Here is a 225592-nt window from a genome sequence, read left to right as displayed (position 1 = left end):
AGCTGTTTAAAGGCAGGGCTTGTCTGTGTTGTTCATCTCTGGGTCTCCCACAGTACCTAACTAGGCTTTCTGCTTCACAGTCATTCAAGTAAATGCCAGAGGAAGGAAATAACATGATTGAATGATGACGCCTTATGGGATTGTTAGATTCTGCTCTGATGTGCTGGGCTACCAAAAACAGCATTCACACTGGAATGCCCAAAGTCTGAGCCCTTTCTAGCCTAGATTAGCGAGTGGTCCAGCCTTTTAGTAGGTTCTGTTCCAGGGGCTCTGAAGAGCCCCAGAGAATCATAAATTTTGTCCATGTTGATCCCAGGCATACTCTTCACCTGAGACACCCACCCCGCTGCAGACGACTGCTCTAGGCTTCTCGGCTCCCTTTTTGCCCTTGCTCCAGAAGCTTCTCGGGGCTGCTGCCGGTCTTCTTGCACAGCCCTCCGGGTCTCAGCATGGTCACCTGCCTTTCTTTCAATTCCCCAGTGCCGGCTAAGACAAGTGATGGTTTTTAAAGGAAGGCATGGGGATAACAGATGGGAATTACAATGCAGACAAAGGCAAAGATCAAACACAGTGTGGGCTGTCCTGTTCATGTATTCTGTCACCTTTCTAGCTTCATTGGGACCCATTAGAGGCCATTTTCCTCATTTGCTCTACCCTCCTTCCCTCAGGTTGAGGCCTCTGCTCCCGCAGGAAGCACTAGGGATCTTGCTCTCATCTCTTCCCTCAGCCCAGCCTTCCTGCGCCCCTCCCCGGCTCTAAGCTTCCCCCAGAAAGAGAATGATCCCCAGCCTCGAGCTGCCTCTCTAGGAAGATGTTCTTTCAGAGAATAAGGCAGCACAATAAATCCTCACTCTTCCCAATTTCTCCATGCCAGAGTAGGAAGTGGACTTCCATTTTCAAACAACCAAAAGCCCTTCCAAATGTTTTCCCCAAATAAAAGAGCCTTCCTCCCCCTCAGATGAATTTTTCCTCCATCCAGTCCATAACAATGACAACAACAAAAGGACTTACTCTTTGCTTAAAAGGTTTGTGATTCTTTTTAGTCATCAATATTTCAGAGCAGGTGGTGCCAGGACACAGAGCATGTAGCAAATACACCAACGTTACCATGTCCCGAGCCTTATCATGGGCTCTACCTCTCGGCTCCATTAAGGCTGCTTGGGATTAGGGGCCCCAAATCCTGTGCAAGGAGAAGCTGCTTTTCATTTCTCCAAGGGTTCGAGATGCTGGAGGCAGAGGGTGAGAGGTTGAGCAGAGATGGGACCGGAGACCGTGCAGAACATAAAGACACTGTTCAGGTTTTGCCCTGTCTCTGGTGCACCCAACCCGCACCGGGAAAACTGACGTCTCTCAGAGAGGAAGGAGGCTGTGAGGGCTGGGGGAGGGGAGCTTGTGGAACCGTGTCCCCCAGGTCCGTGGGGCAGTGCAGCTCCTAGTTTGGAGTTTCCTGATGGGGAGAACCTGACGTGGCTCAACCGTTTTTCCTTCAGAGGAGTCCTGCCCCACACCAAGCCAGGCAGTCTGCCTGTTGTCCACCCTCGCTCCCCTCGTCATCAAGCTGACCTAAGGTCCTCTATTTGTATTTCTTCCTCCTCTCCTTTGCCTCACCCCCTGTCTATTATCTCCCTCCACCTTCCCGGACTCCTGCCATATTCTCTCTTTCCTACAAGATGGCTGTCCCTCCGGAAACATGCCACAGTGTTCCTGTCCTTTGGGAAAACCATGCGGTAGAGTAGAAGCAATGCTGCTTAGAGAATCAGGGGCCGGTCTTGGAGTCCCACCCCTGCAGCTTTCTGGTTAGGGGTCTCTTATTTCTCTGGCCTGTAATGTCCTCGTACTTAAAATTGGACTAATAATATCTACCTACTTTTCAGGTAGTTTGTACCTCATTGTTTGGCACATTAATATTCATCATTTGCTCTGATCCCAGTATTCAACTCTTACTTGGATTAAAAATTTTTTATTCAGGTGAAATTCATGTAACATAAGGTTAATCATTTTGTTTAAAGAATTTTTTTCCTAATTTTTAAAAGTAATTTCTACACCCATTGTGGGGTTCGAACTCACAACTCTGAAACCAAGAGTTACATGTTCTACTGATTGGGCCAGCCAGCCGCCTCAAAATGAATCTTTTTTTTTTTTTTTTTTAAGATTTTTAAAATTTCTAAGCAATCTCTACACTCAGTGTGGGGCTTGAATTCACAAACTGGAGATACGCTCCACTGACCGAGCCAGCCAGGCACTCCCAAAATTAATCATTTAAAAGTGAACAGTTCAGTGGCATTTAATACATTCACACCACCTCTATTTAGTTCCAAAACATTTTCATCACCCTAAGATAAAACCCAATACCGGTTAGTCAGTTTTTTCATTCCCTCCAGCCTAGCCCCTGACTGTCCCCACTCTGTATTTGTCTCTATGAATTTCCTGGATATGCCACATAAGTGGAGTTATTCACTATTTGTCTTTTCGTGTCTGGCTTCTCTCACTTAGCAAAACGTTTCTGAGGTTCAGCCTCCCTGGACACCCTTGTCCATCATTCCTTGCTACGATTAAGTAACATTCCATGGTCTGGGCCCAGCGCGATTTGCCTGTCCATGCATCTGCTGGTGGACCTTCGGGCTGTTGCCACCTTCTGACTGTCGTGATTGTGCTGCTGTGAACGTTTGTGTACAAGTGTTTGTTTTTGTTTTTAAGATTCTATTTATTTAGTTGATTCTATTATTTATTTAGTTGTTTCTATTTATTTGTTATTATTATTATTTATTATTATTCTATTTATTTATTTAGAGAGAGAGCACAAGCAGGGGAAGCAGCAGAGGGAGAGGGACCGGCAGACTCCCCACCAAGCAGGGAGCCCGATGTGGGCCTCCATCCCAGGACTCCAAAATCATGACCTGAGCCAAAGGCAGGTCATGATTAATCAGCTGAGCCACCCAGGTGTGCCCCGTACAAGTTTTTGTGAAGACGTGTTTTCTTTCTTTCAGGTACGGACATGGAACTGGGTCTGCTGGATCACGTGTTAATTCTATTTAGCATTTTCAGGAACTCAGGGGTGTTTTGAGGGAAGAAAAAAAGGACTGTTAATAAAACCAGGGCTGGGGCACCTGGGTGGCTCAGTGGGTTAAGCCTCTGGTTTCAGCTCGGGTCGTGATCTCAGTGTCCTGGGATGGAGCCCCACATCGGGCTTTCTGCTCGGCGGGAAGCTTGCTTCCCCATCTCTCTGCTTGCCTCTCTGCCTACTTGTGATCTCTCTGTCAAATAAATAAATAAAATCTTTTTAAAAAAATTAAAAAAAAAAACAAACCCAGGGTGATGGACTAATGCTACATCTGGTTGTGCTGGTAGTAACACAAGCATATGCCTTTGTCTACACTCATAGAACTGAACACCAAAAAAAAAAAAAAAAAAAAAAAAAAAAAAAAAAAAGCACTCCATTTCCTTGTAAACTTAAAAGTTAGATGACAAGAAAATGTTCATAGAGTTTTTAGAAAAACCATTGTTTCATTCTTATAGGAAAAGATTGGTAATAATAAATACATTCATCCATAAACGACAAGTTAGATGAATTATGGTCCAGTCATTCAATGGAATGAATATCCCGAGTCCTTAACAAGAACAAGCTAACCTTTCCCCCCACTTCCCCCCAAACAAAGAGGGGCCAGGTTCAGCCTGGAGAGGAGGGGAGTCCTTGGAATCCTAGTTGGATCCCGAAGCACATGAGGGTTGTAGAGCTTGAGATGTGAGTAATGGAAACATTCTATGACCCAGTAACTTCACGAGCAGAATTCCCTTTGTAGTATGTGGGAACGGTTTGCATTACATACCTAGTGGCTCACAACACTCAAGGACAGATTTTAGGCCACAAAACAGGGAACCTGAGGGTAACTTCTGCCGTTTGGAGCTGGCTGCAGCTCTCCAGAGTTCAGGCTAGATGGCATCCTCTCTCTGTGGATGGAGGACACTATCCCCGCTATGTGGAAAGTGCGCTCTAACCCGCTAGCTCCAGCCGAGCTCATTTTTACAGCACAGTAACCCGTGACTTTGCTTTTACAGGAGGGGACCAAGCTGCTTCAGATCAGTTGGGCTAAATTAGGTCTCATATTCTATTCTATGTAATTGTCAAAAAAGCAATCTGTGCAAAACATTACATTAAAAAAAAAAAAACCTGAGGATTTGATAGATTCCATTTACCATGTAACTGACTAGCTGTGACTTCAAGGAGGGAGCAAATATGCTCTCTTTTACGGGGTCAATTAAATATTCACATGTCTGCAATGGCTTCTCTTAGGACGGTTAAAGCTTCATACTAATGTCTCAGAGATAATTAGGCCCAGAGTCTCTGGAGCAAGAGAATGTTGATGTTACTGCAGCATTAAGGTCGGCACTGCTGGAGCTCCTTCCTCCTGTGAGTCATCTGCTTTAAAGGCCCCTACCGCTGCATTCAATTCATCTTACCTCTTCCTTCTCTCTATCTCTCTCTTTTTAAGGTTTTATTTATTTATTAGAGAGCACACATGCACAAACAGGTGGTGCATCAGGCAGAGGGAGAAGCCTGGTTGACACGGGACTTGGTCCGAGGACCCTGGAATCATAACCCGAACCAAAGGCAGAGGCTTAATGACTGAGCCACCCAGGCACCCCCTTCCCGCCCCATTCTTCTCATTTAGAAGCAATTGCACCTTTGCTGTCATGATTGTAACCACAGTTCACTGTGGGCATCTGTGCTCAAACAAATGAACCTGGCTTTGGTCCCGTCTTTGCCTGATAGATGCTAGTCATAAAAAGACCAGAAGTGGATATATATATTTCTTTAATGATGGTTTAGATTCTTTTCTTCTCTGTATTAACAGAAAATCATTGGCATCTAGTAAATTACTAGAAAAGAGGCTGTTCTTCCTCCTCACACTCTGAGTTAATTTTTATGCTTTTGCTGTGTAAGTTCCTTACCAATTTAAACATCCTTCCTCCATCTAAATCTGAGTGCTCAGCACTGAACAAAACCAAACAAATGTCCAGGTTTCTGTGCGCCATTTTTAGAGGGAATATCTTGGGTTTCACTCGGTCTGAAAAGTCTGAATTAAAATTGGTCTGCTTAGTTTTTAAAAAAACTTGTGTGATTCGTTTAACTACTGGGTTGATTGCAGAAGACAGCTGGATTTGAGGATGTAGGTACAGTCAGATAGCTTGGAAGATCCCCGGATGTTCTGTGATGCCAACCTCTGATACAAGGCGGGGTGGGTCTCCTCCCTTTCCCTCTGAATCTCTGATCTTGCAGGGATTTGGGGATTTTGATAATTAACTAGAACGGAATAACTAGCATCCCAGAGGTCTTGGTGGGACTGAGGCATGCCATATTTGCTCCAAGTCAACCAATATTGCCATATGCTCACTATGGATAAGGCACGATCTAGGTTCTGTGGAGAAGGGAATCCAAAGATGACATAGACACGTTTCAGGCCTTCAAGTAGGGAAGGCAGACACTTACCTAAATAACTAGTGTCACCATTTACTTATCATTTGACCTTGGGCAACAGAACTAAATCTCTAAGGTCCAGTTTCTTCTATGTACAACGGAGGCAACAACTTTGTAGCTGTTCAGGGCACAAATTGGTCTGTGGTGGAGATATTCCTAACTGAACATGGTGCGAAGAAGGGGGCCTTTCCTTCCCACTAAAGACCATGTTAAACAGACCTAGTGCCAGGAGCACAGAGACCACATGTGGCTGGCACCATCAGCAGACCGGCAGTATTGGCAAGAAACTTTTCTGAACATGCATCAGAACCCAGTAGGTAGGTGTTCAGAAGTCTCGCGGTCGTAGTCATCTGACAACACCAGGGTGAAGCCTCCCAGAAGATTTATGAAGATCACCTGGTTCATCGTGAAAACAAGAGCTGCTAAGGCCCCACGTGTTGCTTGGGGATAACTTGTATCCTAACTGTGATATTTCTACTACTACCCCCATTTCACAAATATTATTGGTTAGGATGAATAAACTTTTTTTTTAAGTGGCTTGCTTTTAAAGAAAAATATCAATAGAAGAACGATTGGTGGTCTACAGCATGGCAAATTTTTTAATGTCATATTTGGTGGTGACCTCTGGAACTATCAGTGAGGAGCCTTCTCAGGAGGGAATGTAACTGGGAACTTCATACTTCCAATCCCACCTACAGCTCTCATTTCTCCTCTCTTGGAACCTTCCAGGTGCCTGAAATCACTCCTCCTCTTTGATTCCAAAGCCCTGGTGTATGTGTCCCAAATGGTCCTTATTGCATTTCCTCTGGGTAGTTTGTCTTCTAGTTTGCTTTCCTTGCCCGTGGGGAGTTCTCCACTCGCCCTTGTATTCCCTGCAGTGCTTGGCCCGTGAAGGTAACCGCCGAAGAAGGAAGGAATAAACAGGAGAATGAGAGCGCTGTCTCCAGCTGTTTCCTGCTGATTAGAAAACTGTGTGGCCAGGAAAGGCTTGAAATCTCCAGATCCAGTGCTTATTCAGAAGGCCAGTTTGATTATTCGGGCAAAAGCAATCTATATTTTAGGGAACGCCTGGGTGGCTCAGTGGGTTAAGCCTCTGCCTTCAGCTCAAGTCATGATCTCAGGGTCCTGGGATCAAGCCCTGCATCAGGCTCTCTGCTTAGCAGGGAGCCTGCCCCCCACCCCACCTGCCTACCTCTCTGCCTACTTGTAATCTCTGTCTGTCAAATAAATAAATAAAATCTTATTTTAGTATATGTGCTGCCAAAGCGAGCACATAAATAAAATCTTAAAAAAAAAAAAAAAAAAAGAACTCTGACCGATCAGCTTTATCCGTGCAATGCAGGTGCCAACAGAAGAGTAAGACTCCCTGGTTCTTTTTTTTTTTTTGCATTTTTGGTTCAGCGGATTCCGAGTGGATCTGGAAGTCAGTGTTTGACATATTCCCATCCCTCTCAAACTCACCCCCTTTTTCATTTGGATTTGCATTCTTGCTTTCAGCCAGCAAGATGCTCTAACTTACCTATTGATATTTAATAGCCTGCTCTTTCTTGAATCAAACCCATTTCTCTAGAGGACTGCTGTTGTTAATGCAGTTAATTGAAAGGAATGAAGCTTTAGTGGTAGAATTATAGGAAGCTATAATGGTACAGTGGAAAACCCCCTTAAGTCTTAATCACTTAGCCAACTGCCTGCTTTGCTTTCTTACAGTACAATTTAAGTTCACTCTGGCAGCCTAACAGGACAATTGCAGCCAAGTTCTGCTGGCTAGCCTGAGCTAGCCAGAAATTAAGTGCATAGACTCTGAGTCAGACTACTAGGTTCAAATCCCACGTCTTCTACTTCTTCATTGTGTGACCTTAGGCAATTTCTAAAACCTCTTCTAACCTGGTGACTATCTATGAAACAGGGCTCTGTTCTCTACCTCATCTGGATGTTGTGTTCCATGAAGTAGTCCATGTAAAGCACTCAGCACAGGGCCTGGCCCACAGTTGGATCCAGTAAATCTAGCCCTTATCATTCTATTCTCCCATTGGAATGTCCTAGTTTCCTCACAGAGGCACAGATACTGGAAATACAACCATTTATTTTGTAGGCAGGTTGTATCACCATGTAGCTGAGAAAGTAGATAGGTTTTCACTTGCTCAATGACCATGCAGAACGCACTTACTCTCCTTGAGTCTGTTTCAGATCTGTAAAATCAGGTGGACAGGCCAGATTTTCCAGAGTTGCAGACTCAAAATTTGTAGAGGTCAATTAGGTAAACTTAGGCAATCACTGGGGACTTGGGCTGGGAGAGAGATCATAGAGTGGTGGGGAGTTATGGCTAACTGTAGACCTTTACTACTCAAAAGTGTGGTCCACTGACCCGCAGGATTGACAGAACCTTGGTGTTTGTTAGAAACATCAGAATCTCAGGACCCACCTAGTGGAACAGAATCTGCATTTTAACAAGATCCCCAGGTAATCTATATGTACATAAAGTTTAGGAAGGCTGCCACGAGGCACAAACCACCTAAAAGGCATTCAGCTTTAGTTTTGTTTTGCTTTTATGTTAGCCACAAAAACTTTGGGCTACAGCAGGCCTTAGGTTCCCGGTTAAGTAGCAAGTGACCATTGTAGTTGGCGAGCTCTGATACGCTGCCAGCTCTAGGATTCTCTCTGAGAAATACCCTATCGTTATAAGTTAGGGCTCTGGGTGCATATATAGTCAAGACGAAGCCTGGGTTGCTCAGGACAGTAATTCCTGGAGTGGAAGATTCCTAAAAAGTCATCTGCAGGCAAACTGTGATTGTCCCGGCTCTGCAGACGGGTTAAGTCAGGCCCAGGGAGACCCACTGACCCAAATCCACACACCAGGAAGCGGTGGCGGCGGCGGTGGTGAGTATATAGCATCAGGAACAAGACAATTCTGTGCTGTTAAAATCTGCGCCCATTCTGGTTTCCAAGGCTTCGAAAGTATTGGTTTCTGCACATTCTCCCATGTGTAGTAATTGTTCTCCGTTTCTCCCAGCACCCCCTGGCACTTCCTGGCAGCCCTGGGGACAGAAGGTTTCCTCCTTTTTAGCAGAGAGGGCCCAGAGCCGCTTCTGAGCGGATATCCGGCCCGCAGGATGCAGAGGAGGCAAAGGCCTCATTGTTCCTTGGGGCCAGCCGCCCCTCCCCCACCTCCCGTAGGCCTCGCAGACCTCGGGGGTCCGAGGGCCCATTTCCCAGGAGTGGGACCTTCAAAGAAAGCAAGAAAGAGAGGCGGAAGAGTTCTGAAATCTCATGTTCTGAGCATAGCGCGGAGAGGCGCTCAGAGCCCCAAGATAAATAAACCCGTCATTTGAAAGCGTCTTTCCAACAAGGGCTCCGCGTGGTTACTCATTACCGCTCTCCACGGCCGACCCGGGCGATTCCGGTACCTTCTTCTAACCCGTAATATTTGACTGTAATGAGGGTCGTGAATTCACGGGCCCCGCTTGCCGGAAGGCACTTTATTAGCTGAACGAGCCGCTTCCCACGCCCAGATCCCCCGAGTGCCGGCCAGGCGCGCGGGGGCGGTCCCGAGCCCAGGGGGGCGCGGTCCGCGTGGACCCGCCGCCGCGCAGCCGCACCCGCGGCCACCAGGGGGCGCTCGGACCGCGCGGCCACCAGCGCGGGGAGGCCGCCGACTCGCAGACCCCTTCGCGCCCTCGGAGGAAACAAAGTACACCTTTGTCAGCGTCCCGGCGCGTGTGCGTGTGAGACGGCGCACACGGGCCGGCCTCAGCGTGCGCAGCCCCCCCGGGCTGACCTTCCTCCCACTCCAGCACGCCCCGAGGGGCTGCCAGGGCCCGCACCGGCTCCTGCCGGAACACGGCGCTTCGCCCGCCGCCGCCGTGGCCTGTGCACTTCGCTTTCCCCGCTCTCGGCAAGGCGGGAAACGGGCCAGAGGGAGCCTGGCCCCAGGACTGGGGGCTACGGCTCGGCCGGGCCGCCTTTGATTCGCCCGCTGCCCCTCGCAGCCCGGGCCTCCCCGGGCTACCCCTAGCCTCCCCGGGCCACGTGCGCTTTCAGACCGGGTGCAAGTCCCCGGGCAGGTTTCCGAGTCAGGAAGCCCGCGCGCCACTCCGGCTCGGGCGGCGCGCCCTCAGGACTACAAGTCCCAGCAGGCCCCGAGCCACGATCGCCGAGGCAGGAGGCGCGGCCCGCCTGGCGCCTGCGCAGTGCGACCACCCGAGCCTGCTAGTACCACACCCCCGGGAGGGACGGAGGGGAGGCAGAAGCATCCGAAGCATTAAAGCATCGGAGGGAGACGGAGGGGTGGAGAATGGAGTGACAGAGAAACGCGGAGGGTGGGGGGTGGGGGGGAGACTGTTGAGGGAGGGGGGAGGGGGGACACAGAGGGAGGAAGAAGCGGCGGCGGCGGCTCCTCTTTGCAGAGGGGGAAAACTCCGAGGGATAAGAGCAGGAATAATGCGGTAGGCAAGGCGGGCTGCTCGCTCCCGGCTCCCGGCTCCGGCAGCAGCGGCGGCAGCCCGAGCAGCGGCAGCAGCAGCGGCAGCACCCCCAGCAGCTGACAGCCCCGCCGGCAGGCTCCCTCGCTGACCGCCGACTGTCAATGGAGCTGGAAAACATCGTGGCCAACACGGTCTTGCTGAAAGCCAGGGAAGGTAAGAGGCAGGGCTGGTGCGTGCCTGGCGTATTCGCCGCGGGCCAGGGTGCGGGCGTCGGGCGGCGTGTAGGCTGGGGCTGTGCGTGTGCAGGATGCCCGCAGTGAGTTGGTCGCGAGCAGGACACCTCGGAGGGCTGCTCTGCAAACGCTTCAGGGGTCCTGCCCTTGGGCTCCGAGAATATGGACTCGGGTAGAGAAGCAGAAAGGTCGAGGTTGCAGGGATTAAGATGCTAAAATCTCCCTTAGTTTCCGGCTCTAACCTTACAGACCCTGCCATCTCGGCAGCTGTTGAAAGGTCAGTTGGAAAAGCATTCATTCAGGAAGAGATGGGCAAACATGCAAACAAAATAGCTTTTCGAGTCGGCCCGGGATGGTTCTGTGAGTGTGAATCGGTGTGTGTGTTGGGGCGGGTGTGGGGGGGTGGAATTAGCAGAAGCCAAGTCTTTGCTTGCGCAGGCTGAGTTGATATAGGCTATTGCTGGAAACCATCCACTGGGAATGTTTCTTAGGGAAATCCCGTCGTGTGGAAGGAAGCCTTTTAAAGGCAAAGTGAGATGTTAAGGAATTAGCCCGTTCATAGAATTACGGGAGATATGGCTGTACAAATCACCTAGAAAATAATTCAGAATTTCAGAGTTGCCCCCCCCCCCCTTTGGTGATGGGAGGAAGAGATAACTGAACTGTCTGATCTCGGTTCAGTTAAGAAAAGAAAGGTAAGTGTGCTGGGTGCTTAGATGCGTTTTGGGTGCTCATTATTAGATTTCCTGCGTTTAGCTGGCAGGAAATATCGTCAAAGCGAAGTGGGTAAGAGCCTAAGTCAAAGCTGTAAACACACATTTTAACTCTTCCATGAGACGGAAAAGAAGAGAGTGAGAGAAAGAAAAGAAAAGTGGCCCAGAAACTTAGATGCTTCCTAAAATGATTGCGTGTAAACATACATATTTAGGAACACCTGGAATTTATGTAACATCTCTTTTGCCAAGATTTGAGCTCTGGCGTGCAGCCGTTTTACAAAAAGGGGAAGTGGTTTTTCCCTTTCATGGGAGGAGGCTTTCTTTGACACCCAAGGTAGAAGGCAGCCTAAGTAAGGTCTTGACTTCAGAGGGCTACTCAGGGAGCAGTCCACGAAAATGCCTTACCTACTTAATATTTTCATTCACCCACTTTGATGAATGAAGGAAGAATTTCTGGCCAGCAATAAAACGATTCATGTTTACCCAGGCAGTTCCATCCCCTTGTGGCTATGTACACGCTGTGCCGGTGGGTGATGCGCGACCCAGTAACTCAAACCAGCGTTCACGTCGTGATTTTGTCGTCACTTGTCGCTCTAAAGCCTCCTGGAAGGTTTGCTTTGAAAACCCCAGCAGAGTTTAAAATATGCTGGTCCGTCCCCCCTCCCTTGCTCAGCTTTAATGTGAACAGATTTGTAGGAGTGGCTGTTACTTGAGGACTTCAGGTTTCTAAGGCCTGAGCTTCTTTCTTTCTACCGAACCTGCCGTTTTAGCGAACTGGATCAAGGTGGGGACGAGTGGACTCTCCCCTGGACAGGGCTGTGCGTCCGGGAGGGAAAAAAGCGGAGAAAACAGCCCCCGCTCTCGCCGCCGCTGCAACCGCCACCTAGTGGTGGGACATGGTTGTACATCTTAGGGCTTGGGGGCTGGGAAAGTTTTCCACCCTCCCTCCATTCTGAAATTATTTCTTGGGAAATCACTGGATATGATAGTGCTGGAGGCTTTGCAAGTTTCACTGGTTACTCCTTTAAGGAGGAATCCTGTTCCTTAGATCTATGCTCTATACGTTCGTTCTCCTGGGTTTTTTCTTCCCTCAGCCTTTGGTTGCTTCTTTTATTATTTTTTAAAAAATTTTATTTATTTATTTGACAGAGAGAGAGAGAGAGATCACAAGTAGGCAGAGAGGCAGGCAGAGAGAGATGAGGAAAAAGGCTCCCTGCTGAGCAGAGTTTGATCCCAGGACCCTGAGATCATGACCTGAGCCTAAGGCAGAGGCTTAACCCATTGAGCCACCCAGGTGCCCCTGGTTGCTTCTTTTAAAATGTTTTGCTTGGAGTTGGCAAAGTGTTGTCAATTTTCTCTCCCAAAATTAGTCTTTCTAGTTTTTCCTCTCTTTCTTTCTTTCTTTTTTTTTTTTTTTTTTTCATTGCCTGATATTTTTGTTTGGCAGGCTAACAGATTGTTTTTTTCAGAACTTTAGGGAAGAGAACTGCAGGCTGGAAGCATCTATGGAATGACTGAATTACAGTGATCAAAAGTGCTGGAGAATGTGCCTTTCACTTCCTTTGCCTTTGAAAGTCTTTTCAGTTTCTGTTGGAGAGTTTGGGAATCATCTCATGGTGAGAAAATAGCTTCATCCCTTTGAAATGGAGAGGTCCTTGTCTGTAAGGAAAGGGAGAGACATGAATGAAAAAAATTAATCACTGACATTGACACTTCATTTTCTGAATTTGCGTTTCTCTTCATCTTCCTTTCTTACATTTAAAGAGAATCTCCGATTTTATGTGCTTCCACTTTCTTCTTTTGGGTCTTTATTAAATCTTTGAGCACCTATATTCTAGTTAGTATGGAAGATTTTAGAAATAAAATCAATTTATTTTTCTCTTTTCAGTTATCATATTCTTGAAGTCATTCTTTTAAATTAAGGAACCCCCCCAATCCCATTATCCAGATATTTGGAAATGAAAATTTCAGTCAGTTTAGTGAAACATCTAATGTAAAATTTATAGTATACTTAATAATCTGAGTTGTTTAGAATGTTTAAAAGTTCTTCTTACATGAAGTCTCTTATGAAAGGTCACAGATGAGAAATATAATGGGCATATGTGAAATTTAATTTACTTCACTTAACAAAATATACTGTAAACAATTTAAAATGTGGCTTTCAAGTAAAAGTCACATTTGTCCTGAACAATAGAGAAACAGGCCTTGAAGAAAGACAGATGCACTTTACAAATGCTGTAAAGGAAATTGTAATTGTCCATGTTGGTGGGTAATTCTGGATCCTATCTCTCATTATTGTTATGCATTCTTAAAGGCAAATGGCTTCTTAGTTCACCGTAAATTCAGATTCTTACCATAATATGTATAAAGGGAAAACATGAATATATCAATAACATAGGAAATCTTTAAGTGGTTTAGAGTAAAATGAGTCATTGTAAGTAATTATAAAACATAGCAAACAAATCACACCTTTGTGAAAGTTTTTTTTTTTTTTTTTAAAGATTTTATTTATTTATTTGATAGACAGAGATCACAAGTAGGCAGAGAGGCAGGCAGAGAGAGAGGAGGAAGCAGGCTTCCCACAGAGCACAGAGACCCATGCGGGGCTCCATCCAAGGACTCTGGGATCATGACCTGAGCCGAAGGCAGAGGCTTTAACCCACCGAGCCACCCAGATGCCCCTATGAAAGTTGTTTTGAAATAAGAAAAGATAGATCTGATCATCTAAGTTCAGAATATTAAACCTCCCAAATGTACCTTGTGGGCTGTTTGTTTGTCCTGGTCTTATGAGAAAAGTCTCATGACTTGGTCACTCTTAGAAATTTTAGATTACTTTTCTAAAAAGTGATTAAGAAAAAAAAAAAGAATATGAGACTGAATTCATGCCAATTTATGGAAATGAGCTTAGTGATTAAGCATTTAATGAAAAGAGACCCAGACTATCTATCTATCTATTTACATTTTAGAATCTCAGAAAAGTGGCAAGCAACCTGGTGTCGAAATAAGAGGGAGAAAGAGTGTTTGCAGAGTGTCTTTTGTGTGTTTCTTTCTGGTTTTATTATTGCACCAAAGGTTTTTATGTTTTTCTCATATTCTAGATGTCTTGCCTCACTCTTGAGTGAACGGTGGTGAAGAAGCAGTTTTGCAAGGGCTCACCTTTCTTCACAGGCCAGCCATAGCCATATCTGATCAATAACCATGACAGAGGGAGTACTGATCACATTTTCCTGAGCATGATCCTAGCAGGCACTGAGCCCAGGAAGCCAGAAGTCAGAAATGTAATGACTTTGCCATTGGTCCAAATTTCCGAGAAGCAGAATGTATAGGAACTTTTCTCTCAGAGAACTCTGTGGCTTGTTGGCCTGGATCTTCCTGATGATCAAGATTAGGGACCTGGTGAAGCTCTTGCCAGCAGAGGTTAGGGATGGTGGGAGGGGGGTGGGAACCTACATCCAGCTGGTGAAAGGCAGCCTCTGCCAGGACCGACTCCGTATTCCATCACACGGCTGGAAGCCCGTGCTTCCTTCCCTCTCCCTCGTACCCCTGGTTCAGGATGATGAAACCGACATGTCAGTGTATTTCATTATGAGAACACTGGAATGTCTCTGAAACTTACCGACTCCTTCCTCACTGTCACCGACAGGCAGGCATACTTGGTCCTCCCTAGGGCTTCTCCCTTCAATCTTACTGAGCTGAGAGCTGCAGGGTTCACCCCTGGTAGGAAACTGCCTGCCCTGTTAAGTACAATGCTCTTAAATGAAACCTGCCTTTTATTTTTTGCAAGTGTCTTTTCAGTACTGATGACTTTGAGGTAGAGGAAACAAAAGCGGTGTTTTCAGAATGGCTCGCTCTCTTTCAGAAAGATTTCAAGTGATGATTTTAATGAATCCAGCGGCTTGTTTTGAAAATCATCAGATCAATGCCCACAAGACTCTTCTCTTTCAGTAGCTTAGCTGCTGCTTGTCAGATTCTAAACTCCAAAGTGCCCAAACTCTTCCAGTGCCCAAACTAATCCTTGTTGAAATGATGTCTTCGGAAGCTGTAGCTCTTGTCGTGGCTTGGTAAATGATAGCCTTTGGGTCTGGGCTGAAGACTTCAGTAATGTCTAAGAGGATTCAGGGAAGAGCCCAATATACGTCCAAATCTACCTTTACCAAGGGCTATTCAGCCCATACCTGGGAACTTCCAGTGTTCTTGGGAAACCATCCAGGACTGTGGGCAGTATTTGTTTTTATTTTATTTTATTTTTAAAAAATTTTAGAAGATTTTATTTATTTATTTGACAGAGAGAGAGATCACAAGTAGGCAGAACAGCAGGCAGAGAGAGAGGGGGAAGCAGGCTCCCTGCTGAGCAGGGAGATGCATGCGGGGCTCGATCCCAGAACACTGAGATCATGACCTGAGCTGAAGGCAGAGGCTCAACCCTTTGAGCCACCCAGGCACCCCTGTCTTTTAAATTTTTTAAGTAGGCTCCATGCCCAGCGTGCAGCCTGAAATGGGGCTTGAACTCAGGACCTGAGATCAAGACCTGAGCTGAGATCAAGAGTCCGATGCTTAGCTGATTATTGCCACCCAGGCACCCCTGTGGGCAGTATTTAAAGTTCATATTTGTTGCCGAGATATTTGTGGCTCAAGGTAAAGCATTATAATATTTAGACTTTTTTTGAAATAAAAACCATCTATGGTTATAAAAGTATATTAACCACAGTCGACCATGCAACTGAGCAGAAACTTGAGAGCACCATAGACCGTGACCACAGACAGGTGACCCCACAGAAAAGGAAATCAGGAGGCGCGCCTGGGGTGCTTAGTCCGTTAAGCTTCCGACCTTTGGTTTCTGCTCAGGTCATGATCTCAGGGTCATAGGGTGGAGCCCCTCATCAGGCTCCATCCTCAGTGGGGAGTCTTCTGGAAAGTCTCTCTCTCTGCCTCTCCCTGACTCCTGCTCTCTCTCTCAAATCAATAAATCTTAAGAGGAAGAAAGAAGGAAAGAAAGACAGAAAGAAACCAACCAAGAAGAGTTTCTCCGGTCCTGCTCCCCCCACCCCCACACCTCACACCAAAATAGAATAGTGAAGAAAAAGGGTTTTAAAATGTGATTTTAAAATGATTAAAATGGATTGTACAGGCTTAGATAGTAGGAGTGATTGCTACTTTAAAACATTCTGGGGGTGGTGGCTCAGTCGTTAAGTGTCTGCCTTTGGCTCAGGTCATCATTCCAGGGTCCTAGGATTGAGCCCCCCCCCCCCCACCACCAATCAGGCTCCCTGCTCAGCGGGAAGCCTGCTTCTCCCTCTCCCACTCCCCCTGCTTGTGTTCCCTCTCTCACCGTCTCTCTTTCTCTGTCAAATAGATAAACTCAAATCTTAAAAAAAAAAAAAAAAAAAAAACCCACATTCTGTATTACTTCAGTGAAAATTTTTATTTAAAAATATCCTAAAGATTGCAAAAATTTTAATCAGTAAATCAAACTTCTTAAAACCGGTCTTTTTGGAGTGAAGACCATGTTGTTCCATTGGTACCATCCAAACACTGGAGGATCCACTCCACTTTGTACCCATCATGCTGTGTTTTAAGAAGAAGGCAGTTGTGGCATCTGGGTGGCTCAGTCAGTTAAACATCTGCCTTCGGCTCAGGTCATGATTCCATGGTGCTGGGATCAAGCCTGGAGCTGGGTTCCCTGCTCAGTAGGGGAATCTACTTCTCCCTCTCCCTCTTCTAGCTCGGGCTCTCTCTCTCTCTCTCTCAATAAATAAATAGAAGCTTTACAAAAATAAAAAAATAAAATAAGATAAAATAAAAAGAAGGCAGTTACCTCTAAAATTAGATCATAACCTCCCCCTCCTCAGTTCCTCGTTTAGAGAAAACCGTTCTCAAATTGTCTTTGGGGATTCTTACAAGGGTGGAACCATTCATTCATTCACTCATTCACTCATTCATTCAACATCTGGCTGTTGAAGGGCCCTGTGGGGGGGTGTCAGCCTCACAGAAGTGCCGCTGCAGGTGGCTTTGGGCCTGTCAACAGCATCATCATCTCAGGCTTTTAAATTGGTAAATCAGATTTGAGTTGAACTAGATTCCCCCCCACCCAAAGCTAAAGTCCACAGTGCTGTGACCTGCTTCGCTAGGTCACCATATTGACTTAGCTGTTCCAAGAACTTGGAAAATAGCCTGAGGGACCAAAAATAGGATTTAAGGATAATCCAAAGGTCACACTTGAGGGATAGGCCCGAAATGTGGAAGACAACCGCTAATTTTCCAAGACATTGTGTTTGATTATGGTCAGCTCCTACAGATGGAAAACACTGAAAACAAGGGCAAGAGGACCATTTAGTGGGGAAATGAGAAGATCTAAGAGGAGAACTGGTGTGCCGGGGGAGCCTTCCAGGTGGAACTTTGGAGGTCTTTCTAGGGCCGTGGCCTGGGTGCGGTTGCTGGGCCACAGTTCTGGAGTGAAGGTGCTGGAGGGCGCCTTCCTTTCTAGCTTTCTGTTGGGATTGATTTGAGGAATGCAGCCTGTCACCTGGAATGACCTGGAAGGGTTAAAGCTCTCTAGTCCTTTAAATCGGTGTGCTGTCCAACGTGGTAGCTACTAGCTACATGTGCTTCTTTATATTTTAATGAATTAAAATGAAAAAATTCAGTTCCTTAGGCAGGCTGACCACATTTCAAGTGCGCAGGAGCCTCATGCAGCCAGCGGCTCCCTTGTTGGACTGCACAGATACGGGACATTCCTAGCACAGCTGAAAGTTCATTTGGACATAGCTGCTTCAGAGTTCTACACATTCAATTGAAGAAGAGGGTGATAACCCCCTAAACTTCTGACATGAAAATAGCGGGGAGGTAAGGGCGGGGAAGAGGGAGAAATGGGGCGGGTCTGGAGAAGAGAGAGGGAAAGAGACAGAGGCAGGGTGGGAGCTGGGGGATGAGGGATTAGGACTGAGTCACTTTGGAGACAAATTTAGTTCAGGGACACTCACAGATACTGGTGGTGGTGAGCCAGCCATATTTTTTCTTTTTTTTCATATCTTGTTGGGAAATTTGCCTAGGTTGAGCAACCGACTTTCCTGATTCAAATTAAGTGTGTATTATAGATACCGACAGAGCCCTGTGTTCCTTCTTGAAACTCCTGATGTGAGGATATTTTGAAACAGTCATTTTATTGAGAAAAAAACATTGTATGTATGGTAGATCCACGGAAGGAAGGAAAAAAACAAAACAAGAAAAACCCAAAAAACAACCCAGCTCTTTCTATGGACTTCAGAAAGTTGTTTTAAAGGAGGGTGAAAATAGGTAAAACAATTTTATGGCTTTCCATGTCTTCTGAACAATACAGACTGAAATAAAATCATAAAGAGAGATGTCAAAAACACAGCATCTTTGTGTCCACTTTAAAATGCTTTCTCCTTAAAAACTGTTTCCTGTGATATTTAAAAGATTTTGAAGATAACCCCGTTAGAGCACACTTAGAAAGCGGCGTAAGCATTTGAAACACTCAAATAGTTAGTTGCCCTTCTTCGGTGTCTGAAGCAAGGAACCCTATTTGAAGTTGTGCCAAAGAATCAACTGGTAACATCCTCCTGACAGAAGTCAGTAATAAATTAGGCTAATTTCACAGGGCCTGCTTGGTCCCTAGGAATTTGTAATCTGTGGAGTATCAGTCTTTTTTTAAAAGGCAGCAATGAAATGAAACTCAAAGGACAACTTCCAGGGAATGTGCAGAAAGCCAAAGAAACTCAGATAAACAGATAAGATGATTCCCATGTTGTGAAGTGGCAGAGCCCGGGGAGGGGGCACACCGACTGCCCCCAGTCTTCTCCGTTGGTCTACTGTCTGGTCTCCACTTGCTAGAATGGAGATTCCTCTGGTTCACAGTGAGACGGAGATGAAAGGAAGTCACTTGAACTGTGGACTTTCGCAGAGCGACCCTCCAGAATCCTTTAATGTTCCAAAATAAATCTTTCCCCTCCCGTGTAACGTAAGCCAAAAAAACAAACCTGTCGCTCAGGGCGGTATGGTTTCTAAACGTGAATGCCCATGAGGTTGCAATTACAGAAGAGAAAGAGGGTCTCTGTCCCATTTCCTAGGAAAGGGGTGTAATTGGAATATAATTGTCCTCATGGATCCTGATTTCAGGTCAATGCCAATTTGAGAGCCATTGGTTGTGGTAATTCTTACTAGGTTGTGAGTGACTACTGATAGGTGAATCCTCCCATAGGTGTTTGCATTTTAAAGTAGAACTGTTGGGGCACCTGGGTGGCTCAGTCCGTTAAGTATCTGCCTTTGGCTCAGGTCTTGATTCCTGGGTCTTGGGATCGAGCCCCATGTCGGGACTCGGCTTCTCCCTTTCCCTCTGCTCCTCTCCAGCACTCGTGCTCATGCTTTCTCAAATAAATAGATAAATAAAATCTTAAAAAAAAACAAAACCCAAACAAACAAGTAGAACTGTTTACCAACTCAAATGAATCTGTGATTGGTGTGTGTGTGTGTGTGTGTGTGTGTGTGTCGCGCATGCATGCACGCATGCAAGGCAGCTCTGGTCCTTTCTGTAGCCCCGTTACTGGTGTTCTTCCACCTGCATGGTCTCCCCCATCCCTCGCACATACCGACACATCAAAAGAGACAGTCAGCCTCTTGGCATCTCCTCCTGGCAGGGCTCCGAGAGAATCTTGAGAAGCCGCAGAATTGTCCCCAAGGGACAGGGCATTAAACCAGATGGGTGGTGGTGGGGATATGTCGTTGGCAGCATGTTCCTCCGTTTCCTTGCCAGAACCCATAGATGGGCTCCGGGCAGGCTAGTTCCTGCTGGCATCAGCATAGCACGTGCAGATCACATCTGCCCCCTGTCCGCCCTTCCTTAGATACCTGCTCCCCCTGGGAAACCCTTGTCACGAGGCGTCTCTGCCTGATGGTACCTTAGGTGTGTGCCCAGATGGTTGCAGTTTTCTTCACTGAATTCAAAAGAATCGGACTAGGGTGCTAGAGGAGGGGGGGACCCACCAGAGTGATTCCTCTGCCCGATTGCAGGGGGTCCCCCTCTCCGTTTCAGAGAGAGTGTGTGAAGCAGCATTTTCCACCCAGAGAGGCTTCTCAGTGTTAACCCCTTCCCATTTTTCAGTGGTAAGTTTATAGGTGTTTGCACTTAGAGGCCGTATTAACGTGTGTGTGTGTGTGTATGTATGTCTACGGGATGCATTAACTTAGCAGCTTTCCTTTTCGAGGATCTTTGCCAACCAAGAGTCTCTTCTTAGGGGTCCCTGTCAGAACCGAGGTGCTGGAGGGGAGGCAGCATGGTGTCACTGCCTGGTAGTGAGGGGACAGGAACTCAAGCCTTTGATCTGCTGCTGCAGAGAAGGTGAGCCTCCAGACTTCACCACTTCAAGAAGAGAAGAGGGGTGAAGGACAGGGTTGCCCAAGTACAGGCCAGAGAGAACCCAGCCAGTGTAATTGGTCAGCCTATCTGATAAAAGGTCTTGTGAAACCTCATTTGAAAATGGAATTCCGTCTTGGCAAAGGTTTTACACCACTTGTAAAATGAAAACAAGCTGGAGAGGTCAACAAATGGCCCAGGAAAACAGCTTTGGGAGGGCTGGTGCAGAAACGTGCTCTGCTTCATCTTAATGTTGTCTGTTAATGCATTCAGGAAGAGCTTGTGGGGATGTTCAGATAACATCTGTGGGAAGGAACTCCAACCAAGCTCTAGGAAAACTAGGCGGTGGGGTGGGGACAGAGAATGGGGCTCCAGACTTGACTGGCAAAGGATGTCTCAAGATCCAACTTTTCTCAGGCCTGGTGCTGCCGTGCGTCCCTACCCCCACGTCTCTAAGTCACAGATTAGGGAGGGTGTCTGTCAGAGGCGTATGTGCCCCGTGTGTTCAAGAAATGCCGGGCTGATGTTTTACCTAAGTTACATGGAGGAGAGGAGGAGAACAGAGAAAGTTAGTAAGATCCTCAAGAAATGGCCTTGATGTCACAGTAGATGGTAAATTAGGAAATGATTCAATGATTCAATTAAATGAGTTAAGAAAGATTAACTAAGGGTCTAGGGCAAATTGGAAAATGTTTCCCACATGTTTGTCTTAACTGTGAAAGATGTCTGGCAAACTCCCCCACCCCCATCCCCAATTTGGAAGTGGTTTGTTTTACTTGTTTTGGAAGAAATAAATATTTGCATTAGACCAAAACACTCGGGGCAAACAGTTCTCCTGAATTCTGAGGCTCTGTGTGGGTTGGAGGAGATGTCTCATGCCGGTAACGTCATACCTTTTTTGGCTAACTCGAAGGCACCTTAGGACACAATCTTCACATGTTTTTCACATCACGACTAGAACAGGGTTGAGCAAATGGAAAGAAAATAGGAAGCCAACGATCCTTCCAGACCTAGGAAAGTCTGTCGGCCTGCCATGCGAGGGATGCGATCGTTATAGAAAAATTGCCTTTCTGCTTATGGCCAAAGAGGCTGGATCCAATTAAGACAAGGAAAATGTATGTTAAGTTGGAGGAAAAAAAAATGTCTAAACAGTCAATTCTGTAATCCTCTCTGGAGAGGAAGAAGCCAGCGTGACGGGGCTTTATGGATGAAGCCAAACCCTGAGATATATAATAATTAGCAACCACTGGTTATTTTGCCACACACTCATTCTGCAGACCACTAACCATTGCTTGGGATGGAATGCACCGAGCCTAGATATTTGCCCCAGATGTCTTCCCATCAGTAGTATCCAATTAGAGGGATTTTTAAAATTAAAGCTTAATTCTCTATAACATATAACAGAATATAAATTAAAGAAGGACAAACCTGATTTCCTCAGTGGTTGCACGGGTTAGGAAGGTGTGGCTTAGTTTCTGGGTACGCTTCGAGTCTACGTCTCGGCTTACATTTTGGTAACTGCTGGGTGGCTGATGGTTTTATATCATCGTGTCTGGTCTTCTCACTCGTCTCTTTGGCAGCTTGAAGACCTCTCGGGAGTGAGTGTGAGGGGGTCAAGGATTTCAGAGTCAGGTTCTTCTTGGGCAGGTGTTTAGAAGTGAATGTGTGTCTGCTCATAATTCCATTTGCCCAGGGTGCGGGCCCTTGTGCTCTGAATACCCACTCTCAGTAGGAGAGCTCAGGGACTCCCCAGAAGCAAAATTCTGATGGGAACAGCCTTGGATTGGCTTCTGCATCTTGCCAGAGTCATAAATCCAGCATTTAGTGTATACTTACAGTGTACGTGGCAGGTTCTGATAAGAGAAATGGTGAACAATGGAGTCCCTCCCATTTTTTCTAAAAGAATCACTTAAAAATGATAAAGTCCTTTGTGTCCATGGTTTTCATTGATCTTTGTAATCCTGTGAGTGTGTTTTGCTCTCCCCCATTCTTTTATTTATTTATTTATTTATTTATTTATTTGACAGACAGAGATCACAAGCAGGCAGAGAGGCAGGCAGAGAGAGGAGGAAGCAGGCTCCCTGCTGAGCAGAGAGCCCGATGCGGGGCTTGATCCCAGGACCCTGAGATCATGACCTGAGCCGAAGGCAGAGGCTTAACCCACTGAACCACCCAGGCGCCCCCTCCCCCATTCTTGTAGGTGAAGAATTGGAGGCTCAGAGTGGTGAGTGACTTACCATAGGGTCCTCTGCTAGCTCCAGAGCCCGGACCCCGCACCCACCCCTCTCCACGCTCCGCCCCAGCTGTCGCCCTCTGCAGCTTTACCAGCTCTTGGGAACATCCGTACTGACACACATGAGACGTTTGAAAAAGAATCCAGTGCGCGGCTGTGACTCACAGCTAAATAGGGGTCATTTTCTCTCATTTTTAAGACTAAAAAAATTTCCTCCAGTCTACCTGTTTGCTAGAGAAGCGTTCAAAGAGCAGTGCAAATCAGCAAGAAGAAAGTAAAAAATCTCTGTCCTTCCAGGTGTCTCGGCTGCCAGTCCTGTCTCTCAGGGGTAGTCACCATCCCCATCTGGGGGTCATTCTTCCCGATCTCTGTGTCTGTGCACGTGTGAGCACACTCGTCCGTTTACACAAGTGGCAGACTGTATACATGCTGTTTTGCAGCTGTTTTCAGGCAACAACATGTTGTAGGGCTTCCCCACATCTGTGTGTCTAGTTTCCCTTGAGATGGATGGGTGCTGCGAAAAAATTGTGAATCACTTTGGAAACCAAGTATCGTTTCAGTGAAATGCTGGGGGTCTTCTGGCATAACCCTGAGGGTTATCCGGTTCCAAAGGGGTCTGTGGTTGCCATTTGTCTTGGCCTGGTTTGATCGTGTATTTAACCAAGCCCCTACAGTGGGCCATTTAGGTCTTACAGTTTACTTATTTGTTTGTTTATTTATTTATTAAAAGATTTTGTTTCTTTATTTGACGGGGTTGGGGGAAGTAGGCTCCCCGCTGAGCAGGGAGCCGGATGCGGGGCTCCATCCCAGGACCCTGAGATCATGACCTGAGCTGAAGGCAGAGGTTCAACTCACTGAGCCACCCAGGCGCCCTTGTTTATTTTTCTTAAGTAGGCTTCATGCCCAGCATGGAGCCCAATGCAGGGCTTGAACTCATGGCCCTGAGATCAAGACCTGAGTTGTGATCAAGTCAGTCTCTCAACCGCTCAACTTACTAAGCCACCCCAGGCCTCTCAGTGTTACAATTTTTAAATATATTGTAAATAGTGTGGGAGTGTCCTGTACATTGTATAATATCTTGATACACTTATTTAAAGATTGAGGTTTTGTTTTTTGCTTTTTTTTTTTTTTCCTGTGGTGGTATCTGCCTAATAGCGTTTCCTCACCCCCTACCCCACACTCCACTTTGGGAAAAATAATACTAATTTCTAAAGTGGATCCTCCTCTCTCTCTGCCTGCCTCTCTGCCTACTTGTGATCTCTGTCTGTCAAATAAATAAATAAATAAATAAGAAGGGGCTCCTGGGTGGCTCATTGGGTTAAAGCATCTGCCTTCAGCTCAGGTCATGATCTCAGGGTCCTGGGATCGAGCCCCGCATCAGGTTCTCTGCTCGGCGGGGAGCCTGCTTCCTCCTCTCTCTCTCTCTCTCTCTCTGTCTGTCTCTCTGCCTACTTGTGATCTCTGTCTGTCAAATAAATAAATAAAGTGGAGTTAAGTGGCCCTAGGGATGTACAAATACATTTTCTTATGAGAAAGGAGCATGATACACAGGAGGACGTGTGATAAGACATTTTTGAAAACCTTGGGATGTAATACCCTTCACCTCTGAGAATACAGCCATCTTTTCTGTGGTATTCAAAGTTTGGATTAGGGAAATCAAGTTCAGTCAAAGACTTCCTTGGCAGCGACCATGTCATGGCCCCTGGGTTTTGCATTTGTGGGCTGGGCAGGGAACATAAGACTCTGATAACAAGCCCACAGCTTCGTAAAAACGGTCTGGTATTTATTTCGTTTGATCATCCCCCCAGCCTAGACTTGGCCAGTCCTTCTCCATCTTTTTCTTTTGGTTTGTGAAAGAGAAATCAAGCTCAGAGAGGTAAAGTGATTTTCCAAGGGCACACAGCAAGGACCTACTTCTCTCCCTTCTCCTCTGGCGCTCACCCAGTGCATCCGTTCCCGGGGTCTTTGTGGACTTGCACAACGTCAGGGAAGTACACTTTAGCTCACGGAGGCCGTAGATCTGTAAGTGTATCTGGGGGTAGGCAGGCTCTTCCCGAATTCCCTCAAAGGTGTCACATGTGCTCCCTTTGGGAGGCCCCTTAATCTCTCTTGCGGGCCTTTTACCCAGTACGGCGTTCTCCTCTGTGGAATTTTCTGGGTTCTTCCTCTGGTAGCTACTTTGACTGAAGGTTTGCACGTGATTTACCTGGCGAGGGTTCTAGGAGTCCCACCTTGAGAATCAAAAGCACAAGTAAAAACAGTAATACAAAAACAAGTCACTGGCCCTGCCTCCCCTTTTTGTCTCCCTCCAAGAGAAGCTTGGCATGAAGCCAGCGTCTGAAGCCTTGGGTCTTCAGTATTTTTGTAACCGTTGGAGGGGAGGGTGGCATTTTCCTCCTGGAGGCATCTGTGGATCATTGGCTCATACCCCAGTGCTTACTGCTGCCTGGGAGCAGCAGAGTGGACCAAACTGAGAAAAACGGCCCGTTAATTGGATGATGAGTCTGATGGTGGCGGTGAACTCACTGTCATCTCCGTGAGCTCCTTTCTTCTGCATGGAGGGACGAAAGGAAGCTCAGGCAGAGAGTAGTGCCCATCTCCAGCAGAGGACCAGGCCCCCAGTCAGGACTGTCCTCTGTCCTCTGAGGCAGCTCGGCAGCTCTGATGCCGATTCTCAGGCTGCATTTGTTCCCAATAGGATGACAAAGTGCCATACCACGGGCAACTTAGAACCACAGAAATTTATTGTCTCACAGTTCTGGAGGACAGAAGCCAAAATCAAGTTGTGGGTAGGCCACACTCCGTCTGGAGGTGCTAGGGAAGGATCTGTTCCAGGTCTCACTCCTTCCTTCTGGTAGCTTCAGGCGTTCCTTGTTTTCTAGATGTCTGTCTTCTCGCTATCTCCCTTCACACGATCTTCCCTCTGTGCCTGCCTGCCTCTGTGTCCTAATTTCCCCTTTTTAGAAGACACCAGTCAAACTGGATTAGGGCCTAGCCTAATAACCTCATTTTAACATCAAATTATTTATTATTATTATTATTTTAAATTTTATTTATTTATTTGACAGAGAGAGATCACAAGTAGGCAGAGCAGCAGGCAGAGAAAGAGGAGGAAGCAGGCTCCCCGCTGAGCAGAGAGCCCGACTCGGGGCTCGATCCCAGGACCCTGAGATCACGACCAGAGCCGAAGGCAGGGGCTCAACACACTGAGCCACCTGGGTGCCCCTCAAAATTTTTTTTTTTTAAATTGAGGTGTAGTTGACATACAATATTACATTAGTTTCAGGTGTACAACATAGGGATTCAACCTTTATGTACCTTAGAAACTAACCTCATTTTCACTTACTCACCTCTGTAAAGACCCTCCTTCCAAATAAGGTCAATGCTGGGGTTAGGGTTTCAACCTATCTTTTTTGCAGGGGCGGGGGGGGGGCGTTGGACACAATTCAGCCCATAAGAAAAACCTCTGCCCATGATCTGAATCAGAAGCTCGTGGGCAGTCCCTAGGAATTTGTATCTTACAAACTCCCGAGGATCAGCCAAGCCAGGCATGGGAACCACCACTCTGAGGATTTTAGGAGTCTGTCCTGAGATGATGCTGAGCCTCTATTCCAACCCGGCTCTCCAAACAGGACTCTGCACCTTCCCTGGGATCTGGTTTCTGTCCTCTGCTCAAATCTTTCTAGGGTTGGGGAACTCATGCCCTCTCTCAAGCGGCCCCTCCTATTTTGAACTACTGAAGTAAGAAAAATATTTATTAGACAGGCTTCTTGTTTTACCCACTAAATTGCAACCTCCCGGAGGGCTGGGACTTGGGTTTTTTCTTTCCCTTTATCTCCTTGGGCCTCAAGAAATGCTGATGGTAAACCCAAATCTGCAGTCAAGCCCAGGGACACCTGGGCCAGTGAGTTCTGCTTCTGCCCTTTGGAGGCATTGAGAATAAATGCAGCACACTTTGCTGGGGGGTGGGGGTCCGTTTTATCCCCGCGCAGTGCAGAAAGTTATTTTGTTTTGTTTTTAAGATTTTATTTATTTATTTGCAAGAGAGAGAGAGCAAGAAAAAGAGATCGTGAGCAGGATGGGAGGTGAAGCAGGCTCCCCGTGGAGCAAGGAGCCAGCCCTAAGGCTTGGTCCTGGGATTCTGGGATCATTACATGAACTGAAGGCAGGCACTTAATCCACTGAGCCACCCAGGCACCCCGAAAGGTGTTTTATTATAGCATGGGGACAGGACCTGTGGACAGAAAGAACGCCTGGGGCCCTTCTAATATTAGAAGACAACTGTGCTTCCCACCTTAAAATTGAAACCAGAACCCTGGCTTCTGGATTCCCAGCTCGGTGCTTTCCTTGCCTGTCACATTCAAGTAACTGACACATTCAGCCTAGGATCAGAATCTATTATCAGCTGAGGAGATTGTGTTGCTCACATCTACAAAGGTCAAGGACATAGCCATTAAATAATTTCTTCCTGAGGTGGGGTCAAGACACCCACTTTCTTCCTTTTCGAGGTAATATGGGTATCTTCTCTTGCTCTTAGGTGTCCTGAGCCAAGATGTTTCAGTTCCCCTGAAAGCTCTATTGATGCCTCTAATGAAGAGGTTGAAGAGGAAGGAAGAAGGTGCCACCAACATGCTGTGTGAGCTTTGGCACATTGCTTGACCTCTCAGAGATGTATAAATGTACACCTTGCCCGAGTGATTTCTAGAGCTCTATTCACTTCAGATCTGAGAATTTGCTGGTGCATTTTCCACTGATGGTAATTCATCTGTGGGTGCTTCATAATAAGATTTGATGTTAATTTGAAGAGCAGCCATTACACATTAAAATGAAAATTACCCCAAGGAAAGAATTAGAGCTGGGAGGGGTTACATGTGTAATAGAAACAAACAGGAAAAAAACCCTACTACTGCTAATTTAACTGATGCCTGCAATCTAAGAAGGGCAAATGCATGATTCTAGTATTTTCTTTAGTGGATTATAGAAAAGAAAATTAAATCAGAAGTCAAAAATAAACAGTTTGATTGCTCTTTACTGTATTGTCTTAATAAACAGTCTTCCTGGAAAATTTAAAAATACACAGTGTTCTGTCTGGCCAGAGAAAACAATAAGCAAATATTGTTGAGAAAATGTGAGACTTTTCCATCTAGGCACGAGTGACAGCAACATTGCCATGTGGACTTGGAGACATCCCACAAGGAGTTAGAGGTTGATAAGCATTGCCTGCTTTTCAAAGCTTGTGACTGGGGACACAGCTGTCACCCATGGGGTTAGAATAGGAGTGGGCAGTGCTGAGCATTCTTGCAGACTCTGGGCAAATCCTGACCCACTTCTTCATTTGCCCACAACGTCTGGTCTAGACGTCCGCCTTGTCTTGACTGGCCACACATATTTTACAGTCGAGGGGGCTGCTGAGAAGATTGGTGGTTCTCTTTCCCTTAGGTTTTCTATGGCTGTATGTGGCAAAAAGTGGTATCTCTGTCATCATCACATGGGGTTAATGCCCTCATGAGTACAGAAACCCAGTGAAGAATACAAATAAAAGAATGTCGATATAGACCCAAGTGTAGGTAAAAATTTAGTTTATGGTAATAGAAGCATTTCAGATAAAAGGGGAAAGTATGGCTCACTCAGGAACTGGTGCTGAGGTAAGGGACTAATGAATCATTGGGGAAGACGTAACGTTGGATTCCTACCCCATGCTAACCAAACAAATTACAGAAGTGAAGATTTAGATTTGTAAAAAAAAAAAAAAAAAAGAACTATAAAAATTCTAGAAGAAAGTATAAGTGAATATTATAAGAAAAAAGGCTAACATAGCTGACAATGCAAAAAATAAAAAAGAATCTCTGGCAAAAGTGATCACAACAAAAATTGAAAGTTGGGTGACAAGACTGGAAAAATTGCCTTAATCTATTAGATACTCTCCTAGAAATCCATCAAAAGGAGGAAATGCTCCGTAGAGAAATGTCCAAAGACCATGAGGAGGCATTTCACAAAAGAAAGCATAGCTACAAAAGAAGCTCTATTAATTAAGCAGCAATCTTGGTCGCAAATGACCGCAATCCAGTTTGAGCAAGCACAGGCAAATGAGAATTCATCTGGGGGGAAACTGGGGTGTCTTGCATGTCAAGGAAGGGTGGGAGGTACAGGGACCCGGATGGCCTCAGAAGCACCGTAACCCAGAACTTGAACACTTCTAGCACTCTCCATCTTCTCTCCCATCTGCTTCGTGTTCTCCCAGCCTCCTATTTCCTCATCACTTTCTGTGTGTTAGGGGAACATGTCATGGTTTCCTATTTTACAACTTGCACCAGTAGACGGAGACTGGTCTTTTCCTCCCAGTTCTGATTTGAAAAACTAAGGAATGACTCCACTTGACCTGTCTTGTGTTGGTGGATCGCTCTGGAACAATTTATGTAGATTGCAAGCTTCAATTCTTAGATTCTTAGTTTGAAGTCCGTAGGGGTGAAATGGTAACAACATGATGGCTCTGGTTACAGCTAGGGAGGATGGGGTATTAAGTGGAGAGGTAGTTTCCAGGGGAAGAGGAGAGGCATTATATAGGGATTCACTATACAAGAAAAGATATTCAGCCCACCTGTAAACCGAATCTTGTGTATATGCAGAATCTTAGAATGGCAAAAATGTAACACATTGATAAGGAAGTGTGGGTAGATAGGTTCTTTCAAACATTACACTCCCTTTGCTGATAGGAGTGCAAATTGATGTCTTTCTCAAGGAGTCTGACAATATATATATCAAAAGGCTTAAAATTATATAACCCTTGACCTTGAAATTCCAATTCTATGATTTCATCTTAAGAAACACAGTGCACGGGTGCTTGGGGGGCTCAGTGGGTTAAGCCTCTGCCTTTGGCTCAGGTCATGATCTCCGGGTCCTGGGATTGAGCCCCGCATCAGGCTCTCAGCTCAGTGGGGAGCCTGCTTCTCCCCCTCTCTCTGCCTGCCTCTCTGCCTACTTGAGATCTCTGTCAAATAAATAAATAAAATCTTAAAAAAAAAAAAAAAGAAAAAGAAAGAAAGAGTGCACAAGGGCGCCTGGGTGGTTCAGTCAGTAAGCATCTGCCTTTGGCTCAGGTCATGATCCCAGGGTCCTGGGGTTGAGCCCCTCATTGGGCTCCTTGCCCGGTGGGAAGCCTGCTTCTCCCTCTCCTACTCCCCCTACTTGTGTTCTATAGCTGTCTCTCTGTCAAATTGATGAATAAAATCTTTAAAGGAAAAAAAAAAAGAAACAGTGCACAAATGGTATATAGAATATTATAAATGGTAGAGGGTATTTTTGACAGAAATAGGAAACAATTTCACTGACCATTTTAGGGGATTGATAGTAGGAATTTTGGCATATTCAAATAATGGACTGCTCCGTAGCCATTAAGAATTAATGGAGATCTAGTCTTACCGACCCAGAGAAATGATCATGACATAGTGAATGGAGGTTGGTATAACCTGGATTTTGTATAGTGAACCTGCAACATACAAGTGGAAAAATCAGGTAATCTGGAGAAGGGGGATGGGAATTAGTGCCTTGTAAATGTCAGTTTGCTTGCTGGGACCATAAAGAAATAAAATCTTTCTGAAAGCAAAGCATGTAGGGCGCCTGGGTGGCTCAGTCGTTAAGCGTCTGCCTTCAGCTCTGGTCACGATCCCGGGGTCCAGCCCCACCTCGGGCTCCCTGCGCTGCGGGAAGCCTGCTTCTCCCTCTCCCACTCCCTGTGCTTATGTTCCTCTCTCGCTCTGTCAAATAAATAAATACAATCTTAAAGACAAACAAAACAAAAAGCATGTTATGCCTTCTGGATCTCACCAAGGGTTGCCCTTGGCATTTCACCGTAGGAAGTAAGAAGATTAGTCCAGCCGTTTTGTTTAAATGATTCTTGAAATTTCTCCTTCGACCCGTTTTTGTTGACTGACTGGCTTGACTGAGTCTGAAATACATATCTTAGCACATTTAGCGCACTTTTTGGACTCTGCTAAATGGCAACACATCTCTTTCAAGTATGAATTTGATTTTTGGGAAAAGCTTATGTTCCATTATTGTTAGCTTTGGTGCATAAAGCAGGTACCCCGTCTGGGTGACCGTTTTGGAGTTGGCGAGTCTAGGGCGAGAATGAAGACTGGGAACCTTCCCAGTGCTCTGGCCAGGGTGGGGGTTTATCTGAAATCACCCAGGCACTGTGTGTTCACTGTTAATGGTAACCGCTGTCGGTTGCTTCTTTTATCCTCACATTACCGTTTGTGGGAAGTGAGTATTTGATTCTTATATGACAAGCTGGGCAGTTTGGTAGAGAGACAGCGTGACAGTCTGGAATCCTGCAACCAGGGACGTGCTCAGTGGGTACTGGGTTTCTGTCAGCCCTGTCTGGTGGACTAATGACTGACAAGCCGGAATATTTCGGGATGCACAAAATCAGAGTCTGTTTCACTGATATGATTCGAGTACCACTTCCTGGGTATGTGACACTAGCAGGGGTGCTTCTAGAGGGTAAAGATGAAAGAGAGTGCTCTTCCCTTTCAGGGAGTTCTGATCTAGTTGGGCAGCGACAGGCACATGGCCAACGACATTACAAGGTAGAATCTGGCTATAAAGACAGTCCTGATCGGGGGCATTTGGGCTGGGCCATGAAGGCTGGTGGCTGTGGGCTTGAAGCCACCATTAAAGTGGCTCCCCTCCTCTGGGTGCCAGGGCTGTGAAGGGGACTTTATAGATCATGTACTGTTTATTACAATTTGATAAGTCACGTATCCCTGTCATTTGCATGCAACAAACCCACAGAGGCTGAAGTGATTGTCCAGGGTGAGGTAAGCGTTGAAGCTTGGATCTGACCCTAAAGCCAGTGTGGTGGGAATTCCATCACGTAATGTTACCATGTGGAGAGTGGTGAGGCCGGACTCCTGGGAGTGCAGAGGGCAGAGCCAGACAGTGGTGACTGGGGGACTAGAACATGCCCGTTGTTCACCTGGAGCATGGAGTGGCTGTAGGGGAGCATGGAACAGGAAGGCTGAGCCAGCATATGGGAAAGCCAGGCTGAGAAACTGGGTGTTACATTTTTAGGCAAAATGGAACCACTGAGAGTTTTTGAGCAGAGGAGGCTGATATTGGCTGAGCCGGGAGACACCGAATCCGGCAGCAGAAGCTGTGAAGCCAAATGGGCAGTGGTTCTGAGAAGTATGTGGTCCTGCAAAGAAGAGGGGTGAGGTGGGTGGGAGTGGCTTTGGGGAGGCTGATTCTACAGAACTCGGCACCTCATGGGACATGGAGATGTGTGGAAGGACCAAACTGTTGAGTCTGAACCCAGGTGACGCGGTAGAGCTGCCAGGAGATGCTGCTGGCTCTGGGAAAAGATGCGGGCGTGGTCTGGGTCTCACGGGGTGGAGGGATGGCCAGCGAGGAATTGTGGAGGCTGGAGAGAACCTTCCAGCGGGAGGCGAGGGTTGGGGGGGTGGGGGAGTGGGGGGGTAAAGGCACAGCAGCAGCTTCAAAGAACACGGGAGCGGATGGCTTTGTTTTTCCCTGCACAGCACCCTCTTCTTCTAACAGCACAGCCCCTCCCTTTGTGCTGTGGGGCTCCACCCCTCTTCGGTATTCAGTCCCTGAGGTTGGGGGGGATGACTTCTCATTGGCTCCATGGGTGAGCGTGGGACCCAGCCGTGGCCAGTCAGAGCCCTGCTTTCTTTGACCTCCCTCTCCATGGGTTTAGGGGCGAGGATGTGATTCACCGTCCAGAAAGGCATGCCCTTCTGCCTCTGGTGTTGCCAGGCTGGTGGAAGGGGAGCCTGGAGCTACTGGTAGTCATTGCCTGAGAATAAAGGCAGCGGGAGAGAAAGAGAGAGAGAGAGAGAGATTGATTGGTCTCCCAATCAATGGTTGGTCTCCAGCTATCCTATGAGCGACATGGACCACCCTGGGCTTCCTGTTGGGGTGAGCCAGTAATATGACACTTACCAGTCGAAGGGTCCTGGGTCATTCAGGATTAGAAGCTATGTCTTTAGGGGATACCTGCCTTAAAGGGCCCAAGAAGGCAGGCCTGGAGGGAGGGTATGTGGATCAAGAGAAGGTGCCCTGAGTCAAGGAAGGCTGGGGAGCTTTTATCCCAGGCCTTGCCTGAGCATAGGAGCAGGTGCATTTGACGTTGGCCATACCTAATACAATTCCCAGTGTGGTTCCCTCTGTGGGACTCTTAACTGTAGGAAAAAAAAAAAAAAAGAAATCAGGAAACAAGTAAACAAATAGGCTGGTCACCATGGAAATGGAAACCCAAGGTGTTAGGAACAATAGCCGTGTGTGAGTCCGGAAGTGGACGCTGTCTCCACAGTTGCTTTGACCCCAAACCTGCGTCCCTGTGGGAGCCCGGACATATCCATAAACTCGTTACATAGACAGCTTCCCCTGGAGAGGGAAACATCTCTGATAAGCCTTGGTTTCATCATCATTAAAATGGCAATAAAATTAATATGGTGCTTGTGCATACCAGCGCTCTCTTCACAGCTGCTGGTGGGGACTCTCTTTGTCCCAGTCCCTCAGATGAGAAAGATGGAGAGAGATTCCTTAAGTTGCCCAAAGTCACAGCTATTAGTGGAAAAGGCGAGACTTGTACCCAGGCCCCAGTGTCCACGCCCTTTCAGTAGCCATGTTCTGCCACTTCACACTGGTGTTCCAAAATTTTGGTAGAAGCAGTTAATACTGATTTTGCGTGTCTTATTTTATTGAGTCCCGACCACAGACCGATGAGGCAGGCGCAACTGGTTAATCCCACTTCATAATGAAAAGGGAGGCACAGAGGATTTAGGAATCCTGCCCAAGTTCCACAGTCAGTAGGAGGCAGAAATATATTTTGAGGTTATTTTTTCAGATGGATTTGAAATGCTGATGTGCCTGAAAATTATTTTGGAAGCCCAGGATGTGTGTTCACTGTAATTTCTAAATCTGGCTCTCATCAATTGTGATGTTCTTCATGTGTGGATTTATATTAAATCAGGGGGGTGAACATTGTGGACAGAGGAAAGTAACTTGATTTGTCTATTATCATTAGAAAACCATATTCAGGAATGCACTAACATGTAAGTAATTGGACAGTGTTAAAGCAAAGGAAAAAGCTTTGAAAACAAAATCACACCTTTAAAATCTATGCAAATTCTTTTTCTTGGTGAAGGAAAAACCAAATGTACTACTGTTTGTGGGCTGGCTGGACGTGTTACAAATGCTGTGGGGTGGGAGTATGTGACAATTTTTTTTCCATTGAGGGCCCATTATAAGACACACTCGGGCTGCTTAAACTCCCCCAAACTCGTGAATTGGTTCAATAACAAAAAGCATGAATCATTTTAATATGAAGGTACAGGAACATCTGCCTGAGTAATTTCTGACTTTTTTTTTTTTCTTGTTGAAAACGTGTTACATTTGGGATTTATTGTTGGAAATAAAAGTGGATCTGGGGACCGGTGGCCTTGAAGCTTCATGAAGACGGGTCCTTATTATTTACTGCTTATTATTTACTGCTTATTATTTATGCCCTTTGTCATGTGTCTGTATCCAGTGGGTCTGAATGAATACTTTTTAAATGAATGATGAATTTAGGAAGGCCTGTATTCTGCCCCAGGCTAAGCCCACTCCTCTTGAGGAGGTTCCTTAGACTGGCAGATGGCCAAGGGGTAATAGAAGCTTACGGTAAAGTTCCAGCTGGTTTGGGGGCCCAAGGCGGAGCTCTGGACTGCTAGACAGGGTGGCCCAGTTTGGGAGCCCGAGAACCCCCTTCCTCCTGAGACTCAGGCCTAGTCTCAGCTCTCATCACTCTGTCAGAAAGGGCAAAAGTCCCTCTCCACCAAGGAGGGGATTGGGCCAGGGGAAAACGGGCAAAGATTCAGGAGGCCTCGGGGCCTGGCTTAGAGCTGGCTTAGAGCTGGCTTAAGCCTCAGCCAGACAGGGGCTCCTGGCCTGGCTGTTCCCAGAGGGTGTGAGGTTGGGCCTTGTGGTGACCTTCCCTGGGTGACCCTGCTTCCACCCTCTGGGACCTCCAGGTCACCTTCAGCCTCAACCCTGGGGAGCCGTCTTAATTAAGAGCTAACTTTGTTCTGGTTACTTAAGGTGTGCTTTGCCCCATGCTAAGGACTGACTGCAGTCTCACTGGTTTTCCCTTTAGCACTTTTGGTTTCTTTTCTTTTTTTAGAGACAGAGCATGAGGAGGGGGTAAGGGAGGGGAGAGGTAGAGGGAGAGGGTAGAGAGAGAATCTTAAGCAGGCTCTAAGCCCAGCACGGAAAGAGCCAGACTTGGGGCTCAGTCTCAGGACCCTGAGATCATGACCTGAGCTGAGATCAAAAGTCGGTTCCACGCTCAGCAGCCTGAGCCACCCAAGCGCCCCTCCCTTCAGCAGTTCCTTTTCTTGCTGTTTTCCTGTCTGTTACACAAAACACGTTAGTGCCTCCGTGCAGCGATCTACAGCTCAGAATGGTTTGTCTCCTCCTCCTATCTGGATGGGACTGTCATAATCCCAGTTCACAGCTGAGGAAATTTGAGGCTTAAAGAGTATAAGTACCTTGTCCAGCATCATGTGTCTTCTCAGTCGCCTAAACCAAGCAAGGGAATGTGACTCTTAAACCCGTTTTCCTTCTCCACTGGGTCTGGGGCCCAATCCCTACGTTGAGTTTCCGAAGGAAGGTATAGGCCTTTGTTTTGCAGGATTATTTATTCAAGTGACTGTTTTTTGCTCAATCACAGGGGACTATGAGCTCGTTAAGGGCTTTACGCTTGATGTATCTTGTATATTTTTATTGGGAAAAGGCCACCGCCCATCATACCTCTCATAGATCTGTTTCAGTAAAGCTGACTGTAAAGTGTTTTTCTGTAAAGTGAGCTCCTGTAAAGTGAATTACAGTGAAGTGAATCCTAGTTCCTGATCGGTTTCCTTCCTAAAAAAATAAGCTTGCTCCCAGAAGGTGTCCCAGGAGGAGGGGGGTCTGGGATCTGCCTTTGGCCACATGCTCACCTCCACGCCTGCTCTCCCCTACCCCCCTACCCACCAGGCCCTGGGTGCTGTTCTTTTGTGCAGATAGGAACAGCGCCCAAGAGCGCCAGAGCCCTGGTTGTAGCAGGAGTTATTTACCTTCTAGTCTGGGACTGGTCAGTTGTTCAGCCCACACCATATCTTAAAGCCTCTGCCTTCAGCTCGGCTCATGATCCCAGGGTCCTGGGATGGAGCCCCGCATCGGGCTCTCTGCGCTGCAGGGAGCCTGCTTCCTCCTCTCTCTCTCTGCCTGCCTCTCTGCCTACTCTCTCTGTCAAATAAATAAAAACTTAAAAAAAAAATTAGAAAATTTCACCTCGTGTCCCTGATTTAAGATTTCTTTTAGAAAATTGGAAGTTCTAGCAGTATTAGGTAAGAATTTTTGCATTGCACTGTTTGTCTGCCATATTAGTTATCTGTCTCGGGGCAAAGTTCCAGGCTTTACATTTCACACAGACCACAGGCTTCCCTCTGGCCTCAGGCGCAGCACCTTTTACTGTGTTATGTCACTTGGCCAACCCCTGGGCTGGGGCCCCTGTCCTTTTCTGTGGTGTATTTGCCTTGCAAACTTTAAGTTATATAATAACAAGTTCCCTCTTAAAAAAAAAAAAAAAAGAACAGTTTACAGCACAGGGTTTACTTAACACGCAATTTCAGCAGGCACTGAGTTTGCTCATTTAATGCGGAGACCTGGCCCCCAGAAGGGCCTGGGACTACCCAGTAGCAGGAGTCTGTCGGAAGGAAGGACAGACAGAGAGGGCGCTGTCTGGGTGTCTCCAGCCCCCTAAGTGAAGGGCTTCCTTTAAAGAAGTGACAAGTAATGCACGACACCAAGTGATCAACACAGTATTCAAGGGGGAGACCCTTAAACTTCAGGGGGACTGAAGGAGAGGGAGCTGGGGAGGGGTAGGTGTGCTGTGGGGACATTCCACGACAAAGGAAAAGCAGGAAAGTGAGCTGGGAAATACCCAAGTCCGAGCCTGAATGATGCTGTTTACAAGTTCTTACAGGAAAGACTATTATGGGTGAGCGCTTAATGGGTTGTCTGTCTGTCAAGGGGAGAGAGGGGCTGGGGGTGAGGGGGCGGGGCTGGACTTGAGAAGGAGTGACTCTAAGCGTTGCTTCTTGCATTTCCTGTCTTTCCATTTACAGTCTGCTTGGGGATTAAAAGGGTGGTGGTGGTGGGGGGTGCCCGGCTGCTGAGCGTGGGAGGAAGGAGGTGTGTGTGTTTCTGTTTCGCTTCTGAATATTTTCTGGACCCAGAGAGGGTTTTCTGGTCTGCTGAGGAGAAGACACCCCTTGTAGGCCCTGCAGGCGGAGGTGATGGTGGGCGGAGGGTGAGATGTTATCGGTTTCCTGGGTGGAGTATGGACCGGAAGGAGGGGTGCCTCGCCCTGAAAAATCTCAATTAAACTTTGGACTGGCTTACCCAGGGAGGTGGCATGACTTCCTCTGGAGGTCTAAAATAAAGAGCAGAGATTCAGTTCCATCTGGAACGATGGGTGTGGCCCTGGCTGGCGCTGGGATGGACCCAGTGATCTCCCCAGCCTTCTTTGTTCTGAGACTAGACACCCCACCCCTCACCCACCCTAGAGAAATTTCTGGAACTAGGAAGGTTTGGTCTCAGCACATTAGGATTGCTGCTAGAGAATAAAGACCCTTAAAACTGGATCCTTTGGCTTCTTGGGCAACAAGCAGGAAAACACCCACCTTCTGTTAGACCAGGCTCTTGAATTTTAGTGTCAGTGAATAGAGCAAAGAGAGTCTTTTACCCTTATTTAAAAGTGGACTGCACAGTTGTTGACTCTTTCAAGGCCTGACATTAATATACCCTAATTCAATTTGCTGTCTGGAAGTGGTTTGCCACATTCTTTTGGGCTCCGATGAGAAATGGTGACCCCCACCCCCCCCAAAGAAGGGTGATCTTATGGCTGGTGTCAGGATTTATAGCGTCTTCTGTCATCCTTAAAAGGGTCCCTGTTGGGGCACCTGGGTGGCTCAGTGGGTTAAAGCCTCTGCCTTCGGCTCAGGTCATGATCTCAGGGTCCTGGGATCGAGCCCCACATTGAGCTCTCTGCTCAGCGGAGAGCCTGCTTCCCATCCTCTCTCTCTGCCTGCCTCTCGCCTCTCTGCCTAGTTGTGATCTCTGTCAAATAAATAAATAAAACATTAAAAAAAAAAAGGGGGTCCCTGTTTGGGCAATAAATTACATAGTCAGTCTACCATGAAAGAAAAGAAAAAATTCAGTAGAAAACTGTTTTGGGAGGGGGCATGGAAACTAAGGCCTTTGAAATATGTGATTTTCCATTTAAATAAACATATATTATTCTTTTTTGTAACCTAAATGACATTATAGCATTCAGAGCCTGACTTCTTGCTGGAAGGAGAGGAAGGAAGTTTTGTAATTGAGAAAGCTCATTAAACACACACATACACACACGCACATGCATACACATACACACACACACACACGCACGCACAAAACAACTAAACTAAGAAAACCAAGTAACATAAAGTAAAAGAACCAGGAGCTTTCCAGCCAGGGGTTCTACCTGTGCTATGGCTGTGGGGGCTGGAAGAAAGCTTGGAGCCGCCTTCTGTCAGCGGGCCCCCAAGGAGCACGGCTTTGAAAGGAAAGAGGATGCAGACGGGGCCCTGACCTGACATTGCACAGCTGGAACATCCCGGAATGCAGACGGGCCCTGAGGTCAGAGGGAGTGGGATGCAGCCAGGCCTCTTAGTGCTTTGCTGGGGCCACTGAGCCCATCCTTGATCATGGTTGATTGCAAGAGTGGGGATTAGGGATTGAAAAAAATGTAAGCCTTAGGCACTTCTGTTAAAGGGGAAACTAAGGCATATGACAGATTTTAAGTTTATTTGAAAATCAATTCAAGTCAGGCAGTGCCAGATGGGAAGTGGTCGGGAGGGATCCTCTCAGAGGAGCGGCGGAAAGGCTCCCACAGAGAAGGTATGGAGCACCAGGCACTAGGAGACAGTCATTGCACTGGCTGTGGCTGAAAGCCTGGTTGGCTATTTATGGTTGGCTGTCCTGAGCATTTTTCTTTTCATAATCTTGAGGCTATTTCAGATTTAGGTTTTGGTGTGCTTACTATACTGCCACTCAATCTAATGGCCTCCTCGTTTGATTAGTTTAACAGTTCCTAAGTGGAGTGATCTAAAAGCAAATAGTTCTCCATTTTTAGTGTCAGCGTCCTCCTCTGTAAAATGGGGATGGTACCACCACCTAGCTCCAGGGCTTCTGTGGGAAGCGAACAGAGGAGAGGAGAAGGCATTGGTAAGCTGGGGTAAGGCATGCCAATGCGAGACGATGGCTCTGTGGCCCTTGTGTGGTCACAAGGGCTGGTGTTTCCTATAGGCAAGCGGGAGGAGTGACACTGAGCCACCTTCGTGTCAGGGACACATGACAGACGGCCTCCAGTGCCGTCTCTTCCCAGCCCTGTCAGCAACTGACAGGTTCAATGAGGCTTTGCCAGAATGTTCAAGTAGCTTTTCCTAACACGTGTCTTTCTTCAAACTCTGTCCCACCCTGCCGACCACAAACTTCGCTGGGAGCATCTTTTGCCAAAACGGAGCTGGCACAGCTGTAGAAAGAGGCAGTGTTCTATATGATTGTGAAGAACGACACAGCGCGCAGCGCGTAGGATATACTCATCCGTTCACCCGGCCTCCCAACAAACAGCTACTGAGCCCTGCTCAGGTCCCAGGCACTGGGACGATTGGGGTGGCTGGCTGGGTGGGCAGACGTGGTAGCTGCCCTGATCTGGAACTTGCCTCCTTGAGGCAACAACCTGCAAAAACAGCACAACAAACTTACAATATGTTATAAGTTACAGTGTAAAGTAACTTACGATATGTTATAAGTTACAACGTAACTTATAATATGTTATAACTTACAGCGTAAAGTAACTTACAATCTAGTAAAGAAAAAAATGAAGACTAAGAGACCAACAATTGAGCACTAAGCTTACTGCTGGGTGGGGAGCCTGATGGCATTGGGTCTTGGCTGTGAGGGATGAAGTTTAGGTGGCTAGAGAAATGGCATAGGTCTTCCATAGCCAAACCCCCGGGAGCTGTGCATCACTGGCCCTGGGGAAGTACTCTCGCTCAGCGCTGGTGCCTCTCTGGTGATGCCTGGGTTTGTCGGTTATTGGGCACGCGGTTGGCTGGAGGTGGTCTCCAGCGTAACGAGGACTGCCCGTGGCAGTCTGGTCCTCCATTGTGTCGGCCGCACGCTCGGAAAGGTTTGCCAAGCCAGTATCATGGCACCCCGGAGCTCTGTGCTGGCGTCAGGAGGCTGGGTGCTAAGGGGGGGCGTTGTCCCATGTAATGGGTTATGTACCCATTAAAGATGAAAATTATTGGGGCACCTAAGGGGGCTCAGTTGGTCGGGCATCTTCTCCCTTCGGCTTAGGTTGGGATTCTGGAGTCCTGGGATCAAGCTCTGTGTCAGGCTCCCTGTGGCTGGGAGTCTGCTTCTTCCTCTCTCTCTGCTTCTCCCCCCACTCATGCTCTCTCTCTCTCTCTTACACTCTCTCTCAAATAAATAAAATCTTAAAAAAAAAAAAAGGTACAATGTCTTGTTTAAAAAAATGAAAATTACTAAGATTATGTAGAAACATGAAAAATAACATAAACTTTTTTCCTTTTTTTAAAGATTTATTTGTGAGAGAAAGAGAACAAGCTGGGGAATGAGCAGAGGGAGAGGGACAAGCAGACTCTGCACTGAGCACAGAGCCCAATGCAGGGCTCGATCTCATGACCCTGAGATATGACCTGAGCTGAAATCAAGAATCGGATGCTCAGGGTTCCTGGGTGGCTCAGTTGGTTAAACAACTGCCTTCTGCTCAGGTCATGATCCTGGAGTCTGGGATGGAGGCCCACATGAGGCTCTCTGATCGCCAGAGAGTCTGTTTCTCCCACTGTCCTCTCTCCTCTCATGCTCTCTCTCAAATAAATAAATAAAATCTTAAAAAAAAAAAAAAGAATGGGATGCTCAACTGACTGAGCCACGCAGGTCCTCCCACAACACATAAACTCTTGAATACAAGGAGTCCAAAATGCAAAGATGACAATTGCAGTACTCCAAAATCCTGTGGTAGTGAGTGACAGAAATACAAATGTGTCTGGGAATCTAGGGGTGTTCCTGGATTTCTGGATCCAAAGAATCAAACAACATCCTGGGGTTTTTCTGTCCCCATCTCTCAGCAATGTTGGTCTCTCCTCTGCTTCGTTCTCGGCGGGTCGGGAGGTCTCATAGCTGCTCTCGATGCAGCTTCAGTGCAAAGAGAACCACTTTTCTGAAAAGCAGCAGGAATGCCTTGGAAAAGACTCCCTTTGGTGACATCAGGTCACTTGCCTGTGTGGTGGCTGGAGTTGGAGGGAAGGAAGGATGGTGTGGGCCACACAGGAGGGCTGTTAGAGAAGGAGTACCAGGCAAGTGAGAGCCACAGTCGTCCACCTCAACCGTGTAAGAATAAGGCGCCTCCAGGTATGACCAAAGATTCAACGGTAACTTACATGCCCAGGTGGTAAGAGCTTGGATTTTAAAGTTGTCTTCAGTGACAAAAGTCACATGTTTATTTATTTTTTATTTATTATTTTTTAAAGATTATTTATTTATTTATTTGACAGACAAAGAGAGAGATCACAAGTAGGCAGAGAGGCAAGCAGAGAGATTGGAGGAAGCAGACTCCCTGCCAAGCAGAGAGCCGATGTGGGGCTTGATCCCAGGACCCTGAGATCATGACATGAGCCGAAGGCAGAGGCTTTAACCCACTGAGCCACCCAGGCACCCCAAAAGTCACAATGTTTAAATGAAAATAATCTGATTCAGAATTGTCCTTCCTGTCTTATTTTGATTGGGGCCAAAGTAGACATATGTCTATATACTTTTAAGCCTTGATCTAATAATCCAGGGTTTAGCAAACCTTTCCTTTTCTTTTCTTTTTTTTTAAAAGATTTTATTTGACAGGCAGAGATCACAAGCAGGCAGAAAGGCAGGCAGATAGAGAGAGAGGAGGAAGCAGGCTCCCCGCTGAGCAGAGAGCCTGATGTGGGGCTCCATCCCAGGACGCTGAGATCATGACCTGAGCCGAAGGCAGAGGCTTTAACCCACTGAGCCACCCAGGTGCCCCTAGCAAACCTTTTCTATAAAGAGTAGGTAGTAAATATTTTACTTTAATGGGCTGTGTGGTCTCTGTTGCAATTACTAGACTCAATCATTGCAGATTGAAAGGAGCCATAGCTTATACCTAAACAAATGGCCAGGCTGTATGTCAATAAAACTTTTAATTTTAACAGATATTGGGCCAGATTACCACACACATTATCTTGTTGACCCCTCATATAGATATCTGAAACTTTTACTTATTTATTTTAAAGATTTTATTTATTTATTTGACATAGAGAGAGAGCACAAGTAGGCAGAAAGGCAGGCAGAGAGAGAGGGGGAAGCAGTCTCCCTGCTGAGCAGAGAGCCCGATTCGGGGCTCGATCCCAGGACCCTGAGATCATGATCTGAGTCAAAGACAGAGGCTTAACCCACTGAGCCACCCAGGTGCCCCTATCTGAAACTTTTATGTTCCAGGAGGCCATAAGACACTCCTATAATCTGTATATTTGCAAACCACATATCTGTAAGGGATTAATATACAAAATACAGAAGGAACTCCTATAACTCAATAGGAAAAAAAACAAATAATCTATTTAAAAAGCAGACAGTGGACAATAGATATTTCATCAAAGAAAGACATGCAGATAGACAACAGGTACATGGAAAGATGCTTGACATCACTAATCGTCAGGAAAATGCAAATCAAAACCAAAATGGTAAGTCACTTCATACCTGTTGGGATGGCCATTATCAAAAACAAAAAATAACAAGCGTTGGCAAGAATTTGGAGAAACTGGAACTCTTGTGTGTTGTTGGTAGGAACGTAAGATGGTGTAGCCATTATGGAAATATGGAAAGTAGAGTGGCGGTTCTTTTTTTTCCCCATAAAATTAAAATTGGAATCACCCGATGATCTAGCAATCCCACTTCTGGGTATTTATCCAAAAGAATTGAAATCAGGATCTCAAAGAGATACTTATACTCCTGTGTTTATTACAGTGTTATTCCCAATAGTCAATAGATGGAAACAAACTAAATGTTCTTCAAATGATGACTAGATTAAGAAAATGTCATATATATAGGGAGGCCTTGTGGCTCAGTCAGTTAAGTGTGTGACTCTTGATTTCAGTTTGCATCATGATCTCAGGGTCCTGAGGTCAAGCCCTCTGTTGGGCTCCACGCTCAGCACGGGGTTGGCTTGTCCCTCTCCCTCCGCTCCTCTCCTTAGTCTTTCTCTTTCTCTCAAATAAATAAATGAATGAATAAAATCTTAAAAAAAAGAGAGAGAAAATCTCATATATACATGCAATGGAATATTATTTGGCCTTAAGAAAGAAAGAAATTCTGCTAAATTTAACAGCCTACCTAGCTTTCGAGGATATCATGCTAAGTGAAATAAGCCAGGCGCAGAAGGATAAACACGGCATGATCCCACCTATATGAGGAATCTAAAGTAGTCAAATTCATAGAAACAGGAAGGAGACCAGTGGTTACGAGGAGCTTGGAGGAAAAAGGAAATGAAAAGTTGGTATTCAATTGGAATAGAGTTTCAGTTATGCAAGATGGGAAAGTTCTAGAAATATTCTGACAGCACTGTGCCTATTTAATAATACTGGGTTGTATACTTAAAAAATTAAGAGGGTAGATCTCATGTTATTTATTTATTTGAGATTTTATTTATTTATTTATTTGAGAGAGAGCGCATGAGTTGTGGGGGTGGGGGTTGCCAGAGGAAGAGGTAGAGAATCCACAAGCAGACTCCCGGCTGAGCCAGAAGCTCGATGTGGGGCTCGATCCCAGGATCCCGAGATCTTGACCTGAGCCGAAGGCAGATGCTTCACCGACAGAGCCACCCCAGGCGCCCCTCATGTTATTTTTTTTAATCACAAAAATGTATATAAACTGAATTGTGTTAACGGTTTATTTTTTGTTCCTCATGTGGCTGGGAACATTTGGAAAACATAATATTGATCCCATCACGAAAGCAAAGGATTAGAATTGCCCTGTCTGAGGCGGGGTGAGTAATGTTCTATCACGAACTAAGCAACTGGAGAGGTCACTTGTGGTCACAACGAAGACAGGGCAGCTAGAGGCCATGACAAGGTGGCTTGGTTCAAACACCGGCCAGGATAGCTTTGTCTTGCCAGTTTGGGCTGTGCATGCCATTCTGTCACGAATTTGGGATTAGAGTGGCGTGTGGAGTTGATGTTTAAAGCTCCCTCCTGTGCCCTCCAAACCAGGTGGTGCTTGGGATTAAAAACATTCATTGTTTGGTCAACAGAAGGCCCTTACAGCTCTGACGGGAGTGCCACCCGAGAAGGACCTTCTCCTGCATCTGCATTTTAGCATCTCAGGCTCTGCTGCATCCAGGTGCTGTTTTAGTGGGCACAGAGGGCCCCCCTGCGGTCTGCTCCAGATCTGAGAAAGAGTCTGGGGTCCTGGGGCCAGAGATGGGATTTTGGACCCACTTATTTTCTGCACATGGGATCATATGGTGCGTGGAGGCAGCCTGGAGCACGGGGTCTGTGTGACCCTCTGAGGCCTCCACTCCTGGGCTCTCTAACTCATGAGAGGCGGAAACTCTGAGAACATTCCATTTGAATAAGATGCATTTTTAATAAAAAGCAATGGAAAATGGTCAACCTGGCTTGAGGAAAGGGAATGTACTCTTTCATGTAAAACAAACAAACAAAAAATGTGACTATGGGAAGCATCCAAGAAAATAAGATGACCTGAAGGCTGGATTTAAAAATTGGCACCGAGGGAGATCTCATTTTCCCAGTCGATGACTCCCCCTTCAGCTGCACTCGCGGCCGTGGAGCAAACCGAAACAACTTCATAAATTAAAGTCTATGCAGGCAAGAAACGACGCCTGGACTATCACGCAGCAGATGAAAACCTTGAAGCCTTTGTGTTCGGCTGACATCCTTGGTTTGAAGGTTAATGGTGTCTAGAGAAGGTCAGGTTATACACACACGCAATTGAAAAGAAAATCCCCGTGGATAGTTAGAGAGAGACCTAGCTGTGTTTGCTTGCTGTCCTTCAGGCCACTTTTGTTTGCTTGTTTGTTTTTCCCTCTAGAAATCATGTCTTTGTCCTGCCGTGATTAATTTAAGCAGCTTTTGTTTAGATGGGGTTCATGGAAACTTCTCCGAGAGCTCAAAGTATGTTGGCAAGTGATGCCTTGTAACCAGCACCTCGTTTTTTTTCTTTTATTACGTAAGAAATAGAAGGATGTGTTTGGGATGGAAAAGATTCCAGTTGTGTGTGGAGCAGTGTACGTACCCTCGATAGCTCTACCTTACCTCCTTCCTGGCTGCTTAATGCTTCCTGCTCATTTTATTTTATTTTATTTATTTATTAAAAGATTTTATTTATTTATTTGATAGGCAGAGATCACAAGTAGGCAGAGAGGCAGGCAGAGAGAGACGAAGGGAAGTAGGCTCCCCGCTGAGCAAAGAGCCCGATGTGGGGCTCCATCCCAGGACCCTGGAATCATGACCTGAGCCGAAGGCAGAGGCTTTAACCTACTGAGCCACCCAGGTGCCCTTCCTGCTCGTTTTAGATCTTTATCTTACGTTCACTGTTTATGTGTCTGTGAACACGTGTGCGTACATGAACACATGCACATGTACATACTTAGTTTTAATTTAGTACACTGAGTCATGATGTGTGTATTCATGGACAGCTTGCATTTTTTGCTTACCATGCCCAGACCTGCTCCGGTCAGTGTGTATGTGTATGACTTTTTTTTTTTTTTTAAAGATTTTTTCTTTATTTATTTGACAGAAAGAAATCACAAGTAGGCAGAGAGGCAGGCAGAGAGAGAGAGAGAGAGGAGGAAGCAGGCTCCCTGCTGAGCAGAGAGCCCGATGTGGGACTTGATTCCAGGACCCTGAGATCATGACCTGAGCCGAAGGCAGCGGCTTAAGCCACTGAGCCACCCAGGTGCCCTGTGTATGACTTTTTAATGTGGCAGAGCTTCCCATGTTATAAATGCATAATGTATCAAACTATTTGGCTACTCTTCCTTTTTGCTATTAAAAGAGGTAATGACAGTGTGAGATCATGAATGTGCCTCTGGAGCTGATTTGGTGTCTGTCAAGTGTGTGACTTGGACACAGGACTTCATGGACTCACAGAAATGACCTAGGGCAAGGGGTTGGGAAACTACCACCCTTGGACCAAACACCCCCTCCCCCCATTTCTTCTATGGCCTGCAAGCCAAGAATAATTTTCTTATTTTTAAATGATCAAAAAAAATCAGTAAACAGTATTTCCTGATACATGAAAATCACACGAGATTCAAAGTTCAGCGTCCATAAATAAAGTTTTGTTGGAACACAGCCATACGCGTTTGTTTACCTATTGTCTGGGACTGTTTTCCTGCTACAATGGCAGAGTTGAGTAGTTGTGACAGAGACCATCTGGCCCACCTAAAATATTTACCATCTGGCCTCTTACAGAAAACATTGGCTGACCCTTGACCTAGGGCAAATAACTAACGTCTTCATGTCTCAACTTTCTTTTCTGTGCGATGGAGAGAACAGTCATAATACCCACCTTGTAAGGCTAAGTTACTTCCTACATATATCAAAGAAATATCCCACATCGCGTAAACCAGATGTGTTGCTTGTGTAGGAAATGTACATACGTAAATTACATGTAAAATACTTAGGACTTTTTAAGTGCTCAGTGAAGGTTAGGGGCTATGTTTGCCTCATTGGTATTTTCCTAACTCTTTATCCACGTATGCGGGGATAGCCCAGCTGCCCGGGAGTGGGCTGGATGGTGAAGGGTGTTTTAATAAGTGCTACCTAACTTCCTTCCAGAACGCTTCTCCAAGGTTTGTCCTAGAAGTGGAGTCTCTGTCTTCCCACGTGCCTGACACTGCTGGACACAGGGGCTCATGGAGTAGATAAGGAAGCTGAATCTGGGAAGAGCTCTTCGGAGGCAGATCTGCCCCTCAGAGCACTGTGCCCAGACCTCTGGGCTGTGGTCATCGCTGGAAAGGTGTCTCCTCAGATCCGCCCACGCTCACTGTCCTTTGAGTGAGGGTCTCTTCTGGGCTGAGCCCTGAGCCTGTAAATCCTCATTTTTAGTTCTCACTCCCACCTCTGTGTCACACAGAGGAAGAAGCTGGGGGGCTCAGGGAAGTGCAGTAACTTGCTCCAGGTCCCAAAGCTGCTAGTATGGAAGTGGGGTTTGAACCCAGTTGTAGGAGATGTAGACGCCAGCAAACTTGCTACTTGACTCCTCCGCTTCCGGGAAGGGAGGAGGAGAGGGAAGACGCACCCTATCTTCTCTCCCCGCTTTTCCAAATCAGCATCTCAGACATGGGTAAGAGCTATGGGAAAGATCTGCCATGAGCCTTGCAGGAGGAGCCTTAGTCGCGGCCGACGTCATCTCCTTTCAAGCTAAGTGAAGAGGATTGGTAACAGGGCATCAGTGTTTTTCACGCTCTGATGTGCGAGTCTCTGCTGCTCGGTCTGCTGAGAATGATGTAGTTCTAACAGATAACCCTTCTTTGGGTGAAAATGTCTATTTTTAGGCGTCTCCCTGTGCTCCTGTCAAGGGCCTTTGCCCCAGCATTTCTCATGACCCGTTAGCACGCCTGCGAAACATGAAGCGGATTTACCCAGATATTCTTGACCTTGTGCACTAGGGAGATGTTTCTGGCTTTGTGTGTGTTTTCAGTGACGAACATTTGCATTCTTTCCTCCCTGCGCATTTTTTTTTTCCCCCTCACATCGACATTAAAAAACAAGAAAATGTGGCTCACCCCAAAATGTAGACCTTGGGATCTTAACTCGCATGGACAGTAGTTCTCTATGAGGAATGCGAAACATTTGACAGAATTTCCTGAAGGAACAAAGAGCCACGATTCCATGATTAAAACCACATTAAAACAAAAAGCAGACTACAACCCAAAGACCCGGTAAGAGCGCTTCTTATTTAATCAAAAAGGCAGCCCAAGTGGGTTGTTTATGGCCTCACCGAGGCCTTTCTTTGATGCTTAAACTTTTTAAGAACACACTCAGAACTTCCTCTTTAGCCTGTCTTTACTCTGAGTTATTTTCCCAAAAGGCAGCCTTCCTTTCTGCAGCCCAGTTACGAATGGTCATTGGAACAGATGAAAAGGCAGAGCTTCCACTCTGATAGGCTGTGAGCATTTATCTGAAGTGGTAATGGTCAGGTTCCCCTGTTATTCCCTTGCTATCTGATGCAGCCATGATGAAAGGGGTCTCCAGGGAACAGGAAATAAAAGGAAAAACCTTCTTTTAGAAGGTATGTGCTCAAAGCGGGGTTCGCCAGCCTCAACCCCACTGACATTTGTGACTAGACAGTCCTTTGGCATGGGGGGCTGTCGCGGGCATGGGAGAAGTTGAACAGCATCCCTCGATGCCCGGAAGTGCCAGGAGCACCCCCATTGTGATAACCAGAACCGTCTCCAGACACTGCCCCGTATCCCAGTGTTGAAAGCCACTGGCTTAGATCCTGGTCGTCTTGAACTCGCTTCTGCTTCTGTCTGTGCACCCTCTGCTCTCCCCCGAGGGAGCTTTGTTTTCTTCTTCTTCTCCCACCCTCGCTGCCTGGAGGTACTGCTACATGTGGTGCGCCAAGCTCGTCCCAGGCCCAGGTAACTGAAATAAGGCGTAAGACCTGGAGTGAGGCAAGTTCTCTCCCTGGGGCTTCCTCTTGCTGCTGGTCTGCTGGGTGTGAGGTCCTGCCAGGAGCAGGTGTGTGCAGAGCGAGATGCTCGGGGGACAGAGTGCAGAAGGGAAACGTCAGGTTGCCGTGGAGTGGAGCCCGGCAGCTCCGGCCTCTGGTTCTGGTGACATGGGCAGCTGATGGGTGCTCTGACCCCCAGCAGCCCAGGCCTGGCATGGGCAGAGAGCTGCCCTACTGTTTCCACTTTTGGAGACAGAAGGGCAGATATGGTGAAGTTCCCAGGAGGGTCTTGGCTGGATCTCAGCGAGCAGGAGCACAGCCCTTTCCTGGGTCCAGGGTGTAGGGAAGCTCTAGAAATCTCTCTCCCTGGGACATGTGGCTCCTCCAACCTCCAGAACACGGAGACCTAGTGCAGGGGGCTACACTGGCAGGGCAGGCAGAATGTGAGGCCTGAATTTGGATTCAGTTCTACCCTCAGTAGCAACATGACCTTGAGCAACCTTCCCTTGTTCCTGTAGTACTCTCCATATTTCAATTATTCTCCTGTCTTACAGGCAAAGGTGATACTACTAAGAGACAGAATTGTGACCTTCCTGAACTTGCTTTTATTTTTTTTTAAAAGATTTTATTTATTTATTTGGGGAGCACATGAGCTGGAGGAGGGACAGAGAGCGAGAGAGAGAGAGAGAGAGGGCGGGCGAGCATCTCCAGCAGACTGCACGCTGAGTGCAGAGCCCAATGCAGGGCTCGCTCTCAACTCTGAGACCATGACCTGAGACAAAAATCAAGAGTCAGACGCTTAACTGACGGAGCCATCCAGGCTCTTCTGAATTTGCTTTTAGTTGTGAGTTCCTAATTAAGGGGGTGTATGTAAGGGGCTTGGGGGTCTTTTGGTGGGTTTTACCTTATGTTTATGGGGGTCATAGAGACCCCATATCTCTTCCTGAACAAACTGATTGAAGGTTTGAACCTTGGAGCTTACCCAGATTTATTTATCAGGCAAGTCATCTTCCTCCCCTGGGGCCAGTAAGTACTGTCCCAAGGCCAAGAGTCCTTAGGGAACAGGACCAACAATGGAGGGCAAGGGTCAAGGTCAGTGTAGACTGCAGAGGCCCCGCCCCATGCCCAGTAGAGGATGTTGGCCTGCCTTTCCTTGACTCTGGCTGTCATTGCTGCAGGCTGGCCACAAACCCTTGTTGTCCCAACCTCCAGGGAGGGAGCTCTGAGCCTAGCAGTGCCTTGGGGTGACAGCCCAGGGATGGCACCGTGGTGTCCCCAGCACCCAGGGCCTCTCAGCTTCATAGGCGTCCTCAGCTGTAGAGAGATTTCATACAGCCTTTGTTGGAATCCCTAGATTCCAAGGAAGGGGGGGGGGTGGCCGCGGGGGCGGATGGGAGCCACCGTGAACTAGCACCAATTCAGCATTGCTTCAGGAAATAAGTCACCTCAGGTCACTGATGTCTACTTCTCCAGGCTCAGTGGTCTCCTGAGCCCCCTGAACTGGGCCCACGGCAGGCCTGTGGAGAAGAGGGACAAGCCTGCCCCCTTGTCACCCTTTTAATCAGAAGCTTGGAGTCCGCAGCATAGCCTGTCTACCGTATGTGCTCAGTTGACTGAGTCGAAGCCCCTCACAGACCTGTTCCCTGTTGTGTGCAGAGGGCAGAAGGCACAGCCTCTCCGAGCTGGACCGGCCGCCTGGGCTCCAGCCCCCGCACACACCCAGCTCATCTGGAGGTCAGAGCTCACCAGAAAAATGGTGTGAGTGGCCAGTTCTCTCTTCGCTGTGTCTCTAGGCAGCCCAGCCCAGCTCCAGGCTGGATGTGAGACCTGAGAGTGAACTCCTCTATGAATAATGACACAATTCTACAAAAATGCAGCATCTCCCGGATACAACTTCTGGAGCTTTGCCTGGGGGAGGAGGGCCCGGAGGGTGTTTTGCATTCTGGTTATTGGTGGTTCTTTGCCCCAGGGATGTGGGCCTGTGTGGTATGCGTGCTTTTTCACAGGGCACACATTTTCAGATACTCGCATGGACCATTTCTGGGAGTCTCCTGGGGAAAAGGAGAAAACACAGGATGAATGCTGTGACACCTAATGGAAAATATTACGCCTTTGTCAGCGGGCTTGCGTGCCTCCTCTGACTCTTTTGCCTTTAGACCAAACCAAAGCCCAGCTGGAGAGCATGAGCCCATATGAGCCTGCTGGGCTGGTGGCCGTCCCCTTTCAATGACACTCTCTTAATTCTAAGTGCCTTTGAAAGATGCTTTCAGAATCGTACAGTGTTTCAGTTTGGGGTCAAGGGAAGGGACTCTGAAGGTCATCTTGGCCAAATGGCCTGTTTTACAGGAAGATGAAACTGAGCTTGAAATCACTCCATTCACAGCGCCGCTGTCTCACTGGGCTCTCTGACGCGTGTTTGGAAGTTGATTCTCATTTCTCTAATGGAAACTTCGGTCGACATTCTCCACTTGGTAGGCTGGTTATATTGGACACATTGTCCAAGAGACCTGAAGGAGAAGCTAAGGCGGTGATTCTGAAATGGGAAGGAGAGGCTCCTCTGCCCCAGCTCGCCAGAGCTGATAGAACTCCTCTGGGTCACTGGTAAACCTGGGAGGATGGCACATCTCAAGTGGCCAAGTCCACTGGAAAGGCTACCGTGGACAGGATGGGTTGTCTGACCGACCTGCATGTGTCTTGATTTACATGCTGCCTGGGACTCCCGGAAGATGGGCTGTGGCACAGTCAGTCCCAGAGCATGTCTGGGGCCCCTGGAGAGAGTATCCCCTTCATTGGCTCTTATTTTCCCCACTGATTTCATTCCAATGTAATTTACATACCATAGAATTCGCCCTTTCAAAGTTCACAATTCTGCACATTTGAGCCAAGGTAGGCAGTCATGTAACTGCTCCCGCAATCAAGAACGTTTTTTCTTACCCACTGAAACTCCCCCCACTCCTTTCTGGTCACCTCCTTCCCCACCCCCAGCCCCTGGCCACTATTGACTTGTTTTCTGTCCCTGTGTCTTGTCTTTATAAGAATGTCATTTAATGGAATCACATGGAATGTAGCCTTCCAAACTGTCTTCTCTCACTTGGCGTAAGGCATTCAGAGTCGTCTGTGTTGCTCTGTGTATCGTTTCCCTTATATTTCTGAGTATTATTCCATTGTTTGTTTATCTCTTGCCCAGTTGAAGGACGTTTGGGTTGTTTCCAATTTGGGGGGATTATGAATAAAGCCACTATAAACATCCATGAACAGCTTTTTGTGTGAACATAAGTTTTTATTTCCCTTGGGTAAATATCTAGGAGGGGGATGGCTGGGTCATATGGTGAGTGTATGTTTCATTTTATAAGAAACTTCTAAGGTGTTTCCCAAAGAGCGGTAGCATTTTGCATTTTCACTGGTGATATATGAACATTGATTATGTGTTATTATGTTCTAGTCTCCCAAACTCATCAGAACCAGTGTGTGCTTGCCTTTAGGTGTCAAGGAACAAGGGCTCACTCTGCTTACCTTATCTGTTTTAGTTTGGGCTCCCCTGGAGGTAGACTTTGAGGCCGTGATTGGAGTGTAAGTGGTTTATGTGGGGGGTGGTCCCAGAAAACACCAGGGGCGTGGAGGAATGAGGAAAAGGAAGGAAGCAACCCAATAAAGGGCATGTTCCTCAAGAAAGTCACCATTTTGGGCAGCTCGCTCCATTCCACTGGGAACTCTGAGAAACAGTAGAGAGCCTGAGTTCTCTCCCACTCAAAGAGCCAGGCCCGCTCCCCACGCTCTCTCTTTCAACATGACTGTCTACTTGGGACTTCCTTCTCCGCTTCATAACTTCTGCTGTTGTGTGTCTCAGGTTCCCACTCACAACTAAGTCTGTGGAGCTCGCCCTCCCCAAAGAGAGAGCTTGGTTGATAGTTAGTCACTGCCTTTCCATCGGGCAAAGTCCTCCATGTAGGTAATGCCATGGAGACTCTGGCTGTCCTTTGGCTGCCCTAGGGTCAGGTGGCCTGGTCTGTGTGTGACCAGGGAGATGTGTCAGAGAGTTTGGAGCCCCTGTCAGGTAAAACCTCTTGCACTGATGGAAATGTTCTCTAGTCTGTTCCGTACTATACTAGCTGCTAGCCCTGTGTGGCTATTGAAATGTAGCTAGTCCTCCTGAAGAATGGAACTTTTCATTTACTTAAATTTTGATTAATTAATTTTAGTTAAATTTAACCAATTAATTAAGTTAATTAAATTCAACAAATTAATCAGTCCATTAAGTTTACTTAATTCATTAAATTTAATTAATGAATTCATATGGTAGCTGGTGGCTATTCTATGGGGCAGCACAGTTCTAGAACATGGGCCTAGAAGGGGTGTTGGCCTCTCCTCTTGAACATACAATGTGATGCAACATTCTTTTTGAAAGCTAATTAAGACCTGATTCAGAATCTTTATGATTTTTTAAAAATTTAATTTATTTGACAGAGAGAGAGAAAGAGAGAGAGAGAGTACAAGCAAGCGGAGCATTAGAGGCAGTGGGAGAGGGAGAGGCAGACTCTCTGCTGAACAGGGAGCCTAATACTGGGACTTGATCCTAGGACTTGGGATTGTGACCTGAGCTGAAGGCAGATGCTTAACTGACTGACCCAGGCACCCCAGAATCTTTATGATTCTGATTATGAATCTTTTTTTAAAATCTTTTTTTGCTGTCTGCTTCAAAAATTGGGAATACTGTCATTGTAGGCAATGAAGTCAAACCTGACCCAATGATACGTTGGTATGAATTCTGTTCTGCAGCTGCCTTTGATATATTTACATTTTATTCTCAGAAGCTCACTTTAGGGACACCTGGGTGGCTCAGTGGGTTAAGCCTCTGCCTTTGCCTCAGGTCATGGTCCCAGGGTCCTGGGATCAAGCCCCGCTTCGGGCTCTCTGCTTGGCAGGGAGCCTGCTCCCTCCCCCCGCCCCGCCTGCCTCTCTGCCTACTTGTGATCTCTCTCTCTCTGTCAAATAAATAAATAAAAATCTTAAAAAAAAAAAAGCTCACTTTAATTCTGTAACTCACTCTCACATTTGTACTATACCTAGTTTGTGCTGTCAAACATGTGTGTGTGACTGATATTCCCTCTCACACACACGGAGATGCTTGGCAGTTGATCAGGCCCACCAGGAAGTAGGGCTGTAGTTGTCTGTTGGAATTCGGAAGCATGAGTTGTATTCCTGACAGCAACCAAGGTGTGAATTTGTAAAGTCAGAGCCAAATTAGGTTCTGTACTATCTGAAGATTATATATGAGTGTCTTAGCCTTTTGTTTTAATGTTACTTTGCCTTAGCTTCAGGAAATGACCAAAAAACGCCTGATTTAAATTCTTTTGGGGCCATTATATAATGAGATGGAGCTTCCAAGGAACTCTGGACAGGGAGTCAAGGAACCAGGGTTCTTACTCAAGCTGTACAACTGATCTGCTTGCTTCATGACCTTTAACAAGTAACTGCATTTTCCTGAGCCTTGCTTTCTTCATCTCTGTAAATACAGAATTTTGAGTAGATATACATTTTATAAATGTTCCATGGCACAGCACTGCAGGAAATGTTAATAAGTATACCTGAGAATTAGGGTTCTATGGTCAAGTATTTGGGAAATACTGCTTCCTATGTCTTTTTGGATATTCCCAATGCACATTCTTATATCAAAGGCTCTGACAAGTCCTGCAGAGGAATAAAATATTCTCTTTCATTGTATAAACCTGGTATTCCAAGGTTATTTGAGCTTGTTAATGTTGTTTTATTTTTGTGGACCAACTCTTGGCATCTCCTAGATCCTGTTCTATAGATCCGTCAGTTTGGGAAACAGGAATAGGTGATTCTTAACACTGTTCTGGCCTAAAAGTCTGAGCCCTTGGCTAAAGAGGAAGTTGTCTTTTCCATCATGCTCTCAGCATTTCTTTTTCTTTTTCTTTTTTTTAAAAGATTTTATTTATTTGACAGAGAGAGTACGCAGAGAGGCAGGCAGAGAGAGAGGAGGAAGCAGGCTCCCCGCTGAGCAGACAGCCTGATGTAGGGCTCCATCCAGGACCCTGAGATCATGACCTGAGCCAAAGGCAGAGGCTTAACCCACTGAGCCACCCGGGCGCCCGATCTCTCAGCATTTCTTATCCAATCTTCATTTCTTGATCCCTTCTCTACCCCTTCTTCTCCCAAGTATTAAAAACCTCATTGATTACTAATTGTAGGTCTTTTCTTTGTTCCTTTATTTCTAATACTCATTCTGAGAAAGATGGGGCAGCTCATTGGGAAGAGACTCACAGGACAGCATTGCTTTTCTCAAATGGGACATGCTCCGAAAGGCTCTTTTTTTTTTTTTTAAATCAAACTCAGCCGTTTGCGGGCCACGTCGAGTGCTCTCTATTGGTGCTTTCAGCTTGTTTCTGTGTCCTGGTGCAGCTTGGATCTTCTGAATTTTGGCACGATGACTGAGGTTGGGTCCATCTCTTTGTGTTATAAGCGACAGAAGCTCAACTCCAAGTAGCTTAAGCGAAACAAACCAACCACCAACCAGTCAACCAGCCCACCCCAGGGAATTCGTTGGCACACGTGTCTGGGAAGTTGAGTCCCAGATGGGGTTCACGTTCTGTCATCTAGTAGTTGCTTGTTTCTTATCTCCCCACTTCCAAAGCTCTGTACGGGTGCTGCTTCTCTCTGACAGTTGGCCTCTTTCTTTGCTGCAGTAGCTTATCTCTTTCCCCATCATGGGAAGGATGGCCTGCTGCTGTATGTTCTTTGAGATTTGCCCCCCATCTCCCAAGCAAAGACCCCCCCCCCCAACCCTGTCCCAACAACACCCGTGTATCAGTCTTCATTAAAGCATGCTGATCAGCTTTGCTTGGGTTTCGTGTCCATACCCAGAATTGATCCCTGTGAACATGGTTTGGGATTCTAGGAGTCCTGTGCAGGTGGTCGGGCAGTGGGTGGCCATGTAGCATAGCTAGTTCAGGGCAGGACAGTTTTTTAGCCAAGAGAGGGGCCTTGGGTGGACTTGTTTCAGTCCACCCAAGGACTCCCCCTTGAGGCCAAGGGCACCGTGAGCAGCCGTGGTGCAGTGGGCCTCTTTGATCTCCAGTTTTTGCTATTGGGCTTTGAAACTACAAACCTGATCAGACAGACAGGGGGTCTTCAGGTTTGAGTCTGCTCTTGAGTGAGAGGCCGGAGCTCGACCACATGTGTCGTGGCTGTGAGGCCATTGGTGTGTCCAACATTTAACAGCAGCTCTCTGGAAATAAAAATGTGCTGACTTATAGCTTTTGCCTCTTTTCCATGGTGTCATTATTCCCTCTGTGGCCTAGTTCAAGCTACCAACCTGACCTCACTCAACAGGGACACGGGAAAAGATGCTCACAGTTGGCCTGGGTGGGTGCGAGCCAGGTGCAAGCCCACCCGGGACATTACCAGGCAGTTTAGAAGAGATTGTCATTCATAGCTCAGGCTGTTGAGGGAAAAGATAGAGCAGGACCAAAATAGAAGAGGTAAAGCAGAAGACCCGTATGCATTCAGCCGATGGTGGAGTGGAGGCCAACAGTGGATGCTCCTCTTGAAGGTCCTCTGGGGAATCAGATGACCTGGGTTGAATTTCCACCCACCACTTAATAGCTGTCTGATCTTGAATAATTGCCGTAACCACTCTGTGCTCAGTTTGCCCATCTGCAAAATGGGGAGAATATTGAGGTTCCATTGAGATGATGTGTGGGATGCCTTTGGCAGAGGGTCTAGCTCCCACCAAGTACTTAACTATTAATGTTGCTACTACTGACTATAAACAATTATCTGTACAGGATCCTACAGATCTACAGAGAAAGTTGCAGGTATGTCCTAGGGAGCTCTGTGTCTAGTTGGAAAGGCAGACTGAAACACCTACTCTCCTGTTGTACTACTCCGTGTTAGGCTAGCGGGGGCTCACAGCTGCCTCTTGGGGAAATCAGCAGCCTTTACCCATCTTACCCTCCCTGCCGGCACCCCAGGACTTCTCCTGGCGAATCAGGCGTGCATGTTTGGTCTCAAAGTGCTCCCCTCCTAGCCTGTAATTTGGGGGGCCCTCCTCATGTGCCAGGCTCTGTCCTTCCTGCTCTCTGTTTTTCAGTTTCTTTTGTCCTGTTAACTCTTCTGTGAGCTGGACATCACAGCCTGGTTTTGCAGGTGCAGGAATTGAGGCTCAGGATAGAGCAGGCCTTTGCTGAGGCTCCTGGACAAGTGAAGCAACAGAGAAGGGATTTTGATCCAAAGTTGGTGGTACGGACTGAATATGTGTGTCCTCCCAAATGCATATATTGAAGCCCTAAGCTCCGATGGGATGATATCGGGAAGTGAGCCTTTGGGAGGCAATTAGGTTTGAATGAGGTCATGTAAGCAGGACCCTGTGATGAAACCAGCATCCTTCCAGGAAGAAGAAAGAGAGACCAGAGCTATTTCTTTCTACCACGTGAGAACATAGTGAGAAGACAGTTGCCAGCAAGACAGGGAGAGACCCTCACCAGGGAGCCACGTTGGCTGGCTACTGGATGTGGGATTTGCCAGGCTCCTGAATTGTGCAAAATAAATTCTGGCTGGTTAAGCCCTGCCCAGTCTGTGTACTTTTTATGGCAGCCTGAGCTGACTGAGGCCACTGGGTTCAACCCCCATCAGAGTAACTGGGTTCCACCGCGGCGGAAGTAAGGAGTCCCTCCTCTGGAAAGGCATGTGTATTTCCAGGCATTCCAGATCCTCTAGAAAATCCCTGGGCTTTGCTGGTCCCATCTAGAACCACTGGCTGGTCCCTTGGAGTTGCCTTTAACTCGAGGTGGCCTCTGAAGCTGCTCAGGCCAGGTCTAAGTGGCCCCTGCCCCACCAACCGAGCCACCAACCTCCACCAAATGGAGAGGTTCTCTCCCATCCCCAGCTGACCTTGGGACCACCTGGAGACAGGGCACCCCTGGCTTCTCCTAGGAGGACATTCTGAGGTGAAACAGTTGTGCCCAATGTCTTGGGGAAGTTTTAATTGTGGCTGCTGTGGGCTTGAGCAGTCTGAGGCCTTAACCTACTTCTAGAAGCAATGCTGGTTGTTTGTGCCTGGGAGAGCCCTTCCCAAGTGCTCAGCTGCCATCCAATGGGCTTTCCCTCTCTTCCTAACTTGTTGGTTTTTAAAGGTAAAGCAGTTTAAATAGTAAAGCTGTAGGGCCGGCCAAGGGAACGCGCTAGCTCGAATCCTGTGGTGGCTGGGGTAGGAGGCCGTGAGGGTGGTTAGGGATGGAGCCAGTGAGGCCTAGTGGCTGTTTCTTGCCGGGCAGCTCGTTGAGACACCAGAGGGCCTTTTCTTTCTTTCTTTTTTTTTTTTTTTGTAAAACTTTTTTTTTTTTTTTTAAGATTTTATTTACTTGACAGACAGAGATCACAAGTAGGCAGAGGCATGCAGAGAGAGAGGAGGAAGCAGGCTCCCTGCTGAGCGGAGAGCCTGATGCGGGGCTCGATCCCAGGACCCTGAGACCATGACCCGAGCTGAAGGCAGAGGCTTTAACCCACTGAGCCACCCAGGTGCCCTGCAGAGGGCCTTTTCTGCCTTTTTCCTGTGAGGCCTGGATTGGCCAGTTTTGCAGGGGTTTGGGGTAGGGGTGGGGAGATGTGTTTTATTATGTAGGTCTGGTTTCCAGGGCCCATCCCACCAGTTTACCAGTCTGGGAGCTAGGTTCATAACTGCTGGCTACGCCGGCTGCAGGCCTTCTCATCCTGGCCAGACAAGGGGTTCTCACCTGGGGTTGGACAGCCCTCCCCACAGGCTGGCAAGAGGCTGGAGGCCGAGCTGACGTCTGACTGAGGGATTGAGGGTGGTGGTAGGTCAAGAGGCAAAGTTTTAGACCAGGTCACCTGAGGGTGGCCTTTGTGCCGTCTCTTTGGATGTGGAGTGACAGAGCAAGGCTGTTCAGGGACCTTCAGGCTGCTGTGGGTGGCTAGTGTCAGGTGGGAAAGGAGGGGTTGAGTTGGCTGGTGGAAGTCCAAGCCAGGGCCTGGCTGCCTCAGTGAAGAAGTAGGGCTTTAGCACTAGGGAGCCATAGAAGGTTTTAATGTAAGAGCAACGAGTGGTTCAGAAAGCTGACCCTGTGGCCCTATGTAGCTTCACAGGCTACAAGAGATTGGACCCGCACCCTGCAAAACCCGAGCCGGCCTTTTTCTTCCTTTCTGTGGCACCCTGCTTCCATTCCAGCATTTCTCAAAACTTCTGTCTCCTCTCTAGTCTGGGTCTAGGTACAACATCCGTGCTCCAGACCTTCTTGTTGGCGATTCCTCTAGAGCGGCTGTGCTTGGGATGTGACTCTGACCTGCAGGGATCGTGTGTACATTTTTCAGCTCAACTTTCTGCTCTGCCCACCACATTGAGCTCCCCCGAGGGCTTTTATGCATCAGGATGGAATGAGTTCCATTTTCGCTGGGGCTGGTCTGGTCTCAGGAGGGAGTCCTCATCAGAGCCCAAATCAGTCAAATGGAGTTTCCTGCACAGGTACATCAGACGTCTCAAGACAAGCTCCACGAGAACTCAACATGGGCCAGAAAATAAGGGGCCAGGGCTGGGATTTCCCATATTTCAGGGGTTTCTTACTGACTTAGCACATGCCCCAATACGGCAGCCTCATTCCCCAGGCGTGTGACCCCGTGGCTCTCATGTCCCCACAGCTGAGCGCCATGAGCTCTTGGAGTCCCTGGGACAGAGAGCGCACCTGTCCTGTCCAGGCTATGGAACTCTCTCGGGTCAGGGGTCTGTCCCTGTCCCAGCAGACACGTGATTGGCGCTGCTAACTGACGAGTCAAGATGGGCGCAAGTGGAGGTGAGGGGAAGGAGGGATGGCTTAGGCCACGGTCTTTCGGCTGCTGTTTGTAGAACCTTTCAAATTCACCTTAGTGCTCTTAGAGGCGGCCTTTGCAGCATAGGGAGAAAATGGGTTTGACTTGGGTTCCACAGTAAGTAGGTCCAGTAATGACTCCTGGGGGCTTGAGTTTTATCTTCCAGGAAACCAAGAGGTCAGATGAAATGGCCTCTAGGAATGTTCTCAGAGCTATGGTTTCGATGGGGAGCTTTGCCTTGGCTCTGTCACACAGACAGCTGCATGGGCCAGGGAGGCCATTTGAGCATCAGAAAGCAGAGTGCCTCTCCCCTCAGCCAGGTCCCAAACCCTAGATGTGGCCTCGCCTGGCAGGAAGCGGGGCTCCCTGGGGAGATGGATAGAATCTGACTGAATTTCTGCAGACACGAGGAAGAGGGGACAAGGTGCCCTCGTTTGTGCTGACCCCCGGGTGAGTGTCGTCCTCTCTGAAGCCCGCCAGGTTCTGGGGCCGGCAGGGTGTATTACGAGGTGGCAAAGAACAAGGCAGAGGTAACAGGTGCCAACGCGGCCCCCGTTCTGCTCACTGGCGCACTCCCATGCGCCTTCCCAGATGGAGAAATTCTATTTGTTGTTTTTCTCCCGCCCACGCCGGAGCAACAGATGGAAACACAGCATTAGCAAAGTCAACTTCCAAGCAACCTTTGTGTTAATTAGGTAGAAATAATAGGATTATTTAAAAAACAAAAGCCAACGTAGTGCTTTTCTAGTTTTTGGATGCAATATGTTTCTGTGCCAAGAAGTGAATTCACTGTCGGGGAAGTCCGGCTGGGCTTCCCTCCGCCTCTAGGCAGACCCCCTGTGTGGACCTGCCTTATTGAGTGCAGCCCATTCATGAACTATCCCCAGCCCCACTGCTGCTTTCATTGCCCGAGACGGGGTGTGACGTTATGGCCAGAAGGCCAGAAGGCCTGGGCGCGGATCCTAGTTCTTTTGCCAATTCGGACGTGACTTCAGGTGATTTGGTTAATTACTCTGAGCCTTGTTGTTACTTCTGTGAACTGGGGATACTAATAGGGTTGCTGAGATTTAAATCAGTAAGGCATGGCTCCTGATAAATGCTGAGTGTGGGCCGATATCATCCGCGTTGTGTGGCAGTAGCTGTCACTGACATCAAGTCAGCCTCTCAGGACAGGGAGGAGAGGTGAGGGCTGGATGGGTCACACTGTCTCTGTGATCCCTGTGGAATGCTGTCTTGGATCCGTTTCCAGGCTCGGAGGTTGAAAGTGGGACTCCTCAATTTTCCTCAGAGGCCTGGGCCCCAGCTGGCCTCGTGCCTGGGTGACTGGGAGCTGGTAACAAAGGGGCTGCCTTCCTCTGGCCGCTCAGCCCCTATGGACCCAGGAGACCATCCTGCAGAGGGATAGGGGGTCTGGCTTCTCTTCAGGCCAGAAGTGGGGCCTTGGTCCTAACATTACCTCACTCCACACTCTTCCGGGCGAGTGTCTGTTTGTTCTCTCATGGAAACACAGAAACAAGCTGGCATCATTTCCCAGCAAGGAGGGACTTTTCAGAGGAAGTTTGTAGGCCTGACACCTTCTCCTGCTCGCTGTGGCGTGTGGCCTCTTCTCTGACAATGCGGTGCACTTGCTTGAGAACAATAGACAATGGTCGAGGCCTGCTTCCTGTGAGCAGGAAGAACGGGCACAGGTGGGTGTCCGGAGGCCCCAGTCCCTAAGGAAGGGATTTCCTGAGAGTGTCCTGCAGCTCCTACTGCATGGCCAGGGATCCCTGTGCGACGGCCCTGTTGTGTGAGCGTAAGGGCCCACAGGATCCAGGGGCCCTGTGCTGAGACTTCACGAGCTTTGACCCTGTCACAGTGACAAGGACTGGAGCGGGCCTCTTCCTGGGAACCATCTTGGAAGAGACTGGCCAGCGCCAGGGCTGGGATGTCGACCTTTGGCAGGGAGGGGGCTCGCCCTGCCCCGCCTGCTCTGCCGGCTACATCTCAGGCCAATTTCCCTTCCTTTTTGTTCCTTGAGTGTGACTTCCTGGGTGCTGGCCCCACTACCTGGAACCCCTTCCTTCCTCTCCCTGCCCTTCCTGCCTCGGGTTCCTCACTGACCTTCAGAGTCTGGTGTCAACTCTCCAGAGGCCCCGTTTGCTGTCCTAGGTAGCTGGGTTCCTTTGTGGACCACTGGTTCTTAATCACAGCCCTTACTCCTTCCTTCTCCCCCCCAGTACCCAGCGGCATTGGTCTTGGTGCGTTTGTTGTTTGGCTTCGCGAATTGTCTGCCTCCACGGCGGGTCCCTGAGCTGCCCACTGCTTGCTCTATGCCAGCGCCAGCCGGGCTCACAGGAGCCCTGCAAGCTTCATGGGAAGGCGTGAATTAGTGGGAATAGGGGTCTCTAGGAGATTCTCAGAGGTTTCTTCTGAGAGGTATGAGGTGGAGAGTTAAATATGGTATTTGTAACTCAAACCAGAGGTGTTTTCCTCCCAGCAGCTCAGACTGCAGTGTGCCTGGTACATTAGTTCAGATGAAAAAAAAAAAATTCACTTGGTGCTTAGGAAGGCTCTGGAAATTTCATCTGCGTCTGGGCGAATTGGCACGCTAGACCTCTGGAGCAGGACAAAAGTGGAGTTTGAACTCTACCCGCCCTCAGAGAGCGAGGCTGAAGTGATAGGACAAAATGCATTTAAATGTCAGGAATGTTATTATTAGTTGTAATCTTATCTTTGTTAATAATAATAACAGGACCCGCCTAGAAGTTGCTGAATAGCAGATAGGCGCCTTTCTGAGCTCTGGCTGTCTGATAGGACTGTGGGCCCTGGGGAGGCGCCGACTTGGTTAACACCACAGAGGGACGCAGTGTGGCCCGGAAGCCCCACCCTGGCCACATCCTCCACGTCCGATGGGGACGCCGGCCATTCAGAGCGAGCGGCGCGGGGAGGCCTGTGGCCTCTCAGACCCTGGCCTTGCCTCTTAGAGGCTCTCAGCCCCTTGCCTCCAGCTCCAGCCCAAGCAGAGGGTCTGCGAGGCAGGCCTCTGTCGGAGATCCCTGCCTGGGCTCTCCCTTCCATTCCCTTCTATTGTTTGCCACCCCCCGTGACTTGCCCAAACAATGTGTTTCCTACAGATTTTGTTAGCCGGCGTTGACTTCTTTGTGTTGCTTCGGTAAACAGACATGGAGCATATACAGATCCGTGCACTCGACAAAGAAAAATATCTGTGGAGTCCTGGACCAGCAGCTGTTCTGAGTCACCACTCCTGGAGCGAGAGGGCCTTGGGGAGCCCAGCAACCCGTCTCGCGCCGTCCCCACTGGCCCCTGTGGGCAGCGGTTACGCAGCCAGCCGAGATGATGGGGGGTAGTTTTGGGTCTCCCATTGGTCAGGGCGAATCTGTGTCCCAGAACTAAGTCAGTCAAGCTGGAGTCCCCACACCAGCACTTCTCTCAGCTGTGTGCCTTAGGGGAAGCTGCTCCCCCACAATACACGTGTTTCCTCATCTGTGAAAACAGTGCCTACCTCAAGGTCATCGAGGGCTCAAGGAAGTTCATGTTTGGGGACCATCTGGTGCAGAGCCTGGTGCTGCTGTGTGCTGGCTGCTCTTGTGGGTCTGTTGGAGCCTGTTTTGTTGTCTCTCCTCAGAGAGGGAAGGGCTTCCTGCGGACCCACTTGACCTGGAAGTGGAATCACAGAGTCCATCATGGTGGCTGAGGCTTTCCTTCTGGATGTCATGGTGGTGGTCTGTTTGCCAAAAACTATTTAGAATGTTCTGCACTGGGCGCCTGGGTGGCTCAGTCAGTCGGTGAAGCATCTGCCTTCAGCTCAGGTCATGATGCTGGGGTCCTGGGACCGAGCCCTTTGTTGGGCTCCCTCCTAGGCAGAGTCTGCTTGAGTTTTGCTTTCCTTCTGCCCCTCCCCCTGCTCTCACTGTCTCTCTCAAATAAATAAATAAATCTAAAAAAAAACCCCTAAAACCCAAAACTTCTCAAGGCCTGACCCTATCTGTGTCCTTTGTGGTCCAGCTCATAGGACAGAGTAGCAGGAGGCAAGACCCTTCTGGAGGGACCTGGTGGGAAAGTGGCTGGGCCATATACATAGGTATTTTGTTTGGTTTTGCTTTTTATTTTTTTTTTAAAGATTTTATTTATTTTATTTGACAAACAGAGATTACAAGTAGGCAGAGAGGCAGGCAGAGAGAGAGAGAGAGAGAGAGAGGAGGAAGCAGGCTCCCTGCTGAGCAGAGAGCCCGATGTGGGACTCGATCCCAGGACCCTGAGATCATGACCTGAGCCGAAGGCAGCGGCTTAACCCACTGAGCCACCCAGGCGCCCCGGTTTTGCTTTTTTAAGACTTAATTTTTTTAGAGCAGTTTTAGGTTCCCATCTTGAGAGGAAGCAACACAGAGCTCCCATGTACCCTTGGCCCACAAATGTGCACAGCCTCCCCATATCAACGTTCCCCAGCAGAGTGCTGTATTTGTTAGCAGGTGAGGAACCTACACTGACGCATCATAGTGATACAAAATCTGTCATTCTCCTTAGGGTTCGATCTGGGTATTGCGTATTCTCTGGGTTTGAGCAAATGCACAATGACATGTCTCCAACATTAGAGTGTCATGCCGGGTATTTTCACTGCCCTAAAAATCCTTCAAGCTCCACCTGTTCATCCCTGCCTTCCCCCAACCCCTGGCAACCACTGATCTTTTCACTGTCTCCATAGTTGTGCCTTCTCCGGGATGTCATGTCATCGGAGCTGTGAGATGCGCAGCCTTTTCCGCATTGGCTTCTGTGACTTAGTAATAGGCATGTAAGTTTCCTCCGTGAGTTTTCATGGCTTGCTAGCCTATTTCTTTTTAGTGTGGACTCAGCATTTCATTGTCTGGACAAAGCACAGTTTCTTTATCCATTCACCCACTGAAGGAGGTCTTGGTTGTTTCCAAGTTTGGCAATTATGAATGGAGCTTCTGAAAACATCGGCAGGCAGGTTTTTGTGTGGACGTAAGTTTTCAGCTTCTTTGAGCAAACACCAAAGAGTATGATTATGGGATTGTAGGTAAGTAAGAGTTTGCTTAGTTTTATAAGAAACTGCTGAGCTGTCTTCCAAAGTGACCTCCCCACCGCTGCTGCATGTCCTCCCCAGCATTGGGCGTTGTCCAGGGTCCTGGATTTCCGCCACTCCAGCTAGTGGGTAACGGTAGCTCATTGTCGTTTTAATTCAGATCTCCCTGATGATTTAGGATGTGGAGCATCTTTTTTCTGTGTTTCTTTATCATCTGTATATCTTCTTCAGTGACTGGTCTATTAAGGTTTTGGCCTAGTTTCTAATCAAATTGTTCATTTTCTTACTGTTGAGTTGAAGGGTTTTTGCATATTTTGGAGAGCAGTCCTTTATCAGATGTGTCTTTTGAAAATATTTTCTCCGAGTCTGTGGCTTGTCTTCTCATTGTCTTGATACTATCTTTCATAGAGCTGAAGTTTTTAGTTTTAGTGACGTCTGGCTTCTCAGTTCTTTCTTTCACGGATCAGGCCTTTGGTGTTGTATCTCAAAAGTCATCGCCATACATGAGGTCATATAGGTTTTCTCCTGATGCTTGGAGGTTTTCATTGGCGTCACCATCATCCCCGGTTGGGATTTTTGAGTAGTCTTTGCTCAATCCCATATATTCGCTTTTCCTTCAGCTAGTCGAGCCGGGCGAATGTCACCCACGAGAGAGCACTGAGGTGCTTGGTGTAAAGTGAGGCTTGGTTTGCCATTGACATCTGGTCGGGGACTGGTTCCAACACAGCCAATGGCTCCGAGGAGTGGGTCCCAGGCACTGGCTGGTGCCCAGATGGTACAGGAGGCCAGTGGGTTCCCTTGGGGCACAGGAACACAAACCACATTTATCTTTGAGACATCCGACCCTGACAAGGCTGGAAGATAGGATCCAGCAAGTGATAAACGTTCCGGGGTGGGGTAGCACATCAAGGGAAAAGAACTTGTGTGGAGAGATATTCCAGACGGGACGCCGGTATTGGTTTCGTGGCTTCATTAGGCATCTAGCCCACTGTGCTCCGCTCAGAAGGTGATCAGTGCATTGATTCCGTAAGGGGTGCCTGGGTCCTTAGGAACCAGAGAGACTCAGGACAGGTCTCTTTATGTGACTGCTCTCTGATGGCTCCATCTCCTTCAGTGACACCAGCCTGCCTCCTTAGCACAGGCTGGGTGGGTCCTCTCCAGAGTGCTGGCTGTCACAGGAAGTTGTAATTTTTGGTTTCGATGTCCCCTTGGCTGAGAGGCTCTTGCAGCCTTTAAAGGAGCTGGCGCCCTCTGGGTGGGCGCTGAGGCCTGGGCTGTAGCACCAAGAACACAGACAGAGGAGTCAGCACCCAAGGGTTCTCGCCTTGGCCCCCTGGCTCTTGCTAGGTGCAACCTTGGACAAATCTGGCTTCTGTAGGCTGCACGTTTTTTTTTTTTTTTACAAGGAAGTTGCTACAGAAAAGCAAAAACTTTTTTTTTTTTTTTTTAAGATTTTCTTTATTTATTTGACAGACAGAGATCGCGAGTAGGCAGAGACAGGCAGAGAAGGAGGAGGAAGCAGACTCCCCTCCAAGCAGACAGCCTGATGTGGGGCTTGATCCCAGGACCCTGAGGTCATGACCCAAGCCGAAGGCAGAGGCCTTAGCCCACTGAGCCACCCAGGTGCCCCAGCAAAAACTCTTTTAACATAAAACTTCTTGGAGAGAGAACCTGGGATTTGAATTATGGTTCAGCCACGTGCTAGCTTCCTAAGGCGCTCTGTTTCCTCACCTGTAACATGGGCTAACGACAGTTCCTGGCGAAGGTGAACCGAGATGGACACAGCTGCTGGTGCCATTGGTTAAGACTCAGGTGGTGGCTCTTCCCATTACCAACGTCGGGGGTGTGACCATCACTCAGTGCAGAGTGATGAGGCTCCTGATGGTCCCTGAGGTTACAGCCCAGATAAGCACCCAGAGCTGAGTTAGAAGGGCTCACGGGTGATCAGCATCGTTGGTTTCCCTTCTGCAAGTCGTGGTCTGGACTGGTTGTGGGTGACATGACCTGCACCTGACCTGTTCGGGGCAGCCTGGGAGAGGCTCCTTTACACTGGGCTGCAGTTGGATCTGTGACCACTGATCATGTTACTACTTCCTGGAGACGGCCAGTCCTTTCAATTTTGTGTTTCATTTATTTAAACTTTCCTGTGAAGGAGATTTGATACAAAGGAAGAAAACATGCGGTGAACCCCTTATTTCCTGTGATAAATGATGATCTTTGGAACTGGGGTCAAGTCTGAATTTTCCAAGACAGGATGGTTGGTTGTTTTTTTTTTTTTTTTTTCCCCCTGCTGTGGTTTTAAAGTCACAACGTGCTATTCTTTTGGCTGCTGTTCTTTCTGGCTGCTGATCCAAGGAGATGCCAAGAAATTAGATGGGTGCTGTCGGAAGGCATCCAGAAATTACTCATTGGAGTAAAAATGCAACATCTGTTGGGGGACAGGGCTGAGCATATGTAAAAATGGGCCTTATACACTTAGGATCCACATCAGATAGGAGAAGAAGGCCTCCTGGCACACTGCTGGGTAGTCCTTAAGATGCGGACAGGAATCAGATTGTTCATAGCTGTCCCAGCATCGACGCTGGTTGAGGATGCCCCTGGCTGGGGTTCGAAGGAAGTCTTGGTGGTCTTCTTTCTCTCTTTGCTAGGTTAACACTGAAGACGCATTTAGCTCCAGAGATGGGATATGCTGGGCTTTGGCTGGGAAGGTGAGCCGCTGAGAGCCCGTTGCAGAGGAAGCAGTTTTAGAGTGGAATTGGAGGGTGGTTTGGGTTTTATTGAAGATGCTTTGACATTTTAGAGGCGCAGCTGGCGGAGCACAGTAGGAAACTCCAACGGGATGTGAGATCAGCTGCAGACTGTCAAAGTCAAAGCAAGGGGAGGGACTTCTGGGAGGAGAAGTTCTCCTTTTACATGTGAGGAAACCAAGACCCCGAGAGGGTGAGTGGAAGGCCTCACAGCACACAGCTAGTAAGGGCCAAGCTGAGACCCGAACCCAACTCTCATTAACGTGTAATCTTGGACTCTCCCGGGACCGGCCTGGAGCTTGTTGCAGCTCACAAGATGCTTACAGTGACTGATTGTTATTATGCCGTTTGTCACTTCTGTTCCAGTTTTTATTCACAAATAAAGGTAATACCATATGATGTGTGTTTTTTTCCTAAAGGACATAATCACAATACAAGAATGTTTTTTACAAAGAGCCAAGTCCACCCACCGTTAGCATTTCGGCCCATTTCTTGTCTGTCTTCATTTGTGCCTGGGCAAGTGCTTGAGGAGAGCGAGAAACAAAGGCCCATAAAGTACATATACAAGCAGATATAACTGTGGTGTTATCAGACCTGTTATTTAGCATGACCTGGAGGTTTATTAGAAATTGAGTTTGGAGTCTCCTCATGGCCCGTATTTCCTGCCTTGTCCTTGTGACTTGGGGAGATTGATGTTCCTCGGCCAAACCTCTGGATTATATGACCAGGTTTTCGCCTCATCTGGTGAATAAATTTTTAACCTAAATGTCCTCACGTGAAGAATAAGGTGGGGATCCTGAAGGTGGCTTGGTTGGAAGCCTCTCGCTGGACACTGTCCATGGGTTACTGACATCTGGATCGGCTTACCCAGACCCACAGGTGAGCTCCCAGACCAGCCCATCATGGTGTAGAGATCAAACAAGTGGCTGGCTAGGAGCGCTTTCTACTTAGCAGTGGTTCTGCACACTAGTTGTGGAGAACACGAGGGAGCTGCCAGACCCGAAAATAAAAATACTGATGTCCATTACGCTTTCCTAGGAAGGGTAATTAATGATGTTGAAATTTGATCCCTGTGAATATTCTGGAAACAAACAGAAGTGACAAGGGGGAGGTGGCAGCCTGGGGTCCCCCAGTGGCTGGTTCTCATCTCTCTGCTCCAGGGTGTTGGGGAAGGCCTTCACTATACCCCCACTTTTCTCTCTTCTGTGACTGAATCCACCATGACTAACTTCCTCTCTCCAGACTGGCATTCAGGAATCTGTATTCTCTTAAAATCACTTTACTGAGGTATAATTGACAGAGAATAAATCATACATACTCATATACCACAATTTGAGAAGCATGGGTCAAATGCTCTCACCTGTGAATCCATGACCGCAAACAAGCTGGTGAACACGTCCATCACCCCTAAGGGTTTCCTGATGCCCCCCTGACCCCTCTCTCCCCTCTCATGTCCTATTTTCTGTTATCTTGCTTTCTGATATTTTTGGGGATTTCTAGAAATGGAATCAGACAATAAGTACTTTTTTGAGGTCTGGCTTCTTTCACGCAGCCTAAGTGTTTTGAGATTTATCTACGTCATTGTGTGAATCAATGGTCCATTCCTTTTCTTTGCTGAGTAGTAGTCCATGGATGGGTGTACCACCATTAGCTTAGCCCCTCATCTGCTAGGATGTTTGGGTCGTTGCCAGTTTTTTTTTGTTATTATAAATCAAGCGACTGGGAACACTGTATATAATTCTTTCTGTGGACATAAATTTCCTTTTTGCTTGGCTTCCTGAGGTAGCATGGCTGGGTCATATGGTACACATTCAGCTTTTCCAGAAATTGGCAAACTGTTCTCAAAGCAATTGTACCACTGTGCAAGGAATCCTCTTTTTTTAAAAATAAGCTTCCCCAGTGATTGTCCTATAGTCTTTTCCTTCCTGAGGTCATCTATGTCATGGCCCTGGGGTTGGCCCTGATCGGCAGGGCTTGGACGCCTGTCTCTCCCACCTGTTCTGTCAGGGGCAGCTTAGCCTCGGCACCCCCGTGCAGGCTGCCCCTCTGCGTGGGGGCGCTGACAAAGCAGAGGGGGCAACGCAGACTCTTCTCGTCCACACAGGCCTTCCACCCACCCACACCGCAGGAGATGCATTGGCTATCCATGGGGTTGACAAGCCGTGTGGCAAGGAACTGCCGTATGCACTGCCGTAGTGTCTCACACAGAGGCCTTAAGGAGGAGGCCAACGTGGGTGGCCTCCTTGTGAATGCTTGGATCTCTCAAGGGTCGTTTCTCAGATGACTTCCGGAGGCGCAGTCTGTAATCTGATAGGCCGGAAGAGGTGGGTCCTCTTCGGAGAGCTCCTCGTTCCTTTCCCCTCCCCTGCCTCCTCCCAGTGCTTCTACCATCACCCAGCACTGATTGGCCTCCTTGGGTGCCAGACCTTGAGCTATGTGCTCATCGGAGAAGGATGAACGTGGTAGCTTTGTCCCAGGTGGGGCTCAGCATCCAGGGAAAGAGGACAGGAGGGGCACATTTTCTGATGAGAGGAGGCCCAGAAGGGAGCAGGTGTGGTGCCGCCAGTGGGGGTGGCGGCGGGACGCTTAAGTTCGACTTGACTCTGGTGGCAAGAGCAAAGGCTCCTTGTCCCCGGGGATGCAGACCCTTCACAGAGTGCCGTGATTCCTGAGGAGTGACGCATGGCAGCCTGCAGCCCCCCGGCATTCTGCGGCTGGTGCTGGCTCATGCCTGGGGGTGAGGATCGTGTGCCAGGCCGGGAGCCCACGCTGACACACGTGTCAGTGCTGCTTGTTGTGGGGGGACAGTGAAGGGGAAGGAAGGCTGTGTACTTTATTCCTTTTTATGGCTGAATCCTAGTCCGTTATGTACCGTGTTTTGTTGACCCCTTCATCCATCAACGGACACTTGGCTTGTTTCCACCTTTGGGCTCCCGTGAGTGATGCTGTGGATACGAATGGGGGTGTGCAAGGATCTGGGTCCCTGCTTTCAGTTCTCTGGGGAGAAGTGGAATTGCTGGATGATAGGGATGTTCTGTGTTTAATTTTTTGAGGCAATGCTGACCCATTTTCCTCACAGAGTGCTCTGGAGGCCGTGGGTGGTGTCCCGTCACTCGCAGGGTGAAGCCTCCGGACCTGCCTCCTGCCCTGAGGACTCTTCTCAAGGAGTGATTTGGGTTTGGTCCCTTGGACCAGGTCTCTCCTCTCCCCCGAGACGCCCCCTCACCTCCTTCCTGGACCGACTGCACATCCTGCCCTCGTTGCCCCCTTTGGAGGAACATGTCCCTCACTGCTGCTCCCGGGGCCGTTCTGGGATCCATGATCCCAACTGACTGGAGAGCTCGGGTTGGGAATCTCTGCCCTGAGATCGCTCTTCTGCTCCTCTTCCCTTGTTCTCCCGCTCCCGCGGGGGTTCAAGCCCACGGAGAGCAACCACGGACTGTTCCCTGTGGCCCTGCCCGGGCCTGGCTCATCCGGATGTCTTGTGCCTGGCCCGGGCCTCCTGGCTTGTGTGCAGGCCACTGCTCTGCCGTCAGCCTCCCTCACGTGGTGTCCTTGTCACACAGAGGAATCTGGCTGGCCACAGCCTGAGCGTGCTGAGCTGAGCCTTCCGTGCTGGCAGGCCGCCCCGGGTTCCCAGGCTGGTGACTGGCTGCCTCCCCTCCTGGGTCCCTGCCCATCTGGAAGCATGCCCCCGAGCCCTGCCATCCCTGAACTGGGCCTTCAGGCCACCCAATCCCCCGCGCTGCCGTGGCTCCAAAGCCGGCTGAGCGGTCCAGCTGGGAGCCAGTGACAAAGGAGCAAGCAGCCACTTACTGAGCTTCCGGGGGGCCGCTGCTCCTTAGGGGCTGTTTTGGGGTGCAGAGAGCAGCCTGAGTGGCCTCCCACCCAAGCCAGAAGCCCAGCGTCCTCTGGCAAGCCCGTTCAGCTTCTCACTCATGCCGCCTACTCTTCCTTGGAAACTCGTGGCCGTGCCTCTGGCTTAGGTGATTGTGGGGGCTTTGCGTAGTCCCCGCATGTCTGCTCAGCTCCCACTGCAGGTGGCCTACCCACGCTGCAGCCTTCCCAGAGTGACAGCTGAGCTGCTCCCTCCAAGGTGCTGATTCACTCCCTGGTACCCCTGCCCCCCCATTTGGGCCCCCAGCTCTCCCTTTCCCTGTCCTGTTTGCCCTGCGCTGTTTGCAGGGCCTGGAATAAGCCTTCCATGACTCCGGCCCTGATGTCCCCACAACTTGTGCACCTGCTTCCCTTCACAGCCCTACTCACCAAACTGCCTTACAATGGTCTATTCTCCTCTGTCTCCTTCGCCGACCTCACCACGAATTGTCTCGTGTCCCCAGCTCTGAGGCCGGGCCCTGGGCACAGTGGGGGCTGGAGGAATGCACGCGGACGGTGGATATACTGAGAAACAGATGGATGGAGGGGCGGAGGGTTTGCCTGGTGGATGGGCTCTTGCGTGGATGGACTTATGGGCAGATGGACAGGCAGACAGTGGGTGGGCTGAGGCCCTCTGTGGGTACAGTTTTCCCCTGGGAATGGGAAGGGTGGGCCCAGAGGATCTGTGACCAGGTCCTGCTCTCACATGCAGCAGCTGGGCACAGAGCTGTCAGTAGGATCGAGGGTTGGTGAAGGCCTTTGAGGCTTTTACAAGGCTTTCTGGAAGCATTTGAGCTGCTGTTTTTTGAGCAAATAAGACTGTCTAATCTTAAAGACAAATTCTTTTTTTTTTTTTTTTAAAGATTTTATTTATTCATTTGACAGAGAGTGAGAGCACAAACAGGGGAGCAGCAGGCAGAGAGAGAGGGAGAAGCAGATTCCCCACTGAGCAGGGAGCCCGCTGTGGGGCTCGATCCCAGGACTCTGGAATCATGACCCAAGCTGAAGGCTGATGCTTAACTGAATGAGCCACGCAGGTGCCTGTAAAGGCAAGTTCTTGTAAGCAGGCAGGTCTTGGGTGGGGGGGCTAGGAGGGGCCAGCATTTATTCCAGTTGGCTCAGGTCTGGCCAGGTCTACTGAGCCAGGCTGCTGACCTGGGTCCATCTGTCCACTAGGCCGGGACAGTCACAAATACCCACTGGGGAGGGTCCTTCTCCAGGAGGGGCATATCTTGGTTGACAAGAGGCCTGGCCTACTTCCAGTTTTTGTTTTGTTCTGAGTCTCCCAGTTCAGTAAAAAAAAAAAAAATTCTAAACGAACATTACAAACCTGGGTGCCTGGGTGGCTCAGTGGGTTAAGCCTCTGCCTTCGGCTCAGGTCATGATCTCAGGGTCCTGGGATCGAGCCCCGCATAGGGGCTCAGCAGGGAGCCTGCTTCCTCTTCTCTCTCTGCCTGCCTCTCTGCCTACTTGTGATCTCTGTTAAATAAATAAATAAAATATTTGATAAATAAATAAATAAAAGAATCTAAACTATCTTACTCATAATTTTATATGGATTACGTGCTAAAATGGTAATATTTTGCAGATATTAAATAAAATATATCATTTAATCTAATATTTGCAAAATATTATCAAGTAATTTGAGCTGTTTCTCTTTTTCTTTAAAGTTTCAATTTCACAGAAGGCCCATGTGATTTTTTTAAATTTATTTTATTTATTTATTTATTTGACACAGAGAGAGAGAGATCACAAGTAGGCAGAGCAGCAGCCAGAGACAGAGGGGAAGCAGGCTCCCTGCTGAGCAGAAAGCCCAATGTGAGGCTCGATCCCAGGACCCTGAGATCATGATCTGAGCCGAAGGCAGAGGCTTTAACCCACTGAGCCACCCAGGTGCCCCCCCATGTGATTTTTTGATTGGCCAATGCTGGTCAAGGCTGTGGCTCTGATCCACTATCTGGGTCCAAACCTCCACTCCATTTACTAGTTATCTGAGGCTGAGCAGTCTTCTGTTCTCTGTGGGCCGCAGCTTCCCCCGGGACGAGGTACTGCTGGGGGAGGAGCCAATGAAATCACACAGATGTAACTCCAGCGGTTCTAGCACTCGGTACATGTCGGCTGCCGTTGCTCATTCAACAGAGAATTCCTGATCTTCTTCTGACAGGCTGGGGTGTGTGCTGAGCCTGAGAGACACAGATTTGAACCTGAAACATGCCCCCACCCGGCGCATCCGCAGCTCAGGCCTTGAAGAAGCAGGTTCACACCTGAGCTTTGCTACTATGTGATCCTGAGTCAGTCATGTTGCAGGGAGGGGGGACACATGGTCCCATCTGCAGAGGGGAAGGTGAGACGTCCAGCTCAGATAGACCGTGATGACTCTGAGGCCATTGGCACAACTGTGCCACAGCGGGGCAGGCCCTGTTTCCAGAAGGCAGGCCTCAGAGCTCAGAGCAGCCGCGCTGGATAATGGCATTTGCAGCCCCAGCCCCAACAGCACTTGACCAGGGAGCCCAGGGACGGGGTGAAGACTGGCCACTCCTAGCCCTAGGAGTGTGTGTGACTCGCTCCCTCTCCCAGGCTCCAGCCTCTCTCCTCATTTCCCAGGCCGAGAGCAGGACCTAAAGGGCTGGGGGTGGGAGTGGGAAAGAGGGGATGAGGAGGGGGGGGGCCTTGGCCTCCCTTTCACGGAAGCCTCAAGGTCAAGTACACTGTATCATCTCCAGATGGGACTGTGCTCAGCCACAGGGATGGGGGACTCTGTCATCACAGCCCCCCCCTGCCTGGAGCACGTGATGAATCAGTCGTTCTTATAAATTTTGTCATTACCCTCTGACGAGAACTGCTAGGCAGTGTTTGTTCAAAGAACACCATCTTGGGGGCCTGCGTGGCTCAGTCCGTTAAGTGGCTGACTCTTGGTTTCGGTTCATGTCATGATCTCAGGGTCCTGGGAATGAGCCCGTGTCAGGGTCTGCTCTCAGCAAGGAGTCTGCTTGAGAGCCTCCCGATCTCACTCTGTGCTTCCCGCCCCCCACTTTCGGGCACGCTCTCTTGCTCTCTAAAATAAATAAATCTTTTTTTTTTTTTTTTTTTTTTTTAAAGCACCATCTTTTTTTGTAAGATGTAATGTTCTTTGTTCTTTGTAAGGTTTGTAATGTTCTTTTTTCTTTCTTTTTCTTTTTTTTTTTTTTTAAGATTTTATTTATTTATTTGACAGATCACATGTAGGCAGAGAGGCAGGCAGAGAGAGAGGAGGAAGCAGGCTCCCTGCTGAGCAGAGAGCCCTATGCGGGGCTCGATCCCAGAACCCTGGGCTCGATCCCAGGACCCCAGGATTACAATCTGAGCCAAAGACGGAGGCTTCAACCCTTGAGCCACCCAGGTGCCCCTAGATTCTTTTTTTCCCTGCGAAGCGTTCCAAATCCAGCATGATTTTAATTTACAGCCCATCTCCATTTGGACCAGTCACATTCTGAGTGCTCGGTGCCTATCTCTGTCCACGGGCTTCTGTGTTGGGCATTGCAGTTCTGGACCACTCTGCCAGCCAATGAATGAATGCTGGGAGTGGCCATTTGGAGCCCAGGGAGGCATGAGGGTGTGGTAAAGGGGCATAACAGAGATCGAATGGACCCAAGCCTGTGTAGTGGGTTCCAGAAAGCACTTGCTGGGTCTCTCTCCCCAGTGTGAGTCCTGGATTAGAGCTGCCTACCCGCCTTGGCAAAGGAGTGTCTCCCTGGGGGCTGCCCCTGAGAAGTCCAGCATCCTGCCCACTTTCTGGGAGGGGAGGGGCAGGGCTTTGCAGAACGCAGACATCCTGGGCTTTCGGCCTCTGAGCTACGCGGAGGCCTTGCTTGTCTGCGTGGGGATCTGGCTCCAAGCAGTGTTGCTTTTGGCCAAGGGCGGTTGCAAACTCCTGGAGCACAGACCAGGTACGATGTGTTCTTCAGAAAAGGTTATGAGGTTTCAGACATAACAGAGGTCCTGAGTATACAAATAGAGGACGTCCCAGGGCCGGTGTCAGAAGTGGAGTCATCAGACCCATACATCACGGGGTCAGCTTTGGCTGGCGCATTTAGGGCACCTTGGGCTTGGAGGTGGCCTGTTGGGGGGTGGGGTGGGGACTAGAAATTCCTGAGCTTGGAGTGGAGGTGTGTGGCAGGGGCAGTAGTGAACTAGTGTCTTCTCAAATGGGTCTCCAATGAACAGGGTTAGGACTATCACTTCAAGCATTTTCTGGGTTGGTCCTAAGGTACAGTGCAAAGAGGGTCAATGGTGAGAAGAACTGCCTGCACCCCCACCCCCCAATGCTCCGCCCCCCCCCCCCCAGGTTGATTCCTGCCTTGGGGGCCAAAATTGGAGGAATCTATGGCCAGTCTCTGCCCACATGGGGTTTCTGAAAAGTGAGTCCGTGTTGGAACAGTTAAGGCTGGCCAGGGGCAGCTTTCCTTCTGGTGATTTATGTTGCTGGGAACATTTTCTACAGAGGACCCTCCACTGGCCAGACAAGCATTTGGTTGAAAGGTCCAGCCAGGAGGATGGGACACTGGGCCCGGGGAGCCCTGGGGAGCCACTGAATGCCCCAGGCCGTGTGACTTGTGGGGGCCACGACATAATTCTTGAAATCCTGCACGGGAATGGGGCAGTAGGGTGGCAGCGTGGGAAATGGAGTGGTTGCGGGCCAAATATTTGAGCATTAAGAAAAACTCTGCCAAGGTTGTTTGATAACAGCCACATTCCTGGAGGTAGGAGTAGGGCAGCAGGGAGCTGCGTTGGGCTGGGACAGGGTCAGAAGCAATCCATGTACCGTCCCTGTGTTCACATCCTCATGGCTTGGCTTCCTGGTAGAAAGTCCTAGGGCAAGCCTGAGTCTCAGCTTCTCGGTCTGCAAAATGGGGCTAATAATAACCCCTCCCTTCCTTGAAAGTTCAGTTTCCATGCCACCCAGGTGGAAGCACTTTGGGGAGCAAAGCACCCCACGAATCCGGGGGCTCCCCGCATGGGTGTTTTGTTTTTATTCATGCCACAGCTTTAAGTTACCATGTTGTTGGTTTATCAGGACTTTTAAAATGTTTCATTATGATAAATTTCAGAAGTGCTCAGAGATGGAGAGGCCAGGGTACAGAATCCCCGTGCCCTTGTGCTTCAGCGATTCTTAATATTTCATCAGGGCGATTTCGAGCTCATATAATAATAATCCCTTTCATTAATTGAGTTCCCAAAAGTGCTTGAAGTCCTTTGAGCTAAAATCTCACTGGACCAATAACAACAACAACAACAACAACAAAAAAAAGATCTGCCCCCTCTTGGGAAAAAAGACTGTTTTTGTCTGTTAGGTGTTTTGGACTAACTGCAGCCTGTGATTGACTCTTCTGTGATGTCTAGCTGTTGGGTGGACAGTGTGGAATCACATGCAGGGCCTGGACAGCCCCGTGGTCCCCTCGCCCTCCCTTAAACCACGAGGGCAAGGCCCATTCTCTCAGGAGTTTGGGGGCCTCTGTTGACACCGCTTTCCAACTGGCTGTAATTTGAAGGGAAAATGTTGTTTTGGAGTCTAAATGATTATTTACTGGAGAACCTTGGGAGTGGCTGGCGGGAGTAATGAAGGAGCTGGGAAGTCTGTTGTCTCGGTTGGCCTGCCGTGCAGGCGCCCCCCACCCCCACCCCCCAACCCCGCCTCCAGAAGTGGTCACTTTGGGGGAGGATCGAGCATGTCCTTGCCTGGGTGTGAAGGGTTTGGGGGGAAAGGTTGGGAGGTGGGGAGTCAGAGGGGAAGGCTGATTGGGCTTGCTCTTGTCTGTTCTGGCTCAAAGTGCCTGCGGGTAATTGAGGCTTCTTAACCTGTGGTTCCTTTTCTCGTCTATAAAGTGGGGTTGATGATGTACTCGGCCGCCCTTACTCCGGGTGGGTGTGAGGGTCAAATGTAAGCTCCAGGAGATGACCGTCTGTTTCGTTCACTGATCTGTCCCCTGTGCCTAGATCAGCATCTGGTACATAGTAAGTTCTCAATAAATTCATGTTGACTAGGAGGGAGAGAGGGAACAGAGCGAGGGAAGGAAGAAAAACTACAGCCGTTGATCTGTTCCTCACAGATCTTTCATTTCAGAACAAGGAAATGTTATTAAAAGGCCCCTGAGGAAAAAAATGCCTGTTTCTTCTGGGCTTGGAATGCCTTCTTTACTTTTTCTTTTTTTTGTAGAAATTATGTTCTCCCCCCCCCCCCCCCGCGCTTTTTTTTTTTTTTAAGATTTTATTTATTTATTTGAAAGACAGAGATCACAAGTAGGCAGAGAGTCAGACAGAGAGAGAGGAGGAAGCAGGCTCCCCGCTGAGCAGAGAGCCCGATGCGGGCCTTGATCCCAGGACTCTGAGACCATGACCCGAGCCAAAGGCAGAGGCTTTAACCCACTGAGCCACCCAGTTGCCCCAGGAAATTATGTTCTTATCCCAGGTTTTTCTCCAGTGACATTTCATCTTTTAATTCAAATGTTTTGCATTTTCTCTGGCAAAATCCGCAGCCGCCTCCCCTGTGTTCCCACACCGTTGTTCACACTTCTGTAAGGCCCAGAGAGGACACCATCGCTCTGCTTTGCCAATGCTGGTGGCAAGCTGGTCCTTAGATGCGTACCTGCGTGGCTGGCAAGGTCATCTCCACGTCACCGTAGGGGACCCTGATACTCAGAAAGGGGGAAGTGACTCTCCCAGTGGATGCCGCCAGTGAATGGTTGGATTTAGATCTAGACCAAGCCTTGTCTAATTCCAAAGTGCTGCTCTGGGCCGCCCTTCCCGGCTCTGAACCGTCTGTCCCTGCAGTTGCTAGGTGCGTCCTTGTCCTTTGCTTTTGGTTCTCCTTCTCCAGGCTCGGCGCGCCTCGTAGGTAGGAATGGAGCCCGTGGCTGTGTCGGCTGCTCCCCGGGTTAGCTCAGAGCTAGGGATGTGGGAGGGGTATAGTAATCGAATGGGGCTGCCTCTCTGTGGATGGCCTGCAGCACTCCAGGCTCTGGACAGCTGTGTGGGGTCTTTTCCCCTCCCCACCCCGACTTCCCCAGGAGTTTATGAGCCCCGTGGGGGAGGGGCATGGCCTACTGGAGCCCATGGGCAAGAGGGTTCAGCACACGGTAGTAAGATTCCCATGGGACCGGCAGGTCCGCCAGGGTTGGGAGGGGAAGGAAAGAGTGGAGGGGCTCCGAGCACCCCAGCGTCAACTCTGCAGACGAGGAGGGCTTTGTCTAGCTGTCTGTTGTAGTTGTAGTGTCTGTTGCAGGATCCAGGACAAAGTAGGATTAATAAACATGTACTGAGTGCATGAGTGACCGCTGGGCCCTGCTTCCTGACTTCCTCCAGGGCTGGCTGGGTTCTCTGGCTACTGAGGGGCAGGTAGGCCGGGCTGAGGCACTACCCGGTGTGACCTTGTCCCCTGAGTGGACAGCAGCCCTCCTGCTCCTCACTGGTGTCACAGTTCTGCCTGCCTAGAGCGTGTCCCCATCACGCGGCTTGCTCAGCTAAGCATCCCCTCGTCCACCCCCAGCCGCTGGAGCCCTCGCTGGCCCTGGGATTGTTTCCCAGGGTGGCTGGGCTATCTGCTCTGCGTTCCCCTTTCTCTTCTCACGAACCCGCCTCAGCTTCTCAGCTCCTGGATACCCCTGTCCCAAGTGGCCAGCAGGCTGGTCCTCTGGGGAGGGGGACACAGTGGACAAGCCACTAATCCCCGGCCTCGGGCATGCCCTAGAGCTTCCCTTTAAATGGCGTTCCGACCCCCAGCAGCACCACAGGTCACATTCCCAGAGAGCCTGCACATGAGGGCTCAGTCTGTTTATTTTCCGAGATTTCAAAAAACTTGACTTCTTTTTTTCCTTTTGACCTTAAACAAAACTTTTTTTCCTCCAACACTTACTTGTATTTTTAACTCCATGAGAAAATATGGTAAGGGAGCATATTTTCTTTTTAAAACTATCATTTTGAAAGATTTTTTTTCATTAAAAAATAATCTTTGGGAGTTGGAGAAAGGTGTGTTTTTTGTTTTTTGTTTTTTGGTTTTTTTTCATTAAAAAAATAGTCTTTGGGGGATGGAGAAAGAAAGGTGTGTTTTTGTTGTTGTTGTTGGTGGTGGTGGTGCTGGCTGTGGGGACTGCTGGGGGCTGTTCTGCACCCAGAGCTCTGGGTCTGCGCCCGTTCCAGGGACCCTGCCCCAAGCCTCCGAAGGGGCTCTGCAGGACCAGCCTACAGCTGTTTTGGTCATTGTTGTGATCAAGGATTTCTGGGCGCCTTTCCTCCCCTGAAGGCCTGGGGCTGGACCCAAGGAGGGCTGTGAAGAAGCACTCCCTCCTGTGGCAGGAAGTGCTTAATGTCTTTGCTTTTTGAGATCCGGTGCTCCCAGCTGGGCAGGGCTTGTGCTCGGCTCGCACCAAGGGGGTCAAGTTGGCAATAGCCCATGGCGTGTTCACATCTCTGGATTCTCTTCTAGGGGTTGTAGGATCAGAGTTCCGGAGAGGGTCGATGACTTGGCCACAGTCTCACAGCCACTTGGGTGAGGATGGATGGAGTCCTGGACCGGAGCGGCTTCCCTGCTTCCTTGGTCCCTGTGCTGCCTGCCTCCCCCTCCCAAATCTCCCTGAGTCCCAGCCGGGGTTTGTTATTTGACTTCCTGGAGGTGTTTTGCTTTAAATAGAGAGCCAAGCTTTGGTCTCGCTGGGATAGCCTCGGTGTGGTTCTCTAGTTTTTAGTTTGTACCGCTATGTTCTTTGTTTAGCCACTATCAGGGTCAGGGAGGTCAAGCACATCTTTTCAGAAATATTTCTAGAATTTGAAACTGAGTCCAGTGATTACTTAACGATTGAGAAGCTGCTGTGTGCTTGAATAAAACAGAAGAGCTGGTCTCTGCTCACAAGGAATGCTTATTAGCAGAGGAGTTTGGATTAGGATAACCCCAAAGTGCTGCACGGCTTCCAGAAGATTGTCTCCTGCCTCTTCTCAGACCTCGGTCTGCTTCTGTCACCTCTGCTGCCACTTTGCTGGTTCAGTCTCATTCCTTCTCTCTCCTGCACCTTTGTAGTAGCCCCTGACATGCCTCCTGGTCTTGACAAGATTGTGATAGTTCTGAAGCCCGCATCTGACGTGCCTCCCTTCCACAAGCTGGCTCCTGCTTCTTCCCAGACTCCTCTCCCTCCCAGGTACCCCGAGATCCAGCCAGCCCCAGGGGTCCCTCTCTGCTTGGAGCGCTCTCCCACCCTCTGCTTGACGGGCACCTGCCTATCCTTCTGTGTTTCTGTAGGCTTCTGTTCGCACAGGTCCCGTAGATCTCCTTGTTGGGCATAACCCTCTGCTCCGGTGTCTGTCTTGTCTTCTGAACTGGGCTCCTGTAAGGAGGCAGGGGGCTTTCATCCCTGTTCTCCTGGCAGAAAGCCCAGGGCTGTGTGAGTCTAAGATGGGAGTGTGTTTATTTAGTAAGTGCACCCGGGATAGATGGGGAGGGTTGTTGCAAAGCAAGAGGGACAGGAAAGGTGGTCTCTGGCGTGGGGAGAGGGAGAAGCTTTGAGAAAGTGAGACTTGAGTTGGCCCTTAAGGGGTGAGTTGACATTAGATTGGTGGTTGGATTTGGGGTGCAGGGTGTTGGGGGGTGGGAACAACATGACGGGGGCTGCCGGAGCCACCTGTGGCAGGTGGAGACCTGGAGGCCCAGCCACAGTGGTGAGCAGCTCTGGGCGGTGATCTGACGGGGACTTTTTCTCCGTCATCTTTACATTTCCTGTGGATCGCTCTCTTCCACTTCTGTGAGCTGGCATCAGAGGCAAAGGAGGGGTCCTTTGGACTTCCCAGGTGGCACCCAATTCAGCAGGACGCCCAGTGAAGCCTGTGCACCCTGTTAGCTACGTCTCTGGCATCCTTGGAAAGACAGGTGTCTGGATATGAGCCCCTTTTGGGATCGGCCGTTTCGGTTGTACTAGGTGAGTGGGTGTGAGTGAAGGCCTCAGCTGCCCAGGGTGTGACCGTGGCTTCTGTGGGCGCTGGTGGGCCCAGAGCCGCTCTGCCGAGCCAGGAAGGAACCGTCTTTGAGGACCTCTTCCTTCTTCCTTGCCTTTCACAGGTGCCTGGTGCCTTTGCTCAGCGCTTATCCGCTCATTGTTTTCAGGCTGCGCCTCGGGCCGGTCGCTATGCTGGGCGTCTTTCAGAGAGTTCTAAAAAAAATAAATAAGCCCCAAACTTAGTTTTTACCCTCAGGGAATAAGTGGGTTTGAAATTGTGCACAAACTGAAGGATGCGATGTGCCAGGATGGGGTGGGGCTCTCCAATCATTTTGACTTGATGGTGGTGAGAGGACATTGCACAGACCCAGTTCGAGACTCCGCTGGTGTTTATTGAGCACCTGCTGTGTACGCGTGATCTCTTGTTGGACCCTCACAGCACAGCCCCCTGAGGTCAGTGCTCTGCTCATCTGCTCACTCACTTGCTCGTCAGGATTCTGGGGCTCCGCCCGCTGAGGAAGCAGACTCTTCCCCCAGGAGCTTGCATCCCAGTGGGTCCGTGAGAGGCCGTGGAAAGCAGCAGAGAGCTGTTCTTTCCTACGAGGGCCACGGCTCCAGTGAGCCGAGGAGCTCCGGCAGAGGCCAAGACGCCGATCCCAGTGGTGGTCTTTCGGACCACATCACACTATGTTCTTCCAGTTCAAGAGTTTCCGGACTTGTTTTTCAGTGTCTTAGAAACATGTTGTTCAGGCAAAATTACTCACTGGAATGGTTCCTAAGGGATGCCAGGGGCAGCCTGTGGGGCCCTCGTGAAGTCATTTGGAAACCGTGGTCTAGCCCAGCTCTCGTGTGGTCAGTGAGTCTGGAGGAGAGAAGGTGCCTCCGGCCTCATGATGACATTTTGACGGAGTGCCTACCTGTGTGCCACTGCCCATCCCTCCGCCCCTGGCTGAGCAGCCCCTTCCTCTTCCAGTGCGCCCAGCTCCAGTGACAGCGAGCAGCCCAGTGCACATGCTCCCGTGTCAGGACTGTGGATTTCTTCTCCACCTCCAAGTGGCCTTCTCCCTAAAGCAAAATGCCACCCAGGAGTGAAAAATCCGCCTGCCCTCCGAGCCCAGCCACCAGGAGTGCTTGCGAGTTGGCAGCTGGGTTTTTAAAATTGTGAGGTGCACAGGAAGTAGGCCTGGGAGGGAGGAGAAAACAAATACTCTGCTTTGTAGCACGCACCACGGATGCTTAATTGAAGATGCGCATGTCACCTTCTAGAGGGCAAGCTCCACGATTCACCCCCGAGTCAGGGGTCGGCACTGCTGGCGGCTGCTCCAGCAAGAGGCGGGAGCCTGCACCCCAGAAGAGCAAGGACACACGTGTGTAGTGGGGAGGGAGAGGAGGACCGGCAGTCCTGTCTGGAGAGAGACATCAGGGTGCAGTTAGCCAAGGGCAGAGGCTGCCTTACTGACCCCTACACAGTGGCTCAGCTTAGAAACTCACAGTGCCAGAAAGGGAACAAGTTTCCCGCAGCTTCCTCCCCATCCTGGGATGAAATAGCCCATCAGGAGATCGTCTCACCTGCCTTCTGTCCCGAGGAGGTCCGTAGCACCCGTGTTCTAGAACACTCTCCCTTAAATTACTGTATTGACCTAGAGATTTACAAAAGCCTCCCGGGCAGTTTTTCCGGGCAAGCTTCTCATTGAGGCGTGTGGTCCGTGTAGAAAAGTACAGAAGCCATAATGAACTGGGTTTTCCCCAAGGCGCACACATCCTGGACACAGACCCCCCAGAGCCTTCTCCAGTCGCCGTCCACCCCAAGGGGGTTCTGGCACCAGGGGTTGATCTTGCCACCTTTGAATGCGAGAGCGGTGGAGTCCTCTCATGACTGCTGTCCCACATCTGGCTTCTTTCGCTCACCCCAGTGTTTGAGTTTTGGCCCGGGGGTGACATGGAGCTGCAGTTGGCTTGTACCGCATAGTACCCCACTGTCTTGCACGCACATTGGATGTTCACGGCAACCCCAAGGGCAACACGGGGTGGGGAGGGTCCTTCCCGTCCTGTAGAGAAGGAAGCTCCCAGCTGGGGAGGGGAGGCTGCCTGGCGAGGTCACGCAGTTCTTTGGAGGTAAGCTGGGGCTCCCCAGGTATCTCTTCCCCTCATCTCCACACCCCGTAACAGTACAGTGAGAACCTCCTTCTCTAATTTGATGGAGTATATTCTGGAACGTGTCCCCCTCCCCCCCCAACCCCGGTCTCCCGCAAATCCTCTGGTTGCGGTAGGAGTTCAATTCCACGTAGTCTTTTGTTCTATAGAGATGGAGACTGTCCTTTGCTCCTCTGCGAACTAACTCACATTCCCTCGAAGTCACCCCCGGCTGGCTGGCTGAGGGATGCTGGCCTCCTTGAACTCACCGTCCCTCCAACCCTGTAATTACCCATGTTGCTCACCTCAAGTCCTTCCTTAGTTAGCTATGATTCTCAAACTGGGAACCCAGCTAGAAAACCTCCCGGGGTTGGCTTTCCTGGGAAGGCTGCCTCCGGCGGTCATGTTGGGAACCTTTTCCTTGGGCCTTGTGTTGAGGTGGAAACAGGCAGAAGTACCTACTTTGTCCTAAAAAAACACTGATGGTGCTCTGCTACGAGGACCTGTCATTTTCTCCTGCTGCGAATGCCATTCCTGCAAAGCCCTGACTCCTGGAAGCCTGCTCAGGGAACGTTCTGTGCTCCAGCTGCTCCTTGTTCCTTGTCTTTAAATGGGATGTCTGTTGTCAGGGAGACCCGCCCCACCACGGCCTCCCCATCACAGCAGCAAACTGTGTTCATAACTCTGGCCATTTATTTCTGGGCCCTAAAGGTCAAACACCCTTTCATTTCCTGGAGAAGTCTGGAATTGTGTCCCTCTGAGGAGCTGAGGCAGGATTGTAGGTTGAGCAATGGCCCAGATGGGAGCGGCTCTGGGATACATCCCATCTGACAGCTGCTAAGGAAGTGACTTGATCTTTCTGGGAGTGATTTGTCCCTTTGCCCTAGAAATTTTGCTATTGGCTCTTTGGTGCTCCAAAAGCCCCTGGCTCTCCTTTGGGTTACTTTTACCATGTTTCCTTGCCATTTGAAGTCTGGGTTTTCTGAATTCCCATTCTGGTTTTGCTTCTTAGCCAAACCTAAATAGTAAATGTGTAGTGTGCACAGCACTGTTCCCCCTGCCTGTGCCAGTGGCAGACGTTGCTAATCAATTATGGCACTCCTGTCCACTGAGCCCAAGGCTTGTATTACGTCCTGGCATTCCAGGCAGCCACCACCATTTATTTGGAGCTCCCAGGCTTCATGAAATCTTTTTGCCATTGTAGCTCCAAGTGGTACAAACAGAAATCCTGCTTTCTGCCAAGGAAACTTGATTTCCTATGAAAGGCTCACAAATGAATGAAAGATGCCTTTTTTCTTTTTCTTTTTCTTTTTTTAAGATTTTACTTACTTATTTGACTGGGAGGGAGATCACAAGCAGGCAGAGAGGCAGGCAGAGTGAGAGGGGGAAGCAGGATCCCTGCTGAGCAGAGAGCCTGATGTGGGGCTCGATCCCAGAGATCATGACCTGCGCTAAAGGCAGGCTTCACCCACTGAACCACCCAGGCACCCCAAAGATGCCTTTTTGAAGGATTTGTTATTCCCTGGACATTTCCCCTTTCCGGGTGAGGGGGCAGGGAGTGGGTGGTGAGGCAGGTCTTGGCTAGTGGGCATTTTGAATTCAGGAGTACGCATTCCTTTGGGATGTCACTGCCTCCGGAATCACAGTTTCAAGGAGGTGAGAAGATAGTAGCATCCATACATGGGCTCAGTCCCAGCCTCCTGGGGTCTCATAACCATAGACGGTTAGTGGAGTCCTTAGAATACATCAGAGATAAACGTGTGACTTGTTGCAAGTCTCCAGTTTGGAACAGACTCACTTCTGTTTCCTGGGTGAGACACCACGTGGTGGAAGGGTGGCTCTTACTGGGAGCGGGGCAGCCTGAGGGTAGCGGTCACTCTCTGAGTGGCATTGGTCTGAGTGCCTTGTGCTCCTTGCCCTGCACGTTTGTTTCCAAGGACCCCCCGGAGTCCTTCCCGGCTCTGCTCAGGAGAGCTGGTTGTCCTTTCTCTCTGGTGGCTGAGGGCGGCATTGGGGGCCCCTTGGAACGCTGGCAGTTCCTCCCCCGGTCCCACCTTTGTTACCTGCCCCCCCCAAATCCCCACCCGGTGCGCTGTGTTTTTACAGCTGGACTGGCTGGGGTGCGTCGGCCTCCAGCCAGCCCACCTGGTGGTTTAAAACCAGACTTAATCAAAACGTAAATACTTCTTGGGGCCAGAAAGCAGGTCTTTCCAGGTGTTTGAGCAGAGGCAGCAGAGTTCAGGAGCCCGAGAAGTGGGTGGGACCTGCCAGGCTCCTTCTCCACAGAGGTCTGGGGTTCCCTGGGGCCTCTGTCAGGCCTCTAGAGGAGCCACCGGTCACCGCAGCGACCAGTGTCCCACCTGCCCACTGCGGCTTGTGGATGCTGTCACTAGGGCAAAGGTGGTTCTGGTGGTGACAGTATCTGCTCCTTTCCTCTTTCCCCAATGCCCCCTCCCTCTCCCCACTCTCCTTCGGAGTCAGTGACAGGAGGCAGCATTTTACAAGGAGGAACTCAGAGAGGCTCAGATGTGACCATCTCAGGATGGCTCTGTGAGTAGGAGGACAGTTGCATGCATTTATGGAGGGCTAACTTTTCACCTAGTCTGGACTCTGAGGATCAGCAGTGACCAAGGCAGATGCCATCCCTGCCCTTGGGCAGAGGTAGATGGACAGTGGACCAGGAAGCACATAAGATCATGTCATGTGGAAAGAAACAATGTATAAATACAGGAATAATTCCCGATAGTGATGAATACTGTGGAGTTGATGAGATGTGGCAGGATTCGTTGGGGTCGAGGGGGCGGGGGGGGCAGTCTCTGCAAGGGGAGGTGTTCCCGTAGAGCGGGCCGGGGAGCCTCCGTTGGGGGGCACGCGAGAACAGGTGTCAGAAAGGAGTCATCGTGGGAGATGGGCAGGACCTCAGAGCTGGGCAAAGGAGGACATGGGGGTGTCCCATGGCCTGCGGGTTTGGGGGTGGCAGGGGCCCAGCAGAGAGGCAGGGGGTGCAGGTTGCAGGAGGCGTTTGGATGCCGGAGGTCATTGGAGGACTGTAAGCGAGGGAATTCCGTGACTTGATTTGGGTCTGGCCAGGTCTGGCCGCTGGGTGGAGACGGTCTAAAGGGGCGAGAACAGGGAGGTGGCCGAGCAGGAAGGCGGCCGGTCCAGGTGGGGGGCAAGAGGAGATGCCAGCCTGGTCCAGGTAGCAGCGGGGCAGACCGAGGGAAGGTGCAGCTGTGCGCGCTGCGTGAACCCCACACGCTTATGGGTAGACTTGGTGCGGCATGTAAGGCAAGGAGGGAAAGTGAAGATCTGAGGACCAGCACCCAGCACTGTCCTCAGTGTCCCCAGCTGTCTGCTCTGGGCCTGCTTTGGGCCCCGTCCCCGTCTAGGGGTGGGGGCCTGAGCACCCCCACCGAAGTGCTCCCTCCGTACAGGCAGATGAGACTGCAGGGCATTTGCAGACGGAGCAGTTCTCTTCATGAGAGTCGCTTGGGCAGCTCCTTCCTTCTCCTCCCTCCCCCCTTCCTTCCCTTCCTTTCCCGGAAGACGTGCTGCCAGGCGCAGGTCTGGTGGCAGCTACAGGGAGGCGAGACCTTTGGGCCTGGGATGGAGCTCTGCCAGCCCTGCCTTTTAGGGCAGCTGGGCCTTCACAGCTGCCACCTCCGGGGACACACCTGAGCGACTTCATGGCCTCTGCCACCGGCCTCTGCCTGCTAGTTTTGGGGGCTGGGGATCTCTTGCATCGGGTCTGGACAAATGCGAAGGACTCCCTTAGGGTCTGAGGATGAAAATGATATCAGGAAGTCGTGCTGCCAAGTTTCCTTCAGCAAGGAGGGCAAGTGGTTATGATTCGGGTGTCCGGGAGAGGAGGGCGTGACGTGCCTGCATTTTCCAAACCTCAGTTCGGGGCGCTGGCCCTGAAAGGTGACCATCCGTGTCCTTATGGGGGACGGGATGCGAAACTCTGGGACTGAGCCAGCGGGGCGTGGTGTCCTTTCTGTGTCTGCCCTCGTCCCCGGGTAAAGTCACGGATGCAGGGCTGGCTTCTGCCTCCGGGTCTGCTGCGGGCGCGCGGCGAGTGTGAGTAGGTGGGGGAGGGAGTGCATGAGTTGCCCCTGGTTCTCCGCACGTCTCTGTGCCTGGATGGGTACTAGTCAGGTGCTCAGCCGCTCACCGTGTGTGGTCACGGAGCCCTCGAAATGTGGCCAGTTTGAACTGGGATGTGCCATAAGCATATAATATACACTGGAATTCCAAGACCTAGGATGAAGAAAGTAAAATGTCCCATTAACACTTTTTTAATGCTGATTACATGTTGCAGTGGTAACATTTTGGATTTATGGAGTTAAGTAATGTACGTTATTAAAATTAATTTTACTTGTTTCACTTTCCCTTCTAAGGTGGCTCCCAGCCAGTTTAAAATTGCCCACGTGACTTGCCTTGTTTCAGTCGGAGCCTCTGACCTTCTGGCTCCAAGGCCTTGGCTGAGGGGTTGGGTTTTTTTTTTTTGAAAGAACTGGGTTGGAATCTCGACTCTACCATTCCTGACGGTTACCAAAAGCAGAACCCCAAGTCTCAGTTTCTTCACCTCTGAAATGGGGCCGGGCAGCCAGACCTCAGGAGCTGACATCGGAATTGAAAGGAGACAGGAAGTGACTCGTGTCTGTGGGCCCGAGATGTTTCTCGGGGAGGCGGGCTCTGATTCCGGGGGGTTTTAGCCAGGCTCTGACTGACCCCCGCTCCTGGGACTTAGGTTACAGACTGTAATGATGAACTGGAGGGGGCGTGAAGTAAAAAGGCAGATAAAATCGCAGCTCACCATTCCTCAATTTTCTTCTCCATCAGAGCTGGACCTGCCTTGTCTAGTTACGGGGTGGAGACAGGTCGGCCTGTGAAGAACATCCCCCAGGAGTAGCAGCGAATGGCTGTTATTCGTGTCATTTTCTTGGCCATCCCCCAAGCTTTCTGCATCCAGCACTTTCTCCAGAAGCTTTGGAAACAGAGACTTTAGGTGATGGGTAGCAAGTGAAGGCACATTGCCTGGACGTGCTCCTTGGCCTGACCCCAAGGTCAGGTGCGGCCAGTGGTGAGGGCTGGTCCGTTCCAGCTGCACAGGGACGCAATGATGAGGTTCAGACTCTGGCCCGGAAGCGTGTTCCCCAATCCTGCCATGCTTGGAGCAGCACCCGGAGCCTCGCAGGGAGCTGGGGCTCCCTGCTTCCAGGCCCAGGGCTCTCAGAAGCAGCAGGAACCCCCTGGGCAGAGCGGGGAGCAGGTGGAAGAAGGGTCAGGCTCATTTCTGAGTCCTGAGTGGAAAGAAGCATAGCACGACCTGCTTCTGGGGTGACACCTCTGCTCGGTCATTCCTGCAAACACTTATCTAGTTATGTGCCAAGCAATGTCCCTGACACTGGTCCCTGGTGAGCAGGAGGGATGCGGTCCCTGTCCTCTTGGATGGGAACCTAGTGAACACATAAATTCCAGCATCGCCTTTAAGGGAAAGACTGGGGAACAGTGGGAGAGAAAAGTGGAGATGTGACTCTTGGACTGATTGCACTAGGGTTCAGGGAATGCTGTGACACTAATTGAGATGTGACTACTCGGCCAGTGAAGTGGGGGTGACTTGGGTCAGGGTGTTCAGAGCAGCCTTATTTGTAATGGTAGAAATTTGGAAATAATAACTTATGTGTCTCCCCGTGCAGAGTGGTTGAATTGTTTTGACAAAACCCGTGAGGATACATATTAAAAAAATGTTACTCTCTTTAAGCTTGAAATGTGTCATTAAAAACAATGATACTGGGGCACCTGGGTGGCTCCGTCGGTTAAGTGCCTTTGGCTCACTTCAGGATCTCAGGATGCTGGGATCCAACGCTGTGTCAGGCTCCCAGCTCAGAGGGGAGTCAGCCTCTCCTTTGTTCCACCTGCTTCTGCTCTCTCTCTCTCTCTCAAATAAATAAATAAAATCTTTAAAAAATAAATAATGATACTGGGTATATATCTGGCAAAGAGATGGCATCTGCAAAGGCCCTGGGGCAAGAAGAAATACGTTTCTCAACGAGGAAATAAGTGAAGGCCTGGCTTTGGCCCAGAGGCCACCCCACTTTGAGCATCTTTCTGTTCAAAAGTCTTCTGCCTCTGGGCTGGGGAGAGGCCCGTACAGAGCCTCGGGAAGGCCTTTCTAGGAGTCCTTGGTGTGAGTTCAAGGACGGTGTGATGGTGGGGGAAATTGAACTGTTGGGGCAGTGCCTGCCTAGGCCAGATTTATGGGAGGGGAAAGCCTTTGGGGTGAGTCAGCCCTCTGGTTGGAAGAAAGAAAGCCTAACTGAGCTTCTGCCAAGGATCCATGGTGATTCCTTTCTCCTTTTGTGGAGCAATTTGCCTGCTAAACAGGCCGTCGGAATGGAGTGAATCACTGTTTCCCCCTCTTTGTTAATCACAGACACCTCTGAGCAGGTCTGTTCTGCCCAAACTGCATGCACTGATGGGCTTGGATGCCTGGATGAACAAGCCAGGCAGGTCCCTCAGCTCCGTGTCCATGTGTGCCTCTTCCAGAACTCACTGAATTGGGTCAGGGGCTCTTGGGCCCTGGGAACCAGGATTGCAGACAGAGGACCACAGACCTGTCTGGCACCTTGCTCTTCTGAGATAGAAATGGAGGCCCTAAGGTGTCCAGTCTGAGGTCGCACAGAGAAACAAGGGGCCTGGCTGACATCTGCCCTCCAGAGCACTTTGTCTTGACCCTGATCTTGGGTCTCTGTGTCCCTAGCCAAGACGAGTCCTGCTGACCTCTTCTGGGGAAAGATGCACTGTGTCTGACTCTGGCCGCTGAGCCTGGTGGGTGGGGTGGGAAGCGGGCATGTGAGGTTCTGGCTGGGGCCACCCCCTGCAGGTGCTTCCTGCCAATGGTCCGCTGGGGAGCACTTCCCCCCTCCTCCGTGTGACTCGCCGGCTGCCATGGCCTCCAGCCTGTATTGGGTGCAGGGCAGGGTGCTGGGGGCCGTGACCTCCACCCTGCCAATCCCTCCTGCAGGCGTCTGTGCCAGGTGGTGGTTAGAGGGTAATGGGGAGCTGTCTGAGAAAATGCTGTATGACCTGTGTGACTCACTCCTCCCCTCTGGGCCTCTTTGTCCCTAGCCGCTCAGTGAGGGGCCCCTCCCAGCTCTGACATCCATTAGTTCTGAGTCTGGTGGAGAGAAGGGGATAATTACAGCCCTCTTTCACTGAGCTGTCTTCACTTTGCCAAAGGCTTTACACGCATCATCTCGGGACTTCTGTCTGTGAGGCACAAAGGAGTCAGTTGCAATGAAGAGGGGTTGGGTAATATGCCCAGAGTGGCACAGCTAGGAAAGGACACAGCTGGGATCTGAAGCCAAGCAGTCTGGCTCTGGAACAGATGGTCTTTAAAAAAAATAAATTACCTATTGAGAGAAAGAGAGAGAGAGAGAGGATTTGCTAATGAGGAGAGGGGCAGACAGAGAGGGACAAGCAGACTCTGTGCTGGGTGTGGAGCCTGACTTGGGGCTCGATCTCACGATCCTGAGATCATGACCTGAGCCAAAATCAACAGTCAGACACAACTGACTGAGCCGCCCAGGTGCCCCTGGAACGTAGGATCTTAATCACCAGTGTGTTAGGCTGAATAAGGATCCTTCAAAGATGGTGACACCCACGCACCACCTGTGAGTACGTTGCCTCTGCATGGTGAAAGGGACTTTTCAGGAGTTAAGGATCTTGAGATGGGAAGGTTATCCTGGGTTATCCAGGTGGGCCAGGGTCATCACAATCCTTATAATAGGGAGGCTGAGGGAGATTTGACGGCAGAGTGAGAGGTCAGTGATGAGGCTGCTGGCTTTGAAGACCAAGGAAGGGACCACGAGCCAAGGAATGTAGAGAAGCTTCTAGAAGCTGGAAAAGGTGAGGGGACAGAGTGTCCTCCAGAAGGAACCAGTCCTGCACACACCAAGAATTAAGCCCAGTTTCAGACTTCTGACTTCTGGAAATTTCGCATCATAAATTCACATTATTTGAAGCTACTAGATTTGTGGTAATTTGTTAGAGCATCGATAGGAGGCTCAGACCATCATATTTGATGCACTGTCTCCTCGTGGCAATCTCTGGTTTTTGCATTCAAATTTGATTCTGAATTCCTAAGAGTAGAAATCTAATCGGCCAGATAGAGCTCTCCTTGGCCATTTCAGAATTACCGAAGCATTTCAGAGGAAGACTTTGTAAGGCCAGCTGCCTCATCGCTGCAGAATAGTAATCTGCTCTGAATGGAATTAGGAGGAGGAGGCAGAGAGGGAAAGTAGTCATGGGGGCGTGGGACCCCCGCATAGACTCTGCCCTCTGTAAGTCCCCACCTGGACACTCCCCTTCCCCAGGCATTGTCTTTAGTCTCCTGGGAGTGGTCACCTACAGCGGGGTCTGTACCGTATGCCCAGCGCATCTTGGTGGGCCACACACTTTCCTAGCTGGGGCCACAGTGCAAGGCAGCAGGTGGCTATGCCCCAGGCCCTTGCAGGTAACGCAGATGCTATGGCTCACTCCCAGTACCAGTGTGCTCGTGGGAGAAGTAGCCCAGGAGCTTGGCTGGGTCAGGAGTTTAAAGGAGGCAGTTCTTTCTGCAGAGCTGCTGCCTTGAGCTGATCTTTAAGGACCCAAGGACCAGCTCTCTAGAACCCAAGGTGAAGCCATCTAGTTGCTTCCAGGAGCACACAGCACCAGGTCCCTTTACCTTCACTAGAATGTGGCTAAATTGCTTATAGATCCATTGTAAGGATGCCTAGGACCGGAGAGCTCCTCCACCCAGCTCCTTGTCTGGAGAAACTGAGGCCCAGAAAAGGGAAGGCACACTCAGGCAAATGTGGCCAGGATTCCTTAATGGGAATTCCAAGATCTGAACCGATAGGGGATCTTTCTTGCTCACATTAAGACAGGAAATTCACTCGTTCCTTCCTTCAACAACATTTTATTGTGGACTTGCTTGGTGCCAGGCACTGGGTACTGTCACGGTCCTGGCTTCCAGAAAATAACCTAATGGGTCAAGAAGAGTGGATGGTAATAAGCAGGACTAATAGATAAATGAATAAAACTATTTCAGGTTGTTAGAGTTTATAAAGTGAATCCACAAGATGTGGTGATGGGATAATGAAAGTGCCCAGGAGACAGAGTGATCAATGAAGGCCTTAAGAGGAGGTGACTTCTCAGTTGGAAACCAGAGGTAGAGTCATGGGAAGAGTGTTTCAGGCAGAAGGAACAGCCAGGAGATAGCTTGGAGTAGGAAGAGCTGGTGTATATAAGAAACAAAAGACAGCCCAGTGCAGCTGGAGCAGAGTGAACCCAGAGATGAGGCCGGAGGAGGACAGGTGGGCTCAGCCTGCAGGGCCTTCTAGCTCATGGCCAAGAGTTCAGGGCCATGGGGAGCTACTGGGGGGACTGGAAGTCATTTGCATTCTTAGAATGCCACAGGCTGTAATGGACAGTTGGTTGGGCAGAAAGCAGATGGAGGCAGGGAGGCTGCTGCTATTACCCTGTGAGGTGTGATGGTGGCTTGGCCCAGGTCCATGGCCACAGAGGAGAAGGGAGATGGCAGAGTCAATATGTCCATGCCGGACATGATGGGACTTGATGGATGGTTGCAGGTAGAAGGCAGCATTAGTTAGCTATAGCTGTGTAACAAATTACCCCAAACTTAGCAGCTTAGAATGACAACAGATGTTTGTTGTCTCATGGTTTTGGTGGGTCAGGAATTCAGGGGTGACTTACCTGGGTGGTTCTGGCTCAGGGTCTTTCATGAGCTTGTAGTCAAGATGTTGCAGGGGCTGCTATCATCTGAAGGCTTGACTGGGGCTGGAGGCTCCACTTCCAAGGGGCTCACACATGCTTGGCAAACGAATGCTGGCTGTTCGCAGGAGCTCTCAGCTCCTCCCTCCCCAAGCCTCTTCATAGGTCTGCACGAGAGCCCTTCAAGCAAATGATCCAAGAGAGAGCTGGGCAGAAGGCACAATGACTTTCATGGCGTAGCCTCAAAGTTCTACTCCGTCACTTCCACCAACATCCTGTTGGTCATATGGGTTCAGTGTGGGAGGGAATCAGGCAGGCTGTGACTACCAGAAGGCAAGAATCACTGGGCCATCTTGGAGGCTGCTTACCGTAGAGACCAGGAGAAAGATTGGATCAGGGATGACACCTAGGATTTTGGCCCACGTGGCTGGTGCCACTCACCGAGAAGGAGAGGCTGCAGGAGAAGCACATTTTGGGTGTCGGTAGAGGGAATCAAGAACTCTCTTCTGCGCTCCAGTTTGGGAGACTTCGCCTCGCACTGGAAACTCTTCTCTCTCTCTAATGGCCTCTGTGCTGCACTGGTTTGGGGCTTATGTGGTCTCAGTCTTTGGGGAAACTTTCTGAGGGCCCAGTTCTCATGCGTCACTTGAGCTAACTCCATGTCAGCCTCACGGACTGGGAGTTATGAACCAGGCATTCTTAGGTTCAAATCCCCGCTTAGCCACTTAGTGGCTGTGTGGCCCTGGGCCAGATACTTGTCCTCTCTGGGCTTGTTTCCTCATGTGCACAGTATATCTACTTTGCTCTGGCATCCTAAACCTCAGAGGAAATGGAGCTGAAACACTCAGCTCAGGGCCGGGCTCTCCCTTTCCTATCTGTACCCCAGAGCTCCCAGCCCTCCTGTGGGCTGTCATATCTTCATCATCACATACCCAGGTCGCTGGGTGGTTTTGATTGGGAAGGATTTCTAAAGAGTCTCTTCAGCTTCTTTTAGGTGGGTGATGCAGACATTCTGGGGGCAGCAGAAGTAATTATTATTCATAGGGAAATGCAAATATTTTTACGAATATCCTATGAAAAATCAGGGCATTTTTTTTTTTCCTGAGCAAATAGTCCTGTTTATTTCTCCAACAAAATAGCCACAGCTGGGCTGCAGGGGCCAGCTTCCGCTGCCAGTGGCTTTTCTCAGGGGTCAGCTTGGCCCTCCTCCCCCACCCAGCCTTGCTCTTCTGTAACCAAGAGAAAACACACTGAAGACAAAAGTGACCAAATTTGGGCTTTGCTGAGAGAAGACGATGACTTTTGCAGTGAAAAGTTAGTTTTTGTGGCCAAACTTTTTCAACTGTGAAAACCGGTGTGGACAAAGTATAGTAAGCCCCAACACACATTTGAAATATGGTTTTCCTTGGAAAGGACGTTTTAAAGAAGGTCATCAGTGTTTGCAAGACGATGAGGTGTCTGCCTTCCCCGAAAGGAAATTGCTCTAAACTCCTAAAGAGACAAAGAGGAGTAGAGAAGAAGATGGGAAGCCCCAGCGTGAGGCAGTGCGGGGAACCGGGGTGGGGAGCAACAGGATTTAAATCGTGTTAGCGCCCTCCTGCTGCCTGGTGCGGCTCTACGGCTTTAGACACAGGCTCTGTCTGACCCTCACAGTAGGCATCTGGATATTCTTCAAACCAATCATGAAACTGACCCAGAGAGGTTGGCGAGGTGGCCTGTGGTCACTCAGCTCAGGGATAGAAGAGCCAGGAGCCCAACCCTCCCTGTTGGATGGGAGCCCCGACCTTCTCTTTCCACGCTGCCCAGGGAGAAGGGGTCTAAGTTCAGGGTTGGGACAGCGGATGCTGGGACTGGGGGAGACCTAACTGAGGGGAGGGGCAGGGGAGACGGTCTGCACCCTGCCCCTCCCAGGGAAGACTGTTGTGTTTCCATTTTTTCTGTTTTTTAAAAAAAGATTTTATTTATTTATTTGACGACAGAGATCACAAGTAGGCAGAGAGGCAGGCAGAGAGAGAGGAGGAAGCAGGCTCCCTGCCGAGCAGAGAGCCCGATGCGGGGCTCGATCCCTGGACCCTGGGATCATGACCCGAGCTGAAGGCAGAGGCTTTTACTCACTTTGTTTTTTTAAAGATTTTATTTGTTTATTTGAGAGAGAGAGAAGGCGAGCAGAGTGCGGGGTGGCGGGGGGGGGGGCAGAGAGAGAAACAGGTTCCCAGGTGAACAGGGAGCCTGACACGGAGCTCCATCCCAGGACCCTGAGGTCATGACCTGAGCCGAAGATAGACACTTAATGGACTGAGCCACCCAGGCGACTCCTGCGTTCCCATTTTGAGGGAGGAAAATACAGGCTCAGAAAAGACTATTGTGCGTGATGAGTTTTTTGATGTGTGTGTTTATTTTAAAGTCCATTTGGAAACCATCTCTTCTCTTTGGGCCTGTTTCTCTATCTGTTGTTCTGTCTACTCATCCGTGATGTGCTCTGTGTCAGGCATCAGTGGTGCTCGGGGGATAGCAGGGGAGGGGACAAGATCCCTAACCTCCTGAAGCCCACATTCGTGTGGAAGGGAGGGGCAGAGACAGGGAAGAAGCAAGGAGCAGAATAAACAAGCCACGCAGAATGTTACAAGGTGGTACGTACAAGAGAAATGAAAAAGCAACAGAAAGGGAGGGTTGAGGAGAGGTGGGCACAGGTCGTAGCACTAAAGAGGGTGATTGGTGAGTGTTACTTTGGAGGGAAAGAAAAGTTTTGGAATGAGATAGAGGTGGTGGTAGCACAACATTGTGAATGTTCTAGATTCCACTTCATTATTCATCTAAAACTGGTTAATTTCGTACTATATTTATTTCACTTCTGATTATTAGGAAAAAAAAAAAAAGGCAGTCAGGGTCAACCTCACGGAGAAAGCGAGATCTGTGGAAAAACTTGAAGGAGGCAAAGGGCTTACTTAACCCTGAAGGTGTTTTCTTCCCAGGAGAGGGAGGAGGGTTCCGGGCAGATCAGCTCAGACAACCACAGACCAGTGGGCCAAATCCAGCCTGCTGGCTGCTTTGGTAATAAAGTTTTATTGGAATACAGCCCATGTGTTTACATATTGTCTGTGACCCAGAGACTTCATCTGGCCCTTACAGAAAATGTTTGCGGACTCCTGAGCTGGAGCAGAGGGCCTCAGTGGGGACGGCGCCCGGGGTGTTTGAGGACTTCAAGGAGAGTGTAGTGGGAGTGAGGGACCAAGCCAGGGAGTCGGGGCTGCTGAGGTCAGAGAGGGAACGGATCCAAATCATGTAGCCCCTGCCTGCTTCTCTGTGGCGTCCTCCGACGAACACTGGACAGACGCTGACATCATGCTGATGGGAAAGTTGTACGTGTGTGCATTGGGGGGAGTCGTGGTTGGATAGAGAGATGGCTGAACTCAGATTCAGAAGATCTGGGCTTGAGACCTGCTGTCTCTTCTCAGCTCTCTTATGTGTAAGAGTCGTGTGGCAATACTGGGAATAGAGCGATGACGGTGGTGGTGATGGTATTGTGAGTGGTGGTAGCGGGGGAGATGGTGGTGGTGATGGTGGTGGTGGTGGCAGGGTTGGTGGTCATGGTGATGGCATTTTTAGTGGTGATCACGGTAGTAGGGAAGATGGTGGTGGCGATGGTGGTGATGTTGATGGTAGTGATGGTGGTGGTGGGGATGGGGCTGGTGTTGATGGTGACGATGGTGGTTGTGGGGATGGCAGGGGCGGTGATGGTGGTGACGGTGATAATGGTGGTGGGGTGGTGGTGGTCGTGGTAGTGCTGGTGGGGCGGATGGTAGTGGTGGTGATGATGCTAGGGGGATGGCAGTGGGACGGTTGGTGCGGATGGTGGTGATGGTGACGTTGATGGCAGCAATGATGGTGATGGAGATGGTAGTGGGGCTGGTGTTCTGGCGGGTTGTCATGCTCGTGAGGACAATGGCTGCACTTAGTCAGCCCCTACTGTATGCTAAGAGCTTTGTACACTTGGCTCTAATTCTGAAGCCAGCAAGACAAATTGGGTAGCAGCAGCAGCCTTGACTTAACAAGACCACACGGCGGGTGTGTCACGTGGATCAGATAACGGTGAAGGGGTTACGCCTGGAGATGGCAGTGAAGAGGCCTCGAGGCAGTGGGCAGGAGAGCCCCGGGGAAGTAGCCCAGCTGTCACTCAAGGGCAGCAGCCTTTGATCAAGGCCGCCCAGCCTTAGCTTAGCACCGCCGTCAGCAGCAAGCCTTCGTAGGAGGGACGATCTCCCAGCCTCTCTGCCCGGCAGCCTCCTTGCTCTCGGGCTTAGCATGCTGGAGAGAGGCCATGTCTCCCTGTCCCCATGGCGACCACTTACCAGGCCTGGTGTTGGTTTGGGTTTTCCTAATTTGAGGTTGCGGGATCCTTCTGGTTGTGGCTGAAGTTCTTCTGCTCTGGAAACCCAACTGTGGTGAGGCCATGAGGGGGGCCCAGAGGTGCTGGGACCTGCCCACAGGCCACAGGCCCCACAGGCCCGGTGCGGGCCCCCAGGCTTCATACCACTTCAACACCGCATTTCCTTGTGAGAGCACAGTGGAGGTTTCAGGTTCTCCCGGCAGCGGCCCTGAAACATCCTGGGGTCGGGATAACGATGAGTCTTTGCCTCCCCTTGTCCTCCAGGCCCAGGGTGTGCTAATGCTGCACTCCCGTGTGCCCACCACCTTGGTTTTTGCCTGGCTTCGTGGTGGGGGCTCTCCTTGAACAAAGGGAGCCTCCAACGAAGCAGCTGAGTTCAGCGCCCAGGCAGGTTAACGGCGCCTGGAACGGCCCGCGGGCCCTCCCCATCTCCTCTGCCGCCCTGTTGTACGGACTTGGGCAGGTCGCTCGCTGGCCTGGCTGCACCTGCCCCAGACGGGCAACTTTTCGAACAGAGCCTGGGCTTCAGCTGCATTCTGGGCCTATCTCTTAGGTCTCCAACATGGTTAGAAGGGCCAGTGTCTACCTGGGGGTGAGGTTGGTGGTTGTGTCAGGCTGTGGGAAGTGGGAGGCCTGAGGTGGGGAGAGACTCAGCTTCCCTCGCTGGCCCACCCTGGGGGTCCCGTGCCAGTAGGACGGCACTGAACACACTTGAAGACTAAGCTACGTCATGCTTCCTGGTCCAAGGTACCTCGGGCTTGGCCCAGCATGAGCGGCACAGCCCCCAGGTCAGGACATCCTGGGCCCTGGGTGCCTTTGGTGGCCCCTCCCGTGCTGTTTCCATCAACACGTTTCCAGCGGCGAGTAGTTATGGGGGCGTCTCCTCCTGGCCCCACCACACCCTGACTGCCCAGTGTGAGCCCTGTGGGCCAGTGTGGTCAGGGAGAAACTGAGGGCAGGAGTTGTTTTGATCCAGAGGCATCTAGAAACTTCCAGAGGGGGGTACCCCGAGGCAGAGACTGCGCTGGTCTCTGGGGAGATGGGGAGGGCCTTGGACCCAACGGGGTCCTGTAATTGGACTCGTGCCTTGTTCGGGGCTGGATGAGGGGAGACTTTGAGCCAGGGAGATGGTGCACACCTACCTCATCAGCTTGGGCACCCTGTGGGCGGTGGCAGAGTTGGCAGAGCCTGGGGGGATGGGACAGAAGTGTCAGTGGTGTGGAGGGCAAGGGGTGGGGGAGGCAGGCACAGAGGTAACCCACCTCATCAGAAAAACTGGCCGCCTCCGCTTTGCCTGTGACCTCTGAGAACACTGCCAGCCTCCCCGCGGTGGTATTTTCTGGAAAGCTCGCCTGCTGGCAGCGCTTTGGAAACCAACTCCTGAAAGCTCACCTGGGTGGAAGGGAGTTGAACAGATTCTTTAGCCCCACAGACGTCACAGGCAAAATTGTAACACCACCTTCCACTCGACCGGCCAGGGGCGGTGAGTCACCAGGCTCTTGTGGCTCGGAACACAGAGAGACGTCCTACCCACGTACAGTCTCCAGGATACTCGAGAACTTCCCAGACCTTGATCAAGGTTAAGAGAGAGGCTCCTCCGGTTTTCATGCTCCCCTCGCCCCACGAGTGTCAGAAAGACCTGCTTTACAACAGCATTTGGATTTCTAACAAGGTCGGGCCCTAGCATTACCGTAAGGCGGACCTTTCTGAGCCTCGCGGCCCCCAGCAATCCACAGGCCGTTCCGTGGAGGGTGGGCCTAAGGCAGCAGGAGGAAGGGGTCCTGTGGGAATCCTGGGGCTGCTGTAGTCTGTGCCCCTTCCCCCGACCTCTTGTGCCTTTGACCAGCAGGCAACACCCCAAACTATTCTAGAAGTGCTAGTAGTTGTTTCTGTGGTCTTGCTCGTGCTGCCTCTGGTGCTGTCTGGCCCTGCCCTGGGGGCTCCTGCTCCGAGGGAGCTCGAGGCCTGCGAGGCTGGGTGCTTGCTTGCTGTATCACCCCAGGCCTCCCCTCTGCAAAGGCCACAACTGAGTGGATTGTGCAGAATCTGGGCTGGCCCGTGACTTGCGGCCTGGAGAGAAGAGATGAGTTGGCCAATCAGATTTGCTCCATGGGCCTTTACAATCAGGGCTCTGGCAGGCAGGTGGTGAGCTGGGCCAGACAGTCCTGAGGACTTGGGGATCCTTGACAGCTGTGATGCCTTTCTTTCTATCTTTCCTTCTTTCTTCCTTTTTTAAAGATTTTATTCATTTATTTGATAGAGATCACAAGTAGGCAGAGAGGCAGGCAGAGAGAGAGGGGGAAGCAGGCTCCCCGCTGAGCAGAGAGCCTTATGCGGGGCTCCATCCCAGGACTCTGAGATCACGACCTGGGCTGAAGGCAGAGGCTTTAACCCACTGCGCCGCCCAGGCGCCCCTGTGATGCATTTCTGATACTAACTATCCTGGAATGAACACGGACCCCACAGATGAGGGGTGCAGTCCCACAGTCTGCCTTCCCTTCAGACTCCTGCTGCAAGTTTGGTGGGTGGGGTGGGGGTCCCAGGTCGCATGTACTTTAGACAAACTGGCTACAAATTCAGGAATTCACCCACTCAGGTCTGATCATTCACTAGAATGACTCACAGAACTCAGAGCACTTTCCTTGCAATTTTATCAGCGCAGAAGGACACAAAGCCAAACCAGCAAAACAGAGAGATGCCTAGGGCGTGCGAGGGATGTGTTACCCTCCTGGCAGCAGCCAGCAAATTGCCCAAGCCTGGTGCCCACAGTTTTTATGGGGGTTTCAGGACTTAGGCGTGAGTGACTGGATCGTTGGCCACGTGCATGAGCTCAGTCTTCAGCCACCCCATGGCTCCTCAAAGGTCAGGATACCATCACCAGGTTCAGACCCTGCCCAATCATAGGGGTGGCATTCTGGCATGGCCAGCCCCATCTTGGGCCATCTCATTAGCATAAACTCGGGTACATTTTGGGGAACCCACCATGAGTAAAATCAACACTCTATCACTTGGAAAATTCCAAGGACATAAAGGACTTGGCGGTCACCTCCCAGGAACCAAGGACAAAGGCCAGTCAAATTTCCTCACGGTATACCCATGGCCAACTGGGCCTGAGTGAGCCCGGTATGGTCTGGAGAGGGGGCACGTGGCGGCGTGAGGGGCAGACACCGCAGCCCCAGCTTCTCTGTGGTCCATGGCCTTCTGACTCCCACAAGTCCAGCTGCTCTTAGCAGCCTTTGCTTGGATTCTTAGAGACCTCTGCGATCCTGACAGCGGTCCCCTTCCTTGCAGGTCAACTCAAGTGAGTCTCTCTTCCTGCTGCCCGTGGCTAGAACTGTACCACCGATACCGTTTTTGTTTTGAGCCGACAAGTCTATCCTAGAGGAACACGCTCTGTGAGAAAATGTCCTCCGTTCTCAGGGCCCACACAGCGTCTCAGGTCCTCTGTGGAGACCCTGGTAGGCCCATCTCATAGATGGTTCTCTCCTCTCCGGGATCTGTTGAACCATCAAGGTCCAGGGGCCCTCAGAACGCAGAGACGCCCAGTAGAGGGAGTGTGCACTCCTGATAGAGGAGTGGTTTGAGGGAGGTCCTGCCTAGCCTGCTAGGGAGCCAGGCCAGGGCCTAAGGGCACAGAGCGGGGTTCCCTGAGGCCCGCTTACCAATGTGGACCCTTAGAGTCCAGCACTGAGCATGTTGGAAATAGGAGGGCTTTTATACCGTTTGCTCCTCGCCCTGGCTGGTGGCCCATAGCTGATGCTGTCAAGTGTCTGTGGGAGAAGAAACTCAACTCAAGTTAGGCAGGAGCTTGTCAGTCAGATCCCAGGATCACTGCATTGGGGGTGGCTGGAGGGACCAGTCTGTCCCAATCCCACTGTTTCTTCTAATCCTTTTTAGAAGTCAGCAGGGCAGAAATCTCGGATCGGAGAGAGACATTCCCAGAGCGAGAGGAGTTCCATCTTCTGTTTCCCGGGTGATGTTCAGGAACTTTCTCTTACTTTAGGGCAGTGGTTCTCAGGCTTGAGTGAGCATCAGAATCACCTGGAAGGCTCGTTAATACACAGGTGGCTGGGGGCCACTCTCAGAGTTTCGGAGTCAACAGGTCCACAGTGAGGCCTGAGAATCTGCATTTCTAACAAGTTACCCAGTGACGCTGATGCTGCTGATCCGAGGACCACTGTGACCCTCTGATCCAGGGCTGTGAAGGAAGGTTTTCTTAACAAATGCAGGGAGGCTTCCTCCGCTTCTCCCAAGGACCCTTCCTCTGATCAGTGGCTCATTTGCCAGGAGGGAAGAAAGAACTTTAGACTAAGAGTCCAACCCCAGGGCTCTGGCTCAGGTTGTGATGTGCTGCTTGAGTCATTTGTGGCAAGGTTCTTGCCCCTCTGAGACTATGTTCTCATCAACAAAATGGGTTCAGGGACAGGACCTGCCTTCTGGACTTGATGTGAGAATTAACTGTGATGTTGTCCTCACCGATTGTTCCCGGACCCTCAGAATATAGGAAGGGTTGTGTTTCTGTAATTTCTAGATCAAATATATCATACCATAAGGTTAGTGAGAGTCCCAGGGTCAATTGCTTGGCAAAGGTTGGTCCCGCTTCCTTCTGAGGATGGAAAGAGAAGGCCCAGGGCTCAAGGGAGTCCAGCCAACAAGAGCACAGACTGTCAGGGTGCCGGCTGTTGCTGGTATGGTCAGTGTCCTTTGAAGGAGGGGCCTCTGCGGGCAGCTCCACTCCTCCCGGCCAGTCTGGCCACAGTCCCTGGGGGTGCTGGAGGCTTCTCCATGCTCAGAGCCCCTTATCACTGGGATGCAGCTGCCACGGAGCCTGCACCCTCGAAGAGCTCAGCCCTCCCCCCACCAGCACTGTCTCCCACATAGGCGTGGGTCCGCCTCGCTCTGCTCTCTCTGTCCTCAGAGCACGAACCCCCTCCCTCGAGCCCAGTACAAGCAACAAGAATAACCGTAAGCCAGTTCCTCCCCCACAGTGACAGCTTTCTCATGGCAGCTTTTTCAGAGCGATCATTTTATTCCTCCCTGGGGGCATGCACGGGAGCAAAAGGAATGCCAGTGTACAAAAGCGCTTGGCCCATGCAGAAGAAATGGTAGCTACCTCTTACTTTGCCTTTTGTCCCCACACTCTAGTCCCTGCTAGGACTTGCCCTCCTGCCAGAGGAGCCCCCAGTCCTCTCTGTTGGCTACTCTGCCTCCTGCCCTGCCACCCCTGTATCACACTTGCCTTAGTCCTCCTGGGGTACACCTGTAAGAGGCCATTGCCGGTGGCCCAGGGTGGGAGAAACAGAAACATTTGCTAAACAATTTCCTTCTTGGAAACTGCCCTCTCCTTCTTATGGGGCCAGCCGGGGCTGAGGCCCCAAGTCAGGGAACACTCGTATCTCCCAGTTGTCCCCCTTTCTGCGGGTTTCGCCTTGGACTGATTCCCATTCCAGGAGCAAGGCTTGCCACCTTGATCCCATGGTGACTTTCCTCAGAGTGGTGAGCCGGCAGAGTTTAGCCCGTGTCCCTGGCATCTCGACCTCGTCCCTCCTTGAGCAGGACAGACCCCTTCTTGTCTAGCCCCCCGGCCTGTGTGGCTGCCATCCCCTCCCTGGTTGGAGCTGCCGCTCCTCCGTGCGTCCCCCCAGCCCCTACCAGGCACACTCGGAGCAGCAGACTTGCTCATCTCTGCTCTTTGAAGCCTGGACTGAGCTGGATGTCCCTGAGGGCAGGGATCATGTCACCGACTCGTTTCCGGCCCATGAAAAGATAAACTATGAGCAGCAGTGGGTCAGATGGTGAAGCAAATAAAGCTGCTCAAGATGAGAAACGGCTGGGAGTCAGTGCAGGGGCGGGCCCCCGTTCATCCGCATTAATTCCTCTCCCTGAGCCTCCGGCTTCTCATCTGTGAAATGGGTTAATGCCACTTTAATGAGCACCAAACAGGTAGCGCCCAGTTCGGGGCTAACCTCCCACGGTTGGGCTGGGCCGGGGCGGAGGTTGTCAGTGGTTCCGGCAAACGTTCGTTTACCCAGTCAGTCATCCTGACTTAATGAAAGCTTGTGATTAACTGGACATTGTGTGGGCTGCCCCCGCCCCCCCACCGGGAGGGACCCGGAGAAGGTCTGGCTGGAGCAGGGAGCAGGCCGGGTGGGCTTGACAAGGGAGCTCTGCCCCTCCAGGGCAGGCCCAAAAGAGGCATTAAGAGGGGGCTTGAGGAAGCAGCAGGGCTCCTGCAGGCGGAGGGTCAGGGATTTCTTCCGTGGGGTCATGGGGTGGGGGAGGGGAGAGAATGATGCATACGGAGGTCAGAGGGACGACACTTGCATCCGCTTGGAGAATGCTGCTCCAGCATCTGCAGTGAGCCAAGGAGAGAGCAACAGAGAGCACAGAAAGCCAGGTCCCTGCAGCCATGTCGAGCAGGGAGACTGAGGCTGGACACGTAAAGCACTAGATCGGAAGCTGTCAGGTGCTGATGAGAGCTGGGGCTCGGGCTGGGAATCTGCTAGTGACTTCACATGTAGAGGTTGGACACGTCTGTGAAAATGGGCTGACTGTGTTGGGAGAATGGATAAGTGAATCTGTCAGGTAACAAGTGTGTGCGTGCAAGAGAGAGACAGACTGCTCATCTGCCCAGGGCCTCCCCGGTGCTGTTTGGTGGCAGTGGAGAAGGCAGAGAATGGGGCTCCCTTCAGCTGCTCAGGTCGGAGAAGGCCCTCTGGGGTGGCCTTCATACAGGACATGGGACAGTCTTAAAGCTGGATGCTGGTGTTAGACTTGAAGCATGGGGGAGAAACACTCTCACTGGGTAGGCAGAAGATGCTCCTGCCAGAGGGCGCCGTCAGTGCAAAGGCCCTGAGAGCAATGGCAGGGAGGGAAATAAAGCTTGAGGGGATGGTGACCGCATGGCGGAGGGCTTTGAACCTGACCAGTGAGCATGGGTGGTGGAGGGGCAGACCTGGGAACTAGCCGTCCCAGTGGCTGGGGCCTCCCTGAGTGGTGGAGAGGTGCTGGCTGTAGCCCCCTTCCCAAGTGGGGGGTGGGGTGGGGCTGGGGCAGTTGGGGCTATAGGGCGGGGACACGCGAGGAACTTCTGCAGCAGGATGGTGGCCCTTGCTCCCTCAGACAATGACATCCTGTTAAAACTACTAACCCAGCAGCAGACTCCAGAGGCCGGTATCTGTCTGGAGGTGGTGACCTCTTGGAGGAGGTCATGGTGAAGACAGGGGACCTTGCTCCAACCTGTCCAAGTTATGGAGGGGCAGGGTTTATGTCATGTTCCTTTTCAAGGAACTGGAGGCCAGGTGAGTGGGGAGGCCATTCAGGATCCCTGTGGTCATTTAGGGGGTCACCCTGCTGGGAGCGTCCCTGTGTTAGTTTCCTATCGCTGCTGGAACATGTACCGCGAGCCCCGTGGATTAAAGGAACACACATCACTGAGTTACAGAAGTCTTCTGTGGGTTGCAATGGGTAAAACTAGGGTGTTGGCAGGGCTCTGTTCTTTCTGGAGGCTCTCAGGGAGAATCTCTTTTCTTGCCTTTTCTGGTTTCCAGAGGCTGCCGTCTTCCTCGCAGCTCCTTCCACCTTCAAAGCCAGCGGTGGCTGTCTTCTTTCTCACCCAGCATCACTCTAAACTGACTCTTCTACTCCTTCCCCACCTAAGGATGCTAATGGTTATGCCGGCTGACAGAGACCATCTGGGATAATGTTTCGCCGTTATCCCTACTTCCATCTGCAAGAGTCATTCCCCTTTGTCATGTGTCCTAACATATCCACAAGCTCCAGGGAGTAGGACGGGGACACTCTGGGAGCATTGTCCTGCCTACCACAGTTCCTGCCGTGTTCTGGGGGCTGAGGCGGTGAGGAAGAGGAGGCAAGAAGCCCCAGGAGGGCTGGGAAGTCTGCCTTCTCACCCTGGGGCAGCCCCGGCTGGCTGTGTGGGACCCTCTCCCTCTCTTCCTAACTCCAGCTGCAGTGACGCATCGCTCCAGTACGAACATCTCCCCCAAACCCTGCACTTCTGAGTGGTCGAAATGCTTGTGAAATAGAGCAACGTTTCTCCTCCTCGGCACTTGTGTTTCGAATCGGATCACTCTGTGCGGTGGGGGGCTGTCCCATGCATTGTGGAGTGTATGACCACATCCCTGGGCCCACCCTTCTCATGGCCCATGGCACCCCCAGCCTAGCTATGACAACCAAAAATATCTCTAGACGTTGCCAAATGGCCCCCAAAGGACAAATTGCCCTGGTTGAGAACCACTGACATAAAGCCTTTGATGTCTGTCTTCTTGCTAGATCGGAAGCCCCCGGAATGGCGACACCTCGTGTCTCTTGCCTTCTGCTGTGTCCCCAGCACCTGCGGAGAGCTTGGCATTTCATAGATGCTCAGCATGTTTTGGTTGAGTGAATTCATGAGTCTGCGTTAATTTCCCTAATGGATAAATTAATCCATAAAAAGTTTGCACAAATTAGACCCCTGGTTTGTGTAGACTAGACACTTGGGAATCACCTGGGGAGACTTTTCAAAAGTCACATCCCTGGGTTTTGATCCCGGAGAGTTGCGGGACAGCCTGGTGGTTTCATCCGTTCCACAGAAAGATGGAACTGCTGTGTGATCCAGCGAGTCCCCTCCTGGGCATGGACCCACAAGAAGGGAAAGCAGGGACTCAGATATCCATAGCAGCATCCACCATGAAAATCAATTGGTGGGAAACCCAAGTGTCCATCAAGAGATGAATGGATAAACTACATGTGGTTCCCGCACACAGGGACTATTATTTGGGCTTAAAAATGGGATAAAATCGGATAGACGCTGCAACAAGAATGACCCTTGAGGACCTTATGAAAGTGCAGTGAGCCGGTCAGAAGACACACACTGCGATTTCACTTACTTTCCCTCCAGTAGCGAAATTCACGGAGACAGAAAGTAGAACGGTGGCTGCCGGGGGCTGGGGGAGATGAGGGAATTAGTGTTGAATAGGTGCAGAGTTCCAGTCTGGGGGATGAAGAAGTTCTGGAGGTGGATGGTGGTGATGGTTGTACAAGATGAATATACTGATTGCCCCTGAACTGTGTGCCTAGTAACGGGTAATATGGTAGATTTCATGTTGTATATGTTTTATCTCACACACACACACACACACATGCACACACACACACACACACGTGCTTTCTTCTAGCCAGATCTGGGAGCAAATAATGTGGGAATGGGAGGGGACAAGGACTTAGATGTGTGTGTGTGTGTGTGCGTTTAAGACTTTTTATTTATTTATTTATTTATTTTTAATTAATTTATTTTTTTAAGATTTTATTTATTTGTTTGACAGAGAGAGATCACAAGTAGGCAGAGAGCTAGGCAGAGAGAGAAGGGGAAGCAGGCTCCCCGCTGAGCAGAGAGCCCAATGCGGGGCTCGATCCCAGGACACTGAGATCACGACCTGAGCCGAAGGCAGCGGCTTAACCCACTGAGCCACCGAGGCGCCCCTTATTTATTTATTTGACAGAGAGCACAAGCAGGCAGAGAGAGAGGGAGAAGCAGGCTCCCCTCTGAGCAAGGAGCCCAATATAGGGCTTGATCCCAGGACCCTAGGATCATGACCTGAGCCACAATCAGTCACCCGACCTACTGAGCCGGCCAGGCGCCCCAACTGAGATGTGTTCTGATGGCTGTTCTTGACCTCCCTGCCTGGTGGAGGCTGAGACAGCAGCATCTGACTTTGCCTGTGTCTCTAGAGGGCAGCCCTTTTCTGGAGGGTGCATATTTTAATCCCACTGGAGGCCAGGCAGGCTGGCTGCATGGAGGCCACAGTGCCTGTCCACAGGAGCAGCTCCTCCCCAGCTCCTGCTGATGCTTGCCACGCAGGATGCCTGGCTATGGAGAGAAGTCTGAAATCTGGATTTACATGGGAAGTTTCCTTGTGGTTTCAGACCTAGACAGCTGGTTCAGTGAACCGGCAAACAAGCTACGTGTGGGTCAAGCAGAACAAGTCTCCTGGCCTCTGGGGTGGTGTCTTCTCTTGGAGCCTGTGGGCTGGGGCCCCATCTAGAGAGATCCCCGTTCCTCCTCCTCTTACTCAACACTCCGTCACTTCTGTGGCCTGACAACAGTTTTTTTTTTTTTTTTTTTTTTAAATCCCTGAGAATTTCCCTGGGTTTCAGTGAACCTCAAAGGAAGGTCTATACACAGGCCTAGGGTCTAGAGTCCACTCAAGTTGGGGTCTTGGCTCTGCCATTAATGAGCCTTTGAAGAAAGCCACTTGCTTCTTTCTTCCCCATGCCTCAGTTTCCTTTTCTGTCAAGGGGGAGTAGTCACAGTTCCGCTTTGTAGACTCAGAGGGCTCCAGGGAGTGCACGTGAGTGGCTTGGCTCAGGCCAGGGTTCGGGGAAGACCTCTGCCCTGCATGCCTGTGTGTTGGCCCTGGCTAGAGGAAAGAGCAAATATGGAACCGGACAAGCCATCAGCGGGCGAGTTGCTCAACTTTGGACATTTGTTTCTTCATCTGCGACGTTGGTCCGGTGATCTGTTCCTCAAAGAGTCATTCTGAGGATTAAATAAGATAATGTTCTAATGGACCTGTCCATAGCAAGTGCCCAGCGTACCCTTGTTCTGCCCCTGGAGTCTGAGGCCTTTGCCTTCTGCCAATACTGGAGAGAAAGGAAGGCAGGATGAGCAAAGAGCAGAGAAAGGACTGCCTCCCCCAACCCCCATCAGCTCTTCTCTCTCCTACTTCCCCACCTCCCAGGGTGGGGGTTCTGGTCCTGGCCTCAGAAGCTAACCAAACTCGCTGATGGGGACCCCGCCTGAGCTCCACAGGGCGGCAGGGTTGAGAGTGAGGACCCACAGAGACCAGCTTCCTGCCAGGCCCCGGGGGCGCACTGGGCCAGCGTGGGTACAAACTAAGCTCTTCCTGCATCCCTCAGTTTGCTGGCTGGAGAGAGGGGCCCAGGCCTGCTCTGGGAGGGTTAGAGACCAGAGGCACTGCACACCCACCCAGAGCGGGGATCAGGCCCATGGTGCCCAGGCTCTGCCCCAGATCCTGCATCTCTAAGTAGGGTCCCAACCCCACAGGGGTTGAGGTGTTGACTGCGTGAAGGAAGGTAAAAGGCCCTTAATATCCCAAGATACTGAGGGGCCTAAAGGGCTACATGTCCTTTAGCAAGATGGTATCTAAGGCCGCTCTGGGGGTGGGGGTGGGTGATGGCATCTCCGTCCCTTGAGATCCCAGCTATGCAACACAGAGGGGCCTGTGGGTCTGAGGTCCAAGCACTCGGTGGGCTCAGGGACATGGGCCAGAATGGACGTTTCCCCTCGCTGTTTTGACGTCTGTCCATGGTCCATGGCTAAGGAGGAGCGTTGGTGACAGCAGTGTCCCGTGTGTGTACCTTATTCAGCTTTGCGTGTTCACCGCATGGCCACTGTGTGTGCAGGACTTCCAAATGTGTGTGCCTTCATCGCATGTGTGTTCATCATATATACGTGGACATTACACATGCGTGTCCCTAGCATGTGTGTGCCCATCACACGTGCACACCGAGGAGGACGTGAGGCAGGATGGGGCCCTTCCTGAGTCCTTCCAGCCTTGAGAAGGCATCCTCCATGACCCTGGGGTTTGTGGGGAGGGAGAAGAAGGGCGTATAGGAGACGACTGGAAATTGAAGTCCCTGCTCCTGACATCCGGCCTCCAGTTGGGGAAGGGGACTCTCCACGGGAAACGGGGGGACAAAATGAGGCAATGAGGGGCTGTAGTCTACTTACTTATATATCCATTCTGCGAGGACTTCCCGAGCTCGAAGGCAATTTTAAGTCCAGCCGGTCTGGCCCCTGCCGTGGGCAGGTTGGAGTCTGGTCTGGGGCCAGAGGCTGGGCACCCAGTGGGTCTGAATGGCAGTGGGAGATGATGACGAAGAACAGGGTACCCGGTGTGGGCTCAGGCCTGGATGACTCGAGGGGCTTGTCTGCTCCTGCTGGTTGAGGGGCCCAGGCCCGATCGTGTGGGGAGAACAGAGGCTTGATGCTGGCCCGGAAGGAATGCGTGTGCCTGCTGGGGCTTGGGCTGTGTCACTGACTTGACCTTGAGCTCCCTGGCTGTCTCCCAGCCCCCGAAGCTGGTAGACAGACGCGCTGGGGATGGGAAACAGGCTCTGGAGCCTTGGACAAGACCAACATCAGCCCAACATCTTTTCCCCCATTTCTGCAGGGGGTGGAGGAAAGCGCAAGGGGAAAAGCAAGAAGTGGAAGGAGATCCTGAAGTTTCCTCACATTAGCCAGTGCGAAGACCTCCGAAGGACCATAGGTAAGCTGTCCTCCTGGGGTGGGGGGTGCGGGAAGGGGCTGGGAGAGGAGCAAGAAGCCCGTTGGCCAACAAACTGTTTATACGGTGAGTCAGATGCCAACCCGTCGATGCAGCAAAGTGATTCCACATAGGAGCTGCAGGCTGACGTCCTTGCTGATGGACGGAAAGATGAACTAACGGGGTGCCTGGGTGGCTCAGCTGGCTAAGCGTCCGACTCTGGGTGCCGACTCAGGTCGTGACCTCAGGGTTGTGGGATTGAGCCCCGAGCTCTAGTCATGGAACCTGCTTAGGATTCCTTCTCTCCCCCTCCCTTTTCCCTTCCCCCCAAGACCCCCCATTAAAGAAAAAAAGAAAAGGAAAGTAACGGTCATTGAATATTTGGTATGTGCTGGGCAGGATTATCTCCCAGTTACCCTTGGAGGCAAGTACTGGTTTTTTCACTCCATCTTTCAGATGGGGAAACTGAGGATCTGTAAGTGGCCTGAAGTTGCACAGCTCGTGGCGGGGTGGTGGAGGTGGGCCAGGCCTGGCACTGAGCGCCCTCACAGCCTCCTATCCTTCTTGCCCAGAGCTCGTGGGCTCTGCCCTCACCAAGCAGGCTTTGGGAGCTGAGGGTGGGGTGAATATCTGGGTTCCCTTTCCTCTTGCTGGGCATGCTGGTGCTCACGGAGGGGCCCCCCTTTCAGTGGGACAGCCCAGTCCTCTTTATTGGGCACCCACACAACGGAGGGGCCTTGTTTCTCATGGGGCCAACACAGCTTTGTTTCTCATGGGCCTCACCAAATGAGGGCACAGGGCTCCCAGGGAGGGGGTGGACATGATGGGGCTCCTCCATACCAGAGGGAGTCCTGGCCCTTCTCCCCGTATGCTATGTATGTGCCCCTTGCCGTATGAAGGCTTCTTATCTGCTCCTGACCATTGGAGGTCATGGACATGTTAACTGCTTCTTATTATATGGACATGCATTGAGGACTGGACATAGGGTGGCCTTCTCCAGAACTCTGTGGGCTTAGCTGCTCTTGGGACTTCTTGCTGGGGATGTGGGTGGACTGCCCAGTGCCTGCCGTGAAATGTGAGACCACTGGTGATCGCTAGTTTTTCTGAATGGCTTTCCCAGGTGCCCTGTCCTCCTTCTGCAGTTTTCTAGGGGGCAGGACTTAATGGTGTCCCACACCTGCTCAGTCCTGGCCACTTGGCCCACCCTCCAGATTCTGCTGCTTTGCTATGACAGCAGGTGACAACTGTTTGCTCTGTGTGCCCCACATGCCGACCTTGGAGCTCCCTTAATTAGAGTTTATGAAATGAGGGGAAGCCACCTGTACCTTGTGAAGGCAGATGTGAGCAGGTAAAAAGACAGAGAAATGTCCTCAAGATCCACCTTTCACCTTAATACCTCAGATCAGGTCCCCCACCGTGTTCCGGGGGCAAGTGGAGCCGGCCTAAGGGATCAGATCAATGCATTTAGACAGACTTGGATTCAGATCCCACCTGACGAGTCACTTAATCTTACTGACCCTCCATTTCCTCAGGTGAAAGAAGTGATCATGAACCCAGTCCAGTGAGATCATGTGTAAATGGGGCTTCACTGGAAATTTCCCCAGGAGCCCAGGGCACCCTTCCCTTAGCACTAAAGCTTTCCTTCTGGAATGCCCAACAGCCACCACTCTGCTGGGCCCTTCCCATGCTGGGGGTGTCGTGGTCACTCTTGTTGTTGGGGATCCCTGGGGCAGGGTAAGAGAGAGGAAGGGCACATCTCCTGGCCTGGGAGCATTTTACCAAGCTAAGCTCCAAGTGGCTTTCAGAGAGAAGAGAGGAAGAGCCCCTTTGGAGTCTGGCCATTATTTCCCTAGGGCCATTTTGTTCTTCATGGTAATTTAGACTTGGAGAGAAGAGGGTCTAGGGGTTGGGACTTCAGTTGCCATGTTTTCATACACCCTTGGGGAGACAAGCCCTCTCTTGTCTGGGGTGAGCAAGTTCACTGGAGACCAGGATGCCTGTTCTGGGTGCTGAGCCTGGTTTTCCTCAACGGGCCCAGGGAATGGCTCCCACTCACGCTTGCAGTCAAAGGATTGATGCAAGAGACCTCTCTGGGGTGCTGATTTGGAGGAGAGCGCTTGAAATAGGAGGAAAGACCCCCTCCCTGAAGTGGGGAGCTGTGCAGAGAAGTGGGGTAATTGTGTGAGACCCAGCTCACTTGAGAGGGGCCTCGCCCACAAAGCTCGTTCTTGGGAAGCCACTTGCTTCTCTGCCTTTGAGTCGACTGCCCAGAGGCGGCCATCCCAGGAATGCCCTGGGGGCACATGGGCCCAAGGACCACTTCTCAGAGCGGTCAGACTTCGTCAGACTTAGCCTCCTGGCCAGGGTCTTTCAGAGCACACGTCCTCTGCTGTGGGAGCACCCTGCCTCAGCTGTTGTTTGCTGTGTGCTTACCCCAAGTGTGAAAGGCTCTTCCAGAAGGATCTTTTCAATTCGCCACTGTATAGCTGGTGCCGGGAGGTGCACAGCAGAGGTTGGGAGAGTGAGTGCGCAAAGAAGGAAGGGGTGTGCGGGGTGTGTGTAACACCGCATTTATACAATGTTTCCAATAAAAGGAAGAGTTTTGAAAGCCGTGTAAGGGCTTTTCCATAACTGCCAGACAGGTTAAGGACATTGGAGTATTCTGCTATATTTGATTCATGTGTTCCTTAAAAATATAAAACATAGAGGTGCCCGGGTGGCTCAGTCAGTTAAGCGTCTGCCTTCAGCTCAGGTTATGGTCCCTCGGACCTGGGATGGAGCCCCAGTTTGGGGGAGTCTGCTTCTCCCTTTCCCTCTGTGTGCTCGCTTGCACTCTCTCTCTTTCAATTAAGTAAATCTTTAAAAATATATGTATAAAGCATAACAATATGAAATGTAGGACTTCGGTTCCAGACACAATGGAGTAGATACACTGTCCCTTACCCTCCCTCCAAGGACAGGCAAAAGCTCTGGACATTATATGTGAAACAAGTAGAGGAAACTGATGAAAAGTGGAGCGATGAAGGCAGACTGGCTGGGGACTGGGGACTGTGAGGGCTGACAGGCCAGCAAGCCCCTGGGCTCTCCTTACCGCCTTCTACCTTGGAGGCTGGAGAAACTCCCAACCCAGAAATGCCAATGGGTACAAACGAACCCCCTCCCAAGAAAACCAAAACCCAGCCTGTTCTTTCTAACCGGAGACCTGGGAAGGGGGCATGGGGCTGAACAGGCAGCGGTGGGTGCCGCTGGCCCCTGGAGCAGTCACTGTTCTGCGCTGGTCCCCACCAGCGGCGCGGCTGCCTCGCTTTCCCGTTCAGCAGCTCGCTTAGCCCCGTTCCAAAGACCCGCGGGTTCCTCTCCACCCCACTCTCCACTCCACTCCTATTCTGATCCTTCGAGGTGAACCAGCCCTGTGCCTTCCAGCTCCCTCCTTCCAAAGCCAGACCCTCCACACCCCACATGGCATCCCTGTCCCCCGACGAGGCTCCCAGGCATTGCCCGAGAAGAGCCACAAATGTCCCTCAGCTCCCAGTGGGCCTGGCCCCGCTCTCACTTCCGGTCTGGGGCGTCTGGGAGCATAGGATTCAGCCCTCAGCTTGGCTCGGTCGGAGGACCCCACCCCACGGGCCCCATCCCCGCCTGTCCCCGTATGTCCATAAACAGGCCTCTTGGCAGGGCCCGCTCCCCGGGGAGGGTGGGGGAAACGTGCGTGCCGGCGTGTGCAAATGGATTCTTCTGTTCTCCTGGAGGGCATTGAAAAGACTCTGTGTGTGAGGGAGCAGCGCGGAGAGGGGCCCGGGGAAAACAGGAAGGGGCCGTAAACGGCGGGGCTGCCGCTCGTGGCAGTGGGTTCCAGTGCTTGGGCCTCCCCGAGCAGTCACGGTCCGTCCCCCCGCCCAGTGTTTGCCCAGCCTCCGCTGGGGTCCTGATGGAAGGCTTTTCTAAAATAAAAATCTCATTTCTTTGCTAGACCAATAGACACACCGAACAGTGGCGAATGCCGCATTTATTTTTCTTGGGAACACATGAGCTCACTTTCAGAAGCTCCTTGGGAGGGTGCCCCGGCGGGGCCTTCGGGCCAAGGGACAGGGTTCCATTGGGCCCAGAGGTGAGTGTGAAGTGGGGTGGTAGGCGGGCTCCTGGTCAGAGGCAAGAGCGTGAGGATCCAGGACGCTGCCCACTCTCGACGGCCCAGGACAGTGGTCAGGGAAGGCTGTGCCTTCTCCTGCCCTTGGCACTGCTCTGCACAACCACAGGCCCCACAAGCCAGGGGGTCTTTGAAGCACAGAAAGTGTAGCCCACGAAACCTGTTGGAATGGCAGCTCTCGGTCCCGCCTGGAGTAGGAGTCAGACTCCCTACCATGGCTTGTGAGCACCTGGGCCATCGGGCGAAGCCTGGGGACCCCATCTTAGAGCAGTGCTCTTTCTCGTCTACAACAAAACCCATGGGGTTACAAGGGAAACCGGTTCTCTTCAGATTCAGTCCTTAGATACTTTTCAAATTTTACCATATTGAAATATGTGTCCTTCTTTGTTAAGACTTTAAATCATAATGGCCAACCGCTGGCCTCTCAGCTTCTGTGACTTTGCACTTGTGACGAGCAGAAGTGCCGTCTCCAGAGGTCTGCAACGGTGGTGTTAGGGATGGACGAGCAGTTTCTGTCGTCGTCCCGGGCGCCCCTAATGTCACTGTTGGTTGGTGTCAACATTCGGGACTGGAGGAAGTGCTGGTTTTCAGGTAGAGGTTGGTGAAAAGAGAGATGACGCTTTTCTCCATCCAAACCCCTGTATTCATGTCCGTGGGTTTCTTGGCATTGACCGTTCCACCCTGTCCTACGTGAGTCGGCCATCGCCTTTTTTCCCAGTCATTCCCTCCTGCCCCGTTCACGAGCCGCACCGCTCAACTTTATGCTCTCCAGATGCCCCCCATGTGGTTTCAGCCCAGAGTCTTTGCACCTGCCCTTCCCTCCCCCTGGAATGCTCTTCCCTACATTTTTCCCGGGAGCCGTTAGGTCTCAGCTCAGATAGAAGCCTTCGCAACCAGCTTTTAGAAAGGAGCCCCACTCTCCCACTCACGTGTGCAATTTCTTGATGTTTTTTGCCTGTAACTATACCTGAAATCAACTTTTGTTTAGTCGTTGACGTGTGTATTTTCTGTCTCCCCAAAGAGACTGGGCGCCCCATGACAGTAGTGACTGGGTGTCTGGTTCACCACCAGAGCGGTGGCTGGCACACAGTAGGGGCTCACTAAATATTGGGTGAATCAAGGAATGAATGAAGTGTGTGCAATATTGGAAACCGGGGCTCTTTTGAGAAGATGTGTGACATGTGCGTACCGTGCCCAAATTTAATCTATCCAGCGTTTTCCACTGAGAATACTAGAAGTCCAGACTTAGGAAGCACCCACTGTAGCACCCCTGCCCCAGCCCTTACTCTGTAGATGAGGAAATTTCATACACTTACGAGCCCTGGCCATGGTCTCACATCTACTTGGCGGGGGAGGCCAGCCACTGTGACCCAGGCCCCCGTCCCCCGAGGCTACAAATCATCATAGGGATGTGAGGTTTTCATAGAGTCCCAATGTCAGAGAACTCAAAGCATCTTATGCAACCACACACTTTAGACCTGAGTAAGTAGGCTCCAAGAGTAGAAGTGACCTGCCCAGGACAGTCTGGGCTCCCGGCCCTGAGCTATGGCTTTCCACTCCCCAGCGTCTGAACAACCCATAAACATTTTAGGCCTCAGCATCCAGCCAGTATTTAAAGCAGAGAGAACCTTTTGGCACCCAGAGGGATAGACATTTCTGTTGGTCTTTTTCTGTCTTTATTTCAGGTGAATGGGCTGCATGTTCTTTTTTTTTTTTTTTTTCCAGCCAGTATTTACTGAGCAATTATTACCTGCCACCCGCTGGGGAGCCAGACCTGGTTTGTCCTCTCTGGGAGCTCACTCATAGAGCTGATAACAATTCAGGAGACTTGCCTGATGGAGGACAGGATGCTGAGCTGGAGAACAGAGTTGAGAGTCTCTACCCATCAGGAACATGCCTGGAGGAGGTGGCCTCACTCTGAGCCTCCTAGGGCATCTCTTAGTGGGGTCATGTCCTTTCTATCTTAAGATCTCCATGGCTGGCATAGTGAATGGATAGATAAAGTGGCTGTGGCTGGACGTTGTCCCCCTTACCCAGCCCAGAAACCAGCCCTGTGACTGTCAGCGATGACTGCTAAGACACACAATCCTTGCCAGACAAATCTGCTGGCAATGTGAGCCTGGACACGAGTAGCTGACTTCACACAGTCCCGGTGGACAGTAGACAGAGCACAGGAGGAAGAAGGGGTTCTCTAATGTCTGCTCTAAGCAACATCAAATAATGACATTATTAGTTAATAAGCTAATTGTTCTCATAAGATAATTAGGGAGCCCAAATCAAAGAAGTTCTCAGAACATCCAAAACGGAGAGGGCTGGAACGTCATTGTGAAGATAAAAGATTGTTGAGGTCTGCAAATATTCCTCAGTGACGCAGAAAGTTCTGTTGGGCAAAAGTGTGGCATTTTTATTTATTTAGTTCAGGCTCATTGCATACTTTATTCTTTCATTAAAAAAAAAAAAAAAGTATGAGGGGCTTGAGTGAAAGAGTTGATTATTCTACCGTTTGGCAGTATTTCTGGAGGAACTGTCCAAAAGCCATATAATAAATCAAGGCCCCCTCCCCACCCCCTGGCGGGACTGACGTCCACGAGGAGGCCATTCACAGAAAGTGGCTGCTGTGCTGCCCTGTGCTCTCACAGACGGATGGGGGACATTTGGTTTGCCTTGTGGGACAGCCTCTTGCCAAAGCCTTAACTCTTTCCAGGAGCAGAAGCTCGAGGCTGTAGGGGGGCGTTTCTAGAAGAAAATTTAGATCCTTAACTTAAAAAACAAAACAAAACAAAACAAAACAAATACCAACAACACATCCCCCTAAGCCCTGTAATAGCATGAAGATGGCCTTGGATTACCTAGTGCTTGATTATTGACTCAACATTGCCCATGGTCTTGGAGTAAGACACCAGCCTACAGATACTTGTGGAGGCCCTCCTGTGTGCTAGGCATTGTCGTAGGCACAAGAACTGTACCATTGGCCACAGAAGCAGGGCGGCCTCATGGAGGGACCCCCATCATTGACACCGTGGTCAGTGGTGGCTCTGTCACCCCCAGCTGTGGGACACTAAGCACATTGTTGAATTTCCCTGGGCTGCAGTGGTGTTGTCTGGAAAATGGAAACACTGATCCCAGTGCTGTAGAACTGTTGTTAGGGCCGGCAGAGTGCCCAGCACATGCAACTATTCCATTGTCATTGTCATCGTCATCGTCATCCTCGTCACGTGCTAGTGGTATGAGGGCAAAGGTGAGGACCCTTTGAGAAGGCTTTAGAATTTCCCAGAGATGCAGAATTGACTACAAATGATGAATAGGGCTAGCTGTTTCTGAGCTGATTATCACCTGGGTCCAGTCCCCAGGGACCCCTGCCTTGGGGTCATCTGAATCCTACCTTTCCTTGAGCTCTTGCCTCTACACTCCTTTTCCTGGAGGCCCACCCTGATTCCTACAGCCCTCAACCACTCTCTCCTTGGGAAGTCACACCCTGCCCTGACCCTTGGCCTGCTGGGTCTCTTTGAAAGGACATGTGGATGTTCTGGAAGGTTCCACCTCAGAGTCCTAACGATGGTTACCCCAGGGGAAGGCATGGAGGTCAGAGAGGATGTCAGCTTTGTCTGTAAGGTGGTTTTTTAAAAAGGAGAATGTATTGGCATGTTCTCTGTGTACTTAAAAGTTGAACGAATACTGAATCCCCCACCTGATTCCACAGTGGGGCATGGGGACAGTGACACCATTTCCTTCTTTCCTGTTGACTTTGTGTCCCCTAATGAGTCTGTGGGCTCTGGAAGGATGGGCAGAGCCTCCTCCTCTTCGCAGATCTGCGGGACTGTGGCGGAGGGGCTCCAGCTCTGTTCTGCTTGGGAGCCGGTGCCCATAGCCTAGAGTCCAGCCTCCTCCTGGGTTGCTCAGCTCTGCCCTGTGACCCGCAGGGGCCTCTTAGTCCAGTCTCCGGAGGTCGGCCTGCACACGGGTCCTCAGGAGCGTTTTCTTTCTGCCTCTCCTGTGTAGAATGGGGTGCTTTGGGTCTCCACTCCATGGGGATGCAACAGGGACTTGTCCTTCCCTGCAAACAGCCTCCCCTTCTGTGCGCCCTTCCTCAGGGGCAGCAGCTCCCTCTACTCTGCCCCAGGGACACAGAAGCGTCTGGAAAGGAATCTGGACTCCTGGGCTGGGTCCCACCCCACCTGAGGGCCTGCGTGACCCAGTCCCCTTCAGGTCTGCTGGCACGTGAGCTCTTGATTTCACCGTCAGGGAGACCAAGTCTTTCTGCAGACGTCATTCTTGTCCTTGGGGGTGATAAGGGCTCGTCACGTCTGTCGTTCTGCCACTTACCATGCTCTGATAAGGCACAGCATCTGCTCGTCCTTGGAGGGCAAGATAAATTTAGATGTGGCGGATTTAGAACATCAGGTGACCTGTTTGCAGCTGTAGCTCTCAGGAGGGAGAGGGCAGCCTGGCTTGTCTGCCCACTGCATTCCTGGTATTAGTCTCACCTCTCCACCAAGACCAGCCACCTCTTGAAGGCAAGGGGTCAGGTCTCCTGTGTCCAGCACAAGCTTGGGTGCATGTGAGAGGTTCAGTGATCCTAGCTGGTGGGCTTCACGTTTGGTGAGGCTTAGACTAGGGTACCGATCAAGGTTTTAACAATCTGGGATTGTTCTCAAAAGCTGTTCTGCTGGGGTTGGGGCGGGGAGGTGGGTATGATCCATAGCAGGTTCTAACTGATGAGGGTTTCTTTTTACATCTTGTGTTTGAGCCTCTTTGTAAGATTTTATTCCAGGGTTAAAACCAAGTTCAAAACCCACTGCTCTAGGCCAGGCCTGCCATTTTCCAGATAAGTAAACTGAGTCCTGGAGAGAGAAGAGATTTGCCAAGTTCTCCCTGTGACCTGACTCCATGGCAGGCTTTCCCTTGCTGTCTTGGTTTGCTTTTGCTACCATAACCAAGTGCCACAGACTGGGTGGTTTAAACAACAGATGGGCCGTCTCCTAGTTCTGGAGGCTGGGTCTGGGATCTGGGATAAGCCTCTCTCCTAGCTTCTGGTGGTTGTTGGCAATCTTTGGCTTTCCTTGGTTTGTAGAGGCATCACTTTGATCTCTGCTTTCACCCTCATGTGGCCTTCTCTGTGTATGTGTTTGTGTGTCCGTGTTTCCCCTTTTTATAAGGACACCAGTCACTCTGGATTAGGGCCCACCCTAATGACCTCATTTTAACTCGATTACTTCTATAAAGACCCTATTCCCAAATAAGGTCACATTCTGAAGTACTAGAGGTTAGGAATTTTTTCTGGGGAATACAATTCAGCCCCTAAAACCCACTTTCTTAATGGTCTGTGGAGATCAAGTTCAAGGGGCCAGAGGACCCCAGTTCCAACCAGGTCTGAGTGTAGATCCACCTCTCCCTGGCCAAGCCCACCCAGGCCGACCGCTCCCCCACAGGCCACAGGACTGTCTAGGGAGGATCGGCAGCTTTTGGAACCAAGGATGTGGCCCTTTTTAATTCCCTCTATTCTTGTTGCTGTTATTGTTAAAGTCATCCTAACTGGTAAATTACTTTGCTTAAAAACACACAGAAAATTTTAAGGAAAGGTCACCCATAATTTTACCACTCAGCCAGCTGTAGTCACAGCCAGCACTTTCATGTAATTCCTTCTAGCATTTTCCACATGCATATACACACTACAGGTTTTTGTTTTTTGTTTTTTTTTACCTTTTTTCTTAATGCAATTTCAAAAGTATTTTCCCACATCATTAACATTCCGCATAAATGTGATTTATGTTTTTCCATTTGGTGCCTATTTATTGAGCGTCAGGCACTGGGGATATATTTGTAAGCAAAACACAGAAATTCCTATCCTTGTGGGCTGCCCTCCTCTGGGGGAGTGGGCACACCAGTGGACAATGGGGAACCGGCCTGTTGCCCTCCAGCTGGCACTGGTCCAGACCCCCACTGTATCCCTCCCGATGGCTTTATTTATTTCTCATGGGCAGAGGCTTCCTTTAAGCCATCTAGAAAATAAGCCCTTGCCCCTCTGCCCAGCATAAACCTGATTTTTAAAAGCTTCATATTGATTTTATATATATAGGCGTATCTACACATGTACATACAGATCCAGAGAGAGAGTGAGAACTATTTTTTTCTGTTTTCTCTAGTTTTTGCCACTCCCAGTTGGCGTTCAGATTAACATCTTCATACTTCATTGTGGCATTTTGATCTCAGGCTCAGAGGTGAGAAAGCCCACGCTGTCTTTTCAAAGGCCAGACACATGAGCGAAACCCAAGCAGTGAGTCTAGTGGCCTCTCCGCCTCCTTTGCTTCCTCTGGAATGTTCCATTTGCATTCTGCGCTTACATCTGCTGACGCCATTAACCTGAAATGTGCCTGTGATGGACAAAGCACATGAGGTCCGTGGAGCACCCCCGGCCCCGCTGGCCAGCCCCGAGTGATGGCAGTCACAGGCCTGAGAAGGGCTTTTCTGTCTGTTTCAAGGCCCGTCGCCGAAAATGGGAAAAACAAGCTAGTTTATACAGCAACGGGGACCTCAAACCGGCACAAGAGTCCAGCTGACCCGCGGCCGCCTGAGCAGGACAGCGTTCTGCCCCATAAAGAGACACTAGGACAACACTTTTAATGGTCTCTGCCCAGACTCTATTTATGGAATTTATTTCCCGGGCTCTGTCTGTTCAGCAACGCCTTGGCAGCACGTCCCCCAGTGTCCGCCTCAGTGCATTAAACACCCCTTGTTCGGGGCACCTTGGAGCTAGCACCCAAGAGAGGGAGAAGAAAAAATGTGGGTAGAAGCGTATTTGGGGCCAGGATAAACGTTTAAATTAAAAAAAAATTAAAATAACCAAAGAACAACAACAAAAAATTTATCCCTTCAAGAGCTCCTGTGGGTCTGGGTTGCTGCCGGCCCCGAGCTGTGGCCCTTTCCAGCCCATGTCAGAGAGGAACATGCAAAATCGAGAAGCATTTGGAGCACTCGCTGGCGGGTGTTTCTGTGTTCCACGGTTGTGCTGTCCTTTTATCATCTTTAAAAATTGTTTTTAGAATTATCTCTTTTTTTAAAGATTTTATTTTATTTATTTGACAGAGAGAGAGATCACAAGCAGACAGAGAGGCAGGCAGAGAGAGGGAGAAGCAGGCTCCCCACTGAGCAGAGAGCCCGATGCGGGGCTCGATCCCAGGACCCTGAGACCACAACGCAAGCCGAAGGCAGAGGCTCAACCCACTGAGCCCCCAGGCGCCCCATTCCTTACAAAGTAAAATACATCCATTGATAAAACTGCCAAAATGTAATCTAAAAAGTGGAAAATAAAAATTGCCAGTAAGTTCACCGCCGTGAGCATTTTGGTCTGCGGCCCTGTCATGGTCTGTTCTGCTTACGGAGAGAGAGTTGTCCCCCCTGTCATGGGTCTCCCTGCCCCGAAACCAGACATCTTTAAAAACTGACATAGACGGCTATAGGATCCCCCACGGGACTGGGAGGCAGAAGACTGAGGTGTTCAGGCCTCTCCCACTGATGCTTTTCAGTGTGGTCATGTGACCCTTCAGGAAGACAAGTGGCTAAAGGAATTTTCCTGTCGCCCTGAAGAGCGGCGATCAGTTCTTCTAAAGCTGCCCCTGTATCTGGTCACTGCCTTCCCTCCTACGGCCCAGAGACCTGGGAGCCTCCCTTTCCCTGCCTGCCCTCTCCTGCCCAGCGCATGTGGCTAATCCCTTTCCAAGGCAACTCTGCATACATACTATCTCTGGAGGTGGCTCCTCTCTCCCGACCCCTACTGCTTCCCTCACCCTGGCCACCTTCCTCTCCTGCCTGAACTCCCGGGTCTCCCCTGCCCTCAACTCCATCCAGACTCACCCGTGTCCAACCAGGCTCCACACAGCAGCCAGGAAGCTCATTCTAGAACGTCCATCTGATTGTGCCACCACCTGCGGCAGTGACTTTCTGTGGCGGTCAAGATGGAGCCCTAAGGTCTTACTGAAGCCTACCAGGCCCTGCCTTACCTGCCCTCGCTTACTGCTCCAGCTTCCCCCGCTCCTACCTGTCCCCCTACCCAGCCGCTCCTTCGCATTTCCTCCCTTCTCCAAGCCTTTCCCAAACGCACTTCCCTAATTCTGCCTGGTAAACCACTCAACCTTGCAGGTTACTTCCTCCAGGAAGCCTTCTCTGTGGACCTCCCCAGCAGCAGTCTGATGACTCCTTACCCTGGCAGCAGTCTGATGACTGATGACTGGTCTCCATCATCCACTGCCATGTCCGGCCCCCAACACCAGTGTCTCTGTGCCAGGCCCTTTTACAATCTTAATTTTCTTTCATTGATTGCTCAGATGTTTTTGTTCTCCTCTGGGGATGGAATACAAACAATCTTAATCTTCCCAAGTCCTAGAATGATTGCTGATGGGTCTTCTTTTTCTCTCGGAGTCCTTTTAAATGGGCCCTGTCCTCTCCCCTGCTGTGCCCTGGCAGACATGAGGGGGAGGCACCGGAGAGGTAAGAGGGGGTTCATGACTCCAGCCACCATGCTGGCCCCTCCGGCTGTCAGAGCCTGACTGGCCAGGCAGAGATGGGCCAAGAAGTGCTGCTCCAGGACTCTGGCTGAGCCCAGCTTGGGGCAGAGCAGGGCACAGAGAATGGCTTTGCCAGAAGACTCCCTCATCAGGCCTTGGAGTGCGGGGGCTGTAGGCCCTGTGCTAATGCCTCAGGGACAAAGCTACTGAAGGGTTAACCCAGCTCCGTTAAGTTGGGGTGGGGACAACAGTGAGGCGCGTGAGCTCTGGTGTCAGAGGGAGCTGGGTTTGGACCAGCCTCTATTCCTTACTGATTGTGACTTTGGACAAATGCTTTACCTTCTCAGTCCTCAGTCTCCTTACCTGCAAAATGGGAACAGGCCTGTCGCAAGGATCAAATGAGGAATTGCACGGGGACGGTCTTGCTGAGGGCCTGGCACGTAGTGAGCCCTCCAGCGTGGCCGCTGCTTCGTCATCACTGCTGTTTGTCATCGTCCCTGTCAGCAAGAATCCTGCTCAGTTCAGAGCTCTGTTTCTTGGTTTTCCTGTGAGTGGCAGTTGCCAGGTCCTGCTGGGTTTAAGTTTATCTGTTCATTCATTCGTTCATTCACTCTGTTATGTGCGTGCTCTGTGCCAGGGATCTGGGGAGCTGCCAGGTGGTGGAGAACTGCTTTCAGGAGTGGCTCTTGGCAACACGGGCTGGGCTACATTTATTGCTTTATGTAACCCGGATATGACCCTTTCCCCCTTAGTCCCACTTCTATCCCTCAAAGCTCTACTGACTAACTCCCTGCAGACTTAGAAGATCAGGATGGGACCCACAACAAAGGCCATGTGACCCGTCCCCCTCCCTCTGGGCAGGAGGGACTGTAATGAACTCAGACACGTGGGGTGATAGCCAATCCCAACCATGAACCCCTGTTCAGCCTTCACTCTGGGCAAGGCCCCCCAGGGGACCCCCAAGGGGGGTTGTAAGGACAGTTAGGTCTCTTCAGGGAAGAGAAGTTGGGAAGACAGGGCAGAAAGCACACACATGATGCTGAGTGACAGCCATGTGAAAGTGGGCAGCTGTCACATGTTCTTCCTCAGTGCCAAGGGCCCAGAGGCGGGATAGGGAAGGGAAACAGAGGCATCTGTGCAGGATGAAAGGTTCAGGTGAGCAGGTGGGAGAAAAAGTCCGCAGTGAAGCATCAGACAACCAGCAAGCATTTCCTAGGCACTTACCGTGGCTGGGAACTGGACTCTTGGCTTTACAGACGCACAACTCATTGAATCGTTATAAAACCCTGTGGGCTGGCGGCCACTTCCTCCACCCTCTACTCTATGGATGGAGATGCAGAGACTCAGAGAGATTTGTAAGTTGCTCGCACTTACAGAGCTCTGGAAGCAGCAGAGTCCAGATTCAGACCTGGGCCTGTGGATTTCCACCACGGTTGCCGTGCCTTTCCCATGAAGATAGGACAACACGGGGCATGTTTGGGCAGTGATGTGCACTTGATGGGCTTTGTGCAGCAAAGTCATGAGGGAAGAGGTCCAGGGGAGGCTGGCTCAGGTCCAAGACCCCTTCTGTGCCTCTGGCCCAAAAGGTTAAGTCTTTGTGCCACAGGTAGTTGGGAGCCACTGAATGTTCCTCTGAGAGCCCCCATAGCAGTCCTCAGGGTGAGAACAGAGAACAAAGGGAAGCCATGGACAGACAGAGAAGGCTGGGCTTTGGGAATGGTAGGTAAGTCATTCACTTCTCCAGATACTTACCATTTCCTGTGTGCCAGGAAGAAATGAGACAGTGTTTCTCAAGGACCCAGCCCGGGACCTGGAATGTGCCATAAAGGGCCTCCACTCCTGATGACGCTGTGCCCTAGGAAGCAGGGGCTGCTGGAGCTTCTGTCATCTGCGGCGTCAGGCTGCAAGCAGGTTTCTCTTTGTGACGCTGGGTCACGGGATGCCTTTCACACCACCCATGAGGCCTCTGAGTTGACAGCTGTTCCTGCCGCCCACCTGTCTCTCCCCTCCCCTCTTTTTGGGGGTGGTTTCTCACACCCCTGCTGTCTGTCCTCTCTCCCTCTACCCTCCACAGGGCCTTTCTGAAGGCGGCAGATGGGCAGGAATGTCACCCTGGCTGTCTCTGAGAGACCACCTCAGGTGTCACCCAGGTGGGGCTTGGTGGCCCGGGCTACCTGAGGGTCAGGATGCGAGTGTGGAGTGCAGAGGGAGCTCTCCACCCTGACTGTCCCCTGGCTGCCTCCTCTGGCCAGCCAGCCATGAGACTTACTCTCTTCAGGCTTTTTCTACCCTCTGTCCCCATTTGGCTTTAACACGAAAGGAATCATTCTCAGCCATACTCGCCTGTTGCTGTGTTAACTTCTCACCCATTCCCAATCTGCACTCCTCCTGGATAAAGGGATGAAGTCCCACAGTGGCTTTATCAGCCTCGCCAGGTGGAAACCTCAGAGTCCTATGCCCACTTGGTTGGATCAGCACCCTCTTCTCCAACCCACTGGTTTGACACGCATCACTCTGCTAGGACTGATGCAGTAGCCTCTTCGTTGGTCCACTATTGATGGCTGGTTTCTTCTTCCTTCTTGCCCATCCAGTCTAGCCTTCTTGTTTGTTGTTCTTAGCACTTAGACGTTCCTTGACTTTTCTAAAGACATCAAAGTTGAGACTTCTAGCAGATATAAAGGGACTATCCACTGCCCATAGGACAGAGTCCAAACCAAACAGCCCTAAGGCAGGGCCTCTTATCAAGTTTGTCCTCTGCCCCTCTGAAATTGGTCTCTGACCTTGCTGTATAAAGCCACCCAGAGTGGTCCTCTCCCCGTAACCCTCCACCCCTGGAAACCTTTGGGCTTCTCGTGGTCTTGAGTAAACCTCTACTGGCATGGTAGTTTTCAGCACAGTGCCAAATCCTTGCTCTTTATTTCGAAGCTGTGCAAATTTGGACACTTTGCTTCACCTCTCTGAGCTACAGACATAGAACAAAAATGATAGTAATAGCTGTCACTGGTCAGGTTCTTATTATGTTTGCCTCTTTGTACCTACCCCATAATCCTAAGAGAGAGTCACTGTTTCTAGGCTTACTTGGCATATAAGGAAATGAGGGTTTGGGGCAGTAAAGCCTATTGCCTGAGGTCACACAACACAAAGAGGCAGAGCCAGACTCAGATCTGTCTGAGCCTGGTCCTTGCCTATAGATATGCGGACCATGTCACTCAACTTCTCAGAGTTGCTGGAGAGTTTAAATCGCATTGGTGTACTTAGAAGCACCTGCCCAGGGCTGAGCCCCTGGGGCCTTGGTAAATAGCTTTTCTTCCTGCTTCTGGTTTTTGCTCAGGCCACATTCTCTCTCCTCCTCCCTACCTGGCCAGGTCCTTCCCCCAAAGTCAATGGACCCCTGCCTGAAACAACCACCCACCCCCTTCACCCAGGTCCTAGAATATTCCACACGTGCCACCACCGGACCCCAGCTACAGGGAACAGCAGTAGGCCATGGGTGTCTGACTGCTTACCTAGAGGGCGTGTGACACCGTTGTAAGCCCTGCCTCTCCGCTAGGGCCCGGTCCTCTGTGGGAGCTGGGAAGGGGTCCCCAGAACCAGCCAGTGAGTGAAGGAATCCATGAGGGAAGGGAAGAGTGAGTGATGAGAGGCCAATGTCGCGGCGGGACCTGAGGGGTTGTCCCTCTGGAGCCATGCAGCTGGACCCGGAGCTGCTCACCCCCCGGCCTGGCAGCCCTGTCCTCACACCTCCACGATCTGCAGTTTGGGGCCTTTTCTTCTCTTATTTCCTGACCTTGACCTCCTGGCTCAGAGTTATCATCTCCTGGGACAGGGAGGAATAACCCCATGGGGCTGGCTTTATGGAGGGTGACCAGTCTCCTGCTGCCACTGGTGTCCTGCTTGTGGGACCTGATTCCGAGCCTTGGCCTGGGGGTCCTGACTGCTCCACTCCGGGAGTGGCCTTGAGTCCCTGTGAGCTGCGTGGGCTGCAGTGACAAGGCTGTGGCACGTCAGCTAGATGGCTGACTCGTGGGCTCCGTGGGGGTTCCTTGCTGCCCACCTGATCCCCGGGCCCTGGTGGGGGGCAGGAGGCCTGATGGAACTCATTCACCAGAAATCCACATAGAATGAGCTAGCCTTGCCTGTTCTCTGTGCCCCTCTGAGGACAGAGCTGGCCGGGCCTTCTCTCAGGCTTACACAGGGGGTGTTGGCTAGAATCTTTCACCCAGGACTAGAAGGAAATTAGCCTGAGGTGCTGTCTATGGGACTCATTCTCCCCACTTCAGCATCAAGGGGGCAGTCATGATCTCTGGGAGCCATTTCATTTCTTTGACGGCCTAGTCCAGAGGGCTGAGGTATGGCTGCCTCCCGGCTTACCTGAGCAGAGCCTGTTTGTGGGCTCTCTGTTGCTGTCCAGCCTTCTGGAAGAGTCTGCAGGGCTTCCCTCCTGTTGATAGGACCCAGCCTGACATGTGTGACCCCCTTCTGTATTATGTGCATGTGCGTGCGTGTGTGTGTGTGTGCGTGTGTGTGTGTGTGTGTGTGTGATGGTCTGTCACCAGATGGAGTATCCTGAAGGTAGGCTCCCGGGTGTCTTGGAGCCCTCCCACCTCGACGGATATCAGGGGAAAGAAATGACTCGAACTTGGAGACGCTGACCTGGCAAGAGAAGGCAGTGGTTAGAGTGTGGAGTCTCCCAGGCCAGAAGCTAGACCTTCCAAATTCTTCGTGGGCCCTGATTATCAGTCACGCTACCTCTCTCAGGCTCAGAGAGAAGGGACTTGTCAGGGCCCCCGGGTGCTGAGTGGGAGAGCCTAACCCAACAGTCCAAAGAGGCCTTGTGTGTGCAGGGGGAGGATGAGCTGCCTCTGCTTCTGTCTCCTGCTGAGTGGGACCCAAGGGGTGTAAGGCCTTTCTAGGGGGGTGGAGCTCCCCAGGAGCAGCTTTGACCTCTGCCATGTTGCTTTACAGCAGGAAGTGAGCTCGCCCCTCCCAGTGGCCACTGAGTTCACATGTCTGTCCTGGTGGCTCCTTTCTGGTGGGGGTGCCAGGGCCTGGTGCTGGGGATCTGAGTTCTGGTCCAGTTTCCCTGCTAACAAGTTAGAAGTTTTCTGTAACATTAGAGCTGCAAGGCCTCCGCCCTGTGCTAGCCCCACTCCCTCCCTTGGCCGGGGGGGAATCTGAGACCCTGCGAAGGGCCGGCTAGAGCAGGCTAGGGCTGAGGATGGCCGGAAACAAGGAGGGACCAGGTCTGTTGGCTTCGTGGCCAGGCCCCATGGACCTGGAGGCACCCTGGCTGAGGAGCCTGGAGGGCCCCAGCAGTGGCATCTCAGTGCCTGGGGGGTTGGGTTGGAGTTGGGAGAACTCCTGGGCCTGTAGCAGGAAGGAACGCGCTGCTGGTGCCTGATATCCTGATGTCCTCACACCGTGCCTTCCATGTAACCGCTGGGCAGGTAGGCGCGGCCACACGCTCTGGTGGGAGCAGCCTCCGATTTAGAGAAGGCCTTTCTCCTGGCTCTAAACCTAGGGGACAGGGACAGCTTGGCGAGTGGAGACGGCAGCCTCACTTGCCCCTGTGAGCGCAGCCCGCAAATGCCCGGTGTGTCTAGCCCTTGTCCCATCGCCTTCCAGCATCCACCATCCCTGCTCTGGTCGGGAGGGCAGAGTGACGCCCCACCAGTGTGCCCTTCGCTCACCCGCCAGACTTTGCTTGCCCACCCGCACGGACAGGGGCTGAATCTCAGTTCTTCCCCAACATGTGGCCAAAGCCTGCACACAGTAGGTGCTTGTTGTCTATTTCCCAAGTCAGCCTGAAGCCTGGCTGTCATCTATCCCTACCACCACCCACCCACCTGCCCCTCTCTTAGTTCAGACTACTGGGAAGCCCACAGGCGAGTTTCAAGCTGAAAGCACAGCTCTCCCTCCTCAGAGGTCCTAGAGGGGCTCCTTCTAGTCTCCCTTCCCGCTTCACTGCATACTTCCTCTTCTTTGTCTTTCATGGAACAATTGAAACGTGCTTTTATTGGGAAAGGCTGTGGATCCTTTGGGGACGTAAGCAAGCCATCACTAAATCCGTACATTAGAAGTGAGAAAGTGAAAAGGCTTCCTGCGCCCCCCGGGAAGCAGGTGTGTCTGAGTTCTGTTCCTCCTGTCCGCAGAGTGGGCCTACGGGCAGCCGCCCCGCCAGCCTCGAGGAATGCAAGAGAGGAAGGTGATGTGAGTGGCCAGTGTGCTGACCAGCGCCAGGCCCGGGTCCCCCCCAGGGCTCTGCAAGGTGGGGTGACTCAGGCAGGAAGGTGGAAAGCGCCTCCATGGATTTGGCTGGAGGACAACCAGCCCGGAGGGGGCCTGAGCTTGCCTGGCTGGGTATTGCCCCATGGTGGAGAAGCTGGCCGAGCGCTTGGCTAGACAGACCATCAGAAGGTGCCCCCGAGGGGAATCAGACACCATCCGTTAGAGCCCTGGTGGCCCGGCAAGTACGTTTGTAGCTTTGCTGTGCTTCTCCCTTCCTGGTAAAGAGATGCCATGACTGAGCAGGCACAGTGAGCCAAAACGGCGACATTGTCCAAAAAAGGAGATGGTTCAATTGAGGGGTATAAATAGGCGTGTGTGTGTGTGTGTGTGTGTGTGTGTGTGTGTGTGTGTTGGGGGCGGAATGGTGGGCGGGGGCAGGGGGGAAGATGACAGGGCGGCTCTGCTCACGCCCTTGGCCACCACAGGAGGGCTGCTCTTGAAGTCCCAGCCACCAGCAGGAGACAGATTTGTTGAGAGTTGGCAAGAGATGAGAAGTGAGCAATCCCCCACCGTCCTCCACTCTCCTCCTCCTGCCCCCTGCCCTGCACCATCAAAAGAGAGAATTTAAGAGAATGAGCTCTAGGCGGAGAGGTTAAACACAGTCCGTTTGCCGAGTTCAGAGAGGAGCTCTTGCTGGAAGGATGCGAGGAGGGAGCTGGCCGGCTGGGCTAGCAGCAGGCCGAGGCTGGTCCTCTCTGGGCTTCAGCTTAATAAAGCTGTAGACAAAAAAGGACAGCAGCTACAGGCAGGGGCATGGCTCTGGGAGGTGGGCTGAGGGGATGCTATGTCAGGCTGTATTTCCAATGGTTCTGGAAGGAAAGAGTGTCTTTAAAACCAGACTAGGCTCCTTCTTGGCTCTTCCGCTTAACTTGCTGAGTGGCCTTGGGCAAATCTATCACCTTCATGAAGCAGTTACTCACCTGGACCCTGGTCTAAATCAGTAACACCTCCTGGGGGCTCCATGAACGTCCACTCAGACCCCTCTCAGGACCCCTGGCGTGCAGGGTCGGCCCCCGCCAGCACCCGAGATGGTCATCAGCGGTGTGCGTGGGCTCTCTCTCTACCCAGTTCTGCTGACAGGCTTTCTGGGGTCTTCGGCCAGCAGCCAGTCATTTCCCCAGTTAGGTCTCAATGGTGAGAGCTGGCGCTTCCTCCCGGGACTGATTCAGCTGCCAGCTCCTCCTATGCCTCTGAGTTCCAGGGTGTCCCGTGATCCTCAAAACCACCACCTGCCTGTGGGGCTCGCTCGGGCCACATGCCACTGGCTGTTGGCTCGGAGTGCACCTGTCTCACTCCCCGCGGAGGCTGGAGGCTGCTGTGAGCTTGCAAAGCTCTCTTCACACTCCCTGAGCGCACGTCATCACCCAGCAGTCCTGCGGGAAGTGGTATTTTCGTTCTCATCTTACAGATCGGGCTTCTAGAACTTGCCTGAGTCACCTATTTACAGGCAAAGCCTAAACATGCATGCTTAATGGCTGCCTCTCAGACTTGATGCATGGTTGTGACCACCACCACCCCCCAGCCTCTCACCTGGGATGGGGTGAGGACACAGTGCTAACGGGGCTGGAGGGTCAAGCTCATTCCTGCTGGATGCACTTCCTGCCAAGCAGGGATCTTGCAGCTCCAGAACTTTCTGCATGTAGGTCTCTGGCCCCCTGGTCTCAAGCAGCCGGCTGCCTACACCTGTCTTTTTCTTTTTTTTTCTTCAGTCTGCCATTTGGCCATGGAAGGTTGAGGTGGTAGGAGAAGTGAGTTACCTTCCAGTCCGAATTGACATGAATTTGCCAAGTAAAACATTTTACTTATGCCCCAAAACATTTTGCTTGGTTACTTCTTAACAGGCCAAGTGCACCATTTTCCATCAAAACATTTCCATCATAAAAAAGTGTCTCTGACCCAGAAGCTGGGTCCCGCTGCATCCTTGTCACAGCTCACATTTTATTTGGGATGCAGTGTTTCCAGAATGTCACCGCCTCTTGCCTTGCATCAGGACTGAATTCCCTGATGGAAATATTTTGCAAGAATGTCTTCAGCTGTCAAGGTGGTGCAGAACTCCTTCAGAAGGTCTTCTTTGTCCAGCTCAGAGAAGGACCCCTTTTCTGTGAAGTCTGTGCCACGTTTTCACTGTTCTGTCCAGGTCTCTCCAGGGTGCCTTGAGAGGAATCAAATCCCATTACAGCAAAAGCCATTTCAGGTTCATGGAAATGTTTGTGGAAACAGTTGCAGACTCCTTTGCTGACAGCCACTTCTTACGTGTACTTTTTTTTTTTTATGGAACATGCACCCGGCACAGCGGAAGAATTTGGACGAGGCTCAGAATATGCTAGAATGGAATTTGGCTGTGCCCTCTGTCCAGGTCTCAGATACGGCTACTCGAGAATGTTCTCCTGCTCACGAGGCAGATACTCAATGGGCTTCGTTGATGTCCCAGATGCTGGGTTAATCAGAGACAACCCAGGTCCCATCCTCAAGGAGCCTGGTGCATGGGATCAGAGGGCGTATGTGCATTTCTTTTCTTCAGAGAATCAGAACGCTATCAGGAAGGGGGACAGGCAAGCCTCTTCATGAGTGTGATGTAGCACGCTGAACTGTGGTTATGCATTTTTAAAATGTTTTTAATGTATATCCTAAAAAAATTAACAGTAACCATAGCAGTAATTTCTCCACAGGTGGGAGGGAGAGTCAGTTAACACCTAGGTTAAAGAAAAATATCAACTAAATACTATCATGGTGGCAACTATTGCCATTGATAGAGTATGGCGACAAAATTCGTGGCTCATGAAAGGCTGATGGTCATGTTTATCCTGTGCTGATGGAATGCCAGGGGCTTGGCCTCTACTGTCTTCCAAGCCTCAGGAAACTCTGGAAGGTGGTAGTGTTACCATCCCAACTGACAGCCGATGAAACTGGGTCTGAACGAGGTGAAATGATTTGCCAAAAGTCGTGTGACTAGTAAATGGAAGAACTTGGATTTGCACTCCGAGCTGTCTGACTCCTGATAATAAATTCTTAACCGCTGTGCCATATGATAAAGTTCTGCAGTTGGTCAAATAAAGAAGTGATCGTTTCCTCGCTAGGGTGGGAGGAGGGGGGCCTCAACTGGGGGTAGGATGTAGCAAAGGAAGTTTTGGTGATAAGACAGAGTATCCCATGGATTAGATACTCATGATAGTTGGCTGATAGTTTGAACCCCATATTTTTTTTCTCACATAAATGAAGTCTTGAAGTAGGCTGTGGCTGTTCTGTGTCATCAAGGACCCAGGCTCCTTCTATCCCTCTGCGCTACCCAATACCTCATGGCCTAAAATGGCTGTTGCAGGTCCAGCTATCACATTCGTATTCCAGGCAGTTAAAAAAAAAAATAGAAGGAAAAGAATAAATGTATGATTCTCTCAATGCAAGAAAGGACTTTAAGGAGCTTTCTGGAAGCTGAACCTAAGAGCTTATCTTCATCTCATTGGCCAGCTCTGGTTATGAGGGAGGCTGCCTCCTCTGACCTGGGCATATGTGAGTGGAGGACAAAAGTCCTGTCTTCAAGGTGCTTCCAGTAGAGTAAGCTGCCTCCAGTTTGAGGCGCTGGAGGAGATAGAAGCTGGGTGGAGAAGAAAAAGACACCTCCAAACTAGAACTTGCTTTTGGAGTGGACCCCGTAAGCTTGGATTGGATTGTTTGGGGGCTGTTTTGGATTGTTCAGTACGTTTATTTGGTGTTTATTTGGAGTGTAGAGTTGCAGCGATCAGGCTGCCCGAGGCGGCTCCTGCCTGCCGTCCCATCTGCGCCTCTGGAAATAACAAGAACCACTCCTGAGTACAAACTAGTTCAGCTCCCCAGCCTTCTGCCCTGCAGTGCAATCAGGACTGGAGCCACAGAGCCGGCTTTTCCCCGCAGCCCAGGACTGAATCCTGGGCTGTGATTTACAGCCCAGAGGGGTGCTCACAAGCCCCAGGGTGAGCGTGGGGTGTTCCTGCAGCTCATGGGCAAGTGTGAGACCTGGAGACCGTGGCCCGCCCGGCACCGGCACCCGTCCTCCTGCCTCTTCGCCTGCCTGCAGGCCCTGGGGCTGTGAGTTGGCTTTTTCCCCTTCTTAGCTCGCAGGAGTGCAGGCTGGCTGGTTGCCAGGAATATCAGGTTTGGAGAGCTCTTTAAAAATCACTGATGCTCTTGCGAGTTGCCGGAGTTGTTCTGGGACTTGTTCATAGGTTGGTCCTTGTTCATGGGAAGCCCTCTCTGCTGGGCTTTGGGTTCTGGAATGTTCTGTTTTCACTTTTTGGAAATCAGGTTGTCAGACCATGGAAAGAAGCTTAGGGCTAAAATGGGGTGCGAGGGGTGGCATGAGCCCTCGCACCCCCATGCCTCCATGTTCTTGATCTGGAAACTTGGCCACGGCCAGTTGGAGGCAGAACTGGGGAGAGCCGGCTTCTGTACTCCTGTGCTCTGTCTCTGTTCTATAATTACCTCCAAGCAGATAGTATTGTAAAGAGGCTGGAGAGATGCTTTCATATGGCGTTAGAAAATCAAACAGCTATTAATATGCTAATTACAACCATTCATATGTACCATTAAAGCAGGTCCTGGAGAGCTTCTCCTTGGCAACACTATTAGATATTCTGTTCTTGAAATAGAAAGTCCATATTACTTTTTTATGAAAACTCTAAATCCAGAGCTTCCTTAAATTCAGCCTTTTCCTTGAATTTAGTAGGTCTAGCCCTGGGCTCCTGAAATCAAGGCCAGATGGGAGAGAGAGAGAGAGAGGACCGATGGATCCTCCGTGGAAAGCAGGCAGGAGCTCAAGATGTTGGTAGACACTGGGGCCCTGCAGGTCCCAGGTTGGTTACCTGCTGATGTCATTATATGTGTAAGCATTATTTTTAGCAGTGGCATCACTCCTAAAACCAGTTATACTGGATTTACTTTTAGGTTGGATGATGCAGGTGCTCTTTGGAAATGTCTTTTTCTCCCCACACCACTTTTGTGCTAGAAGTGCCCAGTTTAGGAGGAAAACAAAATGGCACCCACAGTCAAGGACAATGCAAATATTTGCTTGGGAAACAGAGGGCTGAGTGCCTTATTTGCTTTGAGGGTGCATCCCAGGGAATCTATACTCCTTGACTTTCTGAAGAGCTGTGTGGGACAGAAGCCCTCTCTGATCTGGGGGCTTTCATTCACTGGCAAACGAGATAGTGAGCTCTTGTTCCAGTCATGGATTAAAGATATCCAGTGAAGGTAGTGGGACTTTTCTGAAGAGTAGGCTATAGATTATAGAAGAATAATATGTTTTTATAATGTATTTTATAAATCTCAAAAATATTTAAGCATCTACTAAATTAGGCACCAGAAATACATTGGGGGAATGTCCCAGTTATCACCACTGAGTGATGCAGTGACATAAACATTATGCTCATGGATTCTGTAGGTCCAGAATTCAAAGAGAGTAAAGCAGGGATGGTTTGTTTCTACTTCATGTTGTTCAAGGCCTGAGTGGAAGACTTGCAGGTTGGAAGACTAATGGGTCCCCAGCGTCCCTCCCCACGTGGCTTCACCATGTGGCCTGGGCTTCCTCACAGCATGGTGTCTGGTTCCATGGGTAAGCTTCCCAGAGATGGAGAGCTAGCCAGGAGCTGTGTCCCTTTTGTGATCTAGCCTCAGAAGTGACAAAGAATCACCTTCCCCACATTCTATTGGTTGGAATAGTGACAAGCCCCTACCCAGATTCAAAGAGAGGGAACACCCACCCCAGCTCTGGGGTTGGCTAGGGGAGGGTGTCAGTCAAATTGTTTGAAGAGCATATGGGATGTAGTTATATTTCAAAAAAGTAAAGGAGAGACTTGGAATATGAGCAAGCAAGAAGAGGCTATAAAGAATGGCAAAGCAGATTTTAAAAATGGAAGAAAACTTAAAAATAAAGATGTAGGAGCACCTGAGTGGCTCAGTGGGTTAAAGCCTCTGCCTTCAGCTTGGGTCCTGATCCCAGGGTCCTGGGATCGACCCCTGCGTCGGGCTCTCTGCTCAGCAGGGAGCCTGCTGCCCCCTCTCTCTGCCTACTTGTGATCTCTGTCTGTCAAATTAAAAAAAAAAATCTTTAAAAATAAAGATGTAGTCATCAGAATTAAAGTGTTTGAAGCTCCTTCTCTCTTTTTCAGAAGGAAAGTAAAGATGTTGATTGACCTGATTTGTTAAGAACAGACACAGTCCCTGAGACTCTTTTAACAAAGTCAGAACTGTTTTCATAATGATACATAATAATCCGTAACAATGTTATTCTCCCTTCTCACTCATATTCTCTCACAAGCGTAGAGTTTTCTAGAGCCTATATGACACGTGATGATGTCATCACTCTGGCAATTAACAGAATATGTGCTTGCGTATTCCTGTGTTGTAGATTTTTCTCAATTTTGTTTCCTAATATGGAAACTATTGATGTAACCCACATAAACAAAAGCAGTTGGTGGTGGGAGGGGAGGCTCGATAATTTCTGGAGGTGTCAAGATGTCCTGAGTCCCTAAAGTTTGAGTTGCATCATTGTAGGACAGGGGACAGAAGGAGAAGAGAACCAGTGAGAATCCCTGTGAAATCACATTTCCTGAGCTCTGAGAAACAAGTGGCGGTGGATGGTTGTTCTTCATTTTAAGATAATTCAAGATAGAAACTTTTAAATCTAGAGGACTGGGGTGCCTGGGTGGCTCAGTCAGTTAAGTGTCCACCTTTGGCTGAGGTCATGGTCCTGAGGTCCTGGGATTGAGCCCCACATTGGGCTCCCTGCTTGACAGAGAGCCTGCCTCTCCCTCTCCCTCAACTTCTTCTCCCCCTGCTTGTGCTTGCTGTCTCTCTCTCTCTGTGTCAAATGAATAAATACAATCTTTATAAATAAATACATAAATCCAGAACACTGAGGAAGAAAGGTACTAATGTGTTGGTGCAAGGCAAGAACACAGATGGGGAATTTCAGGACTAGGTCGTGGTCGCCCTGTGTTTTAACGACACCTACTGAACAACAACAGTATTACAACCCAGCTCTATGGACCAAAGTATGAGCAAGAGTCAATACTGTCTTGAGACCAAAATGGACATAGAGGAGAGCAAATCCTGTCGGGCAGAGTATGACATTATGATAGGCTTAGGCAAAACAAATTCTTAGGCAAAACAGAGCACAACTAAAAAAAGACATAATGACAATTCCATTGCCTGTGCACCCTCTTCCTCGGTTTGGTGCAAAATTAGTGGTTTCAACAGGGGGAGCCTAGAGTAGAGCCTAACGTCAGAATCACCTTGAAGCTTTTAAGAAGTAAATAGTTCTAAGGCTTTACAGAGTCTCTGGGCCCAGACCTTTATAATTTTAAAATTTCTCCAGGAACATAGTCATGTCTACAATATCTGGTCCAGAAATTGTCTAGACCATGTTCATGGCTCATACCTTCTTGATTTCTGGGGTCCTGTCTGATTTCCCAGGTTGGGGTATCTAGAGTCCTGTTTGCCTGATGCCTTATGAGAGCAGCCCCCTAAGCATGGCCACATGTCTCCTCCCAGCGCTGCATGGATCCAACTTGTGAAAACTTTGGGCTCTTCCAACTCCTTCTCGCTCCTTTGATCCCAGGCTTATTTCCATTTGCACCCCAGAACCATCAACAGGGAAGCACCTGAAATAGAACTACCAAAAAACAAACAAACAACAAAACAGAACTGCAACCCTCTGTGTGCCAAGGCTTAGCCTAACCCACCACTGACCCCTTTTGTCACAAGTTTTCAGCACCGTCTATGGGAGGATTTGTCTTCTCATGGGAGAATCCTTCTCAAAACGGACAAAAGGAAAAAGGCTTTGCTTTCCTGAAATTTGCATGGCCGGCCCTCCCTTTAGCAACCTGCCAGTTCTGGGCTGTCTCAGGATACCTCTATGGCATTGTCAACAAAGCCCCAGCCCCAGGACAAGGAGCTTCCACGCCCACAAAGAACAGCATGTGGGTGAGACCTGGCTAGGGAAGGGAAAATTCTTAATAACCAGTGGGGTGTGAAAGGAGTGGGGGCCAACCAGAGCCTAGAGCCCAGGCGGAGTGAAGTGATGCCAAGCGCTTTGCCCTATCCAAGGTAATGAAAGTGATCTGTAAGTGGTGTTTTTTTTTTTCCTTTTAAATGACAGAGCAGGGCTGGCTGAGGAATAGGATTTGACCAATTTAACCATAAATGTAGGCGAAGCTTGTTTATGCTGCAAAGATAAAGCAACAAATGGGAGACGGGGTGGGCTCTGGCCTTCCACTGCATTTGGAAGCTGTTCCCTTTTTCTGGGCAAATTCCCTGAAGTCTGAGACCCTCGGCACGACGGAGAAGTGCGTCTAGAGGGACCTGTGTCGTGTCTACAAATTGGCCCCCAGGAGATGGAGGCTGAGGCCCACATGGGAGTGTCCTGTGCTAGGTGGTACTTGGGGTCAGGGAGACGTTGGGAGAGCTATGACCAATAACGGGGAGGGGGTCCCTCCAGCCCTGGTGTGGAATGTTCCATTCTGGTGCACTATTCTTGGCTGTTCTCCAGAGACCTGTGTCCAGGGGCCAGAGACTGACTGAAACTCGTTCAGTGTTAGCAATGGCAGCTCAAACACCGTCCTCCTCTGCTGGCCCCCACCATTTACAGCATGTGTTTCTTTCCATGCAAGCAAGGGACCCCACCACTCAGCTCCCTGCCTGCCATCGTGGCCACGTGGCCTATCAGGCCTCCTGTCCTTAGGGGCCATCAGCATGGTGATGGGTGCCTGGGGGTGCACTTCTTGACTCCTACCTCAGTCCCATGGGGACTGGATTTTGGACAGGTGTTAAGGAAGCCTCCTGAGCCAGGCTGGGAAGTGTCTGCTGAGCAGATTCCCATCCTCCCGGGGTGGCTGTGTCAGTGACACCCCAAAGGAGAGAGGCTTCGGTGTGGAAAGTGTGTAAGTCTTGGATAGTGCCACAGGTGGCCTGGAATGGTTTGGCCCCTTGTTTCCAAGGCCCCAGCTGATATCCCCATCGTGCAGTGGGAAGGAGCAAAGGGCCCGCTTTCCCCGGTTCCGGGAGCACCAGCCGATGTCCCGTGGCCAGCAGTGGTGAGGGCTGGGAGGCAGCATACTGGGGAGGCTGCCCAGAAGGCATGGCTGGCCCTGCCTTGGAGGCTGTGCCTACGGTAGTGTGTGGCTGTCACTCCCACGAACAGCAGTATTCACACTCCCAGTGCTGTACCTAGCACACAGCAAATGCTCAGCTAATCAAGCCGCTCAGATCGTGTGACTTGTCTGGGGTCACCCAGGTGGTGAGTGGGGGGGCCAGGATTGAGCTGCTGTCCCTCTCATGCCCCAGCCCTCCTACCCTGCGGTCTGGCCACCTTTTCCCAGGGCCTCCACAGGCCTCTTAGGAAGGCAGGCAGGATAGACGGTTAGTAGCCCCCATTTCACAGCCCAGGAAACTGAGGCCAAGTGATTTGTCACAGATCACTGAGCTTATAAATGGCCAGTTACTGCGCCACAGACCTTGCTCTTTTGATCACCCGCCTGCTATCGGCCAGCTCAGGCTGCCGGAACAAAATGACAAGGGCTTACTGGCTTAGACAACGGGATTTATTTTCTCACAGTTCTTGGGGCTGGGAGTCTGAGGTCAAGGTACTGACAGGATGGATTTCTGGCGAGAACTCTTTTCCTGGCTTGCAGATGGCTGCCTTCTTGTTGTGTCCTCATAGGCCCTTTGCTCTGTGTGCACAGAGAGGGGGGAGAGCAATCTCTGGTGTCTCTTTATCTTCTCCTAAGGACACCACCCCTCTGATGAGGGCCCTACCTTATAATCGGGTTTAACCGTTGTTATTTCCATAAAGGCCAGGTCTCCAAATATAGTTGTACTGAGGGTTAGGACTTCAACATGGGATTTTTTTTTTTTTTGGTGGGGAGGTACAACTCGGCCCACAATATACCCTGAGCCCCCCAGGCCATAGCAGGAAACAACTGCTACTACGCATCAAGGAAATCATTTTGGAGGGATTGTGCAGGAGCCTAGAAATGGGGCTGGGACAATCCAAGAAGGCTTCCTGGAGGAGGTGTATGCACACACATATGTTGGACTTGGGTAGCATGTGTGCTTAGGGAGAATCTGGCCCATTTCAGGCCACCCCATATGCAGTCCCTCCCAGTAACTGAGATGAGCTGTGGCTGTTTTCCGGGAGCTGCTTTCTCTCTGCGGCTGTGGTAAGAGGGGACCCTCTGGTTCCTCCTTGGCCCAGCAAGGGAGCTATAGCTTGATGCAGCCATTTAAGTAGGAGGGCCCGCTGGTCTTTAACATGGAGGGAAATGGGGGAATGCAATTCCAGGTAAGCAGGGAGGGGCCTAGGCAGGCCAAAGCATAGCTGAGGACCTGGGTGGCCCTCCTGTAGCAGAGAGACATCTGCAGAGCCGGGTGGCCGCACGTGGTGGTTAGCCCCACTGCCATGGCCCCGCTGCCAGGGAGGCTAGTCTTTCCGTCAAGATGGACTGTGATAGGACAGGATTGTGCGGACAGGTCCTTGCTGTCAATTTTATTGCCTTCCTCACCTTGCATCTGTCCCCCTCTTTTAGACTCACATGCCAGATTCAACTGAGGAAGGGAGTGCTCGCTGCCAGGTTTAGAAAATTTAAGTTTCTGCTGTGTCTTTGTTTCTAGAATGAGGACAGTGTTCCCAGCGCAGGGGTTTGGGTTCATGCACCAAGTCCAGAAGAGACATGGGTTCCAGGCAGGGTTGCAGGGAGGTTTGGCAAGGCTGGGGGAGGCTGGGGGAGAACGGGGGGTTGGGGGAGGCTGGAGAGGCTGGGGGAGGCTGAGAGAGGTTGGGGAGGCTGGGGGGAGCTGCTCCTGTGGTGGAACTTGATGTTTCTCCACAGTGCTCAAGCCTCCCCCAAAGAAGTCTGTAAGCCCATCCACTTGAGCGGTGCAGAACCTGTCTTTGGCCTCTCTTGTGTCTGTCCCTCAGCCTGGCTCACCTGGGCCCCTGGTGGGCTCCAAAGGTGTTCAGGAAGTTGTTCTTCAGAGTGTAAACCCCAGGCTGAAGGAGAAGGAGAAGCCCCTCTTATAGTTCCATGCTGAAGGACTTAAAGTGGTTGTAGCCCTCTGGTTCCGAGCATATGTACCCTCCTGGCATCTCCCACCCCTGTCTTCTTCCTCTGCATCTGGCCCAGAGCCCTTTGCTTGGGGTCATCCTCTGTTCCCATGTCACTCTGAGTCTCCCCTCCTCTATGGTGGAGGTCCTGAGGGTTTCTGAGCCTGGTGCTCGCCTCTTTCTCTGCTGGGAAACGGTGGCTTCCTCTTAAGGGAAGAGCAAATTGCTGCCTTCCCTTCAGTTCCCAAGGGTGAGCCTCTCCACTGCCGCTTTATGACCTTGGGCAAGTCCCTTAGACTGGCTGTGCTAGAGGGAAGTACTCTCCACCCCACAGGGTAGCATTAAGTGAGAGAAGGGAGTCTTAAAGCATTTGGCTCCTAATAGATGCCAGATACATGTGCACTTACTACAGCAGGCATGTGCCCATGCCCGGGTGGCTGCATGTGGGCAGGTGACCCCACACATTTGTCAGCAGACGGTCTTTGCTGCTCTCTGACTGCCTAGATGGGGAGGCCTCATCTTCATCAGGATCAAAGTCATTCCCGTGTTCAGCAAACCCTGGTCGCCATTCATCCATCCTCCCATTTCTGAGAACCTGCTTCGCACCCGGCCTCGCTCTCGGGAGCACAGCCCTGAACCCAACGAGCAGGGCTTGGGCTCCATTTCCAGGCAGAAGGTGAGGAGGGAACGAAGTCATCAAGCGATCTTACCCCGGGCAGATTTCGAAGATCCCCTGTGTTGAGTGCCTTGGAGGGGCAGTGATAGGAGCCCAGATTTCGGGGCCCATGCTGGTGCCTAGCCCTGGGTGAGGCTCAGAGGGGGTTCTGACTGGAAAGGCGGCTCCTGGAAGTGTGAGCCCCAGCTCTAGGCCCCCCCACTCTGTGCTGTGACCACTGGAGGCAGTGATACTACAAGAAGGAAATCCATATTTAAAGACAGGAACGTTGGTTCTCAGGAAGCCCTTGGTTGCCCTGTATACAGTTTGGTGGTTAGCCACTTACACAGAGCCTGGGGTCAGAGCCTGCATGGGCTTCTGCCCCTCGGGTGCTTGTAGCTCACCCACCTTCCCAGCCCTCCTAAGTAAATGCAGTATCAGCCCAGGGGCTGGTGTGGTCAGCTTGGGATTGCCCCTCGCCTGTGCCCTTTGGGGACCCTAGAGACACACGAGTGGCCACAACACTTGCATCTTGGGAAAACAAATGTGGTTCTCAGTGCACTCCCTTGAGTTCCTGGAACCAGAGTGTTTATTTTATGTATTATACAGCAAAACCAATTCTGTTGACTTCAGAACCTTCCAGCATCTGAACTGTACTCTTAATAAAATATTCTTTCAATGTGGATGACCCAGGATTTTGTAGGGGAGGAAGACTGAATTGTGTCCAACAGGGAGGAATAACATTCTGCCTTTCGAGTCACCATCTTTATTTTTTTTTTTTAAAGATTTTATTTATTTATTTATTTGACAGACAGAGACCACAAGTAGGCAGAGAGGCAGGCAGAGAGAGAGAGAGGCGGAAGCAGGCTCCTTGCTGAGCAGAGAGCCCAATCTGGGACTCGATCCCAGGACTCTGGGATCATGACCTGAGCCAAAGGCAGAGGCTTTAACCCACTGAGCCACCCGGGCGCCCCTCAAGTCACCATCTTCAGAAAAGAACACAAGTGTTTTGAGACATGGGTGCTGTTACTCTATCAGGAAATAGTCCTCTTTCTGCTTACGTGTAGGGGCTGTCAGAGGAGCCTGGGGCCCTTAGAACCATATTACAGCCACCTGGTTCGCACAGGGGGAGTCGGGTGGGTGCGTTGTGTTTGAAGTGACACGGTGGTCTCCCGCTCTGTGGCAAAGGAGCGTGTGAAATGGCGCCTGATTTATTAGACAAGGCTGGGGGGTGAGCAGCGGTTCGGGTTCACCCTTTCAGTGGCAGGGTGTGCTCACACGCTCTCCTGGTTGGGCAGCGAAGGGGCCGGGCGCAGGGGAGTAGGTTGGGAATGGCCAGCAGCTGCCCCTTATGATAACAGTGGCTGGACAGTATTTACTGGGGGCCTAGGACGTGCCAGGCTCCATGCTAGGCGCCTCGATGGAGGTAGGTCATTTTACCATGATCTCCGTTCGAGGACCAAGAAAATGCGTCTCGGAAAAGGCCAGACGGTGGGTACATGGTTGGTCGGATCAAGAAGAGGTTTGGCTGCTGTACCAAAGATGCAGACTAAGCCAGTGTAAACGAGGGAGAAGCCTATTTCTCTCTCCTGGAACAGGGCGTGGGTAGGGGTCTAGGGCAGCGATGGAACTTCTGTGTGACCACTCCTTTCCAGTCTCCTCTGTCCCTCAGGTGTTGCCCTCTTCCTCCTGGTCCCAGATGGCAGCCCACTGTGTCTGCTTCCTAGAGGTACGTCTGGCTGTAGCAAGGGGGGCGCTGAAGGAAAAGGCACATACCCTTTCCCTTTAAGGGCATAATTTCTAACTTGGAGCCATGATTTCTGGGCACATTCCTTTGCAAGCTTGGTCATCGAGCCACACCTAGCAGCAAAGGTGGCTAGGAGATGAGTTCATCCTTCTGCCTCTCACCCCTCCACTGCTTCTCATCCTGGAGGACTTCTGGGGTAGCGCCAAGGGAAAGAGCCAAGAGCTGGACCGGCTTCTTGGGTGCTTGGGATGCTAGGTATTTCTGGTGATCTCTTGATCCTCTGGCCTAATACAGCCCAGGCACCAAGTAGTTGCTCAGTCAGTCTTAAAGGAAGGGTGAGAGAGGGGGGTCCTGGCTTATCAGATCCAGCCCAGCTAATGTGCTGAACAAATGTGGCTGTAAAGATAAGGGCACTGGAGACTTCTGTGGCCAACCACCAGAAGGCAGCCAGGTCCAGAAGGATTCCCTTTGAGGGTGGAGCTCTGCAGCTGTTTTGGTCTGGACTAGAGCTTCAGGGTATCCTGTTGGCTTAACCCCAACCATGAATGACGTCTGTGAGCTGTGCTTCCATTAGAAATGTGATTCTGAGCCCCTTTTGGAAGGAACTGGATTCTCTCCTAGTTGTGGGTCCCTTGGGCTATGCAACATACATTCCTGATTGGGTTCCAACTACGCGTGGGTCTGGTTTGTCTGCCGCTGGCCCCCATGCAGCCCCTGTCTGCAAGGAAAAGGTCTCTGCCTTCCTCCTGTGATGCTCTGCTCACCTCCTGGCCCTGACTCAGAGCAAAATGCAGTCCCAGCCTGGCCGGTCAAAGCCCAGGTCCCCCCAGTAAGACGTCCTCAAAGGCATTCTGGTCCAGCGTGCTGAACAGGAGCTGTTGTGAGTTCCCCGTCCCTTTTTACTGGTTACATTTTCTGAACAAAGCTGCTTTTCCATGCAGGTGCTCAGAATGAAAAATAAGTAAGCATTGGAGGTTCCAGTGTGGAATTTTTCTATCATCCGAACATTGTTCTTGGCAAGGAGCAATTTAAAACAAACAGCCATTGTGGGTTACATTTTCAGACCATTTAGAAATAGGGGTGTTCTCTGATCATCCCAATCTTTTTATTTTTTTCTTTTCTGTTCCCGGCTATCTGTCTTGTGCTGAGTAGCTGAGGAGGATACCTCTGAGGCTTAGCGTTGGATAAATATTTGTCGAAATGTCTACTACGAGCCAGGAGCCAAAGGGAAGAGAAAAAGCATTAACAGAGGGCTGTGCTCCAGGCTGAGCCGGAACTTGGGCGGTCTAGACAGCTACAAGATATGTGGGGCTCTTAAGAAAGAAAGAAGGAATGACAGGACCAAAGAAAAGCATGTGTCTTTGGGGCCTGCGTGCTTTGGTTCTGTACTTGGATGGCTGAGAAAGCTTTAGTTTAAAATAAGTGGGTTTTGGCAAGAGGTGGTACGGCATGCTGGCAAACTGATTGTTCCCTTCTACTTAGATAAAAATGAAAACGCATGAGGTCTTTTGCTTTTTTTCTTCTTGACAATTAAAAGCGTCTAGTTGGCTGCACACAGAGACACAGCCCCTGACGACCTGCGTGAGGCCTCCGTCCAGCCTCGCCTCCAGGTCTCCAGGATGACGGAAGCAGCTACACTTCACAGCACTCAAAGTGCCACATTCCAGGAGGGAGTTTTGAGAGGCTTGACTGGGTCTCTCTCTGTGCCAGACCTGGGGGTGGGCTCTTGGGTGGGGGTCTTTGAGTTTTACTAGAGGACTTTGGCTCCCTTTTGACACTATTCCAGGGCCTGTGAGCGACTGAGGCAGCCGAGCAAGTCCTGGGGTAATGAATAAGTTGAGACCCTTTCCCCACCTGGGCCTCAGTTTCCCCATCTGGGAGGGGAGGATGTCGGACTGGCTTTTCTTCGGGTTTTCTGCCGGGTCTCAGAGCATGCTCTGTGACGTGTCCTTTCTCCCGCTGTGATACTACTGGAGAAGGGGTGAAGGGGGGCGATATCAGTGCTGAAAAGGGGCTTCATTTCCCATGTGCAGACCCATTCATGGACTTGACACAGCACAGGGCAGAATTTGGATATAAGTATGTTAGCGTATCACCACGAGCAAGTGAATGGACAGGTTAGGTCGCTAATGTATTCTCTCCATTCGCTCGTGCAATGTCACTGTGTGCTAGCTGCATGCCAGGCTCCGCGCTCGGCGCTGGGGTTCTTGGGGAGCCAGGCAGCCTGGGCCCTGTCTGCCCCGGGTTGGGTCCTGCCCTGCTTGGAGTTCTGTCCTGTTGACTGAAAGACTTGCCTCCATGTAGGTCCGCGCCCAGGAATGTGCTATGAAATGCAATTCCAACCCCCTCTTAAAAGCCAAGCATTTACTTCTAGACACCGAGGACTTTAAGACTTCTATCTTCAAGGAGCAAAGGATTTGTTTTGACAAAAGAAGTGTAAACAGGATCCTAGTGAATGACTTTTCTCATGGCTGCTCCTGCTTTAATCAGTCGTATATTTATTGGTGACCTCATAGTGTCCACACTGTCCCAGACTCTGCAGAGGGTGCAGAGGGGGTGGCAGTGGAGAAAGAATTTGCTGCTCTACCGAGGAGCCAAGGCCAAGTCTGAGGACAGCAGCCAGAGGAATGAGACAGCGCAGAAGTTACGTGATCACAGGTGTCCCACAGGCGTCAGAGCTGTAGGAGCTCAGAGCCAGGGAGGGGACAGCACACTTGGATCAGGTGTTCTGGAGGAGGAGGGGGTAGGGGGAAAAGAGAGCATTCCAAATAATTCTCCTGCGCCCGCCCAGCCTGCGGAGGGTAACTGTCCGGCTGATCGCCAGCCATTGAGTTGTCACGGCTTTTCTAGTCCTTAGTATGTGGCTGGAGCTCCCAGATATGGTGTACACAGCAGTCCCGGACCCACGGAAGTGGAATGACCACCGGTCATGGGTATGTCTATGTTACAAGGGTGTGCCCTCCTCCGTGGGCTCCCAGAGGTCACCAAATGGTGTCACTGGTGAGATGTCATCCACCTCTCAGGGTCCCAGGTCCTTACGGGCTGCTGCTCCGGGTCCCTAGAAACTCAAAGTTCCAGAACAGTTGTTCTAGTATCAGAAGGAGCTGAGTTCAGATCCTATCTCTGTCATTTGCTGCTCTGAAGGCCTAATCCTTCTCACTGCCTCATTGTTTGGCTTCATCTGAAAATTCTGAGGCCTGCAGGAGACAAGCATGTAAAATGTCTAGCTAGGGGCCTGGTAGACAGCACGTGCCCCATTCGTGTTAGCTCTTACTGTTTCTGTGATTATCACTATACATCAGGGGGCAAAGTAGGAAAGCCACTGTCTGGCCCGAAGATCATTTCTTTCTGAAAACAAGCTCTGCCAAATACTATAAAAAATCCATATTTAAAATCCAGACACCCCTGACCTATAACACAGCTGAGCAAAGTCTGAATTGAGACTCTAGCTTTGTCTGTGTTTGTTTCTGCAGAAGCAGCGTGCCTCTTCCATCTCTTATCTGCAACACGGGCATTGGGGGAGCTCTGTGCACCCGCAAACATGCCTGTCTCCACCACCATAGCTTCTCTTGGGTCTGGGGCTGACTTAGGCAAAGACGGCTTGGTGGGAGTTGTTGACATGGTCTCATGTTTAATTACCAAAAACCTGGATCAGTTTCTAGTGGCCCAAGGCCTCCCAGCTCTGTTCCTCGGGGAAACAGACTTTGGGTGTGTCGGGTGACTGGTATTCTAGGTTCATGAGAAAGCAGCTGGGGGAAAACAGAGGTTTACCTGAGAGAAAAGTCCAGAAGCAGAGAATATCTGTCACCTAACATTTGTCCTCTGTGTCCCAAGAATGAGGGCCAGGGAGCAGGTCTTACGGAAGGACAGGTCTGGCCTCAAATTAAGAATGGACTCTCGGGGCACCTGGGTGGCTCAGTGGGTTAAGGCCTCTGAGACCTTCAGCTCAGGTCATAGTCCCAGGGTCCTGGGATCGAGCCCCGCATCAGGCTCTCTGCTCAGCAGGGAGCCTGCTTCCTCCTCTCTCTCCCTGCCTGCCTCTCTGCCTACCTCTCTGCCTACTTGTGATCACTGTCTGTCAAATAAATAAATAAAATCTTTAAAAAAAAAAAAAAAAGAATGGACTCTCAACATGATGCTGGTAAAGAGCGCTGGACACTTGGCAGGTGCTGTGCTTTCAGTCCCCAGGAGGACACCGACTAAGGTTGGCAGAGTCCCTACTGGGGCTCACTAGAGCTGGGGTCTTCAGACCCCGAGACATCTGGACCTTCGGGAGACTGTCAGTTGCCTTCACCTTCCCGGACATTCATTTCTCAAGTGCCTTTGGCCAGCACAGCTGTGAGCCTCACTGGGCCCTGGCCTATGGCCCAGGAAGAAGCGGGGCCGCCTCTCTGCGAGGAGGCTGCTGTGTGCCTTGGCCTGCGCCGGCCCCACCACTTCCTGGCCCCGCCCTCCTGCGGCTCTAGCTTCATTAGCTCATAGCTCCAGGTGAAGCCAGTCCCCAGGGCCCTGGATGGCCCCGCCACCGCCCTCACCTCCCAGGCCACGGCAGCTCCCAGTAGGGCTGGGTCAGGCATTGCTACTCAGGGGTAAACTGGAAGAGCCCTCGAGAGAGACTGAGATACAGAGAAGGGGACTAACAACGCCAGGGCCTCCCACCAAACGGTGGCAGGCTGCTACAGAAGCCAGGGCTTCCTGGAAGCCCGGGTTCCTGGCCCTCAGACATCACCTTCCTGGGCCTTCTAGAAATACTACCTTTAAGCTCATGCTTGCTCTGTTCCTGCTCTGGCCACAGTGCAGGTGTGGGTGGGAAGGCAGCTTTGTGGGCTAAAGGACTCCAAAGGTTATGTACTCTACTCGGAGCTCTGATGTTGGAGAAAGGCCCAATTCTGTGGTGCCTCCACCCCACCAGGCTCCTCACAGTCTCCCTGGGGAACTACCAAGTTGGGAGGTGGGACATTGAAGCTCCTGTCATTCATCGGGATCATTCTGGAAAAGGGGAAACCAAGGTCCAGGGACAATGATGGGTCTGAGGTCTTACAGGGATCAGAGGAGGAGCTGGAGGCAAAGTCCAGTCCCCGGGCTCCATTCCCATGGCCCTGGCTGAGCTTTCTGGAAAGCAGCAAGTCAGGCAGGGCCCCACATTCAGGCCCACCTCACCTCTGGGGCCTCTGGACCCACCACGGCTTCCCCTCCAAGTGCAGCTCACAGCCTGGCCAACGTCACCTCGGGCCCAGGCACCGCAAGCTCCTTTGTTTCCTTTGGACTGAAGCCCCGCTAGGAACAACTCTATCATCTGGTGACACAGGGAGACCTTCATTTGTGGCAGATTCAGCACTGGGGGTGTGTCAAGGGAGTGTGGGCCTGAGACTTCTCCCCCGTTGGGAAGCCAATGGCCTTCACATGACATTGATTCATTTTTTCGCTTGTTCCATCACTGGTTCATTACCACTGCACCTGCGCCCTGCTCCAGCCAGGCTCTGACCCGGGGGCTGGGGATGAAAGGTGAGCTAGACTGTGAGCGAACACAGAGCTGGAATCACCTTGGGAGCTTTAACACCCCGGACACCATCTCCAGAGATCTGATGCAGTTGGCCTGGGTGTTTCAGTTTCTAAAACTGCCTGTATCTGTATGGAAATGTCTTTTCAATGAGAAAAAAGCTTGTAGAAAGACTGTGGCTGTAGAATATAGTGTCCTCAGGACGGTTGTGAGCATAGTGGAGCGAGGGAGGGCATTGGGTCACCAAGAAGGGAGAGCACCGTTGATGGAACTGTCCCAGTGGGTGGTACCACTGCAGGCCTGGTCCCAGCTCTCCAGAAGGTTCCATCACAGGCCACTCAGGGTGAACACAGAGTGTTGAGAACCTGGCTTATGACCCAGGCCCCGCACCCTAACCGGAGTCATGTCTGGTGGCTCAGTGGTTTTGCAGCTGTGTTTTTAGAATAGTTGCGTTCCTCCCATTTGTGAAAATACTGAGAATCTAGAGAAATAGAAAGGACCAGAGGCCACATGTTGGTGTGTCTCCTTCCTGCCTGGACTTTTCCAGAGCCCGCACTGCTGATGGAGCAGGTGCCCTTCTGCCAACCTCTCGGTCGTCACGCTCACCTGGTGCTGGCGTGGAAGGAAGGCTTCCGATCCCCGGGCGGTGGGTTTGCAGTGTAGGAGAGGGCTCAGAGTGCAGGGCTTCAGGCCTCTCATCTGCAGATGGTGGGTAAAAGAGCCAGGCCTGGAGCTGGCTTTTCTCTGGGCCCCCAACTCATTCTAGCTATTGCTAGAATGTCCAGTTCCTCTGTCTGCCTGGGTCCACTGAGGCCACCGGCTCCTCCACTTATCCACCCGATTCTTAGTTTCATTACCACTGCAAGGGAATTTCTAAATTGTTTGCTTTTCTTGGCCTTGAGGATGAGGCAGAGGTCACTGCCTGACTCTGGGGCCCCATTATTGCTCAGAGGGCCCCGCGGTGACAGCATATGCTCTGTGTCCTGTCCAGCTCAGCCCCCACCCTGCTCCTTCCCAGACTCTCAGTAAAACTCGAGACCAGAATGAGGGGGACAAAAGGCACAGGAAGATGGGGCTTGGCTTGGGTGTGTTTGTGTAATGTGCCATATGTCATTTTCTTTTCACATGAAAACATCTCTCTTGAAGCACTAGGAGCCCACTCAGCTGTTGCTAACCAAATACCAAATGTTTCCCTTCTCCTCCCTTGCTCCTTCCAAGAGGTGGGCTGTGAAGAATTGCCATTATCCGTGATGCTATCTTGCCTTTCAAACGTCAGAGAGCTTTTTCCTTAGAGCAAACACTCAATTGTTTTTTCCAGCTTTGGCAGGAATTTTTAAGAGAAAGCTGTTTTCAAATCACTTTTCTGTTTATTGTTTTAGACCTGGAGTACAGCAAAGTGAAGGGCTCATGGGCCCTGCCTAATCCAGTCTCCTCACATCTGTTTTGCTAAATTGCCTTAGGACCTATCAGCCCCTCCCCACCCTTCGAAAAAAATGAAAACCAAAAAAAAAAAAAAAAAGAAAAAGAAAAAGAAAGAAAGAACAACAGCAACAGCCGACCCCTGGTACGTTGGAAAAACAATGTTAAAATAAAATGAAAATGAAACAGCACAAACTAATATAAACCTCCAGTTGGTAGAAAGATGGTTCCAGAAATCGCTTTTGGACCCCCCCCACCCCCCATGTACAATAAACATGTGGTTTCATTTCCAAGGGCTCCGGTGTGAGCCTGTTAGCGTTTCCATTTCCTCAGGAAGCCGCCTTTCTTGCTCTTACTTCTGCAATGGAACGTGCATTTTCATTGGCCCCAGTTCAAGGAGTGCCTGGGGCAACAATGAAATCCATCCCAAGCAGGTTCCAGTCAGCGACACCCCAGCCCCCAAGCCACGACTTCTCCTTGCTCCCCATCCGCAAGCAGGGGACTGACGCCAACTCTCCCGGCCGGGGGAGGGGGTGGCGGCCTCGCTCACTTGGGTTTGTGGCCTTCTGAGGGGAGCCACGCTGTCCTCGCCGCCTGTGTTCTGGCCTTCAGTTGGGAAAATCTGGTTGCCCTCCAAGCGTCCGCATACCACAGCTCTTAATTAAGAAAGTATGTTCCCATTTCATGTCACTCGAAAAGAATGAAAACAGTGACAGCATTTATTTCTCTTCACTATCGATAACATTCCTGTTTCTGAGTCCACCGGGGGTTGGGAGTCGTGAAGGAGTTGACTGGGTTGTGAGAGTCTAACCTCAGCCATGTGCTGTGGGGACATGTGGCTTCTCTGTGAGAGGGGGACTCCCCGGGAGGCAGAGGAGGCCAGCAGAGCCCTGGCCCCTGCCCGATCCGAGCTGGGAGGCCATGGCTCCGCGCAGGAGGGGCGGCTTTTGCCTTCTTTGGTGATGTGGAGTCAAGTGCCCTTTCACTAGCTACCTCCCATTTTCTTCCTGAACCTTCGGAGAAGTTAAAAGCCACCATTTCTTGCATCTTCTAGAGGAGCTAAGATCGGGCCTAGGGGCTACAGCTTACATGGGGCCTGCTGAGTGCTGAGAGTGGGCAGGTGCACTCCTGTGGTGCTCATCCATGGCAGCCATGGACAGCCTCACCCGGAGTGCCCGCCTGCGGGAGACGAGAGGCAGCTGGGCCCCACAGAATACTACAGACTGGGTATTTAAAACAATGAACATGTATTTCTCACAGTTCCGGATGCCGGGAGTCCCAAGATCAAGGTCCTGGCAGATTTGCCGCCTGGTGAAAGTCTGCCTTCTGCTTCATAAATGACCATCTTCTTGCCATGTCCTCACTTGGCAGGAGGGGTGAGGGAGCTCTCAGGAATCTCTTCTATATGGGCATGAATCCCACTCGTGAGCGCTCTACCCCCATGACCTAATCACCCCCAAAGGCCCCGGCCTCAGTGACCATCACAGCGGGGATTAGGTTTCTTTGTATGAATTTGGGGAGACACAAACATTTAGTCTATAGCAGGTATCCATTCCAGTAGTCCTGAGGTAGTGGTGCCATGAGAACAGGCCGGGAGACCAGGAGAGGCTCTCAGCACAGCACCCAACACCATGAGGTGGCAGCGGTGAGGACAGGGCCCTTGTCTTGTAACTTGGTGTCATGCCCGACTATGTGGGGTAAAACTGAAAGTGACGTGGCTGTGCCTAGACCTTCAGGACATGCTTGTAGCAGATCTACGTGCACATGCCCGTGTGCTTGCCTGTGTATTCCCAGGCAGTTATGTTCATTACCAAGTACATTTATTTGCTGACACCCTCAGTCAACACTACATTCTGATTCCTGTCCCTTCTTGCCTCATCTCCCATCCCCAAGCAACTATCACTTTCTGTTTATTTTTTTAAGCCGTTCTCTCTCTCTCTCTTTTTTTTTTTTTTTTTAAGATTTTATTTACTTGACAGACAAGAGATCACAAGTAGGCAGAGAGTCAGGTAGAGAGAGAGTGGAGGACCCAGGCTCCCTGCCCATTCTCTTTTTAAAAAAATTTTTGTAAGAACATTTAACAGGGGATCTATCCTGTTAAAATTTAAAATTTAAAATGTAAATACACTGTTGTTAACTAGGCATGACATGGTACAGCAGAGCTCTAGAATTTAATCATCTTGTGGGACTAAAACTTTATACCCATCAAGCAACCTGTCCCCATGGCCCCATCCCCTAGCCCCTAGCAATCACCATTTTCCCTTGTTTCTAAGAGTTTGTGTATTTTAGATACACATACAAGTATATGTGGAATCATGAAGTAAGTCCTTCCATGGTGGGCTTATTTGGCTTGGCACCTCAAGGTCCTTTCTAGTTGTCCCGTATGGCAGAATTTCCTTCCTTTTTAAGGCTGAATAATATTCCATGGAATGTTTATGCCACATTTAAAAAAAAAATCATCTATTGGTCCATGAACATTTAGATTGTTTCCACATCTTGGCCATTGTGACGTGTGTCGCAATGAGCATGGAGTGAGTGCGGGCATCTCTGAAATCTTGGTTTCCATTCTTTTGGATAAATATCTAGAAGTGGTAATGCTGGATCCTCTGGTCATTCTATTTGTAATTTGTTGAGGAAACTTTGAATACTTTAAGCCATTCTTGAAGGTCTACTCACTTGCTCCTTGTGGTGGTCACAGACCTAGCCCTGAATTCTTTCCCTAACACACCTTCCACACTGCTTGGCCATGCCCTCCTGGCCTTCCTGGCTTCTCACATGGGGACTTGCCTCCTCTGTAGCTTCTCCTTTCCCTCCCTGCCCCCCAACTTCTGGCCCCATTTCTTAGGCTTTGACCTTCCTCCTCCTTCTTCCCCAGCACTCGGCCTCTGCTCGCATTGCTCTCAGCAAGGTGGTCAACTCCCAGTCCATGCTCCAGGGTGCTTTCCTATGGGTACCACCTCTGCCATGGGCCCACCATCACCAGAGCATTCTGTGCCGTCTATGCTGAGACATCTTCCTGACCATTCCCAGCAGGCCTGCCTTATGCAATTTTGTTTCATGTCCATGAAACTATCCCTGTCTGTGAACATGCCTCCTTCCTGTCTTGACTGTTAAGCAGACTTCTTAGGACAACAACAAAGTGTGTGGTGCCTTGTCTGCTCTAAGGGATGCTCATAACAAGGCCCAGAACACAGTGCCCATTAAGGGTTCAGCAAGCAGCTGCCAATTTGCTAAAGGGATTATCTCCTAGGAAGAAATGGTTCTGTCTGAAGACATGGCTGTAATTCAGTTCAGGGTTAGAGGAAAGTGTGGCGATCCTGCCTTCCTGTTCATGGGCATGCTGAGGAGGTGTCAAACCCACACCAATGACATACGTGGTTTTCTTAAAGTCAGTTCAGTCTAGGTCATCACCAAAGCAGGAGTCCTACCAAAGGGACTGTGCCCTCCCTATCCATACATCAATGGCTGCCCAACCAGTGACCTCCTCTTGGCATGTCTCAGGCTCTCTGCTCTCCACCCCATTGTCATCCACCTTTCTGTGGACTACTTGAATCACATGTGCTCTAAAATCAGTAATCCCTGATGGGACATTGAATCCATACAGTCTCCTTGACCTTGGAGCCCGGCTATTTCCCGGGCCCAGTCTGCCTTTGCAACATGTTACCTCTCACTATGCTCCTGTGTGCATGGTGAACCCACCCCCTCCTTGGGGCACTCTTCCTTTTGATCAAGAGCACAGCTCAGTGTCCTAGAGCTTACAAGGGGCTTCATAGACCCTTCCCTATTTCCAGTCACTTTTGTCTAAATATGCTTCAGTTTGCTGTGTCCACTAGACCTCTATTACCATGGCCAAGGTCAAATGTCACATCACAAAGGCCACACCCCAATTCTTGGTCCTAACTGACCACCAGCTGTTAACTCTAAGCCTCTTACTGGATCATTAACCTGCCAGTAAATATAAGGTGTGCTTCCTCCCACTCATATAGACCCACACCCCCCAGGTGATGAATTCAAGAAAGTCTTAAAGTTAAGACTTATATCAAAAATCAAGAGACCTCAGGAGACAGTTTGTTAAATGATGGACCCAGAAAAGTCAAATAATTACATGATTGGTGGATACTTTGGGATAGAGGAGTCTGATTCCCCCTCATAACTTATATGAGAGTTTCTTTCTGGCTTAGAGAGAAGGGCCAATGAAGCACATAGCCTAAAGCAGGGTTCTCATGTTCTAGAAGAGCTGGAGTGTGTGTGTGTGTGTGTACAGTGCATGCATGGCTGTGTGTATAACATCTCAGGGTTCCCCTGGCCTGAGAGAGAGAGAGACATTCAGAGACAGAGACAAAGCTCTGCCCTTCTTTCCCGGATGGCCCTCCCCACCACACCCAACAGATCACATTTCAGAGAGGGATGTGGAGTGGGGGGGGGGGGGGCTGCAAGCTGGATTTAAACGATAGGAAGGCTTCGGTAGGAACCAAGAAAAAAGGGTCTGCTCTGAAGATGTACTGGTGACCTCCCCAAGCTTCCAACTTGTGTCATCTCACTTTGTAGAAGCGACCCACACCTTGGGTTTGCACATGGCAATGTGCATCTCCTCCCATCACGCTGATCAACTTCCAGATTCCTAGTCTCCCTTCTGTGCCCTCGTTCTTCACTTCTAAAGGAACTGCAAACGTCGCACTCTGATTTTGTTGTTGGTGGCGGTGACGATGCTGCCTCAGAAGATAGGCCCATTTATCTTGATAGAAGCCCGGAAGAAAAGAATCCAGAGAGATGATTACTGACTCTTTTATCTCTTTCTGGGCTTCCCGTGAGTGGCTTTCTTGCCTGGGATCCTCTGTACAGCTGGGAGAGGCGCGGAACTGAGGTGCTGACAGCTTGTGTTGGAATCACATGGTGTTTACTGTGCTGTGAGTTTATAACGGCCTTGTTTCCATACTGACAGCAAATGCCATATGGAGAGAAAAAATCCTGTCAGATGAACCCGTAAGGAATCACAAGATGGTACATGAAATCTCTTAATTGCTTTTGGAAATGGGGAGGGGCACATGGCTCAAATCACATAAGCCGAGTGGGTCTGTCTGCCATAATTGAATAAGACTGGAGGTTGACGCTGGGTAATGTGCTTCCATTCTGTGTTTGTGCTGGGGAGGTTCGGCTGACTGGGAGAGCGTGAGGAGGTCTGTTTTCCTCACCTGGGGCGGGGGGCAGGGCGGGAATCAGGTCGAGTGGGAGGCAGTGAGAATGCAGGCTCCATCTCCCCGCATCACGCTCACAGGTGCGGGCTACAGACCTGTCACCTCTCGGCTCCCTCCTCCCAGATTCCCTGCTGTGGCTGACGATAACACTCATCTGACATGACATTTTATTACTGTCACTTGGGATCTTGTCTGCTCACCCACACACTCTACCCTTTCCAGCGGAATCCAAGCTCCCTGAGGGCTGGCACTGCAGCCCGTTCCCCGCCGATTCTGGCCCACGCTGAGGTGGGCTCAAGGTCCCAGGGAACGGCTCTCTGGGAACCGTCTGTGCGGGGAGAGGTCACCGAGTTAAGGCAACAGTCCAGACCACTCGGGGAGCGGAGCAAGAAGGGAACCCGAAGGCGGCTCTCCGTGTTGACCGAAGTGGCGGTTCGGGAGAGGACGAGATGTTTGGGACCGCCGCACACGCGTGGTACTTAGGACTGCTGAATCCCACAGAAAGTGGCTGCCCTCGGGCCGTCCACCCCTGAGAGGAGAAGCGGGCTGCAGAGCTCTCCGGCCTGGACGCCTCCTCACTTGCTGTCCGAGTTGCCGCGGACACGAGCCCAAGCCGGCTGACTCCCCACTCTGTCGGCGAAACGAAAGGGCCGGCACCAGGCTGGCCTCGCTGAGGCGGGCTTCAGGGGGCTCCTGCCATGTCGCAGCGCCGGGTTTCCTTCTTCTGCGTTCAGCCTCGCCTTCCCGTTTCACTCGCTGTTTGCTCTCACTGCCTCGCGGGAAACACAGCTGTGGCAGCACTTGGCTGACTGAGCCTAACACTGGGGCATCTCAGGGAAGAACAGCCATCTCTCCTTTAACTTCTAGAGAACTCCGACCCACTCAGGTCATGTGCCTTGAACCTATCATGGTGGCCTGGATACAGAAGGGGGCTCTGATTGGCTGGGAGCCAAGTCACATATCTGTTTCTGAACCTATCACTGTGATAAAAATAGGGACTTCTGATTGGCTAGGGCTGAATCATGTGCCCATCCTCACCCTATCATATGGCTGGGAGATGAAGGCTGTGGTTGGCTAGAACTGGGTCACAGGCCCATTGTGTGTCACCCTTAGAGCCTAGGGCTGGATTTTTATGGTCGCGGGGACGGAGATTTCCTTGAAGGAATGGGAATGGAGACCGAGAGACCCGCCAACTCCATGATAGCAGGTGGTGTTTAGTAAGCATTTTCTGTAGGTTAGGTTCTGCTCTGAGTCTTTTCTATGCATTGTCTTATTTAATCCTCAGGATAGTCCTAGAAGGTAGGTATGATTAGTGTCCGCAGTTTACAGATGCGGAGACTGAGGGATGTAGGTGTTAAGTCAGATGCCTCAGGACACACAGGCACACAGTGGGGCTGGCGTTTGAACCCAGGCATTTAGCTCCAGAGCCCATGCTCACAGCCACCACTCTCCCTACAAGTCACAGCTTTACTTGCTGTGGATAAATTCTTCGGGTGTGAAAGTGAGTGGACCTTATGGTTGTGGTCCTCTCTTCTTCTTGTGTTCCTTGTCTTCAGAGAAATCCCCTCTCCGGGGATGATTGTCCTTGTTCCTCCTCTGCATTGGGCGAGGATATCATCGTTCCTTTTGTTCGGGTGGCTCTCCTCAGGTCTAACTCACCCTCTTCCTGGTTTGCCCACGAGGACAGCTGACTGTTTTAGTGCAGCTACGCAATCAAAGGTCCAGCGAGGAGTGCTAGAGAGGGTTCAAGGTAACATGACTCAGTCCATTGAGCATCTTTCTGGCCAGAGAAACCTGCAGAGGCTTTAGCATCATTGCAGGAAGAGCCAGAAGGTACCACCTGCAGCACCCTCCCCACCCCCCATCTTACCTCCAACAGGCACCTTTATTGTCCAGAGGAAGGCTAAGGCCCAGAGAGAGCAAGTGAGTTGCCTGAATTCACATAGCAAGTCATTGGCCAGCACCTGGTCTCCAGGCCTCCAGGCTTGCAGTCTTGCACTGCATTTCCTCTTTGGAGCTCTCTTGGCTGCTGCGTGGCTGAGGGCTGGTCACTTCTTGTTTCCATGCCTTTAGCTGCTCAGCTGGAAAATGCAGGGTTTTCATAATTTGAAGTGCTTTGAATTACAAGTAATTTTTAAATCTTTTCAAACTTCCCTAAACAAAGCTCATAAATAAACTTTTCAGATGTGGTTTGAGCTGCAGGCACGGCTTGATCCAGAGATTCGTGACACCGCAAGGACACCAACTTTACTTTTCATCATTTTCCCACCCCGACCCCCTGTGTGTGTGAGCCTCGTCATCATGGCAGCTTCCCTTGCAGTATCAAGGGCACTGCAGCTGACCTTGGTCTCACACCCGCGCACCCCAGCTCTCAGAGGAAAAGAGAGCATTTCTGCTCAGTGTGTCCAAGCACAGAGTGTGGTCCACTCCATTTGGAACTGGTTTGGATTACATGCCTGCCGCCCTGATCCAGTCACTAAGTGGGCAGTGTGACATGGTGATCAGCCATCTAGGCAGTGGCGTCACTGTCCCCGGAACTGCTGGCATCTGGCATACAGGAATCAGGGCATTGGAGAGGGGGAATGGGCTAAGACTAGAGGTTGGGGCATCACTGGTGCCATCCTCTAAAATGCCCTTGTCCCCTCTGAGTCTGCACAGCTTGGAGAGAAATGAGGGGTCCTGAGAGTTTGCTAGTTGTCTTGCTCCATCCCTCTGGGGCTCTGGATCCAGGTGTGGGTTGCCTGGACGGCCCTGCCTGCCTCTCGCCTGCATCTCACCACATTCTTCTTTTCTTGTTTCCAGACAGAGATTACTGCAGTTTATGTGACAAGCAGCCAATTGGGAGACTGCTTTTCCGGCAGTTCTGTGAAACCAGACCTGGGCTGGAGTGTTACATTCAGTTCCTGGACTCAGTGGTAAGTCCCTGCTCCTGGGGAGGCCCTTTGGTCCTCTATGATTAGTGATTGTTTTTGTCCAGAGAAGAAAAATAGACCACATCATTTAGAAGGGTGAAGAATGAAGTTGTTGCTCAAGAAATTTCCAGTGCAGACTTTGAGAATGCTGCACCCGCTGGGTGACTATGGAGAGGTCACCTCCATCTCGGCCTCAGTTACTGCTGCTTTAAAGGGAAGTGCTGTCATTTTTCTGATTCTGGGAGCCTGGGTTAGTATGCAAGGTGGCGCCTGGGGAAGTTGGATAACACCCCAAGGTAACAGTAGGATTCCTTGGTCCCTTCTTCCAGCTGAAAACCCATTTCCTAAAATTCCAAACCTTGTGTTTGTTTGCTTATTTACTGTCTACTTTTCCACTAGAATGTACGTTCCCTGAGGCCAGGACCCTGGGCTTCCCCTTCACCCCTGTGTAGCACAGAGCATGGCACATACAGGCTTTAAGTAAACGTTTGTGGAATGAACATGTGTTGGCCATTGGAAGCCAATCTGACCGTTACTGCCTCCAGCAAGTGCTGGCATGTACGGATGTGTTTGATGCCGAATGGAGACTTCCTTCACATTTACCAGTCATTGATCTGTTAAACAAACGGTGCCTCGTCTGCATGGGCTGTTAGGACAAGACGTAGGACTATGCAGGAATTCCTCAGCACTTGTGCAGGAAGGCAGGGCGCCCCAGCCTGGCAGACTGCCTTCTGGGTGTCTGCCCAGGGAAGGTGGACAGTGGGTGGGAGGGCAAGGAATGGAAACCAGCCATGAAGGAATGGGGTATTTCCAGGACTTCCTTCCCGGGGCAGGGGACCAAGATGCTGCTGTTTCCTAGAGGCCCTGATGCCACTCTTGGCTGTGGCCATCCCAACCTCTGTGTAGGTTTAGGGGGAAGTCCAGTGGGGCCCAGGATTCTGTGTCTGCTTCAGGGTCTCAGTGTGAATCTCTAGATTTACAAACCAAACTGCCCACTAAGTAGCTCCCCCAGAAGTCACCTTCCCCTCAACCCCCAAACCCACTAGGCCTGACATGTGCCTGAATCCAGTGACCAGCACCCGCAGTCACCTAAGCCTAAAAACTTTGGAATGTCCTTGACCCCTTTCTCTTCATCATCCCTTCCCCCATCTAATCCAGGACTATATGCTTGATTCCTTGACCCCTCGCAGACCAGTTCCCTCCACTGCCTCTGTCTTGGTTTTGGTGGAGGCTCTCAGCGTGTCTCACATAGTGACTACAAGAGTTTTCAACCTTGGCTGAGTAATAGAAACACCTGGGGAGCCTTAATAATTACCAGTGCCTGAAGCTGAAGCTGAAGCCCAGACTCATTAACCCGAATCTTAGAGGGGGTGGGGGTGGGGGCTAGTAGTTTCATAACTTCTCATAATTTCAAATGGTTAAAAGTGAAGTCAGAGAGCAATATATGCACCGCTCACCCCACTTGAACCATTATGAACTCACGGCCAGTCTTGCTTCGCCAGGTCCTGCCCCCTGTAGTGTTTCATAGCAGATCTCACACATAGGATCTCATCTGTGAGCATTTCCTTTCAGTATTCCTGAACGATAAGGGCTCTTTCTCACACACAAAAATCAGCACAATACCCTTCGTGTGGCTCTAAGAAAAGTAATTATTATCATCAAATATTAGTGTTTAAATGTCCAACTTTCTCACTTTTTGTAAATGCATGTTTTAACAGGCTAGAACCATCTCTCCTTGTTCATCCTTAGGAGTGTCCCATAATGGGAATTTGCTGCCATCCCACGTGTCGTGTAACGGGTGTCTCTGAATTGCTTGCAAATTGCTGATTGAATCAAGAAACTTGACCAGATTCAGTTTCAGTTGGGTTTTTTGGTGGTTGTTGTTTTTTGGCAGGGGCAGGGTGACTTCATAAGTGGTTTCTTATTCTTCCATCAGGGGACGTTACTCTCTGCTTGCCTTTCTGTCAGAGATGGCGGCTGATTTAGGCGGTACCCAAATGTGTTGATTAAGTAGGGGTTGCAGCGCGGCAACATTCTCATTTTGTCATTCCTTTTTCATTTGTTAACTGGGGCACTTCCTTTTGATTACTATTTGGTTACCCGGTGGCAAAGTTCATGGAGGCGTTGCTTCATTCTTTCCCTGTATTTATGTTTTCTAAATACCAGCTCAGTTCACTGGCAGCTTCCAGTAGTAGTAACCAGTTTGTTTTAAAGGCATGGATTTACACATGGATGCATTTCAGTGTGTGGTGGTCATTATCCTTCCTTATGCTCTGGGATCTCATTGTTGGCCACCAGGATGGATTCTCAGCCCTTGAGAGGATGCAGTAGTCACGGGCATCTGTTTGCTATCCTGTAGGATGCGATGTTACAGCTCATCTTGTATCTTTCCTGCCCTAGATTTAGAGTCCTTTGTATCTCCAAGGAGCCCTGGTTCCTCTCCTGGGAAATGGTACTTGGAGACCACAGTTTGCCCATCACCCATGGTTTGGGCCTGATTTCTAATAGACATTGGCATTTTTCAAGTTACCCCTGGCTATATTGTGTATCCAGGGTTGGGAAGCATTGACACCTAGGATAGAGTCCCAAGTTCTGAGGCTGAGTACCAGGACTTCCACAGCCAGGCCTCCACCTGCACTATTCATCCTTGACCTTCACCGGGGTCTTTCCTGAGCCCAGCGTTTTTGGACTTGCCACCACCGAGGTTGAAGTCTCTGGGCCCTGGCTTCCTCACTTCTGATTTCTGAAATGCCCCCATGTAACCCTCAGGAGAATGCCTGCTTGTTCCTTCTTCTCTCATATTCTACTCTCAGAAGCCTTCCCCAGCCGCCCCGCCCTGTTGTGCCCTCTGCTCTAGGTGCTGGCTCCAAACTGCACCTGAGCCTCACTATCGGGCCGTGCCGGCAGAATGACGTTGTTAGTCAGGCATGCAGCCTCCACAGACAGACCAAAGGAGCAATGCTGGCTCTGGGTGGGTGCTGAACCCATCTGTGAGAGTTTGCCAGGGGAGTATGTGGTGGAAGGGCAAGGCAAGCCGGGCAACAGCCAGTGCAAAGGCCTACAGGCCCAGCATCGGTGGCTGGAATGGAGGGAGCAAGGGCAGAGAGGGGTCTAGGGGACTTGTTGGTTGTGCAAGACCTTGTGCCATTAAAGAACTTTGACTCTGAGTGAAACGGGGAGCCAGTGGAGGGCTCTGAACAGTGGCATGGTCTGACAGGATTCTTAGGGATCCCTCTGGCTCCTGTATTGGAGGGGAAAGGGTGGGCACAGGAGCTCTGATAGGAGGCAACTGTAGCAGTCCAGGCGAGGGCCGATGGTTGCTCAAGCCAGCACGGAAGCTTTTGGCGGTGGTGAGAGCGGATGAATTTGGGGCATGTTTTGGAGGCAGAGTGAACAGTATTTTTGGATGCCTTGTGGGTAGATAGAAGAGTTAAGGATGACTTCAAAGCGTTGACCTGAACAGATGGAAGGGTGGAGGAAGGGAAGGGCTGTGGGAGGTGTGTTTGGGAGAAGACCAGGAGCTCCATCTTAGGCTCGCTCAGCCGGAGGGTCTCGCGGACATCCAAATGGAGATGCTTGAGGGGAGATGGATGTTCGAGTTGGCGTCTGCAAAAAAGGTCTGGGCTAGATATGGAAGATGGAGAGTTGTCAACGTAGAGCTGGTATTTAGGGCCATGGGCTGGGTGAGCTGACCCAGGAGATGAATGTGGAAGGAGAGGTGAGGACCAAAGACCGAGCCGTGGACCAAGGCTGCTCCCCATTTGGAAAAGATGAGGCATTGCCAGCTTTGAGACTCGTCTAGAGAGTTGATGAGGCAGAGCAGGGCAAGGCTAAACCCAGGAGCCAGTGGAATTTTCCAGCCACGTGTCTTGTTAGACGCTTATAGTCAGTTGGAAAAGAAAAAAAAAAAAATCCAATGGATGCCCATTTTCATTCTAGTCGTGCAGACGTTCCCTTTTGCTGGGCCAGTACCAAGAGCTCTTTTTCTGGAAAGGAAATGTGAGTCTGGCTCCCCGCGTTGATGCGACAAACGGTCTTTACATTCGCCTTAACGCCGTCGCTGCTCGGAGAGGCCGGCCCCGCCCCTCGCATTTTGTCTGCATCTCTGGGAACTAGCAGGGCCTTTTCATCACCCATCTTGACGTCAAATGACCAGGCTTTGGAACACCTCTTTTACGCAGGAAGGCTTTATTGAGTTTTCCAGGGCTAGCGCAGCCCTCGCCTGAAATGGGTTTTTTCCTTCCACCCTGACTGGACCTCCGAGGAGGCCGCATACAGCCCTGGTGCTCCTTGGCTCAGCCGGCACCATCTACACCGTTCCCACCTCTATGTTGAATTTCTCCCAAGTAGGGTTTATTAAAAATAACCCGTCCTCGTCAGGCTCTGACATAGTCCCCAGGAAACGCTGCTGTCCTGCACAGTCCCAGTGTTTGAGTTTCTCGAGTCAAGCAGGAGACCCGTGGCTGTTTCGAAGCGGGGACTGAGTAACGGAGGGGCAGCAGAACTGCCGCGTGTCATTCAGCAGGCCGCAGGGCTAACGCACCCCTCAGTTTTAGTTGTCAAGGGCCTCTTGGGATCCTGAGAAGAACTCCCTCATTGCCCTTCTCACAGAGAGACGGGATCAGAGACTAAAGTCAAAGCCGTGACTTGATTTGACCTCAAAGAGGATTTGCCCACCTGGTTGGGACCAGAAGGGGCTCCAGGGTCAACCTCCACAGGCCAGTATGGCCTTTCCACAGACTTCGTCAAGATCAATGTACTTCTTCTCTCCACTGTTTTCTGGGAGCATTGGTGGCATGCCAGCTCATTTAGACCCCTCCTGTCCCCTCTCTTGGGTGGCATGACTGAAAGTTCTCAGGTCCCTTCTCTTTGGGGCTGGGGAGATATGTGGCACGTACCCAGTCAGCTGGTTAGCACTTATTTCCTGGATGTCTGTAGTGTATCATCCTTTGTTCTAGCAGCTGGAGACTATACGCTGAGGAGGAGAGGAAGTTCTTGCCCTCATGGAACTTGCTTTCTGATTAAATGAAGGATTGAGAAATGAATAAATGAAGAGAGCTTTCAATAAAGTAAGCGATACTAGCTATGAGTTCACATATGTAAGCATTCGTTACCTGTTGCTGTATAAGAAATAACCTCAAAATGCAGCAGCTTGAACCAACAAGAAACACCTATCTTGTGGCTTTTGTGGGTCAGGAATTTCTGGATGATTTACCAAGATGCTACTGGCTTTTCTCAAAAGGTTCTCAAAAGGTTCTATTAAGATGTTGGCTGGGGCTGCAGTCATTGAAGGCTTGATCTGCTTTGAAGTCTGTGTGCTTGGCTGGCAGGTGAGTGGTGGCTGTTGGTTGGAGTCCCCAGTTGCTGTCCATGTGAACTGCTTGAGTGTCCTTGTCCATGGCTGGCTTTCCCCACAGTAGTGATTCCAGAGAGCATGCTAGAAGCTGCAGTGACTGTTACGACCTAGCCTGAGAGGTTCCATACTGTCCTGTGCTCAGTATTTTGATGTTTACATGCGTTAGCTCTTTCCAGTATGAAAGAGACTTCTCCAGAGGCAAGGATTGTTACAGTCCCCATCTTGGAGACTGGCAGCTCTAGATAGGGGGATACAACAAATGAAGTCTTATATCAGGAAATGCTAAAAGGCACTTCAAGCCATTCATTAGCCTAGAACTGTAGGAAATTACTTGAAATCAGTGGGCTATCACTTAGCATTAAATATGCCCGCTTATCCTGAAATTATTTGTAAAATGAAACGATTTGCTGGGCCTCACCAGAGGAGTCAAGGACTCTACTTCTCTTATTGATGAGTCATACCCAGTAGTTGTCTTGGCTTTCTATCACTTCTGTGCTCTCGCCAAAGAGGGAGGGGGTGTAAGGGGAGTAATCATTCTTCAGATGGACATGGAGACCCTCAGAACAGTTGATAAAGCCAGACCCTGGGAACAGGGTCATCTGGAAGAAGTACCACTTATACAGTGGGTCCATCTGGTATACCTCTGTGAGGTTGTCCAGTCTCCTGGGTACCCCACCCATAGTCCTGAACAGCATGGCTCTCCTAGGAGCTGCCATGTTCCTAATGGGTGTAACCACCCCCCTGCCCCCATTCACAGTCAAGTAGCGTAGGGGTGAGCCTGGGAGCCAATGTAGGCCAGTGATATATAAACTTGAGTGGAGGTCCTTCTCTGGTAGAGAATGCTTAACATAAAAAGCCTGGGAGCTGCTGACTACCATGTTCCACTGGAGCAAGCCAGTCAGCACTGAGAGAGAATGAGGCACGTGTACGTGCCTACACATGTGCACATGCACAGACAAAGTGGGTTCCAGAAGTGCTCCTGTTTCTGGTTCCTGAATCTGGTTCCTGTTAATTGGGGCCTGGCTGCATTTCATTTCTCCCACAATTTGGTTGTTCAGTCCATCCTTGAATTCTAAAAGCTAAGAGATAACGGTTTTTGCCTGAACTAGGCTAGAATGGGATTCTTTTTTTTTTTTTTTTTTAAGAATTTATTTATTTGACAAAGAAAGATCACAAGTAGGTAGAGAGGCAGGCAGAGAGAGAGAGAGAGAGGGGAGGAAGCAGGCTCCCCGCCGAGCAGAGAGCCCGATGTGGGACTCGATCCCAGGACCCTGAGATCATGACCTGAGCCAAAGACAGTGGCTTAACCCACTGAACCACCCAGGCGCTCATAGAACGGGATTCTTTTCACTTAGAACTGAAAGACTAACCGGGAGAGTCAAAGACCTGTCCATGGCAGCCTTATGAGCCTTGTTGGAGAGTGAAGACAGAGAAATAATTCTGGGCTGGGGGAGGAGGAGAAGGAGCTAGGGGGTCCAGGGGTGTTGGAGAGGGTGAGGAAGAGCCACTCAGGGCTGAGGCTCTTGGGAGAGTGTGATGGGGTAGGCAAGAGGGGACAGCATGACCCCTCTGCGAAGGACTCTGACAGCTGCTGGTGGGTTTGTCACCTCCCCCAAGGGAAAAGTGTGACACCCCCTTCCTCCTGCCTTCTTTTAAGCCTTTGCCCGAGCCAGGCTATTTTGCACAAGCTGGTGTCTGCAGAGCTGTCGGTATGGTCTGGGGTCCCCCTGGAGTCACTCCTCCCACTCCCAGGCTGTACTCCAACATGGCCAGGGGGCGGCTCCTCCCTCTCTTCTTTCTCTGGTCTCATCCCATCTGTTGACCCGAGGGGGGCCAGGGACTCTGTTCCTGATGCAGGCGCCTCATGCCAGCTAGAGACCGCAGAATAGTCTGCCAAGGTAGATACAAGCTTTGGGACTGACTAGACTCACCCGGTCCTGGGACTCCTGGGCGATGCGCCACCCCCTGCAGTGCTGCTTCATTCTAGCTGGGGAGCAGAGAGGGGGCAAGGCCCGGGCCCAGCCATCTGAAGGATTGCTCAGTCCTGACAGGAGATGGACAGCCTGCCCACGAACGAGTGCAGGGCTGTTGATGGAGTGCTTAGCAGGATGGGGAAGTCAGTAGCACTGACGCAGTAAGTGGGAGCCTTTCCTGCCTCTGCGTCCGCAGGGACAAGGGGAGGGACTGACGCAGGTCAGCATACGCAAGCTGGGTCTTCAGAAGAGGGGGCAGGGAACCGTGATGCCCAGGTGGCAGGGGGTAATTGCCCATCCTGATTCTCGCCTGCCCCACACCCGGGTAGAGAGTGACTCCAGAGGGGCAGACAGAGACCTCCAGCCTGCAGGGGCAGCACAGGCAAGGCGCTGAGGCCGGTGTGGGTGGAGCTGGGTGTTTCTCCAGAAAGGGCCATGCTGAGCAGCACTGCCAGCCAAGCGCGTCACTTGTCCCTGCCGCGAGGACTTTGGAAAAGCTGACCACATTCGGTAATTACAGAAGCCGGAGGTGGCAAGACCTCATAGCATCTCTGACTTCATCTTCTTGTCAGGGCCGGAGAAGGTCTCCCGGGAGGAGGAGGTGGCATCTGGAGTGAGTCAGAGGCCGAGAGGAATCCAGCTATAACTCTGCTCTGCCCAACGGGGGCTGCTTCGAAAACGTGGCAGGTCCCCTTTCACTTTCTGTGGTCTTCGTGTTTTTAACAATCATTGGAGAGAAGTGTGTTTTAATAGAGAGGACATATTTTCACCGGCGCTTTCTGAGATTGATGATGAAATTAGAGCAGACCAAGAGGGTGAAATACTAGGTTTGTAAACTAGGATGTACACCAGTGTTTATAGTCTTTGACAGGCAGAGGTCTAGAAATAATTCGTTTTGCCTTAAACTCAATGTAGCATTTTGCTCTTTGTGTTGTAACAGCATCTCCTCTCCAAAGGCCATTTCTGCATTTGGCGTAAATCACAGTCGGAGGCGAGGCTCATGAAATGGGCGACTCGGCCTGGCTGTATCTGGGAAGGAGAGGGATCCTCTGAGTGGATTAGCGTAGGTGGCCGTTGGTGCTCTGGCTGTTAGGGCTGAGCTCCGAGGTTTCAAATAGGCCTTAAAGCAGAGAGGACGGCACATGTCCCCTCTGTTGGCGGACGAGTTGGAGAGAACTCCCTTACTGATGGAGGCCGTGGGGGCATTCCTCGCGTGTGGTTTTCTCTCTTTCCATTGAAGTCTTTGTCCTGCTGCCATTCCCCAACGCTGATTGTAAAATCCTGGGCTATTGGCCCAACCTCTTGTTTGCTGCTTATGTTTTCTGGTCACAGCTGATTTCAGCAGCTTTTGCCCACTACCTGAGCAAGGGTATTCCCCTAGCACTGGGTTCCCCGGGTGGTCCCCTGCCTCGGGTGGCGTGATCTGCCTGAGCTCTGCCCACCCAACTGAAGCACCGTGGCACCTTCTCTCCATAGGAGGCCTCTCGGGGGTCACTGTGGAGACATGGCCTGTCACTCTCCAGGTGACTTAATCAGTGTGGAAAGCCCAGCTGGAAGCCTTCTGTTGGTTTTCTGCCTCCCAACACAAATGCTCTTCAAGTGGTGGTGACCTGACATGGACTCTCAAAGAAAGGCCTTTTGATCCTGGGCTGGGGATGCCTGTCCCCGCGTGCTCCCGGCTGCCTCCCTGTGGAACCGTGGCGCCCAGCCGCCCAGCCGGGCCTCTGCTGGGAGGCAGCTGACCTGAAAGTGATGTTATTTTTTTAACGTGGGTTTTAGTACCCAGAGCAATAATATTTTCAGCTGGTTATTGAGGCTGATTAATGAGCTTCAAGCCTCCATTTGGTTAAATAGAGCCGCCTTCACAGATGTATTTTGGGACAGTGCAAATCCAGGGTTCTGCATGGGATCGAGTTACCCCAAAAGGTGGTCGGCCATTTGCCCGGGGTCTGGGTCCTGCAAAGCAGTCTGGGTAGATTCCCATGGTGCCAGACCACTAGGCGGGTTTCCAGAGTGGCAGGACACTAGGTGCTTCTCTCCTCACCCTAGAAAAAGAGTGGTCAGTCGTGCTGTAGAAGTCTGAGCCCCTCTGGAGACATAGCTTCCAGCCCGCTCACGTGCTCACTTGGCTGCATTTGAACTGGTTATTTGTGCTCTCGGAGCCTTAGTTTCTTTATCTGTTAATTGGGAATAATAATACCTACCTTGAGGGTGAGGCTCCATACTGTGTCGGGTGTGCACACGTGTGTGTTAGTTTGGGAGGATTGTCGGTGAGCAGCGGGGAAAAAAATAACAGGAAAAACTCAAGCGAAAGAGCCACCTTCTCCCCATAAATAGTCTCAGGAAATCATCAATCAAATCAATTCAGCAAGAAACGATGAGCCCCACAAGGCTAGTCGTATTGGTGTGGAGGCACTGAGGCGGGCGACGCACTGAGGCCAGTGGCCCGTGGAAGTCAGGAGGCTTGTGCTCCTCTCCTGGCTCTGCCACCACCAGCTGTGTGGTATTGGGCCCAGTCTTGGCTTCTCTGAGCCTTGGTGTCCAGTTCTGTAAGTTGAGGGGGTTGGATTCTTTCCAGAATGACTGTCCCATAGCCCTGTGATCCAAATGACTGAAGCATTAACATTTTTCTTTGGAGAAATATCACTGAGTCTTGATTCTCTATTAGAAGAGCAATGGTAACACAGGAAAACTCACTGCTGTTGGATGGAAAAGTGCCTGACTGCAGCCGCGGGCGCTCCATGTGCTGCCTTGCTTCCTTCCTGGAGGGGCTTCTGGACTGGCCTGGGGGAGATTGGGCCCTAGACAGTGGGTTGTGGGGTTGCCGTGAACTGGGTCCGGAGGGCCGGGCACCTACCTCCACGATGTTTCAGCCTGTGTTGATGTCATTTCCTCTCTCTTTTGAAATAGCTACATTTTTGGACCGAGGTTGACAAATCCTTGGGTGGTGGATTTTGAAATGGTTATAAACAATTTGCAATTAGTTCTCTTGTCTAAATGAGAAAGGCAGGCTTACCCAGGCTTCTTGCTAACTTGAGGCCTTTTATCCTCTTGGCAAGTACGTCAGATGTGAGTGAAGGAGCCCCTCTTGAGGTCAAAGGAAATAAAAAGGTTTGTCTTCTGGAGGTCCCGCCCACTTGGCCAGTGATCTGGAGTCCTAAGTTCCTTGGAGTTGTTGAGAAAGAGCTCCAGTTTGGAGATGGAAGCCTCAGCCCGGCTTTTCCTCTGCGTGACTCTGGCCAAGTCTGCTGAGCCCCCTGCTCGTCATATGCAGACGGAGGGGTGTAGTGGGAGATCCGACCCTCCCGAATCATTGCCTGTGCTTTTTTGAGGTTCAGATAAGAACATCTGAAAAGGGGCACCTGGGTGGCTCAGTCGGTTAAGAGTCTGTCTTTGGCTCAGGTCGTGATCCCAGGGTCCTGGATCAAGCCCCGCCTTGGGCTCCCTGCTCAGCGGGACGTCTGCCTCTCCCTCTCCCTCTGTGTGTGTGTGCACCCTCTGAACATCTGAAAAATTTCTGTATGTTCTTTCTATAAGCTGAAAAGCTGCAAAAGGTGAGGCATCCTTAATAGCGTTTTGTCTTACAAGGCACGATAGTGACAACGGTGATAATCAGGCAACTGTTCATCGAGTTACTGTGTGCCTGTCTCCGGGCTGAGAGCGCGGTCACACTCTGTCTGCACAGTTGCCCTGTAGCGGGGCCTTCTTCAGTCCTTGCTTCATGGCGGTGAAGGAAATCATCTAAGGTCATGAAGCCGTGAGGTCTGAGTGACCCGAGGCAGCCTCTCAGGGACCTTGTAGTTTGGTGGCTTGTTATTTTCCAGTGGCTTCCTGTGATTTATCGGAGTCAGTGGTTCTCAACCCAGCTGCCCAGAGCCCTGCCCTCCTGGCCAGAGGGTCAGAGTCTGTGGGGTGGGTGGTTGGGGTGGGGCCCGAGCACCGGTGTTTGCTTCAGTGAGCCTCACGGGCAGCCCGAGAGGAGAGCGCCTGTGCTAACGAGCACGTGCCCGCGGATGGTGCGGAATAGGCTGGCCTTGAACGTTGGGGCTCCTTGGCCAGGTCTTCTCCCCAGTCTGGGCCTCAGCTTCCTGCTCTGTGGGGGAGGGGGTGGTCACTTGACTTCCATGGTGTCCTCTCCAGGGGCCATGAAGCTTGTGTAACTAGAAGCAGCCCAGGAGCAGATCTGTTATTGTTCTTCTCCTTCTTCTGTTTCAGGCAGAATATGAAGTTACTCCAGATGAAAAACTGGGGGAAAAAGGGAAGGAAGTTATGACCAAGTACCTCACTCCAAAGGTAAGAGGCCACCACCCAAACCCCACAGTAGGAGGAATATGGGCCCCAGATCCCGGCCAGGCCGTATGGGGAGCTGCAAAGCCCCCAGCTAGAGGCTGCTCTTGGTTTCCAGGGATCCAGCGTTCTCATCCTCCATCAGAGAGTGCCCGGGACGGGCAAGGCCAAGGCAGGTGGGCCAGGCCGCACCCAGGGTGAGGCAGGGAGGCCTGCTTGCTGGGGCCCAGGCCCTCCAGGACCCTGACGCTGCCCATGGCTCACACCCAAGTGTCTGTAGCTGGACCGGGGCGGCCTGGCCGAAAGAAACGGCATAGCAGGGGCGGTTTGGTGCAGAGCGTCAGGGTCTGGGGGTGATCAAGAGGGAGAGGAAGTGGCTGAGGCTGTGCTGGCGGGGGCAGCAGTGGTTGATACACAGAGAATGCAGAGTACCGGGAGCACGTTCTGCAGTCTCCTGAAGGGCAAGGGCCTCCAGGACCCGACTTCAGGGGCACACCCCCCCCAGTGCTGAAGGCAGAGAGTGAGCGCCACCCCCCGGGGCCTGGAGACCTTGCTTCCCTGGAGCCTGTTCCTCCTCATCTCCAACCTGACAGACAAACATGGTCTCCCTCCAGTTCACAACTTGGCCTCGGGAGCCTGGGGTTCTAGTTCCAGCTTTTCTACCCATACAATTGAGTCATGTTCCCTCCCTGGGCCTCAGTTTCTGTTTCTTAAAAGTGGTCCTCCCCGCCAGACCTATCTCCTAGAGGCCTTAGGATCCTGAGATGTGACCTGCATCCAGGTGTGTCCTGGACCCCTGTGAACCAGCGGTGGCTCTGTCCTTACCCAGCATCGGGGTACACCCTCTGTCCCAGGCTGCCAGGGAACTGGGGCTACCACAGCCACTGTGACAGGATCCTGTCGGTCCGTCCTCACAGAGTGTGGCAGGGGGCGGCAACACATAGGCATGTGGGTCAGGAAATGGCTTCACCCCTAATTTACCACATGACCTTGGTCTTCATCTCCCTGGGCCTCAGTGTTCTCTGCTATAAAATGGGGGGAGGCTTGACAAGATAATGTCACTGGGTCCCTGCAAACAGACTTCACAAACTCCATTCTCTCCAAGCCTACACTGAGGGAATGACAAGTGAGTCCCAAGATAAGAACCAAACAATGAGGAAGATGAGAGACGCTTTGGTCAGAGAGAGAGGTGTTGCCAACAGGGTGTAGAGACCCCCTGGACGTGACATTGAGTCCTGGGATAAAAGGCAGCCCCTGCTCTGCCAGTCTGCCTTCTTGGGGGTGCTGTCACCTAGCTGGGTCCCTTCACAGTGGCACTGAGGCAGAATGCAGTCACAGAGGTCTGCCACCACTGCTCGGAGACAGGGTTGTGGACACAAGGAATCTGGGTCAGGGGGTTTCTGACAGCGCATGACCCCCTAGCAAGGGCATCCAGGGTGACCTAATGCCTTTACACTCATGGTAACTCCTTCAGAGTTTAAAATCAGGCCTCCTCTCCCCTGCACATACAGACCATCTCTACAGATTTGTATGTTTTATTGACGTAGCATGGAAATCCCTTGAGGCCTGTAACTCCCACCTTGATGTTTTCAGCAAGGGTCCCAGGGGTCCTCGGTAGGTCTGGTTCCCCCCACACCCTCGCTGCCCCCTCGGGAGTTATGGAGGCCGAGGGGGCCCTGAGCATCTGGGGTCCCCCTACCCTGGAGTCTCCCATGCCACACCGGGTCTCTTCTGGAGCAGGTGTGCTCATGTCCAGCATCTGCAGGCGGCCAGGGCCGTCTCAGGGCTGCCTGTTCAGCCTCGCACCCAGAGAGGTCGCCTGTCACTTCTTCCCATTCCCCCCAAGCGACCCCCCCCAACTTGTTCTCACACTGCTTCCCCTTGGTGTCTCTCTGCTTCTACTTCCTTTGTAAGCGTACCCTTCTCTGCACATGAGGGGTAAGCAGTCCCAGTCCTTCTGCACATTTCAGAAAAGCCCCAGATGCTGGTCAGGGCCAGGAGCTGCCCTGGGCACACCGGCTGGCCCGCTCCAGAGGGGCTGTCACTGTCCCAAGTTCTGCAGCCAGGACTTGAGCCTCCCCTGCCCTAACCTCGTGGTGCCCTGATTCCCACACCTGGTCCCTCACTGCCTTCCTGCTGCCCCCGGCCCGGCTGTGGTCCACAGTAAGGATGACGTGGTTCCTTTGTCCAGCCTTGTTGGCGCCTTCGGCCCATCCAGGGGCCGCTGCAGGGGGCTGTTCCACTGTCTCCCTGCCTGGCCAGCCTCACCCAGAAACCTGGCGACCCCCGTCCAGCTCTCCGGGGCTCTCCGGGCCTCCCTGCCCCTGCTCAGCACTGCCTCCATCTCCTGGGGGGATGCGGCCCAGACTCTTCATCACCTCAGACGGTTTTACAAGTGCCTCCAAGCCTGCCAACATTTTTTCCTTAAGTACTCCTCAATTTAAAAAATTTAAACCACACCATATGTTGTGGCCCAGGGGCCTGGGGGAGGTGGTCGAAGCAGTCCCGTGGGGTGACTGTTTTCCTACAATAAATTTCGCACTGCCTCCCAGTCCTTCCTGTAGACAATCGCTCCAGAGCTGTTTTTACCTCTTAGTGCTGCAGCCGCTCCGGGGCTGGGAGAGGTTCGAGCTAGTGGCTGAGGCCCCAGTGTTGGCTTTGAGGTCTTTGAAGAACTCCCAGAGCGTTGTCCCCAAACCCAGATTGTCCTTACCTTGAGCTCTTATTCACGTCGCAGCTCCTGTGTCTCAGCTCCAAACAGCATTTCCGAAGGGCAGGCTGAAGGATGCTGATCATTTGAGAGGCTCTGTAGTCAGTTCCGTGTGGGCGGCACGACGTGCTACAGTGCTACATCTTCTGCTTGTAAAGATTCATCTGGCATGTGAGCTTACTGAAGGCTCTGAGAAGTCCTGCAGTAGAGAAAGCTGTTTGCAGACAAAGAATTTCCCAAACTTGTTTGACCATAAAATCTTTCCCCCTTATATTTTACATCCTGCTGGATACCTCTGTGGCTGCAGAAGACCTCTGAAGGTCTTCAGGACCCGGTTGCCTTCTGCTTCAAAATCCTTTCTCCTGATACCTCTCCCTCAAGCCCCACCCTGGGCTCTGGCCACGTCATTCCCAGCCTCATCTTGCAGAGCACACCGTGTAGCCTTTGTTCAGGCTGTTCCTGCAAGGCCCTTCACCTAGACCCTGCTCTGTTGTTTTCCCTTCTGTGTACCTCAGCCAGCAGCCTGCAGCTGCACGCAGCCTCTTGTGTCTGGTCAGATGCTACTGCAGCTACTGGGGGGATCTCTGCGCGCTACCCTGTTGTGCTTACCCAGGAACCCGCGGCCAGTGCTCCTGTGCCCTCGCGGGGATTCCGAGGAGCCCGCCTTGCAGATGGGGTGATGGTACATCCGTGGGTCAGTGCACCGCTGTGTGACCGGAGCAGGGACAGCAGTGTGCGCAGGGAAGCTGCCCTCCATCAGCCTGAGGGAGCCAGGGAGGCTTCTGGGAGGTGCTGCCGCTGAATCAGAGGTTAATGTGGTGAGGAGAAGGCCAGACAGGAATGAGAGGAAAGAAGGGCCCTTCATGGCAAAGGTACAGAGCAGTGCTTCTCAGCTGGGGTTGTCCTGCCTCGCCGGGAGACAGCCGGCAGCGTCCAGAGATGGCCTTGACCAGCATGGTTGGGAGCGTGTGCTCGGCCTTGGATGGGCAGGGCCTGGGTGCTGATGAGTGCCTTACGATGCGCAGGACGGTCCCTGAAAAAGGATTCTTGGCGCCAGAAGACCATCTAGGGAGCTGCTGCAGGCACTGTGGGAGTGTCCGTATCCCATGTTGGGGGCCACACCACCCTAGGGATATGGTGGCACAAGGGTCCGCAGAAAGGTTAGGAAGAGGGAACTCCTAGGGGACGGCCGGTGTAGGGCATGAAGGAGAATGGGCGGAAGGAGTCCTAGGTGACTCCCTGGTTTTCCTCTCGAGCTCCTGAGTGGCTGCCCTGCCCCCACACCCGAGAGAGACAGAGAGCGTGCAGAGGATGAAGGTCATGGCTACAGGTGGCCGGCTTATTAGCTCACGGGGCAGAGGTGACGGCATGGCTCTCTGCGGGGGTCCCCTGCTCTGGCGCCGTGCCGGACTCCTGGCTCTCAATCCTCGTGAGCTGGTTTTTTTTTTTTTTTTTTAAAGATTTTATTTATTTATCAGAGAGAGCGGGGGGGGGGGGGGGGAGCAAGCACAGGCAGACAGAATGGCAGGCAGAGGCAGAGGGAGAAGCAGGCTCCCTGCCGAGCAAGGAGCCCGATGTGGGACTCGATCCCAGGACGCTGGGATCATGACCTGAGCCAAAGGCAGCTGCTTAACCAACTGAGCCATGGAGTCCCTCCCGAAGCTGTGCGCTCAGTCGAAGAGGACGACCTTCCCCGATAGAGGAGAGGACCGTTCTTCGGTCAAGGGTATACGAGTAGCTGCGCTCCCCTGCTAGAACCTCCAAACAAGCTCTCAAGGTCCTCGTGAGCTGGTTTGAATGAGACAGTGAGGGGGCGCTGGGAAGCTTTCTTCTGTGGGCCCCTCACCTTGCCTGCCTCATGTCTTTTCCTGGGGAGCTGCCACTTGGCTGGCCTGTGTTCCCCGGTGTCTGACACGGTGTGTTTGCTGAGAGTCTGGCTGGAAAGTCCCTGCTTGAAGCCAGAGCTTTATGCCGGGAGCTGAGTTCTCATTCCCTGTGTGATGAGGCTCTTCCAGCCCTGGTGAGAAGCTTCCTTCCTAGGGGGCAAAGCCCACTCCTTGGACACTGCCCAGATTTTGCATCAGTTGCCCAAACGTGGCCAGCTTCGCTCTGTTAGAGACACCAGTCCTGGGCGGGCTTTGGAGCGCACCAGAAGTGTTGGGGCTCTAACACGGAGGCAGCAGAGCGCTTTGAGAAGGCATTTTAGAACGAGGTAGACCTGGGTTGGAAGCCAGACTTGGTTTGCTTTAGCTGCACGGCCTTGGGAAAGTTAATTAGCCTTCCAGTGCCTCGGGCGGTTCGTCTGTCAAGTGGGCGGGGTGGCTGTAAGGGTCACAGATACACCAGCAAGTACAGAACTTAGGAGCTGGTCCGTGTGAGATACTCGGTGGTGGCTAGCATCTGACTTTCCCCTCCTCTCTGTGCTTTCAAAATTAGGCTGTTGAATGAGGAAATCCTTCCGACATGAACTCCAGCTGTGGAGTTGAGAGAGGCCAAGGAGGGGTCTGGAGGGCCCCCAGCCACAGAGGCTGGCCAGAGAGCCCAGGCTCATTAGAAGGCGGCTCATTCGTCAGGATGATTAATCCTAGCTGCCACAAGAAACAACCCCCAAATCCCAGGGGCATCCCACAGCAGAGATTCTGTCTTTCTTACGCACAGTCTGATCGGGTCTTCAACTCTCGTGGGTGAAGACCAGGGGTCCTGGCTACTTTTCCGGCCCCATCATCTTGAAGATGTTGCCTTGTGGTCACTGCCAAAGGGGAGGAGGGGAGTGCAGGAAGGGCATGAGCATTAATTGCCTTGTTGGAGGTCCTGGTCAAGCAAGGGAGGCTGAAGGATTCGGGGCGGCGTACGGCGTGTACAGCTTCCTGCCTGCCTTCTCAGCCCCCCCAAACCCCAAACCGAAAATATTGTATGACAGGCTAGTCCTCTGGTGCTGGTGAGACAGCCATGCCCTAGAAATATTCAAAGGTGTGAGGCCCCTCGGTGGGATCAGATCTGAATGCTGGGCTCTGTGGCGATCTGGGCAGTTCACCTTCCAGGTACCCAGACCAGGGGTGATATAGGTGTTTGGGGCTGCGTGTGGGGTGGGGAGGGGGCAGGCTTGCTCTGAGCTGGGGTGGGCTGGGCAGTATTTTTAATTACAGTAATAAATAATAATAGGTGATAATAAAAAGCAGTGTGATATATCATCCATCACTTTGGACTTTAAAATATTAATATTATAGAGATACCATTCATTTGCCTACCATAAAATCCATCCATCCTTTTGAGGTATATTGTTCAGTTGGCCTAAAATATGCAGAGTTGTACAACCACCACCACTGTCTGCTTCCAGGATGCTTTATGAGCCCCAATAGCAACTCTCTACTCATTAGCAGTCACTCCCTATTTCCATGCCTCCCAGCTCCAGGCACCCACTAATCTGCTTCCTGTCTCCGTGGATTTGCCTGTTCTGGACATCTCGTCTACATGGAATCATACACTGGGTGGCCTTTTGTATCTTCTTCCACTGAACATAATGTTTCCAGGGTGTATCCGTGTTGTAACACATGTGTGTACTTCAGTCTTTTCTGGTGAGATGATATCCCGCTGTATGGATAGACCCTACTGTTACACTGTTACGAATCTTGTCATCAGTTGATGGACACTTGGATTGTTTCCACTTTTAGGCTAGAATGAATAATACCGCTGTGAACATTCATGTACAAGTTTCTACCTGGATGTAGGTTTTCATCTCCCTTGGGAGTGGAGTAGCTGGGTCATAACTAACTCGGTGTTCAGTCCTCTGAAGACCTGCCACACTGCTTTTGAAGGGGCCACACCATTCTCTGTTCCCATTAGCGGTGCCCAAGCTTCCCAGTTCTCTGCATCCTCACCAGCACTTGGCATTTTCGGTCTTCTTTATTGTGTTCATGTTTGAGGGCGTGAAGTGGTATCTCATCATGGTTTTGATCTGCATTTTCCTAATGGCTCATGGCGCTCAGCGTCTTTTCACGTCCTTACTGGCCATTTCTAGATCGTCTTTGGAGAAATGTCTATTCAGATCCTTTGCTCATTTTTAAATTAGGCTGTTCATCTTCTTAATGCCGAATCCGAACCCTTCTTTGTACGTTCTGCATATAACTCTTCCATCAGATACATGATTTGCAAATATTTCTCCCATTCTGTGAGCTGTCCTTTTACTTTTGTGATGGTGTCCTTTGAAGCACAATGGTTTTTAATTTTTATAAGATTCAGATTCATTTTCAGTACTTCTTTTTAAATGACTTGCTTTCATTTTGTCTTATCGTCCCTTGTCAGAAGGCCTCAGGGTTTGGGGGAACAGAGTGCATATAGGGACAAAGTAAACAAATAGTAGCACATTTTAGGCCCATGGATCTGTCTTCCTCTGGAGAATCCAAGCCCCCTTGCCTGTTGGGAAAAGCAGGGCCAGGCCTGGTCCTTCCCAATTATTCCAGTCTTTCCGGTTGACATAACAATATCCTGTCCTTTAGGCCATCTATGTCCAACACTGCAGTGACATCATACTGATCTGCTCTTTCATTTTCCGTAGCAACTCTCCAAGCTGGGCGTTAGTGTACCCATTTTACAGATCAGGCAACTAAGGTCTGGGAAGGGAAGAGGCTGGTTTCAAATCGTGGAGGCAGGGCTTCAGGTGAGGCCCTGCATATCCTGCTTTGGCAGTGTGGTTTGTAGCCCATCGTGGACCTGTGTTCACTGGGTCCATGAGCAGTGGTGCCGAGTCTCTGTCTTCGAGCTGCACCACCCCAGGCACTGAGACCTGGTGGGTAGCTCCCAGTTTTAATATATTATCAGCAGACTCCAGGGGCTGCTCAGACCTGATGGAGGGTCCTGTTGAAGGGGGCAGGGACACCTAAGGTGCGGTGGTAGGTCAGGGCAGACTTCTGACTTGAACCGGCTTGGCAGCCTCTGCTGGCAAAGGCCGGGGGCAGGCAGCTTTTGGAGGGCATTTCTTGCTGGAGGTCTGCTGGCAGGATGTTGTTCTCTGGGCCCCACACAGACACAGGCCTCTTTGCTTCTGTAAACAATGATAGGGTAAGGCAGGGAAGTTTGTTCTTGTTAAGGGGAAGCTACCCATCAGCCTGAGTTTTTGCACAAAAGAAATCTATTCCTAGTGCTGGTGTGGCTCTCCGGAAAACATCCACCTTGTAAAAAGTAAAGAGCTTGAATGAAAGGAAATAATAATTATTCCAAGTTCCTCTTTCTCCGGCCCCCAGCCCCCTGCTCACTTCACCGGCACCTCCCCCTTCCCGGCCCCGGCAGCCGATTAGGAGTCTGAGCTAGTTAAGTCTTGGCGTTAAGTCCTCCCGGAGCCTCTTTTGCCTGCTTAAGGCTCTGAGCCTAAAGCCACCTTTCTCTTTGTTTGGAAGAGACTAAGTGAGTACTGGAGATGTGTTAACAAGACGGTGCCCCACACTGAGGCTTTCTTCTTGATGACAGGAGGCTCAGAGGAGAACTGAACAGGGAATACCTTTTTCACTGAGTGATTCAGTGTCATTAAACTGTGTCCCTGCACCCCCCATGACCATCCCATCATCTTCGGAAAATGCTGGGCTAACTACCTCCCAACTGTGATGCACTTTACAAACATTGGCTTGTTGCTGGAGAGAGCGTAGCCTGGAGCCAGGAGCACCAGACCAGGAGTCAGGCTCATTCCTCATCTCCCTGCCTGGGTTCTGTGGACCGGCTGGGAACTGGCCTAGAGAGTCTGCCAATGGCTAACCACTCCTCGGTCTCCACGGCAACCCGGGGCATGGGATATGGGTGGTTGGGACAGATCACTCCCTTCCCAGGGCCTGCCCCATCTTCCATGGGGTTTGGGCTTCCAGACGCTGGCCCTGGACCCACATTTCATCTCTAGCTTGCTTCGCCCTCCTCTGTCTCCCAGAAGATGCCTAGAAGAGCATCTCCATCCTGTTGTCAGTGAATCCAGTGAGCATGGAGGTCGCCTTCACTTGGGCTTCTCTTGGGGGTATAGCTCAGTGGTAGAGCATTTGACTGCACTTGGGCCTCTCCTTGCAGGATCTGGCAAGGCAGGATTCCTGCAGGCAGCAGGGCTGGGAGGGGGCAGCCGGGCCCGCACCCTGGCTTCTCCCACTTCGCCACAGCCCTGCCAAATGACTCCGTGGAAGAGGACTGAAAAGAAAACTTAAGAGAGGAACTTCCTGAGTTTTCTCAAGCAGCAGTGGGGAAGGGGAGGCTGGACATCTTCCTCTTCCATTTTTGGGAGCAGCAGAGAAGCAGAATGCAAAACAAATAAAGGCACAGTTGTGCTTACTAGCTATACTAGGGCAAGACAGAAGGGAGCTAGCATCTATTGAGCAACTGCTGCATGCCTGGAACTTCGTGTTCCCTGTTTCACTCGGTCCTTGTGGCGGTTGTCTGAACGGATGAGAAGCAAGGGCTCAGGGGGGTTAAGTAATTGCCCAAGGACACCAAGCTTGGGCTGAGTGGGGAATTGAAGCCAGGCCTGAGCCCCAAAGCCTGCCTATTCTCCTTCCCCTCACAGGCAGATGCCTGGTCTCCCTAGGCCTCAGTTTCCATCTGGAGAGTGAGGAGGTTGGCCCGGTTGCCGTCTGAGACACCCCTGCGGTCCCAGAAGCAGTTCTTACTGTGTGCCAGACAGGATTCTGAGGGCTCTAAATGACTCACTTTGGCCTCATATCTACCCCATGGGTTGTTGTCTCCATTTTAAAAATGAAGAGATGGACACAGAGAGGTTAAGTAACTCACTTAAGGTCACATAGCTGGGATGGGGAAGCTGGGACTTCCATCTGGGCTCTTGACCCTACCCCATCCTGTTCTCTTAAGATGACCTAACCTGGCTCCCTGCCTTGGAATCTGCCTAAGTCTCTTTTTTTTTTTTTTTTTTTTTTTTTTAATATTTTATTTATTTATTTGAGAGAGAGACAGTGAGAGAGAGCATGAGCGAGGAGAAGGTCAGAGAGAGAAGCAGACTCCCCATGGAGCTGGGAGCCTGATGCGGGACTCGATCCCAGGAATCCAGGATCATGACCTGAGCCGAAGGCAGTCGTCCAACCAACTGAGCCACCCAGGCGTCCCCTAAGTCTCTTTTTGATTGAGGGTTTCCTAATGACCCAGGAGCACTCACCAGGGAGCTAGAGTACTGCTTGGAGAACAGAAGGGCCTCTGAGGGCTCCTCGGTCCCTTCAAGTTCGCCCCAGTGCCCAGCACAGCACCTCTCCCCATGAAGGTCCCCTGCTGCGTAAGCCACCTTCTGAACAGAGGTTTCAGCCTCTGGGAGTCCTGGTACATTGGGAGAGGAGCCGAGAGCCCATCCTGGGGGATCATTCCTCCCATATACCCTGAGGGGATAGAGGATACCTCCTGGGGTGGGCCCAGGCACGCAGGGCAGCCTCAGGCTGTGGTGCCCAGTCCAGGGCCTTGCGGATATCTTTAGCTCCATATTTCTAGTATGCAGACACAGAGACCAGCCACGGTTGAGCAGCCTGGAGGCTGGACCCCCTTGTGCCTCCCTCCTGCTCCCCAGATCCTGGCTTTTAAAGAACACTCGTGGCTTGGTGGAACCCAGCTTTAAAACCTGAGCGAAGCCCAACTGCTCATTCCCTATGTGAGGGAACTGAGGCCCAGAGAGGGGCTGCACCCCTCCCCTCCAAGGTTTGCATGGTTTGGGAGAGGAGGCAGGACCGTTCCTTTCCAGGCTTTCCACAACCCTATACTGGAAGCTTGGAGAGAAGGCACTAGAAGGAACTGACTTTGTTTTCTGATTTCTACTGTCTTTGGCCTACAACTGGTCTTCAGTTCTCCCAAAGCTCTTATTTTGGGGGTTTATTGTGTCTAAATGCTGCAACATTTGGAGCATCCGGGCAAAGCAGAAAAGCTGCTGGTGCTGAAAGTTACATCATTTAGCACCTGTGCTTTTTAAATGGAGACCCTTGAAGGGGAATCTTGTTAGCCCTTTCCTTTACTAAGGGTGGATTCTCATGGGGCAGGTGTGAGCGGGTCAGGTTAATTTAGCACCTACCATATGCTCTATGTTCTACACCTCTCTCTTGTTCCATCTTCCTGAGCATGCTTTGTAGGAGACACACTTGGCCTTCTATGCTTGGCAGAGGTCCGTAGCAGTTGAGGGGCCAGGCTGGGAGAAGTGACAGCAGGGACCCCAGCAGATGCATGTATGTCAACATTCCCAGCAGCCTATCCAGAGTTGCCGGAAGGTTGAAGGAACCCAGTGCTCATCAACAGATGAACGGATAAACAGAATGTGGCCTGTCCACTCAATGGAATATTATTCATCCGTAAATAAGAACAAAATCCTGACACAGGCTGCCACGTGGGTGAACCCTGAAAACATTATGCAAAGTGAAAGAAGCCAAACGTAAAAGACCACACATTGTGTAATTGCACTGATACGAAATGTCAGCATAGGCAAATCTGTGAAGACAGAAGTAGACTACGGTTTACCAGGGGCTCCTGGGAGGGAGAGATGGGGTGTTACTGCTTAATAGGGTGATGAGAAAATTTTGGAAAGAGATGGTGGTGATGGTTGTCATTATAAATATATTTATTACCAGTGAACTGTACACTTGAAAATTGTTGAAATGGCAATTTTTATGTTACAAATATTTTACAATAAAAGGAAAAGTACAGAAAGAGAGTGAAGCTGAGCTACAAGCCCAGTCTGTCTGATTCAGAGCCTGTGCTCTGTCTCCTCCACTGCGTTGTCCTCTCTAAAGTTAGCCAGAGACAGAACTCCCCCCGCTCGGATCAGCTTCCCAGGTGCCGCAGGGACAAGCAGGTCTGGGAGGACAAGGGTGCTGCCGTCTGTAGGTTGTACACGCGGGCTGCCGCCTCCCGGCCCTTTCCGGCTGCTGGCCCTGCTCAGGGCCAACCTGGGGCTCGGCTTCCACTTCGTACCATGTCATTTGCATGGTCCCATGTCACAGTCTCTCTGCACGGCATTTTTAAGAACTGTGTCATTGTCCTTCGAAGAGACACACTTATTCTCTTCCGTGACTTTCCTGGAAAACAAATTCTCATCGCCCGCAGCCTGACTTCTTTTCTGCTCCTTCTGACATCCCTGAGGCTGCTGTGTCAGCAGGGGCTCCTCTCAGCATGCCCGTCTGGGTCCCTTTCCTTTCTCCTGACCTTCCAGGTCAGCAACTGGGACGCTTCTTTGATGCTGGTGGAGCCAGCTCTGCCTCTGATCCCCATTTCTGTGTGTGTGTGTGTGTGTGTGTGTGTGTGTAGTATTTCCTGCTCAGCATTCCTCTCTTTAGAGTGGCTGGAGACAGAGAAATCAGCCTTAGGCTTCCTGAGGACGTCGTCCCTCCCCACCCCACCCCCCCAGGTCTACCCTGGGTGGGCAGCCATGCTGGGGCCTCATTGGGCCTTGGGCAGAACAGTGACATCATGGGGGGTAGGGGGTGGGGGGTTTCGGTTCAATTCCCTGGATCTTTGGAGAGACCTGCCCCTCCTTCATTCCCAAGCCCCATGGAATGAAATCTTCACTGGAGAAAAATCTTCCAAGGCCAAGATATTTCCAACACAATTTCAAGCCGGTTTGGAAGCCGAGGAACAGGAGGGAGGGTGTTCTGGCAGATGGAAAGTTGGCTTGCTGTGCCGTGGCCTCTCACGCACAAGGAATGAGGGACACTCCCGGCCGTGAGTGTCCTGCAACAGGCCCCTTCTGACCAGAGCTCCACTCCGAGTTACCTGCCCACAGCCGCACTCACCCAGAGCACAGAGGGCTGGATTCAAGCAACGTGCCAGGAAAAAAGTCACCCTCCTGAGGGTCCCAGCAGCCAGGGCAGCCTGGGTAAACAGCACGTCATCTCCCATCCAGTGCTTTGGGCCCACAGGTCATGGCCAGGGATTATCAAATTGACAGAGCCTGGCTGGCCCCTCACTCCCGTCGTTTTGTTTTGTTAATTATCGGTTCTAGCTTTTGACGTAAAGAGTCGAGGCCTGGGTCAGGGTCACTCATGTATTTTCCTTTCTTTCTCATTAAAATTGCCTAGTGCTCTGGGCCCCTGGCTAAGTTCTGCCAATGTTTAAAAATGTCCCTTTCTCTTTCCGACCCCTAAAACTCCTTCCTCCTGATTTCTGCAAAGCCACTTGAATAGCAAAGGAAATACGGGTCAAGACCCGTTAGGCCCTAATCTGCTTTTCCTTCTTGAAGAGTTGTGGCTATTTCTCACGGGCTGTGTTTCTCCACTTTGCTGACCCCGGAAACGTGACGCCCTATGACTTGGGGGTGGCCAGGTCAGTGGGGCACCATCGCACAGGGCTGGAGCCAAGCACTTCCTGGCCTCTGGGCCCCTCACTCGGCTGGTGACCTCTGTGACACTGCTGTTTGGGGTCCTCACAGGTGACCCTGCCATCCTAAGTTTGTCCAGAAAAGTGTCAGGAAAAGACTGATTCCCTGAGAGCCGTGGGCTTCTCAGAATACTTCTCAGTATGCAAATCTCAGCAGCTAAAAACACGAAGGGTCATCCTTGTTGCTCAGCCAAACCCCCTTCCTCCTTCGGGCCTGAGTCAGACCTTCCTCCCTGCCACGAAGCCGCTCTTGTCTGATGAGGCTGCTTCTGGGGGTGAGAGGCTGCGTCACTCAGCCACCCTTTGTCCCCGCCGGTCTTGAACTCCTTCGTGCCCTTGGCCAAGCAAGGTGGTCTATGAGGTCCTTGGGTGGAGCTCCTGCCACGAGCACAGAATGGACCATCAGGGAGCCCGCGTGGCCGAGGGACTAAAGCAGCCTGGATCCCGTCGGGAGAAGCATCAGGCTCCTGGCTGTCCAACATCTGCGCCGCCTCTGCTCTGCTTGCGAAGACCACTCCCGACCCTGCAGAGTCTTCCCAGCCTGGCGGGGTGACCAGCTATCTCCACAGCGGTGCCAGTGGTTGTTGCCCAAAGACCGGGAGAGTGCCAGGGTGGTCACGTGTATGTGTGTCCCAATGGGATCGTGGGCCTCGCAGAGCATGCCGGGTTACTTCCCAGCACCGTGTCTGGGTGTTGGCTTCCGCACCCTCTCCTCCTGCCGCAGGAAGCTCCAGGGAGCCCCAGGAGCTCCTCGGACTCTGGGTCTTTGGCTGTTCGTCATGGAAAGATAAAGGTGAAGATCTGGCTCCTGACAGTTTGGTGGCAGGCAGATGGTGGGCCCCTGGGGGTTCCTCTGGAGAAGACCCCTCTGAGACGTGCTGTCTGTTGGAGACAGAGGATCTAGGTCTGGAGGGGGCTTGAAGCATAAATAACCTGGAGACCGTCCTCTTAAAAAATGGAGGAGTAGAGAAGTACAAAAGTGTTTCCTGAGAATGAGAAAAGAAATCCCAACCAATGACTAGAGCCTTGGAGATTCAGGCCTTTTACCTGAGATCTCAGTTTACCAGAAGTGCCGCTGTAGGAATGCTTCCCCCACCCCCGACTTAGAGCTCTCTGTAGCCCCCAGGACTGCAGGTAAAGAGCCCCGAAGCTTGAGCTTTCTCTGCTCCAGTGACTTGCTTCTGACTGGAGTCTGTGCCCACCCAGAGGGGAAGCGATAAGCTCCTTCAGAACTCAAAAGAGGCACCGTCATTACTCGTGCCCCTTTCTGCACGATTTCTTCACAGTCCATTTCTGGCCTTCTATCCCGAGGACCTGTGGCCACCAGCTGCCTGTCCAGCCTTGCATCTCTGCCCAGCGGGGCTGCATCTGGCACGGCGCCCAGGCCACGAGTCAGGCTGACCACGCAGACACTCGGGGAGGACCTGGGGGCGTTTCGGCTGAGAGAGGGAGGGCACAGACATGAGATCTTGCGTGGAGACAGCCTCAGCCCACGGCACTGCTCACAAGCTTCTGTCTGGGCTGATTTATTTTTCCCGGTGACCAAGAAAACAAAACCCCGACTTTGCCCTTCAGTTCGGCTCTTCTTTGGGGCTCATGGATCATGTCTGCTGCCTGGCCGTGGTGGGAGAGAGGAACTGCCCCAGACGGACCCAGAGTGCACGGCAGTGGCTTTTCCACATGCCGTGGAAGGTTTTGATTAAAAAGGTGGAAGAATGGTGCTTTCTCTTCCTGTCAGCCAGACCTTAAACCAGCCCTTGAGTGAGGAAAACTCTGTCCAAGGCTGCCGTTCAATAAACTCCCTCCTTTGTCTCCTGGTCGTGATTGGACAAGCAGGTCTTATTTCAAGCCAGGATTTGGGGTTGAAACGAGCCCCCATCACCCTCCTCCTGCTAGTCCCAGGGCCTGTCCTTAGAGTCAGGCAGGCTGGGCCGAGTTGGTCCCCAGAACTCAGAACCAGCCAATCAGAGGGGTGACAAGGAGGGAAAATTGAGGAGAGAGGAAGCCTCCGGTGCTTTGGGTCGTGTGTGGAGGGTCCTCCTAGTCCCCTGCCCTACCTCCTAATTTTACAGGTAGTGAATTAGTCTGGATTATTGGCAGCAAGTGGCAAATACTTAACTCCCAGTTGCTCAAACAAAGGAGGAATTTACTGGAAGGGTGGGGATATGATGAAATGAAACTGGAGAGCGCCCCCCTGCTGTACATGGGCTGGGGAAGCTGGCACCAGGACGCTTCCCCCAAGGGCAGCTCCAGGTTCTCCTCCAAGCCTCCAGCCCACAATGTCTGCCTGAGACAGGCCCTCCAACCCTTTGTAACTAAGAACACCCCAAGAACTCTGGCCCAGTTGTCGTGAGGTTAGAGTGGACCGGAGGGTGAGGGTGCTTCTGGGGGGTAAGCACGCCTGCTCTCCGCTTCCCTCTCCCCTGCAGTGAATGCGAATGTGCGCGCACGTTTATTCAGTAGATACTTTGAGCGCCTGCTGTGTGCCATCATCGGTTCTCATCAGCGAAGCAGAGCAGAGAAATTAGAGCTTGTGGAGCCGGGCAGGCTTGGATTTGAATCTCAGGTCCCCCCTTTACTGACTGTTCTGGCCAGGAGCACGTGTGGAGTCCTGGCCGCTCGCTGAGCATCATAGCCAGTTCGGAGGAGATGGGAACCAGCAGCTTTCCTGCCCTTCAAGGAGCTGTCTGGAGCTCAGTTTCCACGTCCATGACCCTAAATCACCAACTCCTAAATCACCAACTCCACCAGCTGCCCTTTGTTCTGGGGAGCAAGAGATGTATACATTTGTGGGAAAACTCACATAGAGGGGCCAGTAACTATCGGGCCGGCCCCCCTCGCAGGCGCACACAACCTTCTCTGGCCTTGGCTCCTGCTGGAGGCCTGATTCCCACCCCTGCCCCCGCCCCCAGCCAGGCCCTGGCGGCTCCATATGAGGGCTTCCCACGGCTGACGCAGATCCCTTGTGAAGGGTCAAGGGGAAGCCAGGGTATGGCTGTGGGAGTGCCCCTCCCCTGTTCCTGTCCTGGAGGAGAAGTGGGAAGTGGGGGCGGCCCCCCCCCAAGAAACAGCTGCCTCCACTCTGGCATGGGCCAGACAGGCGAACCTCTAAGCAGCCCTTTTTGGAAGGCAGGGGGCCCTCCAGATCCCCCTATCCCGCTCAGCTTTTCCTGAAAGCGGAGTCTGTCCACATTGGGAAATTGCAAATAGTTTACATGGGGAATGTCAGCTGCCCACATATGAAAATATACACATCATTAAGCCCTAAGTGCTTGCGTCTGGAGATAGAGCGGACAGTCTCCTGGGCTGACCTTTTGTTCACTGATGCAACCGTGGCTAATGAGCACGGAGCTCTTCAGAGGGATGTTTTCATATGGTGAAGCGAAGCATATGTTGGCCATTAGCCTGCGTGTGTGTGTGCGTGTGTGCGTGTGGTACGTCTAACACCACTATACAAATAGCGTTTACCTGAACACACAGAGTCCATTTCGTCTTATCCTCCAGCCCCCATGGGCCTCCAAGACCAAAGTCCCAACCTCACAAGATCTGAGAAGGATGGTGACGTTCTTGGAGAACATGGTGGTGCCTAGTGATAAGGCTCTCTGACTCGATTACCTGGGTTTGAATCCTGTCTTTGCTCCCGTGCTAGCTGCGTGAGCTTGGGCAAGTTACTTAACTTCTCTGAGCCTATTTCTGCATCTCTAAAATGGAGATTGTAATGGTTAAAACTTACTTGAGAGAGTCAAAAAAGATAACCCCACGTAAAGCTTCTAGGACTTAACATACAGTAGATGCTCAAGAGACGTCAGTGATGGTGTCAGTGACACTTGCACGGGGAGGCGGGACTGGGTGGAAGGTCTTGCCTGCTCAGAAAATCAGCTTGGATGAGGTTGTATTAGAAGTGGGTCATGGAGACTGGGTGGAATTTGGACATGCCCTGATGGGGCAGGAAGGGCTTCTTCCAAGGGAACAAGCAAAGGTCCAGCAGCTAGAGAGCTAGAGCTTCCCAGGAAGAGACGAGTGTGGGGTGAATGTCCATGAGCAGAAGGCTGGAAGGAAAAACAGATTGAGAAGGGCATTTGGGGCCAGGGTCAAGAGGGCAGTGGGCTCTGTCCTTTGGAGTGGAGACCATCTGTGCTGTGTGGTGCGGAAACATTCCCTTGGCGGCCATTGTGTCACTGCAAGAAGAAGTGGCAGCAGATGAGAGAAGAGAATCCTTGAATGCAGGGCGGTGAGGGGGGGACAGAGGGGAGCGGTGGGTGAGAGAGATACGAGGGTGAGGCTTGCTGTGTGTGCATGTCCTGTCTGTGAGGTGGGCACAAGCTGGATTTGAGTGGGACCCACGAGACCAAAGCCATGTCCTTCCCCTAGAGCTGGCCCAGGACACCTGGTTCAGGGCCATGGCAGCTCAGATCTGCTCAGCCCTGCCATGGACCCTCTCCAGGTGTTAATCCTCACTGCACCATGGGCCACAGTGTGACCTTGGAGGGGTCCCTTCCCTTCTTGGTCCTTTGTCTCAGGTAACCCATCTGTGCCATGAGTGACTGGAACCAGCTGAGCCCTCTGTGATCTCTTCCTCCTGCTCCACCTTGGGTCCTGAATCTGTGAACAAGTGTAGGGAATGTGTTTCCAGAATGTTCTGAGGGTGACCCCACGGGCACTTGCTTCGGGATTACTGACGACTACTAAAGAGGTGTGGGAAGTGGTTCTGAAGAGCCTTTCACAGCCCAGCCATGCCTCCATCCCCGGGTGACTCTAGAGACACCAGCCACATACAGCGGATCCCCTCCCCAGCCTGACGTCTTTAAACCAGACACTTTGAAGCCAGCAGATGTTTCAGCAGCAAGGTTTTCAGACATGTGGGGTTCCTCACTCAGGCAGGAAATGATGTCCCTGCCTACTGCCCGTCGTCCCAGTGCAGAGGGAGACAGCAGTGCCCAGGGGACCAGACCAGCATCGCCCTCTCGATGCCACCCTTGGGCTAAAACGATGCAGAGGTCCATGAGAACCAGCCACACAGAGATGGCAGCACCCGTGTCGGCTGCTTGTTTAACATCTTCTAGATGAGTCCTCCTCTCTGTGAGCACCCCCTCCCTGCTTTCTCCAGCCTCCTGGCCTTTGCCGTGCCATGCTGGCCTCCTCCACCTGTGTCAATCCCTCAAGGTCCCGCGCTCGCCTTCCCTCCCGAGGGCTCCCTCCCAGGCCGATTTCTCATTTTCCCCCTCAACTGTTACTGCAAAGGTCACGCTCCCAGGTCTGAGATGAATCACTTGGTAATTATTTCAGGTGTGCCATCTGGCCTCCCTACTGCCGGGCCCAGGAGGCTGAGCCGCCTGTGGGGAGTGTGCGCAAGAAGCGCTGTGAGGGGCTCCATAGCGCCACCTTGTGGGCGTGCTGCCGGGCGGTGGAGGCCGAGCTGGGCCTGGGCTATGGCCACCCTGGGGCTTCCTGTCTCTGGTGGTGAAGTCAGTGAAGTCAGTGAAGCCATTGGATCACCCTCAGGGCAGAGCCTCGGGTGCGGCGGGTCATCACCTGCTTCCTGGTTGAGTACCAAGGCACAGACTCAGAGTGGACAAAGCACCCCCGAGAGTTACTGTCCCCTCTGTTCCCCAGCAACTTTGGGGGAAAAGCAGTGGAGAGGAGCCTTAGCCAAAGAGGGGAGCAGGGTGCAGGTTCGCTTGCTCCGGGTGTGATTTCAGGGGCTCGACAGACGCTCCCTGCAGCCAACAGCTCCTCAGGGAAGCGGGGTTCTTTCTTGTCAGTCTGGCCAGAAGGGAGACAGCGGCCCCCAGAAAGCACAGCCATGTCCCCAAGACGCGTCGGGCTGTCCTGGAAGTTGGCCACGGAGCAATCCTTAAGAGCAGCTGGGGGTCATCCTGTCATCAGAGTGGACTTTCGGGTTGGGCTGGGCATATGATCTCATGGAGGCTGGCCAGCTGCTGAGCTTCCGTGCCCCAGACCATCAGGAGGCCATCTGTGATGGCCTCCAGCAGAGAAACCCTGTCCCCAATTTCTTCTTCCTGTCCTCAGAAGCAGTACCACCAAGAGCTAATTCCACACATTTCGGAGGAAACTTGGTGCCTAAATTCACACTGTGGTATTAAAAGTCAAGGCCTGATGGCTGGAGCTGCTTGAGACCATCTGGTGACCAAAGAAATAAAGTGTCACTTCAAAATACTGCTGACCTAAGAGGTTCCCAGACCCCAGGGCAACTTGTTGCAGAGACCTCCACCAAGACTTGTTCTCCTGGCCACGTTCAGCCCTGCCAATATCTAAGGGCCTTAGGGCTTTTTCTGTTTGATTAGAAATTAGGGGTATGTTTTTAGCATGGAGGAGGACAGTCCCCAACCTTCTCCCCACCCTGACCCTCAGCTTCCCCCCAGAGGGACAGTTCCTGCTAGAAAGAGCCGCAGAGCTAACCACAGTTCTCCTGGCATTCCTGAGCCCTCTCACGTGACAGTCCTGTTCAGAGCCCACCTGGCCCCAAGGTTACCCCTCCCTTCCCTAGCCCACCTCACAGGCCTCCTGGGACCAGAAGAGATTAGCTTCCTGGAATGAGATCTGAAACTGGAATTCTGCGTTCAAGCCACAGGCATGGTGTGCAGCGGCTGCGGCTGCTCAGACCCCAGAGCACGCTGAGTGTCTAGGGGCACTTTATCTTCCATGAGGTGCTAGACTGGGGCTAGGGAGAGTCGCCTTCATGGGCCTCCCTTGGAAACTGACTTCTCTGACTTGGAGGGAAAAGACCAATACCTTCCAGCATGCCCACAGTTCCGTCGATGCAAATCACAAATGTCCCGTGGAAATGTCCCCTTGGGCAGCTGCTCCTCTCACCCCCCTGGCAAGTTCGGGTTACAGTTCCTAACTTAAACAGGCCGACAGCTTCTTATTCCCTTACTGGCAGAGATGCTACTCTCTGGAGTCACTTGAAAGGGGGTTTGCTTGGAATCGCTTCATCTCTTCATGTTGAGCCAGGGACTGATTTAAACCCATGGTCGTCAAACCAAATGCACTACTACCCACTCATTAAGTCCTATTAGGGCTTTTACCGTGGTCAGCATCCCCAGAGCCCTCCCGCCAACCCACCGCGGAGAATGAGAGCAATGGGACTCCATGCACACGGCTGGATTCCCCCCCAGACCCTGGGCTGCCCCTCCCATTGGCTGGGGAGGAAGCAGAGTACGGTCCTCCGTGGGAAGGCCCAGGAGGGGTGGAAGTCTGAGCCCAGATTCCGCTTTGCTCTGATCCTGTCCTCCACGAAGCCTTTCCCGGATGACCCTGCCTGGTAATGCTCTCCCTCTCTGAGCGCGGGGGGCTCATGGCGTTGAGCCACATTGTCTTCCGTTTCAGTTCTTCCTGCCTCTGCTGGAGGGCTGCACAGTGCCCTGCCCACCTTGAGGCCTGAGGGGCTCCTGGGAGCTGGGGAATGGGTGAGAGGGGCACAGGGGGCCCAGACGCCCCACCGTCTTCAGCCAGACTCCCTCCAGACCCACCCTCCCAACCTCTGTCCTGTCCCCTGTCTGCCACTCCTTGGCTGGGTGACCTGGTATCCAATGGCTGAAATTTTTGGACCTCCGTTTCCCCGTCTGTGAAGTGAACATTATACGAAGGTTAGATGACATAGCGCATCTGTGTTTCTCGCAGTGCCGGACCACAGCTGGCCTTCGGCAGAGGCAAACCTGGGCTACCTGTTGGTTTGAAATAGTGGGTCTATAGATAAAGTCCATTTGGAGGAGGAAAAAAGAAGTTTGCTGGTTTAAAAAAAATAGTCTGTCAGTGGGCCCCTTTATACATGACCACATGCAGCCTGCAGAGGCAAGAGAGATTCCCATGAGGGTATTACCTGATTTCTTTCCCATCTTCCTGGAAAAAAAGTGCTCAGTCAGGGCCACACTGGCTTCACCTTTTAACACCCCTGCAACGTGCATGATGCCAGGTTCGGTCCACTCTGGGTAAGGGCGGGTCTTCCCAGGGCGGCGTCTGATGGCAAAACGGGTGCAGTGGGGTGCGTACAGGTGGGCGACCCAGCTGCCTCTTCTGAGGTCCAAGAACTGGGGGTTTCTCCCCATGACTTCCCCGCCCAGCATGTGTGTTTGGTCTTTGCTGACTCCTCCCAGATTCGGGTCACATCCTGGCACCACGCACAGCTTCAGGTGGCTCCTTACCCTATGTACCATGGATACCATGGACTCCGTTCTGTGGCTGGCATGGGCCCTTCAAACCGAGGTTGCCCGGCCATCGGCTCTCATGGTGCAAATTTGCCCATGGCCTCTGGGTTTGTGTTAGGATTTGATTGCTCTCAAAGAGCCCAGCGTTACTCCAAGACATTCTGCTGCCAGGTTCCCTAGAAAGTTCCCCAAATCTTAGAAGCAGCCTCCCCACCCCAGCAGCCAACCATCTCCGCAGAAGCTTCTGCGTGTAACAGAGGCAGAGATGGAGACGCACAGTGACCCCAGAGGGGGGACCAGTGCTCGGGCTTTCAGTTTCTTGGTTGGGGGTCTCCTTCTGCAACCTTGAGCATCTTTTCTACAGTCTTGCTCATATGGGGTTTTAGGGAGGGAGGAACGGGAGCCACCACCACCCAGGGCAGTCTATCAAAGCTGTGCCCACGGAGTGCAGCCCCCCCACCCTGCTGCTGAGCTGTGCTTTTGCTGGCCTTTCCACCCATTTCAGACCCTCTCGTGCAGGACTTTGAGGCTTGCCCTCTGTGCAGACAGGCCCAGCCTGGGAAAGGGCATCTACAAGCTGCCAGGGGCTGACTGACCAACTTGTCCATGCGGGACAGTTCCATACATGCATCTCATTTGGGTCAAGCCAAGGACACAGGGACATCATTCTCAGTGTGCCACAGATGAGGGCCACAAGGCTCAGATGAACCTAGCGACCTCCACGAGGTCACACAGACTCAAAGTGGCAGAGCCAGAAACCTGGCCTTAAGTCTAGGCTTGTTCACCGCCTTTCACCCCAGCCACCTTTGCGTGCCCCGCAATGTGGCATGTGGCTCAGGGCCCGGAGTGGGCAGGAGGGGGGGAGGAGCCCGCGCCTGCCCCTCACGGACATGTCCTCTTCTCTTCCTCCAGTCCCCAGTTTGCATTGCCCAGGTTGGCCGGGACCTGGTTTCCCAGACAGAGGAGAAGCTCCTACAGAGGCCCTCCAAGGAACTCTTCTCTGCCTGCGCACAGTAAGTGCTCCCTTCCTTGCCCAGGCCGGGCCTCCACGCGGCCCTGGAGAGGGGCTACCCCTACTGTCCACCTGGAGCACCGGCCCTGGGGCAGGTCTGCCATGCCCGGGGCCCCAGCCAAGCCGCGCAGCTGTTTGTATACTTCTTACCATCGGAAGAGATACCAAAGGGCCAAGTCCAAACAAAACATCTGCCTCAAAGGGCGTTGAAAGCAAGTGGCTCTCCAGGCTGTTGAGACAGAGGAATGTGCAAAAACTTGACCCCGTCTGGGTGGTTTGGGAGTCCTTCCCGGCGCCCACACCCCACTGCTGCCAGCAGCCGGAGCCACATAGCGCTGCTGCAGGAAGGGGGCTGGAGGCCACCTTAGCCGCACCCTGTTACCTTGTCTGCAGGCCATACGGCCATCCTGATGGAATAGGAGACAAGTCGGTGGGTGTGCTGCTGGCCAGACACCAGGGAAGCCCTGACCTGTCCCTTGCACACATACTGTGAAGGCGCGAGCCAGTAGATACACTCATATGCCTGAGCCCACCCAGGTGCCCTGCCTCATAAGCTGACACGTGCCTGCACGCCAGAACCCTTCCTCAGCCTGATCGCCCCGCACGGCTTGCTGTGCGCCCCCGTTCAGCCTTTGCCCCACAGACAGTGGGGAGCTTGCTGTGTGCCTGGCACCGTGACAGGTGCTTCACCTGCCGTGGTGAGCAAGAACCCCGGCCTGGCTTCCATCGGGCTTGACATCCAGGCAGGGAGGACATGAAAACCAGTGGCCCTGTGCCCTGCGGGAAGAGCTGGAGCCCATGCTGAGAACGGACTTTGAGGGAGGGCCAGCTTGGCGCCCAACCCTGTTAGGTGCCGAGGAGAGAAACCCCCACCACAACACACGAGCAGAAATAAACCTGATTGCTGTCCTCTTGGAGCTGGCTGAGGGTCAGATCTGACAGCAGGTGAAGCCGCTGGGCTGTCTTGTGGTCCTGAGGGAAATAGACATCCCGGTTCCCTACACTGGCCCCGCCCTAATGTTTTGCAGGAGACAGGGTCCAACATGGCCCCCACTGTGCCTACGGCTCCCCGCCCCCACCCACACGTCCTAAGTGCCTGGGCTGCGTTGGTCAGCGTCATGGCTTTTCAAAGGAAAGAAGCCCATCTGCCCCTAACCACAGCCAGCTTCCGGGGCCTGGCCCACAGCAGGCGACTGGTGAACTCTGCTGCGGCGATGGAAAGCTCCCAGGGGCTTCTCTGGTCCTGGACCAAATCCAGAGCCTGGGCCTTCCAGACGCTGCATCCCTACTCTGCCCACCCCTGCACACACACTCCCCTGCACCCGCTTAAGTATTCTTCTGTCCTCACAGCAGCTCAAGAGTCCCTTCATGAGAAAGGGAGCGCTACCCGAGCCCCCCAGGGGCCTCACTTAACTCTCCGTCATGATAACATGCTTCTGTGGGCCTCTCTCTGACGGTTGTCCCACGTACAACACCAACCTCACGCTCACAGCTCTAGCCCGCGCCTAGAGCCATGCCGTGGCGGGGCCCCAGTAAGTGCCCACGGGGTCAGGCGGTCACTCTGGTAGGAAGACGGGCCTCTGAGGCAAGGTGTTCCCCTGCGGATACGAATACATGGCTTGGCCCGTCAGCTTCAGGCCAGGATTGTAAAATGTTCATTTCTTCCCTCCGAGCCAGGTCTGTCCACGACTACCTGAAGGGGGAGCCCTTCCATGAGTATCTGGACAGCATGTACTTTGATCGCTTTCTACAGTGGAAGTGGTTGGAAAGGTGAGTGCCCCTGGCACACCCCATCTGCAGGCGTGTACCCGCATGCGCGTGGGAGGGGTGGGCCATGGGCTTTCCAGCTGAGAGCCCAGAAAAATCAGCTGCCTCCGTGGCTCCATGGTCCAAGTAAAATTAGCCATCCTCCTGTTGATTAAGTTCTTGGCTCTTCTAGAAATGTTCTGTGCTTATTAAAGGGTACACGCGCACTCACACTCATAAATATATATGTACTTACCCTTACTTGTTTGGTTCACTGGTTTGGGGAATCTTCTCTCTGTCTGCAGATAAAGAGCTGCTGTATTCTCTGAGTGAGTCGCAGAGTGACTCATGAACGAGTTTAGCTCAGTCCCCTGTTGATGGACATAGAGGTTGCTCTCAGTTTTGTGTACAATCTTCCCTAAATAATGAATAGCTTTGTAGATACATCTTCATGTGCTTTCAGAAGTACATGAAGAAATCCATAGAAATCCCCACAGAAGGGTTTTGGCCAAAGTGGACCGCGAAGCTACCCTCTCAGACGGCGGCCCCCCGTTTCCAGTCCCGCCAGTGTCTCGGTGCCTGCTTCCCCTCAGCCTCACCCACTCTGTTCCCGTGCTTTCCTGGCCGGCGTGTGAGCAGCAGCTTTCCTTCTTGTTTATCTTCTCATCTCTAATAATGGATAAAACTGAGCATCTTTTCCTGTTTTGTTTACTGCCTTTTCTCTGCAAAGTGCTCTCACAGACATGGCGGTGACTCGGCCTCCGTGTGACTGAAGAGGAAGGAGAGCCGCAGAGAGGGTGTGGGCTGGTCACACAGCAGGCCGGCGGTGCAGGAGGCCCCGGCCCAGGACCCCAGCACAGGGCTCTGCCCACCACACTGTTCAGAATTGGCAGAACAGGGCATTGCCTGCGTTAAATCCGTGCTGGGCTGCGCTGCTAGACAAGGGCAGGAGCAGCCCCTTCCACAGCCCAGGGGTCCGTGTGCCTGAGGCCTTCCCCCACAGGCATCTGGGCACCCTCTGGGCAGAGAGCCAGGAGCCACTTTGCTTCTGCCTGTCCCCACCTCTGCTGGCTGAGTGCCCTGCAGATGCACAGGAAGCTGTAGGACAAGTTGCCCGAAGAGCCCATCCATGGCTCTCCCCTGCCCACTTCAGGAAGCCCAGAGGGAAACACCCACCTCTGTACCACGGAGGGTTCATTTCTGACCACCCCGATTGGTGGGAATGACAGTTGAGCAGGGGTCAGTCTTCTCTGTGAGCCACTAGCTGCCACTGGCCCCCTTGCACGTGCATACAGTGGCTCCAGGAGAGCCAAGGAAGTGAGGGTCAGGGCAGACATCCTGGGAGGGCCCTGGGGTCCACAGCCTGGGTCTGCGTCCTGGCTCTACCTTTGCAGGGACCTCAGCAAGGGCTGCTCACCCCTCCCCACTTCAGTTTTCTTATCTGTGAGATGGGGATCATAACAGTGCGTGCCTTTGTAGGCCTGGGTGCGGACGAGCTGAGGTAAGCGTGGTCCATTCCTACAATAAGGCAGGTGCTCAGCAGAGGTCAGCTGTCTGGGCCCGGAAGTCAAAGGCAGGATACAGTTGTGGTTGTCAGTGAGATCATCAGTGCCACTGTGTCTGTCACCCTCAAGTGTCTGGTATGGGAAGGAACGGCTGGCCCTTGTGTTCCTAATGATCCCAGGACAGTGTGGTGGGGATGTATTTGCCACCCCCTGCCCCCCAATCCCAAGCCAAGGCTGTGTGCCACACACCCCCACCTCTGCCCATCTTCCTGGGGCAGCAGTGCGGGCTTGAGACACCGGATGTGGGCTCTGCAGCAGGCTTCCTGGGATGCCAGCCCCAGAGCCTCCCTTACCGTCATGACCTTGGGCAACTCATGTCCCCTCTCAGAGCCTAAACATTCTCAGCTGCACAGGGGGGCCCGTCCCACCTCCTGATGGAGTTGTGTGGAAGACACCGTGCCTGTGCGACGTGCCTCACGCAGTGGGGACTGTTACCCTAAAGACTCCGGAAGGGAGGTGTCCTTTGTCCCTAGAGTTCTTTTTTTTTTTTTAAGATTTTATTTATTTGACAGCACACGAGTGCACACAAGCAGGGGGAGCAACAGAGGAAGAGAGAAGTAGGCTCCGCACTGAGCAGGGAGCCCAACGCAGGGCTTGATCCCAGGACCTTGGGACCATGACCTGAGCCGAAGGCAGACGCTGAACCGACCGAGCCACCGGGGCCCTTGTTCCTAGAGTTCTAGTAACGATACCGGACTCACACAGCAGCTTACAAAGAGCCCTGGGATACAGATGCCTTTTCAGAGTCATTTGACTGAAGATCCAAGGCTCAGAGAGGTTGATCGATCAGTCCTGGGTCACACAGCAAGGGCCTGGCAAGGCTGGAACCTGAAGCCAAGGCCGTTTGATCAAGTCCTTCCCTCTTACTCCACCCAGCATCTGTTCAGTAGAATGTGGCCATTGGCTTTGATTTTACTTGTCTCTCCTGGCCACTTGAAATGGAGAAACAGGCTTTTTAAATCTGTGTTAACTGTGAAGAAGTTAGGCCCTTTTGTGGACATTAAGTTGTTGAAGCCACTAGGGCAGGAGCCTGGCCCAGAAATGCCCCTAAATGACTGACAGCACCCCACTTCCTCCCTTTCCTTTTTTTTTTTCCTTTCTTTCTTTTTTTTTTTTTTTTTTTTTGCTAACAAGATCATGGCCTGTTCGTGCTGTACTGTTGAAATATTAAAGGGATTTTCTCCCTCCCAAGGTTAACCAAGAAATTCCTCGGAGACTGTATTACACTCATTTCCCCTCGCAGAGGAGCTCTGTGGTAACGCCGACCGACTGTTTGTTCTTCATGTATCGTAAACTGTTAGGCCCGGGCGCCTTCATGTGGTTTCGAGGGTGGCTGTAGGGACGCTGCCCAGGGCCGCATGGCCCACGCAGCCGCATGGAGGCTTTGCTGTCGTGGGCCGCTCGCGGGCAGGAGGACCCGGAGCCGTGAAGAGTCCACTGGGGGGAGGCCCTGTGCTCCCAGGGGGGACGTAATCCGTGTGTCGAACCCCCCTCCCCCACAAAGAAACAGAAGAGAGAGTCAGGGTTCATGAGCTCCAGACAGGCCTTCCAGAGAGAACCACTAGGGGGCGGGGGTTTTGGGGCTGTCCTGTGAGAGGTGTGGCGTGAGGACCTTTGGGACCCGGTGGCAAGGGTTGCAACAGAGGGTTCATTCAGGAGCTGCTGGGTGACCAGAGGCTCCCCGGTCTTTCTCAAGCTGACTCACTTATATGGGGCAGCTCAGGCATACTCCAGAGTGTGCCCTGGTCCAGCCCCTATGGTGGGGTTGGGGGATGCTCAGAAATAGTCCTGAAGGTCCAAGAGCTAAGTTTGACCTCCTAAAAGTGGATTGTTCTTTATCGGTTCATGGTCTAAGGACACTTGGGTTGTTTCCATCTCTTAGCCCTTGTGAGTAATGCTGCAGTGAGTGTGGGAGGGAAAACGTGGTAGATACATGCAATGGAATATTACTGAGCCTGAAAAAAGAAGGAAATCCTGCCATTTGTGATAACATTGAGAAACCTGGAGGACGTTCTGCTAAGTGACATAAGCCAGACACGGACAGATCCTGCATGTCTCACTTAGATGTGGAATCTCGGATAATGTCCCAGTCCTAGGAGCAGAGAGTGGCTGGTGACACCAGCGGCCCGGGTTGGTGGGGGGAGGTCATGGGGGATGGAGGTCGAGGGATGCAAGGTTTCAGTTCGGGGGACGGATAAGCTCTGGAGAGCTGACGTACAGTGACATGACTCTAGTTCATGGTCCTGTACCTCGAAGTCAGCTAAGACAGGAGATCTTAAGTGTTCTTACCAGTGAGAGGGGAAGAGGGAACATGGTAGCCATGGGAGGTGACAGTTAGCTTGATTGCGGTGATCCTTTCACAGTGTGTCCCTGTATCAAAGCAGCAGTTGGGTACCATTTGTCAGTTATACCTCAGAAAAGCTGGGTTGGGGGCAGCTGACTATTTTCAGCCAAACAGGCCAGTGATGACCAAGCCCAGACTGTCTGCACCCTGGAGTTCTTCAAGGTGATCTTAGAGGACTGTTTGTTCACTCCATGAGGTCCCACCCTTGCCTCAGGATCAGATTAGACATAAATGGCTTTTAGCTAATTAAAACGGGGGCCAGTGGGGCTCCTGGGTGGCTCAGTGGGTTAAGCCTCTGCCTTCGGCTCAAGTCATGATCCCAGGGTTCTGGAATCAAGTCCCGCATAGGGCTCTCTGCTCAGCAGGGAGCCTGCTTCCTCTCTCTCTCTCTCTCTCTCTCTCTCTCTCTGCCTGCCTCTCTGCCTACTTGTGATCTCTGTCTGTCAAATAAATAAAATCTTTTTAACAAAATGGGGGCGAGGAGATACAAAGCAATGATTACTTCGTAAATAGTGCTTTGGGCAGATCGGAGCTTCTAGTGTTGCAGAGCTGTGGGGGAATTGTGATGAAGGGGCCCTTGGTGGAGGCAGGGCTGGAGACCTGCAGTTAAAGGTGACCTGCACCCTTTCCCCCTGGGGCCAAGAGGTGGGCAGGTGGACCAGATGTGCAGGTGTGGGGAGGGCTATTGTGTCCTCCCTGGCACACCGAACTGTGCGGCTCCTGGCGCCCTCCCTTCTCCCTGCGGAGAGCGCAGCTGCTTTCTGAGCTTCGCCACCGCATTTTCATTTGGAGAGAGAGGGAGCCCCACAGAAAGTGCGTGAAGCAGCCCCTTCACGCCTCTGCTCTTCCCTCCAAGCAAGCGAGCGAGCGAGGATTGCTTGGGTCCCAAGCCGCAGGGGGCCAAGGGCGGGTGGCCTGGGATTTGAACCCCCAGCCCCAGAACAAGTCCTCGAGGGACCCGTCTGCAGCGATGATCCGGAGGGCAAGCAGGGATGCAGTCGTCTGTTTCTTGTGGATTCTGCATCTCAGCACCATGAGACCAGTGTTGGATTCTTGCTTTTTTTCAGGCAACCAGTAACCAAAAACACCTTCAGGCAGTACCGAGTACTGGGCAAAGGGGGCTTTGGGGAGGTGAGTGAACATCCGCGTCTTCAGTGGGAAGTTCCCCTACTTTTGTCCCTGTTTCTGTCCCTTCTGGATGGGCTTAAGGTGTCCTGCGCCCCCTGGCGGGGAGGGAAGGTGAGGCGTGGGCCCGGGAACAGGAGATGCTGCAGGGGTGGGAAAGGCGGCTGGCCACAGGGCCCGTAGGGTGGAAGTGCGCTTGGAGCCAGCCTCAGGGCTGGCATCTGGAGGGAGAAGTGAGCGTTCTTGGCTGTCTTTGGACGGAGGAATGAGGGCATGAGGGGCCCCAGAATCTTGGCCCCATGCTGCCATTAATATGCTGTTGCCCTTCATCTGATCGCCCCAGTCTGTGAGGCAAGCCTTGGTATGCCCATTTTAGAGATGAGGAAAACTGAGGGTCAGAATGGTTGATGACCCAGCCAAGGTCACACAACCAAAAAAGGGGGGGAACCAAGAAGACAAGAACCTAAATGGCTTGGCTCCTATTCCACTGAATTATAAAGTCAGGGTTGTTAGAGGTCTCACACCCAAATAAGCCTCTCTTCCCAGCAGCTGGTGCTGTGAAGTCCCCAGTTAGCAATGGCCACATCTGGGTGGAAGCTTGGGACAGAGAAACTCTAGTTGCCTCTGAGAGAGGGACAGCACTTTAGGCTTTGGCCAGTTATGTAAACAGCGGCATGAATGTTTGGTTGTGCACCTTGAAAAGCTCGGATTCCCCGAAGGCTAGAGGGAGGGAACCAACAGGCACTGAAGCCAGTGCTTGAGGGCAGGGCCCGGCGCAGCCGTGGGCCCAAGGCCAGGCATCCTTGGGTCCTGTGACTGGGAGCACGCTCAGGCCAGGCTTCTGGCACATCAGTTCCCAGCCCTACCCACCCAGCGTCCCGGCCTTGGAGGAGCCTGGGGTTGGCCTTCACCTGTCCCATACCCTTGGCTTCTCTCTTGCACCTCAGGTCTGTGCCTGCCAGGTTCGGGCCACGGGGAAGATGTATGCCTGCAAGCGCTTGGAGAAGAAGAGGATCAAGAAAAGGAAGGGGGAGTCCATGGCACTCAACGAGAAGCAGATCCTAGAGAGGGTCAACAGCCGCTTCGTGGTGAGTGTCCAGGGCCCAGCGCCAGGCCCCCCTTCTAGTGACCAGGGCTCCCATCCCTTGGGAAGAGGGGGTCCTCCAGAGTGGCAGGTCCCCAGCCTGTAGGGAAGTGGACCGCCGTGGGAGAGTGAAGCAGCGGAAAGGCGACCAGGCCTTCCCTCCATCACGAGGCTCCCCGTGGCCAACCGTGGCTGACTTGCTCCAGTCACTCAAACTGGCCTGGCTACCCTCTGTGTGTGGGACCAAGGCCTCTGTTCTCCAGAACCACCTTGTAAACTCCTCAGTAGAAAAAGCAGCCCGCCCCGGGCCCAGCCAAGGAGCTGTGTTCCCACAGACCCCCGTAGGCTGGTTTCCCCATCGGGGAGACCCGAGTGTCGATATCCTACAGGAGTGCCGTCTAGTTTGCGTTCATTTTGTTACCATGTCTTGGCCGGGCTCTGCTGCGGTAACACACCAGCCCCCAGCGCCAAGTAGCTGGACACAAGAAGGACCGTTGTCACGCACACAGAGCCCAGCCACATCTAGCCGCCCTTCTCTACCTTACGGCTGGCCCACCTAGAGTCTTACAAGTGTGCGCTGGCGGGTTTGCCCAGGGACCCTCGCTGCCTCAGCCGCCGGGACATTCCTCACCCCGCCCACAGCCCGTGGGCCAGAACTAGTCACTGCCAGCGCCCGGCCAGCTGCAGGGAAATGTGGAAGAGCATGTGGGTGTTTGGTCACTCTCAGTCCCTCTGCCACATGTCACTATAAAAAAACACGTACAGGGTGAAACCCCCACAGCACAGAGAGGTCTGAGATACAAACAAAAGCCTCCCTCTTCGGGTAACCGTCCGAGCCTGGGGGATTCACGAAGAGGCTTTCTGATGTTTTTAGCCGGTGGAGTCCTACCAGACGCTCTAAGCTGCAGTGCTCTCCTCTTGAATCGAGGTCCTTTCCTGTGGCCAGACCTACAGCCATAGCTCTGTTTTTGATGCTGTGCACCCCCCTCCCTGCCATGCAGCATGGAGATAACCCGTCGTCTGCACAACAGGTCCCCACGGACCCCCGCGCGCAGGTCACACTGCCAATGAGGCTGCCGTGTCCAGCCTTGAATGTCCCTTTGGTGCACGTCCAGGAGCGTGTCTGTAGGATGGGTTCCTGGTGGAGGAACTGTGGCATCAGAGGCCATGTGCCTTTCCCATTTGGTAGCAGTTCCCGAACGGCTCTCCGTCAGTGTTGTCAGTGTCGTGCCGGTCGAACGCCCACCAGCTGTGTGAGAGCAGGAGGTGCTGGCAGCCTAATGTTTTTGTCATTCCCCAGAAGGGGTGGTTTTCTAAGGCACCGCTCAAAGCCGACAGGAGCGTGCATCTCCGGGCCTCCTCTCAGGTGGCCCCCAGCCCCCAGCCTCCCTCTGTGCTGCCAGCCCCTTTCAGTGGGGACCACAGGTCACCCCCCTCGATGCTGCCCGTGGAGCCCTCATCATTGCAGGAAGGGGCAGTGCCGGCTCTCACCGGGGTTGGTGACAGTGGGTGCTACTCAGAGGGCAAGAGGGTGGTCTGCCTGATAAACGGGGTGGCACATCTTCGAGGGCCTGGACCACCCTCGACTGGGCCCCGTCCACTGCCCCCAGCAGGGAGTTCACCCAGCGCCCTCCAGGAGCCCCTCCTTGGTCTCTGTGGGCAGGTGTGGGAGGGCGGGCCGGCCTGGCAGCTGGCGCTGAGCACCGTCCCCAGAGGCCTCCTGCTCAGCTCCCGTTCTGTCCTTTCCTCAGAAATAACTGCCATTGTTCCTGGCCTTTGCCTCCAAGTGTTATGGCCCCGCTTGTGCCCAGCCTGGTCCATAGTGGCCAGCTTTCATTTGGATTGGCTCCCGATGTGGAGAAGGACAAGTACCACCAGCAGACCTTACCCCGGACCCAGCCCTGCTGTGTCTCCCACAACCCCATGGTCCTCCGTGCATCCTTGAGCTGGTCTCCATCAGCAGGGAACTAAGTGCTTCCTGTTAATGGTCCCTTTGACCAGATGTGTCCTGCAGGCGGAGGCAGACTTTGCCGAATTGTGTTCCCCTTCACAGAGTCCCTCTGGCCACCTCTCGAGCCCACTCCCAGCGTCCCTATGGTAATGAGACCCCAGCCCAAAAGGCACCTGGGCCCTGCTTTTCTTGGATGGCCAGCAAGGCCACCCAGTCTTCACTGAATGACACATGAAGGCTTTTTTGTCTGTGTAAACACACAGACCCCATCCCGTCAGGCTTTCTGAAAGGGCAGAGTACCAGCCTGCGCTCCACACTTTGTCTCCTCACCTGGAACCACAGTATCCGGACGTGTGTCCTGCTTCGGGCAAGAGGGGCAGTGGGCAGGGGCGCCATGAGGCTGGCGGGGTGCGGGGCAGTGGCATGGAGCTGCTGAGGACCCCGCTCACCCTTCCCCCCATCCCCCGCCCCGGCTTCACAGACCCTGAGGAGGACGAGCGGAAGTGGGTGGCAGTCGCTGGGACCTCACCTTCGTGCTGTCTTGTGCTCCCAGGTCAACCTTGCCTATGCCTACGAGACCAAGGACGCGCTGTGCTTGGTCCTAACCATCATGAACGGGGGTGACCTCAAGTTCCACATCTACAACATGGGTAACCCTGGCTTCGAGGAGGAGCGGGCCTTGTTTTACGCGGCAGAGATCCTCTGCGGCTTGGAAGACCTCCACCGGGAGAACACGGTGTACAGGTGAGCCGGCTCCCCGTCCGGTCCTGCCACCGGGGACCCACCCCATCCTCGGTCAGGCGGGCACCCTGCCCTGGGACTCGGGGCCTGGCCATTGCCATAGAGACTCACACCCTGGACTGCTTGGGGGCCAAGTGTAGGAGGCGATGTTCCCCCAGAATGGGTGAGTCGGGCCAAACCCCGCGTCCCTTCCGGCCCAGCGCGCGGGAAACGCAGTGAGCCTGCTCCAGAAAGACCTTGGTGGGATCAGCACACGCGCAGGCAGCAGAACGACATCGGTCCCTCTCCATCCCGCCGGATGGATTCCACGAGTAGTGGTCTTCAGCCTTTTCTCACTGCCCTTCTCCAGAAAATTTGAATATCTGTGTGCCCTTATACATTACGGAAACATCTGAAATAGTTTATTATCTGTTAAAATAGGGGCTAGTATTCTGAAACTGAACAGTTCCATCACACTTTTAAAGGTATTCAGTAGAATCTGATCGCTCTGGCAAAGTGATTTCCACCATTATGCATTTTAAAAATGCGTGAAAATTCTTCAAAGGCAAGAGATTCCCTATCATCCTTTTTTCCATCCTCACAGAATGTTATTATAATGTCATTTTCCCCCAGAGTCTGTCATTGATCAGCGCGCAACCCTGCGATACGGGGATGGATAAGATTTTTTTTTTTTTTTAAATTTCCTTTGACCACAGGCTCTAAGTGTTAAAATAACGTCCGCTGAGTTGCCGCTGTAATGGTTATCAGTAGAACCCTTTTCTAATTGGGATCCTGGGGGATTTCACACCATGGAGCCGGACACCAAGGTCACAGAGCGGGAAGGACCCTGCTTTTCTTCTGTCACTTGGCGTCTGTGCCACGGAGAAAGGACAACTGGGAGGGGAGATCGCAGGGAATGCCGGGACAGGGCTTTCGTGTCGTGAGGATCTAGAAAGGCAGAAGATTCTTGAATTTTCTTCTTTCGGGATTCTTGAAAATGGCAGCACACGGAAGCCCTCTGGATGGTTCCCGCAGATCCAGCGGGCACGCACACCCCAACGTGAAGACCTTTGCTGCAGAGCTCTTGGCAAAGATGATCTTGGGAAGTCCAAGACAGTTTTGAAAACAAGAAGGAACGGTCTTGATGACTGGCTCTCCCCCACGCACCACCCCCACCATCTCTCCATTTAGGCTCTTGCTCTGTTTTCATTCAAGTGAGAAGAGAAAAAATTCCCTATGGGCTGAAAAAAGAACTCCCCACTTGATTGCTTTTCACTTAAAACAAAAAGAAAGGCGGGCCTCCAACTTCTAGTCCTTGATCTCGTGAAGAAGAGAACCACAGCGCCTCCCTGGCCTCCGCTGCCTGCCGCGGGCTCTCCGCAGGTTTGGGTTCTGGCCCATGCCCACTAGCCGGCTAGCTATCTTTCCAACCCTGTGGCTGCTGGCTTGCTGAGGTGACGGCTCTTGCCCTTATTTGGAATTGTTAGCACATCAACAGAATGCCAATTAAATAACAGGGGCGAAGTATTTTGTAATGAATAACTATGTACAAACCCATTATCACCTAGTGAGGCTGCCCCACTGGATTTGAACACAGTAACCATTCCCCATGAGGACAGCTGCCATCAGTTAAATAAGCAAAGCCTGTTGGTTGAGAATTGCATCCTCAATCCAGATGCTAATGGCTAACTGAGTTGCACACGCTATCCCACTGGCTGTTCTTTTACCCACAGAGAGGACCTGCTAGTAAAACTAGTAAAACCAGACACTTCTGCTGCCTCCCACCCTCCGTGAAGGAGGGGCGCACAGTCTTATGAACAGTGATGAGGTCATCAAAGAGAAGAGACAGCAGGGACAGAAGGATAGGGGCCCACCTCCAGCTGTGCCTTGCTGCTGCGCTTTCTCCCAGGCTTGTGTCACTGCTGGACTGGGAGATGTACCAGGCTCCAGGTGTCTCCTTCCCAGAGGGGGTCCCTCCTGGACAATTCTCTGCCCCAGATCTGCAGCTGGTCCAGTCTTCTCAGTAAATTCTCTTCACTAACTCCCAGGCCCTGCTCTGCCTTCATCCCAGGGCATCCTGAGACCTCCAGGTGATCCCAGCCCTGGAGGGGTCTCTCACCATGCCAGCCAGAACCACACTCTGCCCTGGGGCCATCAGTATGCAGATGGGAGCCAGGGCAGGCCTTTGCCTAACCCCTTCTCAGTCATCGCCAGGGTCGAGAAGATGCCTGGCAACAGCGGCATTTGTTCTAGATAGTGGGAGGAGGGAAGTTAGTCCAGGATTGTCTGGATCCGGAGAGAGACCAGACAGCATGAGACAAGAGGTAGGAAGGAGACAGGAAAAGAGGCCAACCCAGGTGGCCATGTCCTGCTGCTCAGAATGCCCACACTCACACGCTTGCCATCTTTCCCTTTCAGAGATTTGAAACCTGAAAATATCCTGCTCGATGATTATGGTAAGTTGGGGAGCAACTTGAGAGACCCCTTTCCTGCTGTGTAGTCAAGATAAGCATCACAACCCAAAGGCAACAGCAGGCCTTCCGGCAGAGCCTCTCAGAGGCACAGCCCTGGGACTGTGGGAGGGCAGTGGGCAAGTCGGGGGAGGAGGGAGTACCCACCCCTTTCCCCCACTCCTGGGAGCATGAGGAAGGCAGGGGCACAGAAAAAGCTCCTCCTTTTTGAAGAAGTAGCATGGCTTGGCCAAAAGAGAGGAGGAGAGAGACAGGGAGAAAGAGAGCACTGATGGAGGGGTCTGGAATTTCAGAGATCCTGGGCAAGTACTTAACTCTACACGACTTCCCTGCACCCTGTCTTCCTCGCCTGTGAACTGGAAGCAGTGGGCCCTGCTCTGCCCGCTTCAGAGGGTGGGGGCGGCGGTGTGGCTCCAGAATGACTTGAAGGGAAACTTTCACCAGCTACAACCCGCTCCAGACATGTTCAGTATTATTTGTGCATGACCATTGCTTTTTTGCTTGTGTGTGCGTGTGTGTGCGCACACATGTACACACCCACTGGTAACCAGAGCAGCTACAGTAACCCCTCACAGCTTTTCAACCTTGCACAGCAGGGAAATAGTGTTCACACCTGTTACCTGACTCGATCTTCCCCTGTCTGCAGAGGGGGCAGGGCCAGCATCCCTGGGCCCCTTTGACAAATGACAAGATTAAAGCTTAGAGGAGCCAACCTGCCAAGGTCACCCAGCAGTATCAGTAGGGACCTGAGACCAGAAACTAGGGCCTCCCCCCATAGCTACCCCGGATACCAGGCAGCCCCAGGCAGAGGGGAGGGAGGAAGGGAGGCAGGTCGTGGGTGACCTGGAGGGAGGTCTGAGTGTGGTGCTGCCATGTGGAGGAGTGGGCAGAGGGCCCCGGGCCTGCCTCGTGCACACTGGGGTTCATGTTCCCTGCTGGTGTCAGAACCGTGCCCTGTCTCAGAACCCGGTCTGCAGCCCAATGGCTGGAACCTGTGTGTTCTCTTCTCCCCCCGCCACCGTCTGTTGGAGGCTGCCAAGCCAGGGAATCCACACAGCTCTGGCCTGGTGGGAAGGGTCCTTGATGTTCGGCCTTGCTGGGGTCCAGGCTGTGGGGTCCTGGCAGGCATAGACAAGGAAGAGGGGGCAGACGTGGCCATGACCTGGCCTGGGTGGGTCGCTGAATAAGACACAACAGCGAGACCGAGCTCTGTTCCAGCACTGTGTCGTCTCAGCCTGTGGGCGTCAGTCCCCGACTCTGTTCCATCTCTCAGTCTTCCCAAGGCCCGGACGACTTCACTCTGTTTCTCCAAAGATCAACAGGACAGGACAGGGAGTTGCCTCCCAAACTGCTTTGTAATTTTTCCTCTTAGGCAAATCGTAAAATTTCAGGAAAGTCTCCCATTTTCCCCACGAAGCAATCCCAGAATCAGGCCGAGGTGTGTTACACTTGGTGATCTCAGCCTTCCCAAAAGCCCACGAAGGCATTTTATGAGGGCATTGGCCATTGTCCAGCCAAGTCCAGCCATCCTTTCCTAGTTTATGTTTTCTTCCTGACCCACGTGCTCTGATGCCTGGATTCGCCAAGGGGCCTGTGGTCACCCCAAGGGGCTGATGGTGATACCCCTCCTTGCAGACAGACAAAAACTCAAGAGTCCGTGAGCCTTGCCCAGGGGCACACGGCAGGTGTGTGGCCCTGCCCAGAGCGGTCCACACAGCCACCCCAGGCACCTGCTGACGCTGCTCTCCTCACTCAGGCCACATCCGGATCTCGGACCTGGGCCTGGCTGTGAAGATCCCTGAGGGAGACCTGATCCGTGGCCGCGTGGGCACCGTCGGCTACATGGGTGAGTGTGGGTGTGGCCCCTCCCAAGCCCACCGCTTGGGCCGCCAGCCTCTTTGTGCAACTCTGAGCAGCAGTAGAGGCACAGTGGGCAGTGGGAGGTCCTAGCCAGGGAGGGGTTGTGTTGGGGCCGAGGGTTCAGCCTTCCTGAACTGAGCTCTCTGAACCCCTCACCCCAGCCCTGCCTGTGCCTCAAAGCCAAACCGCTCTCCATGTCAGAGGTCAGTGCTGGCATACTGTGCCGCTCAAGGGAGGCTGAGCTCAAGGTGGGGCGCTGGTGAGCTGGCAGGCAGACTCTCAGAGAGGCTCTGAGAGGAAGGGAGTCACTCAGAAAGGCCCAGAAAGGAGTGCACCATGTGCCATGTCACTAAGCAAGATGCTAAGTAGAGACCAGCCTTAGGCTCCCTGCCCTGCCCCAAGCCCCTCACCTCGCACACTTACTCCCGGACCATCGTCCTGAGGGCTACAGGAAGAGACCCGAGCTCCCTCTGGTCCTCTGGAATCCCCCCTCCCAGTGAAGGACATCCCTGGGCTGCCTCCTGCGCATGGTCATCTGGGAGCATGTGGGGGGTGTACCGCCATATACGCAGCGGTGAGCACCCCCATGCCGCTTCTGATGGATGGGTGGATGGTTGGACGGGTGACACAGCAGTCGGTGTTTGTGGACACCTGTGTCTGTCTCCCAATGCATGGGGCATTGCCTGCGGCCTCCCACAGGGCCTCTGGTGTACGCTCACGGGCTCACAGGCTCACAGGCTTTTGCCTCTCAATGTCTGAGAGCTGCCTGATGACATGAAGCTTATCTTTTTCACACTTGGATGGTTAATCTAGAATATTTTCATCGAAGTAGTAGGGAAGCCATAGCGAGAGGCAGTTTTAATTCCGGGTAAACTTAAAATCATCTTTACTTTGGGTGGACACACCCTCGTTTCTAGAAATAAATATGGCTGTGGCACCTACTCCGTGTCAGGTGTCACACCCCTTGCTGGGACACAGCAGTGAATAAGGAAGCTCAGATTCTCGAGGGAGGGACATTTCTGTCTGCTGTCAGGCTTCTAAAGCCACAGTCTGAGCCTTTCAGGAGCACTGAGGAGAGCAGTCAGGGCAGGCTCCCTGGGGGAGGTGGTGTTTATGGCCGTTGGCGAGTAGGAGTCAGCAGGGGCAAGCATGTCCCTGCCATGAAGCTTCAGGCCTTCTGTGAGCAGCACCATCACTGCTGGGTGCAGGACAGCTGAGGCTCCATCAGTGTGCCTGGCAGCCCTGGCCCCTTGTGCCCCAGCTCTGTCCTGCCACCCGCTGTCTCTTACCCCTCCTGGCTCCTCTCCTCTGCCCACAGCTCCAGAGGTCCTGAACAACCAGAGATACGGCCTGAGCCCTGACTACTGGGGTCTGGGCTGCCTCATCTACGAGATGATCGAGGGCCAGTCACCATTCCGGGGCCGCAAAGAGAAAGTGAAGCGGGAGGAAGTGGACCGCCGGGTCCTGGAGACAGAGGAGGTGTACTCCCAAAAGTTCTCGGAGGAGGCCAAGTCCATCTGCAAAATGGTGAGCTCCTGGTGAGCCAGTCGCTCCCCCTGGGCCGGGTGTCTAGTAGCCTCTCCCCTCCTGCCCCAGCCGAGAGCAGCAAACAGGGCTGAAGCAGGCAGGGTCAGGACACACAAGTTAGGAAGCCCCCAGGCCAGAGGAGCGAGCAGTCCTCGTTGTGGACCGAGGTTGTCGCAGGAAGACTCCATGACAAGGGCAGGGGACTGAGGGGAACTGCATAAGACACCCTCCCTCCAGCTTTGTTGGGGGAAATCATCACGGAGGAGAAGGGAGGTGATTGCAGCCAGTTCCCCAAGACACAAAGGTATCTTGGGGTATCCCTTACCCTTGACCTTGGCCCCCTACAGCCTCAAACTCTGGGTCCCTGGGCACTGGCTAAGGCCAGTAGGTGCAGCACAGGTGGTGAGGTGGTGGGGTTTTCAGTCTTTTTCATCTTACGACAGAGTTTTCCTTCCACTACTTGGAATGCTGGTCACACTGGCTTAGGTCCCATACGACAGGAATCTATGGGTAGTGGGATTTGACCATCCACAGGGAGGGCGGCAGGTGGGGAGAGATGTTTAGACAGGCTGGGCAGTCAGGGCCAGATAGCAGGGCCCGGGAAGCTGGTTAGAGGAAGCAGTGATAGGAGCCGTCAGAAGCGAAGCTGGCAGTGAGCGCACCCCTGGCCTGCTGCTCTTCCCCTCAGCCCGGGTGGGCCCACCCCTGGCCAGAGGCTTTGGGGGTTGGGGCTGGGTGGCCATATTCCATTCTCGCCTGGCTCTCAGGCTCCCAACTTCTGCCTGCGTCCACTTGGGGTCCTCCTCCCTCTGATGCCGGGCCCGGTGTGCTGTACCCCCACCGCAGGCCACTGCCCACCCAGTGCTGGTGTCATGGGGACAGGAGGGGCCTGAGCTCCGGGGACCCATGAGCCCATGGACTTCCTCTCCCTGGGGCACTGCTGCCCCTGGAACAGCAGATGAGCAGGGCTGAGGCTGGAGGCTGCCCTCCCTGCCTCCTCTCTGACCCATGGACATAAACCACAAAGCTGGAGTATAGAGAACAGGCCTGAGGAGCTGATTAATGCAGCAAAGCTTCTGCTTCCAGAAAAACCAAGGCTGCCCTGTTAGTGGCCCAGAACTATGGGCCATAGCTCCCTGCCCTGAGGAGGCACCTCTCCTGGGGCCGTCTATCTGCTGTTTGACCACTTCCTCCTACCGGCTTCGGTCTGATGTCAGAGCCGCGGGAAGAAGGCTTTGGGGCAAGAGCTACCGTTTGACCACTTCCAAAGGAGAGGAGTCTAGATCTGCCACTTAGGTGTGTGGGAGACCTAAGGAGGGATGGCGCGTGTGCATGCAGACAGCCACCCAAACCACAGGGCCAGGGGCTGGCTGCACCTGCCCGCACGCGCAGGGCTCCCAGAAATCCAGGGAGTCACAGCAGCCGGAGTCGGGGAGGGGGACAGGAGGAGTGAAGCAGAAGTCAGGTAGGTGGAATTTCGGGGTCCTAAGGGTGTTTGAAAACTGGGGTTGGGGCTGCCAATAATACTTGGTTATGGAGGCAAGGTGTCTATCCAGTGGGACCAGACTGGGAGGAGGGAAGAAGAAAGTCATCAGCCATGGTCAGAGCATCACCATGCCCCAGGTCAGGGTTGGGGACTCAGAGAAGCAGAGCAGCGGCAGCAGGACATGAGACATGACATAGAGGGCAGAGACTTGGAGGGCCCGTCCCTGCCCGCTGTCATCGTCCTTGGTGCCCAGCTTTGGGGCTCCAGGACCAGGGGCACTGCTGGCCCTCTGCTGCCCCCTGGTGGCCACCAAGGGAAAGGCGGTAAGCTGAGCCTGAGGCTCTGGACCAACCTTGGCCCATGGGTGTCAAGTGTCAAACCAGTGTCCCCTCATCTTTCTCCGCTGGAAGAACAGACAAGGACCCCTGGCCTTGCTTCCTCTTATTACAAATGCCCATCAGGTCTTAGGATTCTAGCCTTGGGCTTCCGGCACCCCTCTCCACAGCCTGTCTGGCAGCTAGGGTGGCCCTGTCCCCTCCAGGAGGTGCCAGCTCAGGACAGGGCCTGACTCTGAGGAAACCATGAAGGCTCGGGGTGCATGGACCAGTTTCCAGACTCTGGCAGCTCCAGCCCAGCCTGTCTGAGAAGGCTACTCCACAGACCACAAGGAAGCTGGTCCCTGGCCGCCAGCTCCTTCCCCCATTCCATCTTGGCAGCCACAAGATCCTTTCCATTGCCCCTGATGTCCAGAAATTCATGCATGTCACTGCCCTGGCCCTTGGTCCAGTCCCTAGGCCCAGACCTCCTGTAGGTCCCTGCTGAGTCCCAGCACTGGCCCTTCAGCCATCTCAGCCTCACCGGCCTCCCAGCTTACCCCTTCTCCTCCTCCAGGAAGCCCGCCCTGCCTGTGCCACTCGCCCAGCTCCCCCCACCTCTCCCACTTGCTTCTCCCGGTGTCCACTTGATACCAGAGTTGCAAACGGGCAGCGTGTTGGTGGATGTTCAGCCTGTGTGGTGTTGTAGAAAGAGGTGAATAGTGGGTTCGTTGCCAAGATTTAAAACTGGAGAGATTTCACATAAAAGCTTGGATTTCAGCCCTGGGCCCTAGCAGGAACTGCTGCGTAGCTTGGCACAGCCCAGCCCGCCCACTTGGCCTTTAGTGTCCTTATTTGTGTCTTCTGCCTGGCCCGTGCGGGCTCTGGGGTCTACGGCTGGGAGGTCCAGCCTCTTCCCAAGGAGACTCGCCTCTTTGGGATTGCTCAGAACAAGGAGGAGCCTGGCCCAGCAGAGCTGATTCCTGGAGCCTTTGTGGAAAGGAAGAAAGCCTGGCGAAGAGAGGCTGAGGCCTCGAGCCACCACTCTCTGGGCAGAACCGGCCTGGGGTGGGGGTGGGGGGTCGCTGGACCACAGCTGACAGCAGCTCTCAGGGCTCCGTCCTTTCTAGGCTGTGACCTAGTGCTTGCCCTCCTGCCACCTTTGACTCCTTTGTTTGAAGGGGAGTGGGGGGCCGGGGAATGGTTCTTGCAAGTCTCTCCCTCTGGACCACGAGCCCCGGGAGGCCCACCTGCGCACTGGCTGTCCACCACGGCCCAGCCCACACGGCGGGCAGCAAGTGCGTGTGGACGGAAAGCACACAGCGGGTGCCGGGGTCCTGGAGGAGGAGAGGGCTGGACCCCCTCTGGGGTGCAGGCCGTCCGCCTTGATTTCAGTCTCAAAGCAAGCAGGGGTTTCCAACAGCATACAGGCGCCGTGCTCAGTGAGGCAGGGAAGAGAGAAGCACAGGTGGGGTCACCTGACCACTGGATGCCTGCTGGTCGGTGGTGGTCCCCCGGCTTCACAGCCGGCCCCATCTTACCCCTTTCCCAGCACCCCCAGCACCCCCTTCACTCCTGCCAGCCTCCCGGCCTCATTCACACCTTTAGGCCTGGGGCCTGGCTGGTTGCTTCTGCAGCCTCCTCCTCTCCTAGGAACCTTCCCACCTCTGGGTTCTGACCAGGACACTTCCATCCTGACTGTCCGTCTCCCCACTACCTCCAGATCAAAACCCTCCTGACCTGGCTTTCAGGACCCTCCTGCAGCCTCCCCAGCCCGCCCCCAGCCCGCACCCAGCCCCCCCTTCGCCCTGAGCTGTCCCCACGTTCTCGTCCTTCACCCAGACTCACAGGCCCGCCCTGCCCTTGCTAGCACAGACCCTCCCCTGATGCCTTCCCCACCCCCCACTCTGGGAAGCCTGTTGCAAACACCCTTTCCCTGGGAAGCCTCCAGCCAGCCCCCCACCCCCCCACCAAACTGGCCGCCAGGTTGTGTTCCCCTGCCGCCGTGGTGTCGTCCCTGTATGGTCCTGATCGGTGCCCCTCCTCCCTCTCGGCGCAGTGGTGTGCGCCAACCAGGAACACGTCTGCAGAGTACTTAGGAGTTGAGTAAACGAGCAAGGGAGGCCTGCAGAGACGGGCATGCCACCTTGGCGAGAGCGGACGCGACTCCTGCTGTCCCGCAGGCCCCAGGCATCCGAGCCCAGCGCCAGTGTGAGACCACCCTGGGTGCCTGGGGTGATGTGGGCACTGCAGAGCCTGGAGGGGGAACACTCGTGAGAGACATGGCCACAGTGCTCGAAGCCCCAAGCTCCTTGTGGCCTTCAGCAGGAGGAAAGGCCCACCAGGCATGACCCTCTCCGGGCTCTCTTGTCACAGCTGCTCACCAAGGATGCAAAGCAGAGATTGGGCTGCCAGGAGGAGGGGGCTTCGGAGGTCAAGAGACACCCCTTCTTCAGGAACATGAATTTCAAGCGCTTAGAAGCCGGGATGTTGGACCCTCCCTTCATCCCAGACGTGAGTAGCCCCCCACCCCAAGCCTAGGCTGAGCCTGTGCACCCACTCACGACCTTGACTGCGTGCATCCTTGAGCTCCAGGAGGACAGGGCCAGGGGGCGTGGGAGGATGGCGGGTATGCGTGCTGTACCCGCGGCAGCTCGCGCTTCTGGGGCCCGGCTCCGTGGCAGGCACTGCTGTCAGCCGCACGCATAGGTGCGTGTGTGTGTGCGTGTGTGTGTGTGTGTGTGTGTGTGTGTGTGTGTGTGTGTCTATTGTCCCCACTTTGCAGGTGAGGAGACTGAGGCCTACAAGGGGGTGTGTGACTTTCCCAGAGTTTCCAAGCACCACAGCTGGGAGCCCAGGCCAGGACTGTCCAGCCATAGAGCCCAGGTGCCCAGCGGTGTGCGAAGGGCGGGAGGTCCTCCCTGGGCCACGTGGCTCTGTGGCCCTGAGCCCCTGGCATCCCTTCTGTCTGTGGAGGATGGGCCAGAGGCCCCAGCTGTGGCTGCCCTCATTCCCATGGAGATGCTTGGAAATCCTGAGCCTGTGGGCTCCGGGGAAACAGTCTGCTGGGGGAGTGGGCATCCCCGGAGGTGCGGAAGAATGTGAGGTCAGAGGCCGTGTTCCGTCACCGTCTGGAGAGAGGGGTGACCAGCAGCCGGCATGCGGGTGACAGCAGGAAGGAGCCCCTTGGCAGATCTGTGAGAGCAGCACAGTCCCCGGAAAGGCACCCCCCTGCCCCGCCTCAGCACCCGAGGCTGGGGCCACCAGGTGTGACTAAGCGAGCGCTCTGCCCGCAGCCCCGCGCCGTGTACTGCAAGGACGTGCTGGACATCGAGCAGTTCTCCACCGTGAAAGGCGTCAACCTGGACCACACGGACGATGACTTCTACTCCAAGTTCTCCACGGGCTCCGTGCCCATCCCATGGCAGAGTGAGGTGAGCGGGGTGGTGGCCGTCAGCACCCTGCAGGGGGCCACTGGGCCGGGAGGACAAGGCCCGACCACGGCGCCGGTGGCGTGGGCTTCGGAAGAGGGAGAGGAGGCGGGACGGACGTGGCTGCCCAGCTGACTGGCGTGGGAGCTCTGGCTGGAGAGAGAACAGGGACTGGGGCTGGAGCGGAGGGAAGCCCGTGTGCTTCCACGGGATGGACGTCGTGGGGCAGGGGAGGGCAGGGGACCCGACAAGGGGCAGGGCGCAGAGCACGTGGGTGACCTGGGCTTGGAGGGGGGTGAAGAGGGAGATGAGGCGTGGGTTTGGCGGCTGGACGGCGAGACACCCCCGTCGGTGGAGGCAGCTGGGGGAGGCCGACGGGGCACAGGCCGTGGCAGGCGGGGAGCGGTCTGGACCCGGGCCCCTGAAGGACGCGGGGCAGGTGGAGGGCCTATTGGGCGCAGGCTCAGGGCCCGTGGCGGTCGCTGGGACTCTCGCCCAGCCCCGGTGACTAACGTGGCCCCTCACGCGCCCTGCCCCTGCTTCCCCAGATGATAGAAACCGAGTGCTTTAAGGAGTTGAACGTGTTTGGACCCAACGGTACCCTCTCAGCGGACCTGAACAGAAGCCACCCTCCAGAGCCGCCGAAGAAAGGGCTGCTCCAGAGAATCTTCAAGCGTCAGGTGAGAGTCGCCCCCTCCGCGCCCGGCTGGCCTGCGTCGGGCCCTGGACAGCCTGGGCCCAGGTACCTCCCTGACACTGGACCGGTGGCCTCCCTACGTGTGGGGCCCCGCCCAGTGAGGGGATCCGCGGGTGGAAGGGGCAGGGCCAGCCCAAAGCTCATCGCTCACCGAGGGGCCTGGGCCTCGGCACTGCGGATGACCAGGGTATGTTCTCGTTGTGGGGGCTGCCTCCGTGGCCTGTGCCCACCAGGCATCAGTAACCTCCCCCCAACCCGACTAATCAGAAATGTCTCCAGACCTGGCCCCATGTCCTCTGGGAGTGAATTCTCCCCAACGGAGAACTGCTGCCCTCTCCGGCCCTTGTAAAGACTCAAGTTCTGTAGGTGACAATGGCACGTGACAATGGGAAGGCAGAACGGGTCTCAGAGAGGAGGTCCCTGCAGAACCTCATGGCTCCTGCAACAGGACCCCCAAGGTGGACACTGTGGCCTCCAGCTGGCAGCCCCAGGAGACTTTGCCCTTAGGAAAAGGCATTCTTCCTCAGAGCCTGTCCCTGGATTGAGGGTTTCGCGTAGGCCAGATGGAAGAAATGTCCCCGCAGGCCTGTGAGAGCCCACTGAGGCCCTCACCTCATCCCCCTTGCCCAAGGCGGCCAGAACAGCGCCCCCCTCCTGGCCTGGGCCTTGCAGAAGGCTTGGCCCCACTGTGTCCATCCAACTGGCTGGGAGTCTCCATTATTTACACACACCCCCCAATCTGGCCCTGACTCCAACCCCCAAGGAGCCGACCCTCTCCCCAAGATGGTGAAGGAGGAGAGGCAGTACCGCTCGGGTCCCCAGGCCCCCAGCCTGATAGAGGTTGGGGGTGACTGTTGCTGGTGCTCTGCTGTGGAGCTCCCTCTGCACCGAGTGCTTTCTGAGGGCTTCTCTTACTCTCCACAAAAGCCTGGGCCTTAATTCAGCCGTCCAGTCGATCAGCCAGTATGGAGCGAGTGCCCCTGCGTGCAAGGCTGTTTCCTTAGGGTCTGAGATGCACCGGCAAGCCAGACCGGGATCCTGCCCTTTGAGCATCCTAGTGCAGCACGAGCCCAGGATGGGCTCCCTTTACCCCACTTCACAGATAGGGAAACTGAGGCTGAGGAGGGTCAAGGAACTTGCCCAAGGTCACACGGCTAGTAAGCCCATATGAAGGATCTGGGGATAATGGCAGGGAGCACGGATCGGCACATGGAGAGAAAAGGCAGACTGAGGGCAAGTTTGGGGTTTGATCTGAAAGCATCATGTGAGTTTCACATCCCATTCCGAAACAGACTCCTGTTGGTAGACTATAAAAATATAACTTGTGAATGCTTCCACCGAGTAAAATTGAAGCTCCCCAAAGAAAGGACTGTCCCCTTCCACACGGCTGGGTCCCTACCATGTACTTGGTGCCGAGACTCACAGACCCGGGGTTCAGATCTGGCCCCGCCACTTCCTGCCACTTGGGTGGCTCCGTGCTCACCCGCCCCATCGTCTGTGGGCCCTCCTGAAAGGTCAGCACCCGGGGCCAGCAGGAGGTCTGTAAGAACCCGCAGCTCCTGGTTCTTGGGTCCGGCGCTCGCTGAGCCCTCTCTGTGCCCTGCCTCCTGTCACACTCCACCCGCCCTGTACAGAAGCACCTCGTATCCCACGGGGCACGCAAGGCAGCCAAGAGATTGAGGATCTTGCTCAAGGTCACACAGCTAAGCGACAGGTTTCAGACCCTGGGTCTACAGTAATGAACCCATAGATATTCTAGGAGGGGCCGCCCTCTCTCTGCCTTGGGGTCCTCTTAATCCCATAGCTGTCCCCCGCCCCAAGGAGTGGCCCCTGGCTTTGAGTCTGTAGTGGAAGAAGGCACAAGGCAGCAGCTCCTGACCGTGACCCTGTTTTCAGATTCAGAGGCCCCGGTGCGTCCACCAGGACTGACTCTCTCTCTCTCTCTCTCTCTCCCCCACCACCCGCTCTTTCCTCCAGCATCAAAACAATTCCAAGAGTTCACCCAATCCCAAGACCAGTTTTAACCACCACATAAATTCAAACCATGTCAGTTCAAACTCCACCGGAAGCAGCTAGTTGGAGCTCTGGCCTTGAAGTCCGCGGTGGGACCAGCCTAGACCCTTGTCCTTAGAAGCAGAACTGGTGGACGGGGGGAGCTCTCCAGGAGCCGGGGAAGGAGGCCACCCACCTCCTCGACGCAGAGCCTCCAGGTTTCTCAAAGAGATTTCCACTCAGGTCTGTCTCCAGAGGTGGCCCTCAAGCCGACGTGGAACATTGCAATAGAAATCCAGCCGGATACGACAACTTGCACGTAGTTCGATAGCGTCATACCTAGAACTGAATTTTGTCTTTATTATTTTTAAAGAAAAGTTTTGTAAATTTCTCTATCGTCTCAGTTTACATTTTGTATATTTGTATTTAAATGAAAGTCAGACTCGGAGGGTGTATATTTTCTGTGCAGCCACTGTTAAGCCATGTGTTTTAAGACATTTTAGAGTGGGCAGGGTGGGGGGCGGGGAGGGGTTACCAAAAAAAAATGTGACTCAAGACTTCCAGAGCCTCAAATGAGAAATGTTTTTATTAAATGTAGAAAATGATTCACATTCCACCTTTAAAGGATTGGTTGTATCCATCTCTGTAGCCTTTCCTTCACGTTGATGTCACCATGCTGTTGGCTTAGAACAACCCGAATTAGGTGCTCCAGACACACTGGGGACTTCGGCCCCATCAGAGTGTTCCCCATGGGGTCTCTGGAGTCACCTGGGGCCAATGCTCATGTTTCCTTTAGAGGCACACGGTGCCTGTGTTTCTCCGGCCTTGGCCTCCTCTTCCTTCTGGAAGGCGCACAGAGCTGGGCCTCTTTCTTTCAAACAGGTTCTGATGGCTACAACCTGTATGTTCTCAAGATGCTTGCTTTTGGGGATTTTTGTTTTATTCCATTTTTAAAGGGATGCATCTCGATGACAAGGAGTAGTCAGGGAACCCCAGCTCTCCTGAATCCCGTGGCCCAGGGAGGCATCAGTGAGAGGGGGTCGGGGGGTCCTGTTGAATGAGTCCGTAGAGGGGAGGGAGGCTTGCCCAGGGACTTCAAGTGCATTCCTTAAGCGTTAACAGGGTCACAGGGTCTGGAGAGCATCCCAAGGCCCCACAGATTCCCTGGCCTAGGAGGCATGGGTGGGATTGGCTCTCCAAGCAGTGGCGTGGCTGAGGAGAGGGCCGGGGTACCACAGAAGCCCAAGACACACTCACTGTCCCTTCTTGGGAGAGGTGAGACAACGGCAAGCTCTAACAGGGCATCTCAAAACTGCAGGTGCAAATAGCCCCCAGGAGGACTGGGTGGCCTTCCCAGACCAGGGTCTTCTGAGGGCAGTCCCCAGGCCCTCGGAGCATGGCCAACCAGCACCAAGGAGCCACTGGCCTGTTGGCTCCACAAAGTGTCACCTCCCCCCTGCCCTAGCGGAGGGAGAGTGGTTGACCCCCCTGCTCCCCTGCCTGGCTGAGTCCGTGGCAATCGAGTCAGCCTCACTCAGAGCAGGTGTCGGCTGCCCACCATTGCCAGGGCTCCTCCCAGTGTGGGTCCTGCGCTACTTGCACTGGTCAAAATGCTGATTCCTGGCTTCCACCCCAGACCTATGGAATGGATTCTCTGGGAGTAGGGCCCAGGAATCTGCATCTTTAAGAAACACTCCAGAACATTCTAACATACTCTCAAGGAAGGGCACTGCTGCCTTAGCTTCACTGGGGCTTTGGACGCAACTCTCCCAAAACGATTTCTTCCTGTGACCTGGGCAGCTTGGAGCACGAGCTTTGAGGGAGGAGAGCGTAGCCGGCGTGGCAGCCTCCTGTCCTGTGTCCGTGCTCCTCCCTCGGGCGGCCACTGGGGCCTGGAGCTCACCGCCGGAGAGGGGCCGCCTTTGGGACCGACCGTTTTAGGTCACTCGACAAACACACGGCAGAGAAACAACAGCTGGGCTCCCCGAGGATCCTTCCAACGTGCAGAATTCATTTCTTCAAGACCAGCTCTGGCCTCACGAGGCTGCTTCTGTTTCCTTTCCTGGACTGCGTACGAGGTAAACGCAAACAGCCATACTTGTTTTTGCCAAGAAAGTGGAAAGCTCCTTGACCAGTATTTTAAGATCAAGCTCCTGCTGACCCTCCTTTCTCGATGGAAGGGACAGTCATCTTCCTGGGACGGTCACCAGCCCAAGCTCCCACCCTCCCTCCTTCCTTTTGCCCAGCTCACAGCAGCTGCGCGCTTACCGAATGGTGTTGAGGAGCGTCTCTCTTCACGCCTCCGAGCCCCACGCTGGCCGTCGGCAGCGCAGAATCCTCAAGGAGCAAGAAGGAAAACATCAGACTGTTCCGTGTGTTTCTGCATCCCGGAGCTGGAGCGAGGCTAACGCACAGGCCTCCGTGGGCCTCTTAAATGACAAGGGTCTTCCTTTGCCTTTGCGGCCTGTCCCCAGCACATGCCCTAGGCTGGGGTGCCGCAGCCACCGTCTCGCTGTCCCCTCCCGTTCCTTTTGGACCCATTCCTTTTGGACCTTCATTTCCTGCAAGAGAAGGGAAGTCATTATTTAGAACAATGCCTGAAAATCAGCCTCCTTTCCACCAAGTGCCCCAGTCCCCAAGACTCCCAAGGTCCTGCCCCTGCCCCAGCTTCTCCTCTAACTTGTCTCCTACAGCTGCATTTTTAAAAGATATTTTTAAATCAGGAAAACAACCGAATAAACCCCACCTTTCTCCCTATCCTCTTGTCTGGGATGAGGCATGTTTGGGCAGTGAATGGATCTTTTTTTTTTCTCCCCAGCATTTGAGCTCTTCACAGAAGGGCCTCTCTTTCTCCAAGTGTGACGTTTCCCTCACCGGATGTTCGCTGACCTTGTGCCTTTGAGGGGAGAGGCAGGGCCCTACAGAAACATCTCTGCTTCCACTTTTCAGGAGACAAGCTGCTGTCTCCAGTGGGACAGGGGTGATCTCTGCCACAAGCACCATGACGACAAATGTTTATAGAGCCCCCCGGGGGGGCACTCCCATAAGATCACCTACAGTATCACCAACGCCTGAGCCCTGCCTTCACGGGGAAGGCCTCCCCATCCCATGTCACCCATTCTCGACTCTTCTAGGCCGGGAAAATCACTCTTTAAACCGTGAACTTTCGAGAACTGCTCACGGGCATAGCTGCTGAGCTTTGCTGCGTCTCAAGAGGCCCCAGGAGGCTCGGGCCCTGCAATGCGCTGCTCTTTGCAAATCCTCAGTCTTGAGGGGCAAGCCGCGTGGGAGAGAGCAGGGTATCTGGGTTTTATGCACACTTGACAGTAGCCTGCCAGGACACAGGCGTTCTGGGGACACGTGTGGACGCCGCCTTGGCATCAAAGTCACGACCGGCTGCGGCCAGCTGCCCGCGAGCCCAGGGAGCCGCAACGACATGCAGGTCATGCCCTTGAAGTGGCCAAGGTCTCCGTGCCCCCCAAGGAGCCCGGCCCGCCATCGAAGCTCCTTGCCACTCTTCTACACCCCGTCCGTTCCTGGAAGGCTCGGGGCATCGGCTTCCCACTGACCCTCCCAAGTGAGCCGCTGACCCAGACCTCGCTTTGGAGGGAGCACCACTGCCTCCTTGTGCCTGGCATCCCAGGCTGGGCCAAAGGGACTGGCGGCCTCACGGACAACCAGGAGGCTCCCACCCTCCCCCTGACCCTAGATGAAGAGGAAGGGCTAATTGGGGGACATCGGCCCTCCTCTTGGGCTGCTGCATGCTCCCAGGTCCCTGCGATCACCTGCACCGTCCAAGGACAACCTCGGGCTCTCCTGCCCTCCCAGCCCCACCCTCTGAGACAGGACATCCTCACCTCACAGCCTCTGTTGGAAAGAGAAGGAGTGTGACCTCGCGGTGCATTCTGAAGCAACAGAGTTGAGTCCTGACCGGCAGAGAGTTCACTTCTGTCACAAGGGACCAGGACAGGGCAGCCTCGCCCCCAGAGGCCCCTCGCCCATGGGCTTTGGAAGACCGGGCTGTGCCTGTTAGAGCCTGCTCTGTGCGGGCCGGGTTCTCCGCTGGTCTCGTGCTGTGGACAGTGGTCCAAACACTTGAAAAGCTAGCTCTCCCCAGGACAGAAAGACACTTCCTAAAAGAAGAATCTAGAGGTCTTTCTCCAGTCCGTCAATAAGTCATTTTTGTAATAGATCAAAAGCAAATGTTCTCAAGTAGAAGAGCTTAGTGGCTGTTGGTAGTGTTACAGTAATAATCCTAGTATCCAAAGGTTTCTATTTTTTTTTTTTTTTCAGGGAAATTTTCACACTGATGCTGAAAGAAAATAGTTCCATTTTGGAGGTCATTCCTGAAGATAGCGGCTTTTGTTCTGCTGCTCTGAATCTTTGTACGTTCCGTCTAATAGGTCACTGTGCTGCTGTATCTAGATCAAACCACTGTTGTTGTTTTTTTTAAGAGAAATAAATTCCTTAATGAAAATAGCGTTGCATGCCTTTCTGTCTGCGCACGGCTGTTTTCCCCAGGAGGTCAGCACTTGTTGTCCTGCTTAACCTTTTACGGTTTGGCCCCACCCGAAGCCCCCCGGACCTCCCCCTGACCACGAGAGAGAGTTCACTGGGGGAAAAGTTGAGCTCCAAACCTCTAACCCAGGGGTCCCATCACAGGGGCTCTCTCCAGGACCGTCTCCCTGCCTTCCAGAAACCTCCACTGCCTGAGCCAGCCTGCCCAGCAGGTAGAAACCACCATCCTCCTGGCACGTACGGTCTGAGAAATTCCAGCCCCATATCACCAGCCCACCCACCATTTACACCCCTCTGCCCGGCAACTTTGAGCTCTTCCCAGGCCGCAGGGGGCAGGGGCAGGGGGCAGGGGGCGCCCTCCCTTCGCTGCGTCCACCTCTCCGGCCCCTTCCCTCCTGTCACTCCAGGCCGCTGTGGATTTGGTAAGGGCAGGCACCGAAATGGTCTCCAACTCTCATTTCCAGGAAAGGTCCAAGGCGGGCATCCGCAGGAGGCTCAGGCCGCTACCCCTCCTCCGGAAGGGGCGTCCACGGGGTGTCAGGATCTAACTGCCCTCCCCGGAGACCGTGAAGACAAGAGAAAGTCGGGGCCTTGGGAACAGGCACTCAAGGTGGGGTCGGCCAGGACTCCTGGTCCCGCCTCGCTGCCGGCCTGGCCAGCTGTCAGGGCCTTGCTCCACGGTCTGGGGCGTGGGCAGCAGGGAACAGGCCCGTCCGGGCGGCTAGCGGCTGAGTTCTCCTCCTGACTCACTCACCAGTGTCTGTTGAACTCCTGCTTTACCCACGGCCCTCAGAACCAAATCGGATGAAGTCCCTGCCCTCCCGGGCATTGTATCCCAGGGTCGCTGGCCACCACCAGCCGATAAACCACCAGGCACAGAGCCTGTCACACCGGGAGGAGCGCAGACTCACCTGGGCCGTGTGATAAGACACAGATCCTGACTCAGGAGGTCGGAGTCTGCGTCTGCGCTTCTGACCCGCTCCCAGGAGAAGCTGCTGGCACAAGGCCTACGCCCTCACGTCCGGCCGAGGTCTGCAGTGCCAGCAGGACCTTCGTTCCCACTGCTGTCCCCTCCAGGCACTGCATTCAGAAGTAGACGTGTCTACTCATCCTCCCATTTGCTCAGAACCTCAAGTAGCGGTTCTCAAACTCCAGCCCCTGGACCAGCAGCGGCCGCCACCCCCAGGGCTTTCTCAACCTCCCGCCCCGCACCTGATGGGGCGCTCCGGGGTGGGAGCGGGCCCAGGCCTGCAGGTGATGCTGGTCTACACCGCGCTTTCCTCGCCTGGAGACCTCGTTGCGCTCCCCGCCCGCAGCCTTGCGAGAGGACAAGGACCGCGGGCGCAGGTGGCGAGGCTCTTACTGTGAACGGGAAACGCTGGGCATCGCTGGCCGCCTTCGATCTTTACAAATAAGAGCCAGGACACGAGGGTATATAAGCGCACGGCCGCGCGCTTCTAAAAATGAGAGGAGGGGCTCTTGGGGGGGGTCACTCAGTCGGGGGAGCGTCTGCCTTCAGCCCGTGGAGTCCTGGGGTGGAGGTCCACGTCGGGCTCCCTGCTCAGCAGGAGTCTGCTTCTCCCTCTCACTCTGTCGGCCGCTCACCCCCGGCTCGCTCTCTCTCGCTCTCTCTCTCGCTCTTTCTCTTTCAAATAACTAAAATCTTTAAAAAAAAAAAAAAAAAAAAAAAAGCCAAAACTGAAAAGTCAGGTTACCTCTAGGGAAAGATGGCCGACAGGGGACAGGGTGAGGGGCAGATGGAGAAGCCAGACTTCGCCGCATGTGCTCCGTCTTGCAGACTTGACTTTGGAAGCAAGTACCAAATGAAAAACAAATCGAGCTTTAGTGAGGAGAGGCCTTTGTTTGAAAGCAACTGTGGCAGCAGGGGGTAGAGCTACTGCGGGAGGGAAGACGCTTGACCCTCAGGGCTGCAGGGTCTTGGGGTCAGGCCGAAAGGGGTCTGCTTCATGGAGAGGAGGGACAAGGCTCCTCAAAGTCCCACTTCCCCACACCCAGATATTTCTAGAAGATCCTGGAGCAAGGAGAGAAGCTGAACCAAAGTTTGGTTACCAAGCACTTTGTGTAGAAGGATCAGTGGGAAACGGAGGTTCAGCTAATCCTTTGAGGCAAAGGATAGGAATTTGGAGGGCCTGGGTCGGGCCTGGTCATGGATAAACAAGTAGGAAGGGCATCCTCAGAGCTTCTGAGTCCACTAGCTGTGGGCTCCTGAGGAGAGTCTGGGTAAACTGAGGACGCACAGCTGTGGACTGAAGTTAATTTCGACCCAGGTATCATTCCACTGTTTGTGCCATAACCTACTTCAAAGTAAATTACACACAAAACAACACGGGGCGGGGGACGGAGGCCAAACTTCAGACCCCCAATATCGTGGAGCTTATCGAAGTCTGGAAAAAACTGAACTTGACTTTTGCCCAGACTTGGAAATGGGTCTTCAAAGCAAATAGATTTTTCAGCTACTGGGAGAAAATACACGAGGAATGGAGTCTTGCTGTTTGTAACCATGGACGGAGCTAGAGTGTGTTATACTAAGTGAAAAAGACAAGACCAATATCACTGGAAGGACATTGAGAAAGACAAATATCCTATGACCTCCCTGCGTGTGGAGTTTAAGAAAACAGGTGAACAAAGGGGGAAAAGGCGTCAGCCAAGAAACCGATTCCTAACTGTAGACGGCAAACTGCCGGTGACCAAGGGGAGGTGGGTGGGGGATGGGGGAGACAGTGATAGAGATTAAGGAGGGCACATGTGACCAGCACCAGGTGTTGTATCAAAGTGTTGGGTCAATCTGTCCTACACCTGAAACCAACATTACACCGTATGTTAACTAACTTAAAAGCTTTAATACTACGGGTGGACAAAAATCTCCCATCTCATTAGCTCTCTTCTATCTGTTCCCTTCTTTCTTGGCTTCTCTTTTCCTCCTTTTCTGTCTTCTGTGGGTCTAAGTGAGCATGTTTTGGGATTTCTTATAACTCCTCTATTGGATTATCTGTGCCTTTTTTCAAAGACAGGTGGGGGCTGTGTGTGTATGACCGGGGGAGGGGAGGGGCACCTTCCACTAGATGCGCCAGGACGAGGAGAAATGATCTTCTTCTCCCTAAGCCTGCCTCCTTCTAATTTATTCTCAAAAAGGCAGCCAAGACAGAAAACTTACTCCTCTACTGGGTGTTCCCCTATAATGTGGCAGGAATAAGCATTTGCCCCCAAGTGGAGTGGTCTCCAGCAGAGCGAATGGGAGGGAGAGGGATGCTGCAGACAAACTGACTAGCAAACTAATCAACAAACTAGTTAAGGACAGACCAGCTGCCTCGCTTCTGCTAGTCTGGGTAACCAGCGGGGCAGGGATGAGATGCTCGGCGTCCTCACGTGGACTCCCCGTCAGGAGTCTGGACAGATGATTCTAATTTTGCATTTGCAGAAGGTCCCCTTTCCAGATAGAGATGGGGGTGACCCTGGCTCTGAGGCTTGCTCTCTGGGACATGGGGCATGGTCAGCGATCCATTACTAGTGTCACACCTGAAATTTGGGAGAAGTTCTGGAGACTTCCACAGAGGGGATTTGGTGAAAACCCACTGGGTGGTGGTGCTGATGCCACCCTCTGCTGCCCACCCCACCCCCCGGCAGAGAATATTCTGAGGAACTCGGGACCCTGTCTAGGTGCTAAGATCTTGAGCCGCACTAGTGGGCAAAAGCAGCCAGTTGGAAAACAAGACCAATCTTCCGGGCGACTCAACGTTTGGGAAGTGGGTGGGAGAGGTAGGTTGGCTCTGGAGCTGCTCCCAGCGAAGGGTCAACCTTGAGACAAGGCTTGGACCTGGGGTGTGTCCTTGGGGAAGCAACTGGGAAGCGCTGACTCTTGACGTCTTGGTGATGAAGTTTTAGAATATGAGTGAGGTTCGGCGGGTGAGGTCCAGAGCTGAAAGAATTCTTGAGACCTCTTTGGTACAAAATGGTGGTTTATTAAAGCACAGGGACAGGACCCATGGGACAGAAAGTGTGGCTGCCCCGGGGTTGTGAGGAGTGGTCCGTTACATACTTACAAGTTGGGAGGGGGTCAGGGATGGTGTAAGTCTCTCAGGGATTTTGGAAGCAAGGTTTCCAGGACCTTGAGGGGCTAGCTGTTGTTGGGAAAAGGTCATTTATTACCGTCTAATAAAACCTTAGTCATGAAACCCTTCAGATGTATATCGGTGGGCCCTATGCTTGGGGATGATTGCCAGCACCTATCTTGGAGGTTTTAGAGATAAAGTTTCCAAAGGAATTTTTATGTTAACGTAGACTTACAGGAACCTGGTAGGGGTCGGTCAGGCTAGGATTGCCCTTTGCCCTTAGCAAAGTGTTGAGGCAGTTGAGTCCCCAGAGGAATGTCACTCTGCCTGTTTCAAGGACTGGTCAGTGGGCTCTAGGTAGTAAGGAAATTTAATAACTTTTTTTCTTCCTGTTTCCCAGATCTTCTGGGTCATGGGCATGTGTGTTAGGCCCAGGATCAAGCTGGGTCCCCCCCACCCCGTGATGTAATTCCTCCCGTGCCCCACCTTCAGGAGCGTCTATTACAGACGCAGGGCCTCCTGCTGGGGAGGAGGTGGGGACTGAAGGCCTGGGGCCTTCCTCACCAGGCCCCACTGCCCGGTTCGGGTGGCTTTGGAGAAGAGGCAGCAGGAGCCTGTGGCTGAGGGGCCCGGGCCCAGAGGAGGGCAAGTGAGCCAGGGAGGGGTCTCGCGCCCGAAGCAGCTGCTCTGTGGCTGACCACCTCGGCTTTGCTCTTAGTATACGGGGTGAAGATGAGCTTCCAAGAGAGGCCGAGGGCTACAGACAGAACCCTCCTTCCAGAGCACATGCTGACCATGTCTCCCCTGGGCAAAACCCTCTGTAGCTCCCCATTACCGCCTCTCGCCACTCACTTCCCGGCCTTTGCACATGCTGTGCCGCGGCTTGCACCGCCCTCTGACTGACCCCTACTTGCCATTCGGGTCCTCCGTAGGCCGCCCTTCTCTGGGGAGCGATACCCTGCCTGCCTGCGAGGGGCGGCTGTCCTCCCTAGGCGCTCTCACCCACGCGGTGTTGAACTTAGCATTCGATAAGCTTCTCTCTCCCGTTAGAGCATGAGCTCCTTGAGGGAGTGTGGCAGGCAGGACAGGGGTCCCGGGAACCCACATGTGTTCCATCGTGTGGCCAGGCGGAGTTAAGGCTGGGAGGGAATGAAGGTTGCCAGGCAGCTAACCTGAAAATCGGCAAGCTGCTCTGAGTTCCCAGGGGTGAGGGGCGGGCAATAGGACCTCGAGGGTCCTTCAGAGTGAAAGGGGAGGGACATCTGGGTGACTCAGTCAGTTAAGCATCTGCCTTCAGCTCTAGTCAGGGGACCAAGCCCCACATTGTACTCCCTGCTCCGCGGGGAGCCTGCTTCTCCCTCTCCCTCTGCTGTGCCCCCTGCTCGTGCTCTCCCGCTGTCGAATGAATAAAATCTTAGGAAGCCTGTAAGAGGAGGGGGCGCCTGGGTGGCTCAGTCCGTTGTGTGTCCAGCTCTTGGTTTCAGCTCCGGTCACAATCTCAGGGTCGTGGGCTCAAGCCCTGCTTCCGGCTCTGGGTGGGGGGTTCCGTGTGAGATTCTCTCCCTCCCTCTGCCCTCCCCACCCACGCACATGCTTTCTCTCTCAAATCTCTAAAAAGGGAAAAAAGCGTGGAAGAGAAGGCCGAACAGTCGGTATCAGCTGTAAGGAACACTTGACTGGCCATTGCTGGCCTTGGAGATGGAGGAAGGGCCCCGAGCGAAGGAATGCAGCAGCCTTTAGAAGCCAGAAGAGGCCTGAAAACCGATTATCCTCTGGGGTCCCCAGAAGGAAGGTAGCTGGGCCGACACCAGATATTAACCCAGTGACACCCGTGCCAGCTTCTGAGCTCCAGAGCCAACTGCCTATCGCTCCGAGCCGCTGAGCCTCTGTTAGGCACCATAGGGATTTTCCCCAGAGGGCAGTGCTGGGATCAAAGAGTGATGCAGGAGGATGGCAGGGCCACCGTCCCGGGGGCCATCTGTAGCCTCTGTGACACCAGCAGCAGCCGTCATCCCTGACTCCACTGGGGGGAGCCGTGCTAGGGGACATCAGCATGGCCGGGTCACTGGGCTCTGGCTGAGGTCAGACTGCCCCTG

General features: G+C 52.1%; 1 protein-coding gene and 1 long non-coding RNA gene across 2 annotated transcripts; both read left to right on the top strand.

Moving 5' to 3' along the window:
• The first annotated feature begins 9816 nt into the window (after positions 1–9816).
• GRK5 (G protein-coupled receptor kinase 5) lies at positions 9817–219385 on the top strand. Its single transcript, XM_059173046.1, has 16 exons — positions 9817–10110; positions 109236–109331; positions 156657–156769; positions 168311–168388; positions 190496–190596; positions 192273–192365; positions 197318–197381; positions 198323–198463; positions 200964–201154; positions 203549–203586; positions 205358–205447; positions 206780–206988; positions 211165–211302; positions 212085–212222; positions 212768–212899; positions 214894–219385. The coding sequence occupies exons 1-16, from the start codon at positions 10059–10061 to the stop codon at positions 214990–214992; spliced, it is 1773 nt and encodes a 590-aa protein (XP_059029029.1). The 5' UTR covers positions 9817–10058; the 3' UTR covers positions 214993–219385.
• LOC131830626 (uncharacterized) lies at positions 17718–29483 on the top strand. Its single transcript, XR_009353249.1, has 2 exons — positions 17718–20201; positions 26987–29483. It is a non-coding gene; the product is annotated as an uncharacterized LOC131830626 (long non-coding RNA).
• Positions 219386–225592: the final 6207 nt, after the last annotated feature.

The sequence above is a fragment of the Mustela lutreola genome, chromosome 4 (assembly GCF_030435805.1).
Source record: "Mustela lutreola isolate mMusLut2 chromosome 4, mMusLut2.pri, whole genome shotgun sequence".
In the NCBI taxonomy this organism is placed as follows: domain Eukaryota; kingdom Metazoa; phylum Chordata; class Mammalia; order Carnivora; family Mustelidae; genus Mustela; species Mustela lutreola.
Note: the sequence above shows the minus strand (reverse complement) of the source record. Positions and strands in the feature narration are given on the sequence as shown.

Coding starts and splice junctions, on each gene's coding strand:
- GRK5 (XM_059173046.1), top strand. CDS start 10,059: ATGGAGCTGGAAAACATCGTGGCCAACACGGTCTTGCTGAAAGCCAGG. Junction 10,111..109,235: donor CTTGCTGAAAGCCAGGGAAG/GTAAGAGGCAGG, acceptor CCATTTCTGCAG/GGGGTGGAGGAAAGCGCAAG. Junction 197,382..198,322: donor GCAAAGGGGGCTTTGGGGAG/GTGAGTGAACAT, acceptor CTTGCACCTCAG/GTCTGTGCCTGCCAGGTTCG.